This window comes from Tachysurus vachellii, chromosome 11 (assembly GCF_030014155.1).
Source record: "Tachysurus vachellii isolate PV-2020 chromosome 11, HZAU_Pvac_v1, whole genome shotgun sequence".
Classification (NCBI taxonomy): Eukaryota; Metazoa; Chordata; class Actinopteri; order Siluriformes; family Bagridae; genus Tachysurus; species Tachysurus vachellii.
Window position 1 is genome coordinate 23,598,544 of NC_083470.1, and position 288,358 is coordinate 23,886,901.

Consider the following 288,358-nt stretch of genomic DNA (forward strand, 5'->3'; position numbering starts at 1 on the left):
ATTAGCATTACAAGACCCCCCACCCCCACCCCCCCACCCCCCAAGGCCTCATTAACCACAGATCCGGAAAGCACCCTAGGGTATAAGACAGGCGAAGAGAGGTTTTAGCCGAAATAAGCTCGTTAAAGCTATAAAATGTTTCTCAGCGGTTTTTCTAGTTCATAATGTTTTACAGCTGAGCGGCTATTTGAAGAACAACAAGACAAAAACACGGATCTTTTTCTTTAATTCTTATTTAAAACCTGCTGGTGTTTAACGAATCTGTTATATAGGAAATGAAAAAATCAGCTGTCTTATGTCCTCTCTATGAAATCATAAATAGATTTTATCTGTAGCCGTAAAACGAATAAAGCATTTAATTAATATTATGAATTAATCCGTAGGAGCTCAGAGTCAGTGTTCAGGAAAAGCATTTTGTATCAGTAGAGATTAAAGAAAATGCTTTAAAAAAAATTTTAATAAATAAAAATAGTTGACTTACATTGTGAAACATATAAAGATTTTCAAATATAGAATAGAACCGGGGGCATAGAAACCTTTATTATAGCAACATATACATTACAGCACAGTGGAATTCTTTTCTTCACATACCCTAAGGTTGGGGTCAGAGTGCAGGGGCAGTTATGATACAGCGCCCATGGAGCAGGGAGGGTTGAGGGCCTTGCTCAAGGGCCCAGCAGTGGCAGCTTGGCTGAGCTGGGCCTTGAACCCCGATCCTCTGATCAACAACCCAGAGCCTTAACTACTGTAGTTGAGCAACCACCACCCCAACCACCACTGCCCTGCCCACCACTGCCCTGCCCACCACTGCCCTGCCCACCACTGAATAATATCTTTGTTATGTTGGCTTTGTAGAAGCCAACATTCTGTTTTCATATTTAAGCTTAGACAAAAATTTATCAAGAGTAACTCCTCCTAGGGCTTTCGAGTCACATGCACCAAATTCAGATATGTTGTAGACCCTGGTCTAAAGTTTGTTGCTATTACTTTTCTAAGCAATCCAAGTACCGGTACTTCCGGTACCGGGTCTCAAAGTGGCCTTTTTTCCCATAGACTCCCATTATAAAATTTGGAGGTTTATAACTCGGCAAGCTTTCGAACTATCTACACCAAACTCGGCCAGCTACTTTAGGGTGATACTCTGAACAAAGGTTTAAATTGGTGTACCGACTGGCCTTTCGGTTGTCCCGCCCCCAAAATATGCAAAATCAAAAAACTTTTTACAACATGGACATGTGACATATCAAAACACTCACAACAATGAGGGGAACTTCCTCACATGTATTCTGATGACATCACATGAAAACAAAAACATTAGCACAACATGGACATGTGGCATAACAAAACACTCAGCCAAAGGAGGGGAATTGGGTCACAGGTTTTCGGATGACGTCACATACTCGTCTCCACTTGCCTCTAAATATTTTGGCACCCTAACGCTCCACTAGATTTCACAAGTTTTATGTCCACTTGCCTCCAAAAGTAACACTGACCCTTATGTCCACTTGCCTCCAAAAAGCACCCGCCTTTGCGAATACTTGCCTCGTCAAAGCCAACATCAAAGTTTGTTGCGACGCACTTTATAAATCTAGTTACTATTAAATTCTATGCAAAGTCAAATAAATTTTCACATTTTCGAAAAAATTACTAAAATCAACTGAAGGCAGTGGACATCAAGAATATAAGAGGACTAAAATTGGTTTTAAAAAAAAGCCACATTTGCAAAATTGTAATATCCACCGGTTTTGATCAGATGAGTGGCGTACTGAGAAAGCTGATATTTGCTATAGCGAGACATATAACTGCTTGTAGCACTTTATTTGTCTGTTCACGTCATAAAATTCAGCAGAATGAAAGCATTACACTGATGATGCCACAGCCAAAACAAAACCCTGTGTAGGAGGGACGGTATCCTGTCTCTCCTCTGTCAATCACACCGAAACTAGCCAATCGTCGGTGTCTGTGAGCTCACATATGACCGTATGTGAAAGCGTGTGAATAATAAAAAAAAAGCTTTCCTCCTAGTGTCTTACACTGCTCTGTGATCCAGTAGACTGGCTTTACATGTCTTAAAGGACACACATGCTAATCTTTACCTTTTCTGGTTGCTAGCTGATGTATCAGTCCAGAGCTGACTGGTAGGTGGGAACTGACTAAACTAGCCCAAAACTCATGCCCCAGGAGTACAGAAGAACAGTGAAAATGTTCGAAAATACACAACCTGATGGCAAATAATTTGGTGGTGAAAGATCTGGTATGTGTGTATTGGTGAGTAACAGTGTTCTAATCTGGACTGGATTCAGAACTTGGTGGCTCCTGGAGTGTTCATTGTTTCTGAAGTTCTTCCGCACTAATGGACAAAATTGTAAATGTGGTTTAAAAAAAGAGTTTAATTAGTTCGTTAGTTAGTTAGTTCGTTCGTACTTAAGTACCATACAGCAGGGCTGTCAAGTGTCACGCATTGAGAGTGACAGTCACGCATTTTGCTTGCTTGTCCCGCTCTCCCGCCACACATTGTATTTCAAACGCAGAAAAACTTACTATTTATCATATATTTAATATGCCGCAGCTCCCAAAATGTATCTGTCCGCACCGCTGTCTCTATGGAACCGGGCAGGAATCAAGCGCATCTCACCTGGAGTTCTTAGTCAAGCCTGACACTTATCAACCAATCAAAAAAAGAGGCTACACAACAGCCAATCAGGAAATAGCACTATTTTATATGGGTAAAATTTAACGCAACAACCAATGTAAAAAAAAAAATATATTCATTAGAGAGGGTATTTTCGATGGTCGGTTTGAACAAAACCGCAACATGAAACAGCTTGTCTCTGGACGGGACATTTTCCTCAATCATGGGGGGGTTGGAGATGTCACTCTTGCCTGTCTTCTAAACTTGAGAGCCCTGATACAGTATCAACATGGACATCGACACAAAAACCTAGAAACAACTAAAAAAAATAACCTTCTCCTATGACAACTTTTAGAACAAACAGTCTTCATCAGTGTGTCTGAGGCTGTAGGAGGTGAACTCAGTGATGATGTGAAAATTATAATTATGTAATTAAATAAAAGATTTAAAACATGGCATTCATTACACAGCCGTGATATTATCACCATTATATCCGTTGATGCTGAAGTGTTTCGCCTCTGAAAAGCAGAAATCCATAAACAGAGGACATGGTAGCTTGCATATAATGTATTATTATTTTTTATCTTAAAAGAAGATCTGAAGTGGGCAAAAGCATTTTCTTCACCTCAAAGGACTCCTTAAGCTCACAGATCCCACTTCATCCTTTCTTCTCTTTTTAGTCTTTTATCCCCATCTTGAACGGCAGCCAGCATGACCTGAACACAGGGGAGCTATGGTGAGACGAGCAGGCCTTCCTGTGGCATCGAAACCCTTCACCTCAATCCCAAAATCAATTTGTGGAGGATTTTTTTTTTTTTTGCATTTGTGAATTGATTATTCAAGTAACTTGAATTCACTGTCGACATTTAAAACGGTATGGACGTGTGGGTGTAAAGAGTGTGAAGACTGTAGCGCTAAAAAGGAGAAAATGTAACTGAAAGCTTTTTTTTTTTACGTTTTGTTATTTATTTTTTTTTTGCTGACAATTGGTGCTTTTTATCTGAGGGAAAAGCAAGCTGGGGTCTCTCAGACTGCAGGGTTAAATAAAATACAAGATTGCATCTTTCACAGGGGCTGAATGAACGGGGTAATATCATTCACAGCCGTGATATCTTTAGCACACTATATCGCTCTTAAATTCTCGATTCTAACGTGTTAGCATTTGTGTACTAATGACTCGTTTGTAGGGAATCGTTTACCGAGTATGCTTTAGATACTCTAAGACTAACAATAAATTTATCAAAGAATAGTGAATCATATAAGTGATAGGGTGAAGATTTTTGTAAGACGTTTAAGAGTATTTGACATCTTTAAAAGGACGCTGGGGCCTGTGTGTGTGGGCGTGTGGAGTTTGTATGTTCTTTCTGTGCTTTAATGGTGTCCTCTGTCTGTTCTGGTTTCCTCTCCGGTCCAAACACATGCGTTGTAGGCTAAGTGATAGGTTGGCACACTGTCAAGGGCTTTACACCATGAGTACCCTGGGATAGACTCTAGGCTCCTTGAGAACCTGTGTAGGACAAACATTACAGAAAATGGATGTATGGATGGATGGATTCTGCGGTGTTAGGACATTCATATCTTCTGATGATATTGTCTCATGAAAGTAACAAGATGTGTTTGTTTTATTAACTTAAACGGGGGGAGAAAGAGTTAATTAATTGTATTCGGTTTACTCACTCACTCACTCACTCATTTTCTACCGCTTATCCAAACTTCTCGGGTCACGGGGAGCCTGTGCCAATCTCAGGCATCATCGGGCATCAAGGCAGGATTCACCCTGGACGGAGTGCCAACCCATCGCAGGGCACACACACACACTCTCATTCAGTCACGCAATCACACACTACGGACAATTTTCCAGAGATGCCAATCAACCTACCATGCATGTCTTTGGACCGGGGGAGGAAACCGGAGTACCCGGATTAAACCCCCGAGGCACGGGGAGAACATGCAAACTCCACACACACAAGGCGGAGGCGGGAATCGAACCCCCAACCCTGGAGGTGTGAGGTGAACGTGCTAACCATTAAGCCACCGTGGCCCCCGTATTTGGTTTATTACTAGTATAAATACAGAATAAATAAAATGCTTTGCATGTACAAGGTCCTGATATCAAGCCCTAGGATCTCCACAGGAGGCCTAGAGAAGTGGTAGCTCAGATTGTAAGACGTGGTACTGCTGATTGGAAGGATGTTAGATCAAATCCCAAGACTGTCAAACTGCCACAGATGGGCTCCTAATCCTCAACTGCTCAGTTGTAATAATGAGATAAATGTAAGTCTGGATAAGGAAATCTGCCAAATGCTTTAAATGAACCCAAAATCTGTGGTTTGTCCCTGATGGGTTTTTTTTTGTATTCTCTCAGCTGTTTATCTGTGTTTCAAATCAAACCACCTTTTCTCTCACCTTTTCTTGTCACCTTCCCCTAATGAACTGTCATCGAACAGGAAGGAGAGACAAGATCTAACAGGAGCAGATAAGAAAAGAGACTTCAATTGAGAGAAGTGACATTTTGCGTGTGTATAAATCTAAAGAGAAAGAAAGGCCACTGTCACTCAGCTTTTGTGTGTGAATTGTGCTGTATTTATTGTGCTGTATTTGCTTAGTTTCACTCTGTCATTCCATTTATCCTAACCCGAAAGTCGTCCCTTGCAAACCGGAGAGCGTGTGCATCCTTTGAACGGGTTTTTGCTGCTACTTTTTTTTTTTTTGCAAACTTCAGAGCATAAGTCTCTGCATTTCAACGGCACATGGAGTGTCGAGAGACCGGAGCGACTTTCAGTGCTCGAGTGTAATGGATGGGAAAGCGGCATCAAGCTGGTGAATTTTAATCACCTCTGTTGCAACCTCAGCAGTAATGAGATGGTGCATAACTGTCACTTCTTCGCATTGCTCCTGCAGAATGATGTTCGCTTATAACTCCCTCTCAGCAGCTGTTATTGAAACTTTCATACCAAAAAACCAAAAATATCGCAGTCTTTGTGCTCTGATTGTAGAAAAACTTAATGAGAGCAAGAGAAAGGAACAGAAACCATTTTAATTTCTCTACCCACATGATGTAACGTGATGAAATATATATGCATGTGTAATATGTGTTATATTATCAATATTTTAAAGCCCAGTGAGTTCTACTGTAACCTGTCATTTTTATTTCAGGGGTTAGTATGGAAGTGTCATTGAAGCCTCCTGCTCTCTATTCTCGCACACGACAGGTGAGGAACAATTTATTCATATTTGTTAGCTATAGGTGTTGGCATTAAAAACAAGCTGTCTCAGACTGCAGAGAAGCGGTAAGCTTAGCAAAAAGTTTATATATATATATATATATGTATATATGTCTTTCAGCACCCATAGACAGAATAGAAAAATATGGTGAGGGTAACTGCACCATTATAAGATGTGAGGATAATTGTGTTGTTATATAATAGTGAGGTAATTGTGTTGTTATATAATAGTGAGGTAATTGTGTTGTTATATGATAGTGAGGTAATTGTGTTGTTATATAATAGTGAGATAATTGTGTTGTTATATAATAGTGAGGTAATTGTGTTGTTATACAGTATAATAGTGAGGTAATTGTGTTGTTATATAATAGTGAGGTAATTGTGTTGTTATATAATAGTGAGATAATTGTGTTGTTATATAATAGTGAGGTAATTGTGTTGTTATATAATAGTGAGATAATTGTGTTGTTATACAGTATAATAGTGAGGTAATTGTGTTGTTATATAATAGTGAGATAATTGTGTTGTTATATAATAGTGAGATAATTGTGTTGTTATATAATAGTGAGGTAATTGTGTTGTTATATAATAGTGAGGTAATTGTGTTGTTATATAATAGTGAGTTGCTTGAGCCTTGCTCAAGTGCACCTCAGTCGTGGTATTGCCGGCCCGAGACTCGAACCCACAACCTTAGGGTTAGGAGTCAAACTCTCTAACCATTAGGCCACTAGTTCCCCTAACTGTGTCGTTGTATGATAATGAGGATAACTGTTTTGTTATTAGTTGGTGATGATAACCGTGTCTTTATACGATGATGAGGATAACTGTTTGTTATACGATGGTGAGGATAACTGTGTTGTTATACGATGGTGAAAATAACTGTTTGTTATATGATGGTGAGGATAACTGTGTTGTTATACAATGGTGAAAATAACTGTTTGTTATATGATGATGACGATAACTGTGTTGTTATACGATGGTGAAAATAACTGTTTGTTATATGATGATGACGATAACTGTGTTGTTATACGATGGTGAAAATAACTGTTTGTTATACGATGGTGAGGATAACTGTGTTGTTATACGATGGTGAGGATAACTGTGTTGTTATACAATGGTGAAAATAACTGTTTGTTATACGATGGTGAGGATAACTGTGTTGTTATACGATGGTGAAAATAACTGTTTGTTATATGATGATGACGATAACTGTGTTGTTATACGATGGTGAAAATAACTTTTTGTTATATGATGATGACGATAACTGTGTTGTTATACGATGGTGAAAATAACTGTTTGTAATATGATGATGACGATAACTGTGTTGTTATACGATGGTGAAAATAACTGTTTGTTATATGATGATGACGATAACTGTGTTGTTATACGATGGTGAGGATAACTGTCTTTTGCACTATATAACACAAGAAGATGATGCGTATCAACACTGACACCTTGGAGTTAAATTTCTAAAAGAAAGATAGGAGAAGAAAAGCCTATACATCAAGGTTCATTTCTTTACTTTATGAGTTAGGATTAACAAACCATGAACTATAGCATTAATAAACCATAAGCAATAAGAAAAAAGATATATTAAGGTGGTTGGCCAGTGTGATTCGGTCCAGTGTAAAAGTTGATTTAATCTTACCTCCTGGAGGTTGATGATTTTCTTATAACAGCATATCCTGAAGTATTTTATTACTCTTGCACTATGGCAGATTGCCAGATCCTTGCCGGACCAAGGCCTGGAGGATAGTGAAGGACCTCGTGCATCCAAACAACAAATCCTTCTCTCTGTTCAGGTCCCTGCATGGGACTTGCTAGGGCTGATGGATAATATAGTGGAGTGTCAATTCTGGCATAACCATGACAACTGGTAGTGGCATGGGTTATAATCTTCAGGTTTGTGGAACGCAGAAGTCACAAAGTCCTGAATTCCAACCATACAACAAGATGTATTATATATTTGTATTATTTATATACTGAATGATACTAATTTCTGTGCAATATTTTTTTTTCCCCCGTCACAGGCCACCTTATGCTTTTTGCCTGTCTGGTGAGACGGTGATGATTTATCACTTTTGAATTACACGCCATCAGCTAGTGCAGGCAGCCACCATAGAAAAGTAATTACTCCTCACATAACAAATATGTGGCTGTCACCAAAGTGAGCCTACAGGAATTATGATAAGGAAACCGATGCTCGTTCTTACATTGGGAAGATTATTGCGTGATTTCTCTCCAAATCATGGATAGTCGCTCAGCACCTGGCAACCAATGCTCAATTATATGCACTACTGTACTTACAGGATATATTTGGATTAAATCCTGCAAAACAATTGGCTTGGGTAAAGCATGGTAAAAAAATTAATGACATTTAATTTTATGTTGAAATTGCGATACGTTGACGTAAATCGATTTTAGTTACAAAGAAAAGATAACTTCTTTCCAATTTCCCAATTCAGTGTTGTTCTTAGTAAAAATCAAATTAGCGCCTCTCACCTGATTAGATTCAGGATCGTGTTTTGGTGTTTAATGAGGCGCCTTAATGAAAACGAATATCTGCTGTTGCAGCATCAATGAGAAGAACAACGTTGCTGTGTGACTGTAAACAAGATGATCGCTGGAGGAAGCTGATTCATGAATGATTCACAGCATGCTGTAGCTTTCTTGTAACTCTGATCAGACAAAAGTGAAAAAAAAATGATCAGACATTTTTTAATTTATATCGATTATATTCTTATAGATATATGTGACAGATAAAGGATTACTATCTAGCGTAAACAGCCAATCAGAGAACATGCTTACAATTATTCTCATTAGATACATTCATTTATTTACATGCTAATTTTTACATGATTTTTTTTTTCCGCAGATGATTAAATTTTCATGTGATGTTTATTTTAATATGTGATTCTTTTTACACACCATTCATTAATTTTAATATGATTTATTTATTTGCTTCTTTGTATAAGATTCTTCAGTATTTTCAGTATCTTCACGGAATTAATTAATTTCCACGTGGATTTAAACAATACCCTTCATTTATATAGGTTTGAATTCATTTAACATTCTTTTTTTTTATCTCTGAGCTCCTGTCATCAAAAACATCTTTTTCGCAAGGACACAGCCCAGAGCTGGCTAATGCTATGGAAACACTTTGTCAGCGCTTCAAAACGCAAGCCTTTGGCACTAATGCATAAAAAAAATATTTTCAGAAAAGTGGAACTAGCTTTTAAGACACTTAATAGCAAAATGTTAAAAGAACAAGCAATTGTGTTTTTTATTTTATCTTAATCTGTATCTTTTAAATCATTGTGCTGTCTGAAAGTTTCTATAATGCTCAACTAGTGCAAATGTGTGTGTGTGTGAGTGTGTGTGTATGTCAGTGTGTATGTCAGTGTGTGTGTGTGAGTGTGTGTATGTGAGTGTGTGTGTGTGTGTGTGTGAGAGTATGTGAGTGTGTGTGTGTGTGTGTCAGTGTGTGTGTGTGTGTCAGTGTGTGTGTGTGTGTATGTGAGTGTGTGTGAGTGTGTGTGAGTATGTGAGTGTGTGTGTGTGTATGTCAGTGTGTGTGTGTGTGTGTGTGTGTGTGTGTATGTGAGTGTGTGTGTGGGTGTGTGTGTGTGTGTGTGTGTGTGTGAGTATGTGAGTGTGTGTGTGTGTGTGTGTGTGGGTGTGTGTGTGTGTGTGTGTGTGTGAGTATGTGAGTGTGTGTGTGTGTGTGTATGTCAGTGTGTGTGTGTGTGTGTGTGTGTGTGTGTGTGAGTATGTGAGTGTGTGTGTGTGTGTGTGTGTGTGTGTGTGTGTATGTGAGTGTGTGTGTGTGTGTGTGTGTGTGTGTGTGTGTGTGTGTGTGTGTGTGTGTATGTGAGTGTGTGCTCTTTACACTTTCAATTATGCACAGCTTAAGATTTACTTCTTCAATATGGATGGAAATGAGATTATTGCTTGGTGTAATGTGAAAGGCAGTGATAATGCACTTGATAATGCTACTGAATTATGTAATGCATTATCCCCAGACACAATCGCATACAATGTTTTAGATACTATAAAGCCCTTTCAAAGCCCATTCACTTCAATTCCATTCATTTCAATTACTTTTAAGAGTAGACATTGTCATAAAGCAGCTTTACGGGTTTCCAGACATAGATTTATATCCCTAAAAAACATGTAAGAGGCAAAAGTGACAAGATAAAAATCCCTGAAATGACATGAAGAAGAAACCCAATGAGGACACACACAAAAAGTTCCACAGCTATTTATTAGTTGAGTTGTATCTGTGATTATATAGAAGACAGACCTAGACCTTGGATTTACATTAGGGCCTAGATTTATTTTAATGTTTAGAACTCCTTAGACTTACCTTATTGCCTAGACATACCTTAGACAAAACCTTGCTGGACCAAAGAGAAGAAAAGCCTTTACATCATTTAACTTCTTGGTGTTGGAATTATGATTCATTTTAGTGAAAATGTTTCTAGTTGTGTTGTTTTGGTATGCAGCATGTGTAGTTACATTCAAGATTTATATTGTTTATGAACTTGATTTACATATTAAGCTTTCGGTTTGGAAAGGGTAGTCTAATTTTAATGCCTAGACTTACCTTAGACTTATTTTGGAGCCTAGACTCACCTTGGAATTACCTTATAGCCTAGACTTACCTTAGTTCCTAGACGTACGTTTGATTTAGCTCAGAAATACCTTAGTGCCTAGACTTACCTTAGGCATAACTTAGTGCCTATACTTACTTTGGGCTTACCTTAGCTCCTAGACTTACCTCAGGTGCCTAGACTTACCTTAGACTTACAGTAATTTAGAGCCTAGACTTACCTTAGATTTACCTTAATGCCTAGACTTACCTTGAAGTTACCTTAGGGCCTAGACTTACCTTAGTGCCTAGACTTACCTTAGACTTAATTTAGAGCCTAGACTTACCTTAGACTTACCTTAATGCCTAGACATACCTTGAAGTTTCCTTAGGGCTTAGAGTTACCTTGGTCTTACCTGAGTCCCTAGACTTACCTCAGTGCCTAGACTTACTTTAGACTTAACTTAGGGCCTAAACTTACCTTAGAGCCTAGATTTACCTTGAAGTTACCTCAGGGCCTAGACTTACCTTAGTGCCTAGACTTACCTTAGACTTACCTTAATGCCTAGACTTACCTTGAAGTTACCTTAGGGCTTAGAGTTACCTTAGTCTTACCTGAGTCCCTAGACTTACCTCAGTGCCTAGACTTACCTTAGACTTATTTTAGAGCCTAGACTTACCTTAGTGCCTAGACTTACCTTAGACTTATTTTAGAGCCTAGACTTACCTTAGTGCCTAGACTTACCTTAGACTTATTTTGGAGCCTAAACTTACCTTAGGCTTCCCTTAGTGCCTAGACTTACCTTAAACATAAGACTTACCTTTTCAATTCTTCAATTCTTCTCCAGTGAACTTGAACAGATGCCTGCTACCTAGTATGCTCACACTGTCCTCAAATTCAAAATCTTGAGTAACTGTTGTCAAAGTCCATCATTAAAAACTCCAGTAATACTTTCATAATCCCATATACAGTATTACAGATCACACTATGTAAAGAAGACATTTTCTTTACTATATATAGAACAAAATAATACATGTAAACAAATACAGGAGAATGCAAAAAGGCTCAGTCCCAAGGTTCCCAGGGGAGACTCAATTGCAGGGTTCCTATGGGAAACTCTGAATAGTGAAATGTGATGAGTCACATGAGGAGGTTTAACAGGATGCCCACAGACCTGCTTATGGCAGTGGTTCTTGACCACAGTTAGTATGGCCCACGTTTATGAAAGGTAATATTTTGTGATCCTCCCTAACCCTCACCTCTATGTCAGATGATAGAACAGAATAAGGATTAATATAAGATATAACAATTTCTATGTTTTGGATTACTTACTCAGTGGAATGATTGGGCTTGGATAGAAGATGTGAGGTGATCCAATCATGGCTGAGTAGATCTGAGGAAAAGACACAAACTATCCATGAATCTGGCTCTATGGATCACAAATTGCTAAGCCCATGCTACTTCTTCTGATCAATAGTTAGCTATAGCATGTAGCATTCCTTTAGTCAAATATTTTATACTCTCAGGTTAAAAACAGCTGGCTTAAGATATAGGAATATCCCACTGGACACAGACTCTATGGTAAACCCAAAACTTGCTAAAGAGATAATATCTTACAGATGGTTTGGAAACCTCTGGGGATCCACCAGTAGGAGCTGGGAGCCGGAATCTGTTGCTGCATTAGAAAAATCTTCTCAGCCTGTTCAAAAGGAAATTGAAGGATCGTATTTATCTTCTGTTACAAATGCTTCAGAAAGATTTGATTGACTTGTTTACAACAGTTAAAATGAGAAAGGCATAAAAGGAAAAAAAAAGTAGTACCTGGGGAATAATTGTATGCAGGGAAGAAATAAAAGGAGTTTCGCTTCAAAGAGGTATAGATAGGGAAATATGGCAGAACCTTGTAGATAATTAGATAAATATTTGTTCTGTGTAAATATGAGTTTAAAGGTGTCATGATTTTAATGACTGTAAAATATTGGAGGAATGCTAGCATATAGAGCACCTAGCACCTAGAGCTAGAGCTAGATATGCAGGAGCCACCTTTTCTTGTACACGACTCATGTTCATAAAAATAACTGGATATTTGAGCTTATGTAATTTAAATACTAAACAGTTTTTTGTGTTATTATGATTTATATGTATTTTGTATTAGTATTTTTTTTTACTGCAGTCAGTGCTTACAGTTAGCTTTTTTATTACGTAAGAGCGTTTTTAACATGTTTCTGCGGTACACAAGAATTTCATTGGACAAAATAAAGAGCTTTATGCAGATGATAGTAAACGTGAAATTTGAAATATATACTGCCATAAAGCATTAGACGTTTCCATTTACATGTCATGCACAATTGTTGAGTTCAAATCCATGATTACAGAGTTGAAATCCATAATTAAACGCATTCATTAAACTGTTTTCATAAGCTTGGTTTATATCTGAAAACATTTTCCACTAAACACATAGAGTACAATTCCATTCTACTCAATCATGTTCTGTCAGCATGTCTCGAGACATGTTATCTCTCTACTGGTACTGTACAACTGCTCCAAATGTGGCAAGATAAAATTCACGTACATGACACATGCTGGCAAATAAACGCAGTTCTTACTTTCAGTGCCGAAACACTCAAGAGACCATCCTGACTAAATCAAATTACAGAGTCGCCTGCATGTCATTATTCATAATTTAGAGGGCCAAGCTTTAGCACAACTTAATGTTCCTTTCCCTCTTCTTTCCCTTGATGATGGACTTCATTCAGCTCATAAAGGACTTGAACTGAAATTGTTGATGAACTGAATTAGGTATGTCAGGATACAGAAGAGACTTGTGCAGTATACTGTATGTAGCAAATGGTGCAAAAAAAAAACTGCTTCTTCTCCAGCTTTTATTATTGACCCAAAACCACTACTGTAACTCTAGTGTGCTGCTTTTCTGGCTGTACTAACAGTAAGCAACAACTTCTTTATTGATGTCAGGAGTTGGATGAAAATCAATAGCAAAATATCAATAAAATCTCTATATTTTCTCTCTTAACTCTGGCTAATATCTATGTTTCTGGCCCTCGCAGCCTTTTTTCAAACACATCCATCAATATGAATAGCTCTCAGCATCCTGGATTAACATTGATTGGCACCATTTATTCCATATTTATTAGGCAGTTTCCGTCCTCTGTGAAAGAACTGTGTGCATCAACACCAGTGAACTGACATTGATGCATATAAAACCAAATTATAATCAGTTTTCGAATCCCCTGCTGGATTCATCCATCGATTTTAACATAAAAATTTAGAGCTTGTTCCGGCAAATGTGACCACTCAAGGTTCATTCTGTATTTTTCCTTTTCCTTCTTTTAATTACACCATGCCTGTAGTGTGTCCCAGTTGACTCAAGTATAACTCACTAACTCATGTTCTCGCTCGTTAAAACTTATTCAGCCGAATATTTCATATATAGGGAATTTCTTGGGTTATTTACTCAGTAAGGAGCTGCAGTGAGTTGCTGCTTGAGTGTAAATACTCAATTCTGCTGATTATCAGTGGGTGGGGGATCTCACACACCAAACATTCAAGGCTGTCTTGTACTATATAATTATAAAAAGATAAATAAAAAGAAAACAGACTTTAAGCCAGGATTACATAAGCCTTCTACAATGTGTAAGGAGCTGTCATGTTATTAACACCTGGCAAAAGGTTTTATGGTCATTGGTTTTATGATTTTTTCAAAAAAAAATCATAGCAACATAAACTAAAATGAAAACTACAAATAAATCTGACATTAATACTGTGGGGAAACTGGCTAAAATATATCAATAAATCATGCCTAGAAGCACCAACTTTACCACTAATTGCGAGTGAGTTTTAAAACATAGTCAGAACAATAGGAGCTAGTTAGGTTTATACAATGACCAGAACACCAAAACTGTGAAAAGAGCTGAACACATTGAACAAGCCTAGTCTGTACCATGGCCCAAAAACAAGAATATCAAGAGCCAGAATGAGCTACTGTACACCAGAAAACCAGTCAATTTAACCAATTGGCCAAAAACCAGGAGCCAGCCAGATCTATACCACAGCCAAAAGCCAGGAGCCAGAATGGTCTACAAGAAAACTAGTTATCTTAACATAATTGGTCAAAAATGAAGAGCGAGTGAAATCTACGCCACAGCCTGATCACCACCAGCCAGTCCGATTTACACAAAAAATCAGAACACCAAGAGCAAAAACTGTAGACTCAGTGACGTGAACACAAAAAACAAGAACATTCTGTTGAATGACCCGAACACAGAAGAAATATGACCCAAAAACCAGGAGCCACTGAGGTCTACAAAAAGACCAAAACATATCAGATTTACACCATGGCCCAAACACCAAAGGTCCTGATGTTCAGCCAAAAGGCATATGTTGCAGAGAAAAATGCAGAATCTCAAGTCAAAGACATTGTTGTTGTATTTATACCTTACAAGAGTTCCTAAAATCTTGATGTTTGTATATTCTTAGTTATTTTGAAAAGTATACTGTAGGCAAAATCAATAAGTAATATCGAATGCAACCCAAGTTTAAAGTTAAACACAGGAAGGTTAAGGTTCTTGCTCACAGACCCAAGAGTGACTGACAAGTCAACAGCACAGATCGTTCATTACTGTGATACCATTGAGTAATGGTTACAGGAAGCAGTACAAAGAACAATGTCATACAAAAAAAATTCTAGGATAAATAATATCGTCATTAATATTGACTAAAGTAATAAGTGTGTGATTACAGTTGGTGTACTATGTTGAACCCACAGAGGCAGTTATATTCAGACCTTCAGCTTAACCAAAGAAACCCAAATATTCACTTAATGCCAAGGTTAAATTTAAGTAGTGAGGCTATTAAACTCTGTTTAACTCTGTTGGGGACTTGGTGTGTTATGGTCTGAGAGTATGTGTACTGGAGCAAAAGGAAGTGTGTGTGTGTGTATATGTGTGTGTGTGTGTGTATGTCTGACAGCCTCTGCAGTCCTCCTCTTGTATATAATGTCAGTCTCTTTAATTGAAAAAGCCAGCAGGGATCTAAATGTCAGCCTTATCCGAGAGACTGCCATTTAGCATCATGATGGATTTGGTGTGTGTGTGTGTGTGTGTGTGTGGTAGTAACAGGGTAATGGAGTTTAGAATTCGAATCTGTGAGATTATTACATCCTAATTTTGTATCAGTGTTGCGTAATCTAATTGCAATTTATTTTTGCAACCGTAGAATCCTAATTTTACAATAGGTTTCGAATTACCATCCTGTGCCAACAATTTTGTTATTAAGATTAACAAGTCTCATTATTTTTTTTTTATATCCAATCAGCCCTATTCCAGTTCACCTATCACCAACCCCCCTTCTCTCTCTCTCTCTCTCTCTCTCTCTCTCTCTCTCTCTCTTTCTTTTTCTCCCTCTATCTCTCCCTTTCTCTCGCGCGCTCTCTCTCTTGATCTCGACCAAACCATCATTTTATATAAAGGAGGGGGGACCAACCCGATCCATTTGTAAAAACTTAACTCTAATCACAAATTTTCAATCAAATATCAATGAAATGTGGAAGATTCAGATTGTTTACAGAAGTATGTAACCTGATTGAAGGGACTCATCATCGTCCTCTGTTTGAACTGTGTCTGTACGTGTGTTCTCTCTCCTCCTGTCAGCTGCAGGTAATCTGGATGCCTGGGTGGGAGCTTGAACAAACCAGTGAGAGACAGAAAGAGGAACTGAGAGAGCGAGTGAGAGAGAGAGCACACACACACACACACACACACACACACACGGAGAGAGCCTGAGGAGCACATTCTTACACGCCACAAAGCAGTTGCTTGGACGACCGAAGACGGAGCGAAAGACGGGAATCACAACACAAAGGAAAGAAAAAGGAAGAAGAACCAGAGTGGGGGGTAAAAAAAACGCAGGTTCTGGGTTTTGAAAAGTGTGAGCTTTGGGACTGGGATAGGGTGAAGATCATATTTTGAAACCTCTGGAGAAAGATTCAAATATTCCTATCATTTTAAGAGAGCTTGTGTGAAATTTCTTCAAAGACAACAACTCCTGCAGCAGGTAAGATGAATTCTCATTTCGTTCATCCGCTCTCATTCATTCATGTCTTCTTACGAAACTTTGGTGTCTTGAATGAGAATCACAGTAAGAAAGGAATGAGCTGAGTTGAGAGAAAAGGTGCTTGACTGGATGATGCAGCGAAAGAAAAATAAGGAGAAAAATAATCCACCTCATGTTTGTATCAGTAAGGTTATTTTAGATCACAGCACAAGGCAAAAGTGTGTGTGTGTGAGAGAGAGAGAGAGAGAGAGAGAGAGAGAGAGAGAGAAGTTTCTCTCACACAGAGGCATGCATGATCCACAGGTATCAAGTAAAATACTTACATCTGATTTAAAATACTCTAGGGATCTATAAAGCAAAATAAGTCAGGCGGTTTGTTCTACCATCAACCACAAAGCAGTCCAGTTTTTCACTTTCGACAATTCTCAGACTGTATTGATCTTGATGGAATACAGTCTCCATGTAGGTAGGTGAAATGCTATAGGTTACTCAATTTGCAAGTATAAAGAACTTCATGAAGCCGCTAGAGGCAGATAAAGAGAGGGGCGTAACATCCAGAGACTTGAAGCTTTTTAGATTATCGATTGGTACAGGGTTGCTACAAAAGAAATGTAGAATGGCTCCGAGTGCTCTGAGTCAATAACTGGGCCAACGAAGACCTTGGAAATAAGAAATTGTCTAGGAGCAAAGAAAAAGCCAAGCCAGGTGCCCTCCAATATGTTTTTTCCCCACAATATGTGAGCATGATTATCGACATGCTATGCCATGAAACATATAAAGGAACGTGTGGAAAATTATATAAAATAAATGAATTTTTAAAAAAAGGACATCGCATGAAAAAAAATTAATTGCAAAAAGGAAAAAAAATCATGTGAAAAGAAACAAATCAGGTTAAAAAAATGAATTTGGATAAATAAAGGCTTTCTATAAATTACAAAGTATAAATGAAACGTGTTCAAGGAAATCACACAAAAATAAACCAACTGTCAAAAATATCATAAAAAAAAATAAAAAAATCACGTAAATAAATAGACACATGCACTACATGTGAAACGTCACATACGAAAATGAAAAAAACGATTTAAAGAAATCGCATGAAAACAGACTAATCATGTGTTCCAAAAAATCAAATATGAACTGAGTAAAAATTGCAAGTGAAATATAAATCAGGTGAAAAAGTCACGTGGATTATTTTAAATGTGAACAATATTTAACATGATGTGTAAACGTGCGTAAAAGGGACACATTAGCCTATTAAAGGAAGGCAACATTCCTACTGCTACCCTTTCTGGTGTTTTAATTGTGCCTATGGATAGAGTTAGTTTTAATGCTGTGAGATGGGAAGAGCTTGGGTGAAGCGTTGTACTGCATATTCTGACAGATATACTCTGATCTGACGTTGTGCAGAAAATAATCAATGGGATGTGGTCAGCAAAGTCAAGCTAGCCATCGATTGGACTGTGTAATGGTGATAATGAGTCAAGCTTGATGGAAATGTTGTGTTGAACTGAAAGACTTGATGGAAGAGAACTTTGAAATGGTGATGGAACAGAGGACATAGGAGTAATGAAGAGACTTGAGAACAGCATGTGGTCACTGTGACAAAATAAGGGCCTTGAGCAATGATCTGACCAGAGGAGAACAGTAAGACAGGGGGCCAAGCACTGATATGATCTGGATTAAACAGTAATAGAGGGGGCCAAGCACTAATCTCTCTTGGGCAAAACAAGAGAGGGGGCCAAGTAATGACATGACCTGGGCAGAACATTAAGAAAGGGGAGCCAAGCACTGGTCTGACTTTGGAAGCATGGAAAGAGAGGGGGCCAAGCACTGATCAGTGCCAAACAATGATCTGACCTGGGCAGAACAGTAAGTGCGGGTGGGTATCGGGGGTGTCAAAGACTGATCTGAATTTAGAGAGTTAGAGAGGGGGCCATCGCTGATCTGACCTGGCCAGAACAGAAAGAACAGGGGCCAAGCGCTTATCTGACCTGGCCAGAACAGAAAGAACAGGGGCCAAGCACTGATCTGACCTGGCCAGCACAGAAAGAACAGGGGCCAAGCGCTTATCTGACCTGGCCAGAACAGAAAGAACAGAGGCCAAGCACTGATCTGACCTGGACAAAACAGTAAGAGTGGGAGGGGGGGGCTGATCTGACTTAGAAAGCACAGCTAGATAGGGGCCAAGTGCTGATCTGACTTGGGCAAAGCAGTAAGATAGAAGGCCAATTAATGACCTGACATGGGCAGAACAGTAAGAGAGGGCCAAGCACTGATATGACTTAGGAAGCACAGTAAGAGGTAAGGCCAAGCACCAATCTGAGTTGCACAGAACAGAAAGCGATTGGACCAAGCAGTGATCTGAGTTAGACAGCACAGTAAGGGAGGGGGGCAAAGACTGATCTGACTTGGGCAGTAGAATAAGATAGGGGGCCAAGCACTGATCTGAGTTGGACAGCACAGAAAGAGAGAGGGGGGGGCAAGCAATGACCTGTCCTGGGCAAAACAGTAAGAGGGGGGCCAAGCACTGAACAGACTTAGGCAGCACAGTAAGAAATAGAGCCATGCATAAATCTGACCTGGACAAAACAGTAAGAGAGGGGGGCAAGCAATGATCTGACATAGGCAGAACAATTGACGAGGGGGACAAAGCCCGATCTGACCTGGGCAGAACAGTAAGAGATGGGTCAAACACTGATCTGACTTTTCAGGATACACAGCAAGAGAGGGGGCCAAGCAATTATCTGACCTGGACAGAACAGTAAGAGATGGGGAAACCTGATCTGAATTGGACATCAGAGTTAGAGAGGGTTAGACACCAAAGTCAGAGAGGGGGTCAGGCACTGATCTGACTGACGCATTACAGTAAAAGAGGCGTCAAATATTTTTCTGACTTAAACAGCACAGTACAATATGGGGCCAAACACCTATCTGATCTTGACAGCACAGAAAAAAGGGGGCCAAGCATTGACTGTACCAGGGCAAAACAGTAAGAGAGGGGGGCCAAGCAATTATATGATCTGGGCAGCACAGAAAGAGAGGGGTCCAAGCACTGTATTTCTAAGACGTGGAATGTTGGAAGGAGGATGAAAAGAAACTGCATGAGCTCTCAGCTAAAATCTGCTCATACCGAATCCATTCAACACAGTTAACCTGTTTGCTATTACAATTCAACCCCATACCATAATGAGCTATAATCCTGCCATTGTCCCAGTTTCGGACAGGGTATCTTTGTCACTGTTGTCTCTAGGAATCAAAATCTACATCCAGATATCTAAGATATATATTCTTTGGGGCAGAATCTATTGTTGATTGTGCTATGCACGTATAACTGAATTGAATTGAGTAGGGCGTTTTTTTTTTGACTCAGTGCCATTTGCTCTCAACAGCTTTGATCTTGACCCTTAGACAGCATAATAACGCGAGGGCAGGACAAGCTGCATATTTTTGTTGTATTACCTTCAATTGAGAGAGAAATATAGAGGCTGGGAAGAGTCTGAATGAATGTTTACTGCTGCTGATGCCAACTGAAGCCAACTTGTTTTGCAGTCATTCTCAACATTATACAGTGTGCATATATAAGTAGATATCAAACGTGTGATGCATGAAGTATGATGTGGTTTTTAAATTGTACACTGTTGGAAGCGTATCGGGGACACGGTGGCTTAGTGGTTAGCACGTTCGCCTCACACCTCCAGGGTCGGGGGTTCGATTCCCGCCTCCACCTTGTGTGTGTGGAGTTTGCATGTTCTCCCCGTGCCTCGGGGGTTTCCTCCGGGTACTCCGGTTTCCTCCCCCGGTCCAAAGACATGCATGGTAGGTTGATTGGCATCTCTGGAAAATTGTCCGTAGTGTGTGAGTGAATGAGAGAGTGTGTGTGCCCTGCGATTGGTTGGCACTCCGTTCAGGGTGTATCCTGCCTTGATGCCCGATGACGCCTGAGATAGGCACAGGCTCCCCGTGACCTGAGAGTAGTTCAGATAAGCGGTAGAAAATGAGTGAGTGAGTGAGTGAGTGAGTGAGTGAGTGAGTGAGTGAGTGAGTGAGTGAGTGGAAACGTATCAGATTTTGGGTGTTAATTAATTTTATATGTCTGCATCTGTCGTATATTAATACATATTATTATTAATATTGTAAAATTGTAGACGTTAAGAATTTAAGAAACCCCTTGTATGAGCCAATGAGTATTAAAACATTTTTGTATGTTAATGTTACATTTTTTTTTCTCTGGGTTTGCAGAAATTCCCAAATCTAATCAAACATTTACCATTCTACAGCAAAGTCATTCAGTTTCACTGTGATTCACTGCTTTCAGATGCACTCCATGGGCAAAAGTTTTTGGACACCCATAAACCGAGCATCACTCCCATACAGTATGTTGTTCTTTTCCAAAATTGGAAACACACAAATGTCTTTGTATGCTTTAGCTTTAAGGTTTCTCTTCACTGAAACTAAGAGGACTAAACCTGTTCCATCATGACGATACCCCTGGGCACAAAGTGAACTCCATGAAGACATGGGGTTTTAAGTTTGGAATGGAAGAACTTGAGTGTCCTTTGACTTTGACTCAACCCCACGGAACATCTTTGGAATAAACTGGCATTCTAGACCAACAGAATAACATTACTAATGCTCTTGTGGCTGAATGAACATACAGTAAATCCCTACATCTAAACTCAAGAATCTAGTGGAAAGCCTTCCCAGTAAAGTGGAGCTTATTATATCAGCAAACAGAAAGGTAGAAAATGTAAAATGCCCATGGTTTTTAAATGGAAAAAAATGTCTGTGGTGTTCAGGTTTTATCTAAAACGAGAGAGAAACATTAAATCATCCCTAATTGAAAATATTAAAGCATAGGTAACTTGGTCTTACATAATTTACAGCAGGTAAATGATCAAATTTTTTATACTAATGTTTATTTATTTTATATCTGAACATATCAGCTGGAGTATTACTCTGTGTAATTAATTTAAATTCTTAGTGTAATTACAATTTATGTCTAAATCAATCTGACATTAGCATGCTTAATGAAACTCTTGACACAACATTTTAAGACCCCCAACATATTTTCATTTGCAGATCCACTTTCAGAGCTGTGAAGGTGGAACTTATATATAGGTTCACAATAAAAAATGGCATTAAAAAAAGGTTGTTTTTGTCATTGTTGTTTTATACAGTTAGTACACACATCAATTCCTTAATTAGTCCTACGTTATTAATTGAAATGTACAGCATTGATCGATTTTTTATTATTTAATATTGAATCTGGGGGCACAGTGGCTTAATGGTTAGCACGTTCTCCTGACACCTCCAGGGTTGGGGGTTCGATTCCCGCCTCCGCCTTGTGTGTGTGGAGTTTGCATGTTCTCCCCGTGCCTTGGGGGTTTCCTCCGGGTACTCCGGTTTCCTCCCCCGGTCCAAAGACATGCATGCTAGGTTGATTGGGATCTCTGGAAAATTGTCCCTAGTGTGTGAGTGCGTGAGTGAATGAGAGTGTGTGTGTGTGTGCCCTGCGATGGGTTGGCACTCCGTCCAGGGTGTATCCTGCCTTGATGCCCGATGACGCCTGAGATGGCTCCTGACAGACGCCTGACAGGCTCCCCGTGACCCGAGGTAGTTCGGATAAGCGGTAGAAAATGAATGAATGAACAAATATTGAATCTGGACCCTCGTTGCTTATGAAAGAAGCTGGCAAGTTAAAAGATTTAAACAATGAATTTAAACCAAATCGAATACTAATTGAGAGAAGAGTACGAAAAAGAAGAAGGACATGATCCATATTAGACGTGAAGGACGGAAAAAAGAAGAGGGGGTAAGAGAGGGGAAGGGGGTGAAGGAGAAAGGAAGAGAGGAGAGGAGGGATTTACCTATTTTTAGCATCAGTCTGATGGGAAGGCTACGGTGCCTCCATGGTGCTGCACTGACATGCAATAGGTTGCACACAGTTTCACACTCAGGCACACAAAATTCTTTAAACAGGTTCTAATGTCTGACATTTTGGTGGTGTTTCAGGAAATATATTAAAGTTGAACAGCAAGGAACACTGAAAGAAGGTGTTCACCTGACTATTAGTCATCTACTTCCATCTCTGTTTTGAAAAGGGATCATTATGTATTTTTTTTAATGTATCAGCATTTAAATTAGCCATCTGTTGCTTCAGATTCTGCCAAGAAGAGCAGCAGCATCTCATTCTTATAAATAGATAGAAAGGCAGAAACTTATGTCCCTATAGAGCAGCGTGTGTGTGTGTGTGTGTATGTGTCTGTGTATGTGTGTGTGTAACACTAGACACAAAATAGGTACTGTAGAAGAGACAAGATTTGTGCAATTTGGCAGTTTAAACTAAATGAAACAGTAGTAGTAAATATGTAATAAACAATATATTATAATATTTACTAATATTTTTTAATATTTAGTTAATATTACCTTCAACATATTTGGTTGTTTATCTAATATTATCTATGAATTTACATTATCCATTCTATCAATTAAAGACTATCTGGAATAACATATAATGCTGTGGAACGTCCACAAACTGTAAACTAGTTTGTGTTATTTTTACCATTGTTATTCAATTCTTGATTGAATTTTTTTTAACGTTGTGCAATTGGCTTCTTGTGCAAACATTTGTGCATTATAACCAAAAATGCATTTCAGCTTCTGATTCATTCACTATAATGAGAACGGTGCTATTTTACACCTGGTGTGTGCAGGAGCTCCAGAAAACGAGCCTCAGCATCATTCATCATAAATGTATGAACAGTTGCAAAGCTCTTTCTTGTACGCTGAAGAAAGGTGTCATACTGAATGCTTCATCAAATATAAACGACTCTGAAGGTAAGAAAATAACTGTTATAAAACGGATAGCACCAGTCCTTGATTCCGATTGGCTGAGCTGCGTTCCGAGACGTCGTAAATTACTCTTAAAAGGCAGACTTGTGACCTCAATACATCAGTGTTACTGCGCCAAATAAATTCCCAAAATGTCAGATTCTGTTGTGAATTTTGATCTACTAGGTGGGATAAGTGTATATGTTTGGTTGAAAGAGATAGGGAAAGAGGAGGAAGATAATATAAAATAATATCAGTTTCTGTATGAAGCTTTTATTCAACAGCTCAGTTTTTTATTTTTAAACTATACTGTACATTACAGTTTGGCAGCTCGATAACATCCAATAATAAACTGTACACAATCTGTTACATGGACAAACATGGCACTTGGGATATATGATGAAGCAGTTTCTCTTTTAATAATGGCAGTTGATATCAAGCTGAAAGGCACAATAACGCTGAGTGGACTGAAGGATACCAAATATAAAGCGTTTATAATTACAGCATGTTCTGCGTCTGTGTGTTGCTTGGCAACCATTCTGCTAAATGTTGTTGAAGAACGCTCCACATCGTTCCTAACAATATCACTTAAATGTTCTGCTCATTTTGAACAGAAATGAAAACACACTAATATTATCCTTAGTTTAAAATTATGACTTTATTTAAAGATAAACACTACATATTGGTATATTGCTGTATTGCTGAATGTAAACATTGCTCCCAGATATGTATAGAAAAAGTAGCCCATAGTTGATGTGGTCATTTTTTTCATGTAAGTGTCACGACGAGACAAAGGCGAGTGAGGATCCAAGTGCAGTTTAGACTTTTAATAAACCAAGACAAGAAACAGGCAAACAAACGGGCAGGCAAAACAGGGCAGAATACTGAGCACACAGGAAACAGGAACATCAACACCAACATACAACAACAACCAACACCAGGGAAGTGAACAAACAGGGTCGATATAGCAAGCAGGAACCAATCACGAAGCAGAGACAATCAGTGACTAACATGATACACCTGGGGGGGAGATAGAGTGCAATTAGTGTCCATGGTAACCAATGAGTGGGCGGAGCAAACAATTAACAGCACGGCAGACAGCAGACAGAAACAGGGCAAAACACAGACAAACTCATTACAGTAAGGATGTTTTTTTTTTTTATTTATAGCATTTTTGGAAGGAGCCACCAGTATCAGGTTTTGGGTTCTAACAAATGCTCTTTCCACCAGATCTAACTTGTAAATTGCTTTAAATACGCACAACAGGAATAATGCACTGCTCGGGCTTAAGAGCAAATCTGCGTCTTGCTTGTTTTCCTACAAAAATAAAGCACTTGCAGACACGTAAAATTGGCACTTGCCAAGTCATACACAAAAATGAAAAGTTTAACCTTTTTTTCCAGTACACTAGAACTCCATTCTGTTGATGCAATGTAAATCATTTTATGGGACATTAAAATAAATTATTTTATTGCCAGTCGTAAGTCTGATCTAAAAGTCAGAGCTCTGTTGGCTTTCAGTGTGAGACCTCTGTTTTCCCTCTGTTGATAACCTCTCATAGAATTCTAGTGGTTGAAGATTTTAGAAGCTTATTTGGGCACTTGGGAGCAGAAATAGGTTTGATATCATCATTTACTTTAAAGATAGAAACATTTGTGTGGGGGAACTTCTATAAAAAATATATTGCCCCAAGTAGAAAGTAATTAAAAAGTGTCTAATTTCATATAAGCCAAATTAAACACCACTGTTGAGTGTCACATGACAACGACTTTCAATCATGAACATAGACGCAACAAAAAAGGCACAAATTCCATTTTTTTGCCTCTGATAAAAAGAAGTGGGTTAGTCAATGCTAGTTCTTTTATTTTAGTTAACCCCCTGAGATTGTCCACCAGAAAATTGAGTGTTTTTCTGTACCTTGTGTGCATTATGGGTGGATTTCCTGTCCAACAAAACAATAGCTTATGTTAGATGAAACATTACACTTTTAAAGTGTAATCCAAAGATGTTTCAGGTTCACAATTAAGTGTCCTGACATGTCTCTATACTGTAATGTTGGAAATGTGTCATGTACATTGTAACTCTAGTAGTAGTAATAATAATAATAATAATAATCATCATCATAATAATAAATCATTATCCTCATCATTGCTATTATTATCAGCCTCATCATCATCATCATCATCATCATCATCATTGTTATAATAACTGCATGATATTTCCAGCAGAAAGGTATTCATCCAGTCATCTAAAGTCCCCTTCTGCAGACAGCAGATTTATTTTTCTTTCAAAAGAAACAGATTTTTATACATATTATTACTTTTGGCTTTCTTCCCTCTACAACAACAGATTCAGGTGCCACTGCCTTCCTGCAATTGAATCTGTCATGTTTGCTCTTTGAGCCATAAATATACTGTACGGCTCTGTCTGTAACATGACTGACAGCAGAGACGTAAACACTGGCATTTTTTGTCCTCATGTGTACAAAACTTTTGCTTTGATCACACAGTTGTTATGTCTCATGACATTCACCAGAGCTTTTCCCATGTCATTTGTAAAAGTAATGGCTGGCGCATTTTGAAACGAGGAGGATTAGCTGAAAAAAAACTATTTAAAATCTATTAAAAACTATATAATGACTTTATATTAGTTAAAACACTAAGCTGAAATTCTAATGTTATTACATACACAATGGCACACGGTACGACATGCAGTGATATGCTTTTTCTCGAGTGTTTGTTTTATAAAAAAAATCTAACCCAATGAATAAGATCAAAAAGAATCGATTTAAATTAGACATAAATTAGAAATAGCTGTGCAAAGTAGAATGAAATAAATGTCCACACACTAGCTAACTCTTATCCGCCTTTAAAATAAAAGCTAGTAACCAGGGCATTGGGCAAGTTAGTGCATCCTTCCAAGAATTCAACCCAACCAAGCAAATGTTTTCGAATGCTGCTCATTCAAGAGATTCAAAGAGATTCAAAGCGTTTATTGTCATATCCCCAGTGAGGAAAGAAGGTTTCCCTAAGCAATGAAATTCTTACTTAGCCATCCACAAGAATGCTAGGACTGTATATACAAACTGTACACACAAACTGTACACTATATAAATGCAATATAATATAGTATCGCAAGTGAGTGCAAATATACTATAATAATGGCAGGAATAACCCAGGTATTTACTCTCACTCATTTTCTACCGCTTATCCGAACTACAGTACCTCGGGTCACGGGGAGCCTGTGCCTATCTCAGGCGTCATCGGGCATCAAGGCAGGATACACCCTGAACGGAGTGCCAACCCATCGCAGGGCACACACACTCTCTCATTCACTCACACACTACGGACAATTTTCCAGAGATGCCAATCAACCTACCATGCATGTCTTTGGACCGGGGGAGGAAACCGGAGTACCAGGAGGAAACCCCCGAGGCACGGGGAGAACATGCAAACTCCACACACACAAGGCGGAGGTGGGAATCGAACCCCCAACCCTGGAGGTGTGAGGCGAACGTGCTAACCACTAAGCCACCGTGCCCCCTTCCCAGGTATTTAAAGCAGCAATAACATTAATAGATGTGCAAAATTGAGATGGAGTGCAAATATTAATATAATATTGCAAGAAAGTGCAAATAGTATAACAATAGCAGCAATAACATTAACAGATGTGCAAATTAAGATGGGGCTACATGAATAATATTAGCAGTATATAAAAGTGGTTGTAATAGCAGCAATATAAATTACAATGTTCAAATAAGGTGAACAGTTGGACTGACTATTCACTGAGATGGGTGGCTGTTTAAGAGTCTAATAGCTGAGGGGAAGAAGGAGTTCTTTAGTCTGGTTGTCCCACACTTTATACTCCTGTACTGTACCTCCGTACCATGCTATGACATGGTGCTTGCACAAGTGCTATCAGACCTCTTCCGCATACATGAGCTCATGAACATTAATGTTATTCATAGCCAAATTTTGTGATCTTGTTTCCCTGCTGTCTGTTTGTATTTGGACCACCAGAGAAAAATACAGAGTTACAGTACTATGAAGTCAGAACAGGGCTTTAAAGAAACTGACAGAGATCCAAATGAGCTACACAACACACACACTCACACACACAGAGTACTACAGCATTACTGGACATTATACCACTTTATACAGCAAACTGAACGTGGCCGATTATTACATATCACATGTAATAAAGATAATAACATAATACAAAACGAACACAGGTCATCAGTCACCTCCAAATGTTCCAGCAAAGCTGATATCTATCCAAAAATGAACACTGTACTTGAACAAGTTTACTGTAAATGAAAAAAAGACAACTTCTGTACAGAAATACATTAAATACACATTTCTACATTCACAAAGTTACTTTTCAAAGTCTATAGCTACTGTAACAGGACAGCATTGAGGTTTTGAGAAAAAATAAAATAAAAAAAAAACATTTCTGTAAGCAACAAAGAATAAAAAGCATAAATAGATTCAGCTGAAAATGTTTGGCCCTGAAGGACAAGCAGTGAATTTTTTTTAAAATTGTGCTTTCAGCGAAGCTCCAAGAACTACATTTATTTAATTATTTGTCATAATCCAAAAATTGTGCTCGATTAATACTCACTTTTCAAGAATACTTAAAGAAGAGTTTGGCACTGTTTAAATATTTTCAACACGGCTAAATGTTGACTGATTATTACAGGGCTTGTTATGCGTGGATTCAGTAACATTTCGATTTTTTTTTTTCTGAAACTGAAACACAAAATAGAAGTGAAATTTATGTGGTTTTCAGATACCATATTATGTTTTGCACATTTCTTTACACTCACTTGAATGCACTGAAAAATGAAAATTATGTGGAAAATACTGTATTTGTACCATGTGAAAAAAAGTTCATAATATGATTTATGTTTTCATGAGCTCATGCATATGCAAATGCGAATATATTCTCACATAGGAATTTGCATATCACATATTATATCGGTTAGTTCATTTCCATGTTTTTTTAACACGTAATCAATTATTCCTCACATTATTAGGCATGAAATGTAGATTTTTTATTTTTTTTGTTAACGCAGCTGCACTTCGACAGACATTCTTTTTTTCCCTTAAGCATCATTATTATGCGTCCAACCCCACCAAAGTCTGAGTGATCTTCCTCCGCATTGTTCTAACCTGTCACTCACGCATGCATATTGAGTTTCTCGCCTCTTCTGTGACATGCAGAGAAAGTGTTGCTTTTGCCTGGGCAAAATAAAATGCCACCGGAGACCGCATCTCACCAGCGTGCAGAACAAAACACGCCATCACGCCTGATAACAGCTCAGACCCCTGCTGTCATTCAAAGCCCAAATCTTCTGAAATATCTCCGGCACAGCAGTGTAGTGTTTATACTAGTATATCTCACATCTTACGGTTCCTTTAGGATTGCACTCATTTGAAGCTCGAAGCTCTGTAAATCTGGCAAGCTGAAGTTTCTTTACTTGGGAAAATGATGATAATGACAGTAAATTTATAAGTGTATGTCAAAGTCAATCATTCGGTAAGGGAAGTAATTGGAAGTATTAGGGTCCTTTCTCTAAACTACTCAATAGTAAGTCAGACATGTCAGCCACATGAATTATTGTAAATGTGACAGCCATTAAACATAAGTTGATTAGAAATTCTTTACTTGTCACATTGAAGGATTAGTGGATACTTTCTCTATTGACGTCCCTGCTCTGACAGAAGTTCCAATCTAATTGCAAATTGATATTAATCCCTTCTCATATGTTATTGTTTCCATAGTAACAGCTCATTCGAAGGGTTTTGCGTAGCTGATGCGCTACATGATCCGTAATACATTTTGTAATGCATGGTGGCATAGTGGCTAATACTGTACCTTTGGCTCATACTTCTAAGGTTGGAGGTTCAATTCTCATCTTTGCCCTGTGTGTGGAGTTTGCATGTTCTCACCATGCTTCAGGGTTTACTTCCAGGTTCTCCGGTTTCCTCCCTCAGACCAAAGACATGCATTGTAGTCTGATTGCCATCTCTAAATTGCCTGTAGTTTGTGCGTGAGTGTCTGAGTACCTTCTGCAAAAAGTGCTACTGAAAATGGATGGATTTGGTGAAGCTTTCTGTAAGAAAATGTCAATAAACATATATAGAAAGAATCTCAACGAAGAAAATAGAATGAAGTCTTTAGAAAAGAGGAACAGTTTGCACTTTTAAAGTAACACACAGCATTTTGCAGCATAAGCTGCAATTTTTTGGCATATTATATTGAAAAAGTTTATTATAGCTGCTGAAGGTAAGTGATAGAAAAAAAAAAATCATCCAAATATCTTCAAGCTTCCGAAGTCACTCTTCAGCCTTGACCAGAGGTCCATAAATATTGCATTGTAGTTCTATCCTCACACCATGAACTGCCTCAGAAGTAAAACCTTTCATCCTTGATTCTAGAGGGAGAAACAACAACAACAAAAAAGAAAACAGATTTCAATCTGGACAACCCAAACTTATATTGACATGAATCATGCCATGCTACCTTGAACTATGAGTCAGCAGAACATCAGCGATGGCTAGCCAACTAGCTGTAAATAATCAGTTCAGTTACATTTTTGTATAAAGTTTTTCACAGCAAACATTGTCTCAGAACAGCTTTACAGAAAACCCGCTTGACCAAAGCCAGAGGTGACGAGGGAAAGAAAGGAATTTTCTAAAGAAAATCGGTTTAACATTGTACAATAATTCCTGGAAGTAAACACCAACTTTGCATACTCTAGTTCTGTATGATTAAGAAAATCATAAGAAAAGTATTGTTAACACTCAACTGTAAAAAATATATTTTTTAGTGCATAACTATCTTTCATGGGGGCACGGTGGCTTAGTGGTTTGCCTGCAATTTCCCTTCACTGGATTTAAGAGGGGGGCACGGTGGCTTAGTGGTTAACACGTTCGCCTCACACCTCCAGGGTTGAGGGTTCGATTCCCGCCTCCGCCTTGTGTGTGTGGAGTTTGCATGTTCTCCCCGTGCCTCGGGGGTTTCCTCCTGGTACTCCGGTTTCCTCCCCCGGTCCAAAGACATGCATGGTATGTTGATTGTCATCTCTGGAAAATTGTCCGTAGTGTGTGAGTGCGTGAGTGAATGAGAGTGTGTGTGTGCCCTGCAATGGGTTGGCACTCCTTCCAGGGTGTATCCTGCCTTGATGTCCGATGACGCCTGAGATAGGCACAGGCTCCCCGTGACCCGAGGTAGTTCGGATAAGCGGTAGAAAATGAATGAATGAATATTGACATGTTGTTTATGTGAAACTTTGGTCAAAATACTATTAATAAGGGTGTGGCCTGTTTCTGAAGTAACCATAGCAACGTACTCTCACTTTCCTTTGTACCACTATTTTTCTCTCTCCTCCTGTCACAGTCTTTGTCCTTGAATCGTCTTTATTCATTTTGCTTTGCAACTCTGTTCTGTCAGATTGTTCTCGCCTGCAGTGAAAACAGGTAGATCTGAGCCAAAAGCTGGGACTTTAGTTTCCTCAAATCTGAATTCAATCTGCCATCTGGAGCCGGCACTTATTTCATGCACTGGGGCCAACAGTGGTGGTGGAACAGTGGGCAAAATATCATTAATATGCTGATTATATTGCATATCTGGCCAAGAATTGCTGCAGTTGTGTTCATTCATTAGATTTCTTTCAGAGATGGCAGTAAAGGAATTGATTGCTAGTACTTCTTTATTTCTTTTAGTATTTTGTATGGTTGTGTATTGGTTTTTAACCATTACTGTTCAACCCAATGATTAAGTTCAGGAATATTGGAACATGTACATACATGTAATAACACAAGAGCAGGAACATAGAAATAATTTTATTCACCACTAATGCAGTGGTTGATTTTTCAAATTATAATTTTTTTGTTAATAATTCTATAAAATATATAATAATTCTTTATATTAATATAATTAATTCTTATTTATTTATTTATTTATTATTATTATTATTATTATTATTATTATTATTATTATTATTATTATTATTGTAATTCAAAAAATAGGAGGAAACAGAATTATTTTTTTTATTTTCATATTTCTGTAGGCTTAGGATAAGAGCAGAAACATAAAGTTTTGTATATGAACAATTTTAAACAGTATATATCCAAGTGGGGGGCACGGTGGCTTAGTGGTTAGCACGTTTGCCTCACACCTCCAGGGTTGGGGGTTCGAGGTTGGCCCTCCGTCCAGGGTGTATCCTGCCTTGATGCCCGATGACGCCTGAGATAGGCACAGGCTCCCCGTGACCCAAGGTAGTTCGGATAAGCGGTAGAAAATGAATGAATGAATGAATGAATGAATGAATGAATGAATGAATGAGTATATGTCCATAGAAATAACAACCTATTGCTTAAGATAAAGTGAACATATTATAATTTTGTTAATCAGTAATTGTATGTATTTATATAGATTTTAAGAATATGGATCTTCGGTGCAGCTTTTAATTAAACAGCTTTTACAACCTTATAGCCAGTTGGCTGGATGATTCTTTACACCCATACGTTTGGACTCAAGGTCTGTTTGTCCAACCCTACATGTGTTTGTCTGTTGATCTCAACAGCATCCTACGCAGTAAAGAATTTGTCCTCTATAGTAAAGAAAGCCTCCAGATGTTAAATAGTTAGACCATGGCACAGACAGATGCTGCATTGCACCTCCTGAGGTGTTTATAGACAAACAAATGCCTCTTTTTAAAAGCACATTCTCCTTCAAAAAGTCTAGACACATTAAGCTGATTGGAGCCAGTGTGATGCTTAGTTTTAAGTGTTTTTTAGTTTATCAGGGAGCGTGAATGGATTCATATTACAGCAAAGGCTGGATGAATTGTATTGTATTTGTTGTTGGTAGGTCAATCAGAAGCAGACACACGTTATAAATTTTATGTATGTTTCATTCATTCATTCATCTTCTACCGCTTATCCGAACTACCTCGGGTCACGGTGAGCCTGTGCCTATCTCAGGCTTCATCGGGCATCAAGGCAGGATACACCCTGGACGGAGGGCCAACCCATCGCAGGGCGCACACACACACACTCATTCATTCACTCACTCACACACTACGGACAATTTTACAGAGATGCCAATCAACCTACCATGCATGTCTTTGGACCGGGGGAGGAAACCGGAGTACCCAGAGGAAACCCCCGAGGCACGGGGAGAACATTCAAACTCCACACACACAAGGTGGAGGTGGGAATCGAACCCCGACCCTGGAGGTGTGAGGCAAACGTGCTAACCACTAAGCCATTATGCCCCCTATATGTTTCATATTAATCTTAAAACAATGTACTTATAACAGTACTTTGCCAATCCTAGCTCACTACACTTACACTTAACAATGAAATATAATTATTAAAATATTCCACTATATTCAATATTTCCATTTTGTATCTTAGGCTTGAAACATATTTTTGCATTGTAAAGAATTTATAAAGAAAAATCTTTTAACATCCAGTTAACCCTGTTACCTGAACACATCCACTACTAAAAAATATTCCAAATAATGAGTAATTTTCTGACAATAATGTTCAGAAGCAATCTGAGTTCTCGAATTTTCTTGAATCTTTAATTTGTTAAAATGACATTTTGAAAGTTCACTCCTGTTACCTGTAAAAGGTATTTGAAGTAAAATATGAATAAATGAAAGAAAATCATTAGAACACCTTTAACAGAACAGAACAGAACGGGGGGCGTAGAAGCCTTTATTATCGCTACATATCGTTGCTGTCGGGCGGAATCCTCATATCTCCAAAACCGTCATTTTTCAGGAAATTAAAAAAATGCCGTACCTTATCTGCAGTGCACAGGGTTTAGTCCGCGTTGCAGTGGATTGTCTTGCGCTAAATTCCTGTCCTCAGACGAGCACCAGAACTAGCGGGGGTCAAGATTTGTTTTTCTTTGAGCCCAGTGTTTTGAAGACATTTACCTCAGAAGACGTGTTGATTCGTTGCGACTCTTATTAAGGAGAAATATGCCGCGAAGCTCTCCCGCGGAGTGAGGAAGAGGTGGACAGTTGAAGTGTCCAATGGAGTTATGAGATTTGCGCTCAAGCTATTTTCAAGACTTTAGATTGGTTAATAACTTGTAAAAATAACAGACCCACGTGGGGACTGACCAATAGCATCGATATGTGAAAAAATATGAAATTGACCAAATTTGGACATACGAGGTTTCCGCCCGACAGCGACGATATACATTACAGCATAGAGGAATTCTTTTCTTCACATACCCCAACTGAGGAGGTTGGGGTCAGAGTGCAGGGGTAGCTATGATACAGCACCCCTGGAGCAGGGAGGGTTGAGGGCCTTGCTCAAGGGCCCTGCAGTGGCAGCTTGGCTGTGCTGGGCCTTGAACCACGATCCTCCGATCAACAACTAAGAGCCTTAACCAGTTGAGCCACCACTTCCCCAATATGTCATTAATGTCATTGCGCCCCATTTTGTGGATGCTCATTAATCACAATTTGTGTATTTGTTAATTCTATGCTAAAACACCCAACCCTGTTAGGAAGGAAACACTAAAAACCATGAAATATTTTTGCCTGAAACTGAATAGCAGTTCTTTGTTGTTGTTAAATTCAGTGTTGAAAATTTATGCAAACATGATAAGTGTTTTAAGAGATACAAGGTCTAAATGGCACTGCAAGTGAGAAATCACCCACCTACAGTACAAGACTTTATAGCGTTTAACACACTAGCAGGGTTAGTTGCTTTGTTACTTATCTAACATATGTGACTGACAGCAGCCTGCAAGGCGGGAGGCAAATGAATACTCTAACAAAGTATGTTCTCTGGCTACATTGAGATGCCTGGAAGGCAAAAAGATAAGAATCAGGCTTTACAATCAGCGTGAAAGCATCCAAGCTGTCATAGAAATAGGACATGTGATAGAAGCATTGTAAAACTCAAGGTACCTCTATTTCTGGGACTGTAAAACAACAGGATTTAATATTCTCCACCATCTTTGTGTGATAACTCGTCTCTAACTCCCTTTTTTTTACTCCTTCACTTCCTCATTTGTGAATCAAATCTGGAGATGTGTTGAGATATACTTACCATGAACCGTTATCACTGAATATGTCAGGATGACTGATGAACGTTTCCAAAGAGGTTTGCTAATGCACACTTATCGCTGGCATGTGAGTGGCTCATACCGATATGTTGAGAGATGACTTTTAGAGTGTTCCAGGGCTTGGAAATTTGTCCCAGAATGCTTATTAGTGTCTCTGCAGCCCGCCAGGGGAGATTCTTTAACACCTAAATCAAGCATCGATCCACCAGCAGGCCAGACTAAGAGGTGAAATATACTGACTCTCTGTGGGAAAGAAATACAGGGATGAAAATACAGGGCAAGCTATACACAGGTGCCTCCCCTGAGCACAGCTCGACTATTTTTCATTGAGCACACATCGGGATACCCTCCACTGAGAGTGAACATCTGAATGGCCTTGGATTCATGAACCCTTATAATCTGACCCATTTTACATTTCGTAGAGCAAGGCTAAAATTTTCCACAATGTATTTTTTTAAATCACATTAGACATTATATTCAGGCAGTTCGATTTTTTTCATGTTGAAATGACACATGATTGTAAATAGGAAATTAAAAGGAAGTCAGATGGAGGTTTGCCATATAATTTCATCACTTTGAATGGACAGCAGACCTTTCTGAATAAACTGTATATTATACACCAGCCAATTACTTATTTTTAAGCATGAAGTAGGCAAGCTATTTTTAAAACACAAATGACATGTACTAGCTTTACAGGGACTTACATCAGCTAGGCTTGTTTCATGATGTCGTGCAATATCACAAACGGCAATGTGGTTACTTTAGGATGATTTGGATGATTCAGGAAAACGTTGTTGTATTGTTCTACATACAGTCTTAAAAAGGTTCTGCCAGAGGGACAAATCAAAGAAGTAAAGCACCTTTAACAGTAGAACCAGCTGTAATTCAAATCACAGGATCTTTATAATGTGTTTGTTCTAATACGTTACACTGCTTACATTGGGGATCCATACAGAACCTATATAGATATAGAACTCTTTAGTCAGATCCAAAAAGGTTCAGTAGTTCTACAGTGACTTGTACTGCATTTCATATTTTTTGCATGATTATAATTACCATTACTATTACTACAAGGAATTACTAAAATGATGAGTGAAAGAATGAATGAACCAATTAAAGCTTCTATATACAAAGTAGAACCTCTTCACAGATTACAAAGCACCCTATAGGGTTTATTTAATTGGAACCTATGGAACCTTTTCTTTCAAATGTGTATAAATATTAATCCAATAGTTGAAATGTTTTTATTTATGCAACTTTAAGCTTTTTTTAACCACAGGATCGGACGTCTTCTGAGTCAGAGTTAGCAGTTCTGATAACGTGACAATAGCTATGTTTTTCAGTAATGAGTGAATAACGAGCCTGGTGAAACATTGACAAGAACTAACTTGTATTCCAAATGTTCCACAACTCACTCACTCACTCACTCACTCACTCACTCACTCACTCATTTTCTACCGCTTATCCAAACTACCTCGGGTCACGGGGAGCCTGTGCCTATCTCAGGCGTCATCGGGCATCAAGGCAGGATACACCCTGGACGGAGTGCCAACCCATCGCAGGGCACACACACACACTCTCATTCACTCACGCAATCACACACTACAGACAATTTTCCAGAGATGCCAATCAACCTACCATGCATGTCTTTGGACCGGGGGAGGAAACCGGAGTACCCAGAGGAAACCCCCGAGGCACGGGGAGAACATGCAAACTCCACACACACAAGGCGGAGGCGGGAATCAAACCCCCAACCCTGGAGGTGTGAGGCGAACGTGCTAACCACTAAGCCACCGTTCCCCCCATGTTCCACAACATTACACATAAATGGATGAAAATAAATGTATGTAGCTGTAATAAATAAGAACGATGTTAGTTTTGGCAAAGCGCTTTGGCATAAGAGGAATAAAACCATTCAGGGGATGCTGTGCTGGGAAAATTGTTATTCAGGGTGTTATCAGTAATTACACTTCTTGTCAGACCACTTCATATGACCTGACTCTTTATTATTTACCTATAACAGCACATCCCCATGTACACGTTAGTCCTAACACAACTTTAGGAGGATCATTTGGAGGATCTGTCTACAGCTGTTCTTTTTTAGAATTTTTTTCTATATTTCTAATAACTTAGAGAAAAATGCAATATTTGATATATTTAAAATATATTTTAGGACTGTGTTGCTTAAATCAGGAGAGCTGGAGAAATTCTCTGATCCAGTGATACAATGTGAAGGTTAAATTTGTAAGAGAAATTCATACAATTTTCCGATTCTGAAAAATGGTCCCTTGTCATCCATAATACAGAACAGATCTAATACATTCTCATTGAGTGAGAATGTAACTAAACAATTAAGACATTTTTCAAGGCAAGTGAAAAGTTTCAGGGGTAACTTAATGTAATTTGCTTCTTCATTTTTGTATGCCCTTGCAGATTAACACATGCCAACCATCATTTGTTGGTGTGAAAGCTTTCACAGCTCTCCTGATAAGAGGGAAAGGCAATGCGGGAGGAAAATTTATCATCACGCGTACACATGTGCCCTGTGTTTGACATCCTAAGCCTGAGGCTCAACCCAGTCTGGTTCTGCATGTTTCCCCCAGGAGATCTGGTTTCACCGTTTCCTCTCACACTCTTCTTTTTCTATTTCCTCTTTCCTCAGGACTCAAAGGCCAGAGGCTGTGCACCAGTAGCCTAGTGAAATACGGAATTAACGACAGTGTCCTTGTCTTCGAAAACGCCATTTTCGAATAGCCTGGCACGCTGTGGAGGCTGCTGCGTAATTCAAATCTGTTTTATCACACTTTCACTGTATGTGGAGATAACAAACATTTACGCCAGGCTAGCAGTGATATAACTGCCTGTGTGTCTCTGTAATACCATGGATTCAGAGGATGAGCCCTTGTTGCTTCAGGCTATGTGGGATTTTAGTGAGTATGAGGAACAAGATGATGAAGAAGAGAAGGAAGCTTGTGATGAAGCAGTTGAAGTAATCAGGGGAGATCCAGTCTGTAGAGGATTGTGGTGGGCAGTAGGATGGATTTACACTCGGCCCTGGGCCAGTGGAGTGGTACTTGTTGTAGGCTTCCTGCTTCCCTTAACTCTTTCTGCGTACATGTTTGTCTACTGTGAGCCTCTGGACATTGATCTCTCCTACAGTGCCTTTGAAGTAAGGAGCCATTCATCTGCAGAACGCTTCGATGCACTCACCGTTGCACTGAAAAGCCAATTAGGGTCTTGGGATAGACACCGGCGTGATGCAGAGGGGTTTGATTTTGAATCAAATGCCCTTAGGGATTTCCTGTTGCTGAAATTAAACAGACAGGAGAAGCAGCCTGTGGTGGCCAATCAGACACAATTATCTAAGGTGTTTGGTAATAGACCTGGTAATTTTGAGGAACCACAAAACCAAGAAGCCAGAATTAACACCAAAACAGACCAAATGATGCTGAATGGTGAGAAACCAGAGGTGAAAATAATGCCCACTAGAAATGGGACAGAATCTATCAGAACACAAGTGAAGGAAGAATCAAGTTCAGCTCTTGTCAGAAAGCCAAGATTCGCAGGTTATTCCTACCTTCAGACCCAGGCTCTCTGGAGGATGGAGCTGGTCTTTGTGGCTCAGGGTGACAAGGACAACAACATCTTTACTAAGGAGCGTCTTCATACCATCCACCATGTGGAGCGACTCCTCATGCAACATCCACAGTTTCAGCAGTTTTGCTGGAAACCTCTGGAAGTGTTAAGGGACCTTCCACTAGGGCCTTCATACTGCTCACCCCCAAGCTCCCTCCTCTCCTACCTCTTCCCCAGCGAGCGAGGAGGGAAAATCTACTTTGATGGCATGGGCTTAGACCTGGCAGATATACAAGGTGAGTCATTTATAGCAGCCAATTCAAACAATTTGACTTTTACTGGTTAGAATTGCACAATACACAACATATTGGTAGTCCAAAAGCTTTTAGTTGTACCTCATGTTTTTGATTTGTTTGTCTTTTTCCATTTAATAAACCAATGCCTAGCATCATTAAACTTGATATTATATCCATGGCATATACAGTACAGCTGCAGTTATTAAAACAAATAGAGCAAAAATTATGGAACTTTTCACATTTTTCGTTGTTGGCCTAGGTGCTTTGAGTCTGGCAATAACCCACCCCCAGTTTTATTGGTATGTGGATGAGACACTCACTCCAGACAACCTCCGTTCCTCCCTCCTCCGCAGCGAGATCCATTTTGGAGCACCACTGCCATCCTTCTACTCTCTACAAGACCGACCGCTGGAGCAAAGACGAAGGTTCAGGGACTTTGTTGTCCAATATGCGGATATTTTGGCTCAGCAATCCACCAGGTTAGAAGCAGATTCCTAGTAAATTGGATAGCTATAAACTGAATGTCTTGGAGGAATTTTTAAAAAAGTTCATGCGGTATCCAAGATAGTGAAATCACAATTTATTCCCAATATATTAAATTAATAAACTGCTAATTTGGTCAATTAAGTCTACAGATGTCTCAAATGTGTCAAACATATTAGGATTTTACTTTTTTATAATCATTACAGAACATTCATCGTCAAATAGACGCTTTTTAAGCTTCTCCACTAAATTGTGAGCATCATCTTTCACTATTTCCTCAATACTGAGAATTCCATTCTTGTTGGATAAGATTCACAAGATTAACATCCCTTTAGTTTAATCTTTGCTTTTACAAATTGCCTTTCTGACAGTATTTTGTAACAAAGGCACTAGGATTTAGATTTCTTTATTAGTTCTTGAATTACTTTGATCATACTTTGAACAAATGACCCTATAGATAATAAAATGACATAATTGTCTTGATCAAAATAATTATCCTTGTAAAATGGGATTAGTGTACTGAGATGCAATTAAGATAAACCACATTACATCACTCTGAAAAGCCATATCAAGAGATATATTTGTTCCAGGTTTTTAAGTACTCTGCATAAGGCAAAGCTGCCAACATGTCTAACAAGAAAATCCTAGCAGGCAAAGAGAATTGCAGCATCAAATCCCTAGTGTATTTCAATGGCCCTAAAACAAGTTCTATCAACAGCTTTTAACAGCATGCAACTAGATAAAGTTGGCATTAAGCAAATGTAATTTGCTAGAACAACCTCATGCATCCCATGTCCTTTACCCTTTAGTGAATCCTGTGTCCTTTACCCTTTAGTGAATCCTGTGTCCTTTACCCTTTAGTGAATCCTGTGTCCTTTACCCTTTAGTGAATCCTGTGTCCTTTACCCTTTAGGGAATCATGTGTCCTTTACCCTTTAGTGAATTCTGTGTTGTTTTCCCCCTCAGTGAATCCTGTGTCCTTTCAGCTTCAGTGAATCCTGTGTCCTTTACCCTTTAGTGAATCCTGTGTCCTTTCCCTTTCAGTGAATGCTGTGTCCTTTACCATTTAGTGAATTCTGTGTCTTTTCCCTTTCAGTGAATGGTGTGTGCTTTACCCTTTAGTGAATCATGTGTCCTTTCCCCTTCAGTGAATCCTGTGTCCTTTCCCTTTCAGTGAATGGTGTGTGCTTTACCCTTTAGTGAATCCTGTGTCCTTTCCCCTTCAGTGAATCCTGTGTCCTTTCCCTTTCAGTGAATGCTGTGTCCTTTACCCTTTAGTGAATCCTGTGTCCTTTCCCCTTCAGTGAATCCTGTGTCTTTTCCCTTTCAGTGAATGCTGTGTCCTTTACCCTTTAGTGAATCATGTGTCCTTTCCCTTTCAGTGAATGCTGTGTCCTTTACCCTTTAGGGAATCATGTGTCCTTTACCCTTTAATGAATTCTGTGTTGTTTTCCCCCTCAGTGAATCCTGTGTCCTTTCCCATTCAGTGAATACTGTGTCCTTTACCCTTTAGTGAATCCTGTGTCCTTTCCCCTTCAGTGAATCCTGTGTCTTTTCCCTTTCAGTGAATCTTGTGTCCTTTCCCCTTCAGTGAATCATGTGTCCTTTCCCCTTCAGTGAATCCTGTGTCCTTTGTCAATTGCCTTTCTGCCGGGCAAAATTTTCTTCATGTTTGGCATGATAACTATCTTATCTGTGAAAGATGCAAAACATTTATTTTAAGTGTTTCCCATATCACCATAAGACAAAAAAAAAAAAAACATTAATGCTAAAGCTAAAACACAGATGTTGACACCTTTGCATAATTTTCCTTGAAGCACAAACCTTCATCGCATGCTAGCACTATTCCTTTCTCTTCTTGTCATTCACCCTGCAGTGCTTTTCACAACTTTCTTCATCTTTTTTCCCAGAAAGGCAGAAGTACTTCATCGGGGTGCACATAATTATCCCTTAGAACGGGCTTATTATATGGAATGATCTAATAAGATAATCCCTTGTTCTTTCATCAGACCAGCAATGCTGAGCAATCTTTTTTTTTGTCCATGTTAATATCTCTTCCCTCTTTCATTTGTGCACTTTTGAAACTTGTTCATGGGCAATTTGCTCTCAGGCTCTTTCTCTTACCCACATATCTCTTCCCTGCTGTCCTTTTACTTCTCTCTCCATTTCTTTCACAGCAAGGTGAAGGTGCTCTATGGGGGAACAGAGCTTTTTGATGATGAGGTCAGAAGGACATTCCACAGCGACATGTTGCTAGCGTTATTTAGTGGCGCTTGTATAGCAGTTCTGGTCTATATCCTCACTTCATTCTCATGTAAGGATTGCACACACGTTTTCTCTTTGATAAGAGCACTTCTAGGTTGAGATTGTTAATAAAATCATTTCCCTCTGCAGCAGTGGTTTGTTGTAATCAAACCAAATATTAAATACAATATTTAGTATTTGAAAAACCCTAAATAATAATTTTTGGTGAAATGATATTTTAGAGTCACTTCATATATTTTGAAATCTTCTTATAACACAATCCATTACATTATAAAAGTCTAAAATACTATTGAACCAAACCAACACCAAATCACTACTAAGAATGATTAGATTTGTTATAGTTTAGTCAACAAAATGTAGTCTTTTAGACACACTTAATGCTTTCTTACATCTAAATTCTGTTAAGACAAATGCAGCTAATTAATCTGAACCTTCTCTTCTTTTTCTGAACCTTCTCTTCACTCTCTTCTATTTTGTGTGTAGTGTTTCTGACATTCTTTGGCTTGGCTAGCATTGGCTTGAGCTGCCTGGTGGCTCTGTTCCTCTATCATGTGGTGTTCAGGGTGAAGTACCTGGGCATTCTTAACGGTGTTGCAGCTTTTATAATCATTGGCATTGGTGAGTGTTGAATGAATGAACGATTAAATCTTTCCATTGTCTTTTTTCATAATTCTTGGTTTTCTTTGAACGACATATTATGTTAACTAAAACTAAAACTAAACTAAATGATGCAAAATTAAAAAATAAAACAACAAAATATTTTTTTTTGGTGTGTATAAAATAGACATACTTTATAGTGGTTAGAATTAGCATGCCTCACCATGGACAGAAACATGGACATGGACATGCTAGCCATCCTTGAATAATATCTTTAAAGGAAGGGTCTGCGATTTTTGAAAGCCAATGTTGAACAATACGATTGCAGATAAACAAACAAGAAAAAATGACACACAAGCATAATCATGCAAAGGACGGCATATATTAGTTCTGTGTAACAAAGCAAAACCAACGTTACTCACCTATCGAGAAGGAAAAAAGTGCCTCAGCGTCTTAAGTAAAGTTGAATTTCCCGAGTCAATAACTCCTGAGCTAAACACTGTTACTACACAAAACACGGTTGTAGCTGCGTCTCTACATTACTACGATAGAAAAGAGGTGTTATTTGTGAGTTATTGACTCGGGAATCTCCAATCTGTGAATATGTGCCAACTTCCCGCTCCTTCAGTTCTCTCCAGAGCTGGAAAGCTGAACACGGGTCCTACTTCTTGCCTTATCGTAAGCCTTTCTTCGCTTTCTTTCTTTGTTTTTATCCTCCATGTCAATGTTAAAACTGCTTTCTGCTAATGTCACACATGCGCACTGAACACTCTCTCCACCGCATATTGACAAGCCCCGCCCCTTTCTGCTCATTGGCTCACGTTTGTTTTGAATTTTGTTTTTGATTTTTTTATTATTCGGCCCGACTCAGTTTTCTGAAGCATTTCTCAAAAATCGGAGACCCTGCCTTTAAGGTGCAACATGAGGACAAAACTCTACATCTCAAAGTTGAAATGTTGGCCATGTTATGTAATGATGACAATTTTACTTCCAAGATTCAAGGAAGTAGATTCAAAGAACTTGGAGCACCTTCTACTATGGACTGTTAAAAAGACTGTCCATTACCCAAAACAGTGGCAATATTAATCCAGCCATATTTATCTGATTAATCATACCAATTTAGGAAGATTTTTCTTTTCTAATAGTTTTGTATCTTGGGAAAATTCCTAATTTACAAAGTTTCTCATCAACCATAAGTGTTTATTAGTGGAAAAACTCTGTTAGGCACGTTGAGCCTTTTTTAACTGTTTATACTACAGTTTAAACATAAACATAAAGCTAATTTCATCAAAGAAAAAAAAAATCCTCCCCGTCCTATCTGCCTCTCTATCTCTTTCTAGGTGTGGATGATGTGTTTGTCTTTATCAGTACGTTCAGGCAGGCAGCTCATGTTGTAGGAGCTGAGCAGCGTATGCTCCATACTGTGAAAACAGCAAGTCGTGCCACCTTCCTCACTTCCTTCACCACGGCAGCCGCTTATGCAGCCAATGCCTTCTCGCAGGTACTGATACAACAGCATTTTTCTTTTCTTTTTTGCTGAAATGTAGGAACAATCAGCTTGAACATCGACCAGATAATTTCCTCCACGTGGTTCCAAGATACAGAATCGATTCTACAATTATTCATTTTGAACATCAGAAGTCGAAGTCTGCCTATTTTTCAATACCTTGCTAACAGTCAAGAACAAAATGCATTTTTCCATTCTTTATTTTCATTCATACAAACAAACCAGTTGCTGTACACCCAGACTTATGATAGGTCTAGCGATTGATTGCTTATAAGAACTTGTTTGAAAGCCAGCTGTTTAGAGTACCTCTACCTTGAAAAATTCAATAGTGAAATATAGGTATTTGGTTTAATAGAAATAAATAAATAAATAAATAAATAAATAAATAACTATTAAGTGCTGAAGTATAATGCTGAAAATTTGTGAATTTTTTTGTCTGGTTAAGTCACACATTATTGTTGACAAGTTGCATCTAATATTTAAAGTCTCTACGCCAAATATACTACCAAGCAATATTAAGTAAGACATTTGGGTATCATAACACCACTGTTTTTTTTATTAAAAAAATTCCTGGGTCTAAAATAAAAACCAAACCAGAATCATGAGCATTCACTGTACCAGGGTCTATAAATGAGGCGTATTTTGACAGATGTTTGCAGCACCGAAGAACACCAGGTTGAGAAAGAAATGATTAAATATACTTTAACAACATCACAATGAAATGATAGTAAAGCTATAAGGCAGGACTTTTAGACTTCTTCTTTTTAACCTTGAGTGTCCTCTCATGTATATTTAGTAGATTTAAATTTTTTTTTTTTAAAAAAAAGGGGAAAAAAAAGAAAAGAAAAAGAAAGGAAAGAAACATAATTAGAGTTATATTTGACTTTTGGACAGCAGACACTTGGCTCCTCTTTATACATTATGTATGCAGATCCCGGCAGTGCATGACTTTAGTCTGTTCATGTCTCTCATCGTGAGTTGCTGCTGGCTCTGGGTGTCCATTCTAATGCCCGCTGCCCTCTGCATTTGGAATCAGTGTGCTGTTGCCCATGTTAACGCCTGTCCAAAATGGTAAAGTAATCTATCACTTTCTGCTGAGTAATATGTCTGGATCTGTCTATCTATTTATAGTGTGTACTGCTTGTTGTTTACTATAGGTGGAGAACTCTGAATACACTCTCAGTTAATCCAAGCCCTCTTTCTGATGAGGATGATGATGTGGCTCTTTTGACTGTTGAGACAGAACCAGGTTTGTTTGCTACTAGATAGTTCCTGGCTTTTTTACTAGTAAATGGATTTATGGGACATTTACATTAGAATAAATAAATGAATTGTTTATTTAAAATTTGTTTAAAACAATGGAAAAATGTTTCACAGCTTTGCAACTTTAAACTAAAGTTTTATAAACAGCAATATATACAGGACATGAAAAATGTGTCTACTTTCATATGCGCGTCATATTAACCACCACTGTGGAGTGGGACATGACATAGACACTCAATGATGAACATGGATACAACAAATCAGGTGCAAATTCCAGTTTTTGGCTTCTGGTAAAAAGAGTTAATAATCATAATACTATCATTAGTGCTCTCTTATGTTCATTCATTCATTCATTTTCTACCGCTTATCCGAACTACCTCGGGTCACGGGGAGCCTGTGCCTATCTCAGGCGTCATCGGGCATCGAGACAGGATACACCCTGGACGGAGTGCCAGCCCATCGCAGGGCACACACACACACTCTCATTCACTCACGCAATCACACACTACGGACAATTTTCCAGAGATGCCAATCAACCTACCATGCATGTCTTTGGACCGGGGGAGGAAACCAGAGTACCCGGAGGAAACCCCCGAAGCACGGGGAGAACATGCAAACTCCACACACACAAGGCGGAGGCGGGAATCGAACCCCCAACCCTGGAGGTGTGAGGCGAACGTGCTAACCACTAAGCCACCGTGGCCCCCGCTCTCTTATGTCATCTATATTAAATATACAGTTTAAACAATAGAAGGATATTTTATTGGGTAAGTCATACTGTATGAAGACTCTGTAGCTCCTCCTTTTCAAATGGGTCACAGCTCTGTTTATTAGTCTGACAACAATACACTAGGCTAACAACCCAAAGTATCACTAAAATAATTATTGTTGTTCTCGGAGTAGGTTTTGCGAGTATTATTAATTAAGCACAATTTCAGATTACTTTTTTTCCAGAATAGCTAGCAATCGCTATAAGGGCTTTTTTTTAAAGAATTAAAGGCACTCAAGTGTGTATCCACTGCCGCTTTTACTAAGAACTAGCAAGTACTGAAGTAAAATATAGGACGCCATGCATTAGTATGTCTGGCTGCATACAGTACACATCTCTTTCTGCCTGTATGGCAGACGACACGATGATGTCGGGGGTCACGTCAGCCTCGTTCCCCTCATCATCAACATCTCCACTTAGTTCAGCAGGTCGCTCTGCAAAGAGCTATGACTGCTGTGATGGGCAGCTTAGTCTTATATCTCATTCCTCTCTTTCAGCGAACATTCCCTTTTCCTTGACTGACAGAAAAGACTGGGACTTGCTGTATAGTCACACTATGGGAAGGGATAATACCCTAGTGTGATGTAATAAAGAGAACAGATGGTTGGCCAAGAAGGCAATGAAATACATGACAAAAAATATAGACACAACAACAATAAATATGATATAAAAACAACATAAAATAAACATAGTAATATGCATGTACACATGTAATGGTGTGAAAGAATCAGAGTAAGGAAACTCTGGAATTTTGTAGGATACAAGTCTCCAAGTATAAAGGATAAATATAAATTTTATTCTTCTACACTTTTATTTTATATTTATATTTATATTAAAAAATGTCCATTGCTAAAAGTGCTATAGCAATCAAATTAAATTAAACTGAATTAATTAGTTTAATTTATTAAACTAATTTATGGGGGATTACAGTAAGTCAAAAAGAAAATCAATGAAGATGTGAATGAATAAATCTTGAACTTGAATGTTTATTTGTTACAGCAGCTGATTTCACTTATAATGCCTTTTTCTCAGTAAGTACTATGTAGTTAATTAAAAGAATCTCGCCATCTTGATCCGACTAAAGTGACATGAATGCACCTGATGGCGTAATCACAACTTCTTAACTCGTAAATATGAACTTCTTATCAAGGAGGATTTGAATATACAGAGAGTAAGCAACAGATGCGGTCCTAATATCTAAGCGTTAAAAGCACATAGATGAAAGTTAGGAAACTCAAGAAGCTGATGAGTTAACACTTTCCACAAAAGACTATGAAGCAACAACTAGATGAAGGTCCAATGAACGGTACATTAATATGATCCGTTATTACATTTACATTTACAGCATTTGGCAGACGCCCTTATCCAGAGCAACGTACTGTACATAAGTGCTTAAATCTCTAACAATGAATCATTAATGCTGGCTCACTAGGTTACATACTTAAGATACCATGAGTTTAAAACATTTGTTCAGAGTTACAATGAAAAAGTGTCAAAGGTTTTTTTTTTTTTTTTAAATGCAAAAGATAAGGAAAGAAGTGCTAGTTGCTAGATTGCTAGAAGCGCTAGAAGTGCTATCCGTTCTTCAGCCAGGAGGTCGGAATGCATCATGGGATATTGAGCAGTATGGATAGTATCAACAAGACCAAGTACGTCCACCAAGTCCCAAAAAAAAAAAGCAATTCATTAAGTAAAAGCTGACAGAAAATACCACAAACAACACAAAAAGAAACACATCTAGGTAGCATTCGCATATGAATATAATGTAAACAGGCTAATTAATGTAATGTAATAACTAATATTGGAGGGTTTAATAAAAGAAAGAGGTCAAGATCCTGAATTCATACATACGTTTATACATTTTAATTTAATTTCATTCAATATACATTTGCCATTAAAGATTTTAAGCTAATTCTTAATTTCAGTGGCAGGAAAAGCCGAAACGATTTTGATACTCTGACACAAATTCTGAAAATGAGATTTAAATGTTAATAATTAAGCTTATGTATAATGTTCAGTTTAACCATTATCACTAAAGTGTTTTTTTTTTTTATATGGTGATGGCAATCAAGCAGTCCACCAAATTAAAACCCACTTCGTTTTAAATTGTTTCAGCTGAAGAAAGGCAGATGCTTATTTAAATAGCTCACATATACTGTACGTCTGAATTCTATGCTATATTCCTGCTTTGTGTCCTCCTGCCCTACTAAATTAAAATGGTTGGCAGTAACAGGAACCTGCTTGTCAATCCTCTCCAGATCTCCATGACTCTGAGTTCGATGCGGCTCTGCTGCGGCTCCCGGAGTCGTCTACAGAAGGGAACATCGGTTTGGTCAGTGCCAAGCTGCAGAGGGCACTGCGATCCTGGGTGGCTGAGCCTGCAGTGAAGAGACGTAAAGCAGTTATAGGTGAGACTGAAATTCAGATAAGACAAAATAGATTTTTAATATTATGTATGGAGAGGATAGAAGGGGGGAAAAAACATGGAGGAAATCTTTGCACTTCAATTTACAAGTAACCGAATGAGGGTTTCGATTAATTTTCTGATAATAGTGCAGCTCCGTATCATAGGTCTTCTTTTTAATGTGTTATCTTTTAACAACTTCTACAAATACAGGTACACTTGCTGGATGTGCCAAATAAATTTAGAATGTATAACATAAGTGATAACGTGAACTATGCCGTTTCGCAGCCGTTCATTTTTCAATAATTGAAATTCCTGTGATAAAAGGCAAATAAAATAAATGGGCTGTTATCAGAAAATGATCAACCCTACTGTTCGCTGTTCTCTGTCTCAGCTCTATATATCGTGGTCTTGCTTATGTCAGCATGCTGCTGCGGCCTCCTTAAACCAGCCAGTCATGCTCCTGCGCTTTTCCACCACAACACCAACTTACAGCAACTGCTAGATCTCCGTAGCAACCTAAGCGCTCAGGGGATCTCGTGTCATATGTGCTCAGGTAAGACGTGACACTGGCATCGCTACAAATCTTATTCAGAGGAGCTCTCACATTTTTTTCCAAATCCATAATAATGCTCTTGTTCTTGAAGGAACCAAAAGACAGAATATATAAGGTACAGTATGTATAATTCCAGAGGGTAGTAACTTGCCTCTAACTGATGTTAAAGTACTCACTGGCAAAGCCTAACCAACTCTGACATCGCTTTGGCCCAGAATTCCAGCCTTTTGTTACTTTTTTTGCTGTGCTGCATTATGGATGCTGCTAAAATGGTTTCGCTCTGTGTCCTGTAGGAGTGTTTATGGAAACACCACACAGCTTGCACAGCAGTGTTCACGCCATGAGCTCCACATCAAGGAAAAACTCCCCATCGAGCCAAGCTGCAGGGAGTCTAAGAGAGCAAAACACTGTTAACGCTACACACACTGCAACAGGTCTAATTTACACAGAAATTGTACAATGCATGGCAATAGAGCTTATAGTGCAACACTGTATGTCATTACAATTATTTGTATAAAATAAGTTTTATAAAGGGCCTCATTTATAAAAGTTGTTGTCTGTGATTTTACACTCATTTTATGTGTAGACTCATCATCAATGTATACTATACGGCCAAAGGTGGACACCTGACTGTCATATCCAGATGTATTCCTTTTAAATAGTTGGCATAAATTTGGAAGGACACAATTGTATGCACTGTCTTTGTATGCTTTATGTGGTTTTGCAATTTCCCTTCACTGGATTTAAGAGGGGGGCACGGTGGTTTAGTGGTTAGCATGTTCGCCTCACACCTCCAGGGTTGGGGATTCGATTCCCGCCTCCGCCTTGTGTGTGTGGAGTTTGCATGTTCTCCCTGTGCCTCGGGGGTTTCCTCCGGGTACTCCGGTTTCCTCCCCCAGTCCAAAGACATGCATGGTAGGTTGATTGGCATCTCTGGAAAATTGTCCGTAGTGTGTGATTGCGTGAGTGAATGAGAGTGTGTGTGCCCTGTGATGGGTTGGCACTCCGTCCAGGGGGGGTGTATCCTGCCGTGATGCCCGTGACCCAAGGTAGTTCGGATAAGCGGTAGAAAATGAATGAATGAATGAATGAATGAATTTAAGAGGCACAATCCTCTTCCAGAATTAAAATGCCCAATGAAAGTGGCCCAATGGTTTGCCAGGGTTGGAGAGGAAGAACTCTAGTGTCCTGCCCAGAGCTCTGACTCTAATTCAACCTTACTGAACAACTCTGGGATGAACTGGACCGCTGACTGCACCCCAAACCTCCTCAAACTAGCATCAAAGCCCGATCTCACACATGATCTTATCCCATAACATCTAGTGGAAAATCGTCCCAGAAGAATGGCGCCTACTGTGGCACTACATGAGGGAGTAAATCGAAGGTGTCCATAAACATCTGGCCATAAAGTATATTTTTTTCAGCTGTAAATTACCAAGCATGTTCACAGCACATGTGGTTGCACATTTAGTGCTACCACATGATTTCATAAAAGTTCATATGACAAAATGACAACTACATGGTCTCCAAGCTGTGGCTTCCAGAGATACACACACTACGTTCCTTCTTTTATGATTCCATTACTTTTGTTCTAATTGAAGGAATAATCTTATTTATTGGTTTATTATGTAATTATGAATCACTGAGTAATCTGAAGTGTAAAAATACAAAACTGCCTCACAGTCAAGGCTCTGATTAGCGTTTCAGGAGCTTATGACATTTTTCTGAATAACTGGATCTTCATGCAACACTAAACAACACTAAATTCTTGTGTGCATATGATTTACAAATAAATTCATTTCATTTCATATCTAGTTTGATAAACTAGCCTATTTTGTGTAAATAAGGTTAGACCTTTTTGTATGTAAGTAATATTCAGAGCTCATCATATCAAGATTCAGCAGGTGGTTCTTTATCCATAAATTAAAGGCTTACTTTATCTTCTGTACAGATGGCCTTCTGACAGTTTTTGTGTCTAAGCTGGAGGTGGATGCACCTGTCACCCTCTATCGCTACTCTCTTAGTGCCAGCATGCCCGCTCCCTGGAGAGCGCTGAGCCCCAGGCATGGAGACGTGCCATCATTTCAGGTCCATACACACAAACCAGCATGTCTCACTGGTTTATGTATATCACGTACACCACGGGTTTCTCACCACTAGGATTTTGTAGCTAGGGAATAAATTCTACAGACTCACAACATTACAGATTTATTTTAGGAACATAATAATAATAATAATAATAATAATAATAATAATAATAATAATAATAACAACAATAATTATTATTCTTATTAACCCTGTGCAATAATATTGTGTCTGTTTATTAGAGCCGTAGTAGAGTTTTCTATTCCTGATGTTCAACTGACAGAACATTAGGTCCAAGGCATAAAAAAATGTTTTTACGTTTAATTTTTAATTACTGGAGTTTTGATTAAACCTATGTTATTTGTTTGACAAATTAAACAGGCTAATAATTATTTTTAAAAACCCTCTGATTTACATGTCACCTAGCAGACACTTTTAAGAATATTTAACGTGGTGTCTTTATAAATTCTAAAAATGACATTTCTTCTTTCACTCTTAACAGTTTCCATGATAGCATAATTGTGCCTAATTACAGCCTGGAAACATAATTACAAAATGTCGCTTTACTTTTAAATGTTTTTTAAAGAACAAACCCAACAGAGTATCAGAGACTAGAGTAACATTTAAAGTGTAGGTTTATTAACAGTGACAGTGATACAAAATATTCTGCTTTAGTACAGAACATTCTGGAAAATTAATGGAACATTATGTAAAATGTGTTACTAAGTTAATTACACTTTACATCGCATTTCACATTTCTGGCATTTAGCAGACTCAATTATCCAGAGTGACTTACATTTTATTTTAGGATGTGGTACCCTAGTGGTTAAGGTGTTGGGCTACCAATTGGAAGCTTGTGAGTTCGATTCCTACGTCCACCAATCTGCCACTGCTGGGCCCCTGAGTAAGGCCCTTAACCCTCAATTGCTCAGTTGTATAAAAATGAAAGTTGCTCTGGATAAGGGTGTCTGCTAAATGCTGTAGATTTCAATTTATGCAATTGAGGGTTAAGGGCCTTGTTCAGGGGCCCAGAAGCGGAATCTTAGTGTACCTGGGAATTGAACTCACGACCTTTCCGATCAGCAGTCCAACACCTTAACCACAAGGCAACCACATCCCCAACCAACTTAATCAGATGATCAGTAATCGGTTTAGGTACCAAAGATGTAACCTTCCCAGCTATTACTTTTTTCATGAGAGTTTAATGTCTTTAATGTCTGCACTGCTTAACATGGATCATAAAACAAACCGTTATTTGGCTTGAGCCATTGTCTTTTTTAAACTGTCCAAAAATTCAATAATGATGCATTTTTTTTTTTTAAAAACACCAGCTTAGACCCTTGTAGCTCTTGTCAACTTATGATGGTTTTATTATCATCGCAACAGGCATATAACAGTTACCATGGCAACTTTACTACACGGCTTACAGTGTGTGAGTCGCATGCCTACCATCCACGGCCACGATGGATGTTGACCTTGGGGTCATGCGATCCTCGCCACGGCTGGAGGTCAGACTTCAGCTTCTTTGTGGCACATAGTGAGCAGAAGAACAGCAGGTAAGCAGAATATTTTAAATCTGTTGTTCTAGTAGAGGTTTGAGCATGAACCGTTTGCTAAAATCACATGGTGTTATATTACAGCAGCCCTCGGCATATTAAACAATCCCATGGGTACTATAAACAATAACAACTGATAGAGGTGCAGTCTTTTAATAAAAGACGCCAATTCTATGAACATTCATTAAATTCTTATATAGTTATCGCTCCTCTGAGGCGAGAGGTATAGAGTTAATCTACATTTAGTAGGGAAGCCAAAGCTAAAAAAAAAAAAAAAATATTGGATTCACCATTCTCAAGATTTTTACATGACCCAAAAAATAAGGGGTTTATTTTGAACAATTCTACCACCATCGTCAAAGTCAATGCAATGAGCATAGGTTTGCTTCCAGTTCTTGGGGGATGGATACATTTGGAAAATGGAGATGGCATCTGGATTAACATTCTTGGATGCAATACAGGATCACAGTGAAAATGTTAAAGAAAACTCTGCACTCAACTCTTTGTATGGCCAGGTACTTGTATAATGGCCAGGGCTTCCTTGTTGCCGCTCTAGATACAAGATGATTAGAGTAGAAGGTGCATGAATGACTTGATCACCAAGATAGCACAGCTTAATCAACATTTACAGTGGCAATGTCAGCACTCTGATCAGAACAGAAATAAAATACAATTTGAGCTCTATTTCTATTGTGCCTCAGGGATCCAGATAAACCACGTATAAGATTTGTTGGTCAGGGTTGTGAGAGATACTTCTGTAGTACTGAAACTATGGTATCGTTCAATTCAAAGGGCATTACTATGTATTCACAATGACCGAGTTACTGAGCTGTTGTATTGGGTACGGGATATTTTCTCCCTATAAAAAAGACTCCTGCGGGAGAGGTAGATATATAACCTCCATAGATGCAATTGCTGGAGCTGAGAGAAAAGGGGGACAACTGCCAAAAAGCTAATCAATGGAGTCATATAAAGAATGATCTCTTTCGTCTTGTTAGAACACTTTATTCAGGTTCATGAACATGCAGACTCTTACTCCATCACCATGCAGGTGGACCAGTCAGGAAGCAAATTGAAGTATATTTTCTTGATGATAAGCATTGATGCTGGGGCTCAAATGTAAAGTGATGTGCTCATAACTAAAACTGATCATCCTAGGAATAGTTTCTGGCTCAATAAGGGAAATATAAAGATACTGATTTAGGGAAATGCTGATGGAATTTTTGCCTTAATGTATAGCTAGTGACCCTGGGCCTGTGAAGGAGGCCCTGAATTACTTTTTCCAATGGCATATTGTGAGCCAGGATCTGGTATATAGCTCATTACAGTCCAGATCACTCAATACTTTTGGAAAGCTGGCATGCATGTGTTGTTATGGAGCAGAAGGGGAAAGGACCATTAAAGATCTCAAAGAAAGTCTCACAAAAAAATTAAAAAAAGTTCTACAGCAATGTCTTATGGGGTAAAAATATAGAAAAATCTTTTTAATCCAGAATCTATATACAGTCTCAAACAGACAAAGTGGATAAAACCAGGACAAAAAGGTTAAAAAGAAAATAAGCAATCCAGAGAATCAACAAGAGAAGTGGCTAAAAGGGTGCACTAAAAATGTTTCCTTGAAGAATGAGAGATGTGTAGTGAAGTGAGTTTAAAATAAGCCACAGTTAAGTTACAGGTGAACGTAATCAGTCTTGATTAGGAAACAATATCTTCCTCTGGTGGTCACCAGAGGAACTGACTAGATTAATCACCATGCCAGTTCCACATTACATAAAACATTTGCTGTTGCTCACAGTCTAAACGTTCCAATCTCTCTCTCCAACCATACGCTCTCACCATCACAGGAAGTTGTATTTTGCTCAGAACACCTTAAGCCCGTACCCTAGCCGTGTGTGTGATGGACCGCCAGGATGTATGGTCGGCTCTGGGCATGACGGTCCCACTCAGGGCAGTTTCTACACCCCTATGCCTGCAGGTAGAACTTCTGAATCCTCACACAGCACATACACAAATTCAAAGACAAAAAATCTTAAATTGAGTTAAATTAAATGAAATTAATTTCAGATTATTAGTATTAAATAGTATCAAGCTCCAGTAATATTCCTACAAAGGAGGATACTTGAATTTGTTGCATTTGGCATTCAAATCCATCTAAAATTATTCTAGTTCAAGAAATCCAATTAGCATTAGGTCTTAAGTTCTAAACAAAAGTCTCTCCATCAAATCAAAGACAAATCCTTCATACTGAATGTTATAGTTACTGGTACAGTTACAAAATGTTAACAAAGGAGCCTGCTTCCAAAAATGATACATAAACTTCTACGATTACATTCACTATTCATATAATAACTATAATATAGCTAAACACATTCTATTACACATTTGTAAACATTTTATAATAAGCCTGGTCTGTCATTGGCCACCCTTTCTCAATCCATTCTAAATATCCCATTGGTGTAGTATAGCACCTGATTTTAGGAGACCCCTAGAATTTCAATAGCAGCAGAAATGCCCCTTAACTATCAGTTAAACTATCATTTGTATGCATGCTATTGGTAACTAACCTTTAAATAAATGATCACTTGGATTATTTCTGGCTCTCTCAGCCCCTAAAGAGGCGAAGAGTTCAAAGACATCTGGCTTTAACCCATGTAACGGAGGCGGATGTGGGAAGCCAGCAGTACGTCCGCTGGTGGACACCGGAGCCATGGTGTTCGTCGTGTTCGGGATACTCGGCATCAATCGCACTCAACGCTCAGACAACCATGTTATTGGAGATCTGGTGAGAACTGAGAGTGCATTTAGATATTATGTATATACAAAGTTTTAACCTTTCAAGAGCACAAATCATTGTTGATTTATTTGACTGGTTGATTCTTTAGCTATGACTTTGTGCTTACTCTCCGTTGCCAGACTTTGATCATTCTGACACTCATATACTTGTTTGCAGTGAAGGGTGAAAGGGAAAAACTGAGGGACCGTTGAACAGTTTTATGAGAATGTAAATGATGTAAATCATATGATATATACTTCACAGTCACCAGAGTTGTTAAAGAGCATTCTCCATCATCATCAGAACACCAAATTTACATTTACATTTATACTTACAGCACTTGGCATACGCCCTTATTCAGAGCGACGTACAAAAGTGCTTAAGACTATCACTAAATGAAGAAAGGATAGAGTTTGTCACACCACCATTTTTCTAAGCTGTTGAAGCTGTTCTGGTTACTTGGGGTGACTCAATTTAAATGATTAAAAATTTATTTCTTGTGACTAGATTGTATTTACTTCTGGGTTTATTCTACAGTAGCTGCACATGTAATAAGAACTTGAAGCTGACTATTTCAGATATGAATATGAACTATGGGGGTTTTTACACCTGGTGACTTCATGCGTTTTCTGTGATCCGATAGCTATCCGATTGTAAAAAGACCAGGTCTAAATGCCCTCCAAAACGGTTTCGAGACGGATATAAATCCGATGGTTCAAACCACTTCAGGAGGAGGTCTGGGACGCATTTCAGATGAAACTGGACAGGTGGAAATGAATGTGGTTGTTCAAGCCACATACGTCAGTGCTTTACTCCTCCCAAACGGAAGTACGTCACTCGCAGGTGACTCACATCAGTGCTGGCTCCGATCTTTCACCCAGGTGTCTCGTTGGGTCTTAAAATGCTCTGCTGCCGCCAGCAAAAATGCAGCAAACAGTAAATGCTGTTTTTTGTAACAACCGCATACACCAAAGCGTGTTCCATTTCAATTACCCCGGAAATGAGGTAAAATATATTTGCATTTTGGGCGGGAGTAGAAATATCGGATCGATATCCGATTCGCCGAGACGCATTTATGTGGCCTAATGTAACTGGAACAGTTTTAACAAATCAGATAGCTATCGGATCAGAGAAAACACATGAAGTGACCAGGTGTAAAAAGGCCCTATATTAGCCTCTAATTAGTGGTAGCAGACGGATTATGCTTACCAACCTGGTCAATGTGTGGCTACAAAGAGGAACGCCAGACATTACAATTTAACAATTATACATTTCCAAGTTGAATCAAATGGAATCAGATGACCAGAAATATCGAATGGGATTCATATGTGCAATTTTATCAAAAAAAGAAGAGATTTCCGCTATAGTGGCATCTTCAACAAGTCACTGCACACAGTTGGCTTTGATTTAGTCTACTCTGTAATTTTTGTCATTATTTTTCATTTCTTTCTCCTACAAAGGGCAGTGTGATCTACGATCCTGACTTTGATCTCTTCAATGAAATTGGTCACTTATGCCGACTCTGCAAAGCCATCAGTGCCAATACACAACTTGTCAAGCCTGGTGGGGCACAGTGCTTGCCTTCAGGTGGAAAGTACTCACATACTGTACACACTACGCTAACACAAGAGATCAAGAATAACACATTGCAGGAAGTGCTATAATTGGAAAATAATTAACTACAGGGCAGTAGGAGTAATTCCAGTTCCTTCCTGTTGTGTTTTATTCCATAAAAAATGATGCAGAAAAAATGATTAAACAAAGTGTTAATGGAAAAGAAACACCACTATGTGAATATATTGTTGCTGAGATATATACTGTATGTACATACAAGAACAATAATTGAACAGTTTAGCACACAGACAAGAAATCTTTCTTCTTATTCTTTACCCTCTTCTATTCTCGTCTACTATGTCATGTTTTTTCTTTCTTTTGATTCAGGCAACAGTCTCACATCTATTCTTCCTCTCCTCCATCCTGAATGTCAGTCTCTTCCTGAGCCCAATCTCCTGCCTGGCCAGCTATCCCATGGTGCAGTGGGCATGCAGGGGGGGCGAGTACACTGGATCTCCATGGCTTTTGAATCAGTCAGTATAACAAAGCTAATGGATCATTTGTTTAATATTGCATAATGGGTAAATCTGAAATGTTATATTCTCCCGTTTCTGTTCTGTTTTGTCTTGAAAACCCAGACCACCTACAAAGGAAAGTCCTCGTTTCAGGCATATTCCGATTTCCTGCAGTGGGAGAGCTTCCTTCAGGAGCAGTTAGCATCTCTTCCACAAAGTTCAAGTCTGCGACGCGGATTCCAGACCTGCCAGCACTGGAAGCAGATATTTATGGAGATAATAGGTGCATGAAAGATAGGGATATGAAGGGATAGAGAGAGAGAGAGAGAGAGAGAGAGAGAGAGAGAGAGAGAGAACTAAAGAAAGAAAGAAAATTGTGAGAAATTACACACGATTTAGATTAGTAAGGTTATTGACATAAAATACATCTTATCCTCATTTATCCTCAGTCTGCTTTTTCCTAATTCTGTGATTTCCTAACTGTAGGTGTTGAGAGCGCCCTTTACAGTCTGCTTCTGTCCTTGGCCATCTGTATAGCATCCGTCGCTGTGTTTACTGTCCATCCTCTACTACTGCTGCCTATCCTGCTTAGCATTCTGGGTAAGAAACTTCGGCTTTCCTCGAGCCCACCTCTGCAGGGTTTCCTTGACCAACGTCCATATCGATCAACTTGTTCGGAAAAGATCATCCTACAACTCTAGTTCTGCAGATCAAACATATTACTAATGGTTAATAAGAACAGAGAAAGCCTTTACATCTAGTTTCTCATGCAGTGACACAGCAAGGCAATTAAGAAGCAGAAGAGTTATGCATAGAATCAGGCAGATAAATGGTAACCAATAACAACTCGGTACTGCTGCGTTGAAGAGAAAAAACCATCTCAGAATACACAGCATGTAGAACCTTGAAGCGGACATTCTTCAATAATTCAATAACTGAAGAAAACCACATCATCAAGTAGTGAATATGCGGCGCTGAAGATCGTAAAAACATTGCTCAGATAATAATTTAATTAATTGATGGAAAGGTTAATTATATACATTTCAGGGGTTCCTATTTTTTTTTTTTTTTTTTTTTTTTTTTTTTAGGGGTTCCTATTAAAGTGTCCAGCTGGTGTACATTTCTATTAAATCTACTTTCACTACAGAACATAGCTGAAATTATATTATTATCCATCTTCTTCGCAAGCTGAATATTGTGATGGTTCACTCTATTTTTACTTTCAGTTAATTTATATGTTAATGTAATACACCAAACCAAAGGCTAATATGCAATAGGGAAATATAATAATCACTATTACACAAATTTAATAGATTCCTTCTTTTTCTTCCATAATGGAAAGATGCTTCCTATTAACCAAGGCAAGTGAAAACCATAGAAAAATAAACATCTTTTGGGTGGCAACCGTAAAACATCACTACAGTAAATATGCACTAAATAATGATGCGTGTTATGAAATGTTCGGTTTTTATAATGTTTAGTACTTGAATTTAAAAAAGATATGGTTATGATGTGGCCAATGAAATGAATTCTTGGTGTTTAGTGAGGCAGAGTAGAGTTAAGTGTGATGTAAGTGTATTAAATCTGTCCATGTGAACACAGGTGTGGTGTGTCTCGTGGTGGCAGTGATGTACTGGTTGGGCTGGGAGATGGGTGCAGTGGAGGCAATCTCTCTCTCCATCTTAGTCGGATCGTCAGTGGATTACTGTCTGCACCTGGTTGAGGGTTTCCTGCTCGCTGGAGTTACGGAAAACATGGGGACTGTCAGTCACAGCATGGTACGGACCATTCAATCAGATGTTCACATCTATTTATAAATTGGAAAACACATTTGAATCTTGTTCTTTTATTCTCTTCTTTGCCAGTGTTTTATAGCTAAAACTAGAACAGTTTTTTTTGTTAGAAGATCCTGAATACACTGAGGACTTTTTCATTATGACCTAATTACAGTATTGGATTTTGTTTTGTTGTTGTTGAAATTACATAAACAATATATTTGGCTTCTTTTGTTTTTTTGACTCAAGAATATTTTTTATGCTCATTTGACAAATGGCTTTTTAACACATTAAGCACTTCTTTGGCTTTATTTTTCTGCATTTCTCTGCCTCACAGGACCCGTCGTCCGAGCGTCAGCAGAGAACACTGGAAGCTGTCAATCACGTCGGAGTCGCCATAGTATCCAGCGCGATCACCACAGTGATATCAACCGTGCCACTGTTTTTCTGCACGATTATGCCTTTTTCAAAGTTTGGGCAGATTGTGGCTATTAACACTGCCATCTCCATATTATTTACCCTTGTTGTGACCACAGCCCTCCTAGCCACAATGGGGCCTTCACGCTTCACTCGGCCACCGCGAGCAGTTCTCAAAGCCAGCCTGGTGGTGCTTGTGGTTGGGCTTTCAGGGTGTCTGTTCTGGTGGACTGGATCCCAACTGATCCCCTCTAGCTGGAGCTCACTTATTACTTAGATCTGATGATGTCTGCTGATCTGATAAAGACTGAATTATTAAGTGTAGTGATTCAACCACTGAATGTATTTGGTGTGTAAATTATTGGGATGTACATGATACCGTATACATGATACTATTTAGTTGAAATTAAAGGTCGGTCTTTGTGGGATGCCTTAAAGGAAAGATCCACCACAATTCGCTTGCATACAATATTATTATTGTATGCAATACTATTATATACAATCCGCATTGACAGATTTTTGTACATTTTAAACTTCTCTCATTGACAATGTTCTATTTTCAACGCTTGCCTACATTACCCACAATGATGTTTGAAAAAGTGCCGATAGTAGCGCCAATGGGATTTAGGCTTTGCTTCATCTCAAGTTATCAACGGTGACGCAGCAAAGCTTCAGTCCTTTAGTCTGTCCGGCTTTCTCACTTCCTCATATGTACATTCTGTTCAAACACTTCAGCTTTCAAAGCTTTAATTTTCATGCTAATCTTGCCAATAGCAGCATCGTGCTGAGTCCAACACGTGCGCTATTATTAGAGTTCTCATTAGTATGACATTAAGCATGGCTGAAAAATGGTTAGAAATGAAACAGTTGTTCTTTTGTCTTTAGGAATTAATACCAATTATTGACCATTATCCCATACCTTCGAGATTATTGAAACGATTGTTACTACCTTGGCAACATCCCCGTTCTCACAGGAATAGCAGAAATACAGCACAGATCAACAAATCAGCATGACAATCACTAAGCACATCACAATTATTTTCAATCCAAATCTAAACATACTGTAGAAAGTCTTTCAGGGTGGACTTTTCATTTAGGTATCAGCAGCGAATGTGATGAAGATGAACGCACATGTTTCACAAATCACTTATGGAAGAATTCATTATGTAGACCGGAAATGTTTTTCTTTGAATCTTTATCTGGTTTAATGAATGAATAAGAATAAAAAAAATGGTCCTGGGAGATTTTGGATATGCCGTCTACCTCAGGTTATTAAAAAGAAAAGAAAAAAGAACCTGTTCAAGTATCAATAAAAGAAGATTAAGAAAGTCTAATAAAAATATTTTACTATGCTTCAGCTTCATCCTGTGGGATCGCTGAAGAAAAGTCTGACTTTAAAATATTATTAAGAAAAAGTCACTCAAACTGACACAGAGTTCTTACACAAATGAAATATAGCCTTTTTAACTGTAGTCAGTTGATGGTACTGTGTAACCATCGCTAGGTTTAAGTACAATCTACTATTGTAAGTATTTTGTATAAGGATTTGTTTTGTGAAACTGACCAACAAGCTGTTCTATTGGTTTTATATCACTGTAAATCTGTATTTGAGTAGTTGACATGTTTCTTGTTGAGGTAAAAAAAAAAAATTTATACACTGTGTAGTGTTGTATAAATGCTATGCTATTGGTTCTCATACATCAAATCAATACACTAACCTTGAGGGAATTTACAGTCTTTTGTAGTTTGTGATGTATGTCTTTTTTTTTTTTAAAGTTACAAGCAAAAGTCTGCATGTCTTGACCCCTTTTTTTCCACCTGTCCTGGTATTAAAGATTGTATTTCACGACGTTCACCGTGACAGAGAACATCTCCTTAGAAAAGATGGCTGTTAGTAGTGGCTGCAGTTGTTGCAGATTTTGCCTTAAACGTACCCTTATACGGATATTAGGGATTGCATAGACTAGTCGTGCAATATATTCGCTAGTTGCCACGTTCGGTGGCGAGCTCAAGGCTAGTCCGATCAAGTGGAAAAAATAGCAGAGAAAGCAGATGCTAAAGAAAACATGCATGTTGGTCTGAAAACATTTCAAACAAGATGAAGTCAATTTTACAGTCAACTGCACATGACTGCATTAGGGAAGGTTTTTTTTCTTCCCCATCTTTTGCTTTAATGGGCCGTAAACCTTTTGATATCACTTTGCATGCAGTTCCACTCTTGCTCCCAAAGGAATTTCTCCTACAGTTATTTGTTATTCTTCAATCCTAAATAAAATTTTTAATAAATGCATTTTACAGTATATCAATCTAAATTCCATCATGACCAACACTGTGCTGTCAGAGCCACATATTATACATCACTCACCGAGTTTAGACTAAGATCACCATAAACAAAAAAGTATTCAAGCTGGAATTTGCATTAGAAGCATGTGTGGTTGTTAACTTTCCTACACAAAGAAAAAAAAAAAAGGTTAAAAATGAAAAACAGTTTTTGCCTTAACTAAGATAAGGACCTTTCTTGACTCACCAACTGTTTATTTCTTTTTTCTTATTTTATATTAGAGGTGATCTAGTAAAAATATTAGTAGCAGTCTTGCAACCTTTAAAGCACATACTTACTTCCATACTGTACATTCAGTCTAGTTAAGGGATGAACTCTATTTAGAAGAAGAAGCCTTTATCTTTGACACACATACATTACAGCACAGGAAATTCTTTCTTTGCATATCCAAGCCTTGGAAGTTGGGGTCAGAGTGCAGGGTTAGCCATGATGCAGCACCCCGGGCACAGAGAGGGTTAAGGTCCTTGCTCAGGGGTTCAACAGTGGCAGCTTGGCAGTGCTGGATCTTGATGCCTGACCTTCTGGTCAAAATCCCAGAGCCTTAACCACTTGAGCTGCTACTGCCCTAATTTACATTTTCTTTTGCTTTAAACTTCTAAAAATCTGTTTTTCCACCTAATCCACATTAAACTCAAATTAAACTTAAATTCTGCTCAAAATTCATTAAAATTATGCAAGATAGTTGGATTGGTTGGACACTGGTGACAGTCTGAATCTTAGAGTCGTATTATTCTGTAATTTCTCATTTGAAAATGACTATTTGATGAGACTAAAAATAGAAAATCTTATCCAAATAGATGACAGAGTTGTGTTGATTTCTCAACATAGAATCTACAGATCCAATCCCAAACTGTAAGGGATCGATTATGTGTGGAAAAAAGGTACATATTACTTCGAAACCCACAATATTACAATATCTTCCATTCAAAACCACACATTTCTAATTATTTCTTTAGCTTGAGCCACCTTTAAATTTGAAATAGTTTAATTTCAGATTTATTGATCAGATCAGGGATTTGACCACAAATTCATATTTAATAATTCAGTATTTAAATATTTTTTTTTGGGATTTTTATTAAGATTTTATTATAATGTTTTTAACCAATCAAACAAATTAGTCAAAGCATCACTGTATTTATTTTTTTTCCACAATGAATTTTGCAAACCGAATTTAACTAGTGAATCCTAGTAAACTAGTGAATAAAACTACTTTAATTTTTAGGGAAGTTAATCCAAGAGAAAGGAAGAGAGATTTTTACCTTATAACTTAATACATTTCAGTGCTTTAAATGTAATAATTTCCTAAATTTCATTATTAAAAATTCCAATTGCTGTTAAAATCAAAATATATATGTCTCTTTTTTGCTTCCATTATCAATCACCTTCATTTTAAATAAAGCTCATGTTGGACTTTATTTGGACGTCTCCATCAATCCTGCTTCATAATTAATGCCCAAACCAAAGATCACCATTAAAAATTCATGATGCAGGTCGCTCCAATGATACATTCAAGGAGATGGCAACAAAATTGGTTTGGTTCAATGTGAGGTTTTGCTAGAGGGAATTTTGAACAGTTGCTTCAAAGTGCACTGATACTTAATATTCAACTATTTTATACAATTGACAAGAAATACCACATACTCAAACATGCCACAAATTAAGTTCTATTAGAATGAATAATACATTTTCGTGTGATTTAATTCCTATGATCCGGGGTTTTTTTTAGACATTCTTTACATTTTTTAGTGAGATCAGCTTTGTTGGTTACAACATTTGAATCCTGGAAACACTCAAAGGCCACGTTCCCACTGCAGGTAAAAGTGGCCCAAATTTTCTTGGGGTCAAGTGAGCAGGTCAGACTTCTTCAGGAGTAGTGTCAACACTCAAATCTGGCCCAGATCTGATTTTTTTAAATCAGATTCAGACCACTTCCATATGTGGTCCTGAATCAGACCCAAATCTGATTTTTTCCAACGTGGCCGCAGTGTGAACAACCAAGGCGGATTTGATGCGACTTTTACGTCAATCTACATGGACATTCGTCACAATTATGCGCCGGCGAGTACGCACACAAACGTGACTACGCCTACAGAATGGATCAAATAAACAAAAGTTGCCCTCGACATCCGAAAATTTTCAAAACACTGCGTCTCTGTGCTGCCATTACACAAACATTTAGAAAGAAAAGCGAAAATGCTTACTTCCTCCATAACCTCGCCAACTTTAGCGCAACGGCGTGCTGCGTGTGACGTCATTGTTATTGTTCGTTTGCGCATGCGGGTCAGTTCGAATCAGCAAACAGTTCACACTGGTATCTGATATAGGCCACATTTTAAAAGGTAATGTGAACAGGCAAACAAAAAATTCAGATCTGAGCAAAATATCCGAATTGAGCATTAAGACTTGCAGTGTGAACGTGGCTTAAGGCTTTAGAAAGATGTAATATAACTATTAATACTTTCTTGTCATTCTAAAACTCTAAAATTCTGAGATTTCCATTTCATCAAGATCTACTTTAGGTTTTGTTACTTTAGGTGTGGCCGCAGTCACTCATTCCCAACCAAACTGGAGGCACACTTGATAGATGATTGGAGACCAAGATGAACTGATTAAACGAGTGGAATCAGGTGTGACTCATGCTTGGTTGGAATGAAAGCCTGCAGCAACACTGGTTCTTTGTGAATAAGATTCAAGACCCCTGATGTATAATTTGGTGCTAATTATTCATCTATCTATCTATCTATCTATCTATCTATCTACTGTATCTATCTATATGTTCTTTACTGAGCTGAACTTTTAATCTCATCATATGTAAGAAATGGTAAACTTTAGCAAAGACAGAAATGTTTTCAGCAAAACATGATGCTTTCAATGTTTTTCTATTTTAGATTTCATTTTTGTATCGATGGATTCTCTATGATCTAAGATGCAAAACTAAAGCTGTTCTTAAAAAAGATATTTTAGAAGTTTTAAAAATACAGAATTTCACTGGAAAGAATTTAACCATTTTAAATGCATTTAAACTTGAAGGTTTTTAAACATCTACTAGCTCATTTTCTGTCCATAGATTTTTTTTTTTGTTAAACTGGACAGTTTATTAAGCACAGCTAAAACGATCTTTTTGCTTAGCTGAAATACTGGGGCTGTTTTGTACATTTTTATTCTCATGTAGCATTCAGAATATGTAATTGTAAAACCTTACAATTGTTTTGTTTATACACTTATAACAGGAAATGCTAGATAAATTATTCCAAATGTTCTCTTTGCACCGGTTTATTGATGTTAATGATTTTGTAGACAATGTTTGGCTTGTAAGCAAACCTTTGGACAATCAGAAGTTCATTGGAAATCAAATCATGCAACAGTTCATTCAGTCCTCAAATAACACCAGACACAAAAGAGGTTTAACCAAAATTTACATTCGGGTTTCAGGAACCAGTACTGTACAAGTCTGAATTTAGTATTGGTCCATATGTGTTTTATAAAGATTAATGTATACTTTAAAAATATTTTTTGAGCTTGGAAGATGCAATGGTTTAGGTTTTGTATGGCTTTTATTCTAAGACTGGCTGTTTGGCTGCCAGCATGGCTGTTCGAATCACTGCATTGAGAGGCAGATTAATTTCCGGGTTCTTTCTTTGTGGTCGTGGAAGCTGCTGGTGAAACCTGCCACCTCTATCTATTTTTTATCCCAGCTTGAAAAATTAGGCAAATTATTTAACTTTACTTATAGAGATCTATAACTTTTTTATAGAAGACAGAATCTATAGTCAGTGTAATCAGTCTGGTTAACAGCAAAGACCAGATGTTGTAAATGTTATAAATCTAAAATGTATGAATCGGAAGGTTGTGAGTTCGATACCCACGTCCACCAGGCTGCTACTGTTGGGCCCCTGAGCAAGGCCCTTAACCCTAAATTGCTCAGTTGTATAAAATGAGATAAAAATGTAAGTCCCTCTGGATATAAGGGTTGCTGTAAATGTGAATTTCCTGATACTGATTCATCAGTCTTGATTTATTCTCTGTATTAACAGCTTTGAGAGTTGCATCGTCTCTAAGGCTTTGTTGTGACTCAAGCTGCGAGGGCTGAACAAAGACACCCAACATGAGGATTTAGTGAGCAAGGTTTATTTACAATGTGCAGTGAGAAAAGTCTGGGTGGAGTACTGACAACAAAAATGTAGTACTTGCCAAGGCCAAGGGTTTGATTCATGTCTCACACCCTTGCTGAATTCAAGGGTTGCTAATGCACTCTCCAGCACCTCCTGTGTTGTGGTAGCTTCTTTTAGCCCTACTTCCTTGTGCTTTTTTCTAGGTATGGCCCGAAGAAAGCGTTCCAACACAACTCCAGTGGGGGATGTGTCAGTGGGGAATCATCCACAACAAACCATAATTTCTTTTATGAGATTCTTTTAGTCTTCAGCCTTGTCGGAGTTAAAGACAGAGTGGATTATTTGAGACTCTCCAGACAGATAAGGGGTGAGGATATGGGCCCAGTCCTGTTTGTAGATAGGCCTCAATGTTGTTGTCTCAGCTCATCTTGGTGATGACAAGCTGGGCATAACGGGAAGAATTGGGAATGGAGAAAGTATGTTTTTTAAGAGCCACAACCTCACCAGTCACCATGTGTCTGCTGTGGGACAGCTCCTGGGTCACCACCTGCTGCCGAAGGCTGGCCTCCATGAGATTCTGCAAGATTTTCTCAATGCTGGGTGGGGAGTGTGTGGGTGAAAGATTGTAACACTGCTCCGATTGGCTGTAGAGGTTTTGGCATGCATTTTCTGTGCCGCAGTCATGTAATTCCTGGCTAGTCACAACAATTGGGGTGCTGAAGTGATGCTGTCTGTTCAGCACCAACACCGTAGTAAGTGGGAGGAGCAGAGAATTGCCACAGAAAAGCGTCTGTATAGGCCTCAAGAACACAGCTTATATTATCACACTTGTTCTATTAATAAAATAATTTTTTTTTTAATCGACTTACTCGTGACCTTTTATGCATGACCTTCCAACCGAATGGGTTATAAACATATAGTGAGGTTTACTGAATGTTTTTGGAAGAAGACTCCAGTGTTGGTGCTTCAGGAAGCTTTAAATTTCTCTCACTCACTCACTCATTTTCTACCGCTTATCCGAACTACCTCGGGTCACGGGGAGCCTGTGCCTATCTCAGGCGTCATCGGGCATCAAGGCAGGATACACCCTGGACGGAGTGCCAACCCATCGCAGGGCACACACACACACTCGTTCGCTTAAAATTTCTGATACAGGTAATATTCATTTAGCGTCTAAGATGATGAGCTGATGTGTCTTTTTAGCTTGAATAGGAAAATTCTATTACATGAAAACTGCTAGTACATTTCATTAACTATATCTGGGGGAAATGGGGAAAAAATATGATGTGGTGAGTTTATACTAAAATGTATTGGGAAACTGCTGCAGTATAAAAAAAAGATGTTACAGGAAATCAGTCAGGTGCAGGGTGGTAACAGTAAACCCACTTTTCACATCAAACCAACCTTGCTGTTCATTATTTTCCTAGAACTGCATGTCCCAAGTATTTTATTCCATATGAAACATTCCTACAAATTTCTAAAATGTTAGCCAGCATCTAAATTAAGTAATAAATTTCGATATGAATTCTATTATATTACATATTATTGATTATTTGAGAGTTTAAAAAAAGTGAGTTTTAGGTTATCAAGAAAAGGTAAGGAATGAGGCATTTCATGAAATGAAAATAACACTTTATGAAATAGATGCACTTGTTAATACTATGTGCAAATACATAAGCCATAATCAGCTATACAATATAAATAAATTGCATTGTGTGTGTGCAATTACACAAAGCCTTTTTTCTCAACAGGTTATTATGGTTTAGTGTATTTGGAATACAACAATCAAACATATTTACATACATACATGTAATAAAAGGCATAAACATATTCCATATTCTATAAGTGATGTTGATCAATCAGGGCAACTAGATCAACTGTACAGGTGTTAAAGTAGACAGATCTGAGCCATGGAGCTTATTCGTCCACATCGGATTAAAATACCCGCTACAACACAATTGTTTTCATCAGATTATGAATCTAATTATCTACAAATCAAGAGACATTAGAAACACTATTTCTGTTCAATTATAAATTCTACGGAAGCCACAATGTTACAGTGGGCAGAAGTTAGCAGAAGTATTCCACCACTGAAACCAAAACTCTAAGGCTAAGAATAAAACATTTAATACAAACGCATCACTGTGAAAACTTCAACAGATTTGGTAAGTCAGTGTGCATCACACTGGTGCTTGATGTTCAGGGAACAAAACATTGCATCGGTATAAAAGCAGGGATCAGAAGTGTCTCTATACAAGGTGAGGGAAATAGCACTTTTTATTCAATTTCCTTTTTGACATTGCTATTCATACTGCATGACTTTTCTTTTGAAAAGCTGTTCACCCCCTCAACCCATATACCAGCTTACCCCTAAAGGTTGACAGTCAAGTAAATGGAATCAAGCAGGTCCCAAGGAAGAATAAAGCCTGAACCTGAGACTCAAAGAGTTTGGAAAATGTGACACACACAAGGTAAATACGATCATAGCATGAGTTGAAAGTACATTTGCCAGATGCCTTCTAAAGGAGTTCTGGAGGGGGAGGGGTAAAAAACAAAAAAAAAAAAAGGTGGTTGGTTGGTAAATAATTCAGAGAGAGGCTCAGTCTCAGGCTGGCACGCTCCAGACCAATTAGGCAAGGTCTGTGTACCTTCTCACACACAAGTGCACACACACCTTCACCAGCCTGACAAGCCTTGTAATCAGCTTCTGCCCATGAAAAGGGCTTGGACAAATTGCATCGAGATTGGATGACTGGAAAACACAAGATTGGAATGAGTGAGAAAAGGAAAGAACAGTTGGAACACCTGTACCATTATTGGAGGATGGTGAGCTACATTTTGTAGCAACTGCTTGACATGTGAATCAATACTGCAAAGCAGGGAAGCAACGAGGTCTAAGTCTTAAAATGCTTACCAACTGCCCTCAGTAACATCTCAACATGCTCTTTGTGCCTTAGAACCATATAAATCATGAGAAACTGAGCTAGATATAATACTTTTAAAGATCAATACATGAACTAATACCGTGAATATATGCAAACCATGTCCATAAAACTGATTAGGCTCATTTTTGCAGAAGCACCACTCAGCATTGCTCTTCTTCACTGAGGTACTACGGTGGTCCAAGTTGATATATGTTAGTTGTTGGACAAAGCTGGGCCTAGACCAGTAATAATAATAATAATAATAATAATAATAATAATAATAATAATATCTGAGGCCTGAGGTATACCACAAAAAACAAACAAACAAAAAATGTTTAAAAGGCAACTGAGTAGGCAAAACTTCTATCTGCACCTTAACTCACATCAGTTAAGCTGTTTCACACTATGTATGCTCGAACAGTCTATCTGAATCCAGCTCAGCTTTCCATTATCCATTTAAAGTACCCCCAAACAGCTTTATAGAATAATACATTGTTGAATGCATTTTAAATGCTCAAAAAACAGCTAAAAATGGTGCAGAACATCACTAAACCTCTAGTCTTCATGTTCTCCTGCTAGCTGGCTAATAAGAAAATTAGTTCACCTTTGCCTCAAATAGAATGAGATCAGGTTTCAGTATCCACAATATCATGCTCAAAAAAGATTTGTTTACAACATACAGGAAGCAAACCTTCTAAAATACATGAGTATTGTTAACCGAGTTACACAGATGGCTAGTTAATGCTGCTAGAAAACTAGCTCACATTTGTCTAAGGTAGACACACCAGTGAGATCACGTTTGAGTCTTGATTTACATCATAATATACTCAAAAATGTATTTAACAGTAAGCAAACATTTTAGCATGGATAGATAAGTTATCTAGCTGGCTAGTTAATAGTTAGATAAGTAGCACAGGAAGACACACGTGTGAGGTCAAGTTTCAGTATCTGGGTCTTGTTTTACATAGTCAAATTCTCACTGATATAACTGTTGGCTAACCTGCAAAAATATGTCAGGAAGATTAACTAATGTAGATAGATAGCCAGCTAGTTAACTTCTAGAAAACTAGCAAACATTTACCTCAGGTAAAGGTAAAGACACAAGTAATAACAGGTTTCAGTATCTTCATTTACATTGTCAGATCAATAACATTATCACGATTTAGCTAGCTAGGTATCACTAGAAAGCTAGAATTTGCCTCAGGTAGAGAAAAGTGAGATCAAGTTTCAATATCTGAGACTAAACAATAGCCAAACACACCAAAATATATCTGTAATATTGGGTATGTAATCCAGCTGGTCAGAGTTAGACAGCTAGCTCACATTTGTCTCAGGTAGACAAATGAATATGATCAAGTTTGCGTATGATCAAGATGATTCAGATGGTCATATTCTCACAGATTTATTTAACAGAATCCAAACCTGACAAGAAATATCAGTAACATTAGCTAAAGTAGCAAGCTAGCTACTTAACTGGCACAAAACTAGCTTGCATTTGCCTCAGGTAGACAAGAGTGAGATCTGGTTTCAGTAACTTTAGTTACAAGGTCAAACAGAAGCTACAAGTTCCAAAATATAATCAGAAACATTAGCAAAGGTAGCTAGCAGGCTGGTTTAGCATGCATGTTCTGTAGCTAACATTTTCTGTGTCATTTTCTGCTTCTTAGCTCATACATAATATTTGCCAGATAGATCAGTATTTTACAGAAGCACTGACAGAATTTTAAAAGGAAACAAGCGAATTTAGCATGGTGCTAATTCATTCACAACAATCAGAAAAGACATCCTAGAGGAGTTAGCTGCTAAAAAAAAAAAAACACCATAAGGTTGTTCGGGGGTACGTTAAACTGCGTGTTACATACTAGTGAATTAAATATTTTTAAAAAAGATGTTGGAAATTACAGAACAGGCAAATTAAGTAGGTTAATGTGAAGCACTAAGGCTTTACAAGAAAGAGTACACAATATTTTCGAGGGTAAAAAACATGGACAAGCATGTAATGTTAAACATAGAAAGAGAGAGAGAGAGAGACGTGAGTACCATGTAATTTAAACAGCTGAAATAAATTATTTGCACTGCATCTCATTTGAAGAATAGAAATTGCTCTCGATATTAAAAAGAACCCACAGCCTAATGAACGACTTGGGGACAGAGAGACATTAACAGAAGCCTAAAAAGGTGTATTTAAGGTCAAAATAATCACATTTTTGCAATTTTTTATGAAAAAGCAATCAGCCATCAGACATGGGCCACATTTCATTTATTATATTTTAATATGATAACTGTGACTTTTCTTTTTTCATATCTTTTTTCTTTTATTTTTTTTTTACTTTCCTCAGTAATGCTAAAATGGAAGGAAGCTTCCTGGATGGCTAGCCAGGAAAAAAAATTACAAAGGCTTATGCAGTCACATAAAATGCCCCGTTTGCTATTTTTTTTCCTGTTGTTACATGCATCTGTCTGACAAACAGTGTCAGTAACTCAAGTAATGGATATCAGACTAGCCGGGAACAACTGTGTGTGTGTAAAAAAGATGGAGGTTTCCCATAATGCCCTGGGAAGAAAAAACACACTGATCCACCCTTTAATTCTTCCAGTCATCAATCCGTTCTTTCTCCATTTGTGGTGTTGCTCTCTGGCTCGATGAGACCTGAATCATCCTGCTTGCGATCCTGCAGGCCCTCAGTGTGTGTATGTGTGTGTGTGTTGAAATTGCATTTCGGCTCATTTAAAAAAAAAAAAAGAAGAAGGATCCATGTGTGATCATATACTGATCATCAACACCACTCTATTCATGCCCCATCCATGATCCACTTACAACCCAAATATTCCTCTAATCCAAATATAGTCCCCTCTTCCTACCCCAAACTCCACCCCAATCATTAATCATAAAAAAGGTAAAAACAAGGTCTACTGCGGAATGGCTTTACTCCTCACAGTCAGTAGGGGGCGCCAGAGCCCCTGCGAGCTACTGAGGTGCGGTTGGCATCGTTCTTGCGGCTGGCATTGGCGGCCGGGGGGCTCCGAGCGACGGGTTGCGCCCTCCGCCTGGCGCCTCGACTCCTCCCCCTGGGCCCTGTGTGGCCCCTCCCGGCCACTAGGGGTCACTTCTTCCGTGAGTGCAGAGTGTCCTGGAACTTGGTGCTGGTGTAGCGCACGTGGAAGCCCTTCTTGTTGATGGTGTCGTCTGATCGGAACTTAATGACGATGGAGTCGCCGGCCGAGTAGATCTCCTCAGGAGGCTGAGAGCACGAACACACACACGGACGCACACAGAAAGAAAGAAATACACAAAAGCATTAGAATTACCTTAATATCTAATTTTCAGACTGTATAAAAAGTCTGATTTCTTTATTCACCACCAGCTTACATGAGGTTTTCAAAATGAAACAAAGAAAAAGTGGTACAAGCTTGATTGCTGTATAAAATCATCCATGACCATTTAGTACCACACTAAGGTTGATTATTTTTCAGTAACAGCATGGTCTGAGGTCTTTAAACATTTTTACACCACAGCAATATAAAAATGATTTAAAAATGTTCAGCTACAAACTAATCTCTCTTCTTTTCCTCTCTATTGAAATTAATAGGACAAAAAAAGGAGTTTGTTGTGTTCTTTCGTCTGAAAACCAGGTGAAAAAGTTGATAAAAATGTCCATTTCGCTTTACATCAAATACATATTTTACTTTGTAAATAACACTTGAATCAGTCCCTGTGAATCAGTTACAAACACAGAAACACATCAAAATGAGCGCAATAATCTAAACCATGCGACCCGTAACTACAGTCTGAGGCGCAGTTACGGATAATAATAACGCCCACTGACCAGCACAAATGGAGGATTCAATCAAGCGTACTCTATGTATAAAGTCTGACTCGTGTTCATTCCTCTGATCAATTACGCAGAATAATGTTTACAATGTAAGCACATTACAGCAGTTGAAATGAACATCATTTATATTAAGTACATTTTAACTCTAAGCGCATAATTGCAACAGTGAGAGCTGTGATTGCATCACATGAATCTAATGAATTGCTGCTCATTCTACCACGCCTTTCTACACCTCATTAGCCAAACGACTCTTTTAGTTAAGAAGCATATATTCCTAATGGCTCCAGGCCTCTGAGTGCAGCACAAACTGCCGTCACCCTTCCACCTCTGACAGGCCCCTATTGAGCAAACCCAGCCATCATCCCACAAAGCAGCCCTTATTATTAATCCCAGCTAAATGATATCAAGCCTCTGAGTGACCTACTGAATTCCTCTTCACTATGACTGCTGTAAATTTGGCAAAGTGCCACCTACACCCTTATTAGCTTTACCGAACAGCTTCGTAGAGGAAGAAGGGAGCAGAAAGTCCTGCTTTATTCAGCTTTAAGTGCTAAAGGACAATAAACAATAAATCCAAATAAACTGGACCGTCGAGAGATGTGCTGTGGGGAGAGAATAAATGAGAGGTTGTGGTTTTACTTCTGTGCTTCCTGTGTTCATTTCTATAATTATGTTTTACACACAATGATGCATATTGGTGAAGTCATTGTCTGGCTCAAATTTCCAGCACAATCAAAAAACACTTTTGCATTTTATCTCAATGACTGATTGACTGGTTTATTTAATGCACAGATGTCACTTGGGGTCATCTGTACACTAGGTGGTGCTTTACTCCTCAAACGTGAACCACTAACATGAAAGAGAAAAAGACTAGCCAGGACTTTCACTACAGCGGTATTTGTTCTCCACTTGTATCCAAACCAAATTCACCTCCTTACCTATGGATTGGCTGGTAGGTTTTATGCTGATTGGACAATTTTCTTTTTGATTAAGAAACATGCATTATGGGAAATAAGGAATTATGGACACAAAATTCTAACTATTGATAATGCTTTTTAAAGTCCACTGCTTTCTGACATTGATGACTACTTAAAAATTACTTATCTGTATTGGTTTCATTCATTGAGCATGGTATGGTGTACCAAAATTCCTTAAATGTCAAAACAGAGAGGGTTTGAGTGCTTACCCCTGATCCGCAGTAGCGGCCGAGCCTTGTGGCCTTGGTTTCGGCGCCGTCAAACAACTCCATGTAGTCGTAACCACAGTCGGCTTCTTCTTCGATCTCAAACGTCTGGAAGATGAGCTCAACACCATAACCCTTCTCAGCTGAGATCACCCACTGGCAATCTGATGCGCCCGGGTAGTTGTTGTCTCCAAACTGGGCGTGTGAGTAGAGGTCTTTGGTTTTCACCTCAGCTTTCAACTGCCCTCCGCACTCTGAAGACATAATCAGCATTTAAACACTAGAGCTTTAAAAACATCAACGCAGCCATGAATATTGGGTCCCACTTGTGCTGAAAAATTGGCTCATGGACTCAAAAGAAATCTGAAGCTGTGCTACGGGATCCGTCCTACAATAATTTTTTTCGTTTATTTTCGTCTTTTCCTGTTAAGGGTCGCCACAGCGAATCGTCTGCTTCTGCCAAACTCTCGCACCAATTAACTTTATGTCCTCTTTTAACACATCCATATATCTCCTCTTTGGCCTTCCTCTTGACCTCCTACTGTACCTGGCAGGACCATCTTCAACATCCTTCTACCAATGTAACCACTCTCACTATAACCAATCCTCTATAGCCTCTCTGACCTTCTCCCCTAAACAGCCAACCTTAGCCGTCCCACTGATGTGCTCGTTCCTAATCCTTTCATCCTCGTCACTCCTAAAGAGAACCTCAACGTCCTCATTTTTGCTACCACCATCTCTGCCTCATGTTTTTTCCTCACTGCTACAGTCTCTAACCCATATCTGTCCTACAATAATTAGTCTGCCTATATTATTACATAAACGGGCCACCAAGGATCCAATTAGTTTGTCCAGCACAGATACTAGATCTTATTGAGATCTGAGGAATTTAGAGGCCAAGCCAACACCCTGAACTATTTTCATGTTTCTCAAACCATTTCTTATCAATTTTCACAATTCTAAAAAAAAGGCACCTACAATGCATTATATAGGTATTATATAGTGCATCCTGGTGCCAACTCCTCCACAGGTAAGCACCCAGCCGGCACCAGGATGCACTATAGGCAGAAGACAAGACAGTGGTGACAGTGTAATGCTCTGGGCAATGGAATGCTTGGGAAACCTTGGGTCTTGGATTTGATGTGGATGTCGCTTGGACACGTTCCTTAACCATTGTTGCAGACCAAGTAAACCAGTTAATGGCAACAGGATTCCATTCTCCAATAGCTTTCAGCAGTATAATCCACCCTGACACACTGCAAAATCTGTTCAGGAATGGTCTGAGAAACAAGAGTTCAAGGTGTTGAATTGGCCTTCAAATTCCCCAGATCTCAATCCGATTGATCATCTGTGGGATGTTCTGGACAGACAAATCCGATCTATCGAGGACCCACTCAACAACTTTCAGGACTCAAAGAATCCGATGCTAACATCTTGGTACCAGGTACCACAGCACATCTTCAGGTTTCCTCAGAGCTTTTTTAACCAGAATTCTTAATTTTTGATTGGTAAGAAGGTAGATGTCTTCTGGCAGACCTGTGCAAACAAACTGCAGCTTTATATTGTGTCTCAAGTTGTGGAGTCCAAGCCATGAAGGGTCAGAGCTGTTTTAGGGGACATGAACGATATTATGCCCCTAGGGTTAGAGTTTGAGTGCTGGTTCGGAGCCAGAGCCTAATTTAGAACCAGTTCTTTCTTTTTCGACAGCCAAAGCACCGGCTCTAAACCAGGAAAAGTGGTTCTTAAGCAGCACCAAAACGTTGCTGGTCTAGACTTAAGAACCGCTTGTGTCCGGGGCTGTGGGCGGGGCTACTGTTAGCGCATTTGATAATGTACCTTAAGTATACTAATGTTTAATACACTTTTACTTTACCGCAATATGATACATTATCAGCACACATAATAGTAAGTAGCTACATGCTAAGGCTAACTTTTTTCTGTGCTAATGATAAAACAATGTTATGTACTTTCTCGATTACAACCTCCGTTTATACAGATTACATGGAGTTGGATTCACCGCGTTTGGGTGTTAATGTAAGTTCACAAAGCCATGAGCATTAACAGTAAAGCAACATCCGCCATTGTTGATGTGTTTGTATTTGCCCGCTGCTGCGCTAACGTTGCTGTGTAAAGTGACACATATACGGTGACGTCAGACTCGGCTCTGTGATGCTCTCTAGCCGGTGGAAAGGCAAACCGGTTCTTAGAAGGTTCGCCAGTGGAACCAACTTTGAACCAGCACCAGTGCTAACTCTGAACCAGCACCCGGTTCTTTTTGGTGGAAAAGGGGCAATAGACACACCAATCAAAAATTTAGAATTCTGGTACAAATGAGCTGAATGAACAATGTGTCAAAAACTAAAACTGTATCTACAGAGCTTTTATGCAAATGTACTTAGCTTCATTATACTTATTAAAAGCTGTGAGAAACCTTCAAGCAAAAGTACAATTAAGGATATTTTCACATCTTAGACTTCAATTACACTAATAATTAATGTCAAATGAAACAGCCTAAAAAAGAACTGATTTCCCCCCAAACCCCCTAATTTGCACTTTAATGTGATTCATTCTAAGTGGTGGCTCTGAACGCTGTGAATAGCACTCCACACACCTGCAGTATGCGAGGCCTCGAATCCTTTCTTCTGTACGGAGTTGTCAGAGAAGAAACGGATGAACATTTTGTTCCCGCTCGATGTGACTGGAGGAGGCTTCTTGGAGCCGCAGTACCGTCCCAGGCTGGGCGCCTTTCCATCGCGTCCGTCATAGATCTCGATGTGGTCGTACGCACACTCTAAATGAGGCTCCATGTCGAGTTCATTGAAAGCCTGCACAAAGCATAATGGTGTTCCATTGAGTTATAGAAAGATTTAAGAGAGATGGTATGGAACAAAATAAGCAGCACTGACTTCTTATAGTTTAGCTGATCAATGACTAAGAAATGATGATTTGGTCAAATTCTTGGTCAAAATCTCTCTCACGCAATAAAAATGTAAATATTTATATTCAAATTTTATATATGTATATATATACATATATATATATATACACATATATATGTATGTATATATATATATATACATATATATATATATATATATATATATATATATATATATATATATATATATATATATATATATACATACATATATATATATATAACTTTGCTAGAGAACATAGCTGCTAGATTTCATTAACTAATACACTAGCTTATCTTTGGAAATGCTAGTTGAACTATTGTAAATAGCAAGTTTTTGATTACAAAGTGCGTTTAATCATATATTAATCACATACAGAGGTGTTTAATCTGACTAAAAACATCCCACGAGAGAACTTGGGATGGTTTGGTAACCCTGTATGTATTAAGCGCTAACTTATTTTCATGTTCAGAGAGAATCCAAGGCTGCGTAATAACCCACATAGTACTGGTCGTACTGGTGATGGTCATTGCTATAACATTGTAGTGAGTGAAGCAAAAACTTCAAATAAAGAGAATAACGAGTTATTAAGCTCTGCTCAATAATTATCTTTAGAGAAAACAAATTTTTCCGTACGATTTTGATGCGATGTCCCGGTGTGGTTGATAGAGCCCATGTGCACGCTTTCTTACTGGGATATTTATCAGGCCAGTTGGGACTGGTGATGGTTCCACTCACACTGTTCACCGTGTGATCACAGCCGGCTGTAGCGCACACACACACGCACACACACACACACACAAGTCAACAAAGCATCCAACAACCAGGCCCTCTGCTCTGTTTCTTTCTTTATTTCTTTCTCTCTCTTTCTCTCTCTCTCTTTTGTTCCCTCTTCATCTCTGAAAAGCAGTGTTGTTTTTGGCAGCCTGAACCAACCATCTGTCTACCCTCCCATTCTCTACTCTTCACTCTCTGTCTTCCTCTTCTGTCTCTCCACAATAGGGAAAGGATCCTCTAAAAATATCCTCCTGGCATTTAGTGTCAGTGAGCTGAAATCGATGGGGAGGGTTTTAAATAACCCTGAGCATGCTTGCTCTTCACTTTCTAGAGTCAAGCGAAGGTTCTTGAGGTCTCTGATATCTGCTACAGTTTTATCTCAGCCTGAACAGACCTTCAGACAGAATTTCTTCCAAGCATGAAGCAAAATGTTGAGGGAGAAACGTTTAATGATTTTAATTAGCAGTAATTAGTTGCCTAGGTGCACCTTATTCGTGTTTTTTTTTATTCATAATTGCCAATTTGGCAAGCGTTTGCTTTGCGTAAGCAAATGTTTTCTTTCGGTGTGTAGCTTCGTTTGAATTCGTTACTGCAAGTTCGTCAATCTTATAACTATAGCTCAAGTAATTCATTCCAAAACCCACCGTCTGAGGCGCTACGTTCATCAGCAGAAATAAGAGCTCTGCTATCTTTTACGTGCAATACAAAGACTGTTTCTGTTTTAACCTAGTCTACTAGGGGTAAATATATATCGTCGCTGTCTGGCGGAAACCTCGTATGTCCAAATTTTGTCAATTTCATATTTTTTCACATATCGATGCTATTGGTCAGTCCCCATGTGGGTCTGTTATTTTTACAAGTTATTAACCAATCTAAAGTCTTGAAAATAGCTTGAGCGCAAATATCTTAACTCCATTGGACACTTCAACTGTCCACCTCTTCCTCACTCCGCGGGAGAGCTTCGTGGCATATTTCTCCTCAAGAAGAGTCGCAACGAATCAACACGTCTTCTGAGGTAAATGTCTTCACAACACTGGGCTCAAAGAAAAAAAAATCTTGACCCCCGCTAGTTCTGGTGCTCGTCTGAGGACAGGAATTTGGCGCAAGACAATCCACTGCGACGCGGACTAAACCCTGTGTACTGCAGATAAGGTACAGCATTGTTTTTAATTTCCTGAAAAATGACGGTTTTGGAGATACGAAGATCCCACCTGACAGCGACGATATAAAGAAGAGTTCCATAGAAACAAAAACAGTTAGTTTTTTTTTACACAGAAATGTTTCTATCTTCAACGTAAATGCTGATATCAAACCCATTGCTGCTCTTTGAGATGCCAGAAGTTCATAATCGACTAAATTTTGAAGGCATTATTCAACCACTAAAATTCTACAGAGGGAAAAACACACGTCTCACACTGAATGCCAACAGAGTCCTGACTCATTTTATATTAGACTTTCATCTGGCCATAAAATAATTCATTTGTTTACACTGATTGAAACTGTTGGTGGAACGGAACCCCGGTGTACTGGGAAAAAGCAAATTATTGAGTTGATTTGAACATCTTTTACTAGTGAAATGAGGTCAGAACTGAACAGAATGTCTATCAGTATCTGACTTTTTTGCCTCCAGCTTACATACGTGTTGTGCTACATGATCATTTACGCATTCATTTCTCGAACTCTTTATACGTTGATACGTTATGTTAGCTACAACCTTTTAGCCTAGTCATTTTTTCCAGGCTAATAATCATAATAACTTGAGCACACTGGCGCTTCCATTTACCCAATTAACCCTAATCCATATCTAATGTTTACGATTAATTGTATACTATACTAGTGCAGATATTTTCCCACCTTCTTTGCAGTCGTGTTTATTTTCATGCAGGACAAAGCCACTCCTGCACTGGCAGCTGTAGCTGCCGAAAGTGTTCACACACTCGTGCTGGCAGCCACCATTCTCCTTCGAGCACTCGTCCTTATCTGTGAAGGAACAGACAGTCTCGGTGATCTCACACACATATTCACACAACTCAATTTTTACTCATTTTTGTGGAGACACACTCATTGCAAATCAATACCTGAAAAGAACTGGGCCTTGAAGCCCTTCTTGGAGACTGTGTTGTCTGATTTGAACTCGATGCGCATGTTGTTGTACTGAGACGTGATGGTCTCCGGCTTCTCGGCTCCGCAGAACTTGCCGTGTAGCCTGGAGTCTGCAGAAAGTCCACTTCTGACCTCTACGAAGTCGTATTTGCACACCTACACGAGGGATGACGATCAAAAGAGTCAAATAAAGTGTTGAAATGTAGGAGGTATTTAAAGCTGAATTACACTCTTAAACATGTGGTGTGTGAGGATGACTATTTGGCCAACTATTTCCTTAAAGGAATAGTTCAGTTCTGTTCGTGCTAAGCTCTATCTATCACATCTATACTGTATGCGTGATTGCGTAAAGAAGGCATGTTGACGTTAATTTTAACATCGAACATCTCCCACCATATTTCGAACATCTCCCACCATCTTAAAAACATCTCCCACCATCTTCAAAACATCTCCCACCATCTTCAAAACATCTCCCACCATCTTCGAAAATCTCCCACATCTTCGAAAATCTCCAACCATCTCCCACATCTTCCAACAGCTCCCACAACACCCAAGAAATCCAGCTTTGGCAATCCTTCCATTCCTGCCTCATCCCCTTAATTTTTGTTTTCAGATTGTAGCGGATTTAATTTTAAACTTTTAAACATGTTTTAAAATTAAAACCCTTTGACTTCCATTATATTTTTCTACAGATGCTCTGAGATGAGGTGGACAAAAAAATTAAGAAATTTAGATTTTTAAAAACGCCAATCTTGTAAACTTTTAAAAGGAGCTGATCTCTGACATTCCTAAGAAGAACTTGTCACATGTACATTGCAGCAAGTGAAATTCTTTTCTTTGCATATCCCGGTTTGTTAAGAAGTTCAGGGTCAGTGCGGCGGACAGCCATGACATAGTGAGCATGGAGCAGAGAGTTCTCACTCAAAAGCCCAACAGTGGCAGCCGTGAAAGGGTGTGAACCTGCATCAGTAACCAACATTCTTAACTGATGAAGCTGACATTCATGCATTCCTCATGCATTTTCATCATCAAATCATAAAAATTCTCTTCACATCGCTTCCTCTGGGTCTCACTTTGCCCCCCGACCTCCACTGAATTCTGACATTGATGCACTCACAGAACCTGCCCTTGAGATTATGTGCCCAGTCCACCTACTCTGACGGAAATGAAGCAGACAAACCCACCCCATGGCGAGGCAAAAACCTAGCGCTCACATCGTTGCCCTCGGTCTCGAAGACGTCGAAGAGCAGCGTGATGCGGTATTGCGTGGGGGCCACCAGCTGCCAGACACAGTTCTTGTTTGGCGGGTACTCGCGAGGCCAGCCGGGACTGGTGATGGAGCCGTTCAGCTTGGTGATGAAGCCACCGCATGCAGCTAGAGGCACAAACAGAGAAAGACAAATGTGTCAACACCGACACGTCCACTGCAAACACATTCAGATGCTTCATTATCTCGCCAGTATACGCAACAAAACAGAAAACAGATGTCTGTAGATCTGAATCACTGACAACACATTAGGTGACAAAACACAACACAGGAGCAAAACATGAATTAGTTTTTGCAGTTTTAGGAATAATTCATATTATTAAATTAACCAATTCCACTCGCAAGCTGATTTTTTCCCCCCCAGAAAAATGAGTCCTGAAAGGTTCGATTTCTTTAGTTCAAGAACCTAACAAGAAATTAGTTCCTGTTATCATTTGTGCTGAAGTACATGAATAATGCTAGTAAGTAATATATGAATAATAGATTTTAGAGCTTTTCACGACTGAAATAGTTTCCTTCGTCCGTAGAAAACCCTCGGTAAACAGAACCCTGGGTTATCTTGTTTCACGCTTTTACACTGCTCAAACTTTACCTAGGGTTAATAATTTATTAATCCTAGAGCTCCTAATCTGAAGTTTCACACCGTTCATTTCTAAACGTTGTCTTATGTTATTTGCATATTTTGCAGCATCAACCACCGTGATTAAATAAATACAGCGCTACCGCTTTAAATGATCTCGCACTTTAAAAACGTTTAGGTCTGCTATTCTTTACGCAAGCAGATATCATTATCTTTCACAGCTTTCTAAACTTTTTTTACATTATTAAGTTTATAGAGCACTTGACCAGATGTTCGTTAATATCCAACATCTGAACGCACAATTCAGAACTTCCAAGCCGATTTTTGTTCAGCAATGTTTTTACGTCCTGGTTTTCACGTGATATGAGCCACGTGCCAAGTCACTGATCGTGTCTCTTGCTTAACATCTAGCCGGAAACTTTCTAACGGTGCATCCTTCAAATCGTACACGTTTGGCACCGCAATGTGGAGTAAACCCTGTAAAAGCAACACTAACTTATCAGAAGGATCGAATCAATATATTAATATTACATTAAGAGAATGACTAATTTAAGATGATTTAAGTTGCAGCTGATGCTACTGTCAGAGATGATGTTTGAACAGTAATCAACACCTAATCAACCGACCAATCAGAACTGAGAATTCAACAGTGCTGTGGTACAAGGAAAGATGAAGCCCTTGTTAGAGAGGAAGGGAGAAAAAAAAGCAAGAGAAATGAGATTTTATAACAGTACAGCTTGCAATAATGAGAAATTGCTACAGCACAGAATGTGTGTGAAACATGGCAAGTGCTTGAGAAGAAATTGTCCTCAGAGGTGGCAATAAAAACAGGAGCCAAGACAAAACAACGGCAATGAACACTGCTTCATATGAAAGCGATCATAAATAAGTGTTTATGTAGAAATCAGTGCTTTTTAACTAAATAGTGTTGCCGTTAAGAACAACCTTGTGTTAATCAAACGCTATAAAGCAACTGTCCCTCAGGCATTTGAAGGACTGGGCGCAAGGGAAAAAGTGCTAATTTGCTGCCTGCTTCAAATTAATCAGTAAATAGCACCCTGAAGGTCCATCATGGACCACGAACGGCATGAGAGGGGATGAGAGCCGTTTCCATGGTTACCACCATGCCACTATGAGATGCCATCAGACTGCAGCGTATATGCCTGGGAGGTTGGACCGCATCTACATTTAGCTTCAATCTGACCTCAGAGCTTCCTTCTGTCTGTCTTACAGAGGAATCTACTAACATGATTATTCTTTTATCTATGAAGTGAAGAGGTCGGCTTTGATTCCTCACCGTTAGATAGAGTAGGACAGCGAAACAAGACCATTACAGATAAAGAAAATAAATTGATTAAAAAAAAAAAGTATTGATGTTATCATTAAATTCCTTTAAACTAAAGATTCAAACCTGAACCTTTCTTTTATTTGAGGTGTATTTTTTGCTTACTGATGCCTGTATTTGTCCATAACACAAATCTCCATCCATTAAAAACTCCTAATCAAAGACAAACCTATTAAAATAATTTATAATGAGAATTGTAACTAATATTTGGAAAAGTGTCACATTATATGGGTTTTGAAATCTTGTGCAAACGACTAAAATATCTAAGGAAGTCGGTTTGTCATTCAATCTTCCAGGACAAATGTGCAGTAAACATGTTTTGGCCACTAGGGGCAGTGTGTGGTCAGGTTTCGAGATGAGAGACTGCAAAACTTGGAGAACTCGACCGGTTTGTGTGAACTATTTTTAAAAATTTAATGTTTAATAAATTTAAACAAAATTAAATTTAAATTTAATAAAGTTTAATTAGTTACGAAATATGGTGATGTCCAAACCTTCTTACAGGGCAAATGGAGCAAAAATATAGAGTTACAGAAAGAACTATTAAGACTGATTTGACTGCTGCATTAGATTTAAAATCGAATCACAAGTTCAATAGGTGTCTGAAGCACTTAGGTGAAATACTTATAACCCTCCATTACAGCAGCCGATCCCTGATCATATAAACACACGCCTTCCTGAGAACTTTGTTCTGAAATATGTTTTCTTTCTTTTTTTTTAGTAATATAAACATACAGTTTATAACAGCGTATCGTGGTCCACGATGGAAGTCCAGGGTGCTATTTACTGATTCATTTGACATACTCTTTATATTACAGCTGCTATAAAAAGAATTTCGCCCAAGGGATCAATAAAGTCTGTCTGTCTATCTATCTACTGTATACACAGACTTAACCTCTATAACACAAAGAGTTGAATGACACAACAATCAAGGGTAGATTTGTTTCCCTCGAAACTGAACCCTGAACCTGAAAAAATGGCAGGTTTAATGTGCAAAAGCTTTTCATCATTTTATCATCTGCTTCAATCTCTTCAATTTCAAGATTATTATAACTTTCCTTACCAGCCTCTCTTTCTCTTTTTACTGAAAACTGCAAACTTCTGAAAGTCCTGAAGACTTTTATGTTGTGGAAAACTTACTTACTCCTTCTATATACATCAATTAAATAAACATTTTGTTACAGAAATCTTTCATTTAGCTGTTTTTTTAGTCTACTAATAGTCTTGGATTACTAGCGTATCTAGCATGCAAGTCCATGCGTGCGCTGATACTTCAGTATCAATATAAATAATCAAAAATGCAGTGACAGAAAATGAATCAACACCCACTAGCCAATCAGATTTGAGAAATCGACACCGTTGTGCTTCAAATCAGCGTTACGGTATTGTGAATTGTGACATAATCAACTATGATTTGTTCCAAAATGGCAGCGAGATTTAGGAGAAAGATTTCTTTGCACCGTCAATGTGAATTTGCAAAATATTAAGGTTATGAAGGTTTGTTTGAATCTTTTTGGAATCACTCTGGGAAACAGAAAGCAAAGAAACGAGGCTATTCTTTGTCTTTTACAGTTCGACTGTGGACATATGGTACTATTCAGCCATATTGAAGCTAGTATTCATGGTGCACTCACCCTCGCAGCTTCGTTTGTCTGCGGCCAGCTCGAAGCCTGGATCACACGCACACTTATAACTGCCTAGTGTGTTTACACAGCGTTGCTCACAGCGACCGTTGTCTGGTCTCGAACATTCGTCCATTTCTGGAAAAAAAAAAAATTTAACACCGACATCATACATCATAATGAAATTCAGTTAGAAATTTGCAAAGTCAAGCATAATAAGAAAGAAACAACATCATTGGACAAGTTTGTACCAAGAAAAAATATCTAATTAAGTGTTTAATTCAAACTTCCACCTCAGAAATTTACCACTCATTACAACACAGAACTGTAAAAACAAATTAAAAAAAGTGTTATCTATGTAAATGAGGTTTCTTCCTGTTATCACATCCGTTCTAACAGCTAGCTAACAGCTAGCATTTCTGCAGTTAATAAACACAAAATCTGACCAATCAGAATCGAGGGTGATGCTCGTTATTTAAACCTTTCCTTTCTGGAAAAAAAAGAAAGAATATAAAAAAAAAGAAATGATTTTCACAGTAAACGTGCTGTATTTAATGTACTCGACTGAAGTTGGGAGCATGTAAGAGAATATGAAACGCAAACATAAGCACAGCAGTCACAACAGATGCGATTGTTATGTCTGGCATTAGGATGCGTTTTCAAATCCACACCTTTGAAGAAGTTGGCAGCGAATCCGGCTTTGTTGACTGAGCCATCGGACACAAACTTCATCCACAGCTGGTTGGAGCTGCTCTTGATGTCATCTGGCTTGTCGTAGCCACAGAAGCGGCCCAGCAGCGGGCTGTTTTCCGAGTTCCCATCACGGACTTCTAGATAGTCATAAGCACAGCTGTCATGCCTCTCAATCTAAAGAAAAGAAAGGAAAAATTTTTTTACTATCTTTTACTAAACGTAAAAGATGTAAGTCCGCCACTCTTCTTTATGTCACGTAATGCGAAATTTTATATAATGCTTTTGTTTGACTCGAGTCAAAGCCACAGAATATGAACAGCCTGTGCTCGTAAACTGAGGATCACGTGGAGCTTTGTCTTTATTTGCACCAGCTGGTTGGAAAGCAGGACCGAACCTAAAGCAAACCCCAAGACAGTCTGCTGGAACGGAGGAGTGGAATCAGTGGGACGAGGAATGAGGATTGGACAAAAGCAAATGAAAAGCTATGCTTAGTGTTAAGTAAATGTCTTTTACCACAGAAACTACAAACATTTTTTTACTTCTTAAAGCATGCATTGTATATATGATCTATTTACAGCTACAATAAATGCTTAGGGCACTGAAAATTGTAGAATTCTCTGTTATTACTTATTGCAGCTGTAAGCATTCATTCCCTCACCAGTCTCTGAAACTAGACTTTACCATGAAAGAGCACATACTGGGGCATCGACACTGGAGACTCCTTACATAAATGTTATAGATGTCCCCTTACAGAAAACTTAACTGTATCAGTAGCTGCATCCCAAGTGACTACGCACTATGTCCTCTAGTGTCTAGTGTATACATTTTAGAACGGTTGTATCAGTTCAAATGTTATTTTACAAGGCTGATATATAATCCGATGTCCAGTCAACTGCAAATAACGTTATCAATCGCTCAGAACGCAACGCTACTACAGCAAATTTTTTAAATGTTGAAAAATAACATCACAGAATTTGAGCTAATCTGAAAGACATTTGTAAGAGATCTCATCTACCAGTGTCGGCAACCAACGTTTCCTCATCAAGCATTGAACACGGTAGCACCGCCCCTATTCCACTACGTAAGCAAAGCACCGAGCGTTGAGTGCATGATGTGTAAAACATTCCATACTTTATTTATTTTCGCACTTCTTGTTCTTGCTAGGATAGTGCAGAAGTATGCAGTTTGATGCAGCTAATAATTATAGATATTTCTTCAGTTTGTCCACCATACAACTGCCTGTGAAACTGAATTACAGCCAAGACTATTGGCAGAACTGCTGTTAAAAAAAAATCTGACCAATCAGATTCAAGAATTCAACAGTTCTGAAAAATAATTAAAATATCATTAAATTTAAACCATTTCAAACATCATCAAACCGGTTTAATCTAGTCGCTGGAGAAATAAAATATATTAAAAAAAATGAACAAAAGTCTAGTTTAATTCCATGATGCTATAAAGCAACATCGGCATGCTTATAAAGTATTTATGACTATGTTACTCACTTCAAAGGACTGGAAGGTGAGGCCTACATGGTAGCCCTGAGCAACAGTGATCTTCCACACACAGACTTTATTGGGTCTGTAGTCGTCTGGGTAGTTAGGAGACTGGATCTGCCCATTATCCTTCTTCACTTCACCACCACAGATAGCTGAAAGGTAATACATTTATTCATGTACATTTACTGTCTAGGCAGACGCTTTTAATCCGAACCCGACACACTGGCGACGTACAGAATCTGATCTGAAGGGTTTGAGGGATTTGCTCAACAGCATTACACAGGTCCGTTGGAAGTGCTGGGAAATGAAGTCCCAAACTTCTTATTACTGAAAGCAAATTTCAACAGCCAGGCTGCCATTTTAATGCTAATTAACATCTCTTCAGAAAATGATCTGGTGGGAGAACAGATATGAAAAATATAGGCTCACAAGACAACCACCAATAACAATGCACTTACAGGTCCTAGCCTAGTGCTTAGCTGAAATTTAGATTAAATTTAATATCTGTAGAATAGGGGCCACGGTGGCTTAGTGGTTAGCACGTTCGCCTCACAACTCCATTGTTGGGGGTTCGATTCCCGCCTCCGCCTTGTGTGTGTGGAGTTTGCATGTTCTCCCCGTGCCTCGGGGGTTTCCTCCGGGTACTCCGGTTTCCTCCCCGGTCCAAAGACATGCATGGTAGGTTGACTGGCATCTCTGGAAAATTGTCCGTAGTGTGTGATTGCGTGAGTGAATGAGAGTGTGTGTGTGTGCCCTGCGATGGGTTGGCACCCCGTCCAGGGTGTATCCTGCCTTGATGCCCAATGACGCCTGAGATAGGTATAGGCTCAGGTAGTTCGGATAAGCAGTAGAAAATGAATGAATGAATGAATGAATCTGTAGAATATACTTTGAATTGACTTTGGTGATGGAGGTTTTTTGTCTTCTCTATAACTTTGGAGGCATCAAATCAAGAAAAGAAGGAACAAGCAATTATACATTCTACATATATACTTATACAAAAACAGCAATTATACATTATACATTTTTTTAGTTACATTGAAATCTTGGAATATTGGCAGTGACAATTTTTATTCAACATGTCATAAATCCTTTCAAAGTCACGCATTAACACGTCATTTTTCACTAATGGTGACCTGATTGGTCGGTTCGCTTGGAGTAGCCAGATGTTTACCTTCGTACACAGCTGAGAAGCCTTTGCCCACCCAGTTACTGCTGCTCCTGAACTCGATCCACAAACGACTGTCTGTTGAAATGATCGGCTCGGGAAGCTTGTCTCCGCAGAGTCGACCTGAACGCGGAGACAAATTTATTTTGAAAGTATAGAACTTTGAAATCGTATATAAAAACGTTGATGATTTTATGGTGTGAAATATGGACCTTTGAGTGGGGCTTTCCTCCAGTATCCATCTCTGATCTCCACGTGATCATACCAGCACAGATGACTCCGATATAGATCCATGGAGGTGAAATTGAGAATGATCTAGAAGGGAAAACATGTCTCTATTAGTTCCTGGCAAATTTATCATAACGGATACGATAGTGTGTTACGTAAACTGTAGTACGGCATAATGCCATCAGTAATGAGCCGTGTACATGTCCGTATATATAAATTTACACACTTAGGAGCTCTTGTAGGAAGGTTTTTTATTTTTTAGAACTAAATGTAATTACAGGAATGCTACCTATATCCAGTTTTATAAACAAAGACCAAAGTGCTCAGTGTGTAGTCGATCCACTTAGCCTGTTTATCTGTTTAAAACTTCACGGGTAGCTCCAAGACCTTTTGAGAACCTTCTGACTGATTTCCCAAATAAGTCTTCTGAAGAAACGCCGTTCTTCGTTTCTAAGCTCTCTATAGAAAGACTATCAAGAGCATTCTGAGCAGCAGCGTCAGTGCCTGGTTTAGGAATTGCGGACCCTGTACAGCCGAGAAGGTCACCGGAGTTTCTCTGTCATTCCATCACAGATATTGTGGATGATCTCACACACCCGTCACACACACTCACCACCTTCCTGTTGTCTGGAAAAGCAACCAGACTGTGTTACAGTTTCTTCTCATAATCCCTCAGACTCTGCAATTTATGTAGTATCGTGTTAGAGTACTCAGTTCTTGGTTCTGTGTTTTATGTGGCACCAAAGTCCGAGAGAAACATTGTTTAATTTCATTGTTTATGGCACCAGCTGGTTGAAATGACAATCAAAGCTTCTTAGCTTGACCTGATTACGCCTAGATGCGCCGGTCGGTCTGGGATTTTCACCTTTTCGCCTGGCGTGACTGAGATTCTCCAGATGCAGTGCATGTACGCCGAGTAGCCGTTGGGGAACCCAGGAGAGGAGAAGTTCCCACTGCTGTCCTGCAGACTGTCTCCACATCCTTAAAGAAACACACAGAAAAAAAGCCTGGGGTCAAAGGTGATTTATAATATGCCTTTGCAAAGACAGGGTCAGAGTGCTGCATGCTGAAGTATTTATATACTGAGACAGATGTAGGTCATACAATAAGATGAAAGGCTATCTTGATGCCTAAATGGACTCGTCCCCCATTCAGTCCTGAATGTTATGAAACACATGTGGTTTTAATAACAAAGTATGCTACAAGTCACATTCAACGTCTGATGTCATTAAATCTGGAATTTTAGCTTCATTCTGCAGCACTGTTGTTATTTATACTCGAATCTGTTTATTCAGAAACAGTAGCTCTGTCTGTAGCTTCAGTGGTAATTTAAATCATCTAACTCCTACTATTGCTACTGTGACATCTGATTAACCTGGAAATAAACAACATAAGACTAACAATAATAAACAGACTTACAGAGTTATTTTTATTGAACATTTATGAAAGGTGTCTCCAGTATCAGCGCTTTATAACAGCAAGTTTTCCTCCCTTACGAAAATAAAGAAGCTGTTCCTGTTTCTCAGTAGCCTGATAAGCTGCACTTTTTCTTCCTTATTAACTTTCAAGACTATTTATAGCCAACAATAACGATTAAAAAAACATGTCTTTCTTTAATAAATAAAAAAAATGTAATCATTGTTGTGGTCAAACTGGAAAAATAAAAGGTTTTATGAGGTTTTATTTCCCTATAACAGCACACCACTAAGTATTTTATTCTTTAGTTAATTAGCATCATTTTCTTAAATCCAGGGCCGGGATCAACACCATGGTGCAGATTTCTTGCCATTTCCACTTCTCACAACTCATCCGGTAATAAACGAGCTTGAATTAACACGCTGTAAATAAGAACCGGCCGAGTTAATGTACAGAAAACGTTCAGACGTACAAAAGTATGACCTGGTAGCATTAAGAGGTTTCACTCGAAGCGCAGCGCATCCTCTTTAAATATAGGAGCAAGAACGCTATAAATAAATCCTCTCTAAGGAAAAGCGCTGCACTGTACACGATGTGCTGGAGAACGAAAAACGGTTACACAGAGAACACAGAGACACTGCAGTTCATGTGAACTGAAATCAGGGGAAAAAAAACGTATAGAGAAAAATAAATCCTAATGGAAGCACAAACTGTAATGAGTTCAAAATCTTCTGACTGTAGTTTAAGAAATGCCCCAGGTTATTCCCCCACCCTTCACTAGGCAGCTCATAAGTACACTTTGTTACTCGGTTCACTCGTTACTTTCCTACAAACGCTGCTCTGCGGTCATATAAAGGCAAATCTGCTTCGAGCACATGCATCTAAGGGGTATCAGTGAGGCCCACGATGTTTAAAACTATTAACAAGCGGCCTGGTGAGCCACAGGGGAGTGACTGCCACGCCATGGAATGCTGTGCAAAACGCAGATCCACCACACAACCAGGGGAGGCTTTCTTCTCCTTTTTTCCATGGCCTGAGTTCCTGCGTCAGCCTGTCGCTTGCTACGCCACATCATCTGCTCTGACCGAGGCAGACCGCAGACGCAAAGTCACGTGACACGTGTCTCGTCAAAACGTCCTTAAATATACTGAGCATTCGGAGCACCAACTGCAACAGCAACAACTGACACTGAATTACGTCAGATAAAGGAATAGTTCATTTCCATTTTTATCAGATCAAAGAAATAATGACTTTAATTCTACCGGAACTGATCTTGTAGTGAACTGAAGCAGTGACTCCAAACCAGGCAGTTGACATGATTTCACACCAGACACGTTTGCTGTGGTCCAAAGCCGAGAAAACTTTTCTATTTCCCACCAGAAAAGCTGATCATAGATTTCCTTTTCTCACGGTTCCTCGTCATTGTTGACATTTTTCCTACAAATATGTGGTGAATTCAGCCTCAGAAGCAGTAACAGACAGACCTTCATCATTTTTCCCGCCACAGAAAGGTTCAGTACGAGGTCAGAAATTTTTAACTTCAACGTCAGACCGATTGTTACTCTGGTGACAATAACATTACAAAAACAACTAAATTCTAGTGAGTCATACAGCTGTTCGAACTGCTTTAATAGAAAATTGGAGAATTTCGAAATTCGAGAGATTAAAAAATGCAACACTGTAGTACTAATCACGATAGTGCACAAGCTTTTACTTCATTTCTAACAATTATTTAATGTAGACTTGAGCAGCCATATAAAATTAAATGATTAATCAGACAAAATCTTTAATTTAAAAAAAAAAAAAGGGGGTTTAAAACATCTGTATATCACCTGATGACCTGTGACTCTCTTTTTCTGACGAATCAGCTACTCTGTATAACAGATGATAATGTTATTAGATTTATAGGTTCACTTCTTTACCCTATAAAGCAGTCATACTTGATTTCCTTCTTTATCTAACAAAAAAAAAAAAAAAAAAAAAAAAAAAGAGGGAAGGCAAACTTCCTGTGCTCACTCAGTGTTTACTTGTCTTGCCCCAAGCCTGGTAGCCAAGGCGACCGTTGCCAAGATGCCACACCACATCAATCGCAGACACTCGACTATTTCCAGACAAAGCAAAGTGCATCTGGGAAACCTTGTCGCGGGTTGCTCTTTTTCTTTTTTTTTTTTTTTTTTTTTTTTTTTTTGAGGTTGCATTTCACATTGTTCTGTGCATAAACATTTCTGGAAAGACAATAACATTTCAGAAGTCCTTTTCTTTTCTTTGTTTTTTTTTTTAGGGTGGCACAAAAGCTAGCACAAAATTGATTGACTGAACAATCAAATTGAAAAAAAATAAATAAATAAATTTAGCATGATGCGATAACACAAACAGAACCAGAGTTCTTACTTGGACACTTGTAAAGTTTGCGTGCCTGAGCGATGTCTCCTTTGCTCAGCCTGGTTCTCTGGCCGATTGGGGGACGGACGCCGTTTATGTCATATCGTGGTAGGATGGTGTCCAAGAAAATCCCCCTGTGATTAAAAAAAAAGGAAAGAAATGAAAAAGTCAGGAAAATGAGACAGACTGAGTCATAAAAAACCCCAGATATGACACCTACACTGTAACAAGATGTACTCTCTTAGCTATACTCCTACATCCTCCCTTTTTTTCCTCCCACGTTCGCTCGGTGTTCTGCTTTTTCTCTAATAGTGAAAAAACCCAACACTAATACTGGACACGAAAGCCAATCACAGGTTTCAGAAATATTTTTTTATGAAAATAACACAAAAACATTTTTTTAGTGCAAAATCCAAAACACAAAGTATAGTATTTATGTTCTTGCAGAAGGATGGGGATTATGTAATGACTCCTATAGTGTTTGGAATTGTGATTTAACGCTACAGTGCATCATGTATGCAGCATTGGGCTACGCATTCACTCGTCAAAAGCTCACGGTTTGCTGACTTGGACCAAAGCCAAGCCCTGGTTATCTACAGATACAGCCTCAAAGGTTCACTGGCTGAAGAGTGTCTGTTTCATCTGGACTGAACAGCACTGAAGGTGTGAGATAAATGGTGTGGATTGGAAGTGCGACAGAGAGTATCAAGAGTGTGAGGGTTTCTGTGGGAAAAGTTAGAAAGAAAAAGGAGGTTATTTTGATATGGTGAATGGGCAGACATCACAGAGTGAGTGCGTGTGAGTGTGTGTGTGTGTGTGTGTGTGTGTGTAAAACCCTACGACATGCATCTTCTCTAATATGTCCTTTCTTTTATGTTTCTTTTTTCCCCCCTGAGATCTACTGAAAAAAAGCTACTGAATGTTTAGATCCATGATTCCTCTTGGTCGTTTTGTTTATCCCCTGAAAATTGAAATCATACCATTTCCTGCTCATGTCCTGCTTACATCCTGCTTATAACAATGATTCCTCTTGTTCCACCACTTCTACAATCACTAGAGTCAATTTTTGTTTCACACTATTTTTCAATTTGCTACATAAATAATTCAGTGCCTTAAACTTTAAGCATTCTAGATTTTTACCACAGCTTTTCCTGCATTAACTTAAGCCATAGATTCTCTTCATTCAGCTTGCTAACTTAAAAAATGTATTATGAACTAGACATTTTGAGTTGTTATGATTCTGTTTGACCAAGAATCTGCTGCTACACACTTGCTATATATTTAATTATTTAGCTAGCTTGATAACAGCATGGCTGTGTAATTGTCATTGTACTTTTGGACAACCGATAACTAGATTAAGTGTATTTTGCTAATTAATGTCTTTAAAAAATTGAGAAAAAGCTTAGCTACGGCAGTATGAATGTCATGTCACAGCATTTCGGAGTTAACAATAATGATTAACATTAAAACTGAATATGTTCATTTTGTTGGTGTAAAGATTTTCAGCAATCATGTGTTGTTGAGAGATAATCATTAAACATCCTGCTAAAGAGCACATAAAACGAACGGTCTGGCTATGAATCCTCCTGAAAATTATGTACTTACATTTATTAATGTAAAATTAAAAATTTATAATAAAAATCTGTAAAAATCTATGTGATCAGTATAACTACATCTGGAATCATGATGTATGTGAGGATGATGTATTCAAGATGAATGTGAGGAACTACTTCCCAAGTAGTACCACAGTCCATTTTGTCCTCTTGGGCTATGACTAACTTCCTGAAAGGTCAATCATGACATCATGAGAATGAGCATGTGTGTCTTCAAGATACCAGACAAGTTTTCCCACTGATAAACATAAAAACATTAGTATTAGTTAGTTAAAGTCATACATCAGGGGCAGAAAAGCACACAAATAGGCACAAAAGAACGATCACATGAAGGCCTGGCACTGGGAACAAATGTGTACAGTACACATGGATGATTCTGTATCAAAAAAAAAAAAACTGTCCCTTTTCTCACCCTCTAATTCTCACTTTGACACTTTCAGCTAATTTATCGTCCTGCTTTTCTCTCGGTCCTCGCTGACGAAGGCTGCCTCATTTGTTCGTTCCCATGGGAACCGTCCTATCAACAGCAGGCATGCTCAAACAAGCAGGCAGCGCTAACCATTAGGTTTATGCTAGTCTGGCCTGTCAGACACAGCAGAGGTAACAGCTAACAACAGTTTTTTACTATCACAGAAACTACACCATTTGTAGAATTCTATCCTAGCAGGCTCACCAGAATGAAGGAATCAGCATGTTCTTTTGAAGAAATTAGCATAGTTTGCCCCCAACCTATTACCCCAAGCTTTACTCAAAGCCAGGCGCTGGCTGTGTAGGTGAACCCTAGCGTGCTAACTGGTGTCAGCTCACACAAAGGATGAGTTGGTAGATCTTTATTTGCTTTGGCCTCACTCCATATGTACCCAGACTCAGAAATAAAAGTATCATCTCTAAGGGGGCAAGAATCTGCAGAGAAGATTAGAAAACATGCCCCAGTCAAACACCCAAAAAAAGCTAATCCAAACCCAAAAAGAAAAAACAAAACAGTTATACCATGCCTTGAAAACCTCCTAGTGCAGTCACAGACACATGAACCAGCTTCCCACAGAGATGTACAGTACGAGTACAAGGAGTCAATAAGTGGAAGAAATGAAGGTGGTCAAAGATGCCTTCTGTAGCCCTGAGAAAGTTTTACAATGTCAGCCTTGTTAGAATACAAAAGGTTGGAAAGTTTAGTTGTATAATCCTGACCTTATGCAGAACAGATTGGAAAAAAAAAATAATAAACAGCATAAAATATCCATCAAATTCTCCCTTTGTCATTTTTCCCCCTCATATTCATGAGACAAAGGAAGATAAGTAACCAGGCCAGCTTTTATAAACACTCACCTCTGGGATTGTTTTTACCTCATTTAATTAGCATGTTGCTAAAATTAGCTCAGGTTTTCCCAAACTCCCAAAACATGACTTGATGATAACCAGAGTGAAGCTTCAGCAGTGTTGCTCTCTGAATTGTTTAATTTACTGTACAAAATGTCCTCAGGTGTTCCTTAGAATGGGTAGAAGTTTGTGAAGCTGTAATTACAGACTATTTATTGCAGTAACTTTCCACCCAGGCTCAAATTCTTTATTCAATTCATCGCATTTAACTATAGACCCTGTCACAAAGCAGCATTACAAAAATCCGGATGTAAGTTTAGATACTTGTCGATCAAGCCAGAGGCAATTTTGGCAATAAAAAACTGTTTGTAATGACACCAGATGACTTCCTCTGTGACACCAGACAGCAGGATTACAAATCATAATGGTATACGGGTGTAGAAGCGTAAAAAAGTCTACTGTTAATAAAAGACAGAGGTTTACGACTACAGCAGTAGGTTTCATGAACAATTCTATGGCATCCAGGTGAGATTGTCCACTAAAACAATTGAAGTTATGGGCATAGACTGTTTCAAGGTACTGAAAAACCTTTGGGTATACAAATAAGACCTTCCACATCAGCAGATGGTCCGTCTCTGTTCCATGTAACATTATCAATTGGTCTAATTACATATTTGTGCAAACATCCTCAATCATGTAGCCTTGATAAGTTACTCATCTGATGCCAATTTCTTTGCACACCTGCCCAAATCCATGGAGAAAATAAAGAAAGGGAGTAAAACAAGGGCTAAATATAAAGAACAAAAAGAAGAGAAGCCATCTGGTTCTCATACAAAGGCACTGTAGAAATTAAACTAAGCCTCCTCCCCATCATCCCCCTGTTCCCGGCACTGTTTTTGTGGGTCTGGTTTCATTCAAAACCTTACCTTAGGATTTTATTTTCATGCTATGCCTTGCTCTGACTTTTCTGAAATCCTGAAAACTATCATTCATCCCTTAAAAACTCCCTGATCCCTTGCTTTGAAGAGTTTCCCAAGCCAAACTCTTGCAAACAGATGACCAAATAGCAACAAACTTCAAGGTATTTCAGGGTCTGGATGTAAGACTGTATTTGTCTTTCCATGTGTCATGATGAACTTGACTGCAGATACAAGGGAATCTGATCAAGTCAGCTGTTAGCGGACATGCTAGTATTAGCACGGCTAACGCTGGTTCTCCAGAAAGAAGTCCAGAAATAGCAGCTGCATGATATATATGCCTTGACCCAATAAACAATTGAAAAGAAAACCGTCTTTGTGTGCAAGGACAAGAAAAGAGGTTGAAGAATCACTCAGATAAAACAAAGTCGCTTCCCCTTCCTTTAGTCAGTACCCTTTATAGCATGTTTATGTGAAAACAGATCTGCTTAAATAATGAGAGCTAAAGGGATCCGAACAGGACTGGTATTGGAGGCAAAAAAATACCTCTGGACACAACCAAGCCAGTTAACTACCTCGATCAGTGCCAGCTTTCAAGAAAATTTAAAAAAATCACAAGTGTGTATGATACAAAACATTATTCTCGAGTGCCTTATGCATAATAAAGTGCTTCTCTTAAAGCTATTCATCATAGCACACAGTCCAGGTACAGAAAAATCTGGCAGCTTCTCTAAGAGGCATTACTTCATCATCTCAAAGAGAATGTCACAGCAACAGTCCTCTTCACCACATGATAATGATTTCTTTCTTCTGAAACAGAATTTACATAAACTGGGGATCATAAAACAAAGCAATAAGGAAACCGGGATAAGAAAATGCTAAACTAAACTGCTACACTAAACTTGGCATGATGAAAAATGACAATTTTCGGACACCTGATCATCCCACTCATGTATTGTTATATAAAAGCTCCACTCCTCTGGAAAAGCTTTCCAATAGATTTTGGATCATGGCTCTGGTGATACGTGCAAGGAGGTCTGGTGTGCAGTCAGTGTTCCAGTTCATCCCAGAGATGTTCAGTTAAGGCTTTTCAAAGTCCACTCAAACTTCCACTCCATCAGAGGCATGGTCACGTATGCAGGAACACGTTTGGGCCTCTTAGTTCCAGTGAAGGGAAATTATAATGCATTATACCATGATGAATGGATGGTAAATCAGAGTCAGTTATATCCATGGCAACAGGATCAGTGCACAATAATAAACTGAATTGCATTGAATGTCTATAATTTCCTAGGATTGCAAACACAAGTTCTCTAAACAAGGTAGTAATAAGACAACACAGAATATCTAGACATATTTGGCCAAATATGGCTTTGAAATCCTAAGGGAATTGTTGGGGAACCTCCAGGAACATTTTGAAACTTTTGGAAATCTTTGAGAGCATTTGTGATGTAATTGGAAATCTCTGCAAATTAGTAGAAAGCCTTTGGAAACTATCAAGAACCTTAAAATAAAATAAAAAAAAGTTTTTTTTTTTAAGGGAAATCTTAAAAAATCTTGAGGAAACATTTGGGTCGACCTCAGGAAAACCTCTGGAATCCTAAACAAAAAAAAACACTGGGAAGCTGGTGGGAAACTGTTGGGAGAATCTTTGGATTAACAGATGGATGCAACAAGAATGCCTTAGAAAAAAAACATTTGGGGAAAACTTTAGAACCTTCAAGAAAAAGGAAATCACTGACTGCTAAAAAAACTGCTAGGAGACTAAAATCTTTAAATGAACCTAAGGATGCAACAAAATGCCCATAAGATTTGGAAACCCCAATGCTTCCCGGAGTCCAGGACAACAGAATATGACCCTCAGTCAATTAAAGTGTGGCCATTTGTGTGGCTCTGTATTTAAACAGTGCAGTTCTTTCTTCATGAATTGTCAGCTGATCCATGATGTAGGAGCCAAAGCTTGAAAAGAGGTAGTGGCTTCAAATGGCTCGGAAAACACATGCCCTTCCCGGTCGGTATCAGCTCTACATAAGCGATTCACCGCAAAGCAGAGGAAAGCAAGAGATGTTCAAATGGTTAATGGATTGATTGGAATCCTGGGAATCAAGAGATGCTCTTAGTATATAATAAAGATTAACTTTAGATCACTAGCTTTCCACTGAGAACGTGTTCACAGGAGAAGCAGGGTAAGAGATCGAATGATGTCACAATGTCGTTTTTTTTGTAGTGGACTGTTACGTTGAAATAGAAGTAAAGTAAAAGCCTACACTGCAATCTATTCCATTCTTTTTTTTTCTTTTTTCGTTACATAACATCCTGAAATCCTAGACCTAAAATGCATGGTACACAACCAATTCTATAATCCTTTTGTATTATAGTTAGTGAGGCACACGTGCCAGCAGCTTAACATTCACGCAAAGACAAAACCAAACCACAAAGCAGTCATTAATGAGGAACAATTATTCACACGTGCTTCACTTTCTCTTAGAAACTGAGGTTGTAAACAGCTCAAAAATGCACGTCAGTAGTTTTGTATTTCAAAAGGATCCTAATAAAACAGCAAACGATCGTCGGCCCTCGCAAGAAGAAAAGAAAGAAAGGCCTATGAAGCCATAACCTCTAAATATCACCAGAGAAAAAGGAATCAAAAGCTCAGTCTTTAGATAAACAAATGAACTTGGCATTTCTACACATGACCACCTATCTCTCCTGCATGGCCATGCCACCATTCAAGACGCCACATAAAACAGCCCAGAGGCTACCAACCTTCAAAGGCCGCCTTCAAAGGCTAAGTTCAGAGACAAAGCCATTCAAGCTGTGAACTTGCTTCTTTTAGGCCTGGTTTTATTCGAGAGAGCGAGAGAAAAGAGAGAAAGCACTATAAAGCCAGACGGACCACGGCAGCAGCTGCGAGTGTCAATGAGGGCGACTGGGGATGATTAAAACCTAACTGGGTTTACTGGCTGCTTGCCATCAGAGGCTCCAGCAAGTAACGAAGGAGAAGCAAAAGAAGAGTAAACAAAAGAAAGTAGCAAAGAGAAAAAGCATGCAATAAGAAGTTCCAAAACCCAAACCAGAGCGCAAGAGTTTCTCAAAGACTGAGAATCTCACCATGTCTCACTCTGAGATGTTTATATAAATACCGAAACCCCTCCTGCTTAGCCTGCTCTTCAGTGTGGCCTGGCACGTGAAGAGGACAAAAGCTGCATTGTGGAAGCTCAGCTTGAAAATGTAAGAAGAGAAAGATGCACGGATACAATATCAGTCCTGTGGATCACTAACACTGCATCTATAAAAGGTCACCCTGTGGAAACTTGCACAAAGCTTCAGAGTGTGTGTGTGTGTGTGTGTGTGTGTGTGTGTGTGTGTGTGTGTGTGTGTGTGTGTGTGTGTGAGTGATGGTACAGTGGTACCCCGCTTATCGACCTTAATCCGTTCCTTAAAACCGGTCGAAATGCAAAAAGGTTGACGAGCGAATGTAATTATCCCATAAGAAATAATGGATACCCAAGTAATCCGTTCCCGACCTCCACTGATACCCAATAATTAACAATTTTTGCCCCGTTTTTAGCAGTATTAATACTAAATAATACATAAAATACTACAGGTACATAAATAATATTGTACACTTTAAACAAAGTATTGTATATACAATATACACGCACTAAATTGTTATACTGACCGCTAAATAACACTAATATTGTTCACAAACCGAAGTTTAATTTACGATAGATGCTCTCTCCACAAAGGCTGAGGCGAGACTGGGAAGATCCTTCCCCTCACGCCACGTGGGTCGAGGTCGATAAGCGGGGATTTGGTCGTTCAGCGGGCGCAAATTCCGGTCGAAAAACTGTTCGATAAGTGAAAAGGTCGATGTCCGAGCTGGTCGATAAGTGGGGGAACTGTATTTATTTTATTCTGTTTTCTGTGTGTTTATGTATATAAATGCGTGTTCATGCATGTGTGTGTATGTCATTGTATGTGCACATGTTGGTGTATATACATTGTTTATTTGTGAGTGTGTATTTATACTGTGTGAATACATGTGCAGATCATTTTAGCACTGTGTGTGTGTCTATAAATACTGTATGTGTATTCAGGTTTATATACATTTGTGTACAGTGTGTATACGCTGTACATTTATGAACGTGCTAGCATTTATGCTGTATGTAAATGCTGATTTATTATGTATAATGTGCAGATTATTTGTGTGTGTGTGTGTGTGTGTGTGTGTGTGTATACAGGTTTATATGCATGCAGATGTGGTTCCATTTTCTGTGTACATGTGTGGATAACTTTGTGTGTATTTATGTGTATGTTTGAGGTTGATATGTTTTCAGACATTCAGTAATCTGACATTCAACACCCCCCAAACACACAATGTTGAAATCTGCTTTGTACAACATGACAGGATCATCATTCTCAACCAAACACGTACATTTTTTTCCAGGCTTTTGAGCAGAACAAGCCAAAATAAAATAAATACTGCATGCATGTCTTCAGTCGTGAGTCTTTAGCTACAAGTACACATTTCTGAGTGTGTGTATACATCGATGTTGAATGCAGCTGTGTTGGCGATTTTGTTTAAAAAATGTTGAGTAATAGCACACATGGTCATGTGTTTTAAAGATGTGGAAAGTCAGTGAGCTTATTAAACACACACACACACACGCTGAAACTTTGCTGCAGCTGGAAATAAGCCAAGTTGGCTTTCCTCCAAATCCAGGCCATGCAATAAAGCAAGAGTCTCAAAACACAATTTTCACTGTATAAATATTACCCTCCATGACACTCTATTATGCCATTCTATTACCACAACCGCCAAAGTCAACACTGACCTTGATTTGGTTAGAAAAATGAAACCCATTCTTTTCCTCGTGCACATTCTCATCTACATACCATCTCATTAGTAAAAAACTTAATCTGGCAACCTTATGGGCAGCCCCGATAACAGCCCCAAAACTCAAACTCGAACAACTTTTGGACTCAACACAGTCCATAGACATTTAAAACACTGATTTTATGAACTAAACTCTGTAAAAAAGAAAACATTATTTCAATATTAATATTAGTGAGTTAAGGCTGTGTTGTACTACATGACTTAACCGTTGTCACCAGCACACTGGAAATCTATGTTTCGGACATCGGTATAAACAAATGAATGATTTTATGAGTTCCTTGAGTCTGATCGAAAATGATAACTTTACACAGAATTTTAGTGTTTGACGATAAACACCTTCAGATTTTAGATGCTTGTGAAAAAGCACTCGGCGTGTCTCAGAGAGCCGAAATGGGTTTGATATCAGGATTTACTTTGAAGATATAAATGTTTATGTGGGGAAAAACATTTATTTGGAACTAAAAACAGACATAGTCCAGAAGAATTGTCTAATTTCATTAAGGGAGTCATTGTGGGTTTAAGAATAAAAATCCCAACGAAATCCCAATAATTGATGATCAGAACTATCTGATATTTGCTAAAACATAATCAAACTAACATTCTGATAGGATAAGATAAGATAAGATAAGATATTGATGGGGTGCACGATGTTTGAAAATGCTTCAGAGTCGGGCCAACAAACAAAACAAACGTGTAGCCAATTAGCTGAAAGGGGCGTGTCTTGTCAATATGTGTCGGAGAGAGTGTTCAGTGCGCAAGGCTGACATTAGCAGAAAACGATTGAAACATTGACATGGAGGATAAAAACGAAAAGCAAAAAAAAGGTTTACGATAAGGCAAGAAGCAGGACACGTGTTAATATAGGATCAGCTTTCCAGCGTTGGAGAGAACTGAACATCTTCCGTGTGAAACGGAGCTAAACCTTTCACGGTACAACACACAGTACTACAAAAACACATCTGTATTACCATAGTATTACTCATTGAGTTCATTTACTGATAAAAATATCCCTTCGGCCAGCCGCCCCAGCAGGTTCCGCCATAATAGTTGCCTGGGTTGCGTATGTATGTGGGGACGGAGCTATCAAAACAGGTGTGACACCCATTTGGGTTAAGGGCGTGTTTGTTTTGGTGATTTCATATGTCAACATTGGCTTTCAAACATCGTGCACCCCACCTTTAATTCAAGGAGACATAAAAACACCCGATATGTAAAACCTGGCAAAAAAGAGTTACTCTAGACCATAAACTGAGGCCAAATTCAGAATAAAAATGCCGGGATTATCTAACTTTAGCTAAACATCCCGACAGTCAATCATGCTTAATTAACTGCTGAAAACCAAATCCGCTGAGATAACTAGAAAGCAATCCAGCCTCTTACCTGGAAAATGTATTTCTGGCATAGTGCATGATGCTGTCAAAGTCATAGACTTCCCCTAGCGAGTCCACTTCACCGGGCTCCATCTTCAAGAAGTTGTACTCCTGTCCTATGTAATAAAACACACGAAAAAAAATCTCGACATGAAGCCGGAACGTTCCAGAAGTTCCACAGGAAATGATCTCAACAGAGATGACAACAGATGCCGATGATTTCAGAGGGACTGTATGTTTTGTTTGGCTCGTGGTAATCAATAGGCTGTTTATTGGGATTAGAGTCAAATCCCAGATTTCATTCTCATGTTCACCAGGTGTGGAATGAATAGAAATCTCAGAAGAGGGGGTATTCAGAAAAGCATCATTAGAAAGAGATAAGGAGGTCCAACGAGTCCAAACGCTCATTTTCAAGCGAGTCATAAATTCACAGTAAATCTCAAGTGTTCACGTATACTGAAATTACCCTGAAGGATTTCCCTTACAATGCTAGATCACACCTAAGATTTAAAGCATGAAATTCTGGCTTGAACTTGCACAAATCACATTTGTGATGTAGCGATGTTAGTCGTGACCTGGTTGTGTGTAACACAGTGAAGTGCTGTTGGTATATTAAAGTAATATTCTCTGAGTTTCTCAGGCTAAAAACATTCTGTCTTTAAACACCTTCTTTTCATTTCAGACAAAATTTTACCTCAAAAACAGCCCTGTTTAGTATCTTTTGTTTTACACTAAAGCTACAGAATGAACACAGCTAACATTTATAGCATATAGCTACCGGTTATGATCCTGTACAAACTGTACGCATAATTATACACGTCTCGAGTTGTTCAGGATCTCAAACACAGCCCAAATATTTAAATTTTTGGCACTTTGTTATCTTTAAAAAAAAGGGGGGGGGAAGAAAAAGAAAACATGTTCGAGCTAAAAAGTCTGTGAAGCAGCCATTTTGTAGCTAAATTACTTCAACAAAAAGAAAAACATTTTACAGGAAAATGGTGTAACTTTACTTTTGGGTTAATCCTTTAGAGCTTTTGAGGCAAGACACTAAAGAGGAAAATAAAATAAAAAAGTAGTTTTTAACTGAAAATCTGACCTTTAATGTGACTTTATTTATGCAAAAAGACTCATCTAGGCAAGTGTGCATAAATTTGCATAAATCATTTATAGATATTCACTGTTATAAAAAATTATTGAAATACAAAATGTAACGATTTTCTAATTTTAAAATGTATGAATTAAGTAATTTTAAAATGTACCAATTTCATTTTTTTCTTATAATAAAGGTAAGTGGAGCTTAAACCTTTTTAAAGCGAATGAATAGGTTTCAGTGATACATTGCCTGCAAACAGAAAAAAAAACAGTGAAATAAATCACTTTCTGTTGAGTTTCGACATTTTCATTGCTATGGTTATACGAGAGTTTACTTTTTTGCTTGGTTAGCCACTACAACGTGAAGTTTATCTTACCAGGCTGGATGTTGTCCCTTATAATGCTGACGTGGTCGTCTCGGTCCGGCCGCGTGTGCTCGTGCCAGAATCCGATCACATGCCCAAGCTCATGCACCACGATTCCAAACTTGTCACAATTTTTGCCAATGGAAATGGCCTGAGGTCCTCCTCCCCTACGGCCCACATACGAACAACACCTGTGGGGGAAACGTTACAGAGTTCAGAGTCGTCACGTTTCAAAACACTCATTTAAAGTACTTGGCACTTAGTGAGACACTAACCATTGTTTTGTCTGCTATCATCAAAGTAACTAGCGTGAATTTACACTAGGACCTGCTCAGTTCATACGTCTTCTGGATGCTATAATGATAACACTTGCATTTACACATGGAGTCAAAGATTGTTGTGACTCACACAATGTAGAAATCCGGTTGTAACGCTACAACACCAACTTCCTGTGCCAGTCCTCTGTGCTAAAGACAGCAGGTACGTCTGAAATCGTGATTTTGTAAGAAGTAGGTGTAGATGTTGGCAGACCGTTTTTAGAAACAGACAGTTAAGGCTGTTTAATTTAGCAGTGCCCATGACAAAAACACATTCTGGTGGGCGGTGGATGGTGATGGTGAGGTTCTCAGTGATGTGGACTCATAAATGAGTAATTTGTTTGCAAACTGAATCAATAGAGTATTTTGTTTCAACATGATCACAGCTTGTCATCTTTAAGCAGATATTTAAAATCCAATGTTTAATGAAATAAATCCTTAGACAACATGATCTCTGGAGGACCATAATCAGCATCGCTTTTATGCCAGAATGTCAACACAAGTCACATGATCTCCTGATTCTTTTTTCCAAATCAGGTTATGCATGTTTTCTATGGAACAGATCCAAAGCCCTGGTCCTGGATGACGCTTCGTTTTGTAAAATACACCTGAGACAATTAATCAGCTGGGAAAATCACTACCATGTGCAAGTCAGAAGATTCTCAAGGTCCCAAAGTTTCCCAAACAAACAATCACTCACAAAATGCAGCTTCAGAGTCTGGCTAACAAACTGAACACATTTTATGATGAATCACATTTGCCCTGGTGAAGGGACATCATTACGGACTTTAAGATAGAGACGTTTGAGATTAAAGCAGTGGGATAACTGGGATAAATAACATTAAACTCCTGAAGAAATTTGACTTTAAAATCTATATAATTCACACCTGTGATTTTATTTTGTCTTAAACCAGGCCAGGAATAATCCTGAACCTGCAGAGACAATGACCACTGTGTGTTTTTGTGTCTGTGTTAATGCAGAGCGCAAACGCTACAACAGTGAAAGAAGATTACCTGACACTGTAGGAAGATCACACGCACACATAAATGCAAAATTCAGATACACACATACACACACATACAGATGCAAAACTCACATACACACACACAAAAACACATGCACACATGCAGATACACAGTAATGTGCGCGCACACAAACACACACACAAAGTACTCATCAGAATATGGGTTTCCTGTTAGCAACTATAGATTGCATGGAAGGAAAAAGGCCCTTTGTATAAATAACCCACACACACACACACACACACACACACACACACACACACACACACACACCCTGCTATTTGCTGCGCTTTGAGAAAGGCCCCCTGTATCTCCACAAAGCTAAAAATGACTAGTGGTGAAACGCACAGGGCGGAAAACACACTGCTGTACTTTATCACATCGGCCTCCAGATTCTCGCTTCTGTTCTATTTCAGTTTGTGTTTTAATGCCGGCTCAAAAAATTGGGATTTTTATGAAAAAGTTTTCAGGAAAAAAAAAAAAACACAGTTTCAAAAATCCATCTTATAGCTAAATAAACTCGGCCTGACAGGATATGATGTAATTAAATGTGAAATAAATCAAGTTTATCAAGTAAAAAGTCGCTATTAAATGAATAAGCCATTAATTTCGTGCACCATTGAGAAGAACTGCATTAAAGAGCCTCGATGTTTGAGGTGTAAGATCACGTTAAGGACGACATGACCTCAAATAAAATCCAGAGAGGCTAGAACATGTTTAGATTTTAACAAAGTCTTTAAAACAACACTAAAGGTCCTGAAAGTAGTGCAAAAAATGTAAACATTTGGACAAATTGTTCTTTTTCAAGCATTTTCAACATGTAAACAAATCTGAGGTAAGTCGAATGCTGCTCCTTCCCTGAGCATGGGGCAGTGTGATTCCTGCCCCAAACGCTACCCATTAGAGCTGGCTGCAGTTTCCATTTCTGACCACTAAGTTCAATAATAACTCGATGTGTGGATGAGCACAAAGTTGTAAAGAATTACAAACAATTAGATAGATAGATAGATAGATAGATAGATAGATAGATAGATAGATAGATAGATAGATAGATAGATAGATAGATAGATAGATAGATAGATAGATAGATAGATAGATAGATAGATAGATAGATAGATAGATAGATAGATAGATAGATAGATAGATAGATAGATAGATAGATAGATAGATAGATAGATAGATAGATAGATAGATAGATAGATAGAACTTTAAATTTCTTTCTTCATCTCAATTAATTTAAACCATTTTTCTTCCTCTCTTGTAATGGAAAAGTTTTTTGTGTGGAGATTTTTATTACTGGAGTTTGCAAACATATGGCCTGCTGGAGAAAAAGATTATTATTTATGGCTTGCATCGTGCCAGACCAAAGCAGCCGAACTCAGAGCTGAGGTCAAAATAACGTGGAAGAGAAAAGCTTGACTGCACTCTGTAGAAACTAAAATTGGAACTTGTGACACACGATTTGTGTGTGTGTGTGTGTGCACGTGTGTGTGTGTGTACCAAATGTGCAGGGGCGTTTAAATAAGAAGTGTGAGCGACAAATAGACTTGTTCCTATTCTAATGATTTCTGTGCCAAGACAGCAGGGTGGCTATTAGACTGACACACACACACACACACACACACACACACACACACACACACACACACAGAGAGAGAGACACACACAGAGAGACACACAGGCATGCACAGAAACCAAACAGAGAGACACAAACACACACATAAAATGACAGAGACACACACACCATGACACACACACCATGACACACACACCATGACACACACAGTGGCCCACAAAGAGATACACACAGAAATACACAGACACACATGCACAGAGACACACACGCACAGACACACACACGCACAGACACACACACGCACAGACACACACACGCACAAGGAGGATAAGGAAAAGCAGAACAATGGTCATGTGGAAAAGGACGGATGGAAAAGCACTTAGACGATAAATCAGGAAGATGTGAGTGAAAAGGAAAGAAAGCGGGGAAAGAAAAGTAAAAGGATGGCTGAGTGAGTGTGGACCATTTCTTCCTGAAAGAGTCAAAGGTTCCTTTACCCCTACTGGGTAGACACACACACACACACACACACCTTTTTATTCCAGCTAATAGCTGAAACAGCTTCAGTCATGCACATGGACCCAGGAAATAAAAATAATGTGCCTTTTATATAAACGCAGACATTAGCACTTTTGTTAATGTTTTCACACACAGACACATGCTCACACTTTACACACACACACACACACACACACTAGCACTTGTGTTGGCACTTACCCACACGGCCGGTAGGTGAAGACGATGTAGCTGTCCTCTGTGGTTCTCTCAATAAACGTCACACACGTGTGTTTCTCCCAGTGTCTCATAGCCTGCCTGAAGATGGCCCTTTGACTACCTGCAGAGTACACACACACACACACACACGCAAGATATTTACATCAACTTTACAAGTAAAGTTTTAAGAGAAAGAGAAAAGAGGAAGAGAAGAGGTGAAAAGAGAAGAGATGTAAAAAGAGAAGAGAAGAGGTGAGAAGAGAAGAGGTGAGAAGAGAAGAGAAGAGAAGAGAAGAGAAGAGAAGAGAAGAGAAGAGAAGAGAAGAGAAGAGAAGAGAAGAGAAGAGAAGAGAAGAGAAGAGTTTTAGCTCTTTGATATTTTCTGACTTTAAGTAGAGGCAGTGTGAGGTGAGGCATGAAAATGCAGCATTATAACGCACGCCTGATACCTCGACCACTGAACAAGTTCAGATTCGTCAATAAAAAAAAAAAGCATCCCACTGCATCTAACCCACTGGGAAGGAAAAACCCTCACACACAACTCCCTGCTAATTGAGAGAACACGTACATAAAACTCATTAAAGAAATTATTAACATACTTACCACTAAAGTTGCCGCTTATAACGTAAGGGATGACACCTTCGGGCCACACCCTCTCAGGGCGGGATGTCGCCGCCCTCTTCCTGCGCCGTGACGCCACCTGCTGATTGGACCTGCCAGTGTTTGGGCTAGTCCCATCTGCTTAAAAAATACAAAATAATTTGTTATTATTATAATTTGTTGAAGAAATTGTTTTTTCATAATATTTTTTTTTTTTTTTTTTTAAATTTCAAAGATATAAACTGCCTGTTTAGTTACTTACTATTATTAATTATTATTATTAGTTACTAGTAGAGTTACTGTTACTCCTTTTGAGGTGTTTTTTTTACCGTTACACCACGGCACCTTTTTGACGACTATTACAACTGGGTATTTTTTTAAAAAGATGCGTCCTAAACGTTTTAAATTATTTTTCTCCATCGGTTGGTCCCGTCGATTCCCAGTTCTCCACACATTACTTCAAACTGCTGCTCCTGCTGCATCACAGGGCAGCGTAACACACTCAGAGGAAAGCACTACTCATACAAGCTCTCTTCCTCATGGCTAGCGTCTCTACGACGGACAGCTGAGTGAGAGTATTCTCCTTCTACTTATAGCACATAGGACTTCAGTTTGCTTGTTTCTAACTGTTATTAACCTAAATAAGGGTTAAAAACAGGTTTTATGTGGCGTTCATAAGACATAAAAACGCATCTTGTCTTTTTTTCTCTCATCGCATCCATCACTATAATCCTCTTTTCTCGTATAATTATCCTTAACTAACTTGACAAATCAGCTGCGTGGCTGAATTTCTCTCATTTAGTGGAAATTACGGTCTGCCAGTCAGCTTTAGTGCCTATCTAAGCTCTTCTGACAAAAATATCATCCACATCATGCATTCGTGCTGCTTTACGTTGCTACTCATCGCAAATCGATTATATGTGGCGGCTGTAACGAGCCACGAAGTGTATTCATTTATGACAGTGTGTATGTAGGTCTCTTAAATCTCATCAACAAATCATCAGAGAAAAATTGCCAGCCATCTTGGATTCGAATTTAACCGCTTGCTCGGATTTAAGAGTGGAGATTCTAATTCTAAAGCCCTATTCGGACGGGATTAGTTTTACGTGGGGACGTGGAGTAATGCAATTTTACCTCAGGACGTCTGTAATATTAATTGGCCAATTCGCACGGGACAAGACATCTCAGTAAAACTAGCAGAAGTGGGAGGGGTAACTCGCTTTACGCACCACAGTAACCTCCTTGTCGTCATGTGCGTATGACGTTGCTTCCTGTTATCACGTGCGCAAACAGACAACATGGCGCCTCCATGCTTGCAAAACGCGCCAAAAACTACTTTAAACAGGAAATGACGAAATTTTACCGTACATATTTACAGCGGGTCTATTCGGACGGGATTAGTATTACCTGAGGTCATTTTTCCGGACCTTTTTACAGAAGGTAAAAGTCGCTGTAATCTTTACTGACATTGTCCGTAATGATTACCGAGATGGCACATTCGGACGGGACTAAAATCACCGAGAAGCTCTGGTAATAATTACTTTACCCCCACGTAAAACTAATCCCGTCCGAATAGGGCTTAAGACGGAATTTCTAAAGACGTCGTTTTCCGATTCACTGTAAACTTACCCGCGTCAGTGCGATTGAGCTTGATCACCGTTTTCTGGACGGCATCCACAATTCGGTCCACTTTAAACATGCGCATGTCCTCTTCGTCCAGCGCTATGTCCCCCAGATAGGCGACTGCAATCGACAAAAAATAATAATGCGGTTTATTTAAATGCTGCTTGTCTGGAATGTTAAATATATTTTGAATATTAATAAAAAAATTTATGAAAAACCACACACACACACACACAAACACACACACACACACATACGCCTCTAGACTGTTGGGATTTGTTAAAATGTGTAATAGAGGCATCACTCAGAAACGACTGGGAAACACCCAACTGAGACGCTGTGTTTTGGCTCATAACTAGTTCGAAGTTAAATAAATCATGCACAGAGATTTAAATGTGTTGCCTCTCTCTGTTATCACTGCGAAGCTGCTGCATGAGTGTCGTGCTGACCTTAAATCAGAAGGTACGTATAGACTTTAATTAGCTCATCAGGGACTCGTTTCTGAAATAAGCTCCAAAAGAGCAGCAGCAAAAAACGTCTCAGAAAGACGTCCTTCAGGCTAATTGGGAAATTATAGATTATAGACCCAGGCTGCCATATGAGGAATAATATGAGGGGTATATACTGGCCTAGAAAACGATTCCACGACAGATCAGGATTAAGAATTTAACGTGAACTGATTAGGATTAAAAACCAAGTGTGTCGAACAGAAGGATGGAAAAACAGCTCGGTGGCGTACGCTAAGGCTGAAAAAAAAATGGAATTTACTCCTGTATTGTTTTTGTGTCCGTGTTCATCATTGAATGTCTCTGTCATGTCCCACTTTACAGTGGTGGTTAATATGAAGCTCATATGAAAGCAGTCATGTTTTCATGGCTTTAAAAATTTCAAATAATTTATTCAGAAGTATTATTGTTTTTACCTCGCATACAAGGGGCAAAATGTTCATAGAAAAGGATAAAAAAAAACAACAACAAAAGGATCATTTTTTTCCTACACATGTCTGTATCTTCAAAGTAAATGCTCATATCAACCCGGTTTCTGCTCTCTGAGACGCGCCAAGTGCTCGTTCATAAGCACCTAAAATTTGGAGGTGTTTATCTTAAAATGAACCACAAAAATTCAGTGTAAGTTTATCAACAGAGGGAAAAAACACATCTCAGACTAAAAACCAAGTCAGACCTACTCATTTTAGATCATTCATTCATTCATTCATTCATTCATTCATTTTCTACCGCTTATCCGAACTACCTCGGTTCACGGGGAGCCTGTGCCTATCTCAGGCGTCATCGGGCATCAAGGCAGGATACACCCTGGACGGAGTGCCAACCCATCACAGGGCACACACACACACTCTCATTCACTCACGCAATCACACACTACGGACAATATTCCAGAGATGCCAATCAACCTACCATGCATGTCTTTGGACCGGGGGAGGAAACCGGAGTACCCGGAGGAAATGACGAAATTGCAATGGAATGGTTCTCAATGGGAGAACATGCAAACTACACACACACAAGGCGGAGGCGGGAATCGAACCCCCAACCCTGGAGTTGTGAGGCAAACGTGCTAACCACTAAGCCACCGTGTCCCCCACATTTTAGATCAAACTTAGGGAAATAAAATCTATCAAATGTCCCATAAGTCAATTAAGTAACTGGTAAAAAAGGGTTAAGGAATTGGAAATGACAAAGTTTTTCGTTTTAAAACATTTAGGCTTCATGACAGTTACAGGTTTTGAACATCCATAGACTATTTACATTAGTTTGTGGCTGTTTTTCTTCCAAATGTCTTTTTTCCGTCTACGGTCCGTAAAACAAGACTCTCTCTTATTAACGTTGACTCCCAACCTTAACACGGTGACTGTACAGAGCACAAACCCTGTCTGCTTTACAACACACTCTCACACTCTCAAGTGCTGCTCTGCTTTAGTTCAATTTCATTTCATTTATACTTTTTTAAAAACATCAGTTTATTTGGATCCTGAAAACATGACAAAATAGGAAACGCAAAGATCTTTACATGCCAAAATCTCAGATTCACAAACAAGCCACTGTGCCTCAGGAAACAGAGGATTACATTGAGAGCTCGCTAACAGAGACGCCAAGACAGAAGATAGATAACAAGATCCTGGAATGAGAGTGGAGGCAAGTAAGGTTTGGGGTAAAGTTAAGTTCTGCATATCGTATGACAAACACTTCAGTTGGACACGTTTTCAACTTCACACAACCAGGCCAAAGTGTGGTCAACGTTTGTTTTGGCACTCCCATAAAGTTGGCCTGGAACTTACATCTCTCCTGCTGCAGACCTTGAGTAATTTAAAGAAAACAGAACATTCATTTCATCACAGAAATGCTGAGACCTCAGAGACCTAAAACACTTTATTTCACAAGGTGACATGTCGAACAAACCGGCTATTTGGAAAACGCTACAAACCAAAGTCCGAGTGTTAAAATTAAACCCCGAGAGACGACGCGCCAAAAATCCGAACTGAAGAGCAATGGAAAGAGAAATACGCCCTGATAACTAGCCTTTTAATCTTAAACATCTGTGTTTTATTCTTTTTCGAGATGTCAAAAGGAGCTCCGGAGCACGTTTCCCCTCCATCAGGACATTTTTTTTCCAAGACCAAGAAAACATGTTTCTTAGAAAAGTTTCAAAGAACGGAATGTATCTTAAAAAGACAGTCCTGATCCTTGTCCCTAATGCATCATAATATTGACACGGTTTCTATTATTTTGAAATTTCTTAGTATGTCGTATTTAGTTCGTCCTCATTCCTGTTAAATTCGTTTTTTTGTTTTTTTTTTTTAATTGTGTAATTATGCAATAAAAAGAGACTTTCATTTTACAAAAGTCGCCTTCAGTACGAGTTCTTCAGGACGCAGGACTTTTTGCTCTGTGTATGTTTATAGAAGTTAGATGTTTGTAAGAGTATAAGTATGTAAGTGATAACAGGAAGTAGTCGGTCTCATGGTAGCCTGCGTTTAAAACTACAGTACATGGGGTCTTGCGTTTCCATAAACTGAGCTTCTATAAGACAAAAACTGATTTAATTTTCTCAGTCCCCGACGGGCAGAAAGTCAAAAGATAAAGGTTTCAAATTTTCCCAGTCAGCATTCCACACAGGCTGCGTTTGCTAGGCTTGCCTAGTCTCGTTTATTTGTGATTCTTCATACCTAGTTAAAATCAGCTGCCAGATCCGTGCAGTAATGGGACCCAAACAAAAGATGGACTAGATAAAAAGAAATAAGATAAACAGTGTTTAGTCAGCAAAGGCCTGGGAAGTAGGACGCATTCCTGAACTTAATATGGCCGAGAAGGTGGAGATTAGCGTCTTTATGAGCAGGAGAAGAAGTTACAAGGTGGTTTAGTAAATGTTGTATGCCAGTGGCAACGCATCTGATTGGGTACACGCAACGGAGCAGGATTTTCAGGAAGTGTCATTCTTTTACAAGTTATAACACCGACGTGCATGTAGAGTTTACTAGCTCAGTGCTACAGGGGTTGATATCTGTAGGTGTGTGTGTGTACATGCACCATCCAACAACCCTTTCCCTGAGGGTACAGAGAAAACCCTGTAGTTTCCTGTATTAAAAAAAACTGACCTTAATTGCCAATGTCTGCTACTAAACTCATCCAAGCACACACTTGCGCTTGTCATCAAATCCCCAAAAAAAGAGCTCTGGGAAGCTCATCTCAGAGCCTGCAAACCGACTTTGCTTCACCGAGGGCTGCTAGAAAGCAAACCTTTACTAAATATGGCTAAAAAGCCCTGAAAATAACAGGGTATTGCTTCTGCAGGCTAGCACGTGTGCCAAGAAAGACAGGCAGTGGGAACCAGGGCTAATCCCAATGTGGGCAGCTGGAAAGGTTCAAGATTGCTTCTAATCTGAATAGTGCTATAATTTTAAGGATAGGTTTTAGGAATGTCAAAACAAATGCAAGAGAAGGATATGAAAGCAGAGAGAGAGAGAGAAAGAGAGAGAGAGAGAGAGAGAGAGAGAGAGAGAAAGTCGGAAGGAAGAGGTATCATGCTACCAAAGAGGTCTTTAATTCAATAAGAGATTAAAAAAGTCCCGGGGGTACAACGATAATTGAGTGCATATGCGAAAACACGTAGGTTTCTTTTAGCAAGTCCAGACTTGTCACAGAGACACCTTTAAAATTACACAGAAGACCGAATCGTCCACATCATTTCTTTTATAAAGAGTTATTCAGAGAGAAAAACAACAAGGGAGTGAAAATCTGTATAGAATTCCACCGCATACACTAACACGCCATTAATAAATCAAGTAAAAACCCAACCAGTAGTCAAAAGCGCCTGCTGCCACATGTGAGAAAAGCCCATGAGCAGACTAGCATGGCATTAACCCGAGTTGCAGGCAAGATTATACCTCCTCAATTTATCTGGCTGATCTTAGCTTCACTCCAAAAGCAGCAAGATCAAAATAACAAGTGGCTGAAAACCAGCGTCAGTTAGAAGATTACCGCACCTCTGAAGCCGAACACAAGGGTAACACCACAGAAGGAAATTCCACAGATATTCCAAACTTATTATTTCACCCCAGAGAAATGTGATGAGGGAGGCACTGCTGACATCAAGGGCAGATTCCTGCACCAAAAGCCAGGAAGAGAAATGAATTTCAGTTAAGCGTGCAAGCCCTAAATAATTCTTTGGATGATAAGAATATGGGTCTTAAATGAAATCCTTCACATAAAAGATTTCACTGTGATTAATACATTTGACATTACGAGATTTGTTGCATATGCGTTACAACACAATGTGATACAGAGCCCCTGGAGCAGAGAGGGTTAAGGGCCTTGCTTAAGGGCCCAACAGTGGCAGCTTGTCAATGCAGGGGCTTGAACCACCACCCTTCCGATCAGTAACACAGAGCCTTAATCGTTTGAAGCACCACTGCCCCAATAAACCGCTAAATAAAGTGCCGACCATCCTAGCAACAAACATGCGAATATAAGCTCAAGCCACCTGCTCACTTTTGTATATCCGAATTCAATAGTGATCGACATCTTCAGATTCCAGAAGCAAAGCCACACTGAAGACGAAGCCGCACGTGTTGAGCATGGAACGCTTGTACGACACTGTCTTTTTTTTTTCCAGAACTCTCCAGGGAGCCTAAGAAGCGAGACTCTATAATGCATCCCCACTAAGAAGCGAGACTCTATAATGCACATCTCCAGTGTGGCCAAGCTCCTAATCTGGCATGTAATTGTTCTCAGTCTGGGGCCAAGACTGAAGAAAACAAGCAAGCGAAAAAACAGTAAGCCCAACACCAGCCTGTCTTCGCTTTCTTATGCAGGGTTGTCCCGGTGACGCTGTGTTTTTTTCTTGCGTTAATCCCCTCAGCCACAGCCCTTGACCATGGTAACTAGAATCCTGACTGTTACAAGAACGCCCTGGACGTGTCTCGGCAAAAGAAAGACCAACAATGAGGTGATAAATCGCCCTGAAAAAACACACTGAGCAGCAATTCCAATCAGGGCCATGAACTAATGAACTTAAATAAATACCTCACAAAGAAATGGGGGATAAAGTGTTTTACGAAGCAGAGTGGAGCAGCAGATGGTCCGTGGAGTTGTTTCGTAATGAATGTGTTTGGCAAGCAACCAAACAGCTGCAGCTTAACCCTGGCACCCATGGAATTCACCAAACTTCATGATCGAGAGTATTATCGAATGATCAACATCGTATCTGGATTGCCTGAGCAAGGAAGGTCGGCCTTTAGCAATAACGATGATAGTTTGTATTAGCATGGATTAACCAGTACACGTCAGATTTGGAGGGGTTCTTTTATAAAATAAGCCAGAATCGGCTGCAAGAGAACCTGTTTCTGCCTGGATAATGTCAAAGCATCGATCACAACATAATGCCCTAAGTACAAACACCTAAAGAGGCAGCTAAAGAAGCAGAACGTGATCTGAAGAGATCAAGCAAACTATGTTCCAGCTGTATGAGGGGAAATGCTTTGGGAACTTTGTTGGCGAGACACAATGCAGAACACCTGATGTCTTTGGCAGCACTTCCCTTCACCTCAGGTTACTTTCAATCTTTTTTATATCTTGCATAATCTCTACTGTCTTCTCCTTAGCTACTTGAGACCAGAAACAAAAGGCATCCATGCACACCTGGAAAGTAGTTTAGCTATTACTCGTGAGCATAACATGAGCAGTCTAGACAGGTATTTACTTAAAATCCCTGCCCACTAAACCAGAAATTTGCTTTTACCCCCACGGGCGTCTTTGAGGTACTGTAGATGGTTGGGGAAAAGAGGGTGAAAGTTTGTATGTGTGTGTGTGTGTTGGGGGTTTAATAGGTTAGACCTTAAGACAGACCCGAGTTAGACCACTGTGCATGACAATACAGTTACTCCTGTTTAGGCTCATTAAATACAAACGCAACGTTTGCATCTGAATGGCTGCCGTGTATTAGGAGACGGAGGTGGGACAACCATCACGGATCACAAAAGAACCAGAGTATTTCATCCAGCGCTAAATTAAGGCTGAGTGCTTTAGGCAACTCAAAGACTGCTCAACTGCTTGTTGGTTTTGCATGCTGAAGGTTTTTGTATATCCTCCTTTAAATTTAGAATCTTTGAGGGTTTTGACTCAAATCATAGTAATTTCAGGTTCCTACACTGAAAATAGCCTTTCTTGTTTTTGATTACGGCCCTTGTCTGATGCTCTCCGTCGTGACGATAGGTTTGTCTTGCAAGCTTGCTCATCTTGGACGTAAGCAGCTCTATTGCCCCTTTTCCACCAAAAAGACCCGGGTGCTGGTTCAGAGCTAGCACTGGTGCTGGTTCAAAGTTGGTTCCACTGGCGAACCTTCTAAGAACCGGTTTGTCTTTCCACCGGCTAGAGAGCCGTCACAGAGCCGAGTCTGACGTCACTGTATACGTGTCACGTTACACAGCAACTTTAGCGCAGCAGCGGCAAACACAACATCAACAATGGCGGATGTTGCTTTACTGTTAATGCTCATGGCTTTGTGAACATACATTAGCATCCAAACGCGGCGAATCCAACGTGTACGTGCAGCTCCATGTAATTTGTATAAACGGAGGTTGTAATCGAGAAAGTACATAACGTTATTTTATCATTAACACAGAAAAAACTTAGCCTTAGCATGTAGCTACTTACTATTATGTGTGCTGATAATGAATCATATTGCGGTAAAGTAAAAGTGTATTAAACATTAGTATACTTAAGGTACATTATCAAATGCGCTAACAGTAGCCCCGCCCACAGTCCCTAACACAAGCGGTTCTTAAGTCTAGACCAGCAACATTTTGGTGCTACTTAAGAACCACTTTTCCTGGTTCAGAGCCGGTGCTTTGGCTGTCGAAAAAGAAAGAACTGGTTCCAAATTAGGCTCTGGCTCCGAACCAGGAAATCGGTAAATTCTTACCTCAGAATTCCTTAATGATGCAAGCTGAACCCTTGCGATTGGGGCTATTGGAAACGTACGAGCACACGCTTATAGCCGCTGGATGAAAACCCTGGGGAGGGGTGAATTATTCCACAGCAAACATATGCCTTCAAGGCTTCCCAGAGCAACACCAGGAAAAAAAGACTCATGACAAGGGGGTGCACTAAAGACGGCTGAACTAATAGACAACCAGAGGGCAGGAAAGACGGCTGCAGAAACCTCATGACCCTAGAAGTGTCTGTCATTTGGAAGTTGCTTGAAAACATCTTCCAGCACATTTCAGCGGCTGTCAAAAGATTTTAAATGCGACAGACAGATAGACCATCAAATAAAGGACTTGGGACCATTAGTGCCAATCCCTTTTGTTTTGGTTTCCTATAATATCTTCTTTCAAATCCTTGGCTTGTTTCTTTCCCCACCACACATACTAATTGTTTTAACACATTACACATGTTTGAGAGCCATGAGACAGGCATATATAGTACACTAATATAACAACATGAGGCCGAACCAGCTATTGCTATGCACAAACGCACGCTCGTAAACAGAATCAGGTGTCACGAACCCAGCAAGGGGTCAGAAAAGCGGCTGAATTCAGTGAACTCCCCATTACTGCAACACAACCCCATTACTGCCAACACAAAGAGCTATTGATCCAACACACCATCGAACCACACCATCTCACTTCTGACACGTGACCAAGATTTAAAATTTATTACATGTGTCCTGAGATGGGTGTAACTTGGTTATTTATTGTTATGCTCACAAAGATATATTTTATTTTAAGTTTGCTTTAAGTATAAAGTTGCACAATTTTTCAATTGTACTTTTAATCTAGTACTTTTTCACTGCTTTCAAGTCTTTTAGTAATCGCTTTATGTGATGGATTTAAAGCCCATTCCAAAAACACTGGGAGTGAGTTGGCAAAACATCTTGACAGCTTAATAACTCGAGACAGACAGTAACCCCGGTTCAGGATCAAACAAGGGTCCCTGAAGACGTGAGGCCATGCGGTCCACTGCGGCATCGAGGAATTCAAGATTGAGCCCGTGCTTTGCCAACGCAAGTAAGCTATTTAGCAAAGGTGCTAGTAAGCTGTATGTCAATATGTCGGAAGGTCTGTCTGTCTGCCTGTCTTTCTGTCTACTTGCCCCTCTGTCTGCCTGCTTACCTGTCTTCCAATCTTTCAGTCCGCCCCTCTATCTTCCTATCTGTCTGTCTGTCTGTGCTTCATTTTGTTCATTGATTTTTGTTTTCGAACACAGTCAGATAAATGTTTCAGTTTTAACATGAACACCTCATACCAAATTCACTCACATGCATCAAGTGAATACATTTACAGACGGCTTCTTTTACAGCATGGGCTGACGCTGCAAATCAAGGCCCCTGTCAGTTTGCACTCTAATTATTGGGCCTAATTAGCTGTAAAAGAGGTGAGCGAATTGGTGCAATCCCAAGGCTTTCGGGGTTGTTTCCCCAACGACAACAAAGCATATTGTTCTTGTTAATAGGCGCCGGTCTTCGTTAAGCCTGAAAACGCACTCCGGCAATATTCTTAACCTTCAATGCTGTTTCAGCAGGAGGTAAACTAGACCAGGACAGAATAGACAGCATGTGTATTTCTTCTTTCTGTGAGGATGTAGAGAGCTAAAAAAAAAAAAATCCTCAGGCTTGCATAGTGTGTGATGATTGAATTAGTCAACGTGTCTAAATCACTTCGCCCATTTTTTTACTTGGAAAGCGAGAGGGTGTGTAAACTTTTGCACCGTTTGCTAGGTATGTGTGTTTTTAATCTTGATTAAATGTAATCATGTACATTTTATCAGAGGAGGCTGCATCGTGTTTTTACAGCCCTGCTGTCTCTTGGCAGGAATAATCAGGGTGATAAAGAAGCAAACTTCGCATTTAAACACTGTTTTTGTAAAAGTTCTGGTCAATGCAATGTCTAATCTATTAGTTATATTGTAAAACATCATCGTTACGGCACAAAGTTCATATCCGGCCAATAAAAAATGCAAACAGCCAACCTTTCATTCCCAGTGCACATGTTTTAAGGTAAGGGCTTGGGTTTAGCAGACAACGCTTATTTATTATTTGTTTATAAAACCAAGGAGTCGTCATCCTCTGAACCTCTCACTCCTTTATCCAGGCTGAAAGTCATACATCTTACGTTGGACATCTTAATGTTTTTTAGGTGGAGGAAAGGAAATACTTGAATTTAATTTATTGAACCGTTAATCAGAAACAACAGGATGTGTAAGTCACAAGTTACAAATGGAAAAATATTATAACAAAACGGTGATCCAAAAGATAAGGCAAAATAGACCTCTAAAAAAGACTGAAAAAAAATAGCAGTTATACAGAACTGTGCAAAAGTTTTAGGCAGCTGTGAAAAAATGCTGTAAACAAAGAATGCTTTCAGAAATATAAATCATGAGTGTTTATTTCTGTCAATTTACAAAATGCAAAGTGAGCAAATGAAAGAAAAATCTAAATCATATCAATCTTTGGTGTTACAACCTTTTGGATTCAAACCAGCATGAAGTGATGGCACGACCCCCACAGAGCCCTGATCTCAACATCATCGAGCGTGTCTGGGATTACACGAAGAGACAGAAGGATGTAAGAAAGCCGACATCCACAGAAGATCTGTGGTTAGTTCTCCAAGATGTTTGGAACAACCTACCAGCCGAGTTCCTTCAAAAACTGTGTGCAAGTGTACCTAGAAGTCTACCTGTTTTGAAGGCAAAGTGTGGTCACACCAAATATTGATTTGATTTAGATTTCTCTTTTGTTCATTCACTGCATTTTGTTCATTTATGAAAATAAATGTTTAACACTTCCATTTTTGAAAGCATTCTTTGTTTACAGCATTTGTTCACACCTGCCTAAAATCTTTGCACAGTACTGTATATAATCTAATAAACTAGAACGTACATTTCCTGAAGAAAATGTGAATGGTGCTTGCACGTGGCAAATCACGAAGGCTAGTCGAGACGAGCATGTGACGTCATCAAAATACACGTGAGGAAGTTCCCCTCATTGTTCTGAGTGTTTTGATATGTCACATGTCCATGTTGTAAAAAGTTTTTTGATTTTGCATATTTTGGGGGCGGGGCTGCAGCACAACCAGAAGGCCAGTCGGTACACCAATGTAAAACTTTGTTCAGAGTATCACCCTAAAGGAGCTGGCTGAGTTTGGTGTAGATAGTTAGAAAGCTTGCCGAGTTATAAACCTCCAAAGTTTATAATGGTCTATGGTCTATGGGAAAAAAGGCCAATTTGAGACCCAGTACCGTAAGTACCGGTACTCGGATCGCTTATAAAAGTCATAGCACACCTCTCCTCAATGAGCCGGTCAATTTGACACGTCATTCATGGGTCTAGGGTTGCGGGACAAGTAACGTGCCAAAGTTTTGTCCAGCACAATAGTAATAATGTTGCTTTGCAAGCACCATTAATGATATAAAAACACCAGTGGGTGGGGTGGGGTGGGGGGGGGGGGTTGTTCTCTTCTTTTTCTTTTTAGTTTCTTTCCATTATTGTTACTATTGTAATACTTTTACTTTACTCCTTTTTCATGTAAGACTAAAATGGGATTCTGTATTGTTATTTGACTTCGTTTGCAAAAAAAAAAATGAATCCCCCAGAAAAGTAGATTTCTAGGTGTGTTTCTTTTTTATTTCTTTTATACCACAGCAATCTTCGGGTTTTAAATCGCTAATAAACAACATGCTGTACTTTTCTGACACTAAAAGTCACATTTAATGTTGTGGATAATAATAAGTGAGACCAGTTAGTTCCTGTTATCACTTACATTATAGCAGCTATAACCAGATGTTCCCTTACCAGCCCTAATAAAGCGGATTCAAGACTCAAAAGAAACCTTATAATAAATCACTTGTGAATACTCTGGAAAACTTCCACGACGTAACCGAAGCCCCACATAATTCACACCGTTCGATCACTAACAGCACACCCCTCGAGGTTGTAAAAAACTATGCAAACGAACGTAATTATAAATGCCTGTTTAAGGTTACATACATGATTCAAACTTCCAATCCTAATCCTAGTCTGATGTAGCGTAAAAAAATAAAACTGGTCCCGGATCAGTTAGAGGGAGTCCCGTCAGCACAAGCTCTAGTGTAAATACGCTGTGGTGAGTTAGCCAAGAGAACCCTGAATGACCTGCTGTCAAGTTGGCTGGCCGAAGCAGACACGTCCCGGTTAGTCTCGAATCCCTGAACTCGCCAAACCTGGCACACGCTGAATAACTTACAGTCTGTAGACTTTGATTTCTTCACCTCCTCCTCTTTTCTCGCTTATGCCATGTGTAGACGTCACGAAACATGGACTAAAACAGTTGTTGGTGTCAATGATAGAACGGGATGATGAAGTGGAGCCGCTGTTAACAGACGGAAGTTTCCCGAGACTTCCCGAGTGATTAGTTCTTCTTCTTACACAACAGCAGGACTTGTCTAACCAGCCTTTCTTTTCTTTTCTCTCTTTTGAAGTTAATGAGGCTAAAAAAAAACAAAAAAAAAGGCAGAAAGGGCATCGTCTCCTGTACCGAAGACTTTCCCGTGGCGGAAAACAGACAGACACCTTTACAGAAAGTTTACCATATCAAGGACAATATGGTTTGTTTCTCAAACAACAGCATAATTTTAGTAAGTTTTTATTATCATCATCATCATCATTAGCCATTCACATAGATGTTACCATAGAAATGAAGAAAACTCTCTTCTCTGATTGTTTAGAAAAGACAACATAATACATACATGAAGAAGAGAAGTGAAGAGAAGTCCATTTCCTCAGTTCCTTAAAATTGGCTCGGATAAAGCATTACGTGAAGCGCAAACAAACCCCAGGCTCAAATTAATCTTAGTACCTGAAAGGAGAGCCAGATGTTATGATGTTATACCCAAAGGGTTGGACTTACTTCAGCTTGTTTTCTACATGCGACAACTCTTTATTACTCGTTACGTCATTACTTCATTACTCATCGCAGTCCCGTCACTCAGAGATCATTTCTCTTCACTCTACTCGCCAAGGAACATGTACTGTAAAAGGCTTACATAACTGCACAGCTGAGATCGAATCCCTTTGCGAAAACCTCCAGTCAAAGGGAAAGATGCCTGCGCATAAGCACTATGGCGATGCGGTTGTTACGTTACATCTCTCGAGAGTAAAGGAAAACCTCCGCAAGAAGCAAAGGGATGACGGTTAAAATGAGCTAGGGACGCTTGCCAGGACCAGACCGATCGGATCTGAATGCGAACAACCCAAATACAGGTGTCTCTGTTCAAATTCACTCACAACGATGCCGCACTCGAGCGGCTGGAAACACGGCCATGATGTCTGGACAATACACTAGACGCAAGCTTGTTGTTTTCAGCGGTATGATCATGGATGGAGGAGTTAAATAGTGGAAAAGACAGACCCCAAAAAAACAGCCTGAAATTTGGATGAACAACAATAACAACAACAGAAACAATCACAAATACAACAGCTCAAATTACAACAAAAGCAGTAACAACAACAAAAACAGTGACAACGACAACAGTAACAATAACAATGAAAACAGCAGACACAACAACTGTATTAGGCAACAATAGCACTACTACTAATAATAATAATAATAAAACTTCTACTGACGTTGGTGTTTTCAATACGCGGACGCATTATTTCGTATAGCTGCTATAATAAACCAGATCACAGGATTTCCGCAACATTAAACGCAACAATAAAGCGATAAACAGCACGTTTCGCTCTTTAATTAACAAACAACTGCAAACTGCAGTGAAATAAGAGGAAGAACACAACTCCAAGAAGTGGAGAAAACAAAATCGACTTCACTGGAACTCCAAACGAGCTGCGTGTTCAAAATCAAAACGATTTTTTGTTCATAACAAAATGTACGTTTTTTGCCCGCTACGCTCCGTTTGCCGAGATTTAATATGAAACGGATCGTCTAATGAAACAAGTAATTAAGCTTTCCATTATTTCGGTCTTTATCACACAGCTGTCCGCATCCGGTTAGACAGATGAGCGTGAGGAAGAACAATAGTTTCACTTATTTCCGAACGCAGCTGCAATTCTTTGAGGAATGAAAAGCGAATGCTTACGTTTACTATTTAATCCTATTATCTCTCTATAGCGAACACACTGTTTCTCTCGTTCACACTCTGGACTCCAAACTCCAGCTGGCAGCCGTTTTAACATCTATACTTCATCGTACGCTGACACGGTTGAGATAAACTTTACAACCAAGTGCGCTCTCTCTCTCTCTCTCTCATGTCTTCTGACATGTCTGTCTTTCTTTGTATGTCTCTCTCCAACCATCAGTCTCTTTCACTGTCTTTCTCTCCATGTGTCTGTCTCTCTCTTTGTGCCTCCAGCTCTCTGGATGCTTGTCTGTCTGTCTGTCTGTCTGATTCTCTCTCTTTGTCTCCAGGTCTCTCTGTGTGAATCATTCCATGTGCCTCTTTCTCTTGCTCTCACATTCTCTCACTGTCCCTCTCTCTCTCTCTGTCTCTCTCTCTCTGTCTCTCTCTCTCTGTCTCGCTCGCTCTCTCTGTCTCGCTCGCTCGCTCTCTCTCTCTCTCGCTCGCTCTCTCTCTCTCGGTCTCTCTCTCTCGGTCTCTCTCTCTCGGTCTCTCTCTCTCGGCCTCTCTCTCTCGGTCTCTCTCTCTCGGTCTCTCTCTCTCGGTCTCTCTCTCTCGGTCTCTCTCTCTCAGTCTCTCTCTCTCAGTCTCTCTCTCTCAGTCTCTCTCTCAGTCTCTCTCCTTTTTTTGCCACTCTGGCACAGTACTACAGCTGTAAGACCACATGATGCCACACACTCTGGCACTGGCCTCGGCTGCTCACCCTTGTGGTTTTACGCCCTGCACCCGAAACATCTGGAGGCAAACTAGAGACTGGAATACATTTCTGAGTGAAAGCTGTAACGGAGTTTTAGGTCAAAGTGTCTCATCTTCTGTCCATTATTAAAAACCACCAAGGAAAGAGTGTGTGTGTGTGTGTGTGTGTTTGTCTGAGAACTGGAGCACTAAACAGGGACAGGAAGCATTGCACAGAAGTGTGTGTGTGTGTGTGTGTGTGTGTGTGTGTGTGTGTGTGTGTGTGTGTGTGTGTGTGTGTGTGTTAAAGTGCCGTTTCCCTCAAGCACTTGGAGGACATCTGCAAAACAGATGAAAGCAGGTCAGGATCTTTAAAACCTTAATAGCGTCGCTCTGACTTCACAAACCCTCACACTAACCTTAAATTAGGATGACAACAAAGTTTCAAGCTTTTCTGAGACCGAAAGAGAGCAAAATAACAGAAATATGTCAAGAATCTCCAAAATACAGAGACAGTTATAAAAAATAACCTCTAGCTTTGTAAAAACAAAACTTAACAAAGACAGAGAGAGAGAGAGAGAGAGAGAGAGTGAGAGTGCCTAATTTTAATTAAACTTTCCCTCTTCGTGTCTCTATATATTCTATCTCTCTCCCACTGTAAGTATCTCTCTCATCTCTCTATTAGAAATAGACTGGAATCTCTCTCTTGCTCATCCTCCCTCTGCATGGGTCTGTTTTTTCCTGTCTTTGTGTCTCTCTTTCTCCATGTGTGTCTCTCTCCATCCCTCAATTTGAGTATCCAGTCTCTCTCTTTCTCTCTCTCTCTCTCTCTCTCAGATTTTCTGTATCTCTCGCTGTATCTCTCGCTGTATCTCTCGCTGTATCTCTCTCTGTCTCAGATTTTCTGTATCTCTCTCTGTATCTCTCTCTGTCCCAGTTGTGTCTCTCTCACTGTCTCCCCTTTTCTCTCTTTCTGTTTCAAAATGTCTCACTCTCTTTCTCCATGTGTGTCTCTCTCGATCCCTCAATTTCAGTATCCAGTGTCTCTCTCTCTCTCTCTCTGATTTTCTGTATCTCTCTCTGTATCTCTCTCTGTATGTCTCTCTGTATGTCTCTCTGTATGTCTCTCTGTCCCAGTTGTGTCTCTTTCTCACTCTCTCCCCTTTTCTCTCTTTCTCCATGTTTCTTTCTCTTTCTCTCTCACTCTATATCCCTCTCTATCTGTGCAAGTCCCTATCTCAATGTAAGTGTGCCCCCACCCCACCCCCGTCTCTCGCTTTCTCTCCCCATCTCTTTCTCCATTTGTGTGTGTTTCTTTCTCACTGTAAGTGTCTCTCTTTCTCTCAGTCTCAATGTTTGTCTCTTTATTTCAGTACGTGTGTCTTCTTGTTCTCTCACTCTGCGTCTCGCGTCTGAAATTTCACTGTCTCGCGGAAGTCTGGAGAACCGATCGGATTGTAAGCTTCAACATTCTGAAGCTTGTAGCCAGAAAAAATGTATATAAACCATACAGCAACAAAAAAAACAGGACTTGCATAATCCGGACCGCCATCCACCACCGATCAGGATGTCGTTCACATCACCGTGGCAACCAGAGCAAAACAGTATAAACAGAAGCATCAGCGGTGTGGTCATATCATGGTAGCTACGATCTTTGCTACACTTCCCTGAGTTTTTTTCCCTCAACAAAGCAGTCAGTTGAAAAAAAGAATGTTTAACTTAGATAACGGAATCCACAGGGTCCAGGAATCACAGCAGGAAACAGGGTTTTAGTGCTTGTTTTGGTTTCTCTGAAAGTACGGGAACATTACTGCGTAAGCAGATCAATTAGTGGCAAGTACGAGGACTGTTTGTCAAAGAGGAGACGAGGAACTCTGGGTCACTCAATCCTGAGTGTGTGTGTAAACACACCATCTGGGCTTCGAAGTCCAAGGCACGCTGAACTGCCCTGTCCTAACCTCCACCATGGCACGGATGCTCTCAAGCACTTTCCCATCAGCCCCCAAGGGACGGGGGGAGGCACGAATCAGCGCTAAATGTTCTGTTTATTAAAATTAGTAAAGAAATTAAGAATTGGCATGAATTCAATTTCGCTTTTCCAGCTACTAATGGTTTATTGCACCACAGCTCTGTTTAAACGACTCGTGCATTTGTTTTTTGACTTACATTCATGTGCTCATTGTCTCAAAGCAGCTTTACAGAACATCAGAAACATAGTACACAAAGTGATTCATACATAGATTAATATAATACAAAAGTCAAGATTAATATTAGGCTTATATTTAAATGTGTTTGTATTTATCCCTAATAAACAATCCTGAGGTGACTGAGGCAACTGTGGTGAGGAAAAACTCCCTTAGTTGGAAGAGGAAGAAACCTTGAGAGGAACCAGACTCAAAAGTGAACCTCATCCTCATTTGGGTGACACTAGAGGGCTATCGTTTCTATAGTGACGGCTTGTTGACAGGAACTTTAAAACGTTCTGTTATGTTAAAAACAAAACACATGATCTGTGATACGCTGTGTTTTTCTGCGAACATTTACGGAAGAAGTCGTCAATTTCTGCATTTTTTAAGAGTGAATTTTTCCACTGTGGTGAAGTCTTTAGCTCTTTTTCAAGTTTTTTTTTTTTTTTTGGTTTGTTTCTTTGTTTGTTCTATTAGACGAAAAACAAAAAAGTGTGTCACGATGCTGCATAGGCATTAAACGCAACAATTAACAGTTATCATTTAATGTTTTTTAAAAATAAGTCTTCGATGGTGAGAGTATGTGGAATAACAGGAATAAAACACTGCTCATATCAACCACATAACCGCAATCTATTAGTAATTATCTTCCTATAATAGTTCACTCCATACAGGTCTCTTAGACATCGGTTCTTCCTGTGCATCACCAAGCTTCCGAGTGGACACGTCAAGCCAACTAGACGAGGCAGGACAGGCTGTGATGCTTAGCGAAGATGTGCTTGTTTACAAAGAGAAGCGTGTAAAAAAAAGGACACATTTTTACGTCATAGGCTTTCACAAGCCTTGTTTTTACTACTTCCTCAAACATGTTTACGTGACACAAAGCCGTAACGTAAATCGAGCGACGGATGAAGCATCACGTCGGAGTGTTCTTGAGGCACACAGCCAAGATTCAGCACGCAAAGCAAAAGATACAGACAAACACGGCTAAGAAAAGACTAAACGTACACGTCCTCGTAGTTCGCAGCAGCTGAGAAAACACACACATGCGGCACAAAACGGCTGCTGAGAACGAATCGAATAGCATGCTGTACTTTCTGATCTGAAAGATGAGCTCAGATGAGTTCTTCGTCGTGTCTGTGGGTCAAACCGACAGCATGAGACCAGAATACCAATTTGTCCCACAGCCACTAGTAATAGGGGACCCTGTCTTTTTCAAGGGGTGAAAACGTAAAAATGAACAGCCAAGGGCCCCCATTCAGCTGCAAATGAGGACAAGGCAGAAAGCTGGGCCATGAAAGAGCGAAAAAGAGCAGGATGAAAGAGAGGGAGGGAGGGAAAGACGCAGAGAGGAGGACAGGAGCCGGAAAGAAGTTAATAGAGGCCGAGATCACGGAGACGACTGAAGTTCGTGAGTCTGTAGATGTGTGTGTGTCTGTGTGTGTGGGGGGGGTTTCGTCTATCAAATAACAAAGCAACAACCTTTAACATCATCTACAGCAGTGAATTCAACAAACTCAGCAAGGATAAACCAGACATTTATATACACACACCGTAAAGATTTATTCCTTAAAGAAATTGAGTGACAGAAAGAACGGTAACGAGGACCACGGGGACCTAAAGTTAATCACTACCCTTAAGCCCAAGAGCCACCGCTTCGTGTTTAAATTGATATATTGAGGTTAATTAGCCAACATCGATTCATCTTAGGAGTAAAATCAGGAAACTGTTCCAATGACAGCAGATCTATCATAACTATTTCCCTCATGGCTTCATCTCATCACTGGCATTTGGTGACATATGAGGGGATATGATGTCATACATGAGTGACATTAAAATTGGGAATAAAATCGACTTTATCGATTTGTCGTCGCTTCGATTTTTCATGTATTAGGTATGAGTCCTGTTTTTTTTTTAAGATACATCACACACACACGAGTTAAAAGATACGTATTCGACGTACCTTCGGATCCAAAGCGACAAGGAAAAGTACTTTAGTTCTGAGAAATGTGTGTAGGATGTTCCACATCAAGCCACAACCACTAGAGCAAGGCATCAAAGAAAACACAATGTCCAATAGATGTTGCGTCACTGAATAATGGCAAAGCTTCTTAACACAGTGTCAAGATCTGACAGCCAAGGGGGGGAAAAAATCTAAGACTTTTTTTACTACCCGGATTGGAAAGTTTCCAAAAAAAAAAAAAAAAAAGAAAAGAAAAAAAAAGAGGAAAAACTTTGTGTCCAGATTTGGTTACATGTCTCGTGCTACTTGATGTGATTTTGCCCAATTTTGTGCCAATTTTGTGCCAAGTACAGTGCAAAAAAACAAAAACAACAACCCAAACAAAACTCTTTGCAAACGCGCGCACACACACTCACGCACGCACACACTCACACTCTCCCTCACACACACACACACACACACACACACACACATATTTTGTTTTTGTTGTTTGGGGCTTTTTTGGGGGGTTTTCTCTCGCTGTCACTTACGTGGCTCGTGCAGACGAGGACGAGGGGAGTGAAGGTGTGTGTGTGTGTGCGCGTGTGTGTGTGTGTGTGGGAGAAGGAAAAGGAGAAGAAGAAGCAAAAAAGAAGGGGAAGAAAAAGAAAACAAAACGCCGCGGATTCTTCTCACCGGCTTTGCACGGGTCTTTGTAGTCGATCGCTTCTGGAGAACTCATCATCGCTTCGTCGTAGTAGCTCGGATCCGCCGCCGCGTCCCAGTCGGTGGCCGTGGAAACCGCGCCGAGGCTCGCGAGCAGCAACAAGCAGCGCGTCGCGAGCTCCATGATCCGGAGAAGCAGCGGAGGGGCGACACGGTGAGATACACAGCAGCAGCAGCAGCAGCGCTCAGAGGTAAAGACCTACTAGGAGAGACAGATGATAGAGAGAGAGAGGGAGGGAGGGAGGGAGGGAGGGAGGGGGAAATGGGAGGTTTCAGAGGGGGTGGGGGGGTGAGTGGTGTGGGGACGGACATACGGACGGACGGACGAGATCCGTCTCGAGGGCGGGTTTTACTTAGTGATGTTCGTGATGACTCACTTTAACGACTCGGTTCCTTCGAAACAACACGGATACGTGAATCGAACCAGACGGGTGTCGATACTTTTGATTCATGACCAGCCATGTGGTGTCTCAGTCAGACCTGCTTTCTGCAATAGCAAACAGCTGAACAGCTTTGTGTTTATCTCAGATTCACTGTTTTTTAGCTTTTACTAACTAACATTCTGTCTGAGGTTTCCATTCATAGCTGACAACCTTCCAGTTGGTCCTGAAACACAAATGAACTCAAATTAAAGTTGTGTGTTTAGGGATTGTGGTGATCACTGACTGGTTGGTGCTGTTTTTGTGCTGTTCCTGAGAGAATCGGAGGCTGTGAGATGCTCTGAACTGGTCGTGTGATGCTGAGACGTCGCACGTGGACGTCGCTGGCGAAGTTACAGGAGCGTTTAGTTTACATACGCAAAGGTTGAATGGATTCAGCAAAGTTCCGAACGTGTTTCTGTCTATCTTTGTACGATACTTTGAGGTGAGTGTGTGTATACCTCAAGCATCAAGGAGAGATAGAACCCAACTACGCCTGAAAAGAATGCATAATGTGCTGTCCCACCCTAAAACCATCAGATTACAGATGGATAGCGCTGCTCAGTTCCTAATTCACTGACCTCTTCACGCCTGTCTGCTGGGAATGAATTACAAAGTCAGAGTCTTTTATCAAAGACAGACCATCTTCACTGAAAGGCTCCTAAAAATACAATGTTGGAAAGCTACGAGGCATGATTGCTATGTAAAGGCCTGTTGATCTCTTTGTATCTGTTATAGTGACGATCCCGTGGCCGAAGGTTTGTGCACGCCTGGCCAGCACACCCATGTCTAATACCTAGGACCCTGTGCGTAAAGCCTGCTCCATGAAGATATAATGTGCCAAGATTGACATAGAACAACTCAAGTGTCCTGCATCCTGACTGAAAACCTCAGGGATTAATTGGATCACCAACAACACCCCAGGTCTTCTTGCCTAGCATCAGTGCCTGACCTCACTAACGCTCTTGTAGCTGAATGAACACAAATCCACACAACCACACATCAACATCTAGTGGAAAGTTATCATAACAGCAAAGGAAGAATAAATCTGAAATGGGATATTCACCAAGCACATATGGATGTGATGGTCAGTCCATGTCCATGAACCTTTGGCCATATACAAATAATAATAATAAAAGTCAATGCGAGGTAAAAATGAACTTTTTCCGTGTTTACATCTTACAGTCATCCTCACTCTCTCTCTCACTCATTTTCTACAGCTTATCCGAGCTACCTCGGGTCATGGAGAGCCTGTGCCTATCTCAGGCGTCATCGGGCATCAAGGCAGGATACACCCTGGACGGAGTGCCAACCCTTCGCAGGGCACACACACACACACTCATTCACTTACGCAATCACACACTACGGACAATTTTCCAGAGATGCCAATCAACCTACCATGCATGTCTTTGGACCGGGGGAGGAAACCGGAGTACCCAGAGGAAACCCCCGAGGCACGGGGAGAACATGCAAACTCCACACACACAAGGTGGAGGTGGGAATCGAACCCCGACCCTGGAGGTGTGAGGCAAACGTGCTAACCACTAGGCCACTGTGCCCCCACAGTCATCCTTCTTTATTATATTTTTTCCAGAAATGTAAGAATAATAAAAATTTCCCACCACATTACCATCTCTCAGTCTGGTGTTTTAATCACAATCATGATTTTTGGTATCTTCTGCTAAATAACCTTAACCCTAATTCAATTTTCTATCGCTATTTCACAGTAACTCGTCCAGTACAAAAGCAATAGCCTACTAACGACTGTATGTTGTTCTTCTGGTATATTCTATTAACCAATATGACTAAATACTACTAGTTGTTACTACATCTACTGAATGTTCGTGATCAGTAATTGTCTCCTTCCTGTTTTCTATGTGTATTAGTTCCCGATAGAGAGGTTTATTTCAAGTGTCATCGCATTATGTGTCATTTTTTGGGAAATGAGTCAATTGTCCTTTTTTGAGATCGGTAGACGGCCGCGGTGACGTGGGAATCGGGATGACCGTAAATTGTTTGTAACGGAAATTGATGTTTCTGTATAAATTTGACTATTGAGCTGAAGGAGCTTAATGAGTAATATATTGGATTAGTAAAGCAGAGGCATGTGGAAGTATAATAATAATAATCTTGAAGATGTTTATAAACTGTTGAATCCTCTCGAGCGAGTGATGAAGATTCCTAGACGTAGACACATCTGTTGGGTTCTACACCGAAGAACCATTACGGTTTTTAAAATAAACTTTTTTAATTACAATTTCAAAATTACTTCTAAGATAAATAATAAGAGAATTTAATGGCCATGGATACATTTATTCCTGTTTTTTTTTTAAGAAATAGTTTTTACTTTAAACAAGCATTTTTTACTCATTTTATGACTTCCAATAATAAGTAATTGTTATTTTTGGAAGAGTGATGAGTCTGGTATATTTCTGGTCAAATGTGGTGCAATTAATATCATACTTTTACATATATATTTTTTATATATATATATTATTATTATTTATTTATTTATTTTTTTGCTGGCATGTGAAATAAAAGAGACAAAAACAACAACAAAAAACCCAACAACAATAGAGTTTAACAACAGTATTTAGCATGGTTACTAGCATAGAATCTCAGCCTCTGAACTCCCACTGGCATCTTCAGTATATCCGACCACTATTTTTGCCAGAAAACCAATTATTCCTTAAATACAGCCCGCTGTAAGTTGTGCTAAATCTGTCATGCTTAGGAAAATCATTGAAAATTCCTCATGTGCCTGGCTTTTTGGAAGCACAGATTGAGTGAAAGCATCAAGTCTAAGTGCCAGAGTTATTTCTCAAATCTTCTAACATGTTGAGTCATCGACGGATGAACAGTGCTGCTGTTCTGCCACGTCACGTTTAGCACAGAGGAAAGAGAATGAGCTTTGCAGACGAGTCTTTCTCCTGGATTTTTCTTTTTTATGCAGTGCTTCATTTCACAAGAAAATACTAAAGTGGTTTTAGGAAGGTGTAATATTTACTATTAAATGAATCATACTGTCCAATGAGTCATAACGAATCATAGACGACCAGCAAAAGTGTGAACAGTTTGTACTTCAATTTGTATATATTTATATAACTCCATGTTTGGACTATGGACTGGTGCAATTTATTGTGTAACTGTTTATAAGGCTTCGTTTCCGGTCTCTATACAAGTCAGGAGAAAATGAGTCATGAGCAAATACACGTTTTGGGAAGAGATACATTTTTACAACATAAAATTACAGCTTGTTGGTTCTTGCCAAAAGGCTCACGGAACTTTCACTGATTTTCACATAAGTAACTGAATGAATGAAACCGTTTAAACCGAATGCTTTCAGTTTTATCATCGTTTATTCTTGATTAGTTCACGGAAATTCAAGCCTGTATGATCTGATATTTTTGACTATTCCTAACTGACAGTTTTTATTGATTTGGGCACCATCTGTAGCCCTTTTCTTAATAATATCATATGTGTTCAACTGCTGAGAAAGAGTGTGAATGTATTAGATATGCTTAAATGGCTCATGCATGCATAAATGAGGAAAATTCCATAAGTTGATCCACAAGCATGAATAGTGTTTTATTTTTCCATATATTTAACTGTGAAAAGAAAAAACAAATAAGACTTCTTTCCCTTTCATTCAGCCTTCTTCAGTACAGGAATTGCCTACGCAATAGACATATATAATATATATCACTATATCTCCATCCAGAAGACCGGCAGCTGTAATTGGTTCTATCAAGGGGGTGAATTTATTTGTGTAAAAATTGTGCATCAAAATAAATGAATCATGGGAGACATCAATAAATTGCGAAAAAGTCACATGAAATTATGTCAGAATCTTATGAGAAAAAATGAAAAACGAATGTACAAAAATAAAACAATTTTTTAAATAAATGAAAATAATATGAATATTAATAGAAAAAATAATGATGTCATAAAAAAATCATGTGGAAAAAAATTGTCCTAAATAAAATAAAATGAAAAAAAAAAATTACTCTGAAAAAAATCACATGAAAATGAATGAATTGAAAAGAAAAAAATTAATTTAATGCATTGTGTGGACAAAAGCCCATGTGTGAAAATGTGTGAAACCTACAGTAATTTATGGAGTGCATTACATTTTAAAATGACCAATTAATCCATTTTCACTTCTGAGTTGCAACATATAATATGGAAAAATTCCAAGAGGAGTGATGCAATCTGTACAATACTAGCTGATGCTAGACATACTGTGCTTCCTGTTCAACCATCTTGCATTTGCATTTCCTACACAGCCCGTAGAACCTGATCCTTGTTTAATATGCTTGGATGGGATTCTTTACATTCAGATAAACTCCGATATAACCTTAAGTTAGATCGAACCTATATGTGTAGGAATGTGCATTGACTCTATACAGCACTCTCAGTGAGAATACAAACAGCGGGATCCACATTAATGGTGTAGATTTGGCACACAGCAGGTTAAGTGCCTGATTAACGCCGTATGATCAAACCCTGTTGAAAGCAATTTATTGTCCTCTCTCTCCATCTCCCTAATTATGCTACAATCACGGGCGTGCTATTATAATCATGTAGCGCTGTTATCGCTGCTGTTATCGTAATCATCATTATGATGATTCAAGGACAGCTTCTGTTCCACAGACAAGCAGTGACTCAGAAGAAGCAGCTTGTACTCAGGATACCATTTAATATAAATTTTTTTTTTTTTTTAATATTAATTTTATGAAAAGGGGACACGGTGGCTTAGTGGTTAGCACGTTCGCCTCACACCTCCAGGGTTGGGGGTTCGATTCCCGACTCCGGCTTGTGTGTGTGTGGAGCTTGCATGTTCTCCCCGTGCCTCGGGGGTTTCCTCCTGGTACGCCGGTTTCCTCCACCGGTCCAAAGATGTGCATGGTAGGTTGATTGGCATCTCTGGAAAATTGTCCGTAGTGTGTGATTGTGTGAGTGAATGAGGGTGTGTGTGTGCCCTGCGATGGGTTGGCACTCCGTCCAGGGTGTATCCTGCCTTGATGCCCGATGACGCCTGAGATAGGCACAGGCTCCCCGTGACCCGAGAATAGTTAGGATGAAGCGGTAGAAAATGAATGAGTGAGAGTAATTTTATGAAAAATCTAGTTTCAGTGTGACCTGATTTAAAAATTGTCACCCAAATGTTTGTCATATTTATTAGATCAACAGCTTAACTGTAACCAGAGTGAATACTTGTCTGTCTTCCTCCTTCCACAAGTTCCACTAACAGCAGAAGCAGAAAGCCAATGGATCGTGGAAACCTCTGTCAGAGCATGAGGTCAGATGCTCTATGCTATTGAAATATCAGAAATCTGATCAGACATGATGATTAAAGATTCATTTCCCACAACCACACCTCTGTCTGTAGTGCTGTAGTTCCTATTACATGATATGAGAAGACAATTATTTAATATTCATGGAAGGAATCTCCAGTGCCAAAGTTCTCTGAAATCCTCTTTTTCGTTTTTTTTCCAGTAACTTGACAAGCTGCATGTGTGTTTTTTGTTATTTTGACTTAACAAACATCTAACATAAAAATGATCATTAAATTAAATTATAAACTTTAGAATATTCTACTAGTACTGGTAGAAGGAGATGTGTTGGAGATGAAGCTGCCAGGTGAGAGGTCAAGAGGAAGGCCAAAGAGGAGATATATGGATTTGTTAAATGAGGACATGCGGTTAATAGAGTAGTCGATGCTGAGGATAGAGTGAGGTGGAAACAGATGATTCGGTGTTGCGACCCCTAACGGGAAACTCCGAAAGTAAACGAAGAAGACTGCTCGACTGATCCCAGGTAGGTATACAGCAAGACTCTATTCTGTTCTAGCACCAAGGTGATAGAATGAACTTCCTCTAGATGTCTGAACAACTGAGTCACTGACCGTCTTTAAACGACCTGTTCCTGAAATACATAAACTAGCGCTAATCCTTTGAAAAAAAAAACAAACGTAGTTTTAGGTTGAAGTAACCTAGTAACTTTGTAACCTAGTGAACCAGTGTTAACGTATACATTGATGAATTCAAAGTACTTTTGTACGTTGTTCTGGAAAAGGGCGTCTGCCAAATTCCATAATTTACATTTACATTTACAGCATTTTGGCAGATGCCCTTATCCAGAGCGACTTACATTATCTCATTTTTGTACAACTGAGCAATTGAGGGTTAAGGGCCTTGCTCAGGGGCCCAACAGTGGCAGCTTGGTGGACCTGGGCTCGAACTCACAACCTTCCGATTGCTAGCCCAACACCTTAATCACTAGGCTACCATATGCCCCTGAATGTAAATGTCAACAGGATGGACTTTTTAATAGCATGGAAGTCAATAAAAAATATTTTTTATAATGTAAAATATCATAAGGGGGGTATGGTGGCTTAGTGGTTAGCACGTTCGCCTCACACCTCCAGGGTTGGGGGTTTGATTCCCGCCTCCACCTTGTGTGTGTGGAGTTTGCATGTTCTTCCTCCGGGTACTCCGGTTTCCTCCCCCGGTCCAAAGACATGCACGGTAGGTTGATTGGCATCTCTGGAAAATTGTCCGTAGTGTGTGAGTGCGTGAGTGAATGAGAGTGTGTGTGTGTGCAATGCGATGGGTTGGCACTCCGTCCAGGGTGTATCCTGCCTTGATGCCCGATGACGCCTGAGATAGGCACAGGCTCCCCGTGACCCGAGGTAGTTCGGATAAGCGGTAGAAAATGAATGAATGAATGAATATCATAAATGTGCTTGGATTGAAGTGGTTAGGATAATGGCTGATTGGGTTGTATGTCTTCGAGAAGGTTTTAACGCTTAACACTAAACGAGAACACGTTTCCAAAGTAACTGAAACCTACGCACAAATCTTCTCACAATGTACTCCAGTTTAAAGTTTATTGTCATCCACAGAGTATACATATCTGTACTATGTTCACTGACTAATCATCGACTCATTCATCCTACATTTATAGTAAAACACTGATATTATATCCATGTCCTTCTTCTTTTCAGAAACATAGCTGGTCATAAGCATAAGTTGAATGGAGTGCAGAGCTGGTCCAAACTCGCTCACAGAGGTAAAGCAGGTAAAGGTGATGAACCGTGCGGTCAGGCGGCGATCAGCAACATCCAAGCGTTTTCCCTCAGAGCCTCAGCTCTCTGTTTACAGACAAAGCCATCGAGAGCATCAAGGGCACTTCACACAGCGTGAACCTTTCCCATGGAGCTTGTGTTCACTGGAAGGATAGTGGTGAACTGTTAATTTATGAAAATAAATTCATTAATATTCAATAAAACTGCTGCAATTTACGAGAGAGACTACAGAGACATTTTGAATATTTTTTAGATCTGCAATATGAGTAATGTTTAAAAATCAATATGTAATAATTCAGTATGCAAAAGTGGTAAAAAAAAAAAAAAACATCTAATAATTTAACAGCATGCTTTGAATCGAACTAGAACTAAATTTCTACCATAGAATTGTCATTTATTCTGCTGTAATTGTGCACATTTTTGTTCCAATTTCCTGAAATAAATCTGTACTGCCTTTACAAGATATAATCCCAGACTCTGGTCGATTTTTAAAATCACTATATCAGAATTAATTTGAAAGATTTCTGTCGTATTTTGAGCCTTTTTCGTCACACCAGACATATCTGACAAATACGTTTAAAAGAAAATGCTTTCAATACAAATTTTTTTTAATTAAATTAGTGTTTATAATGAAACTTAAAGTCACGAGTCATGTGCCTCTCGCTTTGGAATGGGTATGTGTGTAATTAAACCTGTCAGCATGTTAATTAGCTAATTAGCTCTTCATTCCTCTGTGCGGTCATAGAGACCGTTACTATAGCAACCGCTCGGATGAAACCAATCAATTTCAACACCGTAAAATGAAAAGCCCTTAATTGTGATCAAGTGTGAAGAGGATTTTTTTTTTTTAGAAAAACAACAAAAACACTATCAGTAATGACGAGATGAGTGTGAATGAAATGACAAGTGACAAGCAACAAGAAAATGATTTTACACCAGAGAATGAAATGTTGAATATGGATCATGTTTCTGTGGTACGTCTTCTGCTAGACTTTGATGATGTGATGTTTATTTAGCGGTGGTGCAATTAAGTGGTCTTTACCAAAAAAAAAAAACAAAAAAAAAGGAAAAAAATGAATTAATTAATTAGAAAAAAAAATTGTCCGTGATTGCAGAAATTTTCACCTCCCAGTCCCACGACACCTCCGTGTTAGTTCGATATGATAGATCTTAAGATTTTCCCTCAGTTCACTTACTTCACAGAACACACTATATCCTCACACCCATTGTTAATAATCGAACAAATTACAGTCCATTTAGTATTGCAATGTAATTGAAAGTTTGTTCAGTAAATAATCCTATCTGCTATAAAAACTTTAACAAATGGTGGTGACTCTAAAATGAAATTGCTTAAGCTTCGCATCATATATACAAGTATCGTATCGTATCATATCGTATCGTACTCACCGAGATTCTGTCCGACATCTGCATACTTGAACAATGTTAGGTTGTTGATGGCTACATTAACTTAGTTTGTCAGAAGATGAGGAGGGCGATGATAAAGGAGCAAAAAAAAAAAAAAAAAATGAAAAAACACTAACGCTGACACTGAGACAAATCAGGGCGGGTTCCCAACGTATCGTACCACATACGCTGCTACGATTGCCTGCCGTGCGAAATGTAAAATATTTGTACAATTTTCTCGTATCGCTATCGTACATCGCAATATCGAAAATTTGTAAGCTGAACTATCGTAACTCTGAGAGTATCTGTATATAATATAAGCAGGTTTGGGCTTCAGATATGAAAGTTCGTCCGATGAAGATAAACAGGTAGAAGAGATGTTAGTTTTCCCAGAAGCACATTGCCTAGTTGACGTGCTATAAAGTAAGCGTGGCTTCTTTGGATTCTTTTCTTTCTGTGCAGGTATTCCGTAAAACCGCACTCTTGTTTGCTGTTTAAATGATAAGCCACAACCCCACCTGTTGCTCAGGTGTGTTGTGAGCTGGAAGTATGGCTCCGACGTGGCCCAGACCTGGAACTCGACTCGGTTGACCTCTCAACGTCACTGTGATTGTAGTGGGGGCTTTAAGACCTGTTTTACACACACACACACACACACACACACACAGATTTTAGCTGAAAACCTGGTTGCCTCCACCACAAGTATAAAACGTGTCCCCCAATAAGAGTGTTCCTTCAGTACTTTCAAATCAACACAGAAATGCTTAATAGCAGCAAATAAATAATATACAATTCATACATTTTCCACTCTATTTCTTTGTATAACACTTTTAACAACTGATATTGTCTCAAAACATCTTTACAGAAGTACAGAAACAGAATAAAAATTTTAAATCTTAAAATTAAGTTACTATACATATCTAACATCTATCCTTCTATCTCTAACGAAGAAGCCCAAGGCGACGATGGTAAGGAAAAACTCCGAGATGTTATGATGAAGAAACCTTGAGAGGAACCAGACTGAGAACGGAACCTCGTCCTCGTTTGAGTGAAACTGGACAGGAAATAATATAAATGTAAATCATGTCCTTTCTAAATAAAGGAATAATATCTCATGATCTTGATCTCAAGATTTGAACCTAACTAAAAACCTGTGGACTGAAACGACAAGAGACATCCAAGATCCTTCTACAAGTGTCTCCAAGCTGAAAATATATCCTTTGTAAGGGTGTCAATCATTTTTAATAATTGTGTTTGGGGGAAAGGAAAAAAAAAGACTGTTACCAATACCGGTATCTGCCGTAGGTCCACTACCTCACTTGTTTGCTTATGCTTGTGGAAAATGCTCTAATAGCAAAGACACCATGCCACATTAAATGACACAAGCTTGGTATGTACAGTATGTTGGATCTTATATCTTTATATGATGAAGTATGATGTGGCTCTTGGATGGATTATACAACTGAAGGTCTAAACGTACTGGAGAAATGAATGGCTTAAGGGGAAACAAACAAAAACTAAACCAGAATGAACAGAAAATGGTTTTAAAAAAATAAGTGTGTGTGTGATAGAATCAGTTCATAAAGAAAAGAAAGTAAATCATAATCTAAAGATGATGTAAATATAATAATATAAAGGTTGCTCAGCGCCCTCTGCTGACCAGAAGATGATTTGCAAGCCACTTTAATTACAGTGTGTGTTTACTTCTGAGGAAAAGAAAATCTACATATGGCAAAAGATGAGGGGAAAAATGACAAAGCTTGACATCAGTGATGCTGGTTTCTTGTTTTTTTTTTTTTGTTTAATGAATGCATTTGTGAGTGAATGTTGAAAACAGTACATGTGTCTCGCCAAATAACACAAAAAATTAAAAGGACAAAACATAAGAACATGAACATAATGAGAACACAGAAACAGACAAAAACAGCTGGTTACTTAAGAACTACATGAACATCAAGCGTAATGTAGTTCTTCCGACCTTCATCGGTGAACTGAAAAGGTGTTGATGTTTTCTGTCTAAACCTGAAATCGAGCTAGGCTGCATGATGCTTTTCTAAAATGTAAGCAGTCCTCCTTTATGATACATATGTACAAGTGTGGATTTTTACATTTTATTTTAGCACTAAATACAAAATATTTTCCCTCTCCTACTTCTGTCAGTAAGCACTTTTTCGTCTTCTCACTTCTTGGCAGTTGGGGTCGCTTTGCTAAGCCATGTTACAGCCGGTAGTCATGGCTACGTTTCCCTGAACCCTACTCAGCGAGGTCTTCTCTGTTTGGTGGAGCGCGATGTTGATAAGGACGTACCCGCGCTCTGATTGGCTACGTGGGCCAATCCCGGGAGGCTGTTCGCCAGCTTTGCCAGGTTGCTGTTGGAGAGGAGCTGATGAATGGCTGTGTTTTTAGGCACTCCGGAGCCGGAGACGACGGGAACAGCGCGCATCAGAGTGCCACCTGCTGGACTGAGTGAGGTTAACACCTGCCCATGAGCTGGAGCCTTCCCTACTGATGCCTGAGAAAGAAAGAGGGAGGGATGTTGGTTTAAAGAAATCTACATCTGTATATTGTATTTTCAACAAAGTACTACAGACTGCAACAAAAAAAGACTAAGGCATATCTTCTGAGCCTGTACCTGTGTGCTGGAGGGTAGAACTTGGGACTTAGTGCTGATCTCCTGCAGGCTGAAGCTCAGGCCCTGCAACAGGCTACTAGCAGAGGTAGCTACACACACACACACACACACACACACACACACACACACACACACACACACAGTAAGAGTCAGACATAAGCATTACAAAACAATGGCTTTATGCAACTGTAGGCCAAGTACTCCTCACTGCACAACCAAAAGTGTGTAGGAGGTTTTCTAGCATCTCTATCTGACTGGAGTCAAATCACAAGTCCAAGGGGCAAAGACAACCAAGTGTGAATCAGGATGGATAATTATGCCATATAATAATTTCAAGATAAGTAATTACAGTTCAGCTTATAATTCCAGATCAACCTTCTCCTTCTGGACTATTGGCTCTGCAGTATCTCCTTTTTACCTTGTGCAGACGTTTGGCCCTGCGCTGGGGTGGACGAGGAGGTGGGCATGACTCCGCCCTGCAGGCTGTGGAAGGAGGCTCCACTCGAGCTGAGACCTCCGGAAACATCAGTCAAAGCTCCACTCCTACAAACACACACAAGCAAATTACAATTCTATATTATTTCTGCAGTGAGAAATAGAAATAGGACCATAAGGATATGTCCATAAATATACAAATACGCAAAGTGCTGCGAAAGCAAATCGAGGGCAGACAATGATGGCAATCCTGCAGCTCTAATTAGCATTAAAAGCACCAGCAATCATATCTGTAACATGATATTTTAACTGCATCGATCATACCTTCATATTTACAACATGTTTGTGTATGTACCCTAAACCGGTACCTTTTAGAAACACTTGTGTCAGCAACTAAAAAAAGATGTACAAACCTTTGTGTGGCCAAAAGTCCGGAAAGATCTTTGGCACCTGATACAGTTTGGCCCATTGTGACTGTAAGGGGTTTTCCAGACACTCCTAAAGTAAAAATAAATATTCAATTACTTCCTGTGCATTTTCATGCTATGATCGTAATTTCCTTAACGTCCCGCTTTACTCGTGACCCGTGCTTTTAGATAATGAAAATAAAAGGTATATTATACACTTTTTGTGTGTTTACCTTCCTGGATGCCAGGAGGCACCGTGGCACCGGCAGCGTCACCATGGGAGACGATAGTGACTTTGATCTTGGCCCGTTTGGATTGCTTTGTGGGGATGGTGGGACTAGGGGTCTGCCTCCTCTTCAAATGGAGCCGCTGGTCGTTCTGCTCCAAACCTTCAACCTGTTCGCCAGACACGGGCACTGCAGCGGCACACAAAGAGCAAGATACGGGATTCGCCAAGTCTGATACTTTAAATTAGGATTTTAAGGATTATCAGACTCAGTTTGGAGGACAGAACTCAGTATACAAGATTTCTGATACAGCTGCAACAAAGCTAACATTTTATTAGGTGCTGTTTATGTCTCACTGTCTTTGTTTGCCCTGTATGTCTCTGACTGACAGTTCCAGTGAAGGAGGACACTTGAATCAGATCAAAAGCGTTTTTAAAACTACGAGGACGTCTGAAGCACTGCCATCTTATTATATAGATGATCCTCCAAAAGAGCAATGTAATCCATCACACCATCACATCATCTGATTGCCCAAACACTACTCAGCACTATTGGAATTAGATTTCTTTTCCCCTTTAAATATGTACATATTGTCAACGTGTTTTCCACACAAACAAAGGGCAAAGGTTCACAAAGCCAAGTTTCTTTACTTAAAGAGCTTGAACTTTAAAAAGAACAAAGGAAAAAGGTTTTTAGATGAGTGATGCAGAGAGAGAGAGAGAGAGAGAGAGAGAGAGAGAGAGAGAGAGAAAAGGAGAAGGGAGACATACTCACCAAAGAGACAGGAAGGGCTGCCAGGAGGAAGACTCTTCCTCACCAGCATGTTCTGTTTCATAAAGGCAGCGAACTGAGCTGCAGCGGATGGAAGACAAAGGTACACGGAATGAAGGGGGGGGAAAGAGAAAAAGGAGAGGAAAATAGGAAACAGTCCGGTGTACATCATGGGGAGGTGAAATGAACTGAGGAAAGGTGACTGAAGGCTTACAGTGGATAGAACTAACAACTAATCTACAGCTAATTAAAGAGACCTGATTCAGCAACGCAAACACTCAAAGACAGACACACACACAGTGCACGTGTGAGTGATTGTGTGTGGTTTATGCTGTGTTTATCAGTGTGCACATTCTTTCCTCCTCACCTTGAGCTTGTTTGTGTGTGAGCACGGTTCCGGATCGCTGCATGTGCGATTTGAGGAGCTGCGTGGCGGTGATGAGGCTCGACTTCTGAGCCGAAGACATGGTGGACTTGGGTTTGGGACTGGCTGTGGGACTGCTGCACACACTGGACATGTCCTACAGGGTGACACCAACATGGGAAATTCAAGTCTTTATCTTCTATAGCGAGATGCAAAAAATCGGACACCCTTGAATCTTATTAGTCAGAAGGCACCAATTTAATTAATTTTCAATAATGAGCAATATCACAGGTGTAGATCATTACGTTTATTCTAATAGATTAGCTTTTCTATAGTAATAGTATGATGGACAAGCCATGGAATTGAAGGACAATAAACAAAAGGATGTTTTAAATAAATTGTCATTGTCGTGGTCAGGTTTTCCGTGAGTAGACGTTTGACGTCTCTAGTGTCAGCACTTGACTCTTTGGGTCTTCAGGATGGAGGAGATTCCGATTTCATGGTAATGTGACAAGCTGTGCTGTGTTCATTTCAACAGAGAGAAAGAGAGAGGCTAAACGTGCTATTACGTAAGGGATAAAAGGTGTTTCCAAAAATTTGAGGGCGTTGCACAACATTCATCTATTTGTAACATTAAATGGATAAAAGGTTCAAATTGTTTAAAAAGAATAAAGAAACCTTCCTTGCATCAGGTCTCATCACACCACCTTGTCTTATAATAGCACGCCCCCTAGTGTTTTATTCCTCACATGAGCTTCACTCTAAACAACTAACAAGGCTCCACTGTGGTCACTTGATCACCGACACCTCAGCAAAATGACTTTTTGTAAAATATCGGTCCTGTATTCATTGGTCCTACTTTTTTCAGTCAATAGGTACAATAGAAGTGGCAGTAGGAACAATATAAAAGTTTCTCAAATCAATGGCATAATCTTTCAAAATGATCACACCATCACTACACCCACTGAATTTGTGATCTAACCTCTGATCCTGATGGGGAGATGGGAACCCTGATGGCTGGTGAGGACGGTCGCGACCTCTCGGTCTCAAAGGGCAACTCACGACGTGGTTTCTTTTTCTTCTCAGCGTCCAGATCTCGTGTTTCCCCAGAAGTGAGGCTGGGACTCTCTGCTCGCATCAAAATGCCTGTCAGGAAGTCCACGATCTCATCCTGAAAAAAAAAACAAAGAAAACTCAGACCACTGGTCAACTTTTCAGAAAACATTTACTTATCATTCATTTTTTGTGTGTGTCATGTCAGTTGCATCATGACATCAATGGCAGGCAAACAAACACTGCATATAGTATACTTTCCATTACACCCTCCATGGAATACTATATTTACTATGTGTTTATTATATTATCTACTCTTCGTTGTCCTTTGGGACGAGCAGTCAAGGAAAACCATTTCACTGCATGACATCACACGTATGTAATATGTATATGACCTGGAGTTAAGAACCTGGAGCCATTAAAATCTCTGATGTTGGTTCCTGTGTTTTACATAAAAAAAAGGAGGTGTGAACCTGAATGCAGCGATCAACCATCGTCTGTGTCAGGCCTTCGGCTTTCATCTTTGAGGAGCAGATCCTGCGACATGGACAGAGGGAGAAAAAAAAAACAGTGAGATGAGTTCAGCTGTGACCTGATACATGCTTTAATGGGGAAATTACACAATGTCTTTTGAAAGGTGACTTTGTGCTGCAACCAAAACTGCTAACTTAATACTGTACAAGACAATTAACACACAAAGTGATTCGGCATTGAGGATTATAATAACAGCAAAGGCTAATGTAATAGCCATCACACACACACACAGTTGACGACCCGACACACCTAAGGTTGTCATCAGCCCCTCCTACGACCACCATGCTGTTGTCTGCTCGGATCTTCTCCCTGAAGTCCTCCATGTTCTCTGTGCTGCACTGCAGCGCATTCTGGCCCACCACAAACAGCACAGGGGTCTTCATGTCCAACACGGGGTCGTCCACATCCTGCCCGGAAGAAAACAAACAAACAAGCACACGATACTGAATATATTCTTTAATGCCTCTGTATTTTTACATCAAAGAGAGTGTAATAATTGTAATTTATTAAGAAAATAACATGACAACATTCAGGAATTACCCCTCGTGATCCGCTGACTGTTTGCAGAGGGAAACCCAGACACACAACTGCAGTCACATGCTCCATAAGTGACACCTACAGGCACCGTAAAGTAAAAACACTCAATATTTACTCCTATACATATCTGTTTAAGTGTTAGAAATGACAACCTATGTGTAAACTGACTTACGTGGCAAGCAATCAGTGCGCCGACGTTCCAGCCAACCAGGATGATGGGTTTGTGAGGGAAGTGACTGTGTATCTGAAACCAAATGACCAAATCAATTCGGAAGCCTATTCCATAGTGAGCACTGATCAGCCTTAAGCTTCAAGTGTTTCATCAGTCAGAATTCTGGGTCTCTTTTTCAGACAAACTCTCACCTCGATGACTTTCCCCCTGACGGTGGCAATCAGGTGCTCCAGACACTGAGTGATGCCGATGTTAGCACCACTGCCCACGTGAGTGCTTATGGGAATGACCTGAGACAAAGAAAGTCATAAGTCATTTTTAAGTTGTGATTAAAAAGGTGGAAATTAGTGTGGAAGATGGACTATGAACTGAGAAAGAGAGAGAGAAAGAAGAGAGATACAAACAAAGAGAGAGAGAGAGACAGAAGAGAGATACAAACAGAGAGAGAGAAAGAAGTGATGAGAGAGACACAGGGGTATGTAAAAAAAAAAAAAAAAGATACAGGGGAAATGAGGCAGAACAAAATAAACAAGATAGAAGACAGACATGAAAAAGAGTATTAAAAAAAAACAAGAGAAAGAGACAGATAGCAGCAGAGAGGCAAAGACAGAGAATACAGCAAAGCAGAGAGAAAAAAAGCGTGTGCGTGTATGTGCAGGACGTGTGTGTAAAACTTGCTTTGCCTAAACAGGAGAGCTGCGATTGCCAGAATCTCACTCTGCGGGAGGTAGAGAAGGTGGGCACCATCGGTCCTGATGGACACATCAGGATCAGAGGTGAACCAGGGAGTTTACTCTAAATACATAGGAACACACACACATCAGATCTCAGCAGTTTATGTAAATAAACAAACATCATCTAATCAGCAGCTAATCATTTATATAATACACTCGCCTTCATTACACATACCGGTTTGTTTTGGGACAGCACACCAACAGCTGGATCCCAGGGCCGCTTCAGGAGCAGAGACAGCGCCTCGGCCCCCGCTGCACCCGATTTAGTGGATGACGCTGACAGCATCCGCTCGATCAGGGAAGGAACCTGATGAATTGTAGAAAAAAACAAAATGAGCCTGTGTCTTTACGGTGGATCTTAGGATAATTTTGAGGACAGTTAAGTGTTTTCACCTTGCTTTTGAGGGTCTGCAGGACGTCCAGGTAGGCGGCCAACATGGCCAGGCTCAGAGATGCCACCAGGGTGGTGTGTAGCCAGTGAGTTAGTTTAGTATCCCAGTTCACGCTGGCCAGCGCGTGACGAACCTTACGGGCACATTTATCCACCGCAATCCGGCGCAGGACTGGCTCGTTACACACCTGAAGGAGGATCGGACACACAGGCACACCATAAAATTCTCATAGGAAAAAGTTCCTGGTCACCAATTACTGCTGTCTAAATGTGTCAACCGGAATTATTAAAAAAATAAATAAATAATGTACAGCCCATCAATTATAACATGCAGCGCATAGTAGTAATGAACTATTTGATTGTTAGATTGTGATATTTAGGGCCTTTTTACACCTGGTCACTTCATGTGTTGTCTCTGATCCGATAGCTATCTGATTTGTTAAAACTGTTCCATTTACATTGGGCCACATAAATGTGTCTCGGCGAATCGGATATCAATCTGATCTTTCTACTCCCGCCCAAAATGCAAATATATTTAACCTCATTTCCGGGGTAATTGAAAAGGAACACACTTTGGTGTGTGCGGCTGCTACAAAAAACAGCATTTATTGTTTGCTGCATTTTCACTGGCGGCAGCAGTGCATTTTAAGACCCAACAAGACATTTTAAGACCCAACAACCCAACGAGACACCTGGGTGAAAGATCACAGAAAACGCATGAAGTGACCAGGTGTAAAAACCCCCTTAGTTGACCAGGTTAATTATACCATGCTGCATTCAATGATAAGGCTTTTTATTAAAAAAAAAAATAATAATTTAAATAAAATAAAAATAAAAAAACACCATGCTTAATTCTAGCTGACTCACAGTTTCATTAGCCAGCCTGGCAAGTCTCTCGGCCTGCAGCGCCTTTAGGACCTTATTAAACAGCTTGTTTTGAGCCATCGTCCATCCGGTCCTAAAAGAGAAATGATCAACATCTTCACACCTCACACCGCTATACAATGAATAACTAACCCTAACCCTAACCCTATTTGTTTGTTTTTATACCACAGCAATACTGACCATCACAGATGTTCCACAACATACAATTAAATGATATGTAGCTTTAAACAAATAAAAAAATAATAATAAATGGTAAATTAGTGTGGCTTATGTAAGATCATCGGTAATTACATTTCAGTTAGTAGAAGGAAAGGGAGGGGAAGGAAGGAAAGAAAGTCAGAAAGAAAGAAAAAAAGAAAAACAAAAGAAAATGAAAGAAAGAAAGAAAGAAAGAAAGAAAGAAAGAAAGAAAAAAACAAAAGAAAAAGAAAGTAAGAAAGAAGGAAAAAAGGAAAAAGAAAAACAAAAGAAAAGAGGAAGATAGAAAAAGAGAAAACAAAACAAAAGAAAAAGAAAATGAAAGAAAGAAAGAAAAACAAAAGAAAAAAAAACAAGAAAGAAAGACAAAGAAAGAAAAAAAACAATAGAAAAGAGGAAGATGGAAAAATAAAGAACAGCAAAAGAAAGGAAAAAAGAAAAGAAAGAAAGATTGAAAGAAAGAAAAAGAAGGAAAGAAAGATTGAAGGAAAGAAAGAAAAAGAAGGAAAGAAAGAAAAACAAGAGAAAAAGAAAGAAAAGAAAAAAGGAAAAAGAAAAAGAGGAAGAAAAAAGTAAATAAAAGAATGAAAGAATGATGATAGAAGGACGGTGGAAGGATGATAGAATGATGGTGGAATGATAGAATGATGAAAGGATAGGAAAGGAAGCCATATATAAAAACCACACCAAATTGAGTGTTATTGAGAAAGATCCTGGATTCTGATCAGAAACCTGTGTAGTTCTCGTACTTGTTAATGTGATCTTCCCAGTCATCTGGAGGCAGTGGTCCGTCAGCAACGGTCCGAGCAAACAGAACGTGACGTTCGCACTCGTTCATCACACTCCGGGCTTTCTGGTTGTCATAGAGAGGCATGGGAGTGGCTGTGACCGCCTCGACGTCCACGGACATCTCAGACTCCCTGTAAAAGGAAGTACATATACAATAGTAATGAACTTGCGAGGTTTGATAATTACTGCATCTTCACAGGTGTCACCTTATTGATCTTTATAATAATGCAAATTTACTACAATGCCACTAATGTGAATAAAAGTTCTTCAAAAGACAAAACACGGTTTTAAACATAAAAAAATGGAGTTAAAATAACACCATTACTCACACAGAGGTGTCCTGCTGGTGGCGCGGGGTGACGAAAAGCATGCGGGTTGGCCGAGCACTGCTAGCGTCAGGGTGGGCATTCCAGGGCTTGGCATAGCTGTGGTCCAGGAACACCAGGTCCAGTTCTCTCTCATGCACCGACAGCTGGAAGAGCAGTGACGTGCCCATGCGGCGGGCCGACGTCTGAAAGTCCCGCTCTCCACCGACGCGGTACATGGTTCTCTAAAGGCAAACGGGAGCACTGAAGGTCCCACGGAAACGAGGTGCATTCAGCTCAAACATGAGCTCGACAGAGCTGTGGAGGAATCAGAGGAGAGTCACAATGTCCGAGGCAAGCATTTAGTACATATGATGTCATCTGTCGGCTTCTAGCAACTTTTTCAGCCTGTATTAACTACTTTGAAGTCGCAATTAACACATTCTTCATACTCCTACTGATTTATTAAGCCGTGGATGGACTAAGAGAACCGTCAGAATCAAAATCCAGTCGAGGAGGAAGTATAGTATAGCTCAAGAATATATAAGAATCAGAATCAGAATCAAGTGTGCACAGACACAAGGAATTTCTTGTGGTTTTAAAGGTGCTTTTAAGGCATGAGCTGAAAGGCATGAATGAGTTGCAGGAGTACAGTCTAAAGATGGCAAGGAGTTGTGTGGATAGAAATGATCCTTTTGATGGTGTAATGAGCAGGTCAGTCTAGCAGAAGGATGTGAGAGAAGGACAGATTGTTCATGGTCACCTCAAGGCTGTGATCACAAGAACCTGAGAGTTTTGCTGAATTTAAGTCTGTATGGAGTTTTAGGTTGATGGAGCATCGTATTCCGTACATAATTACGGGTAATACTGCTTTTAATCTGCTAACTGTATTCTGCTTAGTTGAAAAATAAATGCTAAAAATCGGTTTTAAAATAAATTTTAACCACCTGGTTAACCACAACACGCCGCCCATTTAACTACACTTACACTCAGGCTAAATTTATTTTCTATAATTTTGAAAATAAACGATAAATAAAAGATAAAAATCTCGACGTGTATGCTAGCTAACAACTAGCTAGCATGTAGCTAACAACTAGCTAGCATGTAGCTAACAACTAGCTAGCATGTAGCTAACAACTAACTAGCATGTAGCTACATCAATGTTAGCATACTTACTCTTTTCCCAATCCACCGTCACTACAACACGTATCCTCACGTCATTTTCGTTTTTTTCTCACGTCCTCAAGATGACAGGATAATTATATATAAGTTATAATCAAGCTGAAGCTACAAGAGACGTATTAAAAAAAGGAAATGTGACGGTATATTTATGGCTGCCTCGCTTTTGTTTTGCCACCGCGCCTCTACGCGAGACACAAAACCCGAAACGGATTTCGACTGAAACTGAATCTAACGGATTAGTGCGCATAAAACCCGGACTAGATTTTTTAGAATCGCTTATTACAGTAACAGTGCGCTGTTAAATTCTGGAGTCTAATTGGTCAGAATTTGTGGATTCGTTAAAAAAAAAAAAAAACACACAACAGCAGATCTGTGACTAGATCCAGCTGCAATTCAAATAACATTTACATTTCTAGCATTTCGAAGACGCCCTTATCCAGAGCAACTTACATTATCTCACTTTTTTTTACACAACTGAGCAATTTAGGGTTAAGGGCCTTGCTCAGGGGCCCAACAGTGGCAGCCAGGTGGACCTGGGATTCAAACTCACAACCTTCAGAATTGGTAGCCCGACACCGTAACCACTAGGCCATCACATGAAATAACAGTTTCATTTTAATTGCCTTGTATAATATGTTATACAACATCTCCGCTACATTAATTTAACTGGTCAATCAAGTGACATTTCAGTCGTTTGCTGTTGTGCACAATCCTTTTTACATTATCTCAGGGACCTGCTGCTATAACCCTGTGTTCATTCCAGTATTTCTGCATACACAATATTGTTGAACATACAGTATTTACACTGGTCGGTGCTGTTTCTGTTTATTGTCTTTTGTGTATTGTCTTGTAATTTTTTGTTTGCACTGTCTTCTGTCCTGCACCTTCTTATCTGTATTGTTTGTCTTGTCCTGCACTGTTTACACCAGGTTGCACAGATGCACTTTATGTGGCTAGGACTACTTACTAAGTCCTTAGCTCTGTCTTTGTTTTATGTAGCACCATGATCCTGGAGAAACGTCGTCTCATTTCACTGTGTACTGCAACAGTTATATATAGTTGAAATGACAATAAAAGCTCCTTGACTTGACTTGACTTGAAGTTTCAAGTGTTTGATTGGTCAAGTGTCCTAATACTGCATACATTTCCTCTAACCTCACTGGAATGTTTCTCGTCTCTGTTCGCCGCATAAAAATCCCAATTCATAGTTTGAAACCGTTATTACAGTAGTAATTACTAGGCATGAGCCAGTACAGCATTATCTGTATCTGTATCTGTTAACCATATGAATTATCCGTATCTGTATCTGTACTCGGAGTGGGTGGGGCCTAACCCGAAAGTAGCCCGTGGCTTGTCTTGAAATGGGCGGGGCTTTAACTGGTAATAATTAATTTGTAATATTTATAACACTAGCTTACTACCTTTATGTTTTTATGAAATACAGCAAAAACGTGTCAGACACTCAGTGTCTGGTTACTGGTTAGAGACATTTACATTTACATTTACATTTACAGCATTTGGCAGACGCCCTTATCCAGAGCGACGTACATAAGTGCTTAAATCTCTAACATTGAATACATTAATGCTGGATCACTAAGTTACATACTTAAGATACCATGAGTTTAAAACATTTGTTCAAAGTTACAATGAAAGTGTCAAAGGTGTGTTTTTTTTTTTTTTTTTTTTTTTTTTTTTTTTTTATTTAAATGCAAAAGATAATGAAAGAAGTGCTAGTTGAAGTGTTTCCTGAATAAGTAGGTCTTCAACCGCCGCTTGAAAATAGCCAGTGACTCAGCTGTCCGGACCTCTAGGGGAAGTTCGTTCCACCACCTTGGTGCCAGTACAGAGAAGAGTCTTGTAGTATACTTGCCTCTTACCCTGAGAGATGGTGGAACCAGTCGAGCAGTGCTGGTAGATCGGAGGGTGCGGGGTGCAGTGCGAGGAGTGATGAGGGCTTTGAGGTAAGAGGGAGCTGGTCCATTTTTGGCTTTGTAGGCCAGCATCAGTGTTTTGAATCTGATGCGTGCAGCTACCGGAAGCCAGTGGAGGGATCGCAGCAGCGGGGTGGTATGAGAGAACTTTGGTAGGTTGAAAACAAGCCGGGCAGCTGCATTTTGGATCATTTGCAGAGGACGGATTGCGTTCATAGGTAGACCTGCCAGCAGTGCGTTGCAGTAATCCAGTCTAGAAATGACAATAGACTGAACAAGTACCTGAGCAGCCTGTGTGGACAGAAATGGTCGAATCCTTCTAATGTTGTAGAGAAGAAACCGACATGAGCGAGTCACATTAGCAACATGAGAGGAAAAGGACAGTTGATTGTCCATGGTTACCCCAAGGTTGCGAGCTGTGGCTGAAGGGGAGATCAGATCGTTGTGCAAGGATATAGCAAGATCATGACCTGGGGATGAATCACCTGGGATGAAGAGCAGCTCAGTTTTGCTAGGATTAAGCTTTAACTGATGAGCAGTCATCCATGATGAAATTTCTGCCAGACATGCAGAGATCCGGTCAGAAGCTGTGGCATCTGCGGGTGGGAAAGAGAAGATAAGTTGTGTATCATCAGCATAGCAGTGGTAAGAGAACCCATGTGAGGAAATAACTTCACCAAGAGAGTGAGTATACAGGGAGAAAAGAAGAGGACCAAGTACTGAGCCTTGTGGGACGCCAGTGGAGAGTCTGCGTGGAGCAGATGTCACTCCCCTCCATGTTACCTGATATGAGCGTCCTTCCAGGTAGGAAGCGAACCATTCCCAAGCTGATCCGCATATCCCAAGACTCCTGAGGGTGGCTAAGAGAGTCTTATGGTTAACGGTATCAAACGCTGCTGAAAGGTCAAGGAGGATAAGGACGGATGAGAGATTGGCTGATCTAGCAGCATGTAGTTTCTCAGAGACATCTAAAAGGGCTGTCTCTGTGGAATGAGCTGCTTTAAAGCCAGACTGGTTGGGGTCTTGGAGGTTGTTCTGTGAGAGATAGACAGACAGTTGATTAAAGACAATGCGTTCAAGAATTTTTGAAAGAAACGAGAGAAGTGATACCGGTCTGTAGTTACTGATGTCTGATGGATCCAGAGCAGGTTTCTTCAGGATGGGAATAACCCTTGCTCTCTTGAAGGTAGTTGGTACCTGACCAGATGCTATGGATCTATTGGTGATAGTTGTAATGAAGGGCAGAAGGTCTTGCGAGATGGTCTGCAGCAAAGCGGAAGGGAGTGGATCCAATGGGCAGGTGGTAGGATTGCAAGACTGGATGAGTTTTAGAATCTCTTCTGCTGTTACAGTTGAGAAATGTGACAACAAAGGTGTAGGGGAGTCCATACTCTGAGATGTAAGTGCAGTCGGGGCTGAAGTGAAGGTCCGGCAGATTTCCTCAATCTTCTCCTGGTAGAAAGAAGCAAAGTCTTCTGCAGTCAGGGAGGATGAAGAAGGTGGAGCCGGGGGGTTGAGCAGAGAGACAGCTGAAGGTTTAAAAAAGAAAAAATCTCCGCCAGGCAGAGACGCAATGCGAGTCGCATTCTACCAAGCAAGCACCACGTCTGAACGAACCCACGTTTACCAGAACTCTACTGGTTAGTAAGTACGTATTATTAACGTTACAACCCGAAGTAAAAAGCTGAAGAAACCCTAACAAAACGTTACAACGTTACAACCCGAGTGACTGAGGGAGAGACAGAGAGCTGTTCTGTGTGTGACTGTGAGTGAGCAGAGCGAGACACAGCAACACAATACATCTGTATGTGTGTAGGGTAGGGGCGCTGTGACTAGCCTATCACAGAACGCTGACACAATCAGCTACCCAATGATGATTTTCATTCAATCCGAGCACAGATATTGACTCGTATTACTCGTATAATACTTGTACTCGGCAGAAGTGCTTTATCCGTACCGGATACTCGTTTCAGCCGAGTATCCGGCTCATCTCTAGTAATTACATGGCAAAAGATCCTTTTCAGCAAAATAACTTTTGTATTGAAACGTGAAAGATTGTCATTTGAGGATAAAAGGAAAAAAGGAACACTGGGAATAATGGACACTCCCAGAATAATGGGAATGGCAATGTAAAATCAATGTGAGCTACCTAGAAGAGTAGATATGATGTGCCCTAAAGTAAGTGTGGATCCATCAGGATTAAGAATATTTCCACTGGCAGAAGGAAAATAGAAACATTTGAACATGTTGTTTCTGAAATGTCACTTATGATATTAATTTATTATTCACATAATGCAAGTAATAACAGAAATTTGTTATATTTGAAGTAATAACTTCCTATATTTCTTCTTAACCCTTTCGCTATATAAGTACATCATGTTAAATGAAGTGTATATAAATTTAATTTGTTTCTGTGTTTATTAAACCTGTTTAAATACACTTGAATAATGCCACCCAAATTAAACGATATGCTAACATTTTTGTTTTTTATCTTGTATACCAACAATTCTATTTTTTATTTATTAAATACTGTTTTAAATACTATTCCTACTAAATTTTTAAATGAAAAGTTGAAGGCAAACATGAGAAGTGGTTTTCTTATGTGTCGCAACAGGTCATGCCAGTGGCCGTGCAGTGGCATTTGTAGCACTGCAAGTTTATCCAAGTGGAATCCATCTCATGCTGTTTTCCATCAATGTTATCAATGCAGTATGTTTGACCTAGAAAAATGACCCACTGTCACAGGAGAATTAAATGGAAAGTTGATTTGAGGCTGCAAGGCCACTTCAACCTCAAGCCCTCCCTGCACCTTACAGGTTTCACCAGATGGAATCTCCACGCCCTGTGGAGCACAACCATCTTGCGGTTTCTTGAGCACTAAGACGAACAAATCATCCTCATCAATCTCTTCTTCGCTAGGCTGCGCCAATTCAATTACCAGACTTTCCGACAAGTCTGGAGGACCCTTACAGGTCTGAGCCTTCAAAAAAGATCGATGCATGTGATTAACCTTATTCAAATCTGTTATAGGTGCAATAGTATATACCATACCTCCCTCCTTAGGTGCCTTTATAACCTGGTACACCACTGGTCCTGGATTTTATGCCGATCTCTCTGTGATCGCAGAAATATACCAGCTGACCTTTCTTCAATGGTGCTTCTTGTATATCGTCGCTGTCGGGCGGAATCCTTGTATCTCCAAAACCGTTATTTTTCAGGAAATTAAAAAAATGCCGTACCTTATCTGCAGTGCACAGGGTTTAGTCCGCTTTGCAGTGGATTGTCTTGCGCTAAATTCCTGTCCTCAGATGAGCACCAGAACTAGCAGGGGTCAAGATTTTTTTTTTCTTTGAGCCCAGTGTTTTGAAGACATTTACCTCAGAAGACGTGTTGATTCGTTGCTACTCTTCTTGAGGAGAAATATGCCGCAAAGCTCTCCCGCGGAGTGAGGAAGAGGTGGACAGTTGAAGTGTCCAATGTAGTTATGAGATTTGCACTCAAGCTATTTTCAAGACTTTAAATTGGTTAATAGCTTGTAAAAATAACAGACCCACGTGGGGACTGACCAATAGCATCAATATGTGAAAAAATATGAAATTGACCAAATTTGGACATATGAGGTTTCCGCCCGACAGCGACGATATACAGATCATGCCGAGCCTTGCAACGGACCGCCATGACCCCAAGTCACTCATAAGACCCCTCGAAAGCAAACTGTAAGCAATCCTGATGCTCCAACATCCACCGGTGTAAGCTGCCTACTAAAGGTTCTTCAACTCTACCCAGCAGAAAATCTACTGGAAGTCTAGGTTCATCTTAACATCAAAAAATGTGGAGATTCCCCAGTCACTTGGAGGGGAGTCGTGTAATAGGCAAAATGTAGCTGTGGGAGACAAAGTGGCCAATCTCCTTTCCTTGGCACTCACAACGTACGTAACAGGTTGTGCATAGTTCTGTTAAAATGTTCACACTGATCGTTTCCTGCTGGATGGTATGGAGTTGTACAATTTCAACACTATATAATCAAAGCTGTTGAATAAGGACTAACTCAAAGTTACGGCCCTGGCCAAAATGAATACGGCCAGGAACCCCAAACTTACAAAACCACTCTACCACCAACACCTGTGCCACTGAACCCTAGTAGGTATGGCCATAGTATACTTTGTGAAGATATCAGTCATGACTAGCACATTCACCAGGCCAGATCCCGAAGGCTCCAACACAGTAAAATCCAAGGCCAAGATTTTATTAGGCCATGCCACTTGTAAATGTCCCATGAAACTAGGAGCAGTGGGAACACCTCTAGCACATTGGCACCCCTCACACTTCTGACACCACAACGTGATCTCTAAAGACATTCTGGGCCAGTAGCATCGCTGACACACCAGCTGTGTGGTACGTTCCACCCCTTGGTAGCCATGTTGCTGGTGAAGTTGGGTCAGTACCTCAGACTTTATGGCAGCTGGCAATAGTAATTGAAAGACCTATTCGCCACCATCGGGGCTAAAAACCTGCGGTGAAATACACCATTCCGCTCCACCAGACCATCACACTGATGAAGCAAAGTCCCAAAAGGCAGAGAGAGTTTTTTTATGCTCATCAGTGCTAGGAGGTGACTGAAGCCACCGACTGAAGACAACACTAACAGTTCTCCAATACAGGGGTTGGCCTCTTGCCAGAGGGACATATCCTCTGTAGAGTAACAGGGAAAAGATGTAATTCGGTTTACCCAAGGCCTCAATTCACTTTGAGCAGCTCGTTGCAACAAAGTTGGGACAACCACCCCTGGGAACCAATCCTGTACCTCTTTCACACCCACCAGATTTTGGCATGACAATGCATCAGCATTGCAATTACTCTTAACTGACCAATATTTGATGTCAAATTCAAAGACAGCCAACTGGGCAGCCCAACGCTGTTCCAGGGCACCCAGCTTTGCTGAGGCCAAGTAGCTAAGAGGGTTATTGTCAGTAAACACAACACACTTCTGACCCAGTAGGTACTCTCTAAACTTTTCAGTCGTGGCCCAATTGAGTGCCAAAAAGTCCAACTTCATAGAGGTGTAATTAGATTTATTGCGTTCATTTGGCATTGAAGGACTTCCCCTAACCGCCCATGACTGGCATCCACTTCTAAAATAGGCAAGAACTGGAGCTGTGGTAAGTTTACCCTTCAACCCCTACGCTGGCACTCTGCAGGCCAGGCTTCAGCCAAATCTGGAGCCCCATACGTCTATGGCGCTTCTATGTAGAGGAGCTGCTAACTTGGCAAATCCCTCCACAGAATGCTGATAGTAACTGGCAAAGCCAAGAAATGAATGCAACTCTGCCATGTTACTTGGCCGAGGCCACTATATAACTGCCTCTGTCTTACCTGGATCAGTGGAGACCCCTTCAGCGGATATCACATGTACCAATTATCGCACCCCTTTTTGAAAGAAGGCACACCTGGATAATTTCGCTTTCAACCCTTCTTTCTGCAGACCCTTCTTTCAACACAACTTCCATCCAAGAAAGATGTTGGTCTACAGAGGATGAAATCCCCACAATGTCATCAAGGTGCAAGAAGAGGGACTGACACTGTTGGTACAGTATTCCATTAATTGCTGGAACATACTAGGGGCATTACAAAGCCCAAACAACATCCGATTCCATTCGAAAAGACCAAACGGAGTACAAAAAGCAGTCTTTTCCCTATCCACCTCTGTAAGAGGAACCTGATTGTACCCACTAGCCAGGTCCAAGGTGGAAAACCAATGGGCCCCGGCCAGGGAGTCCAACGTCTCCTCAATACGAGGTAAAGTATGCATGTGTATGTGACAAATAAAAATTGATTTGATTAAAGGGAAAGCATCCTTCCTAGTCTTAGCATTTAAGTGCTGGTAGTCTACACACATGCGTAAATTACCATCCTTCTTCTTAACCAGGACAATAGGTGAAACATAAGGACTACAACTCTCTTTGATTACCTTTCAAGAAGTTGGTTAATCTCAGAGATTAGCCCTGCTAAAAAAAAAAAACAGCATTGCTGGTCAAGCATAAGGTATGTTTTGCATGCTGGGACCAGCTTGGGATGGTGGTATGCTGGTCCAGCATTAGGTGCTGGTTGCTGGTGTACTGGCCGACCAGCTTGGGATGGTGGTGTGCTGGTCCAGAATTAGGTGCTGGTTGCTGGTGTGCTGGCCGACCAGCCTGGGATGGTGGTATGCTGGTCCAGCATTAGGTGCTGGTGGAGTGAGCATCCGCCTGGGATGCTGGTGTGCTGGCCGACCAGCCTGGGAGGCTGGTGTGCTGGCAGACCAGTCTGGGATGCTGGTGTGCTGGCCGACGAGCCTGGGATGCTGGTGTGCTGGCCGACCAGCCTGGGATGCTGGTGTGCTGGCCGACCAGCCTGGGATGCTGGTGTGCTGGCCGACCAGCCTGGCATGCTGGTGTGCTGGTCCAGCATTAGGTGCTGGTGTGCTGGTGCGCTGGCCGACCAGCCTGGGATGCTGGTGTGCTGGCCGACCAGCCTGGGATGCTGGTGTGCTGGCCGACCAGCCTGGGATGCTGGTGTGCGGGCCGACCAGCCTGGGATGCTGGTGTGCTGGTCAACATATGTTGTCTTTTGGATGCTAGTGTAATACCAGCAAGACCACAACAAAACCCATTTGTTACATATCACATTTCTTAGTACATATTCATAGTTAAATAAAGACCAAGACAATTTTCTAGAGAATTGCAATTGACTTTTTAATAAAGAAAAACATTCTGGATATTCCTATCATTTACATGGCTTTATATATATATATAGTTTATTTAAAATATTTATTGAACAATGACATTTGCCATCACACTGTAATATACACACGTGCACAAATAACGTTACACAATATAACCTTTACAACACACATTTTCGGTCTTAGCTTCCGCTCTCTCTTTTAGCGAGTAACAAGTAGTATGTGGTGTCGATGACCATGTTTTTTTAAGAGGCGCTACCCGGAGTCATTTGTCTTTAGACAACTCCTGCTCTATGTCTTCATTATTCTCTGAAAAATTATAGAACCAAAATAAAAAACAAAACTATATATCACTCATTTGTTTATATTGTGCAGTGAGTGAGTTATGATAATGATAATGATGATTAGGATAATACAGCTACTGCTTAAGTTACATACCTTTAAGCATCAGTATTTGTGCCCTGAAGAAGTCTTGCTTCCATCGTACCCAATAAATCTGAGTTTGGTCAAACATGTCGTAGTTAAAGTCCTTAATTTCACTAGTTGAAACAACTGCCGTGCAGCCGTCATCCAGGTACCGCACGTATGCAAAGATTCTGATTCCCAGTGATCAGCAGATTCGTCGTGTAGAAGTGGAAGCTTTCTATTTACCCCAAAACAAAATCCTAATTACGGTGGCAAAAACATGATGATCTGGAACACGTGCACTTATACTAATTTCGATTAACACTGTAAGGTATATAATGTAGTCGAAAACAATGCGAGATTTATTTTTGGAAAGTGCAGGAACTACATTTACCTTCGTGAACATAGTTGCTTTAAAGGTTGCATAGCAACGCTGATGCTGGGTAATACCTGTTCATTACCACTTTACTAAAAAAACAAAAAAACAACTTAACTACTTCTTAATTGAGACAAATGGATTATATACTGTATATATATATATATATCTTTCAAAAACCATCATTCTGTATGATTTCTATGCTGCCTCCCTCATGGAGCCCGGGAAGTCAACATTTGTTGGTATTACTATATTTAATTTGTGGAGACACTTTAATTTCAAACGAACGATTTTTAAATTTTTTATTCTTTGTTATTTAAAGCTTTTTGAGCTTTGTTATTTCAGTTCTTTATTCAAAAGTGGGAGCAAAAGAAATAACACACTTATAATTAAATATATTCCAATACATTGCGTTTTATATTGCCTTATATCAATGTGTTACATAGAAACATACACAAGCAAAAATAAAGGTTGTTCCCATAAAGCGCGTTCCAGAAAGATCATACTGGTTAACTAGCTACACCAGCCCTGTTTTGCTTGATAACATCATGACTATGCTGGCCACCCATCTATACCAGGACTATACCAGCACTGACCAGCATTATACCAGCACTATACCAGCATGAACCAGTAAAAACCAGCCTGGACTAGCATGGAATTCATGCTGGTTTATGTTGGATTTTTCAGCAGGGAGTGCATCCCAGATCAGCATTGTGAATAGAAAACACAGACGAGTATTTAGCTAGCAACTTTTCCTGTTGCTCAAGTGACAACACAATTGCACAAATCAATTGCAAGCTGCTCCAAAATAGTGGAGGACCCCTGTGCAACTTGTGTACTTACTGTAGCCACACAAGACTGAACTTTTGTCACCTGCTGGGGTAGACTAACCACATGGGCATAATGTACAGTACCCAAAACAGTACTAGCATAGAGTACTATGTCGGCTATACCAACATTAACCACGGGCATATAAGTAATGCCACGTTCTACCTTTACTAAGGCAGGTGATGCCAGCAACCCTGCTGGAAGACCTGACTATGATGGTTCAAACAATACTGTACCCCTTGAATACTGTACAGAACAGGTTGCCACAACCAATTTCATGGAACCACCTGGGATGCAACACGCCCAACGTCCATGTACCTTAACTCGACCCCCCCGGTCCCAATCCGGCTGACAGCTCACTCGATGGCAATATTGAAGTACCTGAGAAACATAACTAGGGGCCTTTGTTACAACCGGCAAATCAAAAAGACTTGTGCCATGCTGTCCAAAGAGCTCTGGTAGCAGTGGCTCAAGATGTTCATTCCCAACACCCCAGGAACCTGAGCACACAACCCACCCAGAGGGTCCCTGATTACCAGCACCCTGCACCCACTAACTTGCCCACAAAGCTCTGCATCAAGTTTTAAATAACCAACGTAGGGGATTGAGAGGCCATTTGCTGCTTGGAGCTGTAACCAATGACACGACATGAGCTGTTCCTGACCCCAAGATTAAAAATGACCAAAAAAACAACTCTCTGTAATAGTGGACACCATAGAAACAGTGTCCACCAGGCACTGTACCTCAACCCCCCATACACACAACGACTTGAGGGCAAGTAAACATTAAACAAGACATAAAATCAGAACCATTCAATACATCCGAGCCTGCCTTTTTCCCCCAACCAACTCAGTGGGTGCTAGTTTTCCGATGGTTGCCTAGACTGTGACTGCACACTCTTCTTAAATGCTGAATCCTGTATACCATAAGCTTCACTGCCAACATCCAACAAAGTGGCATTGGGTTGGTGATGAACCAGCTGATTAAGTTCACGTCAAAGAGCATTGTCGCTTAAATATTCAACAAACTGATCTCGCAACAAAATCTCTGCATAAGGCAAACCATAAGGCGACTGGCATTTAACATTTTCCAAAAGATTCATTAGAACCAGGGAGAATTCCAATAAAATCTCCCCATACTGTTGTCTGCTGGAAAAGAAAGACTTCTGAAGAGCTATATAAGATTTTGTACAGCCTTACAATTCACACAGTGCTTGAATAATTCTATCCAGATCCTCCCTTTCATCTCTTGATGGATATGGATTCTCTTCCCTAGCCTCTCCCTCCAAGTGATCAAACAAGAAAAATACCTAATCAATTGTGGAGAGATAACAAAGCCACATACAGGCCTGAGCCACTTCCACCCACTCATTGATGTCAATGCCTGACCTCCCCTTAAACCTTGGGCACTTTTGGTCTCAAGGGACAAAAACCAAACGCTCAGTTGTTAACAGACCAGCACCAGGGAATGGGAGATCTACAACCATGGGTAAAGAAGCACTAGAAGGACCTGGCTGTGCATCTAATACCTGTTCCTGTTGCAACCTTTCATTATCTGCTTTTAATTGGGCTACCAAATCCCTCAATTCATGTAATTCATCATCCATTGTTGCAAACCACACAAATCTTTATAGGTCTTTACGTTATTGAACCCTATTTATTTGCTTTGAAGCTATCCTGAATCTGTGACAGAATTATTCCAGACAAACTCGGACCGAGCAGGATAAGCCTGGACCGGCTTATTGGGAGCGTATTTTTTTCCCCTGGACTTTTTTTTGTGACATCGCTCCGCATTTTATTCGGTGAGGGATGCCACTCCACTTCCGGTTCTCCTTGGAGGACATCACCTCACTTCTGTTCTGTGGATGATGTCACCATCCCAGTTCTGTTTTTTTTGGGGTCCTGCTGCATCAGCCCACACCTGTTCCGGTGGGGGACGTTGCTTCACTTCCTGGTTTTCCGTGGAGGACGTGGCGGAGGATCTTTCCCACCCTCCCTCCCTTCCATTCTGGTCTTCGAGACGTGGTCTGGCCACGATGTGTCGGGGGTTGTTCTCAGCCATTCTGCTTGGCTGTGGATGTCGCTCGGCCCTTCTGCTCAGCGGTGGACGACGCTTGGCCCTTCTACTTGGCTGTGGACTTCGCTCGGCCCTCTCTGGCTGTGCTGCTGTGTGGCTTGCTCCCCCCGTCGGCCTCGCCGTGTGCCTTGCTCCCCCAATCGGCCTCGCCGTGTGCCTTGCTCCCCCCATCGGCCTTGCCGTGTGCCTTGTTTACCCCATCATTAGTTTCGTCTTTGTTCCTGTTTTATGTCTTTACGTTATTAAACCTATTTATTTGAAGCTATCCTGAATCTGGATCTGTCTTCCTCATCCCGGTGTGACAATGAGGTCAACTTGGTGGTCTGCATTCCTGAGCCTCCGCTTTCAAGCTCCCTCAGGAGTTCTCCTGGGCTGAGCTTTGCCAAAGACCCACAAGGCAGCATACAGCAAATGCATTATGCCAACTTGACACCAAAAGCCATACTCCATATTGAGACCAAAGTGGCAGCATCCCAGGACCTTGTTCCCAACCATGCTTCTTGCTGAGGCCAATATTTCAGCCTCTAAGATCCTGTGACAAGCACTGTTACCTGCTGAAGGCAATGTGGCAGCATCCCAGACCTTGTTCCAAGCCGTGATTCCTGCCAAGACTAATATGGCGACCTCCCAGCACCTAATCCACACTCCACCCTGGCCGTGTCCCAGGTTTTAATAAAACACCCCATGCCAGGACCTGTGCCAGGTCCTGCCCCACACCACATTCCACTCCAGGCCTCATCTCTTGCCCTGCTCCTTTTATCCGTCTATCCACCCCTGCCCTGAACTCACTGCCTGCTCCTGGACAAGAAACCTGTATAAAGGCTGTGCCTGCCTTGTGACCATACGTTATTTTTTAATGTATCTGTTTAGAATCTCATGTGTGTTGTAGAATTTGCAAAGTTATGTCACTGTGTCTTTCTGTTCCACTGACAATTAAGTGACACAGCTCTGTCTGTAGTAAAGTACTTCATGGACTTAACACAGGCTATCCTTTCTAAAAACCTGCCCAGTAAAAACAGTTGCATGGTGATGGTGGTCAACAGCACTGTCAGCACTGTCTAGCGCATTGCTCCAAAATCTCCTGTCATGTTCAACAGGGATGAAATCTGATGAAGGTCATCGCATATGATTGTCATTATTTTAATTTGCAGAGTGGCATCTACAGTATGCACTGTGAATGAAGGTGAGGCCATACTATACGAGACCATACCCACCATTATGAAAATGCCTCATCAAAGAAATTCTAACTGGAGCAACTTTATTTTTAAAATAGTTGTCAAATTAAAAGGTTTTAATTTTTAAGCATCCATTTCTGCTACCAAGATAAACTGTGTTATTTTATGTGTGTAAAGTTAACAAGACACTGGATAAATTTTATTGGCATGAAAATGTCATGTCACTGCCGATATCCACCAAGAAACACCAGTTGGAAATCACACCCTTTAAATAATACAGACTTTCAGACTGCAAAATTGTGCTCCTAGCTAGGCGTAGGGAAGGTTTTTTGAGTCTGTGTGTGCTCTTTGTGTTTGCCCTAGTTTATTATGTTCATAGTTCATTGTTTATATTCCGCTATTTTTTTCTCAACCTTAATTTCATTTATTATCCCGTTCAAGATGTTTGTTCTTTTCCTGTTTTCTAACGTGCTTTTCCTTTCATTTTCTTAATAAATAGGTAGCTGCTGCTGACGAAAAGAAACCAAAAAAACTTTGCGTAATTTACAAAATGCATTGTTGCTTTATTGTCAATCATATTTGTTTCATGAGTCTCATCATTTGATTAATCACAGTTGATTAATCACAACATGGAGACTCAAATCCGTCATTGTAAATATATGGATTTCTTTTCCAGCGGTGCTGCTACTCAAGTTTGCACTTTCAAGCTTAATCTTGTGTTCTGCAAATAAATATATGAGAAAACAGACAAACAACTTTACAAAATAGAAAATTTTTAGAGGATTTGTAGATGATTGTGTGTTTAAAACAGTTATTTAACTAGGTGTGGGTGGGGCATGGTGGGTACACTATCCTTTACAATTTGTTTTAAATTACCTAAATTAAGACAATTTCTGCATATGCTATTTTAACTGAAATGTTTTAAGACATTTGTAGTGTCTGAATTTGAAGGTTATTGAAGGTTGTTTTGGGTATTGATTAAGAGGTTTTTCTCCTCAAAGTCCTCATGGCGTTTACATTGAAGGTTATTTGTCACACTTTACAACATAGGCCCAAGAATTCAGTATCAGACTGAAAAATACCATGCTTCCGGCTGAGGCCAACATGGCAACCTCCCAGATCCTGTGACAAGCACTGTTACCTGCTGAAGGCAATGTGGCAACATCCCAGACCTTGTTCCAAGCCTTCATTCCTGCCAAGGCTAACATGGCGGCCTCCCAGGACCTAATCCACACTCCACCCTGGCCCTGTCCCAGGCCCTACTAAAACACCCCATGCCAGGCCCTGTGCCAGTTCCTGCCCCACACCACATTCCACTCCAGGCCCCGTCTCTTGCCCTGCTCTGGCTATCCACCCCTGCCCTGAACTCACTGCCTGCTCCTGGACAAGAAACCTGTATAAAGGCTGTGCCTGCCTTGTGACCATGAGTTGAAGTGGAGACAGTTTCCCACAGTTGCAGGACTACTGTATGGCTGCTACTGGCTGACGGCAGCAAACTAAGCTGTGCAGTGTGAGCAGCAGGCTACAGCCTTATGGCACTCACTTCTACTTCTGTTCTGCATTGTTCGCTGGTTGTATAAGTAGCCATGTGCCTTTTGTTGTGATTCTTGTCCTATCTCCTGTTTCTTTTGTGTGTCATGTTTAAGCTGACCTATTTTCAGTTTTGTTTTTGTTTAACGTATCTCTTTAGAATCTCATGTGTGTTGTAGTATTTGCAAAGTTATGTCACTGTGTCTTTCTGTTCCCCTGACAATTAAGTGACATAGCTCTGTCTGTAGTAAAGTACTTCACGGACTTAAGAACACAGGCCTTCCTTCTGAAAACCTTGCCCAGTAAACACAGTTGCATACAGTAGGCCTAAAGCAAATGATGGTGATGGTGGTTGACAGCACTGTCAGCACTGTCTAGTGCATTGCTCTAACGGCGTCTACAGTATGCAAAGTGAATGGAGGTGGGGGGGGGGGGATATTATACGAGACCACACCCACCATTATAAAAATGCCTCATCAAAGAAATTCTAACTGGAGCAACTTTATTTTTAAAATAGTTGTCAGATTAAAAGGTTTTAATTTTTATGCCTTACCAATTTCTGCTACCCAGATAAACTGTGTTATTTTATGAGTATGTAAAGTTAACAAGACACTGGGTAAATTTTATGGGCATGAAAATGTCATGTCACTGCCGATTACCAGCTTGGACTCCACTTCCTAGGATTTACCACTACACTACATCACTCATAAAACACCAGTTGGAAATCACACCCTTTAAATAATACATACTTTCAGACTGCAAAATTGTACTCCTAGCTGTTATGCCAGACACAGAGGTGGAAGCCGAAGTGAAGGCAAACAGTTTTAATGCCATAAACAACTGGTTAGCAGAGACAATGATATATCCGGTGGTGCGCTAGGGAGCGCGGCCCACGAAGTCCGGAAGTGAATGCAAACGGCAGTCTGTGTCCAAATCCTAGGGAGTGCTTTAGTCGAAGCGCGAAGCTGGGCATTTACACAGGCATGTAGTGAAAAGCACAGCCGAACCATAGATAATAATGGACGGAGGTTAGAGTGAGAGAGGGGATTATATATGGTGGTTGATGAGGTTGAAACGCGAGTCCGGTGTGTGTAATTAGTACGCCGGTGAGCCTCTCCGTGCGGGCGGGGCACGCACGGGAGAAGAGTCAGGTAGCTCCCTGACACTAGCTAGGTGTAGGGAAGTTTTTTGAGTCTGTGGTTGCACTTTGTGTTTGCCCTACTCTATTAAATTCATAGTTTTTTTTTATATTCCCCCTTGTTTTCCTCATCCTTAATGTCATTTATTATTGCATTCAGGATTTTTGTTCTTTTAATGTCTTCTAATGTGCATTTTCTTAATAAATTATAGGTAGATGCTGCTGACAAAAAGAAACCAAAAAAAAAACTTTGCGTAATTTGCATAATGCATTGTTGCTTTATTGTCAGTCATATTTGTTTCATGACATTGTATAAAATAAGTCTCATCATTTGATTAATCACAGCATGGAACAACATGGAGACTCAAATCCGTCATTGTAAATATATGGATTTCTTTTCCAGCGGTGCTGCTATTCAAATTTGCACTTTCCATTCCAGCTGCATCTCGTTTTCTACAAATATATATAGGAGAAAACAGACAAAGAACTTAACTAAAAAGAGAATGTTCAGAGGATTTGTAGATGATTGTGTGTTTAAAACAGTTATACAATATACTAGAAATGGTCATCCTGTGCTTGTATAATCACTGTTGTGTTTAATTACCCCATACAGCAGGTCAGAGCTCCAGGCTCGCATTTGCAAAACTGACAATTGCTGTTCACCCAGGTCTGTCCAGAAAAGTACGATTTATCATCAATCTTATCACGACACGTTAAGGAATCTGAAAAAGAAAACAGTTATGGCAGCTCTATATGAACAGAAATGAGCACAGCATGACATCTACATGTGTTTATTTACCCTGAAACTTTTTTGTGCATTGAGCAGCGGTGGTCACAGAAATGACCGCAAACAAGACAAAACACAAAAGCACGGCCTTCTTCATCATGGTCTGTCCAAAAGATGAAGTAAATAAAGTAAATAAATATCAGCATGACATGTAAATATATATAGATCAGAATCACAAACAATCCCAATAATGTTGGAATGCACACTCACTGTTTCCTAGTTAAGTCTGAATGATCCGATTCTCCAAAATCTGCAACTGAAATCTGTCTTTATTTACAGCAGAAAAGGGGGCTGTAACATGCATGTTAATATGACTTTGTTAGTCTTATTATAATGTTTAAATAAGGAGTTGGTCTTTGTTTGCCTCTACTGGTAACATACCACGTTAGTCCGGTGTGTGTATACTACTTTTAGTAGTATGCATATACTATTTTAACTGAAATGTTTTATAACATTTGTAGTGTTTGAATTTGAAGGTTATTGAAAGTAGTTTTGTGAATTGATTAAGATGTTTTTCTCCTCAAAATCCTCATGGGGTTGACATCGAAGGTTATTTGTCACACTCTACAACATAGTCCCAAGAATTCAGTATCAGACCATCAAATACTATGTTCTCCAGATTACACTGCAAAAGCTCTGGAATTAAAGAAAAATGTTCTTCTTCCATCATTAATCATCATAATTAGTCTGCGTTCCTGAGTCTCCACTCTCAAGCTCCCTCCGGAGGTCCCCTGTGCTGAGCTTTGCCAAAGGCCAACAAGGCAGCATACAGTAAATGCATTAGGCCGACGTGACACCCCAAGCCATACTCCATGCCGAGACCAAAGGGGCAGCCTCCCAGGACCTGTTCCCAACCATGCTTCCTGCTGAGGCCAACATGGCAACCTCCCAGATCCTGTGACAAGCACTGTTACCTGCTGCAGGCAATGTGGCAACATCCCAGACCTTGTTCCGATACTTGCTTCCAGCCAAGGCTAACATGGCAGCCTCCCAGCACCTAATCCACACTCCACCCCGGCCATGTCCCAGGCCCTACGAAAACACCCCATGCCAGGCCCTGTGCCAGTTCCTGCCCCACACCACATTCCACTCCAGGCCCCGTCTCATGCCCTGCTCTGGCTATCCACCCCTGCCCTGAAATTACTGCCTGCTCCTGGACAAGAAACCTGTATAAAGACTGTGCCTGCCTTGTGACCATGAGTTGAAGTGGAGACAATTTCCCACAGGTGCAGGAATACTGTATGGCTGCTACTGGCTGACAGCAGCGAACTAAGCTGTGCAGTGTGGACAGCAGGCTACAGCCTTATGGCACTCACTTCTACTTCTGTTCCGCATTGTTTGCTGAAAAAAGCCATGTGCCTTTTATTTTGATTCTTGTCCTGTCTCTTGTTTCCCTTGTGTGTCATGATTAATCTGACCTATTTTCAGTATTGTTTTTGTTTAACGTATCTGTTTTGAATCTCATGTGTGTTGTAGTATTTGCAAAGTTATGTCACTGTCTTTCTGTTCCCCTGACAATTAAGTGACATAGCTCTGTCTGTAGTAAAGTACTTCACGGACTTAAGAACACAGGCCTTCCTTTTGAAAAAATTGCCCAGTAAACACAGTTGCATAGGCCTAAAGCAAATGATGGTGATGGTGGTTGACAGCAATGTCAGCACTGTCTAGTGCATTGCTCTAATGGCGTCTACAGTATGCAAAGTGAATGGAGGTGGGGGGGATATTATACGAGACCACACCCACCATTATAAAAATTCCTCATCAAAGAAATTCTAACTGGAGCAACTTTATTTTTAAAATAGTTGTCAGATTAAAAGGTTTTCATTTTTATGCCTTATTAATTTTTGCTACCCAGATAAACTGTGTTATTTTATGAGTATGTAAAGTTAATAAGACAGCGGATAACATTTATGGGCATGAAAATGTCATGTCACTGCCGATTTCCACCTTGGACTCCACTTCCCAAGATTCACCACTACACTACAGCACTCATGAAACATCAGTTCGAAATCACACCCTTTAAATAATACAGACTTTCAGACTGCAAAATTGTGCTCCTAGCTAGGTGTAGGGAAGTTTTTTGAGTCTGTGTGTGCTCTTTGTGTTTGCCCTAGTTTATTAGGTTTAATGCCCTAGTTTATTAGGTTTAATCCTTAATGTCATTTATTGTCCCATTCAGGATGTTTGTTCTTTTCCTGTCTTCTAATGTGCATTTTCTTAATAACTTATAGGTAGCTGCTGCTGCCAAAAGGAAACTTTGCGTAATTTGCATAATGCATTGTTGCTTTATTGTCAATCATATTTGTTTCATGACATTGTATAAAATGAGTCTCATCATTTGATTAATCACAGTTGAACAACATGGAGACTCAAATCCGTCATTGTAAATATATGGATTTCTTTTCCAGCGGTGCTGCTATTCAAGTTTGCACTTTCCAGCTGCATCTCGTTTTCTACAAATAAATATAAGAGAAGACAAACAACTTAACAAAAATGAAAATGTTCAGAGGATTTGTAGAGGATTGTGTGTTTAAAAAAGTTATACAATATACTAGAAATGGTCATCCTGTGCTTGTATTATCACTGTTGTGTTTAATTACCCCATACAGCATCTCATAGCTGCAGGCATACATGTGCAAAACTGACATCTGCTGTTCACCCAGGCCTGTCCAACACCGTACGTTTTAAAATCAATCCTATCATAACAATTCAGGAAACCTGTAAAAAGAAAAAAGTTATGTCAGTTGTATATGAACAGACATGAGCACAGCATGACATCTACATGTGTTTATTTACCTGCTTGCTGTTGCAGGCATTGAGCAGCGGTGGTCACAGAAATGACCGCAAACAGGACAAAACACAAAAGCACGGCCTTCTTCATCATGGACTGTCCAACAAACCAAGTAAATGAAGTAAATAAATATAACAGAATGACATGTACATATACATAGAACAGAATCACAAACAATCCCAATAATGTTGGCATGCACACTCACTGTTTCGAAGTTAAGTCTGGATGATCCGTTACTCCAAAATCTGCAACTGAAATCTGTCTTTATATACAGCAGAAAAGGGGGCTGTGACATGCATGTTAATATGACTTTGTTAGTCTTATTATAATGTTTAAATAAGGAGTTGGTCTTTGTTTGCCTCTACTATTAACATAACACATGTTTGCCCAATTAAACTGGTTAGAAAAAGGCAACTAGGTGGATGGGGCTTTTTGGGTAAAATATCCTTTATAATTTGTTTTAAATGACCTAAAAGAAGACAATTTCTGCATATGCTATTTTAACTGAAATGTTTCATGACATTTGTAGTGTTTGAATTTGAAAGATATTGAAGGTTGTTTTGTGTATTGATTAAGAGGTTTTTCTCTTCAAAGTCCTCATGAGGTGAAATTGAAGGTTATTTGTCACACTCTACAACATAGTCCCAAGAATTCAGTATCAGATTGTAAAATAACATGTTCTCCAGATTACACTGTAAAAGCTCTGAGATTAAAGAAAAATGTTCTTCTTCCATCATTAATCATCATGATCGGGGTTCATGCAGTAAAGAAGCTCTCATAAACAGAAACTGTGGTATGCGAACTCTATATCACTATTGTGCCGAGCTTGAGGTAATATACAGTATATATTTTTCTTCCATTAGAACCTTTTGTTTATGTGTCTTTCCTACCTCTACTGTAGTCATAGTTGTTTTCAGTAGATGAATGTACAGTGTAAATCTGGTTAAAGTGTCTAAGTAGCTGATTATGTAGTTTAGTTGTTCATAGAGGTGAGACGCCAATTTATTTTCTCCCATTACTTATGTTTTGTCTAACTAAGGATGTTTAAATTGTAAAAAAATAACCTTAGGTTTGTGTTTTATAATTATGTACATAAATTATTTCATTATTTCCTTATACATTTTTATTGAGAATACAGTATGGAATCAGACAGGCGCAAGCTGTGTAAAGTGATTAACAAGAAACCGTTGCTCTCATGTAGTGCAAAAAAACAGAATTTATTCTCTAATCAGCCGAAACATTAAAACCACTGACACTAAAAGTATCTAAAACTGTTACTCTTCATACACTGCCACCAGTCAAGGGGGTCAATATATTATGCAGCAGGTAAACAGTTAGCTCTCAAACTTAATGTGTTGCAAGTAGGAATAATGGGCAAGAGTTAGTAATTAATGGCCAAATTGTGATGTCTAGAAGGTCAGAGCATATCTAAGCACAAGGTTGTTTGGGGTGTTCACCTTGAGCAGTGGTTTGTACGTACCAAAGTGGGCCATAGAAGGACAATGGTTAAAAAAAAATTAGACTATACCCACCAGCTACTATGAGGTGAAATTAGTGGTCTGCATTCTTGAGCCTCTGCTTCCAAGCTCCCTCCGGAGGTCCCCTGTGCTGAGCTTTGCCAAAGGCCAACACGGCAGCATACAGCAAATACATTACGTATTTACGTACCAACGTGACACCCCAAGCCATACTCCATGCCGAGACCAAAGTGGCAGCCTCCCAGGACCTGTTCCCAACCATGCTTCCTGCTGAGGCCAATATTTCAGCCTCCCAGATCCTGTGACAAGCACTGTTACCTGCTGAAGGCAATGTGGCAGCATCCCAGACCTTGTTCCAAGCCTTGATTCCTGCCAAGGCTAACACGGTGGCCTCCCAGCACCTAATCCACACTCCACCCTGGCCCTGTCCCAGGTTGTGATAAAACACCCAATGCCAGGCCCTGTGCCAGGTCCTGCCCCACACCACATTTCACTCCAGGCCCGTCTCTTGCCTTTCTCTGGCTATCCACCCCTGCCCTGAACTCACTGCCTGCTCCTGGACAAGAAACCTGTATAAAGGCTGTGCCTGCCTTGTGACCATGTGTTGAAGTGGAGACAATTTCCCACAAGTGCAGGACTACTGTATGGCTGCGATTGGCTGACAGCAGCAAACTAAGCTGTGCAGTGTGGGCAGCAGGCTAAAGCCTTATGGCACTAACTTCCACTTCTGTTCCGCATTGTTCGCTGTTTCTATAAGTAGCCATGTGCCTTTTGTTTTGATTCTTGTCCTGTCTCCTGTTTCCCTTGTGTGTCATGATTAAGCTGACCTATTTTCAGTATTGTTTTTGTTTTACGTATCTGTTTTGAATCTCAAGTGTGTTGTAGTATTTGCAAAGTTATGTGACTGTGTCTTTCTGTTCCCCTGACAATTAAGTGACATTGCTCTGTCTGTAGTAAAGTACTTCAAGGACTTAAGAACACAGGCCTTCCTTCTGAAAAACTTGCCCAGTAAACACAGTTGCATAGGCCTAAAGTAAATGATGGTGATGGTGGTCGACAGCACCGTCAGCACCGTCTAGCGCATTGCTAAAAATCTCCTGTCGTGTTCAACAGGGATGAAATCTGATGAAGGTCATCGCATATGATTGTCATATTTTAATTTGCAGAGAGGCTTCTACAGTATGCAATGTGAATGGAGGTGGGTTGGATATTATACGAGACCACACCCACCATTCTAAAAATGCTTTATCAAAGAAATTCTAACTGGAGCAACTTTATTTTTAAAATAGTTGTCAGATTAAAAGGTTTTCATTTTTATGCCTTATTAATTTTTGCTACCCAGATAAACTGTGTTATTTTATGAGTATGTAAAGTTAATAAGACAGCGGATAACATTTATGGGCATGAAAATGTCATGTCACTGCCCATTTCCACCTTGGACTCCACTTCCCAGGATTCACCACTACACTACAGCACTCATGAAACATCAGTTCGAAATCACACCCTTTAAATAATACAGACTTTCAGACTGCAAAATTGTGCTCCTAGCTAGGTGTAGGGAAGTTTTTTGAGTCTGTGTGTGCTCTTTGTGTTTGCCCTAGTTTATTAGGTTCATAGTTCTTTGTTTATTCCTATTTTTTCCTCATCCTTAATGTCATTTATTGTCCCATTCAGGATGTTTGTTCTTTTCCTGTCTTCTAATGTGCATTTTCTTAATAACTTATAGGTAGCTGCTGCTGCCAAAAGGAAACTTTGCGTAATTTGCATAATGCATTGTTGCTTTATTGTCAATCATATTTGTTTCATGACATTGTATAAAATGAGTCTCATCATTTGATTAATCACAGTTGAACAACATGGAGACTCAAATCCGTCATTGTAAATATATGGATTTCTTTTCCAGCGGTGCTGCTATTCAAGTTTGCACTTTCCAGCTGCATCTCGTTTTCTACAAATAAATATAAGAGAAGACAAACAACTTAACAAAAAAGAAAATGTTCAGAGGATTTGTAGAGGATTGTGTGTTTAAAAAAGTTATACAATATACTAGAAATGGTCATCCTGTGCTTGTATTATCACTGTTGTGTTTAATTACCCCATACAGCATCTCATAGCTGCAGGCATACATGTGCAAAACTGACATCTGCTGTTCACCCAGGCCTGTCCAACACCGTACGTTTTAAAATCAATCCTATCATAACAATTCAGGAAACCTGTAAAAAGAAAAAAGTTATGTCAGTTGTATATGAACAGACATGAGCACAGCATGACATCTACATGTGTTTATTTACCTGCTTGCTGTTGCAGGCATTGAGCAGCGGTGGTCACAGAAATGACCGCAAACAGGACAAAACACAAAAGCACGGCCTTCTTCATCATGGACTGTCCAACAAACCAAGTAAATGAAGTAAATAAATATAACAGAATGACATGTACATATACATAGAACAGAATCACAAACAATCCCAATAATGTTGGCATGCACACTCACTGTTTCGAAGTTAAGTCTGGATGATCCGTTACTCCAAAATCTGCAACTGAAATCTGTCTTTATATATAGCAGAAAAGGGGGCTGTGACATGCATGTTAATATGACTTTGTTAGTCTTATTATAATGTTTAAATAAGGAGTTGGTCTTTGTTTGCCTCTACTATTAACATAACACATGTTTGCCCAATTAAACTGGTTAGAAAAAGGCAACTAGGTGGATGGGGCTTTTTGGGTAAAATATCCTTTATAATTTGTTTTAAATGACCTAAAAGAAGACAATTTCTGCATATGCTATTTTAACTGAAATGTTTCATGACATTTGTAGTGTTTGAATTTGAAAGATATTGAAGGTTGTTTTGTGTATTGATTAAGAGGTTTTTCTCTTCAAAGTCCTCATGAGGTGAAATTGAAGGTTATTTGTCACACTCTACAACATAGTCCCAAGAATTCAGTATCAGATTGTAAAATAACATGTTCTCCAGATTACACTGTAAAAGCTCTGAGATTAAAGAAAAATGTTCTTCTTCCATCATTAATCATCATGATCGGGGTTCATGCAGTAAAGAAGCTCTCATAAACAGAAACTGTGGTATGCGAACTCTATATCACTATTGTGCCGAGCTTGAGGTAATATACAGTATATATTTTTCTTCCATTAGAACCTTTTGTTTATGTGTCTTTCCTACCTCTACTGTAGTCATAGTTGTTTTCAGTAGATGAATGTACAGTGTAAATCTGGTTAAAGTGTCTAAGTAGCTGATTATGTAGTTTAGTTGTTCATAGAGGTGAGACGCCAATTTATTTTCTCCCATTACTTATGTTTTGTCTAACTAAGGATGTTTAAATTGTAAAAAAATAACCTTAGGTTTGTGTTTTATAATTATGTACATAAATTGTTTCAGTATTTCCTTATACATTTTTATTGAGAATACAGTATGGAATCAGACAGGCGCAAGCTGTGTAAAGTGATTAACAAGAAACCGTTGCTCTCATGTAGTGCAAAAAAACAGAATGTATTCTCTAATCAGCCGAAACATTAAAACCACTGACACTAAAAGTATCTAAAACTGTTACTCTTCATACACTGCCACCAGTCAAGGGGGTCAATATATTATGCAGCAGGTAAACAGTTAGCTCTCAAACTTAATGTGTTGCAAGTAGGAATAATGGGCAAGAGTTAGTAATTAATGGCCAAATTGTGATGTCTAGAAGGTCAGAGCATATCTAAGCACAAGGTTGTTTGGGGTGTTCACCTTGAGCAGTGGTTTGTACGTACCAAAGTGGGCCATAGAAGGACAATGGTTAAAAAAAAATTAGACTATACCCACCAGCTACTATGAGGTGAAATTAGTGGTCTGCATTCTTGAGCCTCTGCTTCCAAGCTCCCTCCGGAGGTCCCCTGTGCTGAGCTTTGCCAAAGGCCAACACGGCAGCATACAGCAAATACATTACGTATTTACGTACCAACGTGACACCCCAAGCCATACGCCATGCCGAGACCAAAGTGGCAGCCTCCCAGGACCTGTTCCCAACCATGCTTCCTGCTGAGGCCAATATTTCAGCCTAACAGATCCTGTGACAAGCACTGTTACCTGCTGAAGGCAATGTGGCAGCATCCCAGACCTTGTTCCAAGCCTTGATTCCTGCCAAGGCTAACACGGTGGCCTCCCAGCACCTAATCCACACTCCACCCTGGCCCTGTCCCAGGTTGTGATAAAACACCCAATGCCAGGCCCTGTGCCAGGTCCTGCCCCACACCACATTTCACTCCAGGCCCCGTCTCTTGCCTTTCTCTGGCTATCCACCCCTGCCCTGAACTCACTGCCTGCTCCTGGACAAGAAACCTGTATAAAGGCTGTGCCTGCCTTGTGACCATGTGTTGAAGTGGAGACAATTTCCCACAAGTGCAGGACTACTGTATGGCTGCGATTGGCTGACAGCAGCAAACTAAGCTGTGCAGTGTGGGCAGCAGGCTAAAGCCTTATGGCACTAACTTCCACTTCTGTTCCGCATTGTTCGCTGTTTCTATAAGTAGCCATGTGCCTTTTGTTTTGATTCTTGTCCTGTCTCCTGTTTCCCTTGTGTGTCATGATTAAGCTGACCTATTTTCAGTATTGTTTTTGTTTTACGTATCTGTTTTGAATCTCATGTGTGTTGTAGTATTTGCAAAGTTATGTCACTGTGTCTTTCTGTTCCCCTGACAATTAAGTGACATTGCTCTGTCTGTAGTAAAGTACTTCAAGGACTTAAGAACACAGGCCTTCCTTCTGAAAAACTTGCCCAGTAAACACAGTTGCATAGGCCTAAAGTAAATGATGGTGATGGTGGTCGACAGCACCGTCTGCACCGTCTAGCGCATTGCTAAAAATCTCCTGTCGTGTTCAACAGGGATGAAATCTGATGAAGGTCATCGCATATGATTGTCATATTTTAATTTGCAGAGAGGCTTCTACAGTATGCAATGTGAATGGAGGTGGGTTGGATATTATACGAGACCACACCCACCATTCCAAAAATGCTTTATCAAAGAAATTCTAACTGGAGCAACTTTATTTTTAAAATAATTGTCAGATTAAAAGGTTTTCATTTTTATGCCTTATTAATTTTTGCTACCCAGATAAACTGTGTTATTTTATGAGTGTGTAAAGTTAATAAGACAGCGGATAACATTTATGGGCATGAAAATGTCATGTCACTGCCCATTTCCACCTTGGACTCCACTTCCCAGGATTCACCACTACACTACAGCACTCATGAAACATCAGTTCGAAATCACACCCTTTAAATAATACAGACTTTCAGACTGCAAAATTGTGCTCCTAGCTAGGTGTAGGGAAGTTTTTTGAGTCTGTGTGTGCTCTTTGTGTTTGCCCTAGTTTATTAGGTTCATAGTTCTTTGTTTATATTCCCTATTTTTTTCCTCATCCTTAATGTCATTTATTGTCCCATTCAGGATGTTTGTTCTTTTCCTGTCTTCTAATGTGCATTTTCTTAATAACTTATAGGTAGCTGCTGCTGCCAAAAGGAAACTTTGCGTAATTTGCATAATGCATTGTTGCTTTATTGTCAATCATATTTGTTTCATGACATTGTATAAAATGAGTCTCATCATTTGATTAATCACAGTTGAACAACATGGAGACTCAAATCCGTCATTGTAAATATATGGATTTCTTTTCCAGCGGTGCTGCTATTCAAGTTTGCACTTTCCAGCTGCATCTCGTTTTCTACAAATAAATATAAGAGAAGACAAACAACTTAACAAAAAAGAAAATGTTCAGAGGATTTGTAGAGGATTGTGTGTTTAAAACAGTTATACAATATACTAGAAATGGTCATCCTGTGCTTGTATAATCACTGTTGTGTTTAATTACCCCATACAGCATCTCATAGCTCTAGGCAGGCATGTGCAAAACTGACATTTGCTGTTCACCCAGTTCTCTCCAGGTTTGTACGTATTATTATCAATCTTATCGCGACATACTTTGGAACCTGAAAAAGAAAACAGTTATGGCAGCTCTATCTGAACAGACATGAGCAAAGCATGACATGTAAATGTGTTTATTTACCATGAATCTGTTTCTTGCATTGAGTAGCGGTGGTCACAGAAATGACCGCAAACAGGACAAAACACAAAAGCACGGCCTTCTTCATCATGGACTGTCCAACAAACCAAGTAAATGAAGTAAATAAATATAACAGAATGACATGTACATATACATAGAACAGAATCACAAACAATCCCAATAATGTTGGAATGCACACTCACTGTTTCGAAGTTAAGTCTGGATGATCCGTTACTCCAAAATCTGCAACTGAAATCTGTCTTTATATACAGCAGAAAAGGGGGCTGTGACATGCATGTTAATATGACTTTGTTAGTCTTATTATAATGTTTAAATAAGGAGTTGGTCTTTGTTTGCCTCTACTATTAACATAACACATGTTTGCCCAATTAAACTGGTTAGAAAAAGGCAACTAGGTGGATGGGGCTTTTTGGGTAAAATATCCTTTATAATTTGTTTTAAATGACCTAAAAGAAGACAATTTCTGCATATGCTATTTTAACTGAAATGTTTCATGACATTTGTAGTGTTTGAATTTGAAAGATATTGAAGGTTGTTTTGTGTATTGATTAAGAGGTTTTTCTCTTCAAAGTCCTCATGAGGTGAAATTGAAGGTTATTTGTCACACTCTACAACATAGTCCCAAGAATTCAGTATCAGATTGTAAAATAACATGTTCTCCAGATTACACTGTAAAAGCTCTGAGATTAAAGAAAAATGTTCTTCTTCCATCATTAATCATCATGATCGGGGTTCATGCAGTAAAGAAGCTCTCATAAACAGAAACTGTGGTATGCGAACTCTATATCACTATTGTGCCGAGCTTGAGGTAATATACAGTATATATTTTTCTTCCATTAGAACCTTTTGTTTATGTGTCTTTCCTACCTCTACTGTAGTCATAGTTGTTTTCAGTAGATGAATGTACAGTGTAAATCTGGTTAAAGTGTCTAAGTAGCTGATTATGTAGTTTAGTTGTTCATAGAGGTGAGACGCCAATTTATTTTCTCCCATTACTTATGTTTTGTCTAACTAAGGATGTTTAAATTGTAAAAAAATAACCTTAGGTTTGTGTTTTATAATTATGTACATAAATTATTTCATTATTTCCTTATACATTTTTATTGAGAATACAGTATGGAATCAGACAGGCGCAAGCTGTGTAAAGTGATTAACAAGAAACCGTTGCTCTCATGTAGTGCAAAAAAACAGAATGTATTCTCTAATCAGCCGAAACATTAAAACCACTGACACTAAAAGTATCTAAAACTGTTACTCTTCATACACTGCCACCAGTCAAGGGGGTCAATATATTATGCAGCAGGTAAACAGTTAGCTCTCAAACTTAATGTGTTGCAAGTAGGAATAATGGGCAAGAGTTAGTAATTAATGGCCAAATTGTGATGTCTAGAAGGTCAGAGCATATCTAAGCACAAGGTTGTTTGGGGTGTTCACCTTGAGCAGTGGTTTGTACGTACCAAAGTGGGCCATAGAAGGACAATGGTTAAAAAAAAATTAGACTATACCCACCAGCTACTATGAGGTGAAATTAGTGGTCTGCATTCTTGAGCCTCTGCTTCCAAGCTCCCTCCGGAGGTCCCCTGTGCTGAGCTTTGCCAAAGGCCAACACGGCAGCATACAGCAAATACATTACGTATTTACGTACCAACGTGACACCCCAAGCCATACTCCATGCCGAGACCAAAGTGGCAGCCTCCCAGGACCTGTTCCCAACCATGCTTCCTGCTGAGGCCAATATTTCAGCCTCCCAGATCCTGTGACAAGCACTGTTACCTGCTGAAGGCAATGTGGCAGCATCCCAGACCTTGTTCCAAGCCTTGATTCCTGCCAAGGCTAACACGGTGGCCTCCCAGCACCTAATCCACACTCCACCCTGGCCCTGTCCCAGGTTGTGATAAAACACCCAATGCCAGGCCCTGTGCCAGGTCCTGCCCCACACCACATTTCACTCCAGGCCCGTCTCTTGCCTTTCTCTGGCTATCCACCCCTGCCCTGAACTCACTGCCTGCTCCTGGACAAGAAACCTGTATAAAGGCTGTGCCTGCCTTGTGACCATGTGTTGAAGTGGAGACAATTTCCCACAAGTGCAGGACTACTGTATGGCTGCGATTGGCTGACAGCAGCAAACTAAGCTGTGCAGTGTGGGCAGCAGGCTACAGCCTTATGGCACTAACTTCCACTTCTGTTCCGCATTGTTCGCTGTTTCTATAAGTAGCCATGTGCCTTTTGTTTTGATTCTTGTCCTGTCTCCTGTTTCCCTTGTGTGTCATGATTAAGCTGACCTATTTTCAGTATTGTTTTTGTTTTACGTATCTGTTTTGAATCTCATGTGTGTTGTAGTATTTGCAAAGTTATGTCACTGTGTCTTTCTGTTCCCCTGACAATTAAGTGACATTGCTCTGTCTGTAGTAAAGTACTTCAAGGACTTAAGAACACAGGCCTTCCTTCTGAAAAACTTGCCCAGTAAACACAGTTGCATAGGCCTAAAGTAAATGATGGTGATGGTGGTCGACAGCACCGTCAGCACCGTCTAGCGCATTGCTAAAAATCTCCTGTCGTGTTCAACAGGGATGAAATCTGATGAAGGTCATCGCATATGATTGTCATATTTTAATTTGCAGAGAGGCTTCTACAGTATGCAATGTGAATGGAGGTGGGTTGGATATTATACGAGACCACACCCACCATTCTAAAAATGCTTTATCAAAGAAATTCTAACTGGAGCAACTTTATTTTTAAAATAATTGTCAGATTAAAAGGTTTTCATTTTTATGCCTTATTAATTTTTGCTACCCAGATAAACTGTGTTATTTTATGAGTGTGTAAAGTTAATAAGACAGCGGATAACATTTATGGGCATGAAAATGTCATGTCACTGCCCATTTCCACCTTGGACTCCACTTCCCAGGATTCACCACTACACTACAGCACTCATGAAACATCAGTTCGAAATCACACCCTTTAAATAATACAGACTTTCAGACTGCAAAATTGTGCTCCTAGCTAGGTGTAGGGAAGTTTTTTGAGTCTGTGTGTGCTCTTTGTGTTTGCCCTAGTTTATTAGGTTCATAGTTCTTTGTTTATATTCCCTATTTTTTTCCTCATCCTTAATGTCATTTATTGTCCCATTCAGGATGTTTGTTCTTTTCCTGTCTTCTAATGTGCATTTTCTTAATAACTTATAGGTAGCTGCTGCTGCCAAAAACGCATCCGATTTGAATCTCATGTGTGTTGTAGTATTTGCAAAGTTATGTCACTGTGTCTTTCTGTTCCCCTGACAATTAAGTGACATTGCTCTGTCTGTAGTAAAGTACTTCACGGACTTAAGAACACAGGCCTTCCTTTTGAAAAACCTGCCCAGTAAACACAGTTGCATAGGCCTAAAGTAAATGATGGTGATGGTGGTCGACAGCACCGTCAGCACTGTCTAGCGCATTGCTCCAAAATCTCCTGTCATGTTCAACAGGGATGAAATCTGATGAAGGTCATCGCATATGATTGTCATATTTTAATTTGCAGAGAGGTGTCTACAGTATTCACTGAGAATGGAGGTGGGGGGGATATTATACAAGACCACACCCACTATTATAAAAATGCCTTATCAAAGAAATTCTAACTGGAGCAACTTTATTTTTAAAATAGTTGTCAGATTAAAAGGTTTTCATTTTTATGCCTTATTAATTTTTGCTGTGCATCCACGACCTGGATTGGTAAGGAGTAGTAACACTAGTGGGCTGTCGGCCGATACCGTCAATATTCTTGGGGGGACCTGGCTTCTATATTCTTCCTCAAATCTCAAAAAACTTGGGTATAATGCTAAAACGGTGTACCACCATGTAGTCATACGTAAGCGACTTGATTATTCTATGTTCAATGTGGGTCCAGTTTTAACCCTACGTTTTATTTTGGAGTATTACCTCAGGGGTTCTTCTTCTGGTTCAATGATGCTTTCAACGTATCTTATCACTAGTCTATATTGATTGTGGGATCTAATTAATCTGTATCTTATGAGGTGTAGCTTATCGCCTTCTAGTCTGTTCTCTGTTAAATCATAAGATGGGTTTTCTAACAACAGCTGCACAATTGGATGATTAGGAGCTACTGTGCGACAAATTTCTGAGGCTATGCTAACGTTATTGCCTTCTTCGATGCCTACACAGCAGGGAACCAACATGTGGAGCGTCATTCGGGGCTATTTTTACTTTGTCTTAGTCCTATTAAATGTATTTTACAGTAGTATAACACTTATCTTTGTTTAATCTCTATATTATTTTCACTTTTCCTGCAATCTATTACTGGGGCTCTTTCGGAGTCCCTCTGCTCAGATTACTGAGCACTTAAATGAGCTGTAAGCCACTATATGCAAATTAAGGGCTATTTCTATGGCAGTCCACAGTCCACAGTCGGAGATATCAAGGCCATACTGGCCCAAGTGATAGGAAAAAGCAAAGCGACCGAAATATTGTCCGAAGCAGGATTGAAGAATACGATGGATTCAGAAAGAGATGACGACTTAGCCTTCGGAGCCTACAGAAATCGCGTGTGGGATGCAATACGTGACATGTACCCCACCAAGATGGACCCAGGTAAACTGGAAGCCACAACAATGGGCGAAGAAGAAAATGCCTTAAAGTTCATCCAGAACTTCCAGACCAAATGGCTAGAAGAGACGGGTACAGCCTGGAACCTGAATGAGACAAACCAAGGCTTGTTCAAAATGATGCTAAAAAGATGCATGCCAGCGGCAGTGCAAGAAGCACTAGAAAATGTGGTCGGCCTGAATACCCTACCCTGGGAAACATTTCAAGCTCATCTCGTACATCACATAGAACAACACAGGAAAAAGAAGAGAGAAGCTAAAGATGCAACTGAAGCACTAATGACACAACTATACAAAACTCAACTAGGAGAACTCACCAAAGCCAGAAGAGAAAAAGAAAAATCAGGAAAGATACAAGCCTCACTGCAAGCCCCAACAGTTGAAGCAGCAGTACTGGTACCTGCTACATCAAATATAACTCAGATGGCACCGACCCAGGCACCCCAAGTAACGACACAGACATACATGCAGCAACCTACGCTGCCTCCAGCACAAATACCCCCAGGCACTCAACAACAAATGATGTCACAAGCAGCTATGCCCCCAATACATGTCCACCTCGGTACTCAACAAGGGGCACCACAAAACCGCCCTATGAGGGGACCAGGCCCGAGACAGGGGCCAGGACGATGGCAAAGATGGGCCCAAGGCCCAGGACCAAGACAGTTCGGGAATCCCCAGGCTAGTGGAAACAACCCACGAACACAAACCCTTGAATATTGGGGATGTGGTGGAAAAGGACACACCAGAAGAAACTGTCAGGTCAATCCATGGGAAAATCAACCAGGACAGCCAGAACACAGAGGTCAGCAAGGGATAGTAACTGGTCCCAATCAATGGTCAGGACAAGCAGGACCCTGGACAGGGCCTGCAGCGAATTGGAGTTGAGGATGCCCAGAGAAGCCGGAGGGGGAGAATATGCAGTACGTCACCACACTGCATCCAAGGCAGGAACCAACAACTATGGTGTCTATTAACGGTACGAAATCAGTTCCCTTCATGATAGACACTGGTGCCACTTTCTCGTGTATAGGACAGGAAGGCTCCCCCTCTCACGTAACTCGATTAAGACTACTGGCTTCTCGGGGACAACACAGATATTGAAATTCACGGAGCCCCAGACCTTAACAGTTGAAGACACCACGATAGTGGCACCACTCTTATACTCACCCCAATCCCCAGTGAACTTACTGGGAAGAGATTTACTGTGCAAACTAGCAGCAAAAATACACTGTAGCCCAACAGGAGTCTGGGTAACTTTCCCAGATGAAACGTTGGCAGGTCAACACCTACTAAAGGAAGCGGACAAGGGAAGGACACAGGATACAGTGTATTGGCTGGAATACATCACCCCTGAAACATCTGGACTAACTCAGACCTACATGAAATGGAAAACGTGGATACAGGCCATGCAGCCAGACTGCAAGGAACCAAAAAGTCCCTTGCATTGTACCTTATACTATGACTATAACAGTGAGAATGAAGAGTATGGACAACTGTGGAATGCATTGATGGAAACAAAACAGTTCGAAATAACGACAACAGATGTGATAATAGGCCCACAAGGAGTAGCCACCATGACAATCCTGAAGGATGAGCTAGAAATGTGGCATCACATTCCAAGTGCAGCCCCACATATCTCTCTCATGGTAGCAGAGGGATTTGAATCAAAAGATTTAGGGCCAATGGTTAGGGATGCAGCGCAAGTCAGAGAGTGGAAACCGACGCATAATGCTTACATACACATTTCACCAGATGGCAGGTACACACGCCTCGCACAAAAGGCAGTAGATAGCGTGATAGCTACACACACATGGATAGAGAGGCACATGCCGTTGTCATCGCATACACTAGCACTCAGGACAGAGAATGGAGCCGATGAAGACGAGTCATTACTAGAAAGGGTACCAGATATCTTGTGGACAAAGCATCAGACGGATGTAGGATTCGTTAAATCAGCAGGTCAAGTCCAAATTCAGGTTAAACCCAATGTTAGGTTACCTTATCAACGACAATACCCGTTGTCAGTACAGGCAAGAGAGGGAATTAGACCTACAATTCAAGGATTACTTGAAGCAGGCGTCCTAATTCCAACTAGCAGCTCTTGCAACACCCCCATATTTCCCGTCAAGAAGCCCAACTCTGACAAGTGGAGACTTGTGCATGACCTACGGGCAGTCAACAGAGTAGTACAAGCAGAGACACCTGTAGTGCCCGATCCGCACACTCTCCTGTCCAATATCCCAAAAGACTCAAAGTGGTATACGGTAATAGATTTATGTTCAGCTTTTTTCAGTGTGCCCTTACATCCAAATTCGAGACATCTGTTTGCGTTCACATACGAAGGTAAACAGTATACGTATACAAGGCTCCCACAAGGGTATTGTGAAAGCCCATGAATCTTCAACCGTGTGTTGGCGGAAGACTTGGCCTCGATTGACATTTCTAGCATTCTAATTCAGTTTGTTGATGATTTGTTGATATGCAGCCCAACCAGAGAGCAGTGCAGAAAGGACTCACTAGCAGTGCTCAACATGCTTGCAGAAAATGGTCATAAAGTCAGCCGAGAGAAATTGCAGTTTTGTAAAGAGAAAGTTGAATACCTTGGTAGGATGTTACAAGGAACAGATAGGTCTCCTACACCAGCTCATGTGGAAGCGGTACGCACCGCCCCAAAACCCCAAACAGTGAAACAAATGCTTTCCTTTCTAGGCATGGTGGGCTATAGTAGACAATGGATCTGTGACTTTGCGTTAAAAACAGCTCCTCTGCGTGCACTGATACATGCAGCCGATCAGAGAAATGAAAAAGCATCTCTTACTTGGACCTCAGAGGCCCTCGCAGCATTTGAGCTGCTAAAAGGTGATCTGTGCTCTGCACCAGCATTGGCTGGACCAGACTATAGCAGACCATTTCACCTATACGTCTCTGAGAAACAAGGCTTTGCGACTGCAGTCTTAACTCAACAACAGGGCCAGGGAAAGCAGCCTATCGCTTACTTTAGTACGTCACTTGATAACGTTGAAAAAGGAATGCCTCCTTGTTACAGAGGGTTGGCAGCGGCTGCCTTTGCTTATCAAAAGGCATCCACGATAACTATGGGCCACCCAACAACCCTGTATACGGCCCATGCACTGCATGCCCTCTTGACTAGCCCAGCATTCGTAATTACCCATGCACGGAAAACAGGATATGACGTAATTCTGTCAGCACCTGAATTAACAATCCAGAGATGTCGTACGGTAAATCCGGCAGACAGAATGATGACCCCTTTAGAAGGAGAGCCACATGATTGTCATGCTGTCTCCAGTGCGCATCTAAAAGCACGGCAAGATCTCGAGAATCAGCCACTGCCACATTCAACTCTGACTTATTTTGTCGACGGTTCGTGTTTTAGGGGAACGGAGGGGAATGTAGCTGGTTATGCGATCGTGGCCCCCAGCCTTGACCTATCATCCTTCGAAACCGTCCAGGCTCTGCCCGTGAGTCAGCCCTGTTCAGCCCAATTGGCAGAACTAAAAGCATTGACAGCAGCATGTGTATTGGCCAGTGGACAAACATGCACAATTTACACTGACTCAGCATATGCTTACGGAGTGTGTCATTTATACGGACCAATCTGGGCCCAGCGCGGGTTTCATAGGGCAGACGGCTCACCGGTTACGCATGGTCAGGCCATCTCAGATCTATTACATGCCATCAAACTCCCAGCTAAACTAGCTATTGTGAAGTGTGCTGCTCACAAAACGGATGGCACATTCGTGTCCAAGGGAAATGCGGCAGCGGATGAAGCCGCTAAAAAGGTGGCATCACAACGAGTAGATATCCTAGCAGTTACTGTCCCGCACGACACTCCTCCACCAGAGGCCAACTTGGCATCTTTAGCTGCCTCACAGAATGCAGCATCAGTCCATGAGACTACACGGTGGGAGGAAATGGGAGCACGGAAACACAGGCAAACTGGCCTATGGCGAGGGCCACATGGACATTTTGTTGCCCCTGTATCACTTTTGACTACCCTGATCAACACTGCGCATGGTTTGGACCATTGCGCAAGGGGGGAGGTGGTGAAAAGGCTTAAGAGAACATGGTGGTCGCCATTTTTAGGCCCAATGATCGATCATGTATTAACTAGCTGTGAAATATGCGCCAAACGTAATATCAGGAAAAGCTTTACTGCTCCAATAGGGCACATCCCACAGCCCGACGGTACATTCCGACATTTAGTGATTGATTTCATCGACATGGTTGAGAGGAAAGAAAGGAAAAGATATGTTTTGGTGGTAGTGGACAGGTTCAGTAGGTGGGTGGAAGCCCATCCTACAGCACATGCTGACGCTGAGACGGTAGTGAAATTCCTTTGTAGAGAAGTGATACCTCGATTTGGAATTCCCGATAAGATCAGTTCGGATAATGGTATGCATTTCTTGAACAAAGTTGCCAGCAAAGTGACGCAGGCCTTGCGGATAAAGCACAGGTTTGGATGTGTGTATCATCTGCAGTCGCAGGGTATGGTGGAAAGGGCCAATGGGACACTAAAAGCAAAATTGGCTAAAATCTGCGCAGAGACCAAATTGACATGGGTACAAGCACTACCATTGGCATTGATGAGTATGCGCATGCAGACGAATCGCATCACACACTTGACACCACACGAAATGCTTACGGGTCGACCCATGCCGGTGCCGTACTTGAGAGGTCCCTACAAAGGCCCCCCACTCGAACAATTAGAAGGGGAACTGGCTAGTTATGTAAAACACCTAACCCAAATACACAGAACTTTGTTTCAACAGGTAAAAGGGGCAACAGAAGCGAGAGCGATAGAACTACCCGACGAACTACGAAAAGTAGGACCAGGAGACTGGGTGTACATCAGAGCCTTCAAAAGGAAGTGGAACGACGTAAGAAGGACAGGACCATACAAGGTAACCCTAGCCACACCAACAGCCGTAAAGGTAGAAGGTAAGGCTGGATGGTACCACCTCAATCATTGCACACGTGCTCGAGACCCAGCTGCACCCTCAGCCCCAGAAGTATTCACCAGACAGGCACAGGACCCAGCACCGGAGACACCTGAAGCACCAGAGACACCTGAGACATCTGAGACACCTGAGACACAGGAAGACGAAGACACACCAACAGAGGACCCACCACCAGAGGAAAGACGGCCTGACGAGACCCAAGAAGGGAGGGTGCCGCCAGAAGAGCACTCTGATCCGTGTCTGGCACCGCCAGAGGTGCTACCTGAAACATCAGTAGGGGCCCCGGGAGACGACAGGCTGGGGCAGCCCGAGGAAGGAACCTCCCAGACAGCGATCAGCCCACAACAGGAGAATCGCTGGAGGGTAGGAGTAGAACAGGCACTAGATGCACTAAGACGCGAAGTGGAACAGATTCCCGAACTGCCCCAAGCAGCAAGAACACAAGAACGGGCTGACAGCCCAACCCTACCTGAGGCTGAGATACCGTCCACTATTAACAGGGCAGAGTGGGAACAGATACTTGCTGGGTGGGACAGCATAGATCAAGGGATAGAAAATATAGTGCCTGAAGATATAAGGGGTGGACCAGCATCCAGAACAAGAGCAAGAACTCGACAACAGGAACACAGCCACCGTCGGGAACCCCAGAGCAGCTGAAGATGGCCCCAAGTGGCACCAGAGAACAAATGAAAATGACCCAAAGAGATGTTAGAAGAATAAACCCAATGTCTGCAATATTAATAACGATGGCGATAGCAGCTATACTCATAATAGCAGCAGGGCTGTTGAGAACCATAAAGCGAACAAAGGTCCAGATAGACTGTACTCAAATGTGGAAGATAAAAACTGGAGGCGCAAGAGGCAGTAAGGTAAAACCATACGCCCACAACACGACCAGCAAGAGCCAGGAAAAGAAGAACCCAGAAGGCATCCAGCAAACACGGGTACCGCGTGAAGCAAAACAAACAATACTGGAACACTTGGAAGAAGTCAACCAAGGAACGGAAAATCTGTACCTTAAATGGCTGATGTTCACTGCCAAAGAAACTGTGAAAACAGACTGTGTAATATGTGCTCGGAGGAACTTACCTGTTAGGGTGGTCCCAATTCCAGGAAATTTAGCAACATGCCATGCGCATTCCAGGGATGTGTCCCGTTCTGTCTGAATCGTTTCTTCGACCCAGCTATTCCATCAGTGAAAAGGCCAATAAGTAAGCCTGGAGAAACGCCAATAAGGTATGGCACTAAACATCTGTATGAAGAAAGCTGTGAGAGCATAGCCTCCCTAATAACAAGACCAATAGCTTCCAAGCCACCCGGAAATGTGAAAATAGCACACAATCTACGATTTCCCCACTGCTACAGAGGATATGGCCATAAAAAACTGGGAGAACTAAAGAACTGTGAGGAAGTGTGGGAAGCCAATAAAAATGTACGAGTACCATCTTTGGGGGTAGACGGGAAAATATTCGAAACATATCTGGACAATCTCCGACCTGGTGAAAAAAGGAACGCTGCCAATAGCAGATGTATTCTGGTATTGCGGACAGGGACAGTCATTGCGACAAAAACTTCCAGAGCAATGGGGAGGAATCTGTGCCCCAGTAATCCTGATTGGGGCCCTAAGGGTTCTGCCCATAGGACAGATAGAGAATCCTGTACCGACTCTTCCCCTAGGACCAATCACGAATCCTGTGCCGACTAGATTGCCAAGGAGGCGGAAAAGGTTCAGCTATGATGAGGATAAATCCGTTTATGTAGACTGGGCAGGAATTCCGGTAGGCATCCCGGATGAGTATAGAGCACAGGGACAATCGGCCGTGGATAACCTCTTAGTGTTCTTTCCATGGTTACAAATGAAGAAAAACGCAGAGTGGATCAACTACATATGGTATAATCAACAGCGATTCGTAAACGCCACAATCCTAGCTTTTCAAGGAATCGAGCGACAATTACATGCAGTATCTGTAATGGCATTACAAAACAGACTTGCCATCGATACCATGAGAGCACCCGATGACGGGGTGTGCAGTCTGATTGGAGATGAATGTTGTTCAGTAATACCAATGCATACAGGGGAAGGAGGTAACCTTACCGTAGCCCTCAAAGCATTGGAGGATCTGCGCATGGAACATGTGCAAAACACCCACAAACCAGATGCAACCGGAAGAACTTGGTGGTACTGGCTGTTTTCAGGAAGCTGGAGAGCTATTCTAACACGAATGGGGACGGTGCTAGCAACATTCTTGTTAATACTAATGCTGATTACTTGCTGTGTGATACCTTTGATTCGTAAAATGATTTCTAATGCCACACAGTCTATATTTGGACAGAATCTGCAGATCGTAGAAAATATTGAACCAGAGTACATGGAAATGAAAACCTTCGGGATATATGACATCCCCAAAAAGGCACTGGCCTGCCCAGACAATATAAAATTCCTGTAAATAAAATGTAGTGTGGTATGTTAAGATGGAAGAAAAATAAAAATATAAAAATGAGTAACATAAATTTACATAAAAAACAAAAAACAATGAAGTATATACAAAGCACCTCAAGTTAAAACCTAAGTAGTACACATTGCGTAGAACTATTTATAATCTAGAAAACTAGAATGGTGTTATGTGTTGTTTGTCCCCGTGTTCTTTGTGTCCTGTAAAGTAATAGGAAGTGTGGAGAAGAAAATGACGAATATGGGACAAAGCAGGGACATCCTGAGGGACGAACTGGGAGAGTGGAGGTTGACCCACTGGGACAACCCAATTCCACAACAGGCAGACTACATCACCATGGACAGAAAGTGGGTAGCAGCACGGGAGAAACAGGTGTACGGGCCCTTGAACGAGGAAGGAGTCCAGATTTGGGTAACATACACGAAATACCACCTAATGCGAGAGGTATCGTATGGACTCAAGGTGGGAAACCTAGAGTGGCATTCTTTGAACACACCAATGTGGAAGAACATGGAAACCATCACGATTTGTGCAGGGACTGATAGACTATGGGGTGACCAACCCGTAAAAGTAGAACAGCTCTTGGAAGCCTTACCAAGTGCAAGGGCTGGAAGGCAACCTAGGGAACGGGGTGAAGTGCTAGTAACCTCTCCCCTGTTCCCCACCAAGCCTCTCTACGTGGTGCAAAGCCACCAGGGGCAGAAGTACACCGTTCTAAGAGGCGACAGAGAACAACGAAGAGAACCCACACACAAAGAGTAATAGATAACCTTCACTAATAATGTATTCACTAATGATGTATGTAATAAGTAGGGCACATCAGTAATCTAGTACTATAAATGATCTGTAATCGACATGACGTGTAATGCATAATTAATATGACATGAAAACATGTAAACGCATATAACATGCTGGGATGTATATACTTAAGTGCAAGGTCCAGGTGATGAATACACTGTCGAGCATAAAAAAGCTGACAAGGTGAGAATTTTTCCCTATCAATTGGCAAGTATGGGAGGGTTTTTTCGCTCACCTCTGGACCAATGTTTAGACATGAATAATGTATGTATGATGTATGTTGTGCTAGCATAAAATATGACATGCTTCCCTTCGCCACCCATAACTCCATCGAGTTTGTAGCTCTGCAGCTACAAAAGGGGGGAATTATGTGGGATTTTTATAAGATAAAGATACACCACGGCCCAGGGGAAAGATGAGATGAGAAAAACGTACATCAAGAGTCAAGTGTTATACTGTGCATAGGTCAGGAAGCAAGCAGGTCGTCGAGGTCAGTGATTGATTAACCACCCCTATAGGCTAAGAATACACAGAAACCAACTCACACACACACACAAGCAGAAAAGACACGCGCACACAGCATTAAGGAAAAACTGAGCAGAAGGGTTTTAATAAAGAAATGCAAAATCATAAGGAGTCACTTCTTAACATAAAAAGGTTTGACAGCATAGCGAGGCGGGTGTTGAGTCCTTTTATTGACACGCCATGGAGCTTGAGTAGCCTGAGTATGTGTAGATGGAGGTGGAAGAGTCTGAGTAGACTTGGTAACAACTGTAGCAGTCTGTGTTGAGACATCAACCCCCTTAACAGCAGACGTGTCGCTGGGTTGACCACGACTCTCCATATCCTGGATATAATGAGTAATGACCTCAGTAAAAAGATCAGCAGTAGGTGAAGGTGTGGAAAGGTCGGTTTCATCCAGAAGGTGTGCGACCCATGCAGAGATTGAAGCTAGAACACACCACAAACAGGGCCTTAGTAAGCATATGCAATACATGGCCATTGGGGTAATGAGTAAACCAATGACCACTGCACACCATATTCACAGAGACTGAACAGTAGAAGAACAGGTTTTAATCATATAGAAGAGAAAAAGTGCTAGAGTACAAGGAAAATCCATACATACCCATGAATAAGTGTGTTATGTTGAGTTGTGTTGAAGAAGACCCCAGAAAAAGAGAATAAGTCAAAAAGCACATGAAACCAACTTATAAACTCCATGGCCTGATGACGTAGGTCCAAAGTCCATGAGACCGGGGCCCTCCGGATGGAAAATAATGGAAAAATTGAGAGGGCCTAAAGCACGGGCAAAACTTTCCAATGTGGAAATAATGGTAATTTCTGAAGCGGGCGAAACTGTGTACGTGAGCGGAATTATGATTGGATAACGAAGGGGGTATGGCAAAAGGGGGGGGCATGTCAGAACTGTATATAAGCTTGTTGCAATCAGCAGTGCTTCAGTGCAAGTATCGTCTACTGGACAAACTTGTATCCCTGGTACCAGCTGGTTAATTGCTGTCTATACGACTGTCAATAAACCTACCTCAACTGAATCCAGTCTTCGTGAGTTTGGCTGATCATTTCTTCTTTGAATTTTTACTTAGAACAGTTGTTTAAACTTATAGTCAGATTGCAGGAGCTAGCCTGGGCCAATGTAGGTTGGAGTCGGTTTTCTCCTACACATGAAACATCAGTTCGAAATCACACCCCTTAAATAATACAGACTTTCAGACTACAAAATTGTGCTCCTAGCTACTGTAGCTGTAGGGAGGTTTTTTGAGTCTGTGTGTGCTCGTTGTGTTTGCCCTAGTTTATTATGTTCATAGTTCTTTGTTTATATTCCCTATTTTTTCCCTCATCCTTAATGTCATTTATTGTCCAATTCAGGATGTTTGTTCTTTTCCTGTCTTCTAATGTGCATTTTCTTAATAACTTATAGGTAGCTGCTGCTGCCAAAAAGAAACTTTGCGTAATTTACATAATGCATTGTTGCTTTATTGTCAATCATATTTGTTTCATGACATTGTATAAAATGAGTCTCATCATTTGATTAATCACAGTTGAACAACATGGAGACTCAAATCCGTCACTGTAAATCTCTGGATTTATTTTCCAGCTGTGCTGCTATTCAAGTTTGTTGCACTTTCCAGCTGCATCTCGTGTTCTACAAATAAATATATGAGAAAACAGACAAACAACTTAACAAAAAGGAGAATGTTCAGAGGATTTGTAGATGATTGTGTGTTTAAAACAATTATACAATATACTAGAAATGGTCATCCTGTGCTTGTATAATCACTGTTGTGTTTAATTACCCCATACAGCAGGTCATAGCTAGAGGTTGGCATTTGCAAAATTGACATCTGCTGTTCACCCAGGTCTGTCCAGGACCGTACGCTTTATTATCAAGAAAATCATAACAATTCATCAAACCTGTAAAAAGAAAAAAGTTGTGTCAGTTGAATATGAACAGACATGAGCACAGCATGACATCTACATGTGTTTATTTACCTGCTCGCCATTGCTTGCATTGAGCAGCGTTGGTCACAGAAATGACCGCAAACAGGACAAAACACAAAAGCACGGCCTTCTTCATCATGGACTGTCCAACAAAGTAAATAAAGTAAATAAATATATCAGCATGACATGTAAATATACATAGAACAGAATCACAAACAATCCCAATAATGTTGGAATGCACACTCACTGTTTCGAAGTTAAGTCTGGATGATCCGATACTCCAAAATCTGCAACTGAAATCTGTCTTTATATACAGCAGAAAAGGGGGCTGTAACATGCATGTTAATATGACTTTGTTAGTCTTATTATAATGTTTAAATAAGGAGTTGGTCTTTGTTTGCCTCTACTGGTAACATACAGTACCACGTTTGCCCAATTAAACTGGTTAGAAAAAGTCAACTACTTGGATTGGGCTTGGTGAGTAAAATATCCTTTATAATTTGTTTTAAATGACCTAAAAGAAGACAATTTCTGCATATGCTATTTTAACTGAAATGTTTTATGACATTTGTAGTGTTTGAATTTGAAAGATATTGAAGGTTGTTTTGTGTATTGATTAAGAGGTTTTTCTCTTCAAAGTCCTCATGGGGGTGAAATTGAAGGTTATTTGTCACACTCTACAACATAGTCCCAAGAATTCAGTAACAGATTGTAAAATAACATGTTCTCCAGATTACACTGTAAAAACTCTGAGATTAAAGAAAAATATTCTTCTTCCAGCATTAATCATCATGATCGGGGTTCATGCAGTAAAGAAGCTCTCATAAACAGAAACTGTGGTATGCGAACTCTATATCACTATTATGCCGAGCTTGAGGTAATATACAGTATATATTTTTCTTCCATTAAAACCTTTTGTTATGTGTCTTCCCTACCTCTACTGTAGTCATAGTTGTTTTCAGTAGATGAATGTACAGTGTAAATCTGGTTAAAGTGTCTAAGTAGCTGATTATGTAGTTTAGTTGTTCATAGAGGTGAGACGCCAACTTATTTTCTCCCATTACTTCTGTTTTGTCTAACTAAGGATGTTTAAATTGTAAAAAATAACCTTAAGTTTATGTTTTATAATTATGTACTTAAATTGTTTCATTATTTCCTTATACATTTTTATTGAGAATACAGTATGGAATCAGACAGGCGCAAGCTGTGTAAAGTGATTAACAAGAAACCGTTGCTCTCATGTAGTGCAAAAAAACAGAATGTATTCTCTAATCAGCCGAAACATTAAAACCACTGACACTAAAAGTATCTAAAACTGTTACTCTTCATACACTGCCACCAGTCAAGGGGGTCAATATATGATGCAGCAGGTAAACAGTTAGCTCTCAAACTTAATGTGTTGCAAGTAGGAATAATGGGCAAGAGTTAGTAATTAATGGCCAAATTGTGATGTCTAGAAGGTCAGAGCATATCTAAGCACAAGGTTGTTTGGGGTGTTCACCTTGAGCAGTGGTTTGTACGTACCAAAGTGGGCCATGGAAGGACAATGGTTAAAAAAAAATTAGACTATACCCACCAGCTATTATGAGGTCAACTTGGTGGTCTGCGTTCCTGAGCCTCTGCTCCCAAGCTCCCTCCAGAGGTCCCCTGTGCTGAGCTCTGCCAAAGGCCAACACGGCAGCATACAGCAAATGCATTACGCCAACGTGACACCCAAGCCTTGATGAAGTCACAACAGCTGAACTAACATGTCCACCCCCCACCCCCCGCTGGATACTCAAAGAGGTCTCGGATCAGTTGGGAGAAGTAGGAGTAAAACATGCGTACCTGGTTATCATTGTCCCAGGAAGCGGCAGCACAGTCCAGGGCCTTCCCGGTGAGCAGCAACATAAGGAAGGCATATTTGGTAGCGCTGTCATGGTAGGCCTTGTGTTGGTTGTTGAAGAAGACATCACATTGTCTGAGGAAGTCTTTGAAGTGATCAGCAGAGCCAACAAACTTCTCTGGAATTGCCATTTTGATGGGCTCTGGCCTAATGCAGTGCGGAGGGCTTGGAGCAGGTGAGTATTGGAAGTTTTGCAAGGCTGTAAGCTGCTAATGGTAGGTGACTTACACTTCTCCCTTATATGCAGTGAGGGCTTGGAGCTGACTAACCGGATTCCCAGATGGCAAAGTATTCTGTAAGGAACCCTCAGAGGTGGAAGGTGTCAAATACATGTACAGAGTTTATTCAAACACACAATGCCTATAATCCAAAGCCGTAATCCAAAAATGTAGTAGAAAAAAAACAAACAGTGTCAAAACCTAAAAAGCATACAGCAAGGCAAACAGACCCAAATACAAGGGGCAGAAAATGTGGTCAGTAGGCAGGCAGTGTTCCAGTAATGATAGATCAGTCATCATGGCAAACAAATCCAAAAAATGCAAGGAAACTTACAGAAAACAATGAGCGACTTGGTATGCAATGGGTTGACAGTACTTTGCATGGCTGTTAGCATTAACATGGTATAAATACAATAGAACCATGAAGTAACCGTTAAACCTGAAATCCCTCCCGATACTGGCAATGGCTCCCTCTGGTAGTAAAGTTGTTACACTCTACTGCCTCTATCATATTCATAGTTGTTTTCAATAAATGACTCTGCAGTGCAAATCTGGTTTAAGTGTCCAATAATATATGGATTTGGAAAGTCCCAAACTATGTAGATCAGGGGTGGCCAACCAGTCAGAGACCAAGAGCCAGATTTTTACTGTGTTACTGCAAAGAGCCACATTATGCAAATGGACACACTTGAACATCACCTTTTTTTCTGCCATTTTGAGAGCGGACTTGACACAAATTGTTTACTCAAATAATCTTGCTCCTACTGGGAAACTTTAAGGTATTTTCATCCCACTCACATGCGCGTTTGACGAAAATACTGTATTGAACTCAAGCCAAGCAAACACGCATACTAAAAAGACACAAATACAAACTTCGGTATGAACGTAAGAGCCACATAAAACTGGACAAAGAGCTGCATGCGGCTCGAGAGCCATGGGTTGGCCACCCCTGATGTAGACTGATTAAAAAGACACCATCGCTTTCATGTAGTGCAAAGAGATTCTCAAGAGTTAAAATAAAGGTTTATCTGTACGCCGCCTTGTTGGCCTCTAGGAGATCTGAACACTGTAGGCGACGTCCTAGTCGGATGAAACCGGAAATGGAGCGACGTCCCCCACCGGAACAGGTGCAGGGCGATGCCGCAGGGCACCTAAAAAAGAAGGAGGGTGAAAATCGGGATGGTGACATCCTCTGTGGAATAGAAGTGAGGCAACGTCCTCCTCGGATGGAACCGGAAGTGGAGCGGCGTCCCTCACCGAATAAAATGGGGAGCCATGTCACCGGAGGAACAGTCCAGGAGGAGGAGAGAAAAGATATGTTCTAATAAGCCGATCCAGGCTAGAAGCTATCCTGCTGGGTCCGAGTATACGGGCGGAATCAATCTGTCACACAGGAGGAGGACAACAGACCCAGATACAGGATAGCTTCAAATGAATAGGGTTTAATAAATAATAATACATAAAACAGGAACAAAGACGAAAGCTAAACAGGACAAAAGGACGCGGGTACACTGATGTTACATTGACAATACACTGATGATGATTCCGGGCTGCCATCGGCAACGCCATGGTTATATAGACATAATTAACAATAAGGAATAGGTGTGTAGAGACGGGGAGGAGTAAACAAAGGCGGGGCAGACACGTGACACAGAACATACACACGCACATGGCCAAAAGTCCGGCTGTGTCCTGACACACCAGTGGACAGCTTTACTAGGATACAGAAAATTTCTTCTGCAATCATGAAAGACCCTGATGATCTTACCGAACCGTCAAAATCTTACACAATTCAAAATGTTACTCAAAATGTTATTCATGTATTATGTTTTTATCATTACAGTGATGTCCGTAATTATTGTAAATAGGAACATGCTCAACAATCAGGAGCAGGTATTGTAATAATTCTGCTGGATAACCAGCTCTGAGCTGGAGGATATCTACTGTAGGTAACAGCCTATGAAATACTGAAGGTTTATCGCAGGAGGATGAGAAGAATCGTCAATCTGGTTTTGTAAGGTTAAATATTATTTCTGATATTTCATGGTCCTTGTGCCATTATAATTATGGTAAGAGTGATGAAAGGTTGTATCTTAAACCATAAAGCAACAAGGTTGTATCATCACCATATCAACATATAAGACTAAAGAGAGCAAAATCATTAGTTAAAACATTAACCGTTTACTGCACTGCTCTTCTTATACAGGTTTCTACGGAAGCTGGAGCTTATCCCAGTGGACTCCAGGCATAAGGCGGGAGACACACTGGGCAGGGTACACATATGGCCAATTTTGAGACATCAACAAGCCTACAGCAAATATCTTTGGACTGGTTCCAGACTGGTTTGGACTTACTTCCATTTAGAGGGATGTACTGTAACTACTAGCTCAACAGTGAAAGACCTGGGTGTTATATTAGACAGCAACTTGTCTTTTGAATATCATATCGCCCATATTACAAAAACAGCCTTCTTCCAACTTAGAAATATTGCCAAGCTAAGAAACATCCTATCTGTATCTGATGCTGAGATGCTAGTTCATGCATTCATGACCTCTAGACTTGACTATTGTAATGCATTACTAGGTGGTTGTCCTGCATTTTAAGTAAATAGACTACAGTTAGTCTAAAATGCAGCTGACAGAGTTCTAACCAGGACAAGAAAATATGATCATAAGGCGGGAGACACACTGGGCAAGGTACACACATGACCAATTTAGAGACATCAACAAGCCTACAGCGAATATTTTTCGACTGGTTCAAAATCAAATAATATACAGAGTATACAGAAGAAACCCCTGAAGCACAGGGAAATCAAACAAACTCTGCATGCATAGGGTGAAGTAGTGTTAATTTCGTCAGACGAGACGAGACGAAATATGTCTATTATGTCTATTTACTAAGACTAAATTAACATGCATTATTGTTGACGAAAAAAGACGAGACGAAAATGTTTTCTATAAAATAAAAACTAAGATAAAATCTCTCTTCATTTTCGTCTACAATTTTCTTTGCTGAAAAATATTCAGCACGAGTTCGCGGCTTCGCTGTTGCTCAAGTTACAGGTCCGCGAAGCGGATCCCGCTTATTATATTGCTACCTACCAAATAAATAAATAATTTGACTCAAAATGATGATTTAAAAAGGAGTTTATTGATTTAAAAACAATTGTATTGTTTCCGCTAAAGAAAATAGTGCGCTCCGTCTCTACGGTTAGAATCCTGTGTGTCCATGGCAACGCTCTGTTCACAGCTTGCAACCTTGGGGTAACCATGGACAATCAACTGTCTTTTTCCTCTCATGTTGCTAATGTGACTCACTCATGTCGGTTTCTGCTCTACAACATTAGAAGGATTTGGCCATTTCTGTCCACACAGGCTGCTCAGGTATTTGTTCAGTCTCTTGTCATTTCTAGACTGGATTACTGCAATGCACTGCTGGCAGGTCTACCTATGAACGCTATCTGCCCTCTGCAAATGATCCAAAATGCAGCTGCACGGCTTGTTTTCAACCTGCCAAAGTTCTCGCATAACACCCCGCTGCTGCGATCCCTCCACTGGCTTCCGGTAGCTGCACGCATCAGATTCAAAACACTGGTGCTGGCCTACAAAGCCAAAAATGGCCCAGCTCCCTCTTACCTCAAAGCCCTCATCACTCCTCGCACTGCACCCCGCACCCTCCGATCTACCAGCACTGCTCGACTGGTTCCACCATCTCTCAGGGTAAGAGGCAAGTATACTACAAGACTCTTCTCTGTACTGGCACCAAGGTGGTGGAATGAACTTCCCCTAGAGGTCCGGACAGCTGAGTCACTGGCTATTTTCAAGCGGCCGTTGAAGACCTACTTATTCAGGAAACACTTCAACTAGCACTTCTTTCCTCATCTTTTGCATTTTAAAAAAACAAAAAAAAAAAAAACACCTTTCACACTTTTTCATTGTAACTCTGAACAAATGTTTTAAACTCATGGTATCTTAAGTATGTAACTTAGTGATCCAGCATTAATGTATTCAATGTTAGAGATTTAAGCACTTATGTACGTCGCTCTGGATAAGGGCGTCTGCCAAATGCTGTAAATGTAAATGTAAATGTAAACTACGACATGTTTGACCAAACTCAGGTTTATTGGGTATGATGGAAGCAAGACTTCTTCAGGGCACAAATACTGACGCTTAAAGGTATGTAACTTAAGCAGTAGCTGTTTTATCGTAACCCGTTAACTGCACAATATAAACAAATGAGTGATATATAGTTTTGTTTCTTATTTTGTTTCTATAATTTTTCAGAGAATAAAGAAGATATAGAGCAGGAGTTGTCTAAAGGCAAACGACTCCGGGTAGCACCTCTTAAAAAAACATGGTCATCGCCACCACATACTACTTGTTCCTTGCTAAAAGAGAGAGCAGAAGCTAAGACCAAAAATGTGTGTTGTAAAGGTTATATTGTGTAACGTTATTTGTGCATGTGTGTAAATTACAGTGTGATGGCAAATGTCATTGTCCAATAAATATTTGAAACAAACCTATACACATTTTATATATATATATATATATATATATATATATTATATATATAAGAAAGCCATGTAAATGATAGGAATATCCAGAATGTTTTTCTTTATTAAAAAGTAATTAAATAGTCTCTATTAAAAAGTCTAGAAAATTGTCTTGGTCTTTATTTAACTATGAATATGCACTAAGAAATGTGATATGTAACAAATGGGTTTTGTTGTGGTCTTGCTGGGATTATACTAGCATCCAAAAGACAACATATGTTGACCAGCACACCACCATCCCAGGCTGGTCGGCCAGCACACCAGCATCCCAGGCTGGTTGGCCAGCACACCAGCATCCCAGGCTGGTAGGCCAGCACACCGGCAACCAGCACCTAATGCTGGACCAGCATACCACCATCCCAGGCTGGTCGGCCAGCACACCGGCAACCAGCACCTAATGCTGGACCAGCATACCACCATCCCAAGCTGGTCGGCCAGCACACAAGCATCCCAGGCTGGTCGGCCAACACACCAGCAACCAGCACCTAATGCTGGACCAGCATACCACCATCCCAAGCTGGTCCCAGCATGCAAAACATACCTTATGCTGGAACAGCAATGCTGGTTTTTTTTAGCAGGGTAGTTGGTATGTTTACATTAGGCCTATGCATATATAGCTGTTGCAGTACACAGTGAAATGAGACAACGTTTCTCCAGGATCATGGCGCTACATAAAAGCAAAGACAGAGCTAAGGACTTAGTAAGTAAGTCTTAGCCACATAAAGTGCAATTGTGCAACCTGGTGCAAAAAGTGCAGGACAAGACAAATAAGACAGACAAAACAGTGCAGGACAAAAGACGTACAAAGTCTTTAAAAAAGTAATAAAAAAATTACATTAAATAAGACAATACACAGAAAAGCAAATGCTGAACTAAAGTCTATGAACAGCATTCGTACATAAGTGTCTTTATTGTCCAGGTGGGTGAGAGCTAAATAAAGGGCTGTGGCAATGGCATCGTCCGTGGAGCGGTTTGGAGGATACGCAAACTGTAGGGCGTCCAGTGAGGATGGTAACTGGCTCTTGATGTGCCTCATGATGAGCTTCTTGAAGCACTTCATTACGATGGGTGTGAGTGCGATGGGACGATAGTCATTGAGGGAGGAAACTGTACAATTTTTTTGGAATGCGGCCAATGGTGGTTGTCTTGAAGCACGTAGGAACAACAGCGCTGCTCAGGGAAATGTTGAAGATGTCAAAGAACACATCCGCCAGCTTTTCTGCACATTCCCTGAGCACCCTGCCAGGAATGTTGTCTGGTCCAGCAGCCTTTCATGGGTTAAATCTGCGTACTCAGCTGTGAGTACCTGGCTGTCGGGGGGGAGGGATGGTCTTCCTTGCCGTTACGTTGTTCTGCGCCTCAAACCGAGCTCAGAAGTCGTTCAGCGCATCTGGCAGGGAGGCATCTGGGTTTAAATAGATTCGGTAAACAAGAGCGAAACTGAAAACCGGCCAGCTTAATCATGACACATGAGTGAAACAGGAGACAGGACAAGAATCAAAACAAAAGGTACATGGCTATATAACAAACAACGGACAACGCAGAACAGAGGTTGAAGTGAGCTCCATAAAGCTGTAGACTGCTGCACACAGTGGACAGCTAATTTCGCTGCGCTCAACCAATAGCACCATACAGTAGTCCTGCTCCTGTGGGCAAAATGTCCTTAACATGTGGGCTGTGGAGCACGGCTTGGAACAGGGCCTGGGGTGAATTAGCGTCGAATTAGCCTCGGCAGGTAACAGGGCTCATAACAGGATCTATGAGGCTGCCAACCTGTCTTCGGCAGGAAGTATGGTAGGGAACAGGTCCTGAGAAACTGCCACTTCGGTCTCGGCATGGAGTATGGCTTTAGGATGTCACATCTCAATGTAATGCAAGTGCTGTAGGCCGCCTTGTTTCAAATTATAAAGGATAGTGTACCCACCATGCCCCATCCACCTAGTTCCCTTTTTCTAACCAGTTTAATTGGGCAAACATGTGGTTTATTATTAGTATAGACAAACAAAGACCAACTCCTTATTTAAACATTATACTAAGACTAACAAAGTCATATTAACATGCATGTTACAGCCCTCTTTTCTGCTGTATATAAAGACAGATTTCAGTTGCAGATTTTGGAGTATCGGATCATCCAGACTTAACTTCGAAACAGTGAGTGTGCATTCCAACATTATTGGGATCATTTGTGATTCTGTTCTATATATATTTACATGTCATGGTGATATATTTATTTACTTTATTTACTTGTTTTGTTGGACAGACCATGATGAAGAAGGCCATGATTTTGTGTTTTGTCCTGTTGGCGGTCATTTCTGTGACCACCGCTGCTCAATGCACGCAACAGCAAGCAGGTAAATAAACACATGTAGATGTCGTGCTGTGCTCATGTCTGTTCATATTGAGATGCCATAACGTTTTTCTTTTTTCAGCTCTCGTTTGTCGCGATAATTTTGATAGGAAATTGTTCCATTCTGGACAGAACTGGGTGAACAGCAAATGTCAGTTTTGCAAATGCGATCCTGGAGCTATGACCTGCTGTATGGGGTAATTAAACACAACAGTGATTATACAACCAAAGGATGACCATTTCTAGTGTATTGTATAACTGTTTTAAACACACAATCATCTACAAATCTTCTGAACATTTTCTTTTTTTTTGTTAAGTTGTTTGTCTGTTTTCTCATATTTATTTGCAGAAGACGAGATGCGGCTGGAAAGTGCCAGAAACTTGAATAGCAGCACCGCTGGAAAATAAGTCCAGAGATTTACAATGACGATTTGAGTCTCCATGTTGTTCAACTGTGATTAATCAAATGATGAGACTCATGTTATACAATGTCATGAAACAAATATGATTGACAATAAAGCAACAATGCATTATGCAAATTACGCAAAGTTTCTTTTTGGCAGCAGCAGCTACCTATAATTTATTAAGAAAATGAAAGGAAAAGCACATTAGAAGACAGGAAAAGAACGAAAATCCTAAATATGATAATATATGATATTAAGGATGAGGAAAAAAGGGGGGAGTATAAACAAAGAACTATGAACGTAATAAACTATGGCAAACACAAAGAGCACACACAGGCTCAAAAAACTTCACTACAGCTACAGTAGCTAGGAGCACAATTTTGCAGTCTGAAAGTCTATAATATTTAAAGGGTGTGATTTCAAACTGGTGTTTCATGAGTGCTGTAGTGTAGTGGTGAATCCTGGGAAGTGGAGTCCAAGGTGGTAATCGGCAGTGACATGACATTTTCATGGCCATAACATTTATCCAGCCTTTGTTTTTTAAGGTATAAGAAATCATTAAATAAAATAATAAAAAATTATGTCAATTTTTATAGATGCTCTATCACTTGATCTACCTGCTAGTGATGCTAGTGAAATGTCTTCTGTGCATACAGTATGTAGAGTCTGAGTGTGCTGTATAGTTTAAGTGATAAAAACTAAAAAAAACACCCACATGCAGATGAACCCATTTTCCTTTCATTTAACAAACCTCAGTCAAACCCAGAACGAGTGAATGAAAGGCAAAGCAGTAACAAAAGCAAAAACAAGATACATACACAACAAATGCTACAGCATATTTTGGGATTCTGAAGATACTATTTCAGCAAAACCCTGATGTAGACAATACAGTATAACTATGCACAAGAGTTCAGAAAAGAAACTCAGTGTTTACTCAGTTTACTTGAATGTAACTTAAATGTAATTTAATTTCTGACAGACTATTTAAGCTAGCAGGTTATTATACCAATGATTTAAAATAACTTTGACCCTTGTTGCCTGTCAAACTCTAGGTTAGTGTTAAACCTCGCCTTTATCTTTGATATCCTTGAAATGGTTCGACAGTCTATTTCTAGTTCAACAGTCAAACTTTACTTGCACAGCAGTCACATAAATGATATCTTTCAGTCAGGATTATGGTCTCATCACAATACAGAGATGGTGCTGCTTAAAGTGGTAAATGACCAACTACTGCGTGCTGATTACGATTGTATCTCTAGCTTGTTTTGCTTTATCTTAGTATAGTTTGGCTGTCATGGGTCCCAATGTTGGTCTAAATATATATGAATATTCTGGGGTTATGCAAACTTTATTAGACAAGTATTACCCATTCATCAGTGGACAGCTTTACTGGGATACAGAAAATTTCTTCTGCAATCATGAAAGACCCTGATGATCTTACCGAAGATGTCAAAATCTTACACAATTCAAAATGTTACTCAAAATGTTATTCATGTATTATGTCTTTATGAGCCTATGAAATACTGGAGGTTTATCGCTTGAGGATGAGAAGAATCGTCAATCTGGTTTTGTAAGGTTAAATATTATTTCCTATATTTAATGGTCCTTGTGCCATTATAATTATGGTAAGAGTGATGAAAGGTTGTATCTTAAACCATAAAGCAACAAGGTTGTGTCATCACCATTAACACATAAGACTAAATAGAGCAAAATCATTAGTTAAAACATAAACCGTTTACTGCACTGCTCTTCTTATACAGGTTTCTACGGAAGCTGGAGCTTATCCCAGTGGACTCGAGGCATAAGGCGGGAGACACACTGGGCAGGGTACACACATGGCCTTATTTTAAAGACATCAACAAACTTACAGCAAATATCTTTGGACTGGTTCCAGACTGTTTTGGACTTACTTCCATTTAGAGGGATGTACTGTAACTACTAGCTCAACAGTGAAAGACCTGGGTGTTATATTAGACAGCAACTTTCATTCATTCATTCATCTTCTACCGCTTATCCGAACTACCTCGGGTCACGGGGAGCCTGTGCCTATCTAAGGCATCATCGGGTATCAAGGCAGGATACACTCTGGACGGAGTGCCAACCCATTGCAGGGCACACATTAGACAGCAACTTGTCTTTTGAATATCATATGGCCCATATTACAAAAACAGCCTTCTTCCACTTTAGAAATATTGCCAAGCTAAGAAACATCCTATCTGTATCTGATGCTGAGACACTAGTTCATGCATTCATGACCTCTAGACTTGACTATTGTAATGCATTACTAGGTGGTTGTCCTGCATTTTAAGTAAATAGACTGCAGTTAGTCCAAAATGCAGCTGCCAGAGTTCTAACCAGGACAAGAAAATATGATCATAAAGCAGGAGACACACTGGGCAAGGTACACACATGACCAATTTAGCGACATCAAAAAGCCTACAGCGAATATCTTTCGACTGGTTCAAAATCAAATAATATACAGAGTATACAGAAGAAACCCCTGAAGCACAGGGAAATCAAACAAACTCTGCATACATAGGGTGAAGGCAGGAATCCCAACACTAGAGGTGCATGCCAAATATGCTATCAAATAAATTACTGTGCCTTCTGGATAAAATATACAGTATAAATATACGTTAATCATCATTATGTGGATATAAGGATAAATATTTCTGAATATTCAGGAAATAATTGTCTGTCCAAGCTGAATAGTTGGTATGTTTACGTATATGCCTATGCATATATAGCTGTTGCAGTACACAGTGAAATGAGACAACGTTTCTCCAGGATCATGGTGCTACATAAAAGCAAAGACAGAGCTAAGGACTTAGTAAGTAAGTCTTAGCCACATAAAGTGCAATTGTGCAACCTGGTGCAAAAACTGCAGGACAAGACAAATAAGACAGACAAAACAGTGCAGGACAAAAGACTTACAAAGTCTTTAAAAAAGTAATAAAAAAATTACAAGACAATACAAGAAAGACAATACACAGAACAGCGAATGCTGAACTAAAGTCTATGAACAGCATTCGTACATAAGTGTCTTTACTGTCCAGGTGGGTAAGGGCTAAATAAAGGGCTGTGGCAATGGCATAGTCCGTGGAGCGGTTTGGATGATACGCGAACTGTAGGGGGTCCAGTGAGGGTGGTAACTGGGTCTTGATGTGCCACATGACGAGCTTCTTGAAGCGCTTCATAACGATGGTGTTAAAATGGCTACCGTCTTACCTGCACCTGTTTTCAAGAGGGCTACTACTGTATCTGCATCAGCGGTTGAAAGAGCCACTGTCCTGACAACACCTGTCCCTCAGGGGGCCGTTACCATCCCCGCACCTATTGTCAAGATTGCTGCCATTTCTGCATCCCGACCACTGCCCGAAATGGCTGCCTCACCTATCTCTCCTGCTCCTGCAAAGCCACAACTACTAGGGTCTAGTCTACTGGATCCCCAGATGACGTCTGCACGAGTGACTAAGAGGCGTAATCTCGTTTTGTCAAGTTCAGTGATCCCCAGGACCACCGCGGTATGTTCTCTCAGTCTCATGCCTCCTGTACTTGCTATGGCACCGCGGCATGCTTGCTCCCCTTCTGTTTCACCGGGCAGTTCCCAAATCCGCGACTCTGAACCTGAATCTGCCTCTCCCAGAGACACCTGAAGCACCTGAACCTGCTAAAGCACTTGAACTGGCTGGATCAAACGAACCAGCTGGAGTAAATGAATCACCTGAACCGGCTGGAGCAAATGAATCACCTGAACCAGCTGGAGCACCTGAACCTGTTGAAGCACCTGAACCGGCTGGAGTAAATGAAGCACCCGAACCAGCTGAAGCACCTGAACCGGCTGGAGTAAATGAAGCAACCGAACCAGCTGAAGCACCTGAACCGGCTGGAGCAAATGAAGCACCCGAACCAGCTGAAGCACCTGAACCGGCTGGAGTAAATGAAGCACCCGAACCAGCTGAAGCACCTGAACCAGCTGGAGCAAATGAACCAGCTGGAGCAAATGAAGCACCTGAACCTGCTGAAGCACCTGAACCTTCTGAAGCACCTGAACCTGCTGGAATAAATGAATCACCTGAACCTGCTGGAGCAAACGAACCAGCTGGAGTAAATGAATCACCTGAACCAGCTGGAGCAAATGATGCACCAGAACCTGCTGGAGCACCTGAACCTGCTGAGGTACCTGGAGCACCCGAACCAGCTGGAGCACCCGAACCAGCTGGAGCACCCGAACCAGCTGAAGCACCCGAACCAGCTGGAGTAGATGAAGCACCCGAACCAGCTGGAGCACCCGAACCAGCTGAAGCACCCGAACCAGCTGAAGCACCTGAACCGGCTGGAGCAAATGAATCACCTGAACCAGCTGGAGCACCTGAACCGGCTGGAGTAAATGAAGCACCCGAACCAGCTGTTTTAAACACACAATCATCTACAAATCTTCTGAACATTTTCTTTTTTTTTTGTTAAGTTGTTTGTCTGTTTTCTCATATTTATTTGCAGAAGACGAGATGCGGCTGGAAAGTGCCAGAAACTTGAATAGCAGCACCGCTGGAAAATAAGTCCAGAGATTTACAATGACGATTTGAGTCTCCATGTTGTTCAACTGTGATTAATCAAATGATGAGACTCATGTTATACAATGTCATGAAACAAATATGATTGACAATAAAGCAACAATGCATTATGCAAATTACGCAAAGTTTCTTTTTGGCAGCAGCAGCTACCTATAATTTATTAAGAAAATGAAAGGAAAAGCACATTAGAAGACAGGAAAAGAACGAAAATCCTAAATATGATAATATATGATATTAAGGATGAGGAAAAAAGGGGGGAGTATAAACAAAGAACTATGAACGTAATAAACTATGGCAAACACAAAGAGCACACACAGGCTCAAAAAACTTCACTACAGCTACAGTAGCTAGGAGCACAATTTTGCAGTCTGAAAGTCTATAATATTTAAAGGGTGTGATTTCAAACTGGTGTTTCATGAGTGCTGTAGTGTAGTGGTGAATCCTGGGAAGTGGAGTCCAAGGTGGTAATCGGCAGTGACATGACATTTTCATGGCCATAACATTTATCCAGCCTTTGTTTTTTAAGGTATAAGAAATCATTAAATAAAATAATAAAAAATTATGTCAATTTTTATAGATGCTCTATCACTTGATCTACCTGCTAGTGATGCTAGTGAAATGTCTTCTGTGCATACAGTATGTAGAGTCTGAGTGTGCTGTATAGTTTAAGTGATAAAAACTAAAAAAAAACACCCACATGCAGATGAACCCATTTTCCTTTCATTTAACAAACCTCAGTCAAACCCAGAACGAGTGAATGAAAGGCAAAGCAGTAACAAAAGCAAAAACAAGATACATACACAACAAATGCTACAGCATATTTTGGGATTCTGAAGATACTATTTCAGCAAAACCCTGATGTAGACAATACAGTATAACTATGCACAAGAGTTCAGAAAAGAAACTCAGTGATTACTCAGTTTACTTGAATGTAACTTAAATGTAATTTAATTTCTGACAGACTATTTAAGCTAGCAGGTTATTATACCAATGATTTAAAATAACTTTGACCCTTGTTGCCTGTCAAACTCTAGGTTAGTGTTAAACCTCGCCTTTATCTTTGATATCCTTGAAATGGTTCGACAGTCTATTTCTAGTTCAACAGTCAAACTTTACTTGCACAGCAGTCACATAAATGATATCTTTCAGTCAGGATTATGGTCTCATCACAATACAGAGATGGTGCTGCTTAAAGTGGTAAATGACCAACTACTGCGTGCTGATTACGATTGTATCTCTAGCTTGTTTTGCTTTATCTTAGTATAGTTTGGCTGTCATGGGTCCCAATGTTGGTCTAAATATATATGAATATTCTGGGGTTATGCAAACTTTATTAGACAAATATTACCCATTCATCAGTGGACAGCTTTACTAGGATACAGAAAATTTCTTCTGCAATCATGAAAGACCCTGACGATCTTACCGAAGATGTCAAAATCTTACACAATTCAAAATGTTACTCAAAATGTTATTCCTGTATTATGTCTTTATCATTACAGTGATGTCCGTAATTATTGTAAATAGAAACATGCTCAACAATCAGGAGCAGGTATTGTAATAATTCTACTGGATAACCAGCTCTGAGCTGAAGGATATCTAGGTGACAGCCTAGAGACATCAAAAAGCCTACAGCGAATATTTTTCGACTGGTTCAAAATCAAATAATATACAGAGTATACAGAAGAAACCCCTGAAGCACAGGGAAATCAAACAAACTCTGCATACAAAGGGTGAAGGCGGGAATCCCAACACTAGAGGTGCATGGCAAATATGCTATCAAATAAATTACTGTGCCTTCTGGATAAAATATACAGTATAAATATACGTTAATCATCATTACGTGGATATAAGGATAAATATTTCTGAATATTCAGGAAATAATTGTCTGTCCAAGCTGAATAGTTGGTATGTTTACGTATATGCCTATGCATATATAGCTGTTGCAGTACACAGTGAAATGAGACAACGTTTCTCCAGGATCATGGTGCTACATAAAAGCAAAGACAGAGCTAAGGACTTAGTAAGTAAGTCTTAGCCACATAAAGTGCAATTGTGCAACCTGGTGCAAAACAGTGCAGGACAAAAGACAGTGCAGACAAAAAATTACAAGACAATATATAAAAGACAATAAACAGAACAGCGAATGCTGAACTAAAGTCTATGAACAGCATTCGTACATAAGTGTCTTTATTGTCCAGGTGGGTAAGGGCTAAATAAAGGGCTGTGGCAATGGCATCGTCCGTGGAGCGGTTTGGATGATACGCGAACTGTAGGAGCTCCAGTGAGGGTGGTAACTGGGTCTTGATGTGCCTCATGACGAGCTTCTTGAAGCACTTCATAACGATGGGTGTGAGTGCGATGGGACGAAAGTCATTGAGGGAGGAAACTGTACATTTTTTTGGAATGCGGCCAATGGTGGTTGTCTTGAAGCACGTAGGAACAACAGCGCTGCTCAGGGAAATGTTGAAGATGTCAAAGAACACATCCGCCAGCTTTTCTGCACATTCCCTGAGCACCCTGCCAGGAATGTTGTCTGGTCCAGCAGCTTTTCATGGGTTAAATCTGCGTACTCGGCTGTGAGTACCTGGCCGTCGGGGGGGAGGGATGGTCTTCCTTGCTGTTACGTTGTTCTGCGCCTCAAACCGAGCTCAGAAGTCGTTCAGCGCATCTGGTAGGGAGGAATCTGGGTTTAAATAGATTCGGTAAACAAGAGCGAAACTGAAAACTGGCCAGCTTAATCATGACACATGAGTGAAACAGGAGACAGGACAAGAATCAAAACAAAAGGTACATGGCTATATAACAAACAACGGACAACGCAGAACAGAGGTTGAAGTGAGCTCCATAAAGCTGTAGACTGCTGCACACAGTGGACAGCTAATTTCGCTGCGCTCAACCAAAAGCACCCATACAGTAGTCCTGCTCCTGTGGGCAAAATGTCCTTAACATGTGGGCTGTGGAGCACGGCTTGGAACAGGGCCTGGGGTGAATTAGCGTCCAGCTAATTAGCGAACCGGCTGGAGCAAATGAATCACCTGAACCAGCTGGAGCACCTGAACCGGCTGGAGTAAATGAAGCACCCGAACCAGCTGGAGCACCCGAACCAGCTAGAGCACCCGAACCAGCTGGAGCACCCGAACCAGCTGAAGCACCTGAACCAGCTGGAGCAAATGAAGCACCTGAACCTGCTGAAGCACCTGAACCTGCTGGAATAAATGAATCACCTGAACCTGCTGGAGCACCTGAACCGACCGAACCATTTGAATCTGCTAAAGCACCTGAATCTGCTGAAGCACCTGAACCGGCTGGAGTGAATGAATCACCTGAACCGGCTGGAGCACCTGAACCAGCTGGAGCACCTGAACCGGCTGGAGTGAATGAATCACCTGAACCGGCTGGAGTGAATGAATCAACTGAACCAGCTGGAGCACCTGAACCAGCTGGAGCACCTGAACCAGCTGGAGCACCTGAACCTGCTGAAGCACCTGAACCGGCTGGAGTAAATGAATCACCTGAACCGGCTGGAGCACCTGAACCAGCTGGAGCACCTGAACCGGCTGGAGTGAATGAATCACCTGAACCGGCTGGAGTGAATGAATCACCTGAACCTGTTGGAGCAAATGAATCACCTGAACCTGCTGGAGCACCTGAACCAACCGAACCATTTGAACCGTCTGAAGCACCTGAATCTGCTGAATCACCTGAACCTGCTGGAGTAAATGAAGCACCTGAACATGCTGGAGCTAATGAATCAACTGAATCATCTGTAGCAACTGGAGCACCTGAATCAACCATATCCTCTATGTCCGCATCACCTTTGAGCCATGCAGGGTCCACCTTTTGTTCTTCTGCTTCACAGGAAATCCCACACTCTCATGAATCAGAGTCCCCCGAACACTTAGTCACGGCTGGAAGGTTCGAACCTGGGTCACTAACCATGCACGACTTCCAAGGTCTCAAGGTCTCATCAAAAACAGTCGACCCTGAACTATTTGCTTCATCTAAGATGGCCAACTATGAACTCTCTGCCTGGCCCAAGATGGTCGTTTCTGGGTTCCCTGAGCTCTCTGCCTGGCCTAAACCAACCAATTTGCCTGTGTTACCTGTCCTGTGTTTTGTTTCACTGGCTTTGCCAGCCCCTCTACCTCCTGTCCCTGTTTACAGGATTGGAATACCTCCAGTCCTGCTCTGGTCGCTGGCTCTGCCTGCGGCACCACCCTGGCCTCCAGTCCTGCTCTGGTCGCTGGCTCTGCCTGCGGCACCACCCTGGCCTCCAGTCCTGCTCTGGTCGCTGGCGCCGCATGTGGCACCACCCTGGCCTTCAGCTCTGCCGGCTCCGCCCTGGCCTTCAGCTTCGCCAGCTCTGCCCTGCCCTCTGCCGCCACATGGACCTGGCCCACCTTCCCGCCCCCTGTTCCGCCTCCACTCCACCACCCTCCGGATCTACGTCGGAGTGTCTGGAATCCACTCCTGGGGGGGGGGCTCTGTTATGAGAGCCATGAGGGCTCCCTCTGCTGGCCTGCAGAGGATTTGCTGCACTTTACCATCAGGACTCTAATTCCCACTATCCATTGCACCACCAACTCAGCACACCTGTTTCCTGTTTGTAATCACCTGGTCTATTTAAGCTCACTCAGAACTCTCGTATGACGCGAAGTATTGTTAGCCTGTCTGCATACCGAGCGTATTTCTCTGTTCTGTTTATTGCCTCGTTTCTGACCCTGCCTGTTTTTCGTATTTGTGATTGTTTGCTACCTGCCCTGACCTACGCCTGGATTATCGACCACTGCTTTTGGATTTCCTTTGTTGTTGCTGTTTGCCTGGTGTTTTGAACCTTGCCTGTTTTTGGATTTTGCAAATAAACCTGCACTTGGATCTAACCGGTTTCACGCTTTATGACAGATGGGTGTCAGGGTTCCCACTCTTTTCCAGAAATCATTTTCCAGGACTTTTCCAGGACATTTCAAATTTAGGAAAAAAAGACAAGAATCACAGATTCACGGCCTAAAGTAATATGTTCTTCTCTCCAGAAGTCTTAAAAACAACTTTATGGCTCTATGGCTATTACTTAACTATAAAATTAGAAAAACACCAGATACACACACAGAGCTTCTGAAGTTAAACTCTTCAATTTATTATAATGGACACATTATAACAACTGCCAAGGCCCTTCTTGTTAAACTTTCCCTTCCCTCTTCCCCCAACTGCATTCTCAAAAAAAAATAAAATAAAATTATGAAAAATAACTGCAGAAGCATTCCCAAACGGAATAAACAACATTTAATTGTCTGTCCAAAACATTCACTGCATTAAGCTCCAATGAACAGTATCCTTTTGAACTTTTTAATTTAGTTGCTTCAAACTCTCTTGCATGTTTTCCAAACTTTGTTCTAGAGCTGCTAACTCCTGGAACTACTATGGTTAGTGAAGGATAGAAAGGAAGTCACTTAACTTCTTGTTTACTGAACTGTTGCAAAAATCAATATCACATTTGCAAACGTGTTTTTAAGTTTATATAAGTAATCCTATTATACTGTAAGTTACCGGCCTTCACCTTATGTTTACAACATGTTTACAACAGCAAGATTAAACAGCATAACAAAAAACCTGTCAAAACTCAGCATCCCTGAACAGAGCGCTTTCTGTTACTAATGTTAATTGTTTCGACCAGTTGTAAACTGTTCTTTAAAGGATAAATAATTTTCCAGGACAACAAGATTTTTTCCAGGACAATTTATGTTTTCTCTCATTTTCCATGTGTTTTCCAGGACTGGAACAATGTTCATTAATTTTCCAGGATTTCCAGGTTTTCCAGGACGCGTGGGAACCCTGGGTGTGAATGCGACGGGACGAAAGTCATTGAGGCAGGTAACTGTACATTTGTTTGGAACGCGGCCAATGGTGGTTGTCTTGCACGTAGGAACAACAGCGCTGCTCAGAGAAATGTTGAAGATGTCAAAGAACACATCCGCTAGCTGTTCTGCACATTCCCTGAGCACCCTGCCGGGAATGTTGTCTGGTCCAGCAGCCTTTCATGGGTTAACTCTGCATAGAGTTCTCCTCACGTTGGCTGTGAGTACCTGGCCGTCGGGGGAGGGATGGTCTTCCTTGCCGTTACGTTGTTCTGCGCCTCAAACCGAGCACAGAAGTTGTTCAACTCATCTGGTAGGGAGGCATCTGGGTTTAAATAGATTTGGTAAACAAGAGCGAAACTGAAAATCGGCCAGCTTAATCATGACACATGAGGGAAACAGGAGACAGGACAAGAATCAAAACAAAAGGTACATGGCTATATAACAAACAACGGACAACGCAGAACAGAGGTTGAAGTGAGCTCCAAAAAAGCTGTAGACTGCTGCACACACTGGACAGCTCATTTCGCTGCTCTCAACCAAAAGCACCCATACAGTAGTCCTGCTCCTGTGGGCAAAATGTCTCTAACGTGGGCTGTGGACAGGGCCTGGGGTGGGGTGTGAATTAGGGCCTGGGAGGCCACCGTGTTAGCCTCGGCAGGTAACAGGGCTCATAACAGGATCTACTGTATGAGGCTGCCAAGCTGTCATCAGCAAGAAAATATAGTTGGAAACGGGTCCTGAGAAACTGCCACTTCAGTCCCCACCAAGCCCCATCCACCTAGTTCCCTTTTTCTATCCAGTTTAATTGGGCAAACATGTGGTTTATTACCAGTATAGACAAACAAAGACCAACTCCTTATTTAAACATTATAATAAGACTAACACAGTCATATTAACATGCATGTTACAGCCCCCTTTTCTGCTGTATATAAAGACAGATTTCAGTTGCAAATTTTGGAGTATCGGATCATCCAGACTTAACTTCGAAACAGTGGGTGTGCATTCCAACATTATTGGGATCACTTGTGATTCTGTTCTATATATGTACATATCATGCTGATATTTATTTACTTTATTTACTTGTTTTGTTCGACAGACCATGATGAAGAAGGCCATGCTTTTATGTTTTGTCTTGTTTGCGGTCATTTCTGTGACCACCGCTGCTCAATGCGTGAAACAGCGACAGGGTAAATAAACACATGTAGATGTCATGCTGTGCTCATGTCTGTTCATACTGAGATGCCATAACGTTTTTCTTTTTTCAGCTCTCTTTTGTGCTGATAAAATTGATAAGAAATTTTACAGTCCTGGAGAGAACTGGGTGAACAGCAATTGTCAGTTTTGCAAATGCGAGCATCTATCTATGACCTGCTGTATGGGGTAATTAAACACAACAGTGACTATACAAGCACAGGATGACCATTTCTAGTATATTGTATAACTGTTTTAAACACACAATTATCTACAAATCCTCTGAACATTTTCTTTTTTTTTTTGTTAAGTTGTTTGTCTGTTTTCTCATATTTATTTGCAGAACACGAGATGCGGCTGGAAAGTGCAAGAAGCTTGAATAGCAGCACCGCTGGAAAATAAATCCATATATTTACAATGACGGATTTGAGTCTCCATGTTGTTCAACTGTGATTAATCAAATGAAGAGACTCATGTTATACAATGTCATGAAACAAATATGATTGACAATAAAGCAACAATGCATTATGCAAATTACGCAAAGTTTCTTTTTGGCAGCAGCAGCTACCTATAATTTATTAAGAAAATGAAAGGAAAAGCACATTAGAAGACAGGAAAAGAACGAAAATCCTAAATATGATAATATATGATATTAAGGATGAGGAAAAAAGGGGGGAGTATAAACAAAGAACTATGAACGTAATAAACTATGGCAAACACAAAGAGCACACACAGGCTCAAAAAACTTCACTACAGCTACAGTAGCTAGGAGCACAATCTTGCAGTCTGAAAGTCTGTATTATTTAAAGGGTGTGATTTCGAACTGGTGTTTCATGAGTGCTGTAGTGTAGTGGTGAATCCTGGGAAGTGGAGTCCAAGGTGGTAATCGGCAGTGACATGACATTTTCATGTCCATAAAATTTATCCAGCCTTTGTTTTTTAAGGAATAAGAAAACATTAAATAAAATAATAAAAATTATGTCAATTTTTATAGATGCTCTATGACTTGATCTACCTGCTAGTGATGCTAGTGAAATGTCTTCTGTGCATATATTATATAGAGTCTGAGTGTGCTGTATAATTTAAGTGATAAAAACTAAAAAAACACCCACATACAGACAAACCCATTTTCCTTTCATTTAACAAACCTCAGTCAAACCCAGAACTAGTGAATGAAAGGCAAAGCAGTAACAAAAGCAAAAACAAGATACATACACAACAAATGCTACAGCACATTTTGGGATTCTGAAAATACTATTCCAGCAAAACCTTGATGTAAACTATATAACTATGCCCAAGAGTTCAGAGAAGAAACTCAGTGTTTACTTAAATGTAACTTAAATGTAATTTAATTTCTGACAGATAAACTATTTAAGCTAGCAGGTTATTATCCCAATGATTTAAAGTAACTTTGACCCTTGTTGGTTGTCAAACTCTAGATTAGTATTAAACCTCGCCTTTATCTTTGATATCCTTGAATTATGGTGAGAGTGATGAAAGGTTGTATCTTAAACCATAAAGTTAAAACATAAACCGTTTACTGCACTGCTCTTCTTATACAGGTTTCTACAGAGGCTGGAGCTTATCCCAGTGGATTCGAGGCATGAGGCGGGAGACACACTGGGCAGGGTACACACATGGCCAATTTTGAGACATCAGCAAGCCTTCAGCAAATATACCCTGCTAAAAAACCAGCATTGCTGGTCACCAGCATAAGGTATGTTTTGCATGCTGGGACCAGCTTGGGGTGGTGGTATGCTGGTCCAGCATTAGGTGCTGTTTGCTGGTGTGCTGGCCGTCCAGCCTGGGATGGTGGTATGTTGGTCCAGCATTAGGTGCTGGTTGCTGGTGTGCTGGTCGACTAGCCTGGGATGCTGGTGTGCTGGCCGACCAGCCTGGGATGCTGGTGTGCGGGCCGGCCAGCCTGGGATGCTGGTGTGCTGGTCAACATATGTTGTCTTTTGGATGCTAGTATAATCCCAGCAAGACCACAACAAAACCCATTTGTTACATGTCACATTTCTTACTGCATATTCATAATTAAATAAAGACCAAGACAATTTTCTAGAGAATTGCAATTCACTTTTTAATAAAGAAAAACATTCTGGATATTCCTATCATTTACATGGCTTTCTTTATACTGTATATATATGTATATATATTAGGGATGAGCGAGTACAGCATTATCTGTATCTGTATCCGTATCTGTTAACCATATGAATTATCTGTATCCGTATCCGTACTCGGAGTGGGTGGGGCCTAACCCGGAAGTAAGCGGGGCTTGTCTTGAAATGTGCGGGGCTTTAACCGGTAATAATTAATTTGTAATATTTATAACACAAGCTTACTACCTTTATGTTTTTATGAAATACAGCAAAAACGTGTCAGACACTCAGTGTCTGGTTACTGGTTAGAGACAGCTGAAGGTTTAAAAAAGAAAAATCTCCGACAAGCAGAGACGCAATGCGAGTCGCATTCTACCAAGCAAGCACCACGTCTGGTTAGTAAGTACGTATTATTAACGTTACAACCCGAAATAAAAAGCTGAAGAAACCCTAAATGTTAACGGAAAAGACCCGCGAACCCGAGTGACTGAGGGAGAGACAGAGAGCTGTTACCTCCGTGAAGTTGGCACCCCATAAAAAGAAATAATCACCAAAACTATGCCATTCGTTTGTGCTACGTTTGTGCTGATTTGTGCCGCAAAAACGAACGTTTGTGCTGGTTTGGTGTTTGAGATATTAAACATTATTTTTTTGACCGTGTGACGGCACTTTCCACCCCACATCGCCCAAATCGCTCAAAACCGGCTTAGTTCGTTTGTGCTCGATTTGTGCCGGTGTGTGCCGTTGAAATAAACGTCAAGTATATTTCCCCTTCTTAGAAATAACAAAAACAATTTGGAGCTGTGACGTCACTCTCCACCCCGTGCCGTCCAAATCTCTCCAAACCGGTGGTGTTATTGCTATTACCTGCTATTTTATTCTGTTAGCTATTTTTAAGGAAGCAAATTAGATTAGAAATTAGATTCAATGTTTATTTTAGCGGCGCGAACCGGCACAAATCGAGCACAAACGAACACCACCGGTTTGGAGAGATTTGGGCGATGTGGGGTGGAAAGTGACATCACACGGTCAAAAAAATAATGTTTAATATCTCAAACACCAAACCAGCACAAACGTTCGTTTTTGCGGCACAAATCAGCACAAACGTAGCACAAACGAATGGCATAGTTTTGGTGATTATTTCTTTTTATGGGGTGCCAACTTCACGGAGGTAGAGCAGTTCTGTGTGTGACTGTGAGTGAGCAGAGCGAGACACAACAACACAATACATCTGTATGTGTGTAGGGGAGGGGCGCTGTGACTAGAACGCTGACACAATCAGCTACCCAATGATGATTTTCATTCAATCCGAGCACAGATATTGACTCGTATTACTCGTATAATACTCGTACTCGGCAGAAGTGCTTTATCCGTACCGGATACTCGTTTCAGCCGAGTATCCAGCTCATCCCTTATATATACACGTATATATATACGTATATATATATATATATATATATATATATATATATATATATATATATATATATATATACATACACGTACATGTATATATATACAGGTATATATACATGTATATATATACACACACGCGTACATTTGCCATCACACTGTAATTTACACACGTGCACAAATAACGTTACACAATATAACCTTTACAACACACATTTTTGTTCTTAGCTTCCGCTCTCTCTTTTAGCGAGTAACAAGTATGTGGTGGCGATGACCATGTATTTTTATTCATGCTACCCAGAGTCGTTTGCCTTTAGACAACTCCTGCTCTATGTCTTCTTTATTCTCTGAAAAATTATAGAAACAAAATAAGAAACAATAGGTTACTCTCGTAACCCCGGTTCTCTGAAACATTGAGTGGAGAGATCCACCTATGGGAAGGGCATCCGTTCCTGACCTCTGCAGAAGCATCCAATTGCACCAAGTCTGGCTTGACAGACAGGAGCGCGTGCCAATGGCAGGTAAAGTAACACCCCTTACCCGAGTGCATAATGAACCTGCACGCGCTACCTTTCCTCAGTGAGCATATTCGCTTCTCGTGCAGCAAGCGGGGCAAACTTGGTGAATCTCTCCTCTCCATGTTTCAGAAAACCGGGGTTACGAAAGTAACCTATTGTTCTCTTTCATCATCTCGTGTTCGGGATCCACCTATGGGAGATATAGACAACTCCCAGGTTGCCCAATACACTCACAGCCAAAAAGGCCAAAAAGGTGGTGCTCGACACATCACAAAGCAGCAGACATAACATACTGCACGGGGCAAAAACCCAGACATGAAGAAAAAGAAAAACACGACATACATGTGGTAACTCGCATGTTAGAACCCCGCTCATGTCCAACAAGCGAGCCGCCTGTAGGAAAAGAAAATGTTTATAAACATGTGAATGGACCAACCTGGGAGTCAGGAGAGGGGAAGACTATATGCTTGAAACATACATAACCAGGCTGGGCAGACAGGGTTGGAAGGAGTGCAGGCCTAGTAGCATGTGGCTACGAAGAGCCCACACTTAAGACCGCATGAGCCACCGTGGTACGGGTAACATCAAGCCGGTAGTGCCTAACAAAGGTGTGCGGAGAGGACCAGCTTGCAGCGGCACAAATGTCCTGCAAGGGAACTCCCCCAAACAGAGCCCAAGAAGCGGCCAAGCCTCTAGTGGAGTGAGCTCTAAGGCCACCTGGAGGCTGCACGCCCCTAGATTCATCCGCTAAGGAGATGGCTTCTACAAGCCATCGAGAGAGGTGTTGCTTAGAGATGGGATTCCCCGTGTTCAGCGAGGCCCAAGAGATGAAGGGCTGGTCGCTCCTGTGAAAAGAGTAGAGCAGAGCCGTCTTGAAGGACAGCAGCTTAAGAGAGATATCCCCCAGGGGCTCAAAAGGCTGTTGGGCCAGCACCTCCAGCACCATGGAGAGAGCCCAATCCGGGACTACACTTCTGGTGACCGGCAGGGAGCGGCGCGTGCCCTTCATAAATCTACAGATAAGGGGGTGCTGTCCCACCGTAGTGTCACCGAAACCGGCGTGACATGCAGCGATAGCCGCTAAATAGACCTTAATCGTCGAAAAGGTTCTGCCATGATCGATAAGGTTCTGCAAAAAACCCAGAATATCAGTGACTGAGCACAGATACGAAACGAGCTGGTGCTCCTCGCACCACTCCTCAAACACACGCCACTTGCAATCATAGAGAGAACGTGTGGAAGAGGCCCTGGCATTCTGAATGGTGGCAATAGCACGCGGGGGAAGCCCAAGAGTACTTAAATTCACCCTCTCGCGGGCCAGGCCCAGAGAGCCACCCTGTCTGGGTGAGGATGAAAGATTTCCCTGTTCGCTTGGGGCAGGAGGTCCGTGTGCAATGGGAGGGGCCAAGGCTCCGCATATAGAAGAGGAATTATCTGCGCTAGCCAAGGTGCCTTGGGCCACCTGGGAGCTATGAGGATCAGAGACAAACCCTGCACAGCGACCCTGGCCAAGGTCGGGGATATCAGGCAGAGCGGAGGGAAAGCGTAGAGTAGCACGCTGTGCCATGGATGAGCCAGAGCGTCCACGCCAAGGGGGCGTCCTCGTCCCGAAGCGAGAAAAACATAGGACAGTGGGCATTCGCGCGAGGCGAAGAGATCGACGGCAGCCTGGCCGAACCTCTCCCAAAGCAGCCTCACTATCTGAGGGTGGAGCCGCCACTCTCCGTAGAGCTGGTACCCCCTCGATAAAAGGTCTGCACCTCTGTTCAACAAGCCTGGGACGTGAGTCGCCCGTAACAACAGGAAATGCCATGTGCTCCATACCAACAGCTTGTGAGCCAGAGCGTGAAGCTCGGAGGAGCGCATGCCGCCTTGAGGGTTGATATGTGCTACAGCTGTCGTTTTGTTGCAGCGCACCAGCACATGATGACCCTGCAGGCGGGGCAAGAAATGCTTTAGAGCTTTCAACACAGTGAGGAGCTCCAAGTAATTTATATGGGCTGAATGAAGTGAGCTCCACCACACACCGTTCACTGATCTGCCCTCTTGTGTGGCTCCCCACCCTGTCAAGGAGGCATCTGTCGTTACCACTTTCCACAGCATGATCGCCCCGAGAGGGGTCCCATGCCCGTAAAACTCCGCAGCTCTTCAGTGGCGCAGCGTGGCCATGCACGCGCGCGTCACCGTGACACATCGGCAAAGATCACACAACGGGCTGAGATGAAGGGACAAAATCCACTTCTTGAAAGCCCTCATTCTCAGAAGACCTAGAGGCAAGACATGGACAGCCGAAGCCATAAGACCCTGTAATCTGAGACATGTGCGATACTGTATCCGCACTCCTTCCCTGAACCGCGAGAGACAGTTCATGAAACTGCATGAAGCGCATTGTAATAGAATTGAGCTCCAAACCCAAGAATATGACCTCCTGAGCGGGAGTGAAATTGCTCTTTTTCACATTGACTCTGAAACCGAGCGCAGCAATGTGTGAGAGCACACGGGCAGTGTTTTGAATCACTTTCTCTCTCGAATTGGCTATAATAAGCCAGTCGTCTATGTAAGTCAGGATCCTGAGACCCGATGTTCGCAGCGGCGCAAGCCCCGCCTCCGCACACAGACAGAACATCCTCGGACTCAATGCGAGCCCGAACGGAAGGACCGTGAATTCGTAACATACGCCTTGGTGGGCGAAACGAAGGAATTTCATGTGCGGAGGATAGATGCTTATGTGGAAAAAAGCATCGCTCAGATCGATCGAGCAAAACCAATCGTTCTGCTTTATCGAATGTATGAGAGAGCCGTGTGTTAACATTTTGAAGTTGTATTTCCTCAAATGTTTGTTCAACACTCTGAGATCCAGAATAGGACGGAGAAAACAGTCTTTTTTCGGGACCAGGAAATACCCTGACCGCTTAGATGCGGGGATACAACTCAAATCGCTCCCTTCTCGAGAAGAGATGAGATTTTGTCTTTCAGAATGTGGGCAGAGCTCTGGTCTGTATGGGACCAGACCACTCCGTTGAACCGCGGGGGTGATTTGGCAAACTGAAGTCTGTAACCCCTCGTGACCGTGTGAATCACCCAATCGGGGGCTGAGACAGACAGCCAGCCTGTCACGTGACTCCCGAGCGCTCCCACACAATTCGGTGGAATGCCGGGAGCCGATCCGGTCGGATCGTTCATTGATGGTGCAACGGCGCCATCTTGTTGCCAAACCAGAGATGTTTTCATTTTTTTGTGGAAAACTGGGGCCATAGCCTTTATTAAATTTGTAAGAGGATGGATTCCCCGATGGATTCCCTGCTGAGTTCTACAAACACTTTTGGTCCATTTTATCACCAATTTTTATCCGTATGATTACTGAATCAAAAAAAAATCAAAACTCCCAGATACTATGAACACAGCCACAATTTCACTCCTTCTTAAACCGACCCAACATTACCATCAAATTATTGCCCAATTTCCCTAATCAATGTAGACATTAAAATCATCGCCAAAGCACTAGCTCATAGAACACACCAGAAGTCACACCATCTATAATCCATCCAGATCAAACCGGTTTCATCAAAGGCAGACTTTCATCCAACAACACATGCAGACTTTTGATGCATTATGAAACTTTTGTTTATTATACAAACTTGATGCATTATTCATCAACTCAAAAAACCAAAACCATCATAGTTACTCTCGACACAGAAAAAGCTTTTGATAAGGTCAATTGGAAATTCCTGTTTTCCACATTAGAGAGGTTTGGTTTTGGGGAGTCATTCATTAATTGGATCAAAATTCTGTATACATCACCTTCAGCCACTGTCATCACCAATGGACTAACATCACATATCTTCACGCTGCAACGGGGGACTAGACAAGGATGCCCACTCTCCCCTTCATTATTTACCATTTTCATTGAACCATTAGCAGCAGCTATACGTCAAAACAGCTATATTAAAGGAATTCAAACACTAAACATGCACCACAAAATTTGTCTTTTTACTCTGATGATATATTACTATATTTACAAGACCCCTCATCATCATTACAAGAAACGATTAAACTCGTTGATTCATTCTCAAATATCTCTGAATACTCGATCAACTGGAGTAAATCAGCCATACTTTCATTACATTCCAACAGCTTGTATGTGACATCCCAGACATCACCTATTCCTTTGTGCACTAACTATATCACATACCTGGGCATTAATGTTTCCCCCAGGCTGTCAGAGCTGTTTGGACTCAATTTTACTCCATTACTTAAAACAATAAATGATGACCTTCACCGCTGGATGAATTTACCACTATCCATTATGGGAAGAATATCAGTAATTAAAATGACTATACTCCCTAAATTAAACTATTTATTTACTCCAGCACTACCCACCCTCACCTGGTTTAAATCACTAGATTCAATCTTCACTAAATTCTATTGGAAAAATAAGACTCCAAGAATTGGGGCCTCACACCTCCAGGGTCGGGGTTCGATTCCCGCCTCCACCTTGTGTGTGTGGAGTTTGCATGCTCTCCCCGTGCCTCGGGGGTTTCCTCCGGGTACTCCGGTTTCCTCCCCCGGTCCAAAGCCATGCATGGTAGGTTGATTGGCATCTCTGGAAAATTGTCCCTAGTGTGTGATTGTGTGAGTGAATGAGAGTGTGTGTGTGTGTGCCCTGCGATGGGTTGGCACGCCGTCCAGGGTGTATCCTGCCTTGATGCCCAATGACGCCTGAGATAGGCACAGGCTCCCCGTGACCCGAGGTAGTTCGGATAAGCGGTAGAAGATGAATGAATGAATGAATGAATGAATGAATGAATGATATTTTCCTCTTTGATTTATATATACATATATATATATATATATATATATATATATATATATATATATATATATATATATATATATATATATCACTGATTCTTGAGATAAGGGACAAAAGTACTTTTAAAAAGTGACAAACAAAAAAATCGATCCTACATTAATTTGAACTGATATCTTCATAAACACGGGTCTCATCTATCATACCATGAAAAGGAACAGGTTTTTTATTTAACCACTTTTTATAAAAATGTACATTTACTCGCTTAGTAAGTTGATATTTGTCAACTCCGTCTGACACATGAAAATATGTTTTTTGTGTGTTTGATCAATTCAACAACACTGTAAAGTCTTTAAGTGTGTAGATAGCAAGGTGTGCCTTAGCAAGGTTAAGTGATAAATTGTATTCTATACACTTTCAATATTATTTTACATTGTTTTGGAATTAGCCAATTTAAATTACCTTCATTTAGTTTACTGATTTTTTCATTTTTAATATATACAATCAATGGTTTTGTGCACACAAGACACTGATGCATGTAGATAAGTTGGTGTTTTAATGTATGAACACACTCAATTGTACAAAAGAAACATACATTTTTTTATAAAAATAAAAAATCTTCATCTTACGGTGTTGACACACAACTAACGGTGTTGACACACAATTGGCGGTGTTGACAAACTAATCGAGAATTAAACCGATTAAAGATATTTACCTAGTTTTAACAAGGGAAAGGGTATCAAACTTCAAACAAAGAGTACCTGGTGACAGGATCTTTAAGGCACACATGAAAATGTCAAAATGTTCCTGGTATCAAAAGAAAAAAGCAAATGTATCTGGAGCTCCTCTATTGCTCATCTATATTCAGACTAAACTGTAAATCTAACAACTGATTTGAAAGAGGACACAATAAGCTGAGATCTAACTAAGAAAAGTATGTAATAGTGTTAATAGTGTACAAATGTTGAAGTGTAACAGGATCCAGAATTCTCCCCATGCATTTCCTGACTACTTCCAAAGACTCACTGAAAAAATTGAACAATCAGATTCCTAATGTCAGTGTTTCTGTAAATCTAAATTGGTTGAAATGTCTGTTGTAATTCCATCTATACTTTAACACCTAATTTTGGTCCTAATTCTCCTACTTGTTTTACTTTTTTGTTTTGGACCCTGTCCTTCCATCTTTGTCTCTCCTTTTCTAACTGGTCTCTTCTGCTTTCTGGGTCACTGTTAATTCTTTCTCTCCTTTTTCTCTGGTACTCTCTGTTTCTGTTTCTTTGCTCCTCCACTGACAGTTTTGGTCTAGCCATGTCTGCCTACAGTACAGATAAAATATATTAAGATATTTTAAGTCAATCAACATGTATACTTAGATCATAATATCATGTTATGTAGTTGTTATACACTAGCATTCAAAAGTTTAGCGTCACTCACTTGTTCTTTATTTATATTTTTTCCATATTACAGATAAATAATAAACTCGTCCAAACTACGGCATAACACAAATGTAACTGTGAGAATTATATTGGTGACTAAAAGCATCCAAAATAAATAAAAACTCTGTTATATTTTATCATCTGAAGTGCAGTCACCCTTTGCCTAGAAGTTGCAAAACCGTACGCGTGTCATTTTTTCAAGAAGCTTCTTAAATTTTCAGTTTAGGATGAATTTTGAAGAGTATAGAAGGAGTTCATATTTAATCTGGGCTCTTATTGGCTGTTTTTCTTCAGTATTCAGTGTAGGTCATCTATTTCAAAAATAATATTTTAAAATAAAATATTAGTTTTCTAATAACAGAAATTAATCTGTTTGGCACAGGTATATTTTTGTCTACAAAAGTAATTTCAATTACTTAATAAGTATTTGGGAGCACTTTTCCACTCCGTCAGCTTACATGTCAACACCGTCAGACAAAATATCTGACAGATTAAGTTTTTTCAACTTAATCAGGTCTAATAAATGGTAGCCATTTTGATTTTCCTCAGTGGTCAGCTACCTCAAAACTAAACCAAAATACCAACTTTTATTTCAAAATTCTTGATTAAAATGATCCCTACTTTGAATACAGTGTTGACACATAAAAGCTGTGACCACAGGGATTTCAACTTGTTTTCTGTATATTTCTGTAAAAAAAATGTAAAACTTACGAGGCCATGTGTTGGACTGCTGCATCCATCAACAGACAAAATTCAAAGGCGGTCCTCAGGGTTAAAGCTGACCAAAATATCCCTGATTTATTTCGAATTTGAAAAATATCTGACGGAGTTGACATGAATTGATGGCAGATTTTGAAAGGCTGTTGTTAATGTATAAAATAATGTAATTTTCACTTTAAGTATTCTGTGATATTTTATTAAGCCATGCAATTAACCTCATGTTCATATTTGTGCATTTTGGGCATTTTAAAACACTTTTTTTTGCAGTTTGATACTGTGACCTCTACAGAGGATGAGTTCATTTGCATGGACTTTCATAGTACAGTTCCAGTATTTCATAAAATTACTATGAAATAACATAAATATATACAAAACTAAGGGTCAAAACATACACAAGTCTTTCATATCCAACTTTTAAAGCCTTTTTAAATGAAACAATTTATTGTTTTTTAAGGCAAATTGTAACTTTTTAAAATTGTAATTTTGATGGGGGACATGTTTTGTCCCTTATCTTGAGAATCAGTGATATATAAATATATATATATATATATATATATATATATATATATATATATATATATATATATATATATATATATATATATATATATATATATATGTGTGTGTGTATATATATGTATACATATATATATATATATATATATATATACACATATATATATATATATATATATATATATATATATATATATATATATATATATATATATATATATATATATATATATATATATATATATATATATATTTATATATATATATATATATATATATATATATATATATGTGTGTGTGTGTGTATACATATATATGTATACATATATATGTATACACACACACATATATATATATATATATATATATATATATATATATATATATATATATATATATATATATATATATATATATATGTGTATACATATATATGTATACATATATATGTATACACACACACACATATATATATACACACACATAAATATATGTTAATTGTCATTACGTGGATATAAGGATAAATATTTATGAATATTCAGGAAATAATTGTCTGGCCAACCTGAATAGTTGGTATGTTTACATTAGGCCTATGCTTTTTCGTTTACTGGGAAAGATTTTCAGAATGAAGTTCTGTGTTCTAAAACCATTGACGTACTTTGTAATGAAGTACGATGTACTCTGTTACTCTCTTTAGTACATTGCTTCGCAAAGACTATAACACACATGAGGGTTTAAATAGATTCAGTAATCAAGAGCAAAACTGAAAATCGGCCAGCTTAATCATGACACGTGAGTGAAACAGGAGACAGGACAATAATCAAAACAAAAGGCACATGGCTACATAAACAAACAACGGACAACGCAGAACAGAGGTTGAAGTGAGCTCCATAAAGCTGTAGACTGCTGCACACACTGGACAGCTAATTACAGTATGTGCATGTGCTGTACGCCGCCTTGTTGGCCTCTAGAAGAGTTCAGCACAGGGGGCCTCCAGAAAGAGCTAGAAAGCAGCCAGGTTGATCACATTGTAGCTGGTCACCATAGTATGATTTTTTTTACAACCCACCCACAACCCACTCCTTTTAGCTAACCGATTTAATTGGGCAAACATGGTATGTTAGCAGTATAGACAAACAAAGACCAACACCTTATTTAAACATTATAATAAGACTAACAAAGTCATATTAACATGCATGTTACAGCCCCCTTTTCTGCTGTATATAAAGACAGATTTCAGTTGCAGATTTTGGAGTATCGGATCATCCAGACTTAACTTCGAAACAGTGAGTGTGCATTCCAACATTATTGGGATTGTTTGTGATTCTGATCTATGTATATATATATATATATATATATATATATATATATATATATATATATATATATATATATATATATATATATATACACACACATGTCATGCTGATATTTATTTACTTTATTTACTTGTTTGGGGGCACGGTGGTTTAGTGGTTAGCACGTTCTCCTCACACCTCCAGGGTTGGGGGTTGAATGAATGAATGAATGAATTTACTTGTTTTGTTCGACAGACCATGATGAAGAAGGCAGTGCTCTTGTGTTTTGTCCTATTTGCGGTCATTTCTGTGACCACCGCAGCTAAATGCCTGCAACAGAAAACAGGTAAATAAACACATGTAGATGTCGTGCTGTGCTCATGTCTGTTCATATTGAGCTGCCATAACTTCTTTCTTTTTTCAGGTTTCTTCGTTTGTAATGATAGGGCTGATGATAAAATGTACTATCCTGGACAGAACTGGGTGAACAGCAGATGTCACTTTTGCAAATGCGAGACTCTATCTATGACCTGCTGTATGGGGTAATTAAACACAACAGTGATTATTCAAGCACAGGACGACCATTTCTAGTATATTGTATAACTGTTTTAAACACACAATCATCTACAAATCCTCTGACGTTCTCTTTTTTGTCAAGTTGTTTGTCTGTTTTCTTTTTTATTTATTTATTTGTTTGTTTGTTTGTTTGTTTGTCGTAGAATGCGAGATGCAGCTGGAAAGTGCAACAAACTTCCATAGCAACACCGCTGGAAAATAAATCCAGAGATTTACAGTGACGGATTTGAGTCTCCATGTTGTTCAACTGTGATTAATCAAATGATGAGACTCATTTTATACAATGTCATGAAATAAATAATGAAGATAAATAAAGCAACAGTGCATTATGCAAATAACGCAAAGTTTTTTGTTTTCTTTTGGGCAGCAGCAGCTACCTATAATTTATTAAGAAAATGAAAGGAAAAGCACATTAGAAGACATTAAAAGAACAAAAATCCTGAACGGTATAATAAATGACATTAAGGGTGAGGAAAAAAGGTGTCGACTTCTACGGTGAATTGAAGCACACACAGACTCAAAAACTTACAATTACAACTACCTAGAGCACAATTTTGCAGTCTGAAAGACTGTATTATTTAAAGGGTGTGATTTCAAACTGGTGTTTCATGAGTCCTGTAGTGTAGTGGTGAATCCTGGGAAGTGGAGTCCAAGGTAGTAATCGGCAGTGACATGACATTTTCATGTCCATAAAATTTATCCAGCCTTTGTTTTTTTAAAGTATAAGAAAACACGAAATAAAATAATTAAAATTATGTCAATTTTTATAGATGCTCTATCACTTGATCTACCTGCTAGTGATGCTAGTGAAATGTCTTCTGTGCACACAGCATGTAGAGCTGTGTGCACATTTTCCTTTCATTTAACAAACCTCAGTCATTGACCCAGAACTAGTGAATGAAAACTTTACTGGTTCCAGCATTACTAGGTGGTTGTCCTGCATCTTAAGGCTACAGTTAGTCCAAAATGCAGCTGCCAGGGTTCTAACAAGGACAAGAAAATATGATCATATAACCCCAATTTGATCATCTCTACATTGGCTACCTGTTAAGTTTAGAATTGATTACAAACTGTTGCTACTTATGTACAAGGCCATTAATGGTTTAGCTCCCACATATCTAACTAGTCTTCTAACACGCTACAATCCTTCACGGTCTCTGCGATTACAAAACTCAGGACTGCTGGTAGTTCACAGAATATCAAAATCTACTAAAGTTGGAAGGGCGTTTTTGTATTTACATCCCAAACTTTGAAATAGCCTTCCAGGCAGTTTTCAGGGCTCAGACACACTTTCCCAGTTTAAATGTAGATTAAAAACTTTCTCTTCAGTCAAGCATACATTTAACACTTCCCATAATCCTGTGCTCTAGTACATGCACATTATCATCTAGTGCTTGCCAATGTTATAAACAGCAGTTACGATAATTCCTCTACACTGCTTCTCTCTTCCTACCCATCCCGAGGCATCCAGAAATTGTACCAGCTCCGACTGCCTTCAATGTGTATGAAGATTTTGGACCTTCACTGAGATGAGGCCAACCATATGAGGATCCTGAGACATTTAGAGATTTACCAGCTCCAGAAAGACAGAAGCAGTGGAGAGGGATTAACAAGCTGCTCTTCATAATATTAGCAAGCACTGGATGATAATGTGCATGTGGTCAGATGTATTAGAGCACAATATTATGGAAAGTATTAAGTGTACGCCTGACTAAAGAGATAAGATTTTAATCTACATTTAACCTGGAAAAGTGTGTCTGAGCCCCGAACACTATCAGGAAGACTATTCCAATGTTTGGGAGCTAAATACAAAAACGCTCTACCCCCTTTAGTAGACTTAGATATTCTGGGAACTACCAGAAGTCCTGAGTTTTGTGATCTCAGAGACCGTGAAGGATTGTAACATAAGTAGCAGCAGTTTGTAATCAATTCTATACATACCAGGTAGCCATGGTAAAGATGATAAAATTGGGTTTATATGATAATATTTTCTTGTCCTGGTTAGAACTCTGGCAGCTGCATTTTGGACTAACTGTAGCCTATTTATTTAAGATGCAGGACAACCACCTAGTAATGCATTACAGTAGTCCAGTCTAATGGTCATGAATGCATGAACTAGCGTCTTAGCATGAAGATAGGATTCTTAGCTTGGCAATATTTCTAAGGTGGAAGAAGGCTGGTTTTGTAATTTGGGTGATATGATTTTGAAAAGACAAGTTGCTGTCTAATATAACACCCAGGTCTTACACTGTTGAGCTGGTAGTTATAGTACATCCCTCTAAATGGAAGTTGAAGTGTCAGAGCTTCTGTGTACTGGTTTTTGGACCGATAAGTAGTATTTCTGTCTTATCAGAGTTTAACAACAGAAAATTACAGGTCATCCAATCTTTTTAATCTTGATTTTTTTTGTGTTATACAGTATTAATCTTTTTATTAACCGTTTGTTTTATGTTTATGTTCTGTAAAGCTGCTTTGTGACAATGTCTATTGTTAAAAGTGCTATAGAAATACATTCGAATTTGGTTCAAAATCAAAATAGTATACAGAGTATACAGAAGAAACCCCTGAAGCACAGGGAGATCAAACAGACTCTGCATACATAGGGTGGAGGCAGGAATCCCAACAAAAAAAGGTGCATGGTGCATGCAAAGATCTAATGTAAACATACCAACTATTCCACTTTTAACTAGTTTTGTTAAAAGTGGAATAGTTGGTATGTTTACATTAGACCTTTGCATTTGCTTTTACTGTGTAAGATTTTCAGAATAAAGTTCTGTGTTCTAAATCCAATGAAGTACTTTGTATTGAAGTACGATTTACTCTGTTTAATACATTGCTTTAAAAAGACTATAACACAAATGAGGGCTTGAAATGAAATCTGTATGGTGGCCGAGAAGTGCAAAACACATTAACAAATCCGAAAACACATTAACAAATCTGAAAAGAAATTAACAAATCCGAAAACACATTAACAAATCCTAAAACAAATGAACAAATCCAAAAACACATTAACAAATCCGAAAACACATTAACAAATCTGAAAACACAAGGACAATCAGACAACCCGGAAACGGTAGGTATCGTTTTTGAATGGAAACTTACCGATCATTGGACAAGACACCTGTCACTCAAGATATACAGGTATGGAATCTTATGTGTAAAGTTCTCCGTTTAAATATAAGAAAATAACAGAATTAATCCACAGTAATCCATTCCATACATCCATTCCAACTTTTCCCTGCGGCAGACTGTTGAACTTCATGTATACCTTGAGTGACAGGTGTCTTGTCCAATCACAAACTATAACAACCTCTTCCGGGTTGTCTGAAATGTCATTGTGTTTTCTGATTTGTTAATGTGTTTTCTGATTTGTTAATGTGTTTCGTGCACCGATTCAGACAACCCGGAAGAGGTAGGTATATTATGTGAGGATAAAGGATAAAGGATAAAGGCTGCGAGGATAAAGGCTGCAGGACCTGATGGCTGCTTGCCTGTGCTGGATTACCTCCACCTCCCACTCCCTTCACCTGTTGCAAGTCGTGTGTTTATAGCATACTTGTTTATGTCCTTATGTTGCTGAGGAGTTTTTCCTGTTCCCACACTGTACTCCCCACAGGAGCATAGTCTGGGGGTTGTTTTTTTTTCCTCCTCCCTTCCCTCATGTTGTGCTGCATTTCTTCTTCAATCCCCTGTCTTCCTGTCCTCCCCCCCTTGTCATATTGTATGTATTGTATGTATGGACAGGTTGATGGCTAATTTCGCTGGTACCAGTGTCCAGTGACAATAAAGGCTACTACTACTACTACTCATAACATAATTTTATTAACAATAAAGCAATAATGGATTACGCAAATTCCGCAAAGTTTTTTTTTAATTTGTTTGAAAGTCCATATTTTTAAAAGGGCGATTGTGATTTCGAACCGGTGTTTCGTGAGTCATGGGAAGTGGAGTTCAAGATAGAAACCAACAGCGACGTGACATTTTTACAATTATACATTTTTAAAAAAGTTATTCAGGTTTCTTATACAGATATATACCAACCTTATTAGAGAAAAAAGTAACAAGGTGTATGCGCTTCATAATTCTAAACTTGTGCTAGAAATTTCTTTGGAATGGTTGAAAATGATTTTATATATACTGATAATTTTTAGTCTGACCAAACACACACACACACACAGAGAGAGAGAGAGAGAGAGAGAGAGAGAGAGAGAGAGAGAGAGAGAGAGAGAGAGAGAGAGAGAGTCATTGCTGCTCTCTGGCATTAGGTGGCACTAGCACTACACACCCAGTACATTTTCATTCTTATAGACAAACTTTTTTTTCTATCTGTTTTGGAACATGTGGGGATACAGACTGAAAGACAGTGATGAACAATCATACACACACTCCCACCTCTCTCTCTCTCTCTCTCTCTCTCTCTCTCTCTCTCTCTCTCTCTCTAATTCTCATTCCTTCTAATGCCGAATCGAGAAACTGGGTCAGTGAGGTGCTTGATTCCATCCAGTACATGTCTGTGTTTATTTGTGCATGCAAAAAAGTTATTTTTATTTGTTTTTTAAAACAACCGGTTATCTCAGCTCACATTCCTGGACCACATTCCTGCATCATCTGTTAAATTGTTGTTGTGCTTTTTTTTGTTTGTTTGTTTTTTTGTTTTTGTTTTTGTTTTTTTTATATCCATTACTTAAGCATCCTTAATTGGTTCTGGAACTTTAAAGACACGCAAAACTATTTCCCAGGATGGTTTGACCCGATCTCAGGTTGCAGTGTGGAGTACCTGCAGTAAAGAAGACATCATTCTCAGACTTATGCTTCGAGATTTCCTTTCTTTTGTTTTGTCATATCAAGACCATGGCTCACACTAAGTGGAAGAGCTGGTCGATAGTGTTGTTGCTGTGTTTCTTGCTGGTGTGGATTGCTGATGGGAATGTGGGTTTATCTCCAGATGAAGGAGTAGCAACACCGTCCTGCTATGGAGGTTTCGACCTCTACTTCGTCTTGGATAAGTAAGTTTTCTTTGCACCTCAAATAATGATAGTTGATTAAAGGAAAGCCAAGCAGAATCCTGATGATCTGATGAATGCGGGGATCTTTTTTCCAAATCTCCCACCCAAGTCTTTCTTTCTTTCTTTCTTTCTTTCTTTCTTTCTTAATTTCTTTTTTACAGTCTCCCTGCACCCTTTCTTTCTTTCTTTCTTTCTTTCTTTCTTTCTTTCTTTCTTTATTTCTTTCTTTCTGACTAGTCTCCTTCCCTCCATCCATCCTTTCTTTCTTTCTTTCTTTCTTTCTTTCTTTCTTTCTTTCTTTCTTTCTTTCTTTCTTTCTTTCTTTCTTTCTTTCTTTCTGTCCAGTCTCCTTCCCTCCCTCCATCCATCCATCCTTTCTTTCTTTCTTTCTTTCTTTCTTTCTTTCTTTCTTTCTTAATATTTTGTGACTGAACTCTTACTTCAGGTTTGAGATCAGCAGTGATTAGGAGTAATCAGTAAATGGAGGAGGAGTTTGGTGTCAAAGGAAAGCTGAATTGCTGGTATCTCATATGGTTACGGGTCTTGTTTGTTGTTGAGTAGGTTGGTGGTTCAAGCCCCAGCACCATCAAGCTGTCACTGTTGGATAAAAGATGAAGGCTTCTTCTTAAAAATGCATTTCCTTATTTTCACCTGATGAAACAATTACTTCCTGTTAAGCACTTCCTTTTTGCCATATTTATTGCATCCTAAAACAATGATGCCTTGTATGAGACAGTGCAGTCATACTGAATTCTCTGTGCCAGTGCCTATAGCTACAATAAAAAATATCAACTTTTCCATGCAATGACATGCTCTTACAGTGAGGGTTTTAAATCCTCTTGGACCAGGGGTCTCATAATGAGCATTGTTTATTAATTTCTAATCAATAATAATAAATATAATAAGTTTGATACGTGGTTTATGATTCCCTAAAACCAATAAAAAATGTACTGACCCACAGGCTACGCTTCATGGATCTCATTTCCATCTTCTGATCCAATAAAGGTTTTTTGTCATGACATATGAAGCTCTATGAAGGACCTTAAACATCCTTAAAATAATTAACATCCAAAAAACAATTTATATAATGTTTCCATTCTTTCTATTGGAGAAAAGTTTCTTCAGACAATAAAATTCAGACAATAAAACTCTTTATGGCACTATGAAAAACTGGTTCTTTTAAGAACCATTCATTGAAAAACTCTTTGGGGAACCAAAACTGTTTCTTCTTAGAAACCTCTAGAAACCTTAGAGGGTACCTCCATTTTCCTCCCACCTCACCACCACAAATCATTTACATTTACATTTACAGCATTTGGCAGAAACCCTTATCCAGAGTGACGTACAAAAGTTCTTTGAAGTCTTTATCAATGAATACTTTAACTCTGGTTCACTGGGTTACAGATTTACAGTAGGATGCCATCAACCTATATCTATGTTCAGGGTTTTATTTTTATTAATATACACATAAACCAGTGATGGACTGCTGTATTCCTGGTTCATTCCTGGGATCCACTGCAACTTTGACAATGATTAAGTTTACTGCTGCTGCTGCTGCTGCTACTTCTGATGATGATGATGACGATGACGATGATCTATGCTGTACATATCGCCCTTACTCTTTCTGATTCTTGATGTTACTCAGCATGACAAACATACAGTTGCTAGGGAAATTAAAGGATTAGAACTATACATAAGAGTTACAGGAAGAAAGTAAACCAATGTTTGTTTGGCCAACCCTTCACACCCAAGTGTTAAATTGGTGGTGCTTCTCCGACTTTGCTTGACATGAATATACTATAATCTAAATTTGCATTTCTTTGGTCAATCAATTTAATTGAAATTTATTTGTATAGTACTTTTAAAATAAGATATTGCCACAGAATTCTGGTGTGGATTAAGATCCTGAAACAAGCCTGGAGTTGATGCTGACAAGAAAAAAACCCTGATGGAGGAAAATGACTATAAAATGATTATAACTCTTCACCATTTTTCTACAATTACGTAAAGTTAAAAAGTATGAAATATCTTGGACAGATGTTCAGTATGAGCGGGTAATAAAATGTACAGTCCTGGGATGAGCACACAACAGTCTTTATGATTACAGCAGCAGTTTTTTTTAGTATAGTCTTGTCCAGTGTTTAAGCGTGAAAGGCTTTACTATAACACGTCTTTGCCAGAAAAAAGAAAAGAGTCTGAATTATTGATAGTATTCCAATGGCACTAAGAAACTAAGAAACCATATTCAACAAATTACAGTCTGTTTTGTAAGACTTATAATATGGGATTAAATTTAACCCTTGTATGGTGTTCGGGTCTGTGAGACCCATATTCATAAACATCAATAGTTTTTAAAAACTTTGCTTCCTTGTAGATTTGTTGATTTTTTCCCCACTCATAACTTGATTAAATTTGATTTAATTTTCTTTTTTTTTTACTTAGATTTTATTAAAAAAAAAAATAAACGAGTAGCACTTTCATTAAAATAGGTGATGTAATAAAGGTAAAGAGCAAATATTAACCATATATGCTGTTTATATTGCTTGTAAATGGGATAAAGTAAACATCTGTAGAGTATTTTAACATAAAATTTTTGATTGTGTTGAATTAAAAACAAAAAAAAATGCAGCGGGTCCACCAGACCCACGAACACTGGCTGAGTAACAAAAATTCGAACACCATACAAGGGTTAATTTATGTTGAGAACCGAATATAGAAATAAATATCATTTATTTAACAACTCTTCTGTTCCTGGTGATGAACAAACCAACCGCTTTAGGTACTCCATGGAAGAATGAAGAACAATCTGTATTTTAGCTTTGCATGCTGTTTAACATTTAGTGCTCTTATCCTATGTGAATATTAAGAAAACATCATCAAAGGGTTGCAATGCATTTGGTCTGTTGGTATATAATATAACTTTTACAAAAAGTAAAAGCCTTATTACTTCCCAACAGACAAAAATGTTATTCTTTCTTTTTCCTTTCTCTTTATTTTACGCACTCCCTCTTCATCATGCTAACTAAGAAAATATTTACTAGCCTATTCATTTAAAAAATACTGTATTTAGTCAGATTTAATAACACATTTTTGCGTTAAAGCTTTGAATTATCCTGCTGAGATAACATCTTGATTTCATTATAAGGTTGATTGTTAATTATATAAGAACTTTAAGAAACCAAAGGATTAGTGCAGGGGCCCGAGCCAGAACCAGAGACAGGCTGAATTAATGGATAGACAAATGGAACAGCATCTGGTTATAATTGCAGTAGCTGCTTGGAGGCAGTCAACGTTTTACGCCGCAACGCTTTTGGTTCTGTATCAGACATGAGTGTATCGCATTTCAACCTGAGATTCATAAAAAAAAAAAAAAAAACATTATTAGCAGTATTGTTTTGTTGTTTCTGAGGTAAGCGCATGCTCACAACTCGTGCCACTTATCTGCATGGTAAAAAATACATTTGAGAAATCTTGTTGGACAAAACATATATAACACATTATTGAAGTCCTTACTTCACCTTTAAGCAAAATAATAATAAAAAAAAAATGTATACATTTTGTATCATATTTGTATAATATTTGATAAATTCATGGTAGTTTACCTATTATATTTTTACTGAGCACAAACTTATCATTGTATTTGAAACATTTCAAAGATTTCTTTTGGTTTGGTTCTTTTTTTTTGGTCCAGATAGGAACCTTTATACAGTACAACCTTTTTATTTCGCCTTATGGAAGGCAAAAACAGTTTTTGTCCTTTTTTAGGCACGGATGGACTTTACATTCCTATAGTAGACATGTGGGATGTAGATAAATGTCCCAAATTGATGTAGAGGTACAGCTGGTGTTATAGGCTTATTATACCGCAAATGCTGTTGAATTGAATCTGATTGGTCAGAAGATGGTGATTCATTTTCTATAATAGCAGCTCTGACAGCTCTCTGGTTTACATCACATGTTTATATTAAAGTGCTTGTTGTAAATCTAATTGTTTCTATACATATTTATGAACAGTACTGAGTGTAATTATTGATGTGGTGAAGTCTTTTATTAGATGACATTTAATTAGTAAGGAGTCATCAGTAAGGAGTCACTCCGGTGTCACATTTTATTCCTTAAAACCCAAACCATGTACTGGAATTCTGAGACTTTTTTTAAAGACTTTTAAAGTTTAAATCGTTATAATTAGCTGAACAGTTACATTGAAACGACTGCATTTCCTAAAACACTACACTTGCATGTCATATATATGTTGATGCAGTGTATGCTGCTGCATCACAACTCACAACTGTTTCTGAGCCTGAACCAAGGTTACGTTTATATGTAATTTTACAAGTCTTTTTTGTCCATGTTGTTTTGCTCTGAGTTCTGAGTTCTCCAGGATTCTCCCCCTTGCAGTACCCTAAAACATGTAGAGGAGATGTTTCCCAGGATGGCTGGATGGCTGGATAGATAGATAGATAGATAGATAGATAGATAGATAGATAGATAGATAGATAGATAGATAGATAGATAGGCAGACAGACAGACAGACAGACAGACAGATAGATAGATAGATAGATAGATAGATAGATAGATAGATAGATAGATAGATAGATAGAAACTTGTGTGTGTGTGTGTGTGTGTGTACGTATGTGTGTGTGTGTGTGTGTGTGTGCATGCGTGTGTGCATGCATGTGTGTGTGTGTGTGCATGCGTGTGTGCATGCATGTGTGTGTGTGTGTCTGTCTCTCTGTCTATCAAAGCCTCTGTGTCCCTTTAACAGTAACTCTGTATCTCCACCTAGCACATGGTGTTCCTGGGATCAACCAGATCCACCACCACCCTGACATTAATAAAGCACTAGAAGATGAATGAATGAATGAAGGAATGAATGAATGAATGGTTAGATAAATGAATGAAAAATGTGGCCATTTAGAAAACAAGCACCATGTAATAATATGTTCCATCAAACATCAAAAGCATTTAAAACTAAACCCTTCATACTATGTTTTTGACACTCAGTTCTTCACCAGATCTCACAGAGGTCAACGCTAGATCTATTACGTTACATAACGTTAGTTATAGTCCATTTTTTTGCTTCTTTATGGCAGATATATAAACTTATACACATACTTTAGCTGGGTTATGTTTCACATAATCTGGACATACTGAATGCTTTCTTTTGTCCAGTTGTGACTGACAACCTGTTTGTGTTACTCTTTACACTTGCATTTATTTCCCATTCTCTTTTCTCCTCTTTTTCATTTCTACTTTTCTTGAACCCGTTTCACCATGAGATCCAGATGTTCCAAAGTTTTGGCCCTTTTTTTGGCAGCTGGCTCTGCATAGGGACGCAGTTGTATCTTAGTAACAAAGGAAAACAGAAGAAGGGTTGAATGAGTTGGTGAATCTGTTTGTAACCATTTTGTCACTTTTTCTGACCACACCAGTTTATCTAAACTTTGTCTTGTGAGCACTTTAATGTCTTTGCTGGTTATTTTAGGTGCAGAAACAAGAAGAAATATTAAACTCTGTAGATTATTATGGGCCTGAAATGCTTGAGAAAAAAAAACACTTTTTAAGTGTGTATGTGTGTGTAATAATTTTTATTGATGAACAGCACAAACCCGTTGATTGAAATTATACGTTATCCTTCTGTCTAACATTAAGACCAGCTGATAGAACATGTAATTTATCTCTTAAAAAATAAAGTAAATAAAAATGTCCTCTCTGACCCAGACTGAGAAGTCATTCATGCCTGGGAAATCATGACATGACTCAATCGAATAGGTTAAGCACTCTTCTTGGAATAAATTCGATGCTATGAAGACATTTCACATTAGCCATCACTTGGACAGATGCCAAGAGACACATTAGGACTAAATGTCATGTCATGTCATGTGTGTCTCTTATACTGTATGTTGACTGTATCACATTTTATCTTCACATCTGGATCAGAGATCGGTCCATTCATCAGTCTGGTTTCTGTAATTTCTTAAAGGAAAAACAAAACAAAACCATGAACCACAATAATGAGATCATGAGCTCATGGCAATTATCTTTTTTTTTTTTCATTAAGTGACTTTTAGCTCAGACACTTCAGCCACACAATTATTCTCCATCGTATAGCCAGAAGGCTGAGCGTTGGGTTTAAGCATATGGTTGCATTATATCACATGCTCTTTGAGTCATTTTAAAAGGTTGTGTTTGAAAAGAAAAACAAATTTTTTGCTCTGGGAGACATGCTTGGCACAAAAATAAATGGCCCACTAGCTTTGGAGCCATTTTTTTTTTCAATAAAACAACTGATTACTTTCATCAATGCAATTAAGTGGTGATTTAGAAATTTCCAGAGGATTTGAATTCAATTCAATTTGAGTTGTATAGCACATTAGACTTACAATAGACTTTGTCTTAAAGCAGCTTTACAGAAATATAAAATGAATTAAAAATGCCTGAATTTCAAAATAAATTTATATTTATTCCAAAAGTGAAAAAAATACCAGTTGTTTCATATCAAAGCTAGAAAACATTTCTAATTAATGACTCTGTAAAAACGAGACTAGAATATACAATAAGACTAATTCAGTCCATGTCTTATTTATTATTATTACATACTTATGATTTGATACAATGACTTTGAATATACTGTGATATTTCATGTGACACTACTACAGTACATACGCTACTCTAACACTGTGTCTGGTCCTTTATGCAGGTCTGGAAGTGTGCAGCATCACTGGACTGAGATCTATAATTTTGTTGCACATCTGGCTTATAAGTTCATTAGGTAAGAGGATTTAAACTCACAAAGATGCTTTAGAATAAGTGGGAATTCTTAGTGAAGTAAAATCAACATAGAGGGAAAACAACAGAAAAGCGCTAGAGGCAAAGGAGTAAGGATTGGCTGGGTGGGCTGGAAGGGAGGGGGTATATAAACTCTCACCTTGTCAATCACAGTGATACTAGCCCATCATGAGTATCTGTGAGCTCATGTACGTGGAAGAGGACAGACGTGAGTTTCCTCAGAGAGGAAACATCACTGCCCTGTGATGTAATACAGCAGTTTGAAAAGATGCAGATGGTTGCATTCAGGTGTCTTGGTTGATAACAGTAATGTGATAGAGAAGAGCTGGCTGGTGGGTGGGAACTGGCAGAAGAAATATTGTTTTTATATTTGTTATATATCGGTATTATATACATACATATATATATATATATATATATATATATATATATATATATATATATATATATATATCGGTATTATATATATATATATATATATAATACCGATATATAAATAAAATGAATACAATTTTTTAATGCCCAACCTTCCTTAAATGCCAGGGTTCTTGTTGATTTTGTTGATTTTGTTGTTGTTGTGGTTGATTGTTTTGTTACTCTAATGTTGAATGTTATGTAACTCGCACATGCTACCAATAAAAAACGCAACTAAGTAAATTGTGTTTCGATTTTTCAATTCACATATGAATCATGTAGTTACATTAGGCAAGTAATTCATTTGCTTATTTCCCTCAGCCCACAGCTTCGAATGTCCTTCATCGTATTTTCCACAGAGGGCCGGATTCTCATGCGGCTAACGGAGGACAGGTGAGTGAACGATTTTTTTAGGGTTAACTTGCTAATCTTGCTAGTTCCTGCAGGACATCACACTGGATAATGAAGTAGTGAACTTTTAAATGTCCCAGAGATACTGTAATGGGTGAAACATCAGTAACAGCAAGACTTACCAAGGCACTTTGTTTTATATTAGATGTCATTGGCAACCATATAGATAATAAGAAGAAGAAGAAGAAGAAGAAGAAGAAGAAGAAGAAGAAGAAGAAGAAGAAAAAGAAGAAGAAGAGGAGGAGGAGGAAGAAATCTTCTCTGTGACAAAATCTATTGTTAAATGCATTATTTTTAAACTGAATTGAATTTAGTATTGAATTGAAATGTAACTTAACTTATGTTTCCAAACTAAATATGTCATTGCTGGACCTTGGACTCTATAAAACTGATAGCAAGGTATCAGGTTGAAAATAAGCATTAAACACATGAGAAATTTTACATGATTACCGCTGGCCAAGAAAATTTTATAAATAGATAATGATCCATGCAGTTTGAGATACAATAGAACAACTGCTCTAAAAATAGTCTTGCCAAGTTTTCAGCATATATTTCCCTGTATGGAAAAGATAGTCTTTTTTTTAAACGATGGATATGCTCATAATCATAAAGATTTTTTTATTTGTCTGGGAAAAGTAAGAGATATTTACTGGCTTCCTCGCTTCTAGTTTCATACATGCCTGATTTCCTGACCATCTGCCTCTCTAAATTTTAACGCCAACACCAGCGAACAGCAGTAGCAGCAGCAGACTTTCTTAGCTGCAGACACCATTATTCATTTGCTTAAAAGCTAAGAATAAAAAACACATTAATCTGACAGACAGCAGTTGATCCGCTAAAGGTTATTTCATGAGATCCATGAGAGTTTTCTTTCTCCAAATCCGGTTTAATAAGGGATGACTTCTGAGCTTATCTGAGCCAAGATAACGTGGCTAATGGAGCTCACATTTTTGAGATGATCAAACCATAGATAAGCAGAATGTATTGTGACATTGTGACTCTTCTCAGAAGGGAGACAAGAGACAATGATCCGGTGCTATAATGTTATTTATTTATGATTACTGTACAAACTTATCACAGATATCGAAAGGTCTCCTAATATTTTGTAAACAAAAAGAAGAAAATAAAACAGGGTTCCTTCCATGGCTAGTTCATCCTCCTGGGGAATTGATAGTCTAGTGGTTATGTCATTGGCCTGCTGAATGGAAGGTTAGGAGTTCAAATCCTGGGACCACCAAGCTGCCACTGCTGGGCCTTTGCACAAGGCTCTTAACCCTCAACTGCTTAGTTGAATAAATGTGATAAATGCAAGACACTGTGGATAAGGCTACCAAAGTCCAACCCTCTTCTTCCTCCCCAATATAAAACTCCTTGCCTCTTCCACCCTCTTATTAAGTCCACCCCAACAATTCCCCCAATCAACAACAATTCATTTTATCAGCACTACAATATATATAAAAATATGAAGAAAGCCTTTCACATGGTCATAATTTCATTTTCGATTGTGTTTTCGAAATGATGATGTGATGTCACAGGAGGATCGTAGACTTTCAGAGACTCTATCTGATTACTGATGGACTTGCTTAGACTCTGTCTGTTTCACCGCGACACATAGCCATTAAGCGGCTTTTCAACTATCTGAAATTTCTAAAGAAATCCCAAATAACCATCAAGGTACCGCAGATGGGTTTTGGACATTTTTAGAGCAGAAACGTCAAGCATACTATTGGGTAGATTTAGTAAATAGTAAACTTTAAGCTTCATACACAAAGTTTCCAGATAAACAAGCCGTTATTTTATGTCATATTGTATTATAGTGCATTGATGCTATTTGTAATTTACTCTGGACAGAGTTTTAATCCCATCACATTTACTGTGGATTATTTTTCTGGCAGAGACAAAATTCGCAGAGGTTTGGAGGAGCTCCAGAGAGTTCTACCAGGAGGAGATACTTTCATGCACGAGGGTATTCAAAGAGTGAGTCAATGGTGACAACCATGATAGTCAATCGATGTTGTATCTCTAGCACTTTTAAACATTTTAGCACATTAGTTGACAACATATATGAATTTTACGCATCTTTTTTTTTTTTTAATTCTTCACATGAATCATTTACTTCTTACTACTACGTCTTTGACATGATTACTTCATGGCAACTTTAATCTTACATTACCTTCATCTTCTAGGCGAGTGAACAGATTTACTATGGGAACACAGAGGGTACGTTCATTAAATATCCCCGTTCTAGCATCTGCATGTGAACTCCTTACTAATGTCATGAAACTGATCTCAGTGCTGTCGTTATTAAACAGGATACCGGACAGCGAGTGTCATCATCGCACTCACAGATGGAGAATTGCATGAGGATCTTTTTTACTATGCTGAAAGAGAGGTAGGCAAAAAAGAAATAAAAAAATAAAAACAACAATTCTTGTTGGCATAGAAATGCTTCTTTAACAGACTTTTTCTCTACCTGCCTGAAGCACAGATTCATCTTTCCAACATACACACATAAGGAAAGAAAAGAACGAAAATGAAAAGAATAAATCAGTTCGGATCTAAACACCAATACACCTGTCATTCGTCTCCATCTCAACACTTTGAAGCCTTTGTTTTAAGAGGAGATAAAAAGAGAGTCTTGTCGATTTACGTTCCATTCGTCTGCCAAGTTTGCAGTGGAATAAAAGAGCTACTTATTGCACATCTGCACAGCCAGAAATTTATCTCAATGGTACCAGTTGAGTGTACAAATCAAAACAGTTATATTCAAGACTCATATCAAAAGAATTCACATCACAAGGAAACTTCTAATATAGCGTATCTTTGTTTATGTCTTATAAATGTGAAGGTCCAGCTATCATGAGAAAACTACTGTAGCAGAATTGATATAATATAATAATAATAATAATAATATAATGAAAATTATGATTAATGATATTCTGAATACTTTTCAGCATCTCGGAGGACTAAACACGGACTAAAGTCTAAAAAGGAACAAATGATTAGTTTCAATTAAATATTAACTAACACTGTGTACCATAATTATGCTACTTAACTAATTAATCAAGGTAGAAATGTATAATGCATAACAAATACTGCAACTCTATAATGTGAAAGAGAGTCTATGAATGTGTTTAATTAAACAACATATATATATTTAGCTCATCGCAGGAGAGTTTATCCTCTTGGAGAGTGACAGAGACCATATTACGTCCTCTCCTGTGCAGAGTTCTAAGTTATCAAGTTTTATGACGTGTTGCGTCTGCCTGCTGGCTGCGTTTAATACGTTTAATAAAATAACATCAACAGGATGGTGTTAGTGTTGGGTCTGCGGTGAACTTGTGCTGACTCATTAGTTCCTCAGGAGCTCTTGGTTGCTTAATTCCACTCAACTGCAAACTGTTGTAGAAAGGACATAATTTACATTTCATGATTTACTGTTATTATTACATTATTATAGTGTCACGCAAATGAGGATGGGGTTCACTTCTGAGTCTGGTTCCTCTATAATACATATATATATAATTAATTTAATTAATTATTTAATTTTAATTTTAAACTTTAAACTATTAAATTTTAAACTTTAAACTATTAAATTTTAATTTAATATACTTATGTATAGCTGCTTTGAGACAATGTGAATTGTTAAACGCGCTATAGAAATAAATTGAATTGAACTGAATCATATTCACGTCCTGCAGCTGATCTTCAGTTCACAAGATCATCTCTTCAGAAACTAGAGTACCACAAGATAATTTCCGAGTAAAATTTTTTTAGAACCAATAGTTTAATTTATATTGTTTTGTCAGGTCTTGAGCAGAGGCCCCGCCCCGGCTCCTAAACTACTCACAAATATTGTGAAGTCTTACCAACTGTTGAATGTGTGTAAGTCCTTTTGTGTGTTTTGACCTGTTCCTATTTCTTTCCTATTGTTTTCATGATTTTCACAAGATATTGATCCGACCCTTGCTCCTTGGATTGGTCAGTTGACCAAAAAAACAAGAAACTCCACAAAGCCTTGTGTGATACATGTACGTTATATATTTGTTTTCCCTGATCTTACTTTCTACTTATTTTTGTGTTGCATGTTAGGCCAATCGTTCCCGCAGCCTGGGTGCTTCTGTCTATTGTGTAGGGGTGAAGGACTTCAATGAAACACAGGTGTGTATTGCTTTTCCATGTTTTAAGTAAACACAATTCGGAAATTGAAATCCTGAAAACACAAGCCATGTGGAAGTACTGCTTGTTTTGAGTGTTGCTGTACAACATGACTGTATTTGTCATTTTATTACAGCTCGCCAAGATTGCAGACAGCAAAGATCATGTTTTCCCAGTGAATGGTGGGTTTGAGGCTTTGCAGAGTGTGATCGATTCGGTAAGGGTTTCTGTGCTGCATTATTCGCCATGTACAAATGTATGAGCTAAGACCTACGCTTCTGATTAGCTGAACTGGGAGGTTTCTACCGAACGCTTCCAAATCAATTCTGAAGGCACTGGCAGTGGACATGTGAAAGTTTTTGTGCATTTAATTGCACTTATTGCAACCTGTTACATCCAATGTTATAAAAATCAAAGTCTGACAAGGAATAATTATATAAAAATCACAGAAAATAATAAGTTAAAAAGGATATTTTTTAGGTTTCTGACACATTAGTAGAGTTTATTACAGGTTTACAAGGAAACAATACTGACTTGCCTCATACTGTCACGTGCATGAACTCAGAAGCCAGGATGTAAAGGTTACAATATATGAGAAAAATTAAATGAAGGGGTTTTAGAAAAGGGTGTAAAATTATATCCAGGCTGCTAAAAGAAGCTCATTGTCTGCAATTCATGTTGATATAATTAAAATTCCACGCTCTACTTCTGTCTGTGTATTCACTAGATCCTTAAAAGATCTTGCATCGAGATTCTTGCAGCAGAACCTTCCAGTATCTGTGCTGGAGGTGAGTGTCTCTCTGTCCAACCTCCATTCATCCAGCTATGCTTTGAAAACCAGACACGTCATATTAAGACACGCATCATGACTCTGACATTATTCAGTTCTGTTTTTAGTAAGTGGTTTAATCCGGTGCATTACTGGCACATCAAACATGAATCGCTAGCAATGCAACATGTCTCGCTAAAAGACATTTGTAACTCCACAGAAATCCACTGAAATCACAAAACCACATTTTCAGTGGTCTAAAATGAAAAGCTAAAGAAGATGCATGTCTGTAGTTGAATTGTAAACTTGTTTTAAACCAACATAGAAAAAAGGAAATATACTTATTATTTACTGTCTTGAAACATTTTTAGCTAATTCCAGCCGGCAGTTGTTGCAAAGTAGATTTAGTAATGAAGAAGTTTCAAGAGCACACAAGACCTGTGAGATACACATTGAGAAACATTTCTACAGAAAAGTAAAGAGTTAATGAGCAGCATGTGAGTGTATTTACAGTAGTAACCAGAAGAATGTGTGTGGATTGACTCAAAGAGGCATTATTAAGAGGGAGGTGTGCTTTTCAGTGGGAATTCTAAACTTTTATTTCATCAATGGATAACAAAAAGTCACAAAGGAAAAAACACCAGAACAGTCAACCAGAAAAAAGAAGTAGATAGTGATATACAAAACTATTGTATACATACAAACTTAGCAACAGCAGGTCATCTAAATCGGCAAGCAAAAACTCTAGTCAAATAGAAATAACGCCAAATTATAAATGGCTTACTAACATCACGGCCCGACAGAACTGAGCATATACCTTGCAATGAGGGGCTGAATACAAAAGGCTTAAAACAAGTTAGAAACACACCTACATAATGGGAAAGAGCTAAACCAAATTAAATGTCTGGTGACTGCAAAGGTGGTGGTGGTTTATGTTTCGTGGTTTATGTTTGTCGGCCACTTTGAAACCGAGGCCATTCAGTGTATTAAATAGTTAATATTTTTTTCAACAAGCCACCAGGAATGTAAATTCAATTACCGAACAGTGTGATGTTGCTATTTCTCCTGTTAATTAATGAGTACAAAAACCCAGCTGCGACATGGCTGAGGTCATGACGTGACAAAGACGGTGTGAAATTTAGGTCACTCAAAATAAAACACCAAAATCTGAACTGTCACAGTCACTGTTCTGGCAGAAATAGCATAGATAAAGCTTCCTGTCTGATTTGTCACAGTGTTTATGGCTGTTGCAGATAATGAGCACTGGTGAAGAATGTGCTTAGTTTATGGGTTGAACTCTTGAGCGAGCTTGCAGGATGAAAGAAGCTCCGAAGACCATTTTGTTTCAAGTTAGCAGAATAATGCTGACTACAAAGAACACGAGGGTCGGCAAAAAAACGAACCGAGGATCAATCAGAGACAGCTGGATGGAGCGAGCTGAAAGCGAAGTGATTTTTATAGACGGATTATTGGATTCCGGATGTCAGTGCTATAATGCAGGGTTTTTTTTTGCAGCGTTTTGGGCCAAGATAAGAAACTAAATCAAAAACAAAATCCCCAAATGGATCTGAATAGTCAGCATTATGGAGAGCAGCTGCTATCACTCCTTTTTGATAATGCTCTGTAAATTGCGCCCTTTTCAAGGGTTTGTGTTGTTTGGCTTTGGTTATTTTGAATGTTACGTCGTCTTCAGCTGAACTACAAACTTCACCTACCGCAAAGTGCCTCTCAAAAGTCTTTGGTGAAAAAGACTGTTTTTCAAAACCACTATGGTCAGGATGGTAAAGTTTCAGGGGTTCATACTTATGTTTCTGACCTTGAAGAATGCTGGAAATTTGGAGTGAAACCCAACACACATGCTAAAGTGCTAAAGTCCCAGGCCATGTCCAGGTCGGGCAGAGCAAAAAAATATATACATATACTGTATATACAGTATATATATATATATATATATACATTTCACATTTTTTGTAAGATGTTGCACATTTGTGTTGCAGTGGGCAAGCTGGAGATATATTGTGGTCAAAACAGGAAACAGTAATAGCGGTTTATTGGGGCAGGAATCATAGCGGACAGGACAGTTAATGACAGGGGTGCCAAGGTCCTGGTTTTTACCCCATATTAGGCTAACCCGTAAACCATGGATCATTAACATCCTTCTTTAACTGCCGTCATACTTTACAAAACAAGAACAGAAATATCAGCTTTTACTAACAGCTTGCTTTATTTTTATTCTCATGTAAAAGACAATTTCTGAAAAAGCAATTAATCTCCTTCTTCTACAGAGTCATTCCAGGTTGTCGTGAGGGGAAATGGCTTCCTTCATGCCAGGAATGTGGATAAAGTCTTGTGCAGCTTCAGAATTAATGACACCCTCACAAGGAGTAAGTTGGCTCATTCTGTGTATTCCTACTGTAAAATTATAAACTTGTGTGTTAATAATTCTAATCATAATAATAGGTATTTATAATATATGACAACATGATAGATAAATAAATCAATAGTGTTTATTACAAAATTACACCAAAAGAATTACACCTAATAGCTTCTTTTAATGACTCTAAATATGTTATACAATTACATAAATACAATTATGCACCTATTTAACACTGTCATTTTTTTTTTTTACATTATAATCCTAAATGAATTGCAGTGTTATAAGGTTTAAGATGGGTGAAGAGCAGTTTCAAAAATGTTTAAACATGTGATCTTGCTACAATATAAGGAAATGTATTCCACATTTATAGTTCCTCACCATTCTGTAAGGCTAAATGTCCTTGGTACAAATTATATATAATTAATTAAACCATCTTTTAGTATAAATTACAACTGCTCTTTGTTGAAAACATTGTTTTATCCAAGTTCTAGGTTTGGTTTTGGTTAAAATCTGAGACATTTAATACATTTCACTTATAAAAAGGTTTAACTTTTTCTTAGAATTTCTTATGAAATTACATTAAAACCTAAAAAGAAACCATTACATAAAATCACATAATTTAAAATTTATGACTAATTAAAAAATAATTTGTTACAATTTTATTCATAGCTAGCAATTTTTTATGTTGTAGTGTTATTTTTTATTTTAGTTTTATTTTAGATATTTTTGCTGATGGTTCCACCTGTTTAACATTAGGCACCTTATGCACTACATACAGTAGAAGCTTGTGATCAGCTTATGTTTTGAATTAAATTTATACAGTAAATTTAGCACTCTAAATACATTTTGCTTTCCAGGTGTGTTATACTGTATCTAAACATGGTTTAATGTTTCAAAGGATCCCACAAGCTTATCTATATTAGATTCAAAGGTGAAGTTTGTGATTTACACATGCAATAATGCCCATTAAGGGTAATTCAATGTGTAAGCAATGTTGTGGCTTTTCATGCATTCATTCTCCACTTCTTTAATGGAAGGAGATAACTCTCATTCCACATACACGATATGAAATCAAACCAGTTCACAAAAACTCTATTGATCAATGCCGTCATAAAAATTCATCGCTCAAAACGCTGAAGTTTTTCAGTAAACAAACTGTGGTGAAATTTTGCATAGTCAGGCATTTTTAATCATTTATCTACCAAGCTTGTGCACATGTTTTTACTTAACGATATAATAAGACTTCCCCTCCTGTGCTGTGAGTAAACAATTCAATAAAGCAGAGCAACTTGGAAAAGGATTTTGTGCTAAATCCTTCTGGCATTGCATCAAAGTTAACCAATGACATGATCGAATCCTCTTGAAACCAGACTTGCATAAATATTCTGCATAAATACATGTTTTTAGGACTTAATACACAGACCCCCCACCAATACAGTCTTTCTGAGGTTAAAATTCACTTATAAACAAGTTTAAGAATTTTATATGAAATGACATTAAAAAAACCATCAAATAAAATCACATCATTTTATATTTACTAATGATTTAAAAATTATGTGATACATTTTCACTCATGGCTAGTGATTTTTATGTTGTAGTGTTTTTTTTTTTTTTGCTGATGCTCCCATAAGAAATTCTGGCATTGAATCAAAGTTACCCAATGACATGATCAAATCCTTGAAACCAGACCACATTATGCATAAAAATGTCTTTATGGGACTTGATACACAGACCCCCCACCAATACAATCTTTCCCTTTACCCAGTTCATATATGTGACTGAGGTTATGACCTCAAGAATCGAATATCTTACAAAGTTTGTCTTGGCCCTCGTGATCCTCCATATCTCTGAAAGCAAGACAGTTCCTCCTTTTTCTCCCTGGAGTGTTTTATCCGGCCTGATCGTTCAGAAGAGGAGATGAGCAATGTGTCATTTCCTCAGAGGTGTGGTATGTCAAACTCCAGCCAGAATAAACAGTCATGTCCTGGGCTACAAAAGCAGGGGACTCATTTTCCATTATGGTTATTAAGCTAATACTGTAGGTACACAACAACTGCTGCAGTTATTTTGGTTCATACAACAAGATAATCAGTAGCATCATACCCAAAGGTTCTATATGAGCAATTTATATTGTTGTCATATTCAATTCAAGTTCTGAACACTTGTTCTCCTACTTGCATTTTCCAGTGGTAAAGCCATTGGTAGTGGAAGACACGTACCTACTGTGTCCTGCGCCGGTACTTAGAGAAGAGGGAACGTAAGTAATTTTCCACAAAATCCAAGAAAGTAAGATTTATTATGATTTGAGTAACACCAGAAAAAATGACTCTCCAGAGAAATTTGTGTGTGTGTGTGTTATTGTAGGGCAGCTTCCCTTTACGTGAGCATGAACGAAGGCCTCAGTTTCATCTCCAGCTCTGTGACCATCACCACTGTAAGCTGTGTAAGTCATTTTACTAAAATCTTTTTTCGGTGTCTGTGGGTATCTTTCAACAACGTTTTCTTTGAAATGGACTTCAAAACTTTTTGTTTCAAAAAACCACCAGATAGAAATCAACAATAACAAATAAATGGGTCCCTGACATTTAAAACGTAAATGAGCACTTATTCATATATTTTCGTTGAAGCCAAAAAAATAAAGCACTCCAAATGTTTCCAATAAGTTCATGAACTCTGCTAAGTCACTGATTTAACAACCACCTCATTTAACAATTAAATGCTTCTGCAATTATTTTCAGAATAATGCTGCTTCTAAGCTAATCATCTCTTAGATGGACTTCCTTTTTTTGCTCAAATCAAAATCGGCTATAGTTTTTTAAACTGCTCCTGAACTACTAACTTTCACTAAGATTGATGTCCATCTTTTGTATTTACAGTCTGATGGTACAATCCTGGCTGTAGCTCTGCTGATTCTGATGCTCTTGTTGGTGCTGGCTCTTCTCTGGTGGTTCTGGCCTCTTTGCTGCACTGTGGTACGGTGTCTTTACTGTTGTACTTGCTTTCCTAAATTGAGTTGTTTACTCCAGACATTGTTTTCTGACCAGAGACTGTGATTCATTGAAACCTGTAAGAATATCCTTTGTCTCTGAAGACCATTGGGTCATTCATTGGCTGCCTCAAAACTTTACCACTCAAAGCCAAACCAGGGAAATAAATAAGGCTCATACTAAACAAACAAAAGGATAATAAGACTTAACAAAGAATATAGGACTCAGTGAGGTATAAATGGAGAAATAGATCAAAAGCTATTGTAACAAGCAAATGATAGAAATTTTGGACCAATACAAACATGAGCACATGCTGCTAGTCACGAAGGGAACCGTGACACAATGATAGGGATTCCATGACACTTTAATTAAATTTTCATAATTGTATTGTTATTTTTATAATGTATGTTTTAGGTAAGCAATAACCTCATTTGGTAAACTTTAATAAATGCCCTCTGATTGTTTCCCACTATACAAACCTATGTATGTCCCAGTGCAGGAGTGTTTCTCAAAGAGTTGTCTTGGGAATGTCTGGGAAATCTGGCAGAAGGAAAATTAAAGAATGAGTGATTGAATCAATGAATAAATAGGGCGATTAGTCACAATCCTGCAGTTGCAGTGTTTACAATGCAGAAGCTAAAGACACTAATGAGGTGGATGATTGCAGACAAGGTACCCCAAGCCCTGGGAAACATATAAACATTGAGATCAGGATGGCTTCAATAAATAAAATGGACAATCTTTTAATTCTTGTACCACCCTGTACCCCATGTGTCCCCCAATCAATGTCGACACCCTTGCTGCAAGACTACTGTAAGTTAAGATCTGTGAGAGATCTTTGTAGTAAATGCTCAAAAAAAGTATGAGGTCTAGAGTACATTAAACAACAAGTTTACGTACATTGTGCTAGATGTTTAATACATAGTGGTTAAGCCAATGGCCTACTGCTCTGAAAGGTTTGTGTTTAAATCCTAACACTACCAAGCTGGGCCCTTTAGCAAGGTTCTTAACCTACAAATGCTCAGTTGTATAAGTGAGATAAATGTAGGTCATACTGGATGAGGCTGTAGGCCAAGTGTTGTAAATGTTGTGAAGTCAGACCTTAGCATCAAATTTATATGATGTCTGGTTTAAAAAAAAAAAATAATTGATTTAATCCAGGTTTGTTTTGGTCTTGCCATGGCACAAAGCCTGAACTCTACTAACCTGAATTGCCCTGAGTCTCAGCATGTGAAATGAAATTTAATTTTATGCCCTATTACCATTAAATGGTTTGGTAAGATGACACTGAGTCTCAATTCTTATTTATTAGATCAATGACAGCCATTTGTGACTATTTCTGGTGTTTTGTGGATTCCTTTTCACCTTTGAATGGTCATTAAGATCAAAGTCAAAGAGAATGTGGATCTGCTTTTGCTATTTTACGAGTAAGGAAGACAAAGGTTTTAAAATTTTCTGACTTTGCTCATGTACTCCTAAATAAGATCATCGAAATAATTTTGCAATAATAGGTTCATATAATATTATATAATAATATTGTTTATATTCCAAAGAAATGTGGTTTTCAGAGCATGTCTAGAGAACATGTAGATGTTGTACTTGAAATCCCATTCTGACAACTTTAATACATACAAAATCTTGGATGAGGTCACACAAGTTTGGAATTCATGTTTGGAAAGATAAGATGTGCTGAGAAAGTGCTCAGTCCCATGGTAGAACAACTTGGACATTAGCTGCGGGTTTTTTAGAGCAAAGTTCACGCAAGGCCATAGAAGCAAGAAGCCACATGTTGAATTCCCAAAGCTGCTTCCAAACCAGCAAAACACATTCCTTGTAAGACACTGATCAGTTTCTCCCTCTCCATATTTACATGAGCTCATCTCCACTTACTTAAAGTAATCTTTGTGTTTTTATGGCAGTGTTTTTCTGCCACTAGAATCCTTTCCATTTCGTTTGAAGTGAACGTGATTGCCCAGCACTGTTACGGAAAGTTTTTGGAAGGATTGGAAGGAAAATATTTCTTAGTCCGTTTTCACGTTCATGGATATTTATTTCATTGGCAAGCTCCAGCTGGCTCAGATGCCCTGCAGAACTTTACCGTTAGCTGACTGTGTAACTCCAGAGACATCACAATGTGGATAAGAAAGACTTTGAAGTTTGCAAAGACGCACTCGTTGGCGATTAAAATAGGCTTTCTTTTAAGATTGAAGTCTCTGCATGTCCACAATAAGTCAGGATTTGTAAAATAAACATTTCAATTAGTCAAAATAGCTTGGCTTCAAATCCCAGTGTAAAAGAAAAAAACAACAACACAGACCAAACGTGTTTATATCACCATAACATGTTTTTGAAAATACGTCTGGTTCTCTGAAGTGTTGCTCAAGTGGGATTCTCTGAAACCCTCCAAAACAAAAGCAGACTAAACTGACCCACACAGGTATCATGTGATTTGATCACAACAGAGTGTGTGTGTGGAAGAGTTTAATCCAATCCTCTCTCCTCTCTCCTCACTTCTCTCGCCTCTCCTCTCTTCTTTTTTCTCCCTCCCCTTCTTTCACCAGGTTCACCGATCTGGCCTGCAGATTTTTTTGGGTTACTCTGTTGCTTGTAAATATCCTGAAAAAAAAAAACATGAGGAAAGGAATTTTTTAGCCATGTGTTTTGTGCTTGGTCCGGTTTTCTGGCACATACTGAACCCATTACTTTTGACATGTTGGTGCAAATGATATAAAATGTGTTTTTCCTTCAGGGGAACATGTGGCCTGACACGGCAGTGCAAGACAATTCACGTGAGCTTGTTTATCTATTTCACCTCTCACTCCTTCCACTTATTTCCTCTCTTCTACCAATTCTCTGTTTCTGCAGATCATCCATGAACCACCACCACCCCCAAAAGATGACAGTTCGGTAAGTCCCTTATAATCAGTCTCTGTTTTTCTGTTTATTTGCTGTGTCTTTTTTATTCTGAACCCTTGATTCTGATTGGTCTGACGGTGTGTATAACAATAAATAGACCCTAAGCCTGATAATAAAGAAATAATAAACCAAATGTGTTGGTATTTAACAAAGAATATATCATAATTGTTGATAAGGAAAGTCTTTCTGATTTCTCAGTAACATAATAAGCTGTATTTATTTATTTGTTCTTGTTTTTGCTCTGCCCCTTCTTCTCAAACACCTTGCATATATTCGCAGTCATATAATGCCTTCCAAATACAAACGGGCACAAGGAATCGTTTAAGCTTTACTGGTGTTCAGGGAATAATGTACAAAAAAAAACAAAAAAAACAAAAACCCCTATCAAATACAAAATACAAATTTTTTAGTGTGCAGTCAACAAACATTCACATAAGCACAACAAAGGCTCTTTACATTGAGTATAATCAGCATTAATAATCAGAAATAGATTAATTCTCAACATACAGGGATTAAATGAACACCTAGCATTATTTACACACCAAAAGTACCTTCAAAACAACTTGAATCCAGGAGCAATAGCAGCCATGATGACATGCTCATCCCTGCTGCTACGATGGCAGGCTCTGGTTGTTTTTCTTAGTCTGATTAGATTGCGCAAGAGTGAGGGAAATAAATAGTAACACCATATCTACATTCCTAATCTATCACCAGAGTCTCTTGGACAAACATTAAAAGTAAAAGGATCGTAAGATGATCATAAGTGTGATCATAAGTACACTGTTTAATATCCAGCTTAGCCTGTGTAAGCATAAACATTCGAAGAATACAAATATCTTTCATACGATAACCACATACCTGTCGCCCCACATATTAAGCTTAGTCTGGAGATTGGGGTTTAGTGCAGTGCTGGTTCATGGCTGGTTTTAATCACATTTCTGCACGAATAATGAAGCATGACATTTACTGTATATAACTACTGATTTCTCCTGGAACTCCACACGTTCAAACATTTTGGAAAAGTTTTTGCTAATTCATCCTCTACTAAGGCATTACAGTGATCTTATGCAGTGTGTTTTGTTCAAACAGGTAAATGATTAGAAATTCTGCTTTTGATATATTTTTGGACCAGGAACACGTTTATGTGTTAGTATAGCTAGTAATGCTTAAGTATGAAATAATGTTTTATATCCACTAAAGACACATAAAACCTCTTGCTTAAGCCATAAGTTAAAAATCTTCATTGTTATTCACAGCGGTTTATAATAATCAGTCTTAAGATCAGCCAATATTGGCATCAAAGGGTGAATTTGAGTGAATGTTCCTCTCGGATTTACTGACGTACAGTATTTTGTGTTTGATGTTGACAAATTGTCATAAAACTCAATCCAGCATTTCTCGAGCTGCCTGGCAACTTTGCATAGTAACATGTTTCAGCTGTCACTCAGAGCCTTGATGAATAAATGTAAGCTCTTCCAGTAATCATTTTTCCTCACAGTTCAATAACAAACAAGTTATTTGCATCTCCTGTGAAAGGTTTTAATTAAGAAGTCCAGCATGTGGTTTGGTTGAACAAAGACTCAGATGAAACAAATCAAAGATTTTCATCAAGATTTTTATGAGATTCCTTGGACGGAGATGAACACAAGATGAAGTTGTTACAGAGAAACAAGTTAAAGGATTGTCACAGCTACATGTTTATTTTGGTTCTTTCTGTTATACTGATGTTTATATGAATATAGTTTTAGACTTACAAGTCATTTTTAATGCTAAGGTAATTAGTAAAAGATTACCCCGAAATTCTTTCTTCGTATATCCCAGCATTAGAAGATCAGCCATGATGCAGCAGCACTGGGGTAGGTAGGGTTAAGGGCCTCTCTCAGGGGCCCAAAAGGGGAAGCTTGGTGGTGTTGGGGCTTGACTACCAACCTACCAATCAACAACCCAGAGTGTTAACCACTTGAGCCACCAGGAACCAGGAATACTAGATCCTTGTATTCATTTCCTGTAACAAAGACTCTTCAGCCTAAAAGAGACTTGTTTTACATGTTTATTTTAAGACATACATATTTTAATATTATTATTTTTATAAAAAACAATTTATACAGAGACTTATATGGTGGATCCTACACATAAACATGTTTAAAAAATTTTTAACTGTTGACGTTTCATGTATAACCTTTATGGAAGGAACCTCTTGAGTCCAGTGTTTTTAGGCAGGAAAGTTTATGCTTTCAGGTTTCTCAGTAACGCGACATGCTGCATTTATTTTATGTGAGGGAATGACTGTTAGCAGCTGTTCTGACATAAGTGATAACAAGAACTAACTGCTACATTAAATGTAACTAGAAGAATAAAAAGTGTCAGTAATTACCAGGGTATAAGAGGAATGAAACACTTTAGGAATGTACTGTTGTTGGAAATGCGGCAACTTCAGGGTGGTAACGCTAAATCCGCTTCACTCAGAGCGAAGTCCTCTACAAAAACTAGCAAAATAAATGTTCTAGTAAAAATCACTGATATTTTGGAAGGTTGCATTAACATACAATCTAACTTTATTAATCCTGTTCTGTGATGGATCGGTTCAGTCTTTGTTACATATCTGTAATATGAGGACTTTTTTAAAATGCTGCAAGACAGAAGATTGCTCGACGTCTGGGGATAGATCATTACGATAAGGGTGAGGGAATGCAGGAAATGGAAAAGCTTCATGAAACAATGGAAAAAATAGCTCATTAAAAAAGTTTTAATGTTGGTAGTTGATAGATGCTGGTGATAATTATCCAAAAGCCGTTCATCCGAATGAATTACGATAAGATGTGAAGATTGGTGGGCAGGTGAAGCTCATCAAGGGAGTAAAGGGTTAAATCGTGAAGAGGTTGAAATTTCATATGAGGCACAAATAGAGGAATGAAGGCTCTGGAAAAAATGAAGTCATGACTTGGGAGAGTCACGTCAAGTTGCATTTACTGCATCAGGGAGGGAGAGCAGCAGCCCATGTGGCTCGGCCTCCGAATAAGGGGCTAACAAATGAAAATGTCAAAGAGAAAGAGTCACACCTCATTTCTGGCAACATGCTGGGGCCATTTGGATGAAGAGCCCAAAAAACAAGAACCCAGCCCTATAAAATTCCATGCTGGTATAAAAGTGACTCCATTGTCTTCAAATTGTTTTGCACAAGCAATAAGTCTTGGATTGTTGACTACTTATTTTCGAAGGATGAAGAGGATGACGGAGCGCCAAAGAAGAAATGGCCAACAGTGGATGCTTCCTACTATGGAGGGCGTGGAGTTGGGGGTATTAAAAGGATGGAGGTGAGGACACATGTTAATCATATCAGGGTGTACATACTTTTGTGTCTTTTGGAAACAAAACTGATCAAAAACAAGACCAGATCCTGCAGTTTACATAAAGATACTAAAATATAACATTCTACTATTACAGACGTCTATTTATAATGTTGTAAGAAAACATTACTTCAAGCAGACTGTCTGAAACATCCAGCTGTTTTCACCCAGATGTTTGATCAAACTACAGCCCAAGAACAACTTACATACGAAGCCCACACATCATTTAACGTAACGCTAAACGACCAGACTGCTGAACGCTGTTACATCATAAAGTGGACTTTCTTTAACAAGCAAATATTTTTTTGCCCAGTCATCAATCATTTTTGATCCTGAAGTGTGTTTCCAGAGAAACCCCAGAGATCAGAAGAAAATAAGTAGGATGCTTCTCTTCCAGGTACGCTGGGGTGAAAAGGGATCAACTGAAGAAGGCGCTAAACTGGAAAAGGCTAAGAATGCCAGGGTAAAGATGCCAGAACAGGAGTTTGAAGCTCCTCAGACTCGGGTTCTGAACAACGGCATGCACACACTTCCAGGCCCTCGCAAGTGGTATTCTCCGATTAAGGTGAGCATCACGTAGCATTGCTTTCTCACAACTCTAGGGTTTGATCCGAGTTTGGATTACAGTCTGTGTGGAGTTTTGCATGATGTAAGGTCCTCTACCTTCACAAAACAGGCTTGGAGGTGAATTGGCGACACATCCTTACCTAGTAAGCTGATTGGAATTCACTCAAATCTGTACAGTAGGTTTAGGATCCTGCTTGCGGTTTTTTTGCTTTTCTTTCAGCAGTTGGCTTTTGTTCACTGTTTGAACTGGTGGCCCCTGTTTGTTAAATATGTGATCAAATCATACACAACAATGCTGACAGGATGATATAAATATTTGGAAGTAAACAGTTGATCTTGTGAAAGTAGTTTTTCTTCGAAAAAAAAAACAAAATCATATAAACTTCTCGTAAGTAATCACATGATTCATGAGTGAAATTTACACAATCTGTTTAGATACTTCACGTGTTTCTATTTGTTTTTATATTCACAATTAATTCATTTTTTTTCACATGATGTGTCATTTAATTTTACAAATCTGATGTTTTTCAAAAAATGTTTAATTCCGTTTTACCGGTCCTCTGGCAAAAATGTTTTATGGGACATTATCAATCAGTATAAACAAATTATTTTCTGGACGCAAGTCAATCTAAAATGAGTCAGGACTCTTTCAGTGTGGGACGTGTGTGTTTCCTTCTGTTGATAACCAAACACAGAATTTTAGTGGTTTAATGCACTTGGGCATCTCAGTGAGCAGAAATGGGTTTGATATCAATATTTACATTGATGATAGAAACATTTGTGTGGGGAAAAACAAACCTCTATTTTTTTTTAATTGTATGAATGTATTCCCCCTGATAGACGAGGTAAAAACACCGATACGTTCTACTAGTGTCTACTTTCATATACGCGTCATGTTAACATCCACTGTAGAGTGGGACATGACAAAGACATTGAATGATGAACATGGACACAACAAAGCAAGCACTGTAGCCTCTGGTGAAGAATGAATCAATGTTTTACATGTTTAAGTTCACATGTGTGAGTTCAGTAACATATTGGTGCTCCCCTGCCCACTCCCTAAAACTTGTACCATACAAGAACCAGAAACTGGGCACTAAAATTCACTACTGACCCTTCGTACACTGGACACAACCTCTTTCAGCTACTCCTTTCTAGCAGGCACTACAGAACTTTTTTCTTTCCCCAGGCAATCACCCTCATTAACCCTCACCATAATTATATTCCCTGCTTCATATCTATAAGTACTGCATTATCAGAACTGTCAGTCATCACATCATCCGTATATGTTACACACACTATTGCTGCTGTACATTGTACAAAGGTTATAAAGTAAACTCTTTATCGTACCTGACGCACAATACTGTTACCATGCACTCTCACACTGATCGGTCATATACTCTGTATTTCTATTTAATACTCGTACTGTCTATATTGTCTCACATTGTCTGTATTGGCTTGTATAGTCTGCTTTGTCTGGTCTTGTCTGTTTTTGTCTTGTCTTGTATAATCCAAGCTAAATGTATAGTGTTATTTATGTCTGTCCTTTTTTTAGAGTCACCAACAGCTGGAACCAAATTTCTTGTGTGTGTCTACACACTTGGCCAATAAACCTTATTCTGATTGTGATTGATTCTGATTCTGATATAACAACTTCTCACATGGAATCTCATATTACTCATATAATCGCACAGAAAAACATGGTCCTGAGTGAAATGTATGGGATTTTTCATGACTATAAGAAGTCATGGAAGCACATGGGTCTTAGCTAACTAAACAATTTATCATAGCTGTACCAAAAGCCTTTCACCTTTATGATGCATGACCTAAGCTGCACATGTGGCAAAGAGAATTTGCCCCGAATGTGGAGCTTCTTGTTCTATATGCATGCTGCCAGCTGGTGGGGGTCTGTAATGAAGAGCAGGCACATTGAGCTCTAAAGTCCAGGAGATGGAAGAAGCCAAGGTGCTCTGTGAAACAATGGAGAAGTTTAAAAAAAAGAAGGTTTACTGTATCTATTACCTGCTAATAACTTAGTTGATTATTCTGCTGTTCAACCTCTTTGTTTCTCCTTTCCTTTTCTATTCTGTCTTTTACTAAATATTTCAGCTTTGAGTTTGAGTGTTTTGCCATCATGCAAAGTTCGGATTCTCTTTATTATGAGTTAGCATTGGAACATTGTTGAGCTGTTACAAGGACATATGGAATAATTTGTCGTACATCTGGTATGTAGTGGTTGTGTTTCTGTTTTGTATGTTGACTTAAATTTGGTGGAAATAAAATATCTCAGCTGGCATGTATCTCAACTGGGACAGTCCTTATGACTTACCACAGATGCTGTCTGTGTTTTGTTTTTTTCAGGGTAAACTGGATGCCTTGTGGGTACTCATGAAGAAAGGCTATGACAGAGTGTCTATCATGAGACCACAACCAGGAGACAAGGTAAGAACTGGAAAAAAAAACAAATGCAAATAGAAATCGAGAAAGGTCTAAAAATAATTTACTGATATAATTTAGAAAATATCTGCTATAGTGGGGCAAAGAAGGTCCTGATACATAACATATCGTCGCTGTCAGACGGAATCCTTGTATCTCCAAAACCGTTATTTTTCAGGAAATGAAAAAACGCCGTACCTTATCTGCAGTGCACAGGGTTTAGTCCGCGTTGCAGTGGATTGTCTTGCGCTAAATTCCTGTCCTCAGACGAGCACCAGAACTAGCGGGGGTCAAGATTTTTTTTTCTTTGAGCCCAGTGTTTTGAAGACATTTACCTCAGAAGACGTGTTGATTCGTTGCGACTCTTATTAAGGAGAAATATGCCACGAAGCTCTCCCGCAGAGTGATGAAGAGGTGGACAGTTGAAGTTTTTTTTTTGCGCTCAAGCTATTTTCAAGACTTTAGATTGGTTAATAACTTGTAAAAATAACAGACCCACGTGGGGACTGACCAATAGCATCGATATGTGAAAAAATATGAAATTGACCAAATTTGGACATACGAGGTTTCCGCCCGACAGCGACGATATCCATATACAGTGATGCCTCGAGATACGAGTGCTTTGACATACGATTTTTTGAGATACGAGCTGTGATTTGACCAAATTTTTGTCTTAATATACGAGCAAATTTTTGAGATCCAAGCATCTGAGCCACCACCGCCGAAACAAAGATCCCCAACAACCACGTGTGCTCTATTTCCCCGCCTCAGCTTCCCGCGTCTCACTCGGTTAAAGCCGCCTTTCCACTGCACACGACAAACGACGGCCGATAAACAGGAAGTCATTCATTTCCTATGGAGAGTCGCAAAGGCGCTGCGTGAGGTGCCGACCATCTATGGATCCGTAATTTTCGGATCCGTTTTGAGCGTTGGATCCGTTAAAAAAATTTTACTTGTGCGACTACACCGCATCTGATATGCCGACCGGACAGGTTTTTATTAAAACGACCGGCAGATGTTTGTGAGGAAAGAGTGACAAAAAAGGCAAAAACAAGTGAAGAGAAAAGCGATGAAGAAAATTAAGCAAAATTAATGTAAAGAAAACAGAAATTGTAGCAATTAAGTTCAGTTACGTTAAGAGAATTTCAGTTCTGTCATGACCACTTTGTCAAAAGAGAATTTATTAGATGATGTGCATACAGTTAGTGTTGGCGGTATGGTTCTGTTCTGGGCAAGAATCCACGCGCCGTCCTTGCGCATGCGTGGTCAGAGCGCGGAGAGCAGCGACTAGAAAATAGAATAGACCCCCGTATAACAGAACCACTAATCATGCATAGTATTAGATATGCTCGCTTACGCATTTTTGGAAAGTAATAAATGAATGAATGGATAAATAAATAATTAAATAATTAGAGAGAGAGGGAGAGAGAGAGAAAAATATGTGGAGATTTATGACGTAAACTGGTACAAGGAACACAGGTTCCGGCATGGTGGAGTCGGGGTTGGAGGAGGGAGTTTAAATCGCAGCAGCAGCATAGCGCTAGAAATGCTCTATGAATGTTCATTTAAATGGTCGGGTAATATGGATGTCGTAACCGGATTGGTGCATTAACAGCTGAAGCACGCTTGACGTGACGTGCCAGAACTGATGCAATGCTTGATTTAAGTTCGTTAATTTTAGTGAAGTTTAGTTAAGTTCCATTTAAGTGTAAAGTAGCATTAAGAGTGTATAGTAGCGAGTAAGTGAACCAGTGTTGTATAAAGTACAAAAAGCAATACTTGAGTAAAAGTACAAGTATCGTACTAGAAAAAGACTTTGGTAGAAGTGAAAGTTGCCTTTTAGAATATTACTCAAGTAAAAGTCTTAAAGTATCTGATATTTACTGTACTTAAGTATCAAAAGTCATTTTCTGATATTTAATGTACTTAAGTATTTGAAGTAAACGTAAAAAGTAAAATTTCAGTGATTTTCTGTAGGCATAAGATCAGGGGGTGGTTATAGGGTTTCATCTTTAGGGGGCTTCACCCTCAGTGAGAATTTAAACCAAGAAGAGTTTTATATTATATATTATATGACTACATAGTAAGCCAAAAGTTATGGTATTATTTAAAATGGCAAAAGTGGACACCAAAATTTTATGCATGATGTAATGATGCCAGTCTTGAATCAGATCAGTTCATGTATGTGTGCATTCTCTACAAACAGTGTGTCCAATGAATGCAGTCATTAATAAAAAATATTCACAAGACAAAGACCAAATCAATAAATGTTATTTTTATTTAGTATTGAATGGATTGTTTGTATTAATATTTTGTTTTGTGCTACAACTCTGGTCATAAGAATAGTGACATTTCACTGCTTTTGGTTGCCGTCTTTGCGTCTTTCCGCCGATTAACGTTATAGATAAACGCTGCGCGTCCCTGTGCTTCGCCGTAGAGCGTGCGGAGCGTAATACAATCTAGGAGCAGTGATTCGCCAAACCTCCCTTATTGCAGTCGCACACATTTCTTATGATTTTATTTTGTAGTAACGAATAACGAAGACGCTTAGTGGAAATATAACGGAGTAAAAGTAGACATTTTATCTAGGAAATGTAGTGGAGTAAAAGTGAAAGTTGACATAAATTTAAATAGCAAAGTAAAGTACAGATACGTGAAATTTCTACTTAAGTACAGTAACGAAGTATTTGTACTCCGTTACATTACAACACTGAAGTGAACGAAAGCGAAAGTGTACGTACGAGACAAAATTCCGCCTGTTTACTCCTCCCTCAACCTCCGTGCGCATCTTCCGTAAAGTAAAACCAGTTTATTTTTTTTAACATTCTCTTTTAATACTGTATGTTTTTATACAATATTTGTCATTTATAAATACAGGTACTGTACATTTTTCATATTCAAAACACATAAACAAAACAAATGGAGTGGAATTTTGCGAGCTGGAACGGATTAATGAGATTTCAATTCACTTAAACGGGGAAAATTGTTTTGAGATACGAGCAATTTGAGATACGAGCAAGGTCACGGAACGAATTAAACTCGTATCTCGAGGCATCACTGTATCATGCCTTGCAGCCAGACCTGAAATACAGTAGTACAGTACATAGGGAAAAAGTATTTGCCCGAGAACATACCCATGTGGAACTCCAGCGATTATTTTTTTGCATACATAGAGATTCCCCTAATTTTATTTAAACACTTGTAGTGATTTGACAGATTGGAGCTATAACAAATTAAGATGTCAGATCAACTGAATGATTTCTGGACAAAGCCTTGCGATCTATACCTCGTTGAAACCCACAGTTTCCTACACAAAATGCAATCAATACTAGAATCCTTTTACATTCTGTCTCAGCAAAGGGGAAAAAGTTTTTTAAGAGGGTTAATCTGATCATTCTGGCTTTTACACCATAAAACTGTCAGTCACAGTTACATCTATAAGACTTGGCATCATTAAGCCTTTGTGGGGCCGGATGAAAGCCGAGGAACTCAGCAACATCCTACGGCTAGAGAGGAAATTAATACCAGATTCTCTTGACACAGAAACACTCACATCGGATCATAGGATAGATCTAAGAGCTTATCAATGCACTAAGCTTACACGACATACATATTCTTCATGGTATACACAGCATGCCGGCAAAAGGTGGCTGCGTCAGATGTTAATGCTGACTTGTAATTATAGGCTTTAGAAACGATGTCCAGGTGGGCTGTACATTTAATGCCCTGTAGAACAGAATATCTTTAGCATTTAGTGTTTGTGTTTAATTGAATGTATTGATCTTTATGGGTTAGGTGTTCTAAAGATATCAGAACCTGAAATATATCAAGAACCAAAATATAGAAAATAGTACCTTGTAAAAATAGTTTACTTGTAACACATTACACATAAATATAATATTAGTAAGGAAAAAATACAAATGTACCAATTTTATGGGGGCATTTAATAAAGATAAAAGTTATTCATAAAGCATCTTAACCCTTAAAAGGGCTCTTAAGGACCGAAAGGTGAAGAGGGAAGAGGAATGTATTGCAGACGATATTTAATAATGATAGTGAGTCAAATAAGACGATACATGATTAGATCATGTAGGGATTATTTTTGTGACCAATCATAATTGAGATAACATCTCTATAACATCTGAAATATGCCATAGCGACAGCTATGATATAATTTGTACCTAGTATCGCGTTAAGCCCCGCGTCCTCTCTAAGATAAAAGTTGTTGTATTTTCCTTGCCCAGAGATTGCTCTGAGATTGAGATTTCCTTGCTCTGAGATTGGTCCTGAATCACAATTAAGATTCCTAGTTAGAAATTTTTATGCTAAATTAGGAGCACTCTGCATTCATCCTTATACAGGCCCAGGTTTGTGAGCCGCTAGAAAGCAAGAGGGCGGAGCTTCTGTGGGCTTACGTATAGAGAAGAGCGTAAATAGCTCCTTCGTCTTACTGTGATTCAACAGCTGGCTTCAGGTGTCTTGGGTCATTTAACATTTATGGCATTTTACAGACGTAAAAACCTATGCTTTATTTTCTCATTTATACGTCTGAGAATTTGAGGGTTAAGAGCCTTGTTCAAGGACCCAGCAGTGGCAGATTGGTGGCCCTTAGATTTGAACTCACAATCTTACAATCAACAACATCCTAACGATCAGGAAGCCGTCTTATCCACTGACACGCTTTAGTGTGTGTTGTAATACACATTGCATGTGCTTCCAAAGTTACATTATTAAAAACGACATGGACTAAATGCTAAATGCTATAAATATAAATATGTTTAGCCTCGAATGACCCAATAAAGAGTTTAAAGGAGGTATATGTGTAGGATTTTTCTCAGTACTTGTTTTTGCTTCTATCCTTACTCACCAACAAGACAAAAATTACCCTCAATGGACCATCACATGCCAAGACACTCAGCCCAATCCAACATACAGACATAAACATTGGCAGTCATTAAAGACATGGTTCATTTGTTGGGAATATGTATTTTTGCTTGTGTAACGTATCTGGCTCTGAGCTTGGATTAGCAGTCAGACAAAGACGCAGATCACACCGTTAAGCTTTATATTAAAGACACAGAATGTCTTCCAAAATGTGTGCATCAGTTTCCACTCTGCAATTTGGACCTGTATAGAGATGAGGAGAAATTAGAACCCCATAACAGGCTCGGGCCATGTCATTTGGCATCAGACGAACATATCCATGGTTATATTGTGCAATCTCAAAAGAGCATGGCATTATAAAGAAAACCACAATAAGCGAACCTAGATCCAATTTAATTATCAATGAAGATTCTGCATAACCAAGGAAACCAATGCTAATCACTAATACTGCACAATGCAGTAATATGCAACTAAGTTATTACTTAACTAAGGCTGGAATCAACACAAAAATCACCAGGCACCAGTTTATACAACGAGACACACCCTTTTTGCTGTCATTATTATTATTACAAAATACGCACCCACCCTTATTATTTTCTCTCGTGAGCCAGTGCTCGGTTTCATATCCTGTTCACAGATTGAGCCCTGCAGTGAGTCATGCTTGGCTTTACTTATACTTATCCAGTGCCATTATTTTGTTACAAAGCAATTCCACTGAGATTTCCAAATTTCATGCTCATATTTGCATTGGACTTCATGCCTGATTGCTTCTTTTGGGATTTACAGTGTAGCTGTATGGTACCGAAGCGTTAAAGCCAAAAGACTTCTTTTTATTTATTTATTTTTTTAAACAGAACATGCTGAATTAATTTGAATTTGGTGGAGTCAAAATTTTCATCTCATCCAGCCAGATTTTGATCCTGGTTTCTATGCTATAATTTCTGTGTTTTCTCCAAGATCATAAACTTTATTTTTGCCGTTATAACGTAAGCGATAACAAGAACTCCTTCCACAAATGTCCCATAACGATAAAATTACTCTTGATGAAAAAATTGATGAAAAAAAAAAAACTTGAAAATGTAATCATGGGTGTAAGAGGATTAAAACACTCCAGGCCAAACCGGTAATGAAAACAAATCAGCTTTGAGGTAACATTACCTTTGTTTAGTGTTGCGCCACATAACACCACATCACTGTAGATTATTTACCTATAACAGCATGTCTGCGAGTGTTTTATCCATTACACATACCGTATACTTGCTTATGTTAAATGCCTCTTATGGCTCAGGTTGTGTTTGTGTGTTTGAGTGAGGAATGATGGTCTGTTGCTCCCTTGGAGCTTCAGAGGTTAAATTATGAAACCGGGATCGACATCGAGGATAGAAACAGCTGTGAGCTTTTAAACACACACACACACACACACACACACACACACACACACACACACACAAAAACAGATGTTCTGTGAGGCATGTGTTCTGTGTTGGCATTTGGATTTTTGCCCAAACACAGAGTGCACAAAGTTGAAGCACTTCATTCAAGTACTGTCCAGGAAAACCATTACAGAAGTCCAGCTTGAGCGCTTCGGTGTAGTCTAGGTGTGTTTAATCTTCTGTGAGGACGGATTCAGCTGTGCGGTATTGGTGTTTGAAAGATTCATACACACTTTCTGCTAGTTAACTGCAAGAAATGTATATTTCCCTGTAGCAATTGGCTCAATATGAATACCCTGTTCAGACTGTAAAACGAATGCCTAGTCAGCAGTCTAAAGGAATCAGCCTCTTTTTTTCCCCTGGAATCAGATCCCTAAGGATTGTCTATAAATCATCAAGCCTGACCCAGATTCTGAAGATCAGCGTGTGGTTATGTATCTGGGTCGGTTTACACAAAACAGCTGTGCTCGTGCATGGATTTGGACGCGTGCCGAGGTTATCGTCTAATTTCTGAAGAATGCTGCCTCGTGAACTTGTCCATATGGCTGTCCCAGCCATGCATGTCGTATATACAGTATACACAAGAGTTTTACATCAGATGTTCCTGAATGTGAATTTTTTTTATTTTTTATTATATCTGGGAGGAATTACAAAAACTTGTGCTGCTTCGTTGTGGTCATTTTTAAAGAGTTTTAGTGCAAAAAAAAAAAAAATTAAAAATTGTTTGCCTGTTGATATGTTAAAAAAAAGTAAGTACGTAGATGTGTGTCCTGTTAAGAGTAAATATATAAATAAAACTGTTTAGAATGTAACTGTACTGCAGTAATAGTATTCCAATAATATTTCCTTTTACTTAGAATTGAAAAAAAGTAAATTGTTAAGATAATTGCTTCCAATGAAGGGAACGGCTCCCATAAATTTAATAGCGACTCTTCGGTGATGTTAATTAATTTGTAGGTATTGAATTAGAAACTATTCCCGTCTTAAGACAAATAAGCAGAGCATCCTGCTTTTTTATTTGTTTTTTGTTTTTTTTGAAGAAGAAGAAATACATTTCAGTATTGCGTGTGAGCTGCTTTCGTGTCATTTCGCTTTTGGATTCATGCAATATGCTTTTGTTTTGTTTAGTTTTCCATTTCTGTTTGTTTGTTTCTGTTTCGTTTTGTCTCCACCCATGTCCTGGCATTGCAACCCTATGGTGTTCACCTGTTCTGTGTTAACTCTTTGATTGGTTCGTCTGTGTTATAGCCTGCTGCTTCTTTGTCTCATGCAAAATCTTACCGTGCGTTCCTGCCGTTTAGAATAAGCCGTGATACTGATTGGGTTTCTAGTGTTTACATGTGTATTGATCCCCCCCCATGTTTTCTCCAGCTTATGATTGTTACAGTAATTAGATTAGGCTCTGCTCTTAATCTCTACTTCACTTCGGTTTCATCGCCTGTTCGTTTCAGTCAGTGAAAAACAATATAAAAGGTCTCTGTTGAAGGTAAGGTTTTCATCATGATCCACACAAGGTACACGTCCCTCGATATTATATAACTCGTGAAATGAACCAGAGAGGAATTTAGGATTCAGAAACAGTATGAAGGGAAATTGTGAGTGTGTGAGTGAGAGCCAGAGAGAAAAAACCTTGGCCTGAAGGTTGGAAAATGGAACAGAGCCTCAAACGAAATGCGAATATAGGAGATGTAGTGCAAAGTGCTGGACAGAACTCCTTCTTTTAATTACTACTACTACTCTTTGCATCATTAGCATCTAGTCAAGTTTGAGATGAGTTTGAGTTGAGGCTTTTTTTCTGCTCTCCTGCTCTCCATAAACGTCTTCATTATCTTCCAGGAAGCTGTGCTCTGTAATTTGCCTTCAGTGTTTCGGGAAATCAACAAGCCACCTCTTCCTCTCGGTGTGATTAAAACCAAGCTTAGGTCTGGCATTTTCAGCGTAATTAGTGTCAGCAGCGCAGCAGGAGGCTCTATTTCAACTTCTACTTCTACTGCACTGGCATAGCTTGAGGCTAACAACAACATCTCAGTGTTTTCTACTCTTATATCACTCGCTTGGACTCGATGTCTGACTGTGAAGAGTGAATGTCAGAGGCCTCGTGAGAGTGCTGGCAATCTACAGGAAGTCACTTGGATCAGAGGATTTTTGGATTAGAAATCCCATTAAAAAAAAAGGGATTTCTGTTCCAAAAACGTGTTTATTTGTTTTCGTCGAAAATTCATGGAAAAATCCGGCATGAACGACATTATTATTAACATGTGATCTTAAAAAAATACAAACATATAAAGCCTCATGAAATGTGTGGTTGTGTATCCTTTGACATTGCATCCTTTAACAAAATGATGCATTTTTCTTATAGGGTCGCTGTATGAACATCACCCGTATCAAGTCAAGCTCGTCTCCACATTATCCAGCGTATAACCGCCACACCCCGATCTACACACCACAGCAAAGCTGCACCACTCCTCCTCCTCCTCCTCAGAGCCAGCTTCCTCCAGTCTCCATCACGCCGTCTCCACCCATCACGCCTCCTCCATCATACACCCCTCCGTCAGCCTGGTCCTCGTCATCGGCGCCTGTTTTCTTTGCTTCGCCTCCTTCTCCTCCAGCCTCACCTACAGGACCGCTGCCTCCTCCCCCACTAGCCCCGCCTCCAGGCCGTGTCCCTCCTCCTGACCGCCTTCCACCACGCCCTTCCCTCTAGGGCTATGTTTGTGAGCGTGGAAGCGAATTCAGGAAGTCGGTGGGAGACTCAAATCATTCTCCTTTACCTTCTGTGTGGCCTTTGACAATAAAAAATTAATGACTGGCCCACCAGTGGGAACAAACGCAAGGGGACAGACTACGTCTTCAATTTCAGCTAGGAAACTACAGGAACCACAACACAGACCAAAGCAATATTACAGACCACACTGAACACCACGCACAAGTCGTCAAAGCAAGCTTTCACAACGGGCCACTGTTACTCAACCCCACGTGTCTAAACGACAGAATGGACATACATCTGAAGCCATTTGCAGTTTGAAAAAAAATGGAGCAGTGAATGATCCATTTATGAAGTCTATTTAATGGGAAAAGTTGCAATAACTGCATGGTTTGTTCATTCATACAGCTAATACACATTCATGAGACGTTTATATAAGATAAGTCCTACAAATAAAACAGAATCCAGTCTCTAAATCTAGAGAAACTTCTGCCAGAATCCTGAGTGTGACAAATGTGACAGTATTTGGTGTTATTCACTCGCATATGCAGTTTGCATATTAGAAAGGAAGGAAGGAAGGAAGGAAGGCAAGAAAGTAACATAAAATCTAGCAAAGAAAGAAAGAAAGAAAGAAAGAAAGAAACTATATCCGATCTAGCTAAGAAAGAAACGTTTCTTTAGGACTTTTAGCTTAGGATTTATTTCACGAAGGTTTTGCACATTTTTACACACAATCCTTTAGTAAACAAGTCGCTCAGGCATTCAGTAATAATATCCACATCTGTAAATGTAATATACTTTGATATTCTAGCTGTAGGTTCATTGTTGTATGACTTTTTCCCCTCACATTTTCTATGTTAGGTATTCGCCTGTGCAATAGTGTGTTTTTTAGTCCCAGAACTGTGGAATATTACGTGCTGGAGTTTATTTCTTGGCCTGTCAGTGCACACTTGATAAGATGTACAAGTGCACAACCACCTTATCGCATACTTTTATACATGTCGTGTATAAATATACATAAATATCCGATGCCTTTTTTTTTCCCTTGGTGTATTGATGTTGGGTCATTTTATCAAATATTTGTGTCCTAAACTGTGATCTTTGCATCATGTATAAGAGGAGTAGAATACAGTAAGCTTCTAAACTCCAGAAGAACTGATGGAAATCCTTGTTTGTTGCCAATGAGACTCCTTCCAGCAGTGTGTCTGGTCTGAATGATGTGTTTTATACTCTATCACTGTGTTATGATCATTTTGGGTTCTGCTTTCATCACATTTGGGTCCTAAATTATTACAAAACTTGTTCTAAGACTAATGTGCAAGACTAATATAGTACACACACTTCGATGACTGATACCCAAGTACGCAAAGGGTTTTTTTTTTGCTCTTTAATCATATTTGGTTCTGTATCAGTGATAAATAAGAGCTTGCTTTGTTCTCTGTGTGTGTTTCGGCAAGCGCTGTGGTTGAATTTAAGGAGGACGGGAAAGAAAAACCTCATAACGGCGAGCAGAAATGACGGAATCGTTTTCAGAAGCAGACGTGAAGTAAGACTTAATATTGCAGGGACACAAATACTGAAAATGTATCAGCTGTTAAATTTGTCTAGGTGTGTACATACTGTTTCTGCATTAGCACTCGTTCTTATGTGTGTCTCGCTTTTTATAAATGCATTTGTTAAACTGGCTTCGTGTCTTATCTCTCAGAGATAGCTCTAAAAAACACAGTATCTATAAGACAAGCAAGCGAAGCTTCTTTCTTTACTTATTTCCTACTATCTTTCTTTCCTTTCTTTCACTATCAGAGACAGACACAACACATTCCCCAGTGTTTCCAGAGGTGGTCTATGTTTAAATTTAAGTTTGTTTTAGGCCACGCCCACTTTGCCTGTAAATCCGTAAAATGTAAACCCCAAATCGTTTGGGTTTGTTCTTGGCTCGTAGGACGGAGGATCCACAATCTAGCTAAGAATCTAGTTAAGAAAGAAGGAAGGAAGAAAATGAAGGAAAGGAAGGAAGGAAGGAAGGAAGGAAGGAAGGAATATAATCTAGCTAAGAAAGAAGGAAGGAAGGAAGGAAGGAAGGAAGGAAGGAAGGAATATAATCTAGCTAGGAAGGAAGGAAGGAAGGAAGGAAGGAAGGAAGGAAGGAAGGAAGGAAGGAAGGAAGGAAGGAATATAATCTAGCTAAGAAAGAAGGAAGGAAGGAAGGAAGGAAGGAAGGAAGGATTATAATCTAGCTAAGAAAGAAGGAAGGAAGAAAGAGAAGGAAGGAAGGAAGGAAGGAAGGAAGGAAGGAAGGAATATAATCTAGCTAGGAAGGAAGGAAGGAAGGAAGGAAGAAAGGAAGGAAGGAAGGAATATAATCTAGCTAGGAAGGAAGGAAGGAAGGAAAGAAGGAAGGAAGGAATATAATCTAGCTAAGAAAGAAGAAAGGAAGGAAGGAAGGAAGGAAGGAAGATAATCTAGCTAAGAAAGAAAGAAGTAAGGAAGATAATCTAGCTAAGAAAGAAGGAAGGAAGGAAGGAAGGAAGGAAGGAAGGAAGGAAGGAAAGAAGGAAGGAAGAATCTAGCTAAGAAAGAAAGAAAGAAGGAAGGAAGGAAGATAATCTAGCTAAGAAGGAAGGAAGGAAGGAAGGAAGGAAGGAAGGAAGGAAGGAAGGAAGGAAGGAATATAATCTAGCTAAGAAAGAAAGAAAGAAGGAAGGAAGGAAGGAAGGAAGGAAGGAAGATGATCTAGCTAAGAAAGAAAGAAGGAAGGAAGAAAGGAAGATAATCTAGCTAAGAAAGAAGGAAGGAAAGAAGGAAGGCATATAATCTAGCTAAGAAAGAAAGAAGGAAGGAAGGAAGATAATCTAGCTAAGAAAGAAAGAAGGAAGGAAGAAAGGAAGATAATCTAGCTAAGAAAGAAGGAAGGAAGGAAGGAAAGAAGGAAGGCATATAATCTAGCTAAGAAAGAAAGAAGGAAGGAAGGAAGATAATCTAGCTAAGAAAGAAAGAAGGAAGGAAGAAAGGAATATAATTTAGCTAAGAAAGAAGGAAGGAAGGAATATAATCTAGCTAAGAAAGAAAGAAGGAAGGAAGGAAGGAAGGCATATAATCTGGCTAAGAAAGAAAGAATGAAAGAAAGAAAGAAGACAGGGTTTGTGATTTGTTCTGTCAGCATTGAGATTTTGTTTGCAGAGGCAGACATGTGACCTGATCTCCAGCACTGCAGTGGCAGCCTCCAGCCCTCGGCATCCTGGTAGGATTTAATAAACCTTTGGAGACCTTTTCTGCAGCTGTTGTCAGTCCGCTCCCTTACACAATTCAGATTACACAACATTCTTGTTGTATCAGCTCGGACTGACCATTCTGTGACTACGCTGGTGAGCTTAAACACTGATACTTGAGTCATATTCTAGCAATGCTGTTAACCCCAGTGTGTAACACATGCTGAAGAAAAGCATCACACTGCAACACTGAGGACGATAACAACACCACGACTGGAGCTGAGGCAGGTTAGAGCTCCAATTATGCATTGGGCTGTACGTGCAATGTGGGCGTGGCCTAAATCTGCCTTCACGTTGGGAAGAAAACAGTGGGAGTAATGATGTGTAGAGTCTCTGACAGTAAAAAAGAAAGAAAAGAAAGAAAGAAAGAAAGATGCAAAATCTGTATCTGCACCTGTTTGAAGCACATTATCTGTTCATTCCAAATGATGTATTCAACCTGGTTCAAACCCCAGCAGAGTGACTTAAGCTCAACCCAACAAACACTCAACCCAAACAACTAGAACAGAGATTAAAACCATGGAGTCGAGTCTGAAGATCACTTCATGCTTTAGTCAGCTTCAGCTCAGCTTGAGCCAACATTTCCCCCACACTTCCTCATAAACGTTGTCGTAAGCTTTCACAGAACCTCATTAAGTATTTTTGTTGTTCTTCAGTTGTTATTCCAGTTAATTCCAACTACATAAGCCAAACTCTGCCTGTTTTCCTGTCTGAAAAGATTGGACTGGACTCTTCAGCCCATTAGGAAGCACTTTATGAGGGAGACGTGTGTGTTAGAGACAGGAAATGGACTCAGTGAGCACATCAAGGAGCCTACATCAGCCTACAAAAATCAGACTGATTTACACTGGAAGTCGTAAACACAAGAGTTCTAGGAAGAATTTGCATTAATCCAACAACTGCTTAAAAAAAAAAAAAAAAAAAAAAAAAGAAAGACCAAAACATAATCTACTGTAACCGAGAAAGAAAGAAAGAAAGAAAGAAAGAACTGTGTCAATCAAAAACTAAAAGAAAATGAAGTAAGAAAAAAAGAAGGAGTGACAAAAAGTCAAGTCAGAGTTTCTGATATTACACAGATGGTGGTGTGTGGCTTTATGCCACATGCGAGCTGCAAGAAGTTCTCTCTCTCTCTCTTTCTCTGCCTCTCTGTCTGTCTCTCTCTCTCTCTGCTTCTCTGTCTGTCTCTCTGTCTGTCTCACTCTCTCTGTCTGTCTGTCTCTCTGTCTGTCTCTCTCTCTCTCTTTCTCAATACAACAGCTTCTCAACACAGGAAATACTGAAAGAGATACAGGGATGTGTGTTCAGGATAGAAGGATTTTTACAACTCACTTTGTAACTCCATGTAGAGTAAAAGTCACAAGGCTGTAATATGCTGGGAAAGACTAGAAGAAGCGCATGGCAAAAGAAAGACGTTCCTTACAGTGAAAAGTTCTCGCTAGTTACTGATAGACTTCATTAGCAAGATTCGGTGCTAACAAAAGACAGCTAAGGTAAGTGACACGAGCGAAGTGCAGGATTACGGAGAGCATTGTAAGCAAAAATGCAATTATAAAATGAAAGAAAGAAAGAAAGAAAGAAAGAAAGAAAGAAAGAAAGAAAGAAAGAAAGAAAGAAAGACAGAACAAATCATGATTTAGCTAAGAAAGAAAGAAAGAAAGAAAGAAAGAAAGAAAGAAAGAAAGAAAGAAAGAAAGAAAGAATCAAATCATAATCTATCTAAGAAAGAAAGAAAGAAAGACAGACAGACAGAAAGAACAAATCATAATCTAGCTAAGAAAGAAAGAAAGAAAGACAGACAAACAGACAGACAGACAGACAGAAACAACAAATCATAATCTAGCTAAGAAAGAAAGACAGACAGACAGACAGACAGACAGAAAGAACAAATCATAATCTAGCTAAGAAAGAAAGAAAGAAAGAAAGAAAGAAAGAAAGAAAGAAAGAAAGAAAGAAAGAAAGAAAGAAAGAAAATCATAATCTAGCTAAGAAAGAGAGAGAGAGAAAGAAAGAAGGAAAGAAAGAAAGAAAGACAGACAGACAGACAGAAAGAACAAATCATAATCTAGCTAAGAAAGAAAGAAAGAAAGAAAGAAAGAAAGAAAGAAAGAAAGAAAGAAAGAAAGAAAGAAAGAAAGAATCTTGCTAACACAGAATGATGAAGACTGTATAAGGTTCTAGAAAACGTCATCTTGTTACAGCGGTCATGTGGTTGTCTGGGTTTTTTCTCTAAACCTCTGTAGTTCTTTGTTAGTCATCAGATTGTCACATCAGTCATTTCTTATGTGTAAATTTGGGCTGAAAGAAAAAGCCACAAACTTCTTGAGTCACCCAGAAATGAGTGTTGAACTCTGTGAACTCTGGATGAAGCTCTTCACAGCGTTACGGTCAAATACAGCTGTTCTACCATCACTGTGTGGTGTGTGGTGGACACTGTGAACACCAAGACGTGGCAGTGTTCGCTGTGTATTCCACCATCACTGAACATACACTGATCAGTCTTTATGATACGGGTCTCGTTTGGAGGAACCAGACACTAAAAAAAAAAGAGTTCAAGGAGTTCATTGTGTAATTAACATTCGTTCTACTTGGAACAGATGGAGCTGCTTGAAAATCTCTCAGTTCTCCAGTGGTGATGGAGAAATAGAGCCTTCAGATACCTTTTGGCAGGTATGAAGACAACTTCATGTGTGTCCTTCTGAGTGGAGAACAAACATGAAGTTGTCTTCATACCTGCCAAAAAAACATGGAACCACAGAAGAGATTGTGACCTTATGATACCTTCCAAATTAGACAGAGAGAGAGAGAGAGAGAGAGAGAGAGAAGAGCTAAGTGATGATGGAAGGAAAAGACATGAGAGAGAGAGAGAGAGAGAGAGAGAGAGAGAGAGAGAGAAGAGCTAAGTGATGATGGAAGGAAAAGACATGAGAGAGAGAGAGAGAGAGAGAGAGAGAGAGAGAGAGAGAGAGAGAGAGAGAAGAGCTAAGTGATGATGGAAGGAAAAGACATGAGAGAGATAGAGAGAGAGAGAGAAAGGGAGAAGAGCTAAGTGATGATGGAAGGAAAAGACATGAGAGAGAGAGAGAGAGAGAGAGAGAGAGAGAGAGAGAGAGAGAGAGAGAGAGAGAGAGAGAGAGAAGAGCTAAGTGATGATGGAAGGAAAAGACATGAGAGAGAGAGAGAGAGAGAGAGAGAGAGAGAGAGAGAGAGAAGAGCTAAGTGATGATGGAAGGAAAAGACATGAGAGAGAGAGAGAGAAGAGCTAAGTGATGATAGAAGGAAAAGAGAGAGAGAGAGAGAGAGAGAGAGAGAGAGAGAGAGAGAGAGAGAGAGAGAGAGAGAGAGACTGAAGAGACAAGCAATGATGGAGGGAAAAAGAAAAGAGAGAGAGGGAATGAACAGCTGAGTAATGAAGGAAGATAAAGAAAGAAAAGAGAGGGAGAGAAAAACAGCTGAATAATAAAGAAAGGAAAAGAGAAAGAGAGAGAGAGAGAGAGAGAGAGCGAGAGAGAGAGAGAGAGAGAGAGAGAGAGAGAGAGAGAGAAGGGGGAAACAAACAGCTAAGTTATGAAGGAAGGAAAATAAAAAGAGAGAAAGAGAGAAAATGAAGAGCTAAGTAATGAAGGAAGGTAAAGAAAGAAAAGAGAGGAAGAGAAAACAAACAGAACAGACAGTACAGACAGACAGACAGAAATTCTCCAGTTATTATGATTAGCTGCCCCCGAGTACCACCTGGTTAACTTCCCACCACATAGCCAGTGTCCCCAGGAGAGGCTGCAGATCCAGCGGCTGAAAGAACAACAGCCAAAGCAGAGAGGAGACTATTCTATTCGAGCAAACAGACTAAACAAGGTGTCATTAGTCAAGTGCTGGTGTGTTTTGTACATTACATAACCAAATATTAGCTTATTCCTAGTGATGCAATCGACCACAACAGCATGTCACCTACTCTGACTAATGCATTCTAGGGAAAAGCTTTGAGAAGAAAAACAGTTGTCAGCAGCCTCGACAACACGAGCGAACTGAAATGTTGATCACTGTTTAGCAGTTGCTCTCCAGGTTCTGCAGAACAGGACAGTAAATCTCTGGGTGTTTGCACGGCTGTCAAAACGTTAAGACCGACTACGACCTTTAAGTGCTTCGCTCGAGTAAAGCACGGCGAATAGCTTAGAAAAAAAAAACAGTAGTTCATTGAGCTTTTCAGAACAACAAAGAGAGATGTTTATTGGCCTTCGAAAAGCATTTTTACTGAGGAACGTATGTAAGGTCTCGGTGCCAAAGTGATCCAAGTTATGAGAATCCATCCAACATAACCTTGTGATAGTGCTTTAAAAAACAACAACTCATTCTTTCTGCCATCATGTCTACACTGACCTGCTGCACATCAAGTGAACATGTCATCGAAGTCTCAGCATGCGCATAACCAATACGTGGCATATGGTAGCCTAGTGGTTAAGGTGTTGGAATACCAATCAGAAGGTTGTGAGTTCGATCCCAGGTCCACCGAGCTGCTGCTGTTGGGCCCCTGAACAAGGCCCTTAACGCTCAGTTGTACAAAAATAAGATAATGTAAGTCGCTCTGGATAAGGGCGTCTGCCAAATTCTGTAAATGTACATAGTTCCCAGAAAGAGTACGACGTTAAAGCTCTTCGAGTTACTCAGTGCCACTGGTATAAAAGACAAAGTGCTGCAGAAAGCTTATAATTGAAACCATTCTTTTTCTTGGAAGTCAGAAAGCACCATCTTCTCCAAAGGTCATAAAATTCAGGTTTCTTCCATATTATGCAAAAAGAAAAACACCTACTATAAAAAAAAAAAAAAAAAAAGTGCTGCCACTTTTTCCCCTCTGACGTGCAGGGAGACTACGTTTGATGTGCAGAAGCCTTGTGAATGTGCAGAGATTTATGAAACCTTTTATACATATTTATACAAGTCAGAGATGTTGTTCCTCAAGGGTTCTGTAGATGTTAGTGGTTCTAGCTGTGAAAGAGAAACCCACTGGTTTCTGTTTTAACTGTAAAATAAATTTAAGTGCAGATTTACTTATAAATATAATTCAGATATACAACACTTGAGCCCATTATTGAAACCTGTATGATACTATTTCAGTTCCAATAAAAGTTAGAGAAGTTAGAATTATTTATAAAGCTTCTTTTTTATTTTTTGAGATTTGGATTAAACCCATTCAAGTGAAGTTTAAAATAAGATTTATCTATTATAAGTTAGAAGGAAATATAATAACCTCCGTACTTGTGATTTCCATCAGGAAGGAAGGAAGAGACGTAGGAAGGGATGAAGGAAGAAAGGGAAAAAGGGAGGGAAGGAGGTAGGAAGAGAGAGAGGGATGGAGGAAGGAAGGAAGGGATGGAGGAAGTAAGTGAGGGAGAAAGAAAAGGAGGATTGTAGGATGGAGGTGGGAAGGAAATGATAAAAATAGATGTGCTAACAGAACAGACACGAGAACAATTAAATAATTGTTGACTATTTTATTGCAACTACTCGTGTTGTAGATAAAATCCCATAACCACATTCAAAACACAACGGACGATACAGCGCCTTCATTTTATTCAGGAAATAAGGCTCTAAAACTCAGAGGAGAGTTACAAGAGACTCAGCAGCATATATTAATAATGATTATTCGATATTTTGGCTCTAAACATATAAATGCACGACGGGATTATGTCGAAAACACACACTCACCCTCAACCTGACTGCTAATAACGGGCTCAAATAACCAGGCAGAGTCGAACAGAAGGGAATCGAGAGAATAATCAATAAATAAAAAAAGGTTTGATAGTACTTTGGATTTAAACCTGCATGATCCTTCTAAACAAATCGCTCAAGAAAGCCATTATTTATTTATCTATTAATAATTATTCTTATTATTATTACTATGATTTCGAGAACCCGAAAGGAAAAAATTCTAAATAACAAGATGAGATTTTTACATTTAGGTATACAGGCAATACAAATAATAAAGAATATACCAGTAAAAAAAAAAAAAAAAGAAATACTTTAATAAAGAACAATTTATTAACGTTTTAATAAAGAAAAAACAGCAGAAAAAAGAGCAAGTATAAAGCGGATGGTCCCTGGTAACATTCAAAGAGGAGGAAGGTGGCATGGTGTGGAGTAGCTGTGTACACAAATTAAAACAAAAGAAGAAAAAGGTTAGAAAGAAAAAGAAAAGAAAGAAAGAAAGAACGAAAAAAGAACAAATTTACGTCATGTTTTCTGTGTTTTTCTGGGTTCTTCCACTGACTATAAACGTAAAAAAGTAAAAAGTAAAGTAAAAAAAAAAATAGCTGAAGATTAATTATGAATCTCATGTTTTATCAATTCATCAGTCTTGAGTTTATAAAGTAACATCAGTCTGTAAAGCTTATCCTCTCCCATTCGGGCGCAGAAACAAGCCGGCTGTTACAAAGTGCTGACGCTGAAGACTCCTTCCATACGTGTTCAATAAATGTCTCCATATAGGAAGTGAACAGAGATGTTACAGTTGTATATCAGTAGACTTACACTGTCAAGTCCCTGTGATTGAGCTGCTACTATAGAAATGAAACCAAAAGACAAACTGATCTGCTGTTATAGAAAACAACCCACGCCGTCAGACTGGACCGTTTTGCAGCAACAACGTGCTTAAAAACGCTTCATAGCACAAACCAGATCAGAGGCAACATCAGAAACATTAGGAAGTAACTCGTGTAACAACGCTGAAGATAAAATTCAAGTAAATACAAAAATCAAAAGTCAAAAAAATTCCCTGCAGTCAGGACTTCAGTAACTAGTGCTAACGTGTGCCAGGAAAGGCACTGAAAAGCACTGGGATTAAAACATTTGGATTCTCCACGTCGAGGACGTGTTTACTTTGTGTTCGATTTTTGATCTAAAGTTTATGAACATAACATTGATTGTACCTCAACATCAATCTGCACTCGCTGGAGATACAAGTTAAATCTCCGTATGTAACAAAGCAGCATTGGCTAAACTGCTCGTCGGCCAAATGCAAATGTAACAGTTTCTATTTTCCGCAATGAAACGAACCCCAAATTATGCTTCATGGGATCAACATTACACAGCATCAAGATTTCAAATTGGTTTCATCTAAAGTATTTGGGAACGACTGGCACGTACGGACTAGCAATACTAGTTATAAACATAATACAAGGTTTCTTTATTTGCCATTTAGATTGATTTACGTCATGATAAAAACTGGACAATGAAGCCAACCTTCACAGAAGAGGAAGTGTGTTAAAGACAGTGACTCCACACCCTGCCACCACCGATGAAAAGGACGTTACAATCAACAGCTGCTACACCTCACACGGAGGTTCAGAAAGGAACAAGGTAAAAAGAGTTTAAGAAAGAAATTTTGTTTTCTGTATGTGTGTGTGTGTGTGTGTGTGGGGGTGTGTTTGTTTGTTTAAAGGTCACACTTTAAAGCTGTTGATACACAAGGGTTTTATTCCACCGTCACTGATTTTGCCAAGTTCCTTGGGCAATCCACCTGCATTAAGAAAACAAATGGAAACGTATAATAAATTAATTAAGGTTGAACTCAAGAAATATCTGTAAATGGTTGGTGTGGCTGTTTGAGAAAACCCATCAGATGGCGATGTAGCTAAATTGCGGTTTAAGAAAAAAAAATCGATTGCAAAAAATGTCAGACGATTTTTTTTTCTGCCAGCGTTATAATTTGACCCGTAAAATTTATTTGCCTAGGTTATCTTTCTACACAGATCGTGTAGCATAAGGAGCTAGTTTAACAAACCCGCCAATAACAGTCACTGTTTAAAGATGTCCAAAACCTCATTAGCTCCATGGGATTTCCTCACACGGCGAATGTTAGTGTTTAAACTTGATCAGGTTTCATTTTTGCTTCGATCCAATACGAACTAAATTTATTCCATTCAATTTTATTTATTTAATAAATTGTGTTTGCGTGTGCGTGTTTTCTTACATCGTATCCTCTGAGCACAGCCAGGTGGAAAGACAGCAGCTGGAGCGGGATGACACTGAGGATCCCCTGCAGGCAGTCCACACAGTGCGGCACTTTAATAGTGCGGCTCGAGCTCTTCGCGGTCTCGTAGTCGTCCTTGTCGCAGATCACTATGGGACGACCCTGAAGACACGACACGACACGATTAACACTCACGCAGGCAATCCAGCAAAGAAAAGGAGTCCTAATAAGAATGAGCACAAACCTTAAAAAAAAAAATGTACAAATAAATAAATGAAAAAAAAAAAATAAACGCTTTACAGAATGTCAACAATCTGTGTATCTTAGCTTCATTGCTTAGCTGTTCATTTTCTTTCTCTTTTCTTTCTTATCCTTCCTTCATTACTGAGCTGTTTATTTTCCCACTTTCTCTCTTTTCATTTTTCCTTCCTTCGGAAATACACACACACACACAAAATACACAATGGCGGTTATGTAGTACATCTACACTGTTACATGCAAAAGTTTACATACCCCTAGGAGTAGAAGTGATCTTACAACAGATATTTCATTCACAGTCTCTCTCTCTCAGGAAAAATGGTTAAAATTGAGTTAAAAATGGTAGTGAATGAAATATCTGTTGTAAGATCACTTCTACTCCTAGGGGTATGTAAACTTTTGCATGTAACAGTGTAGATGTACTACATAACCGCCATTGTGTATTTTGTGTGTGTGTGTATGTACACACCTGTCTTGCCACCACTTGCTGCAGAGCGTTTTGGCACTTGATGTACGTGTGATCCCTCATGATGATCATTATAACAGGCATGAGTTTATCCACCAGAGCCAGAGGGCCGTGCTTCAGCTCTCCTGCCAGGATCCCTTCCGAGTGCATGTAGGTGATCTCTTTAATTTTCTGAAACACACAGACACACACCAGGTGTTAGTGCAATGCAAGCACAGTTAGGTTCAGGTCTACACTTACAGCCTTGTCTAGCCAGCATGTGTATGCTATAAAAATAAACCCTCTTACGGATAAGAACAGAAGCAATATGCGCTCTCTCAAAGCAAAGAGGAAAAAGAAATGTAAGTGAGATTCTTAACTGGCATTATGAACTATTTTTGCCCTTTTAAAAGGTTCGTTTAAACAAAGTCCCTGGCTGCATGAAACTAAGCACAATTTCCAGCTCACTTTCAGAACTCAAACACACAGAAGGTTTAACAGGTCTGAATTGGTGTGTTGTGCAACTTTTAAAAGGACAGCGATGTCACACAAGAGGAGAGTCACGAGTTGTTTTTGGGCTAAAGGACGCATTTTTGTGGGATGATCTGCCTAATGAGTGCATGCACAGTGCTCTACTGCACTGCAGACTCTTCTCTATGGTGTAACAAACACACTGCATTTCTACATTAAAATAATGATAATAATAATGATACTACTGCATGACTGACTCTTGATTGAAGGTCTGAGCTTCTCTCTATCGGTGTAACGTCACAACTGAAACTACTTATGTGCTGCACGTCATAACCTCGCTGCTTGGGAAAGTTTGCCAGGAGTCATCGGTATTCTGGGTTAGCGTGAGAACGATAAGCTGTTCGTTGGCTCATCGATGCTGAAGGAGTATGAAAGCTTTCATAAAGGAAAAGCGGATGTGGGGAGGATAAATGGTGAAAGGGAGAGGGAAATGAGGAAAAGGTGCAGTCTCGTCTCACCAGCGCCCCTTCAAGGCAGGTGGCGTAGTGATAGCCTCGGCCCATGATGAGCACGCTCTTCTGCTGGTAGAGCTCGGCGGCCAGCTTCTGGATCTCCTCATCCAGACCCAGCACGTCCTTTATCAGGTCTACACAGAGAAAGTGAGAGGATTAAAATAAAAAATGTCTGTTGTTTTCAAAACAGGTAAATGGACAACTTTGTAAAAATAAACAACAGACAAATAGAATAAAGAACTAAACGAATGCATGAATCAACAGATCCAAAGAAAGTTCCATTTAAATTTCATATATACAAATTTCTTTATTTATCCTTTGCGGGAATATAAAAGTCACTCCTAAGATAGAGAAAATGAAGACTGTAGAAACAAAACAAATTAAAATTCAAAATTAAAATAAAATGAGCATTATTTGGAAGACAGAGAGAGAGAGAACAACTGTGACGGGAAGAAGAGAAAACAAACTAAAAAATAAACAGATGCAGAAGAATTTCTTAATTAAGAATAATATATGATTGTTCATGGGTAAATAAATAAATAAACAAACAAACAAATAAAATTGATTCAAATACAATATTTTTTTGTGTGAGAGAGAGAGAATTACTATAGCAACCAATATACAGTATATATGCCAGCAAACGTGACTACAGTCCAAACAAATAGGTTTCAATGTGGCACTTGCGTCTAAAACCCGTGTGAGGCTCGTTATATTTTCCTGCTCCACTGGTGGAAACACAAAACCTCACACAATGGCACAAAAATAACACCAGCTGAAAATTCCCATGATCTCCTCATGAATTTTCCCTATTAGAAAGAATGAATGCTGCAACTTGCTAATGCCAATAACTATGTAAAAAAAATACTACTAATAATAAAATATGCTGCTTTTTCTCCTCATCCCTTTTGTCTAACGGTAATGTGGAATGTGTGTGTGCCCACTGAGCCACAAAGCCTTTATGATACTCAAACACAATCAATATTTGAAGCAGAATGGTGCCAAAATAAACACAAACTATAACAATAATAAAAAGCCAACAGGAAATATTTTCTTTGATGTACAGCATTTCTTTCTACTCCTCTCTTTCTCTCTCACACACACATTATTGACAGCGTCAGCAGTTTTGAGCCTAATGAGGAGAGGGAGCTACAGTGTAGGAGGAACACAGCACTGCCAACACACATCTGACACAGAGAGAGAGAATGTGCGCGAGAGAGAGAGAGAAAGAGAAAGTGTGTGTGCACGAGAGAGAGAGAGAGAGAGAGTGTGTGCACGAGAGAGAGCGTGCAAGAGAAAGAGGGCATTGAAGTCTTCCCATCAGTTACTTGTGGTCCAGTAGAGGATTCCAACAGTATTGGTCAGACACACACACACACACACACACACACACACACACACACACACACCTCCCTGAGGACAGATACAAGCATGAGGTCAGTCCTGATATCTCCATAACCAAAAGGAAATCGCTTGTTTTGCTCTTGTATTTTTTTATTACATTTTTCTGGAATAAAAGCCAAATGTCGTCAAATTCAATCATCACATAGTCATGGAATGCAAAATCCATGGAGATATTTAACTCTCATAAAAATCGAAACAACTGCATAGAAACACACACGCACACGCCTGCCTGCACATGAGTACAATATTACGAAGCCCATGCTAAATGTTCTTCTATACTTTAAAGACAGCAGGCTGAGGTGATGATCCATTTTCAATCAAATGTTAGATGTCAGTGGAGGAAAAACACAGTAGGACTGAAGTGAAGCCAACCTTCCTAATGGCATGTGAAAGACAAACAGCAGTTCACCAACAGCTGTAGTCAGGTTCAAGGAACTTATTTGTAAAGAAGTTGGACATTATACAGAGACATCCGCCAGGTCTCACACTCACAAAATGAGGGACAAAAAACAAAACTGTGGGCAAACAAACTTGATGACAAACACTGTGACTTAACATGACATACGAGAAATGACTCTGGGTTTCAGGGCCTGACGAAGACTCTTGGTTTCAGGGCCTGACGAAGACTCTTGGTTTCAGGGCCTGACGAAGACTCTTGGTTTCAGGGCCTGACGAAGACTCTTGGTTTCAGGGATTAATGAAGACTCTTGGTTTCAGGGCCTGACGAAGACTCTTGGTTTCAGGGATTAATGAAGACTCTTGGTTTCAGGGATTAATGAAGACTCTTGGTTTCAGGGATTAATGAAGACTCTTGGTTTCAGGGATTAATGAAGACTCTTGGTTTCAGGGATTAATGAAGACTCTTGGTTTCAGGGATTAATGAGGACTCTTGGTTTCAGGGATTAATGAAGACTCTTGGTTTCAGAGATTAGTGAAGACTCTTGGTTTCAGGGATTAATGAAGACTCTTGGTTTCAGGGATTGAAAATTCACTGGTTTTAATGGTCATAGAAAGTGACAGCCAATACGAAACCAGAGACATAAAGACTTGGATGCTCATTTTGCACAACCTTTCAACACATGTTGTGTTGTACCATTTGACTTGCACCCAGAATGATACAGGTCCCCTTTCAGTCTGGTTCCTTTCAAGGTTTCTACCTTGTGTGTTCTCAGGGACGTTTCCCTCACCACTGGCTTGTTTATTAGACATTTACATCTACAAAAGGCTCTGTGAAAACATCTATTGTTAAAGCACTATGAGATCTTATAAGGTTGACTTTGACGAAAAAAATTCAAATTTGTGCTGTACAAGAGATCAGCTACATATACACACTCCTGAATCAGTAAGCACAAAGCTCAGGAGTGAGGTGGCTTACCCCTCTGGCTGAACTCTCACAAGCCTGAATAAATTCTGTACCAGTGGCTTTTGCTGATAGCTTTTAGTTTCCAAAAGTCAGCGTGATTCTTAAAACTTAAACATAAATCTCAAATACACTGTGTTCAGAGAGAGGAGAGAGAGAGAGAGAGAGAGAGAGAGAGAGAGAGAGAGAGAGAGAGACAGACAGAGAAAGGGAGATACAGACAGAGAGAGAGAGAGATACAGACAGAGTGAGAGACAGAGAAAGAGACAGAGAACGAGAAAGAGACAGAGACAGAGAGAGAGAGCACAATATTTACCTGGCAGCACTCTGAGGCCCTGAATGATCTCCCTCCTCCTGGGCTGCATGGAGATTCTGTCAGAGCACATGAGCAGGGCGAACATGATGAGGGCCACAAACTGACTGGTGTACGCCTGCAAAACATACACACAAACTGAGTAAGTAAATATATTCACACACAACATGGTTCCTACATGCCTGCTGAACAAAAACAACACACAAAGACACTCACACAAAGACATGCAGACAGAGACACACAGACATAGAAACACTCACACACAGACATACTCACACACAGAGACACATGCACACAGAGACACACGCACACAGAGAGACACATGCACACAGAGAGACACACGGAGACACACTCAGTCACACGGAGACACACTCAGTCACACGGAGACACACTCAGTCACACGGAGACACACTCAGTCACACGGAGACACACAGAGACACACTCAGTCACACAGAGACACACTCAGTCACACAGAGACACACTCAGTCACACAGAGACACACTCAGTCACACAGAGACACACTCACACGTTTAATACTGTGTACTGGAAATTTGTATGAAGAGGTGGAAGTTGCTGCTACCACTTTAACAATTAAAAACAGCTAAATCACACAGTGCAAAATCTTCAAGACTTTCTTACAACAGAAAACTTAATAACATAACACTGAAATCTCCTCCCATAAATGTTATCCATCCATCCATCCATCCATCCATCCATGGCTCAATCTTACATGAAAGCGTCCTACACACTTCCTGCATTTCATTTACAACAACTTGCCTGTAGATTTCCAGGAAAACATTTTTTTTATATATTAATCTCATGTTGAGATTCTTGACTGTGGAAATCAAAACTATAGTACAGATACAAGAAGAAATCAAGATGAAGCTTTCCCCCAAGACACTTCTGCACAGCTCTTCAAGCCCACAGAAAATACGACTTGGTCATTATCTTCCTCCTACTCATCTCCTCTTTATCTTCGGTCCTTGGAGCCCTTCCTTTGTTCTCTCATGCAAAAACTGATATATTTTACACTCTTTTGCATTTTACAATAACAACTTGGCTACTGATTATAACACAAATATGCCCAAAGGAAAGGAAAGGGGGAAAAACAAAATACTGCAGATGGTAAAATGGGTCAGGGAAAACTGTTCATAACAAATTTTCCCTCACCAAATGCGAGGAACCACGAAGGAACTCGTTTTACGTCACAACCCATGGAGAACAAGCATCAGCCTAACTTTCACGGCCTCAATCTGGCAACCCGATTATCTCCCAGTTCGGGGTGGGAGGATAAAGGAAGAACGGATGTATGAATTTATACTCTCACTGAAAGGGAGATGAGAAAGTCAGAGTGCTGTTCTGTGTGCAATCCTCAGACCTCCAGCTTGGGAATGAGGCACTTAAATGACAGATGACTCTTACAGATTTGTTGCTTTCACACCACTTGTGAGAAAGTCGTTGCCGTTTTAGACCTGAAAATTATCTTAGTACGTAATTATATGGGATTCCTGATCAAAACTTTTATTCTAATCTGATTAAGGAACAGCTTCTCACTTTTTGTCAATATGTATTATTGACCTCACCTAACAGTGCTAGAATAATTTTGCAGGAATGTTTGCCAGCACAGAGAAAAAGAACAAATAAATAAACAAACAAACAAATCAATAAATGTAATGTAAATCAACAGAGAACCGTAAATTTAAGACTTCTTTAGTTCCACATATGATACATTTACTAAATGCCTTTAAGGCTCAAGCGTGGTCTCGTATCTGCTCTCTAACACACGCTCATTACACATGAGCGCTTATACAATGGTTCCCATGTGTGTATTAGGTGATTTCATATTCTGGCAACTGCCCGACAGCTCGAGTCCTGAATAACCCTCTTTTTTTTTTTTTTTTTTTACAAGCACTGAGAAAACCTTCCTCACACCAAAACACCTGTCATGCACCTTATACTTGCAATAACGAGGCCAACCGATAAATCCTCAGCGACCGTAATGTGCTTGAACAGAACAGGATCGTTATAAGACGTTTTATGCCCACTTTATTTTATGCCTGCTTCTTTATTAGTTCATATTAAACACATGCTTGTTTTTCAGAACTGCATTTGTTTTATAAATCTGTCTCGGCTTCATCCTAGTGCGCGTGTGCTTGAAGTGTATACATAAAGAGTGTGTGTGGATGTGTGTCAGTGTGTCAACCTTGGTGCTGGCCACTCCGATTTCAGGCCCAGCGTTGATGTGGACGCCACAGTCGGTCTCACGAGAGATGGAGCTGCCCACGGTGTTGGTGATGCCCACGGTGAGGGCACCGCGCTCCTTACAGTACCTCAGTGCCATCAGGCTGTCTGCTGTCTCACCTAAACAACAATCACCATAGGACCAGTTCTGTTATTATCTTGTTACGATATACTAACTAGCTAGTGCGTGTGTTAAGAGACCTTTAACATATAAAATAAGAATAATATAAGGACTATTTATACTAATGTGTTCTGTAGAAGTGAAATTTTATACATCTATTAGCTCTGAACGCATGAACATTTAACAGATATCGTTTTTCACATTCGGACAGCACTGGAGGGTCAAAATTTATTTTTTCAAAATTAAGAATGAAAATAATATAAATAAATAAACATACATAATACATCATAAAGTTAATATAGGATTGTACATGTTTCTAACCTGACTGGCTAATGAAGAAGCACACGTCGTCACGGAAGACGGGTGTGTTGCGATCCAGGAAGTCGCTGGCCAGTTCCACCATGACAGGCAGCTCAGTTAACTCCTCTAACACCTGACGAGTCTGAGAGAAAAAAATATATAAATAATGTAAATAAATAAAGGAATGAGTTGTCATTTTGTATGACAAGACTGAATACGTATACATACGTGTGTGTGTGTGTGTGTGTGTGTGTGTGTGTGTGTGTGTGTGTGTACTCACTGCTACTCCTGCATGATAGCTGGTTCCACATGCAATAAGGATGAGTCTCCGACATCTCTGGATCTCCTTAATGTGATCTTTCAATCCTCCTAATGTCACTACATACACACACACACACACACACACACACACACACACACACACACGTAAAACCGTCTCAGTCTGATAATAATACTAGCAAATCCATCCTTTACTCTAACTCGCACCGTCTCACCTGTGTTGTCATCGAAGTTCACTCTGCCTCTCATGGTGTTCACGACAGACTCCGGCTGCTCGAAGATCTCCTTCTGCATATAAGAGCTGAAATTACCTGCACACAGTTGTAAACAGAAAGGCACAGGTAAGCCTGAGAATTATTAAAAAAAAATAATAATAATAAAATAAGAAAATGCTGACTAAAGAATGAATGCTTTGTTCTTTACTGTCAAAGATAAACCCAATGTTATATTTCATTGAGAAGATGACAAGCACTGAAATAAACCATTTAATAGAAGTTAAGTATATTCGCAAAATATTGCTTTATGAATATTGTCCTAGTTGTAACCATCACAGTAATCTCTGCACATTTCTGTGAATTTAACAATATACCTTTCACTCTCGTTATTCGATAGCTTTAGGAAATAGCACTTGATCCAGCACATGGATCACTTACTACTAGAATAAATAAAGGTCATGAAATCATAATGTCTTCGTGGGATTCGATACTGTAAATATTTCTGCCATTTTGAGCTTTCGAATGAAAAAAATAAAATAATTATGTTACACTAACAGCTCACTTATTTATTACGGGTTTTTACGTATTTATAGCAGAAAATATACATTTTTAGCATTGTGGTTAGATCAAACTTTCAGACAGGGGCTCAGGGGAATACTGATCAACATCGCCTTTCTATTTTCATTCATTCATTCATCTTCTACCGCTTTATCCGAACTACCTCGGGTCACGGGGACCCTGTGCCTATCTCAGGCATCACTGGGCATCAAGGCAGGATACACCCTGGACGGAGTGCCAACCCATCGCAGGGCACACACACTCATTCACTCACACAATCACACACTACGGGCAATTTTCCAGAGATGCCAATCAACCTACCATGCATGTCTTTGGACCAGGGGAGGAAACCGGAGTACCCGGAGGGAGGCACGGGGAGAACATGCAAACTCCACACACACAAGGTGGAGGCGGGAATCGAACCCCGACCCTGGAGGTGTGAGGTGAACGTGCTAGAGACTAAGCCACCGTGCCCCCTGCCTTTCTATTTATCACATAATATTTTATTTTGCTCCTTGTGCACATCTCACTACACTGAATACTTGTAAAAGAGCACTGATGAAGGATCTCCTTCAGTTCATATAAACTGGACTCACAACCTGGCAGTCACACCTGATCTCTGAGCCAAAATACGATCTCGGTCCTTAATTAGCTGCGTTTTTTTTCCTTTTGTGGAAGAACCTAAGGACTGCAAAACAGAAAAATAACAATGTGTGTGGAACCGATCTGGTTCGGTTGTGCTTTGGTTTTAAAGCCATTTGGACGAGATTGTTTAAGAGCTCGTATTCTCCGGCATGAGATTTCTCCCAGCTGCTATCTGGCCTGCTTAAAGCAGAAGTGTGACACCGAGGCATAATAAAGAGGTTTGTTTTCTGCTCATTAAGACGGATTTGATGAAGACGAGTGGAAAGCGTTCGGGGTGAGAAATGGCACAAGCGCAGCCACGGAGATGTAGGTCACGATCTGCTTCTGATAATAGAGAGGGGGAAAGACGAGGTGGAAAAAGTGTAGTGCTGCCCTCTGGTGGTAAAGAAATTTCTGTGTCACCTCAAAGACATTTAAATGAGTGTAACACTTTATTGAAATATTTGTGAAGTGCTCAGTGCCGCTGCATCTCTACCAGAAGGTAGTCGAACGGCATTGTGGGTAAAGCAGATCGCATCACAAGGACCTTTTATGACCAGGGAGAAAGTAACAAATACTTATCACCAAAGGGGTGCAGACAGAAAGCACTCACTAACCCACTAACCACCTTATTTTGTCAGTTACACAGTAGATCTATGTATTTTATGTACATTGTACAGAAGTGCATAGAATACAATTTAGTGTTTTACTGAATGCACTAAATGTAATATTGAAAAATCGGAAGAATAAAATAGGGTTGTGTTGTGATAAGAAAATAATCGACTCTGAGGTCATGTGATGCCAGCCAGCAGGAAGTAGATTATTTTCTAGTAACAGCACAAAAACAGGAGTATGGATTAGTATTCTGGCCCCAAGTGCCTTCTCTGGCGTGTCTCACCCTTCATGATCTGCTGCAGCTCCATCTGCAGGGTCTGGATGGCGCGAGCCGGATGATCTCCCACTCTCCGTTTGATCCGGTGGATGGACAGACGACCTTCAGACACAGCAGCGATGTCGCCGTCTTCCAGGAAGATGACTCGGTTCGTGTGCTCGATCACAGCACTGTCCCAGATACAAAAAAAAGAGGAAAAAAATAACTGTTTGAAGAAAAAAACAGGACGATGAAAAGCGTTAAAAACATGTTTCTAATATCCATCCATCCATCCATCTTCTATTTTCAACAAATATAATGCAATTATCCAGCCAGTTTAGGAATTAAATATTTTTTAATCGCACTCTTTTACATTTTTTATTGCACTGTATTATTACATTATTATAATTAATGTATTATAATGTAATACATTAATTATTTACAAGTAATAATGTATTATTTTCAAAGCTCACTTCAAATTAGTTTAGCATTTTTTTTTTCAGTTTTAAATACCTTTTTTTATTCATAGACTTGAAATGAATTATTTATTTTTTATAAATAATATTCATTCATTCATTCATTCATCTTCTACCGCTTATCCGAA

The 288,358-nt window shown here is 39.6% G+C and overlaps 5 protein-coding genes, 4 long non-coding RNA genes and 1 pseudogene across 14 annotated transcripts in view; 3 read left to right on the plus strand and 7 right to left on the minus strand.

Moving 5' to 3' along the window:
- Positions 1–16,228: 16,228 nt before the first annotated feature.
- Positions 16,229–60,521, plus strand: disp3 (dispatched RND transporter family member 3). Its single transcript, XM_060881450.1, has 21 exons — positions 16,229–16,517; positions 37,111–38,320; positions 38,580–38,799; positions 40,981–41,117; positions 41,552–41,686; positions 43,006–43,166; positions 44,104–44,243; positions 44,330–44,421; positions 47,463–47,612; positions 48,003–48,164; positions 48,458–48,598; positions 50,116–50,252; positions 51,636–51,805; positions 53,650–53,780; positions 54,412–54,587; positions 56,039–56,165; positions 56,520–56,665; positions 56,771–56,930; positions 57,134–57,247; positions 58,250–58,425; positions 58,760–60,521. The coding sequence occupies exons 2-21, from the start codon at positions 37,330–37,332 to the stop codon at positions 59,114–59,116; spliced, it is 4,023 nt and encodes a 1,340-aa protein (XP_060737433.1). The 5' UTR covers positions 16,229–16,517; positions 37,111–37,329; the 3' UTR covers positions 59,117–60,521.
- Positions 60,522–66,902: 6,381 nt separating this feature from the next.
- bmp1a (bone morphogenetic protein 1a) lies at positions 66,903–128,011 on the minus strand. The gene is made up of 20 exons (XM_060881478.1): positions 127,779–128,011; positions 108,664–108,777; positions 107,038–107,175; positions 106,438–106,555; positions 102,817–102,995; positions 101,358–101,463; positions 91,240–91,364; positions 88,298–88,413; positions 87,417–87,519; positions 87,211–87,327; positions 86,043–86,188; positions 84,516–84,711; positions 83,857–83,982; positions 80,245–80,405; positions 79,006–79,186; positions 78,782–78,907; positions 76,787–76,914; positions 75,844–76,057; positions 73,236–73,486; positions 66,903–71,458 (listed from the first exon to the last, which is right to left on the minus strand). The coding sequence occupies exons 1-20, from the start codon at positions 127,930–127,932 to the stop codon at positions 71,321–71,323; spliced, it is 2,937 nt and encodes a 978-aa protein (XP_060737461.1). The 5' UTR covers positions 127,933–128,011; the 3' UTR covers positions 66,903–71,320.
- On the plus strand, positions 127,861–129,917 carry LOC132853614 (uncharacterized). The gene is made up of 3 exons (XR_009649187.1): positions 127,861–127,999; positions 128,966–129,314; positions 129,448–129,917. It is a non-coding gene; the product is annotated as an uncharacterized LOC132853614 (long non-coding RNA).
- Positions 129,918–135,091: 5,174 nt separating this feature from the next.
- On the minus strand, positions 135,092–148,522 carry kansl3 (KAT8 regulatory NSL complex subunit 3). Of its 5 annotated transcripts, none has more exons than XR_009649185.1 (22): positions 148,332–148,522; positions 147,180–147,473; positions 146,811–146,981; positions 145,846–145,936; positions 144,981–145,166; positions 144,763–144,894; positions 144,532–144,648; positions 144,045–144,143; positions 143,854–143,925; positions 143,685–143,759; positions 143,394–143,551; positions 143,084–143,147; positions 142,540–142,728; positions 141,561–141,714; positions 141,197–141,274; positions 140,429–140,611; positions 140,202–140,286; positions 139,772–139,896; positions 139,354–139,442; positions 139,029–139,233; positions 136,725–137,352; positions 135,092–135,460 (listed from the first exon to the last, which is right to left on the minus strand). XR_009649185.1 is itself a non-coding variant. In XM_060881487.1 (22 exons), exons 2-22 carry the CDS (start codon positions 147,392–147,394, stop codon positions 135,458–135,460), a joined length of 2,604 nt encoding a protein of 867 aa, XP_060737470.1. In that variant the 5' UTR covers positions 147,395–147,473; positions 148,332–148,522; the 3' UTR covers positions 135,092–135,457. The 5 variants fall into 5 exon arrangements, 3 of the variants coding, with proteins under 3 accessions (XP_060737470.1, XP_060737469.1, XP_060737471.1); XR_009649186.1 differs by having other exon boundaries at positions 135,092–135,479; XM_060881487.1 differs by having other exon boundaries at positions 137,240–137,352.
- A 19,041-nt stretch (positions 148,523–167,563) lies between these two features.
- LOC132853191 (uncharacterized) lies at positions 167,564–168,828 on the minus strand. Its single transcript, XR_009649161.1, has 3 exons — positions 168,098–168,828; positions 167,902–168,019; positions 167,564–167,754 (listed from the first exon to the last, which is right to left on the minus strand). It is a non-coding gene; the product is annotated as an uncharacterized LOC132853191 (long non-coding RNA).
- A 2,499-nt stretch (positions 168,829–171,327) lies between these two features.
- Positions 171,328–172,109, minus strand: LOC132853186 (uncharacterized). Its single transcript, XR_009649160.1, has 3 exons — positions 171,862–172,109; positions 171,666–171,783; positions 171,328–171,518 (listed from the first exon to the last, which is right to left on the minus strand). It is a non-coding gene; the product is annotated as an uncharacterized LOC132853186 (long non-coding RNA).
- Positions 172,110–175,434: 3,325 nt separating this feature from the next.
- On the minus strand, positions 175,435–176,360 carry LOC132853195 (uncharacterized). Its single transcript, XR_009649163.1, has 3 exons — positions 175,830–176,360; positions 175,630–175,720; positions 175,435–175,552 (listed from the first exon to the last, which is right to left on the minus strand). It is a non-coding gene; the product is annotated as an uncharacterized LOC132853195 (long non-coding RNA).
- A 40,944-nt stretch (positions 176,361–217,304) lies between these two features.
- On the minus strand, positions 217,305–219,257 carry LOC132854225 (uncharacterized; annotated as a pseudogene).
- Positions 219,258–229,851: 10,594 nt separating this feature from the next.
- Positions 229,852–268,237, plus strand: LOC132853841 (anthrax toxin receptor 1-like). Of its 2 annotated transcripts, XM_060881845.1 has the most exons (19): positions 229,852–230,364; positions 237,065–237,136; positions 237,889–237,960; positions 239,874–239,955; positions 240,165–240,198; positions 240,291–240,370; positions 242,071–242,139; positions 242,273–242,353; positions 242,864–242,924; positions 245,191–245,289; positions 247,470–247,539; positions 247,647–247,725; positions 248,159–248,259; positions 251,019–251,058; positions 251,135–251,176; positions 254,404–254,499; positions 254,930–255,097; positions 257,461–257,541; positions 266,212–268,237. In XM_060881845.1, the coding sequence occupies exons 1-19, from the start codon at positions 230,210–230,212 to the stop codon at positions 266,554–266,556; spliced, it is 1,827 nt and encodes a 608-aa protein (XP_060737828.1). In that variant the 5' UTR covers positions 229,852–230,209; the 3' UTR covers positions 266,557–268,237. The 2 variants fall into 2 exon arrangements, with proteins under 2 accessions (XP_060737828.1, XP_060737827.1); XM_060881844.1 differs by lacking the exon at positions 251,019–251,058 and having other exon boundaries at positions 229,854–230,364; positions 248,159–248,254.
- Positions 268,238–275,293: 7,056 nt separating this feature from the next.
- Positions 275,294–288,358, minus strand: part of LOC132853342 (glutamine--fructose-6-phosphate aminotransferase [isomerizing] 1) — a 21,528-nt gene continuing 8,463 nt past the window's right edge. Inside the window, exons 10-19 of the mRNA XM_060881008.1 lie at positions 287,782–287,945; positions 285,702–285,797; positions 285,488–285,585; positions 285,229–285,349; positions 284,749–284,906; positions 282,549–282,663; positions 279,478–279,605; positions 278,513–278,680; positions 277,786–277,947; positions 275,294–277,332 (exon numbers count right to left, since the gene is read on the minus strand). Of these exons, the coding sequence (XP_060736991.1) occupies positions 277,288–277,332; positions 277,786–277,947; positions 278,513–278,680; positions 279,478–279,605; positions 282,549–282,663; positions 284,749–284,906; positions 285,229–285,349; positions 285,488–285,585; positions 285,702–285,797; positions 287,782–287,945 (1,255 nt within the window). The 3' untranslated portion in view covers positions 275,294–277,287. The remainder of the gene's footprint in view (positions 277,333–277,785; positions 277,948–278,512; positions 278,681–279,477; positions 279,606–282,548; positions 282,664–284,748; positions 284,907–285,228; positions 285,350–285,487; positions 285,586–285,701; positions 285,798–287,781; positions 287,946–288,358) is intronic.

Bases quoted from the DNA above. Each gene is read 5' to 3' on its own strand.
- disp3 (XM_060881450.1), top strand. From the start codon at position 37,330: ATGGATTCAGAGGATGAGCCCTTGTTGCTTCAGGCTATGTGGGATTTT. The intron at 47,613-48,002 runs GTGAGACTGAAA...TCTCTGTCTCAG, and splicing joins GAGACGTAAAGCAGTTATAG to CTCTATATATCGTGGTCTTG. The intron at 53,781-54,411 runs GTAGAACTTCTG...TGGCTCTCTCAG, and splicing joins CTACACCCCTATGCCTGCAG to CCCCTAAAGAGGCGAAGAGT.
- bmp1a (XM_060881478.1), bottom strand. From the start codon at position 127,932: ATGGAGCTCGCGACGCGCTGCTTGTTGCTGCTCGCGAGCCTCGGCGCG. The intron at 107,176-108,663 runs GTAAGTTTACAG...GTATTTTTTAAG, and splicing joins GCTCAATCGCACTGACGCGG to CAGATGGGACTAGCCCAAAC. The intron at 76,058-76,786 runs GTACGGAAAAAT...TGCTTTGTGCAG, and splicing joins CGGGACATCGCATCAAAATC to GCTTTCAATGAACTCGACAT.
- kansl3 (XM_060881486.1), bottom strand. From the start codon at position 147,394: ATGTACCGCGTCGGTGGAGAGCGGGACTTTCAGACGTCGGCCCGCCGC. The intron at 143,148-143,393 runs GTGTGTCGGGTC...TCCATGTCGCAG, and splicing joins GGGGCTGATGACAACCTTAG to GATCTGCTCCTCAAAGATGA. The intron at 141,715-142,539 runs GTTAGATCACAA...GTCACCCTGTAG, and splicing joins TCTCCCCATCAGGATCAGAG to GACATGTCCAGTGTGTGCAG.
- LOC132853841 (XM_060881845.1), top strand. From the start codon at position 230,210: ATGGCTCACACTAAGTGGAAGAGCTGGTCGATAGTGTTGTTGCTGTGT. The intron at 242,354-242,863 runs GTAAGGGTTTCT...TGTATTCACTAG, and splicing joins TGCAGAGTGTGATCGATTCG to ATCCTTAAAAGATCTTGCAT. The intron at 255,098-257,460 runs GTGAGCATCACG...TGTTTTTTTCAG, and splicing joins AGTGGTATTCTCCGATTAAG to GGTAAACTGGATGCCTTGTG.